We start from the raw sequence: 288,358 nt of genomic DNA, 5'->3' as shown, positions 1-288,358 counted from the left end.
GCATTTACATAGCGCTTTTCCATCTGCATCAGATACTCAAAGCGCTTTACAAATAATGCCTCACATTCACCTCGATGTACACACCGGGAGCAACTAGGGGATTAAAGATCTTGCCCAAAGGCCCACAGTGATTTTCCGGTCAGGCTGGAATTTGAACCGAGGATCTTCTGGTCTCAAGCCCAACAGCTTAACCACAAGACCATCACCTCCCCTGCTATGATGTATACCAGCGTGCTTCATCGTGCTCTTAACTTATACAAAATATACCCATAATTTATTCAGTGTACATCAGCATCTTCGCTAAATTTTTCACACGTTGACATACGCTGGCTAAATCGTCAAGGTGCGACAGGCCCAAAAGCTCTGATGGTCCCAAAGGAGCCATACCTGGAAGAAATAAAAGTTGCTGATCCTTAAGTGGCCACTTGAGGGTGGCTCCAAAAGTGAGCACATTGCCATAGATGTCCATGTTAAAATAGCCAACTTTTGAGGAGGAAAGAAAAAACACATTTACAGCCTGTTACAAAAAACTGTTTTGGTCTTTATACGAGGTCTGTTAGAAAACTATCCGACCTTTTTATTTTTTTAAAAAACCATATGGATTTGAATCATGTGCGCGTGCATCAGCCAACCGACGCCTGTCGGTTGCGTCATTCGCCTGTGGGCAGGCTTTGAGTGAGCACTGGTCCACCCCCCTCGTCGGATTTTCATTGTCAGGGAAATGGCTGAGCGATTGGAGCAGCGCTGAATCAAATTTTGCAGAAACTGTGAGAGACAGCCAGGTGGAAACCATTTGGAAGATTCAGACAGCTTTCGGTGAGGATACTCTTGGCGTCACACAAATTAAGGAGCATTACAACCGGATTAAAGATGGCCCACAGCGGCGGAGGGCGCGCCGCGCTCCAAGCGGCCATCGACAGGCTGAAACAACCAGATCATTTCCAAAGTGAAGGCTGTGTTGATCCAGGACGTCGTCTGACTACCAGAGAAACTGCAGAAGAGGTGTACATCAGCACTTTTGCAGCACATTCCACCGTTACAGGAGATTTTGTAATGAAAGACGTGCGGAGGAATTCGTGCATCGGCACGGAGCCGCAATGGCGCACAACAAAAAGCACGTCCATGTTGGAAGTCTCACAGGACAAGTTGTGACATGCCCAGCTGTTACACAATTTCTCGGATACTCACTCGACTGAAAAGCCACCGAAAGCCGTCTGAATCTTCCGAATGGTTTCCAACACAGACGTGCTTTTTGTTGTGCGCCACTGCGGCTCTGTGCCGACGCGTGAATTCCTCTGCACGTCTTTCATTACAAAATCTCCTGTAACAGTGGAATGTGCCGCAAAAGTGCTGATGTTCACCTCTTCTGCAATTTCTCTGGTAGTCAGACGACGTCCCGGATCAACACAGCCTTCACTTTGGAAATGATCTTTCAAATGACATTTGCTTGCTCAATTAATAAGACACGCCTAATTTTTCAGATTTCTTTATTTTTAAAATGTATTTATTTATTTTATTTATTTTTGTTAACAAACGAATGGAGAAGACAAAACCTGATTGCAGCACGGGCGAAGGGAATGACAACAATACAGTTGTAATTATTAATTTCACAGTCTAAAACGGTCACACCACATAAAGTTAAGCTCAGCGCTGCTCTGGCTCCAGGCTCGAAGTCTGGAGAAAAAGGCGAGCAGCGCTTTCTTTGCGGTCAGTGCTGTGGCCACGGATCGTGCTCGAGACCAACGATCCCGTAAAAGCGGGATTTGTATTAATTATTATGCAGTATAATCAAGAAAGTGTTATTTATGTAACATATGCATTGATTTGTATAATGGCACTGTTTATCAATCAATCAATCAACATTTATTTATAAAGCGCTTTACAGCACCGACTGGTGTCCAAAGTGCTTAACATTAAAAACACAAATTTACAAAAAAAAAACACATATAAAATAAAATTTTAAAACAACACATAAAAAAGAACATAAAAATAACAGAACATGTCACCTCCCCACTAAGTGTTAAAAGCCAGTTTAAATAAATAAGTCTTTAATTTAGATTTAAAAAGTGCTAGGTCAGGAATAGTATGTAACTCAAGAGGTAGCTCATTCCACAGTCTGGGGCCAGCTACCGCGAAAGCATGATCACCCCAGCGTTTATATCTTGACCTTGGAACATCTAAGTAAAGCTGGCCAGACGCCCTTAATGTCCTACTGTAGGTGCGCAAAGTTAAAATTTCAGACAAGTAGGGAGGTGCAAGGCCATAAATAGCTTTAAAAAAAACATTAAAATTTTTAAATCAATTCTAAAACGAAGTGGAAGCCAGTGGAGTGAGTATAGGATGGGCGTAATATGCTCACGTCTAGAAGTGTTTGTCAAAAACGAGCAGCAGCATTCTGCACCAACTGGAGACGCGCAAGAGACGACTGATTAATGCCCGAATAAAGTGCATTACAATAATCAAGTCTGGAGCTGATGAAAGCATGAATGGCCGTCTCAAGATCACGTCTACTGAGAAAGTGCTTTATTTTAGCCAAAAGGCGAAGTTGGAAAAAACTAGCTTTGACAACAGAATTTATCTGTTGATCGAACCTCAAACAGCTGTCAAATATCACTCCCAAATTCTTGACAGCTGGTTTTACATAGTTAGCCAAAGCACCAAAATTTGGTGTTACCACATTTGGTATGCCAGTGCGCTCAAACACCATGATCTCAGTTTTACCATCATTCAGGTAAAGGAAGTTTTGGGACAGCCACTGCTTTACATCACGAATACAATTAAATAATGATGACAAAGCATCACTCCCATTAGTCCTCACAGGCAGATAGATTTGCAGATTATCTGCATAACAATGAAACGACAAGTTGTGCTGGGTTATAATTGACCCCAATGGCAGAATGTACAAAGAAATAGAATCGGCCCAAGGACAGATCCCTGCGGCACTCCACAGCACAGAGAAGCAGTTGATGAGGAAAGGTCCCCAATCATGACAGAAAAGCTCCTTTCAGCCAAATACGATCTAAACCACTTAAGTGCAGTACCATGAATGCCAATAAAATGTTCCAACCGGGAAACAAGTACTGTGTGATCCACAGTATCAAAGGCTGCTGTGAGGTCCAACAGAACCAGCACAGCAGGATTCCCTGCATCCACCGACAGAGTAATATCATTATGAACTTTTAAAAGTGCTGACTCAGTGCTGTGTCGCGATCTAAACCCAGACTGGAATTTGTCAAGGATGAGATTGTCTATCATGTTGATCATTTTCATTTTTATGTGGATTCCAGCGCTGGTTCATTTTGGCATATAATTTACACCACCTCTCGACCTGGTGTATATTTTCAGCGCAGCGTATGCCAACGACCACATTGATAAATGCCAAGTAGCGCGGCCATTTTGGCGTACACCCCATATACGCTCAAATATCGCCATACACAACGTTGATACATGAGGCCCAATGGGAGCACTTTGATGTGCTCCCAATATTATACAGCCATAATCAGAGGTCAAACCATCAATACTTTATTTCATGGACAACCCGCTCTACCAAATGAGCCACAGTCATTTCAATGGACCAAAAAAATCATGGAACACTTCAGGTTAAACTCTGCATCTATTACAGTATTTAATTTCCCACAGGGGTTCTCAAGTCCTTATCTTAATCTTCACAGTATTTAAGAGATTAAATATTACTAATAATTCACACACTATTCTCTTTGGAACTAATCAACTCTGGAGACGATGATCAGTGCAGCGAATTATATACTGATGATCTGTTCATAGTGGGTCATCAGGTAAGTAATTTATACTCACAGCAGATAACTGGTCGGACATGAGCTACAAAGACACATCAGGCCATTCATGTGCAGTCGTATAGTGTACAATGTACCTCAGCATGATTATTGTTTTGAGGCAGGGAGATTTCCAGTATGCACAGATTGACAATAATTTGACATTTGTGCCAGAACTAGGCTATGTCTTCACTGGAAAAGCTGGTTCTTCTGCCCTCACCACAAAATAAACCAGGTAAGAGAAAACCCAATTATCACTAGAAGCACATGTGCAGTGACCCCAAATGGGTCTCTATGGGGCCATTATTGTAGCAAAAGTATTTTAAAAATGTGTATTTCAATCTGTGTGTATGTAACCACATCCACAAATGTGTAAAAAAATATGTATATATATGTGTGTGTGTGGTGTGTGTGTGTGTGTGTGTGTGTGTGTGTGTGTGTGTGTGTGTGTGTGTGTGTGTGTGTGTGTGTATTTCAATTTGTGCGTGTGTAACCAGATCTACAAATGTGTAAAAAAAATCTGTGTATGTGTAAACATATTTGCAAATGTGTATTTCGATTTATGTGCATGTAACCACATTCACAAATGTGTAAAAAAAAATCTGTGTATGTGTAAACATATTTGCAAATGTGTATTTCGATCTATGTGTATGTAACCACATTCACAAATGTGTAAAAAAAAATTGTGTGTGTATTTCAATTTGTGCGTGTGTAACCAGATCTACAAATGTGTAAAAAAAAAAATCTGTGTGTGTGTATTTCAATTTGTGCGTGTGTAACCAGATCTACAAATGTGTAAAAAATCTCTGTGTGTGTAAACATATTTGCAAATTTGTATTTCGATCTATGTGTATGTAACCAGATCTACAAATGTGTAAAAAAAAAAATCTGTGTGTGTATTTCAATTTGTGCGTGTGTAATCAGATCTACAAATGTGTAAAAAAAAAATCTGTGTGTGTGTATTTCAATTTGTGCGTGTGTAACCAGATCTACAAATGTGTAAAAAAAAAATCTGTGTGTGTGTATTTCAATTTGTGCGTGTAACCAGATCTACAAATGTGTAAAAAAAAAAAAATCTGTGTGTGTATTTCAATTTGTGCGTGTGTTAATCAGATCTACAAATGTGTAAAAAAAAAATCTGTGTGTATTTCAATTTGTGCGTGTGTAATCAGATCTACAAATGTGTAAAAAAAAATCTGTGTGTATTCAATTTGTGCGTGTAACCAGATCTACAAATGTGTAAAAAAAAAATCTGTGTGTGTATTTCAATTTGTGCGTGTAACCAGATCTACAAATGTGTAAAAAATCTCTGTGTGTGTAAACATATTTGCAAATTTGTATTTCGATCTATGTGTATGTAACCAGATCTACAAATGTGTAAAAAAAAAAATCTGTGTGTGTATTTCAATTTGTGCGTGTAACCAGATCTACAAATGTGTAAAAAATCTGTGTGTGTAAACATATTTGCAAATTTGTATTTCGATCTATATGTATGTAACCAGATCTACAAATGAGTAAAAAAAAAAAATCTGTGTGCATATTTCAATTTGTGCGTGTGTAATCAGATCTACAAATGTGTAAAAAAAAAAAACTGTGTGTGTGTATTTCAATTTGTGCGTGTAACAGATCTACAAATGTGTAAAAAAATCTCTGTGTATATTCAAATTTGTGATGTGTAATGTAACAGATCTACAAATGTGTAAAAAAAAAATCTGTGTGTATTCAATTTGTGCGTGTGTAACAGATCTACAAATGTGTAAAAAAAAATCTGTGTGTGTGTATTTCAATTTGTGCGTGTGTAACCAGATCTACAAATGTGTAAAAAAATCTGTGTGTGTATTTTGCAATTTGTGTCGTGTGTAATCAGATCTACAATGTGTAAAAAAAAAAATCTGTGTGTATTCAATTTGTGCGTGTGTAATCAGATCTACAAATGTGTAAAAAAAAAAAATCTGTGTGTATTTCAATTTGTGCGTGTAACCAGATCTACAAATGTGTAAAAAAAAAATCTGTGTGTGTGTATTTCAATTTGTGCGTGTAACAGATCTACAAATGTGTAAAAAAAAAATCTGTGTGTGTGTATTTCAATTTGTGCGTGTGTAATCAGATCTACAAATGTGTAAAAAAAAATCTGTGTGTATTTCAATTTGTGCGTGTGTAATCAGATCTACAAATGTGTAAAAAAAAAATCTGTGTGTATTTCAATTTGTGCGTGTAATCCAGATCTACAAATGTGTAAAAAAAAATCTGTGTGTGTATTTCAATTTGTGCGTGTAACAGATCTACAAATGTGTAAAAAAAAACTGTGTGTGTGTATTTCAATTTGTGCGTGTGTAATCAGATCTACAAATGTGTAAAAAAAAAATCTGTGTGTATTTCAATTTGTGCGTGTGTAATCAGATCTACAAATGTGTAAAAAAAAAATCTGTGTGTATTTCAATTTGTGCGTGTGTAATCAGATCTACAAATGTGTAAAAAAAAATCTGTGTGTATTTCAATTTGTGCGTGTGTAATCAGATCTACAAATGTGTAAAAAAAAAAATCTGTGTGTATTTCAATTTGTGCGTGTAACCAGATCTACAAATGTGTAAAAAATCTCTGTGTGTGTAAACATATTTGCAAATTTGTATTTCGATCTATGTGTATGTAACCAGATCTACAAATGTGTAAAAAAAAAAAATCTGTGTGTATTTCAATTTGTGCGTGTGTAATCAGATCTACAAATGTGTAAAAAATCTCTGTGTGTGTAAACATATTTGTAAATGTGTATTTCAATCTATGTGTATGTAACCACATCCACAAATGTGTTAAAAAAAAATCTGTGTGCATACTTCGATTCATGTGTATGTACCAGAGCCACAAATGTGTAAAAAAAAAAAGTCAGTGTGTGTGTGTGTGTGTGTGTGTGTATTGGATGTGTTCTTACACATGACTTTTGCTACAGTCCTGCCACGTTAGATCTGTAAATGTGTGCAGCAATTTGTGTGTATGGAGACTTGTCTGTGCAGCCGTGGCTATTCAGCTTCACACCACCAGGGGGCGCAAGCACCGATGATATCTTTCATCCCTCTATATATTACTTTTTCATCTATACATTGAAAGCCAAGCTGCCTCTCTGTGTGTGTGTGTGTGTGGGTGCGCGTGTGTGTGTGTGTGTGTGTGTGTGTGTGTGTGTGTGTGTGTGTGTGTGTGTGTGTGTGTGTGTGTGTGTGTGTGTGTGTAACTTCCATCATGGAGAAACTGGGGAGAGCTGACATTTGGTTTGATATGCTTATGTATTTAGCTCAAGGATGAATGCCACGAAATCGGAACGTTGATAGGACTAATATTTTTGGAGAAATTACTAATAATAACTCACAACAGTGAACAATGGACATTGATAGCATCATTAATCAGTCCCTGTTAACCAGACAAGCTCCAAACAAAGAAATATCTCAGCCTTGCCAGTTGTAAAATATGACATCAACTAAATGTGCCAAATAATAAACACAATTATTCACAAAGGTTTCTCATTTTAATTTCCAGCACTTTCATTTAAAATCATTATTGAAACTTTGCGTAATTTATGCACCCTTGTAAAAATGTCAGCTACCTATTTTATAAAATACTACCCAATCTGGAGACTGCGGATCCCCACGGCCAGCGCGCTACTTTAAAATAACCATGCTAGTTTATTTTAAATGAAAACAGTACTTGTCCTTTACTTATCTTTTTTCCAGGTAATTGCGTTCTCCATTTGTGTTTAAAGTCAACTTGGCAGGTTTTACAGAATGCAGATTGCATTATGCCATCACTAGTCTCCATTTTGTTTCCCTTCACATTTTTGGTTCTTCAGATATGTACAAAGCTCCATTTCACAAAAATGATGGTTCTTAAATGTAGCCTACATTAGCGCCCAAGAGACTGTGGATTGGGGAGCAACCACTGATTCCTTTTCTTTTTCTTCAGTCCTCCAGCTATGCTGCAAAATGCTGAAGGTGGAGTAAGTATGTCCTTTTTGGACTACTGTATCAACATGGCGGTGCAACATGTCTGCTTCCATGAGGGGGGCCACTCCCATTTAGATTTTAAGGGCTCATTCTGAGCTTGTGAAAATGTATCACTTCATTTTTTGGGAAAGTATACAGTACTGAACAGAGGATAATGAATGCTATATTCCATTGTTGCTAATAGTAAATGCCTAAATCCTGCACACTGTAGCTTTAACAGTAGTTATTTGATCTTTGCCGCTACAGAACAATATTGAGATTCAGCACCCACTGAGACAGATCAGTCTTTATTCTGAACTTCCCACTCAAAGGACACCATCTACAATTAGAAGAAGAACTTGAAAACTATTTAGCATGTTTAAACAATACAACCATACTCAACTTTTTTGCACTGCAAAGGTCATTTGGTGAAATCTGTTGAAATAAATTTGTTGTTAAATGATGGTAATCACAGTAATGGTGGTGTTCTTGATGAATGCGTGGTGTTGCTGCTGGAGCTGACATTAACATCTCTCTTGATTTATGAATGTGCAATTTGGCAATGCTGCAAAGACAAGCGATACAATTCATTAAGGGACAAAGTGTACATGTAATGTGTTTGTAAAGAGTTAAAAAAATTCATAAAGTAAAAGTAAGAAACTAACCGTTCATTGCAGTGTGTTTCTGAATAAAATATTCCCGTCAGTAATATGTGCCATGACATTCAATTAGCTTAGTGTTAGCTTGATCACTTGGGTCGGCTGTATTATTGACCTAGCCATGCTACCACATTGGCATTTGGGAAAACAGAATTCTGGCAGTTCAGTTTATTTATATCGCACAAAATCACAACACAAGTTGTTCTAAGGTGCTTCACAAGAATAAGGTCTCACCTTACCAACCCCACCCCCCGAGCAAGCACATACTTAGGCAACAGTGGTAAAGGAAAAACTCCCTCAGGCATTTTTTTGATTGTAGGACGAAACCTCAAGCAGACCAGATTCAGAGGGGTGACAACCTGCTATGTCTGTTCTAACAGTTACAAGTTTTATACAAAGGTTGTACAAAGCTGAAGAAACAGGAAACAGAAAAAAACAGAATAACATCAAAAACAAAGTCCATGACTGAGATGAGCACACAAGCAATTGCATCATAGGCAGGGGGTCATCGAGGGCCAGTGTCCATCCATCACGTCATCAGTGGGCCTGTCCTCCTGGTAGAATATATTCCAAAAGCAGACTGCAGTGTGCTGCATCAGCTTCAGCCCTGGCATGTTATGGTCAATCCAGCGCCCTGTGTTGTGCAGCTCTCATCCTTCTGTGATATCATCAGTACCTCAGAGTCTGAGGTGGGACGAAGTCACCATCAAGTCACTCAGTCATGAATCAGCAAGTTCCAAGTTAAGTCTCAAGTCAGCTTGCAAACAATTGGTGGTCATTATGACTTGAGTGACTTGATGGTGACTTCGTCCCACCTCTGCCTCAGACAGAGAGAAAAGAGCAGAATCAATCAGCCACAGACCCGGCGCCACGAGGGGGCGTTTGGGGGCGACGCCCCCTCATGTCATCAACCCCGCCCCTCAGATGTGAGAGTTATCAAAAATAAAAAAAGTGATGGGCTAGTGGTTAAGGTGTTGGGCTTGAGTCCAGAAGATCATGGGTTCAAATCCCCGCCTGACTGGAAAATCATTCAGGGCCCTTGGGCAAGGCCTTTAATCCCCTATTGCTCCCGGTGTGTAGTGAGCGCCTTGTATGGCAGCACCCTGACATCGGGGTGAATGTGAAGCATAATTGTAAAGCGCTTTGAGCCTCTGATGCAGATGGAAAAGCGCTATATAAATGCAGTCCATTTACCATTTAAGTGCCCTCCACTGACTTCAGCCAATGACGATTTACATGTCAATTTAGCGGCAAATTTGATTCAAATAATATTATATACACTGCGCTCAAACATTCTGCAAGTGTATGAATAACAATACACTCAACAAATTCTCAAAAAACATTTCTGTTCCCCTTTAAAGTAATTCATTCATAACCCCACTTTTCTACAGTATGGACAGGAGACCACATAAAACAGTTGTTGTCAGTGTACTACGACTAACTGGATATTACTATGTAGGACATATTATGTAAACCAAGTCTACTTATTACAATCATGGTTCTCTGCACTACTTTGTACAGTGCATCCCCATATGGAAAAGATATACATAAATTTTATGAAGTTTGTATCTGTTCTATCTGGAACTTGTAAGTAATGCATGTGACAGTCAAACCAGATATAAGATCCTTAGTAAATTTGTACAATATGTGACTTATATAAATTGGGAACTTAAAAGAATAATATAACAGTAATTCCACATACAGAATCCTTAGTAGACGTGTGTAATATCAAACTGAGACTTATAAGCACAATGCATGTCAAATATAAAGTTTATTACTGGAACTGATGTAATTTCTTGTAAGTTTTTTCTATTTCTTTTCCATATGGGTCATTACATTAACTTCACACATTTTTTAATGTATCATCAGTGTGCAAGAAATAAATATTCTAAAGTAAACTGCACTCCTTTGGGGACAAAAAGTGACTTACTAGAGCAGCTGAGCCACATGGTGGCGCCCTATTCAAGAATATGATCACACATAAACATCTACTGGGACAGTACAGTATGTATATTACAGAGTGAACCTCACATTTTTAGACTTACTGTGGATTTTGGTGTCTTCTTCTTTTCTGAAGTTTGATTACAGCTTGAAAACGCTTTTCTCAAAGAGTATTTTGTAGCCGTAAATGGACTGTAACCAGTTTAAATACAGTAGAACATTACACAACACAGATTTTCATCATTAACCTGGCACATTGTAATATTTCTTTTATTTTTAACAGGTGGACTGGGTATCCTTTTTATACTGTTTCTCTATATGTTATATGTTGTTATACTGTTTTTAATACTGTTATACCTAATACTTTTATACATTTATCTACTCAAGAGCTCTGCACAAGAATTCCAATGTACCCAAACATTGCGTGCGAATACAAATGGCAAATAAAGTTTCTATCTATCTCTATGTAGAAAATAACAACAGCATGAATCTTTCAGGATTCTCTTCCAGCACACTTTAAAGATAAAATGTGGAAAATGTCATAAACATTTAAAGCACTGGATGATATCCCTGTAAACTTAGTAGTGTTTCAGTTTATCCTTAATGGCTGTTGAGGTGTGAAGAGAAGCTGAAAGAAAATAGGAGTAGGTTTTGCTTTTCTTTTCCGTCAACGATGTGGATGCTGGTTGGTAACAAAAACGAAACATGTCACTAAGTTCTAGCAAGCCAATATTAAAATCAAAGAAACATTATTTATTGATTGCTGCAGACCTTTCAGACTTTCATAGCCTTCACAAGAGTTACACAAAATTATGTTTTTGCTGCAACTCTTAAAAATAAGATTATCAACATGACTAATGACTAAGTTATTTCATTAAAGACGTTAAAAACACATCAAATTGAGTAAAATTAACGTGTTGCATTTTGACCCACTGTGTGTGTCAAATGCCTGCCTTAGAACGGCTCCACATTTCCTGTGAACACTGCAGATCAACTGCTTGCCCTGCCTCCTCCTCCTCGTCCTCCTCCTAGTAAAACTCCTCAGCGCAGACAGTTGGTCCTGAGACATTCACACAACTTTAAATCCAAACCCTATGACCTCACTTTCAGGATTTGACTTGGCTTCTTCACCTTCAGCGGCTGTTTTTCAGTCAGCGCTGTCACCATGAGCAGCTTCTGCAGCAGGCTGACTCATTAGAGGTAAGTTCAATTACTCAACTGATTCTGATACTTTTATCCAGCAAAGAGGTAATATTTACCTTATTAGAATTATGTTGGTAAAGAGCTGTGACATAGAAACAATGTTTAGTTTCTAAGGTATAGTGTCCAAAGTGCAGACTTCCCTTATTTTGGGAATCTAACACTATTTTGTCAGCTTTGTTCGTGTAATTAGGGCTTATGCTCCACTGAACTTATACAAAAGGATTATCAAATGTCTTGGCGGGACCAGTTTTGCACAAATCCCTGCTTTCTTTTCCCTTATTTGTTCTTAAATTTACTTGCCTGAAATCTCTGTTAATGAGTAAACGTTGGGAATTTGGACACAGCAGTGAACTCTTTGTTTACCCTTAGGAAGGAGATCAGTTCTCTGCAGGGCTGTTGTATTGCACTGGGACCTGTCCAGCTGTGCTCTGGACTGACGGGACAGGAAAACAAAGAGGACACAGACATATTGAGACTATGGATACTGGCAATGATGTGGATCTATCCAACAATAACATTACCCCATTGTGGAGACGCCGCACAGGCAACCGAAACAGTCCACGAGACTCAGACAAACCCAAACCACGACCTCTGAGTTACCACCTAAATGGTGTTTTGACAACAGACTTCCCTGTGGAGGAAAACACCTGTTCCTTTTCCTTGAGCCAACCTGTCGAGAAGCTGGCGGTCACACCACCCGACAGGAATAGAGTGGTATTGAAGCATGTTCTACATAAACCCTCCAAGAAGTCTAGGATTGTCCGGAGCATTACCATTGGGCAATTCTCCAGTGGACGCCGGTCAATGTCCACATTTAAATCACAGGATGGTAAAACGGCATCACTAGATGATGGACTGTGCAATGGGGATTATGTGTTGGAGAAAACCACAAATGGAGTAACAGTATGGCCTGAAACGTGCCTTCAAGACCACCAGAGACATAGAACTGATCCAGTGAATCTGAACTCAGAAGAGAGCATACTGCATTTGTAATGGAATCATCATCACCTAAAGCTACTTCTCACAACCAACCCTGTCTTGTCCCATCTCCACAAATCGTGAATAACAGTTGCTACATCCACCATGATCTGTCCTCCCCTACAACTGACCACAGCCCCTTTCCTCCTGCCCGCAATACTCCTACCCCCTCCTGCAGCTCCACTGTAAGTATATCCTCTCTCTCTTCTCTCAGTTCCTCAGACCCCCCAACCCCGTGCTCTCCATCCCCAGGAGAAAGCACATCTCCACGGACCATCTTTGTCCTCATCTCACTCCACACAAGAAACCCGGCATGCCTCTTCCCCTTGTTCCTCCTCTTCCACATCAACCTCTCCATCTATTTCTCCCCCTCCTGCCATCATTCTCAGCACCCACAGCCCAGCTGCCCTGAAGATGGGCACCCAGCAACTTATTCCTAAAGGACTTGCATCTGATATACGTCTGAGCAAGGCACCCACCTCTGGGCTACAAGGCCAAAGTTTGACAGGGCTATTGAGTTTGGATACCTCCAAGAGATCACTGAAAACCCGCAGCCTGGTGGAAACAGGTGATACTTTTCCACGGGAGGTTCTGGGGGACATGATGAAGGGACATATGAGGAAAGTGAGAACCAAGAACCTCTATCTAGAGGCTTAAGGAGTAAATCTTACAGGAGAGCTGTAGTGACGAGTACGGAGGGAGAAGCCCCATCTGTAGGCCACAAGGCTCATCAGATAACCTGGGCTGCTGTCAAAGGACTACACAGAGACAAAACTGTTGTTTCAGATGAGTCTGACAGTCTTGGTACTATAACACCCACCAGCCCTCAGACAGCCAAACCCGCCAGTCCCAGCACAGCCAAGCCCGCCATCCCTAGGACAGCCAAGCTTGCCAGCCACAGGACAACCAAGTCCCCCAGTCCCATGAGAGCCAAACCTGCGAGTCCCGGGACAGATACGCCCGACAGCCCCTTGACTGCAAAACCCACCAGCCCCGGGACAGTAATTCCTGCCAGCCCTGGGACTGGAAAGTCATCAAGTAGTGGGACAACAACACCTACTACCTCTGGAACAGCCATGCCTGTCAGTCCTGGGAAAACCAAAGTGAGTAAACATGCTCTTTACCATAAACATTTTGGATTATTATACACATTTGACTCTATAAAACAGATTTTAGAGGAACTAATCATTTGAAATCAATTGTAACATTTGTTTATAGTGTAATTCCACTAAGAATGCTTGTTTCGAAACTTGACAATCAATATGAAAAGTAAAGACAACGCTTTCAGCATGAACATGGGTTTTGCTTAGTATTTTGCAGTTTCTTTATAGGCACATAGGAAATTTCACATCTTGTTGAGGTGTTATTCACCTGACTGGATGATATATGACATTATATGTACATGAGATTTACTTTGATTTTTCAATACTGGGGTGAAGTTTATGTTATAAAATTATAATACGGACAGAACATTGTGGAACAAACAGTATCAGACATTAGGACAGCCTTAGAAGGAAACTGTGGATGGTGGCTAGATATGACGTAATACTAAACCATGTACAAACATAGACACTCGGGCTCTGTAACAGGATCAGGATCACTGAAAGAATTCTGGAAACAGGGCATGAAAAGGTGATAGATGCAGACTTGCTTATCATATCTTATACGCTTGTGTAGACCTTCAAAACTTGTAGACGACATCACTCTACACGTGCCTTGTTTCTCTTTCAGAGTCCCGATAAAAAGAAAGTTTTGACCACTCAGAACACATTTGACAGTGAAGGTGAGAAAGATTTTCAGTTTTCACAACACATTTTCCTTTATCTTACCTTTTAATCATATGTTTTGTCTCATGATTAAACTCTACAAATTTGCTTTTTGCCCTAAAAATACCACATAGAGGATGTTTTGTGAAAAACCATTATTTTGTGTTTTCCAGAAGAAGAGCTGTACCAGTATTACCAGGAAAGGCCTTACACAATGACTCTGATGAGGATGCTGATTCCAAGGAAATTAAACCTGTTAAAGGCATTGTTGTGCAGTACAAACCAATCCGCACCTCTTGGAGCCAACTCACTGTGGTTAGACATGACACACACTGAATTACGGGTGCTTCTGTTCTCCTCCCTGTGTCTTTTTCACTCCCTCTCTATACCAGTAGGCAAATGAAATTCTGCACTCAGTGGCAGCTGGAGGTTGGAATGCTAAAGTTCTTAAGAATGCTGTCATATCCACTTTGGCTGCGACCCATACCCATCCTCCCCCTCTTTCTGAGCTTCATTGGGCCTCACTGTGTTTCTCAGGGAGTAGAGAAGCAGATCATCCAAAACGGTGGGAGACAGAGAGTATAACACAAGGACAGGAAGTTGGGAAGCACTACTGGACATATTGCCAGAGTGTTGACAAAATTCTGCAGATTTGTCACGCTGCAAATATGCTTAAATTGTTGACTCTGGAAAGTAGTCTGGTGGCTTTGCATTACATAATGTAGCTCAGGATGGGACTGATGGCTGTGGGAATACAGAGGAAGCAAGTGGTCTAATATAATTTTCTACTTAACTCTTGTTGTTCTATTGATTGGTGTAGATGTATTTTTGGCTGCATCTGAAACCGTTGGATGAAGATGTGGACTCTGTTAAATGATGAAATTGCTTATAAAAGTGTATGTTAAGGTGAAGACTGCAAATTGAGAAAGTTACAGTACACTAAATTGAGCAGGACAATTTCACTTACTCCTCCATCGCATCTGCATCTGTTACTAGTGGAGCAATCCTGATAGTTCACACTCTTTACTTGAGCATGTGAGACTGTCATGCGAGGCTCTCCGTCTGCTTTCACTTTCGCTGTGCGTAATGGTGCAGGGCGCATTGGAGGAGTTAGGGGCTATTCAAATGGGCCAATTAGTAAGATATCACTCCTGAAAACGATCTTTGGTTTATCACGTGAGGTAAATCTGCCCTATGATTGGATTTTGGAAAATCACGTGACGATGAACCAAATCCGGTTGGACACACATTGCACACATCATCACACAGCGTCTATGAGGAGTACAACGATGGCCGACGGTGGATTGAAAGTCCACAGAGTTAACTTTTCAGCAAAAAGAAAGTTTCTATCTCATATCATTAAAAGGTTATTGATAATTTAGTAAAGCTTGGTCCCAGCCATCGTATGTGACGGCGTCGGCCCCAGAGGGTTAAGAATAATTCACAATGCAGGGTATCAGGATCATACCAACTCATTGTTCATTAAATCGAAGATATTAAAACTTTATCATATGATTTCATTCAAGACTGTTCAATTGATGTATAAAGCAGAAAATAAGCAATTACCATTTATAATTCAAGAATATTTTACGCAAAGAGAAGGAATGTATAATTTACGGGGTTCGTATCATTTGAAAATTGCTGGTGCTAGGACGACCAGGAAATGCTTCTGTGTCTCCATTTGTGGTCCTAAAAAATGGAATAATCTACCTGAGAAACTCAAGCAATGTCCAGATATCAAACGTTCAAACATTTATACAAAGATATGGTATTCTATATGATATGTATTAGATGAAAGTGGTTGAGTTGTGTTGTATGAAGGTGTTCTACTTGAACCTTTCCTACTGAAATATGTGGGTGGTAACTAGCATGCATTGGGAGCTGTTTGGGAAATGTTTGTTTTCTTTTAATTGTACACTCAACAAAAATATAAACGCAACACTTTTGGTTTTGCTCCCATTTCGTATGAGATGAACTCAAAGATCTAAAACTTTTTCCACATACACAATATCACCATTTCCCTCAAATATTGTTCACAAACCAGTCTAAATCTGTGATAGTGAGCACTTCTCCTTTGCTGAGATAATCCATCCCACTTCACAGGTGTGCCATATCAAGATGCTGATTAGACACCATGATTAGTGCACAGGGTGCCTTAGACTGTCCACAATAAAAGGCCACTCTGAAAGGTGCAGTTTTATCACACAGCACAATGCCACAGATGTTGCAAGATTTGAGGGAGCGTGCAATTGGCATGCTGAAAGCAGGAATGTCAACCAGAGCTGTTGCTCGTGTATTGAATGTTCATTTCTCTATCATAAGCCGTCTCCAAAGGCGTTTCAGAGAATTTGGCAGTACATCCAACCAGCCTCACAACCGCAGACCACGTGTAACCACACCAGCCCAGGACCTCCACATCCAGCATGTTCACCTCCAAGATCGTCTGAGACCAGCCACTCGGACAGCTGCTGAAACAATCGGTTTGCATAACCAAAGAATTTCTGCACAAACTGTCAGAAACCGTCTCAGGGAAGCTCATCTGCATGCTCGTCGTCCTCATCGGGTCTCGACCTGACTCCAGTTCATAGTCGTAACCGACTTGAGTGGGCAAATGCTCACATTCGCTGGCGTTTGGCATGTTGGAGAGGTGTTCTCTTCACGGATGAATCCCGGTTCACACTGTTCAGATGGCAGACAGCGTGTGTGGCGTCGTGTGGGTGAGCGGTTTTCTGATGTCATTGTTGTGGATCGAGTGGCCCATGGTGACGGTGGGATTATGGTATGGGCAGGTGTCTGTTATGGACAAAGAACACAGGTGCATTTTATTGATGACATTTTGAATGCACAGAGATACCGTGACGAGATCCTGAGGCCCATTGTTGTGCCATACATCCAAGAACATCACCTCATGTTGCAGCAGGATAATGCACGGCCCCATGTTGCAAGGATCTGTACACAATTCTTGGAAGCTGAAAATGTCCCAGTTCTTGCATGGCTGGCATACTCACCGGACATGTCACCCACTGAGCATGTTTGGGATGCTCTGGACCGGCGTTTGACAACCTGATCAACTCTATGCGAAGGAGATGTGTTGCACTGCATGAGGCAAATGGTGGTCACACCAGATACTGACTAGTATCCCCCCCAATAAAACAAAACTGCACCTTTCAGAGTGGCCTTTTATTGTGGACAGTCTAAGGCACACCTGTGCACTAATCATGGTGTCTAATCAGCATCCTGATATGGCACACCTGTGAGGTGGGATGGATTATCTCAGCAAAGGAGAAGTGCTCACTATCACAGATTTAGACTGGTTTGTGAACAATATTTGAGGGAAATGGTGATATTGTGTATGTGAAAAAAGTTTTAGATCTTTGAGTTCATCTCATACAAAATGGGAGCAAAACCAAAAGTGTTGCGTTTATATTTTTGTTGAGTGTAATTATGAGCTGCTGTTGTTCAGATTTTGTTTAGAAATTAACAATTATGGACAGGCACATACGCCTGGTTTGACTTCATTGAGGGGTGTAGGCATTGATAAGCTTTGCTTCTGCCTATGCCTTTAGGCACCATGTACATTGTTTATTTTTTTCTTACTGTCTTTTTTCTTTGACTACTTTATTTCTGAGTTTTTTTGTTGTTGTTGTATATGAGTGAAATTTTGTTGCGTGGGTGTCTAATAAATTTATTTCAATTCAGTTCAAAGAACCAGAACAGATTGTGAATGAAAAGAGCTTTATTTACAAAAAAAATAAAGAGATGCTGGAGGAAGACTGCTGAGCCGAGACCGGGCCCACATGTTGTGGTGGAAGTTCAAGAGCCATAGAGCACAGATGGACAGACTTGGGAGTCTGAGAATGAGCTGGAGTCCTGGAGTATATGGAGATGGAACCAGGCCAGGTGGGATGCAGAGAGACGAGGAACTAGGAGGACGGAGGAGAACAGAGGTGAGTGACTGCACTCGTAATGTTGGAAGCCTTAACCAACAAACACTTCACTGAAGGCTTATACAGGAATGTTCTCAGGTTCAGGAATAAAGTTCACTGTCTAGGAAATAAGGTTATCTGTTCAAGAATTCTTCACAGTTCATGAATTATCTTCAGAGGTCAGATGCTGCCCGTCTTGTGTGTGACACAGTTCCAGTTAAGCAGTACTTGACTTTAGAAACAACTTGGAAAATTCTTAGCTGTTGTGCATCAGAGCTCATACAGTTCTTGGAATTAGTTGTTGGTACTAGTTCTTGGAAACAGTTCTTATTCATGCACATTCATATTCAGGAACAGCATGGAGAACGGGATCTCATGAAATGCAGGAACTTAACTGAAGCATTACAGAGCTATGCGCTCTGCAGCTGAGGGCCGTGGTGCAGATAGTCATGGAGCCAGGAGGCTATGCGAAATGGAAGCCACGCAGGAGGATGTCTGGAATCATCAGAGAAAACAATGGGCTCTAATACAGAAATTTGAGTCAGCCAGGTTACCTTGGAATAACCTGCGGAAAGCCCCGACGTCAGAGTGCATGGAAGCGGCAGGAATGACGACGTGTAGAATCTGACATGGTCAAGGTCACGGGTTCATCATGGAAGGCTCGCGGAGGAGCTGAATCCGGCCGGTCAGGGTCACGGAGTCACGGAAGACTCTCATGGGTCAGGATCAAAAAGACTCTGACAAAGTCTGAGCTCAGAGCCCGGGTTTAAGTAGCCGGCTCATAATCAGGAGCTCACGAACATCAGGTGAGAGGATGATGAGCTGTGATGAGCTGTAGGTGTTCCGCAGCCTGCAGTGCACCACGTGGAGGGAAAACAGACAACTACACACAAGGTTAAAAAAAAGGGCATCACAATTTGTGTACTAAGCTTATAAGCCAAGTCCATGCCAATATTTGTATATATTTGAGCCTGTATGAACCTGTGTGGATTAGAGGAGATCCAAAATACTGTAAATTCAAATTTTTGCACCCAATCCTTGTCTTTTTAGAGTTTTTAATGATGTATGCTGTACAGTCATTACACCCTGGCAAAACAATAACACAAAGACATCATTAAAAGCCCAAAATTATGATGACATCCATGCCCGTGATGAGTGTATGTAATCTTCCAACCACAACTGTATGTACTTATCATCATTATTTATTCTTCACGTCTGAGGACTGACAGGAACAGGTTCACACAAATCAGAATGACTGCATTAAAGACTTTTACTGTTTGGTCCTTAAAATCTAAGATATATTAAACAATCTGTAAATGAGCCTACTGTCATATTTAGATACTTTTAATGATCTGTGGAGTGTTGTAATTTAGCCTCTACCAGTATACATTTAGAATTAATAGCACAATTGGGCAGCATGGTAGCTTAGTGGGTAGCACTGTTGCCTCACAGCAAGAAGGTCATGGGATTGATTCCTCCTGTGGCCCTTTCTGTGTGTATTTTGCATGTGTTTATCTGGGTTCCCTCCGGCTTCCTCCCACATTCAAAACACATGCAGGTTAGGTGGATTGAAAACTTTAAATTATCCGTAGGTGTGCGTGCAGGTGTAAATGTGTTTATTTGTCGACATGCGGCCCTGTGACAGACTGGCACCCTGTCCAGGGTGTACCCCGCCTCATGCCCTATGATGGCTGGGATAGGCTCCAGCCCCCTGCGACCATTAATTGAAGTAAGTGATTGAACATGAGTGAGTGAGTGAGCACTCACAGTTTCTTAAAATTGACCAAGAGCTCACTGTGTTAACTATAGTTTGGAGGATTGTAACCTAATGTTCCTTTTGTCTAAAATCATTGAATGGGCCATATTTCCTATACTGTAAGACCTATAAATAGCAAACTTGCTGTGTGAGTACTTTCTGTGAGAGCTGCGTATTATATCAGGCTGCTGTGACCTTGATCTTTGACCCATGTCATAGAAATTATTTGTCCTGCCTGTCATATTCTCGATAGTGTAAGTTCTACTGGTACTGTTCCTTCACAATGCAGTGTTCCTATTCGCCCAATAACTCCAGAAGCAATTCTATCTGATAAACCTTTAAAACCTGGTATTACATTCTTCATCTGGGGCAGCATGGTGACCAAATGTCCAATGCACTTCCCTCCAAAACAGAAGGTTCGCAGAAAAAAAAAACAACAAAACCCTTGCTTATTTGTTTATTATCCATGCCATGTAAAGTTGTGTCACAGAGGGCATCTGGCATAATACTTGTGCCAAATCGACATGCAGCTCAATATCAGATCTGCTGTGGTGACCTCGAGTGAAAAGGACTTTTAATGCAGCCTTACTAGCAGTTATCTGCGAAGGACAGCAGGTGGGACAGTTCTGTCATCTTTTTACAGTAGTATAATGTTGTATGTTTCTGGAGGCACACTGTCAATTAACAGTAGATTAATAGAGAGGTTGTATGACCTATTTCTCAACTCATTTGACATTACGCGACCTCTGTACCTGGACCCCAACACACGCTTAGTTAGGGTCCTATCTCACTGGGTGCCACCCTTCTGTCAGTTCAATTGCAAGGGTGTTGCCAGCATTGCGCGTGGATTTTGAATTTTTCAAAGTTGGCGAGGTGACAAGGCTCCTCACAGTATGCTCCCAGCGCCATCACTGCTGTCATGCAACTCTCTGAATGTACTCACTGTGACTTCTAATATGAGAAATTCATATGAGAACTGTGGGGGCAGCTGGACCACACTCACAAGCTGTGGGGGATCATGCCACCCATGTGTGTGTATGGGATCAGAGATGATTGGAGAGAAACAGCTACTTCTGGAAGTGGCTGAACTGCTGTCAGCCTGGCCATTGCAGTGGACATCAGGACTTCTGGACTTATGCATTTAAAGTTTTTTTTCTTTCTTTCTTTTTTGTTTGTTTTTTATTGAGGCAGCACAGTGCTGCTTTTAATATTTTTTTATCTGGAGTGCCCCAACCCCCCCCCCCCCCCCCCCCCCCGGAGGATGTGCGATGAGAGTTTTTTAATGTTCTCATTGAGGAACACACAATCAGAGGAACTATGATGAGATGCTTTCATTAAATGACACACACTTCTCATTCCCAGCTCCAACAGTGCACATATGTGTCTTTAAACAAGGGAAAACATTCTGCTAAATGCCATGCTGTGGAAATGTGATGCCATATGTCCACAGAAAAACAAAATATTAGAGGATGGAGGAGGACGTATCTGTGCCAAATCAATGTGCAGATCCACCTCGGATCTGCTGTGGTGACCCTAAGTGAAATAAAAAAAAAACAAGAGAACAGCAAATGGTGCTTAAAGTTATTGACAAATAAATCAGGGCAAATCAAATCAAAGCACACACACCTGTGATGGGCTGCTGGACATCACTGCAACACGGAGAAAAGGCTGTTATGTACATTAACGATTGCTGTGCGCGGATGTCGGAGCAGAGGACAAATGAATCATATAAGCATGGATTATATACTGGACTTGGAAGATAGGGCAGTTGATCCAGCAGGTCTGCAAATTGGTGAGTGCACTGTAAGCTTTATTATTATAATTTTGTATTATTTATTTTATTTTGCCATTATTGGGAACAGTGGGTCAACCACATGTCAACGTGTCTTGGTTGGACTGTCTTGGTTGACATGTCTCTGCAACATTGCGTGGCAGTCGGGGACAGTGCCTCTGGATTGACAGACTGGGGTGGTGGTCCCTATGTTTAAGAAGGGGGACCGGAGGGTGTGTTCCAACTACAGGGGGATCACACTCCTCAGCCTCCCAGGTAAGGTCTATTCCAGAGTACTGCAGAAGAGAATTCGACCAATAGTCGAACCTCGGATTCAGGAGGAGCAGTGTAGTTTTCGTCCTGGTCGCGGCATACTGGACCAGCTCTACACCCTCTCACAATAACAGAAAACAAAACCCGATACTAAAGGATAACAGATAATATCACAAATTGAAAGAACAAAATAAATAAGTGATAACTAACTGATAAACAATGAAAACACAGGCTGGCTGAACACAACAAGAATGGAACTGAACCATGGCTAAAGAATGAAAATTAACAAAGAAACAAAGTGGCAAAGCAAAACAGAACAGAGAATTAACACGTGTCAAAAATAAAACAACTAATAAATCAAAGCCGGGGCAGATGGTGAGTAAAAGAAAGAGGGAAAAATGGAATCAAAACCCCGGATCTGGGCTGAAGCCTAACACTATTCTTTGTCAGCGATAGATTTCAATGGCGTAAATTTGCCAAAGATAGAATGTGGAGACATTTTTAACTTCCTTGTTCTGGAAACACATTTCCACACTGGCGAGCAAATTGATTACAAAGCTTTGGAAGCTCACAAATTTCACAAATCGATGGTGGTTGACGTCAAAACCAAAAGTATTGGTGACAACAGACTCTTAGTGTTTGCAAGGGTAAGTTAATGCATTGACATATTCATTTGTGTATCAAAAATTACAACTCACTAAACGTGTTCATTGGAAGTTAGCGCAAAGCAGCTAACAATCATCTCCACTTGTGAAGGAAGTCATTTTTCTCCATATGAAATGTAGTATGAGTTTAGGGGGATTTTTTATTTTTTTTTATCAATTTAGTTTTGATTTAATGACAATGGAAAAGGCTCCTCTCAAGATGATTTACACATTTTACTTCACAGCACTTCAGATTCAATATAAGATTTATTTTATTTTATTTATTTATTTTTTTATGATATAGCTGTAGAATTTGTAAACAATAAACTTAACAGTTATGAAATGAACACCACACACATGCTTGTTTGTTTGTTTCTTTCTTTCTTTCTGGGAGGTTAGCACGAGAGATATTAGCTAGCCATTTCCCTTTTTCTTGCTCAATTCTTCAGTCTGATCACCCTGATTCTTAATTACTGATGGCACTCTGTTGAAAGATAACTGGGTGTTTTTTTTTTATTATTATTGGCTTGTTTGTTCACCTAAATACGGCACAAAGTGACATTTTTGCACCCCTGGTCTATCTTAACTGTCTACCTATCTGCTTTGTATTAACAGCGTGGGAGTGCATCATGGGGACGTGCAGCTCTGCTATGAATAGTGACGTCGTGAAATATTTCTATACTGTAGAATAACAGTACCCTAATGACAACTTTAGCTGTCAGTAGGGTACAGTAATTTAAAATGGAAGTTAGTATAGTGTAGCTACATTGTACCGTTGGACAGCGTAGCTACATAGCATGTAGATACCTCCTTCTACAGGTGAATCCAATGATGAGAAAGGGTATTACGGTGGCCATTTGCAAATGTTTCCCCTCTTTGCATCTCTTCTAATGGGCGGCAACATGGGAGCCTCTAAACAACTCTTAAATGACCTGAAAACAAAGATTGTTCAACATCATAGTTTAAGGGAAGGATACAAAACTCTATCTCAGAGATTTCAACTGTCATTTTCCACTGTGGGGAACATAGTGAGGGAATGAAAGAAGGCAGGCACAGTACTAGTTAAGGCCCGAAGTGGCAGGCCAAGAAAAATCTCAGATAAGCTGAAGTGAAGGATGTGAGAACAGTCATAGTCAACCCACAGACCTGCTCCAAAGACCTACAACATGATCTTGCTGCAGATAGTGTCTCTGTGCATCATTCAAGTATACAGCACACCTTGCACAAAGACATGCTGTATGATGCTGCAATGCAGAGGAAGCCTTTTCTGCATACACGCCACAAACAGAGTTGCTTGTGGTATGCTAAAGTACATTTGGACAACCCAACTTCATTTTGGAATGAGGTGCTGTGGACTGATGAAACTGAAACTGAGTTATTTGGACATAACAAGGGGTGGCATGCATGGCTGAAAAAGAACACAGCATTCCAAGAAAAACACTTGCTACCTACAGTAAAATTAGGAGGTGGTTCCATCATGCTGTGGGGCTGTGTGGCCAATGCAGGTACTGGGAATCTTGTTAAAGTTGAGGGTCACATGGATTCCAGTCAATATCAGCAGATTCTTGAGAAAAATGTTCATGAATCAGTGACAAAGTTGAAGTTGCGCCGGGGCTGGATGTTTCAACAAGACAATGACCCTAAACACTGCTCAAAATCTACTAAGGCATTCATGCAGAGGAACAAGTACAATGTTCTGGAATGGCCATCTCAGTCCCCAGACCTGAATATTATTGAAAATCTGTGGTGTGATTCATTTGCTTTTTGTTTTCACAAGATTTGAGTTTCTGGCTAGTTTGCATGCGATATACATTTTGTGGAAAAGCCTCAATTCCATCATTACTTGATAAACTTGAATAACAAATAATAAAAAAAACAAAACAAAATCAGGTGGCCCACAAGGCACTGTGGAGCCTGTCTTACCCTAAAAATAAGTCATTTGAGCACTGAGGTGACTTGCCAATCTGCAAGACCTCATCCGCAGAAGTCAGACACACAGACTCACGACACACACTCCTTGTGACCATCAGAGGTACTTCAACAGCTTAAACAAATGTTGCAGAGATTTCAAAATGTTTTTCGAAAACCTGCACCCTCTTTTTAAAATAAATTATCTGGTACTTGTTGGTGAACTTTTGTTTTTTCAAAGACCAAAATCATTGTTTTTCTAGTTGCCATGCCTGTGTGACAAGTCAGTTGCGATAATGACACCAAAACTCTCAGCCAATCAATGCCAACTGATCAGATTTAGCCCAAGCAGGCATTCTCACTGCTTCACAAAAAAAAAAATAAATAAATAAATAAATAAATGCTTGGATTCTAGAGCTTTTTAGTGGTGAGAACTAAAAAAGAGGGTCTGATTAAGACCAATTAAACCTACAGTTAAGTTTTAACGTTAGTGAACAGCGACCTCTTGTGCCAAGGTAAAAAGCTTCACGTCATAAAAAATAGAAGCCAGGTAATTTCATGTCTCTCTCTCTCTCTGTCTCACACACACAAACACACACATGATTTATCTTGACTGCTTCATTTTGCATCTGGCTCATATTTTGCTTGTAATCTTCACCGCTAACCATCCAAGACTTTGAACCGTGGACATGTGCATTAACCGTTGTGATGCCACTGATAGCAGACATACGGTTTACAAGTAAGTAAATACTGCGTGTACGTAATGAAACCTCTCTTCCTTGTGGTTAACAGCACAGTGGAGCGCAGCCAGTGCACCTGAAGCAAGAAGGAAACATGCAATGTCAATTACTTTTCTTTTTTACTGGGAATCATTTAGGAAATGCACTTGTGGGCTGTACATGTCACCTATGTGCCTGTTGGAAGTGGAGGACTTCTGTCATACCTTCTGCATGGATGTGATAATACCAAATGCTGCTATTCGGGGCACTGTCTCAGGGTTGGGTAGGATTACTTTGAAATGTAATACAAAAGTAATCAGTTTACAAGTAATCCAAATGTCTGTACATACATACATGCAATCCACATGTATTCTTTCAAAGTAATCCTACCCAACCTTGTTGTCAATGATGTCTAACTGGTCAGCGAGGACTGGCACCAAGTGACACCAGTCCACAACCAAGCAAGAAATAACAGTTAAAAAAGAAGAAGAAGAAATACACCAAGTAAGGTCTGTGAAAATGCCTGAGGAAGCAGAGCTGGAAGAAGACCGAAATAGCCTTTGGTGCAGTATGACTAAGACTTTAATTGCAGAGGGACAGAGATGTTGTTCCCTGTTTTGTGTGTGTGTGTGTGTGTGTGTGTGTGTGTGTGTGTGTGTGTGTGGTGTGTGTGTGGTGTGTGTGTGTGTGTGTGTGTGTGTGTGTGTGTGCATGTCTTCAATAGAAGGATATTGCTTGCCATGCAGTTTTGAGGAATTTGTCCGATGACGACTGTACTTCTCAACCGATTTAGCTGTCAGCTGAAGTGTATTCCAGTAAGTAACACAAATAAAGGAATTTTTATTTATTTCAACCCCACCCACCCACCCCCACCACCACCACCAAGTTGAATTGTTGTTGTCCCAGCACTGAAATGTGGAAAATTATTCAATTTTACCTGAGAACAAGTCGCTATTTCGCAGTTATGAATCTCGGGCCATTTCGCATGATTCATCAATCAACTTTTCAATCAACTTTTTTTTTATATAGCGCCAAATCACAACAAACAGTTGCCCCAAGGCGCTTTACACTGTAAGGCAAGGCCATACAATAATTATGAAAAACCCCAACGGTCAAAACGACCCCCTGTGAGCAAGCACTTGGCTACAGTGGGAAGGAAAAACTCCCTTTTAACAGGAAGAAACCTCCAGCAGAACCAGGCTCAGGGAGGGGCAGTCTTCTGCTGAGACTGGTTGGGGCCTGAGGGAAAGAACCAGGAAAAAGACATGCTGTGGAAGGGGGCAGAGATCGATCACTAATGATTAAATGCGGAGTGATGCATACAGAGCAAAAGAGAAAGAAACAGTGCATCATGGGAACCCCCCACAGTCTACGTCTAAAGCAGCATAACCAAGGGATAGTCCAGGGTCACCTGATCCAGCCCTAACTATAAGCCTTAGCGAAAAGGAACGTTTTAAGCCTAATCTTAAAAGTAGAGAGGGTATCTGTCTCCCTGATCTGAATTGGGAGCTGGTTCCACAGGAGAGGAGCCTGAAAGCTGAAGGCTCTGCCTCCCATTCTACTCTTACAACCCTAGGAACTACAAGTAAGCCTGCAGTCTGAGAGCGAAGCGCTCTAATGGGGTAATATGGTACTACGAGGTCCCTAAGATAAGATGGGACCTGATTATTCAAAACCTTATAAGTAAGAAGAAGAATTTTAAATTCTATTCTAGTATTAACAGGAAGCCAATGAAGAGAGGCCAACACGGGTGAGATATGCTCTCTCCTGCCAGTCCCCGTCAGTACTCTAGCTGCAGCATTTTGAACTAACTGAAGGCTTTTTAGGAACTTTTAGGACAACCTGATAATAATGAAATACAATAGTCCAGCCTAGAGGAAATAAATGCATGAATTAGTTTTTCAGCATCACTCTGAGACAAGACCTTTCTGATTTTAGAGATATTGCGTAATGCAAAAAGGCAGTCCTACATATTTGTTTAATATGCGCTGTGAATGACATATCCTGATCAAAAATGACTCCAAGATTTCTCACAGTATACTAGAGGTCAGGGAAATGCCATCCAGAGTAAAGATCTGGTTAGAGACCATGCTTCTAAGATTTGTGGGGCCAAGTACAATAACTTCAGTTTTATCTGAGTTTAAAAGCAGGAAATTAGAGGTCATCCATGTCTTTATGTCTGTAAGGACAATCCTGCAGTTTAGCTAATTGGTGTGTGTCAAGAGGTTGGTTTCAGCAGAGTTCCGGTTCAGGGCACAATGTAAACTCACATCATGAAGTTTATTGTTTATTAATTATTTGGATCCCCATTAGCTGCGGCAAAGCTGCAGCTACTCTTCCTGAGGTCCACACAGGTTTTCAAACACAATAAATCAAAAATACATTCAAAAAATGTATATAAAAAAATGAAAATAAAAACTGAGAGAATAAAAATCAAATCAAATCAAATTAATGATTGTCTATATATGTTTAAAGGTTTGACTCAGATTGCTCATCATACCAACAATTGCCGTTTCAGAAGTTTCTTAAAGAAACATTCATTTGCAGTAAGTTTAATGTGATCCGGCAACAAATTCCATTTTTCATACCCCTAAATATGACAGTGTTCTTGATGCCATTGGTTCTAGCTACAGGTAGCATAAAGTTTCCCACCACAGCATGTCTGGTTCTGTAACTATGATTTTCTGAAATAAAAGAAAAATTCCTAAACAAAATATAAGGTATCTTAGTGTCAATAATCTTTCTGGCAAAAATGATCATTGAATATAAAAGTCTGTCTTTGACTAATAGCCAGTTTAAATTTTTATGCATTGTGATGATATTTGTCCTATAACTGCACTTAAGTGCTATACGAGCAGCCCTATTCTGAATAATCTAATTTATTCATCATTTCTCCAGTAGCATTTGACCAAACTACTGGGCAATAGTCCAGATATAATAATAGTAATGTGTTAATAGCATAATTCGTTGTAGTACAACTTAGAAACCTTGCATATCTTCTCATAATTGATATACCCCTGCCCATTTTTACAAAAATATTATTTATATGTTTTTTCCATGATAATTTTGAATCTACCACTACACCCAGCAGCTTGGTCTCATGCACTTGATTTATTATCATATTATTTATTTTAATATTTAATATGGGGTTTTTCATAACAACACAACTGGAGCCAATAACCATACAGTTAGTCTTTTCAATATTTAACACTAACTTGTTAGATGTTACCCAGTCAACAGTCAACTACATTGTGCAATTCCATATTTAAAACAGTTTCAAGATCATTGCATGAGTGTGCTGATTTATAAATGGTTGAGGTCATCTGTATACATTTCTATACTAGCTTTATGTAAAATATATGGCAAATAATTTGTGAAAATTGTAAAATAATAATGGACCGAGGGCAACTCCTTGTGGCACTCCACATACTACCCTCCTGGTGTTAGAGAAGCTGCCATTAAAAAACACTGTGTTCTGTTAAACAGGTAACTATAGAAGCAAGTCAGAGCTGATAGCTCAAAACAATAACAAGCAAGTTTTTTCAAGAACACATCATGGTCAATGACATTAAAAGCAAGCAGAGAAATTGAGAAATACAGTGCCAACTATTTTCTTCTTTTCAACCTCTCTGAACCAATCATCAGACATATGAGTCAACGCCATGGCAGGGAGTGACTCTTTCTATACGCATGTTGAAATCCGTGATTAAGTTATTAGAAGAAAAATAATTATTAATTTGCTCATATACAATAGATTCCATAATTTTTCCTAACAGGTAAAATACTTATGGGTCAACTATTTAAAGCCGAGAACATAAGTTTCTTATTTTTCAGTAGTGGGATCATTTTAGCTTGTTTCCATGCTTGTGGACATGTATTACAAGTAACGCTGAGGTTTATTATATGGGCTAAAACAGGAACAATACAATCAGATGCTAGTTTGAGAAGTCTACTGTCAAGACCGTTCACATCCAGGGGCTTGTCTTTACAGGATTTCAGCAATCCCCTTACCTTATTTGTACTTACCGTATTTTCCGGACTATAAGTCGCACCGGAGTATAAGTCGCACCAGCCACTTTATCCATTATAAAGAAAAACAAACCATAAATAAGTCGCACCAGAGTATAAGTCGCACCAGCCACTTTATCCATTATAAAGAAAAATAAACCATAAATAAGGTCCACTGGACTATAAGTCCCATGGACATACAGGTATGTTAACATGAAAAGTTCAGATGATAATATTGTGACGGCTACCGTTTTCGGATGCATATTTCACCAGTCGCAACTTGTAATCTGCAGAGTATGATTTTCTTTTTGGTGGCATTTTTTCGGGGCCTTCTCCATTGTCTTGTTATGTTATCAGTAACGTTAAAATTTTTATTTTTCTATGGTAGTCAGAAGTCGCAGGAACAGTCACACAAGCCTCGAGTGCCCTCTCGTGAGCTTGCATTTACCTACGGATATGTTGTATTTTGCGGACCACATTGCGAGCCGAACCATGCAGCACCTACCTGCGCAGCTCATGACCTCCCAGCGGTGTCGATCCAGCTCCTTCCAAGTGGAGACGCTAATCCTCCGCCGTCGCTCAGTGCTCCCATGCAGCTCTCAGCGTCAACTCTGCTCACACTGATATCCAAGGGTTGAAGCTGTTTTGTTAGCCGTCCCGGAATAAACACCATGTTCGTCTGCTTCAAACGCTTTTCACAATCATCGACGCCAGCTCCTTCCAAGTGCACACACTAATCCTCCGCCGTCGCTCACCAATGCTCCCACGCAGCTCTCAGCGTCAACTTAAACACTCTGCTCACATTGATATCCAGGGTTGAAGCTGTTCTGTTGGCCAAGCCGGAATAACAGCAAGCACCGAGTTCGTCAGCTTCACACGCTGTGGGTGAGGTGAGGAATACGCATCCAAAGTTCTGTTCTCTGATTGGTTATCGCGACCAGCGTGAACTATAGGATGGCCGTCATACTACAGTGCCCATGATGCATTGCATTTCCTTTTCCGGTGGCCATTTTAAAACATAGATCGACTCTGTCACGTAAAATTGTTTTGTTACAGTAAATTAATTGAGATCCTACCGGTATATTTTTCATTTATAAGTCGCACCGGAGTATAGGTCGCATGTAAAAAAGTGCGACTTATAGTCCGGAAAATACGGTACTTCTCAAATTTAAACCTGATGTTTTTACAATCCATAATTTTATTTTTATCACTAGATAGGATTCAACATTACTTAGATTAGGCATATTTTCTCTTAATTTGTCTAATTTGCTTATAAATAATCATTAATATAATTAGCAATATCTACCGGCTTTATTATGAATTTATTATCTACCTCAAGAAATGACAGATTGATTCTGTTTTTCCTACCAGTCAACTGATTTAAAACATTCCATATCTTTCTACTGTCAGTTCCTGCTTTCTGAACTCGATCAAAAAAAAATAAATAAATAAATTCTTTCTATTCAATTTAGTGACAGAGTTCCCCATTTTACGATAACAATCCCAGTCAAATTTATTTCCTGTTGTAATTGCCGTCTTTTTCATCTGATCTCTCATTTTAACAGAGTGTTTAATTTAGTCATCCAACCAGGGTGTGACGATGTTCCTGACAGTAAACTTCTTCAAAGGAGCATGAATTTCAACTAAGGCAGGAATAGGCTATTAAATCTTGAAAGTGCAATTTTGGGATTCTGAATAGATAACACCTCACACCAGCAAATAGCTTTCAAATCACACAGTAAAATCACCAGTGTAAAACTAATCCTGACAGTGTTAAACACTGCCAGTGTATATATGGTCCTACTAGAGGGACCATATTTTCACTGTCAGTGTTATTTTAACACTGGTTATTTTACTCTGCATCAACAATTTTCTCATTATTAAACATTTTATATGACCTCTTGAATATAACTGTGGGTCCAGGTCTATCTACATCATGGCTAATACAATTATGATCAAATTATGATCACTACAGCCAGTGGGAACAGAAATTGCATTACTAGACCGCTCAGGAGAATTGGTAAAAATGTGGTCAGTACATGTTGACATTCTGCCACCATCATTCTTAACATGTACTCTTGTAGGTTCATTAATAACCTGAGTAAGTCCACATGTAGTAGTGACAGTAAACAACTTATTTTTAAATGGCAGTTTTTAGCAAACCAGTCAATGTTAAAATCGCCCATAAAGTACATATCATGACCCAAAGCAGCATAGGTGTCCAACATCTCACATATTGTATCTAAATATTCACAATTAGCATTTGGTGGTCGGTAAAAACAACCCAGCAAAATTGGCTTATGGTGAGGTAAATAAACTTGCAGCCATAACACTTCAATATTAAATTTCATCATATTTCTGATTCCTGTTGGTAAGTGATCTTGAATATAAAAAGCAACTCCGAAACCATATCTATTTCTATCATTTCTGTAAATATTGTAGCCATCAATACATAGCTCAGTGTCATCAAAAGAAGAGTCCAGATGAGTTTCTGAAATAGCAAGTATGTGTAGTTTGTATTCATGCAACAGATTAGTGTCCTCACTGATTTTATTCCTCAAACTGTTAATGTTAATATGTGCAATTCTGAGCCCCCTCTTCGGTAAGTATGGACAACAAGACAATATCGGGGCACAGCAGAAGTCCATCATAGGGGTTACACCTCCTCTAGATAACCCTCTCAATTTGGGAGAACGTGTCATTATCATAATCGCCGTGAACTCGCTGAATCAACTCCATCCACATCCTCGCTAGCCATTGCTTACATGCGTTGTGAGACGCTGGAACTCTGCTGGTGCCGCGGTGCATCCTGGGAAGCACAGGGGGCCACCAGGGAGATTATGGGAAACGTTAAAGTGTGAATATGATTTAAGACAAAACACATTTATTGGACGATCTCAGACACAGGTCTCACAATCATGGCAGTCATGGACATCATTGGATGCTCAAAAGCTCCTCTATTAGATCGCTTCTATTGTCGATCCAGGAAGTGTTCAACATTTGACATTTCCTGTTTCACTGTCAACTTGCCACTGAATTCCCGCGAGATCCTATGAAATCCTGTTTATTGTCAAACCAAGAAGTGTTCAACATTTGACATTTCCTGTTTCACCATGGACTCAAAATTTGGCATTTCCTTTTTCACTGTCAACTTGCCACTGAATTCCCGTGAGATCCTATGAAATCTTGTTTATTGTCAATCCAGGAAGTGTTGATCCAGGACGTGTTCAACATCTGACATTTCCTGTTTCACCATGGATTCAAAATTTGGCATTTCCTGTTTCACTGTCAACTTGTCAATGAATTCCCGCAAGATCCTATGAAATTGCATTTATTGTCAATCCAGGAAGTGTCGATCCAGGAAGTGTTCAACATCTGACACTTTCACTTTGGACTCAAAATTTGGAACTTCCTGTTTGTGACACAGTACCATGAGCGAGTTTCGCGTCACTGCACGTCATTTCACCTGTGCTCCATTACTTATGCAACCCATCATCTTGTCTTTTATTTTAATTTATTAATTTATATCAAGTTGTAGAGATTTGCTTTCAGTTTAAGGAAGTTTAAAGAGTTCAAGGAAGATAATTTTAGAATTTTTTGTTGTTGTAGTTTATGTTGTATTTTTTGTATTTGAAATGGCATAAATAAATTAAAATAGGCTATGTGAAATACCAAGTGTCCCAATACTTTTGGAAAGCAATGTATGTGAAAAGTCATACTAATCTGCGGGACTTACAGTTACTTCAAAGAAGTAAACACACATTTGTTAAACAAGCACATCTTTCGCCTCTGGGTTTGAGTTGCTTCCTACAAATCCACATATGGGTTTGCAGTTGTGCACGTCTTGATACCATATCTTCTGCAGCAATGTTGTACATGATGATGTCATCATCCTTGGGCAAAAAAGTTAATGAGGACCCACTGGGGAAGTCAATTATGGGTCAGTGCAATACCATCAGCCAGTCAACAGAAGGCAAATTCCGCATAATCATTCTGATGAGCCTGCGGTACATGCCCCTTGTCTTGGGAAACATATACACAGACCTACTGCATTATTCTTAGATAGAGAGGTTCATGAGGGGCCACAGAGCTGTTATCACCATGGAGAAAATTATTTCACGCCATTATTTCATGCAAATGTATACTTTATGCACACTTAGTGAGATACTTACATAGACAAAATTTGCATTTTTCCAGGTTTAAATGCATTTCCCCTTTGCTTCTCACTTTTATCAACCCTTACAATTTATAATACTGGTAATTACAGTTGTCAGATCTTGTCTGCAATTGTTCTTTCTGAGAGGCTGGAAGAGGAGATATGTGGGTGGCAGTACAGGAGGGACAAGGACTCACAGCCAAACAACAGACCGAGCAGTGAAACAGACTGTGAGTCAGAGACAAACAAGAGAGGCAGAGGTTTGCTGAGAGGACGGCAGTGTGGGAGTTACTGTTTTAATTGTGTGCATATATATATATATATATATATATATATATATATATGCCAGAGGAGAGTAAAGCCCAAAGCGTAGCCTTGAGTCATGTGAATTGGACTCAAGTCAGCTTCTGATCAGACGGCTTTTAACTCAAGATGATCATACTGTAAAATTGGCTTGAGTTTGAAGGTCAGTAAGTTTTGACATCAAGATCAAATTTTTATATTCTTGGCAAGCTCAAAGAATAAACTAGAAGCACTCGGAGAGTGCAAACCTCTGCCAAGGCCATAGGGTCACTGACGTCATATGGAATACCCTTTGGCAAAGAGACTTATTCCACGTTGTCCAAGAGGTCCGAGGGCATTTTTTTTTTTTGGACAGTTCACTCGCCTGGCATGTTTTATTATTGCTGTTAACAGCTCACCCTGCATCCCACAATCAAGTTTTATGTCTCTTTTTTCAGGACAACCTGTACTTTCAAAATATGTATGCTATAGTTGTGTTTTATAAGTGTAATAAAGGTTTACAATCAGAAATAAGAAAGGAAAAATAAAGCAGAAAATTATTTTCCACACACATTTATTCAAAACACACAGCAAACTATAATAAACTAGTAACACATCACTCCTAAAAACAATCTTTGGTGTGTCTCGTGAGGTGAATCTGCCCTACGATTGGATTTTGGAAAACAATGTGGCGGTGAACCAATTCCGATTGGACACTCACATTGCTCACCTCATCACACAGCTTCTATGAGGAGTACAAAGATGGTGGACGATGGCTCCAAAGTCCGCAGAGTTAACTTTTCAGCAAAAAAAAAGTACGTTTCTATCGCATATCATTAAAAAGTTATTTATAATATAGTAAAGCGTGGTCTCAGCCATCGTATACGACGGCGTCAGCCCCAGAGGGTTAAACCCTTAGATCTTCAGCAAATGTATTTATAAAGAGAAACTGCATGAACTACACAAGTTTTTTTTTAATTTTCTAATAAGTTTATTCAGTGAGGAGAAACAAATGCTAAATTATTGGTGTGTCGTAACTTAATTTTTGTTCAGCCTTTGTCGTCTTCATGAAGTTAGATGCAAAAATGTTGAAATTGGCCCTTTCCTGCAATGATAAAGAATCCTTTAAAAAATTACTGGATCCATGTTCCAGATCATTACCAAAAGTTTATGATTTCTAAGTTTGACCAAGATGCACCCCTGGCAAAAAATTCATTGAAATCCGTTAAGGATTTTTTTGAGTAATACTGCTAACAATCCAATCAACCAACCAACAAACAAACGGACGCGACTGAAGACATAACCTCCTTGGCAGAGGTAATTAGCTTCTGCTGATAATGAATCAACCATCTGGAATCACAGTGGAGAGGAGATATGCATGATACACAGCTAAAACACAGCTGATGTATTTAGAGGCAAAGGGTAGGATATGAACAGGCCGTAATGGGCTTGTCGCACCTTGATGATTTAGCCAGCGTATGCCAACGTATCAAAAATGCTGCTGATATCCTATATTATATGGCAGCTGACATGTTCAGTCAGTTCTGTGGTCATCCAGAACAAGTCAAATATGTCTACATGTGTCAATATGCATTGAGATAAATTCAATCTAAGCTCAGAGCTAAGCGACACATAGGTTAGATACAGCATAGGTTAGAAATAAGTTTTGGGTATGCTTGACATTATCTCGAAGCATTTCAGCTTATGAGTAACTTACAAGTAACGTGTGGCAACAATCGCATAACTCACCTCCAACTTATGGCCCGTGTATGCCTGACGTATGAGCCATATGTTGGCATATGTTATAAATATTGTGCATGCAGAAAATTTTCAATGATCTCGCTGTGGACTGCATTTACATAGCGCTTTTCCATCTGCATCAGATACTCAAAGCGCTTTACAAATAATGCCTCACATTCACCTCGATGTACACACCGGGAGCAACTAGGGGATTAAAGATCTTGCCCAAAGGCCCACAGTGATTTTCCGGTCAGGCTGGGATTTGAACCGAGGATCTTCTGGTCTCAAGCCCAACAGCTTAACCACAAGACCATCACCTCCCCTGCTATGATGTATACCAGCGTGCTTCATCGTGCTCTTAACTTATACAAAATATACCCATAATTTATTCAGTGTACATCAGCATCTTCGCTAAATTTTTCACACGTTGACATACGCTGGCTAAATCGTCAAGGTGCGACAGGCCCAAAAGCTCTGATGGTCCCAAAGGAGCCATACCTGGAAGAAATAAAAGTTGCTGATCCTTAAGTGGCCACTTGAGGGTGGCTCCAAAAGTGAGCACATTGCCATAGATGTCCATGTTAAAATAGCCAACTTTTGAGGAGGAAAGAAAAAACACATTTACAGCCTGTTACAAAAAACTGTTTTGGTCTTTATACGAGGTCTGTTAGAAAACTATCCGACCTTTTTATTTTTTTAAAAAAACCATATGGATTTGAATCATGTGCGCGTGCATCAGCCAACCGACGCCTGTCGGTTGCGTCATTCGCCTGTGGGCAGGCTTTGAGTGAGCACTGGTCCACCCCCCTCGTCGGATTTTCATTGTCAGGGAAATGGCTGAGCGATTGGAGCAGCGCTGAATCAAATTTTTGCAGAAACTGTGAGAGACAGCCAGGTGGAAACCATTTGGAAGATTCAGACAGCTTTCGGTGAGGATACTCTTGGCGTCACACAAATTAAGGAGCATTACAACCGGATTAAAGATGGCCCACAGCGGCGGAGGGCGCGCCGCGCTCCAAGCGGCCATCGACAGGCTGAAACAACCAGATCATTTCCAAAGTGAAGGCTGTGTTGATCCAGGACGTCGTCTGACTACCAGAGAAACTGCAGAAGAGGTGTACATCAGCACTTTTGCGGCACATTCCACCGTTACAGGAGATTTTGTAATGAAAGACGTGCGGAGGAATTCGTGCATCGGCACGGAGCCGCAATGGCGCACAACAAAAAGCACGTCCATGTTGGAAGTCTCACAGGACAAGTTGTGACATGCCCAGCTGTTACACAATTTCTCGGATACTCACTCGACTGAAAAGCCACCGAAAGCCGTCTGAATCTTCCGAATGGTTTCCAACACAGACGTGCTTTTTGTTGTGCGCCACTGCGGCTCTGTGCCGACGCGCGAATTCCTCTGCACGTCTTTCATTACAAAATCTCCTGTAACAGTGGAATGTGCCGCAAAAGTGCTGATGTTCACCTCTTCTGCAATTTCTCTGGTAGTCAGACGACGTCCCGGATCAACACAGCCTTCACTTTGGAAATGATCTTTCAAATGACATTTGCTTGCTCAATTAATAAGACACGCCTAATTTTTCAGATTTCTTTATTTTTAAAATGTATTTATTTATTTTATTTATTTTATGTTAACAAACGAATGGAGAAGACAAAACCTGATTGCAGCACGGGCGAAGGGAATGACAACAATACAGTTGTAATTATTAATTTCACAGTCTAAAACGGTCACACCACATAAAGTTAAGCTCAGCGCTGCTCTGGCTCCAGGCTCGAAGTCTGGAGAAAAAGGCGAGCAGCGCTTTCTTTGCGGTCAGTGCTGTGGCCACGGATCGTGCTCGAGACCAACGATCCCGTAAAAGCGGGATTTGTATTAATTATTATGCAGTATAATCAAGAAAGTGTTATTTATGTAACATATGCATTGATTTGTATAATGGCACTGTTTATCAATCAATCAATCAACATTTATTTATAAAGCGCTTTACAGCACCGACTGGTGTCCAAAGTGCTTAACATTAAAAACACAAATTTACAAAAATAAAACACATATAAAATAAAATTTTAAAACAACACATAAAAAAGAACATAAAAATAACAGAACATGTCACCTCCCCACTAAGTGTTAAAAGCCAGTTTAAATAAATAAGTCTTTAATTTAGATTTAAAAAGTGCTAGGTCAGGAATAGTATGTAACTCAAGAGGTAGCTCATTCCACAGTCTGGGGCCAGCTACCGCGAAAGCATGATCACCCCAGCGTTTATATCTTGACCTTGGAACATCTAAGTAAAGCTGGCCAGACGCCCTTAATGTCCTACTGTAGGTGCGCAAAGTTAAAATTTCAGACAAGTAGGGAGGTGCAAGGCCATAAATAGCTTTAAAAACAAACATTAAAATTTTTAAATCAATTCTAAAACGAAGTGGAAGCCAGTGGAGTGAGTATAGGATGGGCGTAATATGCTCACGTCTAGAAGTGTTTGTCAAAAGACGAGCAGCAGCATTCTGCACCAACTGGAGACGCGCAAGAGACGACTGATTAATGCCCGAATAAAGTGCATTACAATAATCAAGTCTGGAGCTGATGAAAGCATGAATGGCCGTCTCAAGATCACGTCTACTGAGAAAGTGCTTTATTTTAGCCAAAAGGCGAAGTTGGAAAAAACTAGCTTTGACAACAGAATTTATCTGTTGATCGAACCTCAAACAGCTGTCAAATATCACTCCCAAATTCTTGACAGCTGGTTTTACATAGTTAGCCAAAGCACCAAAATTTGGTGTTACCACATTTGGTATGCCAGTGCGCTCAAACACCATGATCTCAGTTTTACCATCATTCAGGTAAAGGAAGTTTTGGGACAGCCACTGCTTTACATCACGAATACAATTAAATAATGATGACAAAGCATCACTCCCATTAGTCCTCACAGGCAGATAGATTTGCAGATTATCTGCATAACAATGAAACGACAAGTTGTGCTGGGTTATAATTGACCCCAATGGCAGAATGTACAAAGAAAATAGAATCGGCCCAAGGACAGATCCCTGCGGCACTCCACAGCACAGAGAAGCAGTTGATGAGGAAAGGTCCCCAATCATGACAGAAAAGCTCCTTTCAGCCAAATACGATCTAAACCACTTAAGTGCAGTACCATGAATGCCAATAAAATGTTCCAACCGGGAAACAAGTACTGTGTGATCCACAGTATCAAAGGCTGCTGTGAGGTCCAACAGAACCAGCACAGCAGGATTCCCTGCATCCACCGACAGAGTAATATCATTATGAACTTTTAAAAGTGCTGACTCAGTGCTGTGTCGCGATCTAAACCCAGACTGGAATTTGTCAAGGATGAGATTGTCTATCATGTTGATCATTTTCATTTTTATGTGGATTCCAGCGCTGGTTCATTTTGGCATATAATTTACACCACCTCTCGACCTGGTGTATATTTTCAGCGCAGCGTATGCCAACGACCACATTGATAAATGCCAAGTAGCGCGGCCATTTTGGCGTACACCCCATATACGCTCAAATATCGCCATACACAACGTTGATACATGAGGCCCAATGGGAGCACTTTGATGTGCTCCCAATATTATACAGCCATAATCAGAGGTCAAACCATCAATACTTTATTTCATGGACAACCCGCTCTACCAAATGAGCCACAGTCATTTCAATATGGACCAAAAAAATCATGGAACACTTCAGGTTAAACTCTGCATCTATTACAGTATTTAATTTCCCACAGGGGTTCTCAAGTCCTTATCTTAATCTTCACAGTATTTAAGAGATTAAATATATTACTAATAATTCACACACTATTCTCTTTGGAACTAATCAACTCTGGAGACGATGATCAGTGCAGCGAATTATATACTGATGATCTGTTCATAGTGGGTCATCAGGTAAGTAATTTATACTCACAGCAGATAACTGGTCGGACATGAGCTACAAAGACACATCAGGCCATTCATGTGCAGTCGTATAGTGTACAATGTACCTCAGCATGATTATTGTTTTGAGGCAGGGAGATTTCCAGTATGCACAGATTGACAATAATTTGACATTTGTGCCAGAACTAGGCTATGTCTTCACTGGAAAAGCTGGTTCTTCTGCCCTCACCACAAAATAAACCAGGTAAGAGAAAACCCAATTATCACTAGAAGCACATGTGCAGTGACCCCAAATGGGTCTCTATGGGGCCATTATTGTAGCAAAAGTATTTTAAAAATGTGTATTTCAATCTGTGTGTATGTAACCACATCCACAAATGTGTAAAAAAAAATATATATATATATATGTGTGTGTGTGTGTGTGTGTGTGTGTGTGTGTGTGTGTGTGTGTGTGTGTGTGTGTGTGTGTGTGTGTGTGTGTGTGTGTGTATTTCAATTTGTGCGTGTGTAACCAGATCTACAAATGTGTAAAAAAAATCTGTGTATGTGTAAACATATTTGCAAATGTGTATTTCGATTTATGTGCATGTAACCACATTCACAAATGTGTAAAAAAAAATCTGTGTATGTGTAAACATATTTGCAAATGTGTATTTCGATCTATGTGTATGTAACCACATTCACAAATGTGTAAAAAAAAATTGTGTGTGTATTTCAATTTGTGCGTGTGTAACCAGATCTACAAATGTGTAAAAAAAAAAATCTGTGTGTGTGTATTTCAATTTGTGCGTGTGTAACCAGATCTACAAATGTGTAAAAAATCTCTGTGTGTGTAAACATATTTGCAAATTTGTATTTCGATCTATGTGTATGTAACCAGATCTACAAATGTGTAAAAAAAAAATCTGTGTGTGTATTTCAATTTGTGCGTGTGTAATCAGATCTACAAATGTGTAAAAAAAAAAATCTGTGTGTGTGTATTTCAATTTGTGCGTGTGTAACCAGATCTACAAATGTGTAAAAAAAAAATCTGTGTGTGTGTATTTCAATTTGTGCGTGTAACCAGATCTACAAATGTGTAAAAAAAAAAAAATCTGTGTGTGTATTTCAATTTGTGCGTGTGTAATCAGATCTACAAATGTGTAAAAAAAAAAATCTGTGTGTATTTCAATTTGTGCGTGTGTAATCAGATCTACAAATGTGTAAAAAAAAAATCTGTGTGTATTTCAATTTGTGCGTGTAACCAGATCTACAAATGTGTAAAAAAAAAATCTGTGTGTGTATTTCAATTTGTGCGTGTAACCAGATCTACAAATGTGTAAAAAATCTCTGTGTGTGTAAACATATTTGCAAATTTGTATTTCGATCTATGTGTATGTAACCAGATCTACAAATGTGTAAAAAAAAAAAATCTGTGTGTGTATTTCAATTTGTGCGTGTAACCAGATCTACAAATGTGTAAAAAATCTCTGTGTGTGTAAACATATTTGCAAATTTGTATTTCGATCTATATGTATGTAACCAGATCTACAAATGTGTAAAAAAAAAAAATCTGTGTGCGTATTTCAATTTGTGCGTGTGTAATCAGATCTACAAATGTGTAAAAAAAAAAATCTGTGTGTGTGTATTTCAATTTGTGCGTGTAACCAGATCTACAAATGTGTAAAAAATCTCTGTGTGTGTAAACATATTTGCAAATTTGTATTTCGATCTATGTGTATGTAACCAGATCTACAAATGTGTAAAAAAAAAAAATCTGTGTGTGTATATCAATTTGTGCGTGTGTAATCAGATCTACAAATGTGTAAAAAAAAAAATCTGTGTGTGTGTATTTCAATTTGTGCGTGTGTAACCAGATCTACAAATGTGTAAAAAAAAATCTGTGTGTGTGTATTTCAATTTGTGCGTGTGTAATCAGATCTACAAATGTGTAAAAAAAAAATCTGTGTGTATTTCAATTTGTGCGTGTGTAATCAGATCTACAAATGTGTAAAAAAAAAAATCTGTGTGTATTTCAATTTGTGCGTGTAACCAGATCTACAAATGTGTAAAAAAAAAATCTGTGTGTGTGTATTTCAATTTGTGCGTGTAACCAGATCTACAAATGTGTAAAAAAAAAATCTGTGTGTGTGTATTTCAATTTGTGCGTGTGTAATCAGATCTACAAATGTGTAAAAAAAAAATCTGTGTGTATTTCAATTTGTGCGTGTGTAATCAGATCTACAAATGTGTAAAAAAAAAATCTGTGTGTATTTCAATTTGTGCGTGTGTAATCAGATCTACAAATGTGTAAAAAAAAATCTGTGTGTGTATTTCAATTTGTGCGTGTGTAATCAGATCTACAAATGTGTAAAAAAAAAATCTGTGTGTGTGTATTTCAATTTGTGCGTGTGTAATCAGATCTACAAATGTGTAAAAAAAAAATCTGTGTGTATTTCAATTTGTGCGTGTGTAATCAGATCTACAAATGTGTAAAAAAAAAATCTGTGTGTATTTCAATTTGTGCGTGTGTAATCAGATCTACAAATGTGTAAAAAAAAATCTGTGTGTATTTCAATTTGTGCGTGTGTAATCAGATCTACAAATGTGTAAAAAAAAAAATCTGTGTGTATTTCAATTTGTGCGTGTAACCAGATCTACAAATGTGTAAAAAATCTCTGTGTGTGTAAACATATTTGCAAATTTGTATTTCGATCTATGTGTATGTAACCAGATCTACAAATGTGTAAAAAAAAAAAAATCTGTGTGTGTATTTCAATTTGTGCATGTGTAATCAGATCTTCAAATGTGTAAAAAATCTCTGTGTGTGTAAACATATTTGTAAATGTGTATTTCAATCTATGTGTATGTAACCACATCCACAAATGTGTTAAAAAAAAATCTGTGTGCATACTTCGATTCATGTGTATGTACCAGAGCCACAAATGTGTAAAAAAAAAAAAGTCAGTGTGTGTGTGTGTGTGTGTGTGTGTGTATTGGATGTGTTCTTACACATGACTTTTGCTACAGTCCTGCCACGTTAGATCTGTAAATGTGTGCAGCAATTTGTGTGTATGGAGACTTGTCTGTGCAGCCGTGGCTATTCAGCTTCACACCACCAGGGGGCGCAAGCACCGATGATATCTTTCATCCCTCTATATATTACTTTTTCATCTATACATTGAAAGCCAAGCGGCCTCTCTGTGTGTGTGTGTGTGTGTGTGTGTGTGTGTGTGTGTGTGTGTGTGTGTGTGTGTGTGTGTGTGTGTGTGTGTGTGTGTGTGTGTGTGTGTGTGTGTGTGTGTGTGTGTGTGTAACTTCCATCATGGAGAAACTGGGGAGAGCTGACATTTGGCATTTGATATGCTTATGTATTTTAGCTCAAGGATGAATGCCACGAAATCGGAACGTTGATAGGACTAATATTTTTGGAGAAATTACTAATAATAACTCACAACAGTGAACAATGGACATTGATAGCATCATTAATCAGTCCCTGTTAACCAGACAAGCTCCAAACAAAAGAAATATCTCAGCCTTGCCAGTTGTAAAATATGACATCAACTAAATGTGCCAAATAATAAACACAATTATTCACAAAGGTTTCTCATTTTAATTTCCAGCACTTTCATTTAAAATCATTATTGAAACTTTGCGTAATTTATGCACCCTTGTAAAAATGTCAGCTACCTATTTTATAAAATACTACCCAATCTGGAGACTGCGGATCCCCACGGCCAGCGCGCTACTTTAAAATAACCATGCTAGTTTATTTTAAATGAAAACAGTACTTGTCCTTTACTTATCTTTTTTCCAGGTAATTGCGTTCTCCATTTGTGTTTAAAGTCAACTTGGCAGGTTTTACAGAATGCAGATTGCATTATGCCATCACTAGTCTCCATTTTGTTTCCCTTCACATTTTTGGTTCTTCAGATATGTACAAAGCTCCATTTCACAAAAATGATGGTTCTTAAATGTAGCCTACATTAGCGCCCAAGAGACTGTGGATTGGGGAGCAACCACTGATTCCTTTTCTTTTTCTTCAGTCCTCCAGCTATGCTGCAAAATGCTGAAGGTGGAGTAAGTATGTCCTTTTTGGACTACTGTATCAACATGGCGGTGCAACATGTCTGCTTCCATGAGGGGGGCCACTCCCATTTAGATTTTAAGGGCTCATTCTGAGCTTGTGAAAATGTATCACTTCATTGTTTTGGGAAAGTATACAGTACTGAACAGAGGATAATGAATGCTATATTCCATTGTTGCTAATAGTAAATGCCTAAATCCTGCACACTGTAGCTTTAACAGTAGTTATTTGATCTTTGCCGCTACAGAACAATATTGAGATTCAGGCACCCACTGAGACAGATCAGTCTTTATTCTGAACTTCCCACTCAAAGGACACCATCTACAATTAGAAGAAGAACTTGAAAACTATTTAGCATGTTTAAACAATACAACCATACTCAACTTTTTTGCACTGCAAAGGTCATTTGGTGAAATCTGTTGAAATAAATTTGTTGTTAAATGATGGTAATCACAGTAATGGTGGTGTTCTTGATGAATGCGTGGTGTTGCTGCTGGAGCTGACATTAACATCTCTCTTGATTTATGAATGTGCAATTTGGCAATGCTGCAAAGACAAGCGATACAATTCATTAAGGGACAAAGTGTACATGTAATGTGTTTGTAAAGAGTTAAAAAAATTCATAAAGTAAAAGTAAGAAACTAACCGTTCATTGCAGTGTGTTTCTGAATAAAATATTCCCCGTCAGTAATATGTGCCATGACATTCAATTAGCTTAGTGTTAGCTTGATCACTTGGGTCGGCTGTATTATTGACCTAGCCATGCTACCACATTGGCATTTGGGAAAACAGAATTCTGGCAGTTCAGTTTATTTATATCGCACAAAATCACAACACAAGTTGTTCTAAGGTGCTTCACAAGAATAAGGTCTCACCTTACCAACCCCACCCCCCGAGCAAGCACATACTTAGGCAACAGTGGTAAAGGAAAAACTCCCTCAGGCATTTTTTTGATTGTAGGACGAAACCTCAAGCAGACCAGATTCAGAGGGGTGACAACCTGCTATGTCTGTTCTAACAGTTACAAGTTTTATACAAAGGTTGTACAAAGCTGAAGAAACAGGAAACAGAAAAAAACAGAATAACATCAAAAACAAAGTCCATGACTGAGATGAGCACACAAGCAATTGCATCATAGGCAGGGGGTCATCGAGGGCCAGTGTCCATCCATCACGTCATCAGTGGGCCTGTCCTCCTGGTAGAATATATTCCAAAGCAGACTGCAGTGTGCTGCATCAGCTTCAGCCCTGGCATGTTATGGTCAATCCAGCGCCCTGTGTTGTGCAGCTCTCATCCTTCTGTGATATCATCAGTACCTCAGAGTCTGAGGTGGGACGAAGTCACCATCAAGTCACTCAAGTCATGAATCAGCAAGTTCCAAGTTAAGTCTCAAGTCAGCTTGCAAACAATTGGTGGTCATTATGACTTGAGTGACTTGATGGTGACTTCGTCCCACCTCTGCCTCAGACAGAGAGAAAAAGAGCAGAATCAATCAGCCACAGACCCGGCGCCACGAGGGGGCGTTTGGGGGCGACGCCCCCTCATGTCATCAACCCCGCCCCCTCAGATGTGAGAGTTATCAAAAAATAAAAATAAAGTGATGGGCTAGTGGTTAAGGTGTTGGGCTTGAGTCCAGAAGATCATGGGTTCAAATCCCCGCCTGACTGGAAAATCATTCAGGGCCCTTGGGCAAGGCCTTTAATCCCCTATTGCTCCCGGTGTGTAGTGAGCGCCTTGTATGGCAGCACCCTGACATCGGGGTGAATGTGAAGCATAATTGTAAAGCGCTTTGAGCCTCTGATGCAGATGGAAAAGCGCTATATAAATGCAGTCCATTTACCATTTAAGTGCCCTCCACTGACTTCAGCCAATGACGATTTACATGTCAATTTAGCGGCAAATTTGATTCAAATAATATTATATACACTGCGCTCAAACATTCTGCAAGTGTATGAATAACAATACACTCAAACAAATTCTCAAAAAACATTTCTGTTCCCCTTTAAAGTAATTCATTCATAACCCCACTTTTCTACAGTATGGACAGGAGACCACATAAAACAGTTGTTGTCAGTGTACTACGACTAACTGGATATTACTATGTAGGACATATTATGTAAACCAAGTCTACTTATTACAATCATGGTTCTCTGCACTACTTTGTACAGTGCATCCCCATATGGAAAAGATATACATAAATTTTATGAAGTTTGTATCTGTTCTATCTGGAACTTGTAAGTAATGCATGTGACAGTCAAACCAGATATAAGATCCTTAGTAAATTTGTACAATATGTGACTTATATAAATTGGGAACTTAAAAGAATAATATATAACAGTAATTCCACATACAGAATCCTTAGTAGACGTGTGTAATATCAAACTGAGACTTATAAGCACAATGCATGTCAAATATAAAGTTTATTACTGGAACTGATGTAATTTCTTGTAAGTTTTTTCTATTTCTTTTCCATATGGGTCATTACATTAACTTCACACATTTTTTAATGTATCATCAGTGTGCAAGAAATAAATATTATCTAAAGTAAACTGCACTCCTTTGGGGACAAAAAGTGACTTACTAGAGCAGCTGAGCCACATGGTGGCGCCCTATTCAAGAATATGATCACACATAAACATCTACTGGGACAGTACAGTATGTATATTACAGAGTGAACCTCACATTTTTAGACTTACTGTGGATTTTGGTGTCTTCTTCTTTTCTGAAGTTTGATTACAGCTTGAAAACGCTTTTCTCAAAGAGTATTTTGTAGCCGTAAATGGACTGTAACCAGTTTAAATACAGTAGAACATTACACAACACAGATTTTCATCATTAACCTGGCACATTGTAATATATTTCTTTTATTTTTAACAGGTGGACTGGGTATCCTTTTTATACTGTTTCTCTATATGTTATATGTTGTTATACTGTTTTTAATACTGTTATACCTAATACTTTTATACATTTATCTACTCAAGAGCTCTGCACAAGAATTCCAATGTACCCAAACATTGCGTGCGAATACAAATGGCAAATAAAGTTTCTATCTATCTCTATGTAGAAAATAACAACAGCATGAATCTTTCAGGATTCTCTTCCAGCACACTTTAAAGATAAAATGTGGAAAATGTCATAAACATTTAAAGCACTGGATGATATCCCTGTAAACTTAGTAGTGTTTCAGTTTATCCTTAATGGCTGTTGAGGTGTGAAGAGAAGCTGAAAGAAAATAGGAGTAGGTTTTGCTTTTCTTTTCCGTCAACGATGTGGATGCTGGTTGGTAACAAAAACGAAACATGTCACTAAGTTCTAGCAAGCCAATATTAAAATCAAAGAAACATTATTTATTGATTGCTGCAGACCTTTCAGACTTTCATAGCCTTCACAAGAGTTACACAAAATTATGTTTTTGCTGCAACTCTTAAAAATAAGATTATCAACATGACTAATGACTAAGTTATTTCATTAAAGACGTTAAAAACACATCAAATTGAGTAAAATTAACGTGTTGCATTTTGACCCACTGTGTGTGTCAAATGCCTGCCTTAGAACGGCTCCACATTTCCTGTGAACACTGCAGATCAACTGCTTGCCCTGCCTCCTCCTCCTCGTCCTCCTCCTAGTAGAAACTCCTCAGCGCAGACAGTTGGTCCTGAGACATTCACACAACTTTAAATCCAAACCCTATGACCTCACTTTCAGGATTTGACTTGGCTTCTTCACCTTCAGCGGCTGTTTTTCAGTCAGCGCTGTCACCATGAGCAGCTTCTGCAGCAGGCTGACTCATTAGAGGTAAGTTCAATTACTCAACTGATTCTGATACTTTTATCCAGCAAAGAGGTAATATTTACCTTATTAGAATTATGTTGGTAAAGAGCTGTGACATAGAAACAATGTTTAGTTTCTAAGGTATAGTGTCCAAAGTGCAGACTTCCCTTATTTTGGGAATCTAACACTATTTTGTCAGCTTTGTTCGTGTAATTAGGGCTTATGCTCCACTGAACTTATACAAAAGGATTATCAAATGTCTTGGCGGGACCAGTTTTGCACAAATCCCTGCTTTCTTTTCCCTTATTTGTTCTTAAATTTACTTGCCTGAAATCTCTGTTAATGAGTAAACGTTGGGAATTTGGACACAGCAGTGAACTCTTTGTTTACCCTTAGGAAGGAGATCAGTTCTCTGCAGGGCTGTTGTATTGCACTGGGACCTGTCCAGCTGTGCTCTGGACTGACGGGACAGGAAAACAAAGAGGACACAGACATATTGAGACTATGGATACTGGCAATGATGTGGATCTATCCAACAATAACATTACCCCATTGTGGAGACGCCGCACAGGCAACCGAAACAGTCCACGAGACTCAGACAAACCCAAACCACGACCTCTGAGTTACCACCTAAATGGTGTTTTGACAACAGACTTCCCTGTGGAGGAAAACACCTGTTCCTTTTCCTTGAGCCAACCTGTCGAGAAGCTGGCGGTCACACCACCCGACAGGAATAGAGTGGTATTGAAGCATGTTCTACATAAACCCTCCAAGAAGTCTAGGATTGTCCGGAGCATTACCATTGGGCAATTCTCCAGTGGACGCCGGTCAATGTCCACATTTAAATCACAGGATGGTAAAACGGCATCACTAGATGATGGACTGTGCAATGGGGATTATGTGTTGGAGAAAACCACAAATGGAGTAACAGTATGGCCTGAAACGTGCCTTCAAGACCACCAGAGACATAGAACTGATCCAGTGAATCTGAACTCAGAGAGAGAGCATACTGCATTTGTAATGGAATCATCATCACCTAAAGCTACTTCTCACAACCAACCCTGTCTTGTCCCATCTCCACAAATCGTGAATAACAGTTGCTACATCCACCATGATCTGTCCTCCCCTACAACTGACCACAGCCCCTTTCCTCCTGCCCGCAATACTCCTACCCCCTCCTGCAGCTCCACTGTAAGTATATCCTCTCTCTCTTCTCTCAGTTCCTCAGACCCCCCAACCCCGTGCTCTCCATCCCCAGGAGAAACAGCACATCTCCACGGACCATCTTTGTCCTCATCTCACTCCACACAAGAAACCCGGCATGCCTCTTCCCCTTGTTCCTCCTCTTCCACATCAACCTCTCCATCTATTTCTCCCCCTCCTGCCATCATTCTCAGCACCCACAGCCCAGCTGCCCTGAAGATGGGCACCCAGCAACTTATTCCTAAAGGACTTGCATCTGATATACGTCTGAGCAAGGCACCCACCTCTGGGCTACAAGGCCAAAGTTTGACAGGGCTATTGAGTTTGGATACCTCCAAGAGATCACTGAAAACCCGCAGCCTGGTGGAAACAGGTGAATACTTTTCCACGGGAGGTTCTGGGGGACATGATGAAGGGACATATGAGGAAAGTGAGAACCAAGAACCTCTATCTAGAGGCTTAAGGAGTAAATCTTACAGGAGAGCTGTAGTGACGAGTACGGAGGGAGAAGCCCCATCTGTAGGCCACAAGGCTCATCAGATAACCTGGGCTGCTGTCAAAGGACTACACAGAGACAAAACTGTTGTTTCAGATGAGTCTGACAGTCTTGGTACTATAACACCCACCAGCCCTCAGACAGCCAAACCCGCCAGTCCCAGCACAGCCAAGCCCGCCATCCCTAGGACAGCCAAGCTTGCCAGCCACAGGACAACCAAGTCCCCCAGTCCCATGAGAGCCAAACCTGCGAGTCCCGGGACAGATACGCCCGACAGCCCCTTGACTGCAAAACCCACCAGCCCCGGGACAGTAATTCCTGCCAGCCCTGGGACTGGAAAGTCATCAAGTAGTGGGACAACAACACCTACTACCTCTGGAACAGCCATGCCTGTCAGTCCTGGGAAAACCAAAGTGAGTAAACATGCTCTTTACCATAAACATTTTGGATTATTATACACATTTGACTCTATAAAACAGATTTTAGAGGAACTAATCATTTGAAATCAATTGTAACATTTGTTTATAGTGTAATTCCACTAAGAATGCTTGTTTCGAAACTTGACAATCAATATGAAAAGTAAAGACAACGCTTTCAGCATGAACATGGGTTTTGCTTAGTATTTTGCAGTTTCTTTATAGGCACATAGGAAATTTCACATCTTGTTGAGGTGTTATTCACCTGACTGGATGATATATGACATTATATGTACATGAGATTTACTTTGATTTTTCAATACTGGGGTGAAGTTTATGTTATAAAATTATAATACGGACAGAACATTGTGGAACAAACAGTATCAGACATTAGGACAGCCTTAGAAGGAAACTGTGGATGGTGGCTAGATATGACGTAATACTAAACCATGTACAAACATAGACACTCGGGCTCTGTAACAGGATCAGGATCACTGAAAGAATTCTGGAAACAGGGCATGAAAAGGTGATAGATGCAGACTTGCTTATCATATCTTATACGCTTGTGTAGACCTTCAAAACTTGTAGACGACATCACTCTACACGTGCCTTGTTTCTCTTTCAGAGTCCCGATAAAAAGAAAGTTTTGACCACTCAGAACACATTTGACAGTGAAGGTGAGAAAGATTTTCAGTTTTCACAACACATTTTCCTTTATCTTACCTTTTAATCATATGTTTTGTCTCATGATTAAACTCTACAAATTTGCTTTTTGCCCTAAAAATACCACATAGAGGATGTTTTGTGAAAAACCATTATTTTGTGTTTTCCAGAAGAAGAGCTGTACCAGTATTACCAGGAGAAGGCCTTACACAATGACTCTGATGAGGATGCTGATTCCAAGGAAATTAAACCTGTTAAAGGCATTGTTGTGCAGTACAAACCAATCCGCACCTCTTGGAGCCAACTCACTGTGGTTAGACATGACACACACTGAATTACGGGTGCTTCTGTTCTCCTCCCTGTGTCTTTTTCACTCCCTCTCTATACCAGTAGGCAAATGAAATTCTGCACTCAGTGGCAGCTGGAGGTTGGAATGCTAAAGTTCTTAAGAATGCTGTCATATCCACTTTGGCTGCGACCCATACCCATCCTCCCCCTCTTTCTGAGCTTCATTGGGCCTCACTGTGTTTCTCAGGGAGTAGAGAAGCAGATCATCCAAAACGGTGGGAGACAGAGAGTATAACACAAGGACAGGAAGTTGGGAAGCACTACTGGACATATTGCCAGAGTGTTGACAAAATTCTGCAGATTTGTCACGCTGCAAATATGCTTAAATTGTTGACTCTGGAAAGTAGTCTGGTGGCTTTGCATTACATAATGTAGCTCAGGATGGGACTGATGGCTGTGGGAATACAGAGGAAGCAAGTGGTCTAATATAATTTTCTACTTAACTCTTGTTGTTCTATTGATTGGTGTGTAGATGTATTTTTGGCTGCATCTGAAACCGTTGGATGAAGATGTGGACTCTGTTAAATGATGAAATTGCTTATAAAAGTGTATGTTAAGGTGAAGACTGCAAATTGAGAAAGTTACAGTACACTAAATTGAGCAGGACAATTTCACTTACTCCTCCATCGCATCTGCATCTGTTTGTGAGGTGTCATTTGGGCAGTCTGTACATAGTTCACTATGGGATTATGTCTTCGTTCCTGAGATCAGAGGAAATGCTGCCAGGATGGTTTCCTTGTCCTGGTTTAATTAGAAACTCGATTGTTTCTAATCAGATATGTCATGATTTCTGTCCTCCCAGCCTCCTTTGTATTTTGTTCCCCTATGCACACACACACGTTTGCATATTTGGGTTTGCAAGCTATACGAGTATTACCAGATTTTTTGTTTTCCAGCAATTACAACCTGTAGCTGCATGAGGTAATGTCGTGTCGCTCTGCCTCTGTTTCCTATCCATTGAAGGCGCTTTTACAGAATTCTATGAGCCAAGCAAAAGTGCAAGCACACATTGTTCAAAGCCTCAGACTGGGCAGCTCTTAAAGCATTTCAATCCATTTTATTTTAATTTGCTACCATCTGCAGAGATCTGAACTGGACATAGAATTCACACTGAAATCAACTTTAGTGAGTGTTGACCTGTTAATTTGTGCCAACGCTTAAACACAATCTAAATATGTCTTGACTTTTGAAGAAATGGGAGCAATCAGACTTCCTATATAAGACACAGGTGCCTATATTAGCTAGCTGTAATACATTCATAATATATTTCGTAATATTTAGTCACATTTTACCAGAATATAAACTGTTGCAAATCTCATTAATATAATTTCCAGTCAGTTGTAAGACAAAGCTGGATAGTAAATAAATTCCCTTACTTTTAACATTCCCACCTGTACCCGCAACATATGTGTTACAGTCCTGGCCACTCCCGCAATGGGTGTGTCCAGTCACGCTCGCACCCGTGAAACGCTGAGCGCACAATAATAGAGATGCATTGATTTTATGTACTCTCCTGTCCCGCAGGACAAAAACACAATATTTAGGCTATTAATAAAGAAATTCATGGGATTGTTTGTTTTGTTGAATCCCTGGCCTGAATGTCTTTTGACGCACTGATCAGGAATAGCGTTACTATTTGGTTGTTTTTAGTTTAAAGACAGTTTCATGTGACTCGCTGCACTGTGACACAGAGTAAGAGACAGACTGTGCTGCGCTGTGTCTCTCTCTGTTCGCTCCTATACTGTCCTCTGCTCCTGTTAAATTATTTAAGATTAAAGTCATGTGTGGACATGCATACTTTACACTATTCTCCTTTGTTGACTGAGTCTTCTTGTCGCTTCTGTTCTCGCAGTGTTTATTTTTAGTTGTCCGCTCCCACCCGCAGCGAGGTTCTGACCACTCACTCCCACAAGATTTGCGTTGGGTCCTGTGAGACCCAGCGGGATCCAATGCCAGTGTATCCCTCTAGTCTTACAGTCTCAACCATAAAGAACAGCTTGCAATGATTTGTAGCAGATTAATGACTTTCTACTCTTGTGGTGTTTGAGTAATGTCAGGCGTGTATCTGGTTAGAAATTTAGCTTCAGAATTTACTTTGAAGTTGTGACATTAGATATTTGACTATGTGGACTACATGAACACTAATGATACAACAGCACAACCTACAAGTAGCTGCTTCATTACGTCACCAGGTTTCCAGCCAGTAGCCCTTTTTATGCTTAGGGTTGTATCACATTGTACACATAAATCAATGTGGAGGTACCTGGATGTACATCACCCTGCCGTGGAAATTTCAGACCTCATCCAAGCAGTAATATTCTTAACATTGCTTACAATTTTTTAAAAATATTTCACATCATTTACGTTGTGTACTGACAGCCTGCTGAATACATCGCTAAAGCTTATAGTTAGGGCTGGATCAGGTGACCCTGAACCATCCCTTAGTTATGCTGCTATAGATTTAGACTGCTGGGGGGTTCCCATGATGCACTGAGTGTTTCTTTCTCTTTTTGCTCTGTATGCACCACTCTGCATTTAATCATTAGTGATTGATCTCTGCTCCCCTCCACAGCATGTCTTTTTCCTGGTTCTCTCCCTCAGCCCCAACCAGTCCCAGCAGAAGACTGCCCCTCCCTGAGCCTGGTTCTGCTGGAGGTTTCTTCCTGTTAAAAGGGAGTTTTTCCTTCCCACTGTCGCAAAGTGCTTGCTCACAGGGGGTCGTTTTGACCTTTGGGGTTTTTCAGTAATTATTGTATGGCCTTGCCTTATAATATAAAGCGCCTTGGGGTGACTGTTTGTTGTGATTTGGCGCTATATAAAAAAAAATTGATTGATTGATTGATTGATATGTCGTTCTCATTGTCAATTCGGTTCAGTTTATTTATATAGCGCCAAATCACAACATAAGTCACCCCAAGGAGCTTCAGGGGGGTTGTTCGCTTCCCACGGCAGAACATCAATCTTATGAGCCTTATTAGTGAAATCAAGTAATTTTGCCTCTTTGTAGTTATTTGTTGTGATAGTTCTTTCGTTCAAATACCAGCAAACATCGTTCAGTGTTTGCTTCTTTACCATAAATTTCTGCATATATCGTGACAAATGTCCTCATCAACAACTCCAATTTTTGTTCTATCAGTTAATGCTAAAATTGTCCAGATGCCTTGTTGTATCTCCAGGTTGACGTATGTGCACAATGCGCTATAACCCTACCCGTGATGAGTGCTATTCACAAGCACACGCAAATTCTGCTGGGAGCAGGAGAGATAGAATCGACCTGTATGACATTATTTTAAATTATGCTAAATCTGTTTGTACGTATCTATGTTGTACGGTTGAATGTGGTTGGGGTTTCGTGTTGAACAGTTAAACATGCAGAAATTCTTCTATAAGCAACATAAACTTGGAACTGCTTTCTTTTTTTTTACTTCTGTGACTTAGTTAATATACTAAGTCCATAACTGAGATCCTTTTTTTTCTGAGTGGCAGGGCAATATTTTCCACAGTGTGCAAGCACAAGTGACATTGCTTGATTATGCCTCATAGTTTCATTTTTGCACACAGTGCCCACACCATCTAAACCATGATAAAAATTGTGCTTATGTGGGTGTCTTGGTTTAAAAATAAGGTGTGGTCAGGTGCGTTGGTATCATCTGTCACCAGAAAGTGTGCAACAGGAAAAAAACCTGGCCTGAAATCCAGCACCTCCCAACAAAAAGGCCCCTTGTCCAGGACCACCTGTGTCCCATTCTCCACGCACATCTGGATTGTGCCAAATCAACATATGGCTCCACACTGGATTTGCTGTAGTAATATTCAACAAAATGAGAGAAACCAAAGGAGATTAGATTCTAGTATAATGTGACCCCTTTAAAAGAAACACAGTTCTGCTTCTGGACTCCCCAGGAATGTCTGAATGAGTTCACACTGGATTACATTCCTGATATATCTCAAACCCTAACACAGTGGACAATGACTTTTCAGTGTTAAGCAGCCTATCAGATGTGAAGGTGACCCCAGTGTGAATGGTGCTGAACTTTATCAGTGCTGGTATTTGGTCGGCGACCTGTAACCACAGTTACATAATGACAGTCGGGTATCAGTTTCTGTTTGTTTGTCAGTGCTGTGTCATGTGTGTGTGTGCATGTGAGTGTGTCCTATTTTTTAAGTGTAAGGTGTCAGGTTGAGAGTGAGTGCATGAGCAGTAGCATAGGGAATTTTTCTAGGTGTTAGAGTCTGCAAACAGATGACATGAATCACTGATTTGGGCCACTTCAGGTGCTGTTGTTATTATGCAAAATAAATATTCTTAATCTTAGTGTTGGTGTCTGAAGGGTATTCAGTTTGTGCAAGGCCACACTGGTGGGAATAGCGTGCTTTGCTGATGTAGGGAATTGGAGGCTTGGTTGAAAGTCAAAGGGGCTACATGTAAAAGTCACAGAAGTGAAACCACGAGATGTTTAGTCTGCTGCAGGTCTATTTATTCTCAGTGTTTGTCAAGGGCTGCACCACAGACAGAGGGATGGAAGGCTTTTCTAGAAGCAGTATCACTTCCATGTGCCTGTACACCGTAACACACAGGATAAACAGCAGGTGGAAGATAGGACATAGGCCACAGAGTGAAAAGTAGAATAAAAGAAGGGGAACTCCAAGAGGACAACACCTGCACCATACATGTGTGACACCAAGTCATGCAAATTCATTCTTTACTAGTAGAGGTACCCTTACTGGCCTAAGTGAAGAGTAGTTACTCAGTTAAGTGTCTTGTTTCATGTTCTGTGTTGTATTGACTTAGAATCATTTATGCAATGATTCCACAATCTCACAGTAGGTAGTGGTATGCAGTTATAATCCTGTAAACTCACCAGTAAACACAAAGAAGTTTTATTTTTAATATAGGTTTTCAGATCGTTTCATACTGTGGCTAATGACCACAGTATGAAAAGTGAGCACCTTCAAGGACTGATTCATGAAAATTCAGTAAGGTATGTCTTCTATAATATATTCCAATTCTAAAGTAGAACTCTACTAGTGTATACTAAGGTATGTCTAAATATCTAAAAAAAAAAAAAAGAAGAAGAAGAAGAGTAGAATAGAATAGAGTAGACCCACTTAGGTGCCTGGTCTTGAGAACCAGGGATGGTAGGTTCAAAAGCTTTTTTATCCCATGGGAACTCTCCCTACCCACCCAAGCTCAAGAAATTGGACATCATGTATATAAGTGATATTTACACAATAAGGGTAATAAACAACATATACAACAACGTATACAAGAAATAATACTACATAACGTTATAGGAGTTAGCTTCTAAAACCTAAATATTCATACAGGAGAAGATTGTATTATACGTATTAGAGGTGGGCGGATTGATCCTAATATCGATACCAACGCTGGCATTGATATTGAACAATCGTCGTGTAAAAAGATCGATACTCAAGCTTTTTTCTCTCCCGCACACACTGACTGCTGCACACGCAGATTCATCGAAGTCTCCTCTCTGTCTGTAAGAGCAGCGCTGTGTCACACAATACAGAGCAGCGCACCCTCCCTCCTCTGGTCTTTTGTTGTTGCACCGTCACATGGCTCAGCAGCGCCAGCCAACAGCCATGCGGGTAGGCTCAACCTGGCCCGCCCACTCAGCGCTCTCCTCGAGTCAGCCCTCTACCTCAGGAGATTTTGTTTTAAGTTGTGTTGAGTGATATTGTTTTTAACAAAATGTTGATTGCGATAATAAAGTATTTTGTTGTCATGTACAATTTTGGCAAAATTCTATCCTAGGTCTTTTGGATCCTTTGGATCTATGAAGCTTAAATATACTCAACAAAAATATAAACGCAACACTTTTGGTTTTGCTCCCATTTTGTATGAGATGAACTCAAAGATCTAAAACTTTTTCCACATACACAATATCACCATTTCCCTCAAATATTGTTCACAAACCAGTGTAAATCTGTGATAGTTAGCACTTCTCCTTTGCTGAGATAATCCATCCCACCTCACAGGTGTGCCATACCAAGATGCTGATTAGACACCATGATTAGTGCACAGGTGTGCCTTAGACTGCCCACAATAAAAGGCCACTCTGAAAGGTGCAGTTTTGTTTTATTGGGGGGGGATACCAGTCAGTATCTGGTGTGACCACCATTTGCCTCATGCAGTGCAACATATCTCCTTCGCATCATCCGTGAAGAGAACACCTCTCCAATGTGCCAAATGCCAGCGAATGTGAGCATTTGCCCACTCAAGTCGGTTACGACGACGAACTGGAGTCAGGTCGAGACCCCGATGAGGACGACGAGCATGCAGATGAGCTTCCCTGAGACGATTTCTGACAGTTTGTGCAGAAATTCTTTGGTTATGCAAACCGATTGTTTCAGCAGCTGTCCGAGTGGCTGGTCTCAGACGATCTTGGAGGTGAACATGCTGGATGTGGAGGTCCTGGGCTGGTGTGGTTACACGTGGTCTGCGGTTGTGAGGCTGGTTGGATGTACTGCCAAATTCTCTGAAACGCCTTTGGAGACGGCTTATGGTAGAGAAATGAACATTCAATACATGAGCAACAGCTCTGGTTGACATTCCTGCTGTCAGCATGCCAATTGCACGCTCCCTCAAATCTTGCGACATCTGTGGCATTGTGCTATGTGATAAAACTGCACCTTTCAGAGTGGCCTTTTATTGTGGGCAGTCTAAGGCACACCTGTGCACTAATCATGGTGTCTAATCAGCATCTTGGTATGGCACACCTGTGAGGTGGGATGGATTATCTCAGCAAAGGAGAAGTGCTCACTATCACAGATTTAGACTGGTTTGTGAACAATATTTGAGGGAAATGGTGATATTGTGTATGTGGAAAAAGTTTTAGATCTTTGAGTTCATCTCATACAAAATGGGAGCAAAACCAAAAGTGTTGCGTTTATATTTTTGTTGAGTGTATGAAAAAGTATCGATATCGGTATCGATATTGGTATCAATATCGGCGATACTGGGCCTGTATTTACTTGGTATCGGATCAATACCAAAATTCCCAGTATTGCCCACTTCTAATACGTATACCTAGTCTGTAGACTAATAGTAAAATAAAATTATAGCTAGTAGGCTAAGCTATAAATATGGTTAATTTATTATAGAGACAGAAGCTATGGTGTAATATGTTTTAGGTATCTATCTAAAGTTCAACCTACTAGCTTACTATAGGAAGACAAAATACATATTCTATATGCTATCTAATGGAAACCCCAAAATAGGATACTATATGTGATTGATAGATTTAAACAATCATGTGCCTTTTAAACAACATCATCTTTCTGAAGTGGCTAGCATAATGCTAATGGCTAACATTAGCAAGAGCGAGTGAGTGAGTGTGATGTAGGCCAGTGAGAGTCGTACATGTAGTAGTAAATAGGCCCCACTCCCCCGACAGCCAAAGGATATTCTGGCCACTCAGGCCAGAGCCCGGGTTTTAACCGACTGGTCAGAGCGTCCACCTCCCATGCCGGAGATTGTGAGTTTGTGTCCCGAGGGGAGTGAGTGGGAGGAGTCAATCACAACACAGTGCACACGAGAGAAAGAGAGTACTAGTCGCTGCATGAGTAATGTAGCGACTAGTGAGTGAGATAAAGACTTACTCATACAAAAACCCAAATCATGTTGCAGTTCTTTCATGGAGTGAGTTAGAAGCAGCAAGCCACTTTGCTGAAAGAGCAGCCTTCACTGTAGACATCAGACACATACACATATTTCTCTACTTCTGGGGACAAAAACACAGCATTTTCTCTAGGTTTTTGGGCAAATTACATGCAAACAAAGTGAAAATGCAAAGAAAAAAGTGATGATGTGGTGGGAAAGTGGACATGTGTTGTGGTTTGTTTATGACCTGGAGCGCCACAATGTCAAGGCAGTTTTGCAGGCGAGACAATGCAGCTACTCTGGTTAGCTGTGTATGCTAACACCTACCGACACGCCGTCTCCCATTTGCCTCGTCTTCCCTTCTTCACTGGGAACAACAAAAAAACAAAACACTTTTTTCACGACTGCTTTGGTGATTGCAGCCAGTATACCATTTTCCCATGTGAAGTGTATATGAGGTCTGTCAATAAAGTAACGGTCCTTTTTATTTTTTTCAAAAACTATATGGATTTCATTCATATGTTTTTACGTCAGACATGCTTGAACCCTCGTGCGCATGCGTGAGTTTTTCCACGCCTGTCGGTGACGTCATTCGCCTGTGAGCACTCCTTGTGGGAGGAGTCGTCCAGCCCCTCGTCGGAATTCCTTTGTCTGAGAAGTTGCTGAGAGACTGGCGCTTTGTTTGATCAAAATTTTTTCTAAACCTGTGAGACACATCGAAGTGGACACGGTTCGAAAAATTAAGCTGGTTTTCAGTGAAAATTTTAACGGCTGATGAGAGATTTTGAGGTGATACTGTCGCTTTAAGGACTTCCCACGGTGCGAGACGTCGCTCAGCGCTCTCAGCCGCCGTCGTCAGCCTGTTTCAAGCTGAAAACCTCAACATTTCAGGCTCTATTGATCCAGGACGTCGTGAGAGAACAGAGAAGTTTCAGAAGAAGTCGGTTTCAGCATTTTATCCGGATATTCCACTGTTAAAGGAGATTTTTTAATGAAAGACGTGCGGACGGGTCCGCTCATCGGGACGCAGCCGGCGCAGTGCGGCGGCACAGGAAAAACACCTCCGTGTTGATAACCATTTGTAAAATCCAGGCGACTTTTGATGGCTTTCAGTGGAGTGAGTATATGAGAAATTGTTTAACAGCTGGACATGTTCCAACTTGTCCTTAAGGCTTCCAACAGAGGTGTTTTTCCTGTGGCGGAGCGTCGCAGCGGCTGCGAGCCGACGCTGCAATCCGTCCGCACGTCTTTCATTAAAAAAATCAAACAAAGCGCCAGGCTCTCAGCAACTTCTCAGACAAAAGAATTCCGACGAGGGGCTGGACGACTCCTCCCACAAGGAGTGCTCACAGGCGAATGACGTCACCGACAGGCATGGAAAAACTCACGCATGCGCACGAGGGTTCAAGCATGTCTGACGTAAAAACATATAAATGAAATCCATATAGTTTTTGAAAAAAATAAAAAGGACCTATACTTTATTGACAGACCTCGTATATTACACCACGGGAGCGGCTGTCCCCATAAGTGATCAATTCCTGCCATATCACCCAGGGTTCAAACGAGACTGCGCTGCCCTATTGAACCACTGTGTCCTTTACTACCACATAACCCTTCCGCCATGTTTAAATCCATATTGGCTCCAAAGCGATTGAGTTTAAAAAAGTTATGACCTTGAGTTTGACTTTTCAAGGTCACACAAGGTCAAAGGTTATGTGACCAGTAGAATTGTGAAATTTAGTTTCAGATTAATGATTAATAGTAACCACAGCTCTATCTTTATCAACCCCTCAGAATATCCATTCTTCATACATTGGGCCCAAATGTGGACTTTAGTCTGTGGCCTTTTCTTTCAATCAGTTCTTCTCAATTTCAAAACATTTTGTCCTTGTCTGACCCACAGGTATTCCATCACGTTGGGTACAAATAGGATCAAAACTCTTCAAGTTATTTTGTTCATGTACAGACAGACAAAAACAAACGACTGAAAACAACATCCCTACATGTACCATCTCTGTTTGCACATGGAATAATTGAGGCCAATTAGGTCCCATTCTTTATAATTAAATACAAGATGGAGGCATAATTTTATTCCAGAGAACCATGCACCACTTTTCCTTCATTGTGACAAAGCCTCAGGCTGTCTGCTTGATTCACACTCCACACCCAGTCGTTCCCACACTGCTTTGTCTCAAACATACTCAGATATCGTTGAGCCAAATCACACTTACATACTAACACACCTATTCACTTTCCCTGCAAACTGTCTGTTTTCAGCTAAACCACACGTTCAAAACTGGAACAAGTGCGTCCCGTCCACAGAACTATACATACTTTTGTAAACTTGCCTTGTGCTTTTTTAATTTTTTATTTCTTTATTTTTTGCTGAATTTCAGTCCTATTCTACAGTGACTTGGCTCGAGTCCTGGTATGTAAAGTGGTACTTTGCAAATGTACGAAAACAGCAAAGTTACACACACGTAGTTGCCATGTAAATGTAACGGGGCCCTAACCTGAAAACACCCCCGAGGGCCTCTTTCACATCAAAACACTGAAGAGCAAACAAGATTCTGTGTTTCAAGTATTTTCATGACCGTTTATTTCAAACTTCTTGTTTCTCACACTTTATATTTTAAATTTAGGTCAAGAAAAGTGGCCTGAGTGACAGACTGAGCCAGGAGGAACGCAAAAGACAAGAGGTAAGAATCCTTTTGAACTTGTATGTTGTTTACACTGAGCTTTATGAGAGCTATCTAATTTCAGGAGACACGTACACCTAGTGAAGAAAAAACAGTCACTGAGGGAGTGCAGCAGTTTGCTTGGTCGTCCACTGCAATAAAGCAATAAAAAGACTGACTGGGTTGGAGCACCATGTGTTGTATCTTTAAAGCGATAGGAGTTGAGGAGGGAAGTTATTTCAGAATCACCTGAGTCCTAAAATGCATGGGCACAGCCAGACTTATTAAAGGAATCACCCCATTTCAGCACACCTCTCAGACACAGATGTAGTCTATAGGCCTAGCAGGTTTTCAGGACCACTTAGGGGGACTGAACCAACCTCAGTGTACTATGGGCTACACAAAAATGTTTAGCTGTCCCAGGGTGGTAGTTATAACCAGGTAGGGGTCAGTGAAGAATTACACAGAGGTCAAAATGTAAAAACTACTCCAATCATATTAAGAAATATACCACATTATTTGTCTAATCATAACAATTCCAAAAATGTATAGTTTGGACTATCTATGACTGAATTCTATGGAGTTATGGGATAAAAAACAGCAAACATGGTGACAAAGATCAGTTTCAGTTTGTACAGGGGCCAAAAGTTGCTCCAATTTTGGCAAAAAGTGATGAAAATTATTGGTTGAGTTAACAGGGTTCTAAAAAGACATAGTTTTCATCATTTGTCATGTTTAGTTATCACGTTACAGGGTAACATATGTCACATGTCATAGAATCCAGTGGATTCTATGATTTACTTTGCAGATCGAGCACTCAACACAGTCAAAACTATTCCACTTATTAATCCTATTAGCTCAACCAATAATTTGCATCACGTTTTCCTGAAATTGGAGCAACTTTAACTTTTGACCCCTGTACAAACTGAAACTGAACTTTGTCACAATTTTTGCTGTTTTTATTCCATAACTCCATAACATTCAGTCACAGATAGTCCAAACTGTACCTTTTTGGAATTGTTATGATCAGACAAATAATGTGGTATATTTTTCAACATGATTGGAGCATGTTTAAATTTTAACCCTGTGTAATTCTTCATTGACCCCTACCTGGCTGTAGCTACCACCCTGAGATGGATATCATACATTGTTGTGTAGGCCATGGTACACTGAGGCTGGATTGTAAGTGTCGTTTAGTCCCCTTAAGTGGTACTGATTAGGTCAAAATTGGTGACTGGTTCATAGACAAATATTGAAGGGATCATATTTTGCTAAATCCACTTCACTGGAGTGCACATGTTTGGGGTTTCAAATAAAACACCCCAAACATTCTGCCATTCTACCACTGTGCATGGAGAATGCTATTAAAGGTGAAGCTTGCTCCTGAAATGGCTCAGTTTATACTCCTGTGACCTATGTAACAGATGTACAGGGTGGGCCAATAAAATGTTACCACTTTTTGATCGTATACAAGTTTTTGAAATGAGAACTTATTCGAAAATTTTATTTACAGACTTCTACAGTCTTTACAGACTTTTCTTCTCATCATGATTGTTTTCCTCCTGGTAGCAGAAACAGTACAGGTGCAGGGGGTTGAACAGTCCCTCCTCACCTTTTTGAATACATTTTTCATATAATAATATTAATAACCACAGACTGCTCCTTCCCAAGCGCAGAACCAGCAGACTGAAAAACTCCTTTGTCCCTCAGGCCATCAGACTGTACAACTCCTCAATCAGGGGGAGGAGGAGTAACATGAAGACAGAGGATGGGAAGGAGAGTAACAGTAGTAGCCAGTAAACCAGTATTGATCAGTCAACCAGTATTGATCAGTATGCCTGGTATTTATATTTGCAAACTGTTTTTCTTTTTTACTTTCACTTTTGATGCTCTGTGTGCTTCTTACCCTGCATGCTGAAATACAATGCTGCTGGAACCTCAGTTTCCTTGAGGGAGTCTTCCCAAGGGATGAATAAAATTCCATCTAATCTAATCTAATCTAATAATTATGAAAGTGGGCGGCTGGTCACTAGCGGGCACAAGAGTGTTACCCCCTCAAAATATTTGAGAAAGGGAAATATACTACAATGTAATTAATAAATAAGTATGGTTTGCTCAGACTCACAGCATGCAAGTTCTTTTCATTAAATGTGTTCCAACACTTCATGTCAGTGTTTGGAGTTCATGTCGATTAGTGAGACTAAAGTCAACGTCATTGGTTGTGTCACTGGTCATATGACAGTCAATGGAAGGTCATAGAGTGGGCCGACTGTGCTGGAAAATATTAATCTCTCATTAACCTCTGGATCTGTTCCTAAATGTTTCAAATTTGCAGTGATTAAACCATTGCTTAAGGAACCTAATCTAGGCCATAGTATATTGAAAACCTATAGGCCAATATCAAATCTATCATATTGCCCTAAAATTCTGGAAAAAGTGGTTTCACGGCAGCTCGTGGACTATCTTACTGAAAATAATCTTGTTGAGCCACTGCAGTCTGCTTTTAGAAAACATCATTCCACAGAGACGGCTCTGACTAAAGTGGTGAATGATCTTCTGCTTGGTGCTGTTAGATCTCAGTGCTGTGTTTGATACCGTGGATCATCACATTCTACTTGATAGATGGGAGAATCATTTTGGGATTACTGGGAGTGCCCTTGCATGGTTGACATCATACGTGACCAGTCGTTCTCACTGTGTTTTGTACAATAACACTAGTGACATGAAATTTGAGGTTCCATGGGGTCTGTCTTAGGCCCCCTGCTTTTCTCCATTTACATAGCACCCCTTGGGCACATACTGCGGCATTTTGGGATTACTTTTTATTGCTATGCAGATTGTACTCAGTTATACATGCCGATAACTGCTGGTAATCTCATTCACATAAAATCCTTAGAAGATTTCCTTGCATCAGTGAGAAGCTGGATGTCTAGAAACGTCCTACTTGTAAACTCTGATAAGACTGAAATGATAGTTCTTGGTCCAGTGAGACATCGGCAACAATTTGACCAGTTAACACTTGGCCTAGGCTTGTGTGTCATACATCACACTGACAAAGTGAGGAACCTTGGGGTAATTTTTGATCCTGTGTTTTCCTTTGACCTCCACATTAGAAATATTACCAGGACTGCTTTCTTCCACCTGCGAAATATAGCGAAGAGTTGTCCCATCCTGTCTATGGCTGATGCTGAGACCCTGATTCATGAGTTTATCTCTTCTAGATTGGACTACTGCAATGTTCTATTTTCTGGTTTACCGCAGTCTAGCATTAGGGCTCTCCAATTGGTTCAAAATGGTGCCGCCAGACTTTTGACAGGAAGCAGAAAGTTTGATCAGATTACACTCATTTTGGCATCTCTTCACTGGCTTCCTGTCCCAGTGAGATCAGATTTTAAGGTTCTGTTACTAACCTATTAAATTGTTCACAGCCTGGCACCTCCCTACCTAGCTGATCAAATTAAACCCTACGTAACGGCCCAAGCTCTGCGTTTTCAGAGTGCAGGACTACTTTGTGTCCTGAGAGTGAATAAAAAGTCTGCGGGTCACAGAGGTTTCTATTATTGTGGCCCTGTTTTGTGGAATGATCTCCCTGCTTCAATAAAACAGTCAGATTACATAGGCACACTTATTTTCCCTTGCATGTGGCTAGCATACTGGCATAATACAAGTAGTTGTAGCTTTTAACGTTTCTAGCCAAAAAATACACCTTTAAAATAACCCATTTTCATTTTAACTGAAAAGGACAGTAGTACTGTCATCAGACATTTAAAACAAATGATTTCAGACCTGAAATTTACACATAGAGGAACTCCTACATGCACAATTACAGACATGTGTGACTTGGATAATGTTTAACATGAAATCCCAACTACATCTAAAAGTACAAGTCAGATAAAAGATAATGTTGTACAGTATGACCTCTTTACATACAGTGTCTATCATAAAATCAGCTATGTTCAGGACAGTTTTCCTGATGAAGCAAACTAATGAGTCAGACACCAAGCAGAGTCACTGGACGATCAAACCAAAATGAAATGACTGCATGTTATCAACAAAAGAAGAACCGTGCCGTCATAAGTCACTGGACGCTTTGTTTCGTGTTGAAGAATTTTCAGCACTCGTCCCAGTTGCTTCTTTAACTGGTTGTGTTCCTTCACCAGGCCATCTTTGAGGTGATCTCTTCAGAGCACTCGTACCTCCACAGTCTGGAGATCCTGATCCGCATGTTCAAGAACTCCGTGGAGCTCAGCGAGGCCATGACCAAGACTGAACACCACCATCTTTTCTCCAACATCACAGATGTGTGCGAGGCCAGCAAAAAGTACGTGCATGCTCGTGTGCATGGGTTTCTTTTGTTATCTTTGTGTGCATTGTGTGTTTAATGAACTTTTATGGTGTTAGCAAACATGTAAGTAAGTGTGAGAGCTAATAAAGAATAAAGAAGGAGTTTTTATTTATTTTGGCTTTTTCAGGCTGCCTGGTATTTCTGGTGTGGAGCCTGATTGTGGTTTTGACTGATGAGCCGGATAATGTCTCATTTAGCTGAACTTAACAGCTCTGAGTAATTCCCTGAGAGGTGTGTCTGCACACACTTGTTACTATGTTACAGATCTTCAGGCTGACGGAGTTGTTTTTGGTGTGAGGTGGGACCAAATATTATAGCTCAGCTGTGACTGGATTATCAATAATGTGTTTCTTGGGGCATGAGATTGCTCAAAGGCACAGTGGATACTTCAGACTTTGCTGTTGTGAACATCGTCTGTGTTTATCTGTCCATCATTTAGCACACATGTGGGGAGCTTGATGTGAAGGATCCTACATGTATACAGAGTGACTCCCCCAAAATAACAGAACCCATAAAAATTGTAAAACAAAAGTAACCTTAGTCTATGCATGATCATTCCCCCAAGTTTCACTTATCTTGGTCACTTTGCATAAAAGTCATGTTTTTTCAAAATTATGCTCCAAATGGTAAATATATTCAAAATATATTTTCCATGTTTGACCAAGACATGTTGGGGAAGATGATTATTCCAGTCGTTTTCAAATTTCAAGCAATTTGCTGGACCTTTGTAGGATTAATGACCATGTTTATGGGTTCTGTTTTTTTGGGTCACCCTGTACTTATGGATGGATCGTTGTTGAAAGTTTATAAAAGATGAAATGAATGAATGATTTCTGTCTCAAATCTGTCCGTCCATCCATTTTTTTTCGATACCTGCTTACTCCAATCAAGGCTCACAGGAGGGCTGGAGTCTATCCCAGCAGTCATGGGGTGTGAGGCAGAGTACACCCTGGACCACATATAGACAGACAAACAAATACACATCTGCACGCACACCTAGGATCAATTTCAAGTTTTTAATTCACCTAATGTGGAAGGACAAGCCCACGTAAACATGGGGAGAAGATACAAACTCCACACAGAAAGGCCCCAGATGGTAATCAAACCCACGACCTTCTTGCTGTGAGGCAGCAGTGCTAACCACTAAGCCACTGTGCTGTCTTGAATCAAGTTCTTTATTTCTTTCAGTGACTGTCGTGAAAAATTTTGTCCTGGTGTGAAGTCTCTTTGATTTGCCATATTTTCTAGAGTATAAGTTACACCAGAGTAAAGTTACACGTTTTTTTCAGTTGATTAGTTAGAGATTTTTGTGCATTGTTGTCATACACTTTTTATTATTGCCATTTATTATTTTATTACTGGAGTATAATGATTTATGTGAAATAGTTACAATAACTATTATTATGAATAACAAATTTTTCAGTATATAAGTCACACCTGAATATATACTGTATGGCCTCTCAAACTAGTAAAAAAAACAAAAAAAAACATGCAAGTTATACTCCAAAAAATGTGACACTCTCTCTGCACAGTTTCCTGCAGTGTTTGTCCATCAGTTCAAAACCTGAGATGTTTTATAAAGAAGAACGGTCCAAAATACCTTCAACCAGAATCCAGACTCTTATTGGAAGCTATAGGAAGCGCTTAGAGGCTGTTATTTCTGCAAAAGGAGGATCTTCAAAATACTGATGTATTTTTTTCTCTTGGGGTGCCCAAATTTATGCACCTGCCTAATTTTATTTAATGAATTATTGCACACTTTCTGGAAATCCTACAAACTTCATTTCACTTCTCAAATATCACTATGTTTGTCTGCTATATGATATATTTAACTGAAATTTCTGATCCAAACAGCCAATGATTTATAAAGCAAAATCATGGAAATCATCAGGGGTGCCCAAAGTTTCTTTGTAGGCTCTGTTGTCCAGATGGTTTCCATAGTAGAGAAGCTTGAATCTTCTACTGGATTGGGTTGCTTGACATGAGGACATGTCGCTTCAAATCACAGAAGCGTCCTCAGGGGACAAAGCGTGTCTGAGACCGCAGAGACACTGTTTACAATGTGGTATTCAGGTCAAAGCAGTTTCAGTCTTTTGTTCATGGTAATGAGTCATTCACATCATCAGGAGAGAGTCGTCAAGGGAGCCATCAGGGGAGGCTTCCGTAGTGCTAACTAGAGCACAATAGGTGCTAATTAGAGCTATTGTTTAGTCACTAGCCTATAGCAGTCAGCCTCTCGGTAGGTGGGGTCTGGTTAGGTTAAAAAACTCCAGCTTTTGTTGGCTTCTGGTTTATTCTTCTCTACAAGAGTCAAGACAGAAGTCAGACTACCAGAGCAAGAATTTTAGCTGAGGAAGCTTCTGTGATTTGAAGCGAAACGTCCTCACGTCAAGCAACCCAGTCCAGTCGAAGATTCAAGCTTCTCTACTAGGGGTGCCCAAACTTTTACATACAACTGCGTATGCTGCTTTAGAGGGATTCCTATAAGTCCACATTGTCCTGAAGCCAGGTCAGATTTCCAGCTTCTGACTCATTTATCTTTATCAGCAGGGTCCAAGCTATCTTTATTTTTGAATTACTCTTATTTAAAGTCCATTTCTGGTGACTGACTCATGCCTGATGACTACACTGAGGTGGGTGACTTTTCCCTCCAGAAAGAAGTGCTGCCTGAGCTTCAGCATGTCTGAGCTGTTAAGGCTTGAATGCACCCAGTGGACATAGTCCAGGGGACAGGACAAAATGTATTTTATTATCATGTTGCCTCAATATGATATTAACAGTTCATACTAAATGTCATGAGCACCCCCCCCCCCCCCCCCCCCCCCCACACACACACACACACACACACACTTTGCAGGGTGCAGGGTGTGTGTTGGTGGTGTGTGGGCAATAAAGGTGCTCGTGCAGATGACCACAGAGATGGCCCAACTGTTCCAGCTCTGCATCCTGTGTCTGTGCAGCAGCTTCCTGTTTGCACACAGAATACACAGCCTCTCTTGAAGTTCATACAGCGTGCTGTTAAACCAGCCATCTGGTCATGCCCAGGGAAAGGAAATGCCTTTGTGTTGTGTTTAATGGCAGAATCTATTTCAGGAGACAGAGGACTTTGTGATCTTTAGAGTAGGTTTTGAAGGAAGGTGTTGATGAGTCTTCTTCTCTTCCTGTCCATCCTTGCATCCTACATTTTACCTGTGTGGATGACCGATCTGATTATTCTGTTTAAATGCTGAGCATCTCTGACATACTAACCCTTAGTGTTTCACCACCACCCACATCTGCAGATTCTTTACAGAGCTGGAGGCAAAGCACCAAGAGAACATAGTGATTGATGACATCAGTGACATCGTTTACAAGCATTCTCAGTCCAATTTTGACCCATATGTCATGTACTGCTCCAATGAGGTGTACCAGCAGAGGACCCTGCAGAGGCTACTGTGAGTAATGAAACAAGCACACATAACAGAGATGCTCATCATACTGAACAGACATTGCTGGGGGTTTTCAGTTATGGGCAGCTGTCATTATGCACAGTTTCTCCAATCACAGCCACCAAAACCTACAAATCCTTCAGAGTTGTCAGGTGTGTTGGTGGCTTCCCTCACTCATCTCCTTCTTGCATGGTCACTCAGTTTTGAAGAACTGCTTAGTCCAGACAGCTTTACTGTACCCCAATACCACATATCGGTATCGGCGTTACAGTAGTGTTCAGAATAATAGTAGTGCTATGTGACTAAAAAGATTAATCCAGGTTTTGAGTATATTTGTTATTGTTACATGGGAAACAAGGTACCAGTAGATTCAGTAGATTCTCACAAATCCAAAAAGACCAAGCATTCATGATATGCACACTCTTAAGGCTATGAAATTGGGCTATTAGTAAAAAAAAAAAAAATAGAAAAGGGGGTGTTCACAATAATAGTAGTGTGGCATTCAGTCAGGTGTGAATCAGGTGTCCCCTATTTAAGGATGAAGCCAGCACCTGTTGAACATGCTTTTCTCTTTGAAAGCCTGAGGAAAATGGGACATTCAAGACATTGTTCCGAAGAACAGCGTAGTTTGATTAAAAAGTTGACTGGAGAGGAGAAAAAAAAAATTATAGGCTGTTCATCTACAACGATCTCCAGTGCTTTAAAATGGACAATAAAAAAAAAAAAAAAAAAACAGAGACAGAGACATGTGGAAGAAAATGGAAAACAACCATCAAAATGGATAGAAGAATAACCAGAATGGCAAAGGCTCACCCATTGATCAGCTCCAGGATGATCAAAGACAGTCTGGAGTTACCTGTAAGTGCTGTGACAGTTAGAAGATGCCTGTGTGAAGCTAATTTATTTGCAAGAATCCCTCGCAAAGTCCCTCTGTTAAATAAAAGACGTGCAGAAGAGGTTACAATTTGCCAAAGAACACATCAACTGGCCTAAAGAGAAATGGAGGAATATTTTGTGGACTGATGAGAGTAAAATTATTCTTTTTGGGTCCAAGGGCCGCAGACAGTTTGTGAGATGACTCCCAAACTCCCAAGTGAAGCATGGTGAGTTTGTAGCGTCAACAGCAGATGCTACTATTATTGTGAACACCCCCTTTTCTACTTTTTTTTTTTACTAATAGCCCAATTTCATAGCCTTAAGTGTGTGCATATCATGAATGCTTGATCTTGTTGGATTTGTGAGAATCTACTGAATCTACTGTTACCTTGTTTCCCATGTAACAATAAGAAATGTACTCAAAACCTGGATTAATCTTTTTAGTCACATAGCACTACTATTATTCTGAACACTACTGTATTTTTGCAGACATGAAAACTTTTATTTTACCAAATAAACAATAAAAAACAAAAACACTTTGGCTATTACATCAGAATCAGAATAAAATGTAATGCCAAGTAAGTTCTCACATACAAGGAATTTGATCTGGGGTCACTGGTGCATAACCAAGAATTAAAATAAAATAAAATGAAATACTTCTGTAAAAAGTAAAGGAGTCAGACAAATAAGCAAACAGGCAAACCTATGTTCACTGTCAAATAAATATAACATAGTGGAATGGGGCTGTGCAAAGGCATGCAGATGTACAGTAACTTTCAGTGCAGGGATCATCAATCTGTACTTTGTGGGAGTTAGGGTGGAGGCAGGGTAAATGGGGGTGTCTGGAATTATTTATAAGTCTAGCTGCAGACAGAAATAAGCTGTTTTTGTGTCTTGACGTTTTGGTCCTGATGGAGCTCAGCTGTCTGCCAGAGGGGAGGGTGACAAAAGGTTTGTGTCCTGGGTGAGAGGGATCAGCCATTATCTTCCTTGCTGTCCTCAGTGTCCCTGGAGGTGTACAGGTCCTGTAGGGATGGCAGATTGCAGTCCATCATCTTCTCTGCTGCGTGGATGATGCGCTGCAGTCTGCTCCTGTCCTTAGGAGTGGCAGCAGTGTACCAGATGGTGATAAAGGAGGAGATGATGGACTCAGTGATGGCATTTATGCAGTTTGTCCATCAGAGGATAACAGTGTCAGTTAAACTGTCAGCACTGTCTACAATGCTTTTAAGTATGGCTGGGACCCCATCAGCCCTTGGTCACATTAGCTACTAGAACTAGAGGCAAAGCAGTCCAGCTACCATTAATTTTCAATCAGAGTGGGCATTTTACAGCAAGAGACAAGTGATCACTATGCTGCCAGCTAGGCGTGACCAAAACAGATGTGAAGTCTATTTTATGAAAATACTGAGCAATGCAACATGGTGACTGCCAACCTGAGTTTAGTCAGTGTGACATACACTACCAGTCATAAGTTTCCCATTCAATCGAATAGGAAAGTGTGTCCAAATGTTTGCATAGAACTATACTTTGGTTGTGCTTTATATTTTGTTATTTAAAATAAAGTTCATATTTAAACTGTAAAACATCAAGCCTCTATTATATTTCTTTTTCATAAGTGTTTGATAATGAAGTATTAGGAATTACTGACATTTATATACCAGTGATTCCTAATGTTTATATTTATATGTACAGTATATATTGGCAGATATATTGGTATCATATCGGCCCCCAAAGAAATTGATAAATGTTTGCATATATATACGTATATATATATATATAGAGAGAGAGAGAGAGAGAGAGAGAGAGAGAGAGAGAGAGAGAGAGCTATTTGTATACACACACAAAAGGACTGAGTCTCCAAACACTGACCATGTGGTGAGAAATTCCAGTGCCACCCTCTGGCCACTCACTTGGAGCCGCCTATGGCACATACTCTGACTTCTCACTCTTTCATCTTCCTTTCCATTGTCAGTTCCTCCTTTTTCCAAACACATATCCTCACTTTATCACTCCCTGCAGATCCAGGAGTCCACTTTTTAAGGACGTGTTGACCAGAATCGAGGCCCACCCAGACTGCAGGAACCTCCCCATGAGCTCCTTCCTCATTCTGCCCATGCAGAGGATCACTCGCTTGCCACTGCTAATGGACGTGAGTGAAACCACGACAGAGCACAAGCGTTGGAATGAGAGGACATTGACTGTTACGCAACAGCTTGTTTATTCCTGCTGCCTTAATGAATCCTGCAGACGCTGTGTTCTGTTTCCTCTGAGAAGCCTTTCAGCTCAGCTCAAAGATGTTTTGGTGAACTTACCTCATTATTGTATTATCCAAACTGATTTTAACTGACTTCTCCTCCTCTTTCTATCTTTTAAAGTTGTTTTTTTTTCCTCTTTCAGTTTTATGCTTCCTTTGGCACCACAGCTTTCTGTTCTCATTGCCCCTCCCTCCCTTCCTCCATCTCTTTTGACTTTTATCATCCTCTCCCCCATCTTCTGCTCATGTCTCCCCAGAGACTCTGGGGTTTTTGCTTGTACACTCTGAGGCTTTTGGATCCTGAGAAAGTTTGGTTTAAATTCATTTCTTCCCATAGCATCATTAGGCATCAATATTTCATCAGACTTTTGATATTTTTTAAAGCTGGCTGAGGCCCTGCCTGCACGGATACGCTGATGTTGTGGGTGTTTGTGAATGTTCCAGTGGGGTGTTTTAAGGTATAAACCATTAACTTGTGTGAATTTCTTTCTTGTAGACAATTTGTCAAAAGACACCTAAAGACTCTGCAAAATATGAAGACTGTACAAAAGCATTACAAGCCGTAAGCAAGGTCAGTGGACTCAAACCACCAGTCTTCCAGGTTCTTTGTATTCTGATGTGTAGGAGGGATTCGGCAATAAACAGCCAGCTTATCTGGCTTGGAGCTTTTATGTAAATATATATATATATTTTTTTTTCACATCCATACCCATTAGCATGTTGTGTTGGATCCTGTGTGTCCATTTGTGTGTAAAGAAAGTAACTCGGAGGGTTTTAATCTGATTTGGACAAAACTTCATGGAATGACTGAGGGTCAATCGAGGAAAACGTGATTGACGTTTTGAAAATAAATGTGTTAAATATCAAAAATCACAGACTAAGGTCAAAATTTTGAATTAATGCTTCCATACAGGGGATATTTTGAAATGCTTTTACAATGAATTGATTAAAGATAGACTTAAGTAAGTAAGTAAAGTTGATTTATATAGCACCTTTCAAGACAAAGTGCTTCACATAAGAACAAAGAAATTAAAAACCGCAGAAACATAAAACAGCTAAAACTAGGTAAAAGCCAGCCTATACAAATGTGTCTTGAGCTTCACTTTAAACATTTCGATTGAGTCCACAACGTAGGCCCAAACGCAATGCAATCCACATTTTAGGAGCCACCACCTCAAAAGCACAGTCTCCCCTGGTCTTCTGTCTTGTCCTAGGCACAACCAACAGGCACAGATCTGAAGACGTCAGAGGTGGAAAGAATCTGCATTACATGTGACCTCTTTGATGACCCCATAAGAAGCCTTGCAGCCTCATTCTGGACCATTTGTAAGTGGTCCAGAAAGGACTTGCTAAAAAACAGCAAGTTACAATAATCCAGACGTGATGAGACAAACACATGCATGATCATCTCCATCTTGGCCCTAGGTGCAATCCTGCTCAAATGGGCAATATTACGCAGATGAAAAAAAAAAAAAGATTCTGCCAGGCGGGTAACATATGGATCAAAATTGAGAAGCTGATCGAAAGTAACACCTAAATTCCTGACTGTTAACAGAAGGGGACAGAGAACCAAGGTTCCCAACCACAGTGGGAACGAACTCGTCAGGGGCACAAACAAGGACCTCAGTTTTTGCTGTGTTAAGGGACAAGTAGTTAGCTGCCATCCAGCCACCAATAACCTTAACACAGCTCCAAAGAGCAGAAACTCTAGAAACAGTTTCAGGAGTGAATGAAATATATAGCTGGATGTCATCTGCATAACAATGGTAAGAACCCTCTTTAAAAGAGCTCAGGACATGACCAAGTGGGAGCAATTATAGAGCAAATAATATAGGTCCCATAACAGAGCTTTGAGGCACACCACAGGATAACACGGCAGAGGTGGACATAAATTAATCATTAGCAACAGTGAAGATTGTTATGGTTGCTAATAAACACTAATTTGAAGTCATATCACCTTTGTCCTTGAAAAGCCAAATTCAAGGTCATAACTGCTTAACTCAAACAGTTTGGCGCTTAAAGGTTGTGTGTTTTTGAAGGATCATGTTGATTAGGTCAAGTCTGGGACCATACGTCACTACAAACAATGGAACTGTCTTAGGCCCTGGATGGCAATCTCCATCCATCATGTCATGCATGACAGCTAACTAAAAAGACAAACTTTGAAAATATCTTCTGACTGTGCAGCCGTTATTACTGAAATGAGAGTTGCTGGGGATTATTTGATGGCCCCATATTCTTCTGAACAGTGTTTAAAACCAAGATCAGTCATTATTTTATTCGGATTTTCTCATCAAATAAAATTCAAATTTTCATGACTTCAAACGGAAATCTAATGAAGAAATTGCCCATTCAGGAAAAATGAGAATCATCATTCATATTTGTCTTTTTAGTGGCAGTTCCTCCTCATGCCACCAGGAATAGGAAAAAGAATAAGACATAAATCAACAGACATTTTCTCAGTGCAAATTAAAAAAAAAGAGTGTATTGTGTGGCTTGAAAAAAAATGACTGAAGGTCTTTATGGAGTGTGCTGTGTACAAGAATATTTCTTCATAGAAAATATCTTACCAGGTCCACATATTGATTTTGGAATATAATGCTTCTTTTCTGTAAGTTTATGTTTGATTGATATCTATGGACTGCATAAACTGTAGTATTAATGAATTCTAACCTATAAAGCCAGGAATTGAATTGCAGATTTTGGTGGGTCCGTGGATTTTGGTGGCCCTGCTTACTTTACTGCTTCTTTTTTGTTCATTTTGATTTTCACACTGTCAAAATGGCCAAAAACATGGAACCAGGTGAACTTGTGAAAGTTTACTCACTAGTGCTTAAGTGTGTGTCTGGCTGTGTGCAGGTTGTGAGGAAGTGTAATGAAGGTGCTCGCACTATGGAGAGAACAGAGATGATGTACACCATCAACTCTCAGCTGGAGTTCAAGATCAAGGTACGGGTGAGAATTAAACAACATGAAAGCCGAGAGCACTTACAAACTTTCTCATGCTGACATTTTTAATTGTGAACTCAAAATATTCTTAAAAAAACTTAAAGCAGCACTTTTTATTGCTCTTGGGCGCCCCCTACATATCAATCAATCAATTTTTTTATATAGCGCCAAATCACAACAAACAGTTGCCCCAAGGCGCTTTATATTGTAAGGCAAGGCCATACAATAATTATGTAAAACCCCAACGGTCAAAACGACCCCCTGTGAGCAAGCACTTGGCTATAGTGGGAAGGAAAAACTCCCTTTTAACAGGAAGAAACCTCCAGCAGAACCAGGCTCAGGGAGGGGCAGTCTTCTGCTGGGACTGGTTGGGGCTGAGGGAGAGAACCAGGAAAAAGACATGCTGTGGAGGGGAGCAGAGATCGATCACTAATGATTAAATGCAGAGTGGTGCATACAGAGCAAAAAGAGAAAGAAACAGTGCATCATGGGAACCCCCCAGCAGTCTACGTCTATAGCAGCATAACTAAGGGATGGTTCAGGGTCACCTGATCCAGCCCTAACTATAAGCTTTAGCAAAAAGGAAAGTTTTAAGCCTAATCTTAAAAGTAGAGAGGGTGTCTGTCTCCCTGATCTGAATTGGGAGCTGGTTCCACAGGAGAGGAGCCTGAAAACTGAAGGCTCTGCCTCCCATTCTACTCTTACAAACCCTAGAAACTACAAGTAAGCCTGCAGTCTGAGAGCGAAGCGCTCTATTGGGGTGATATGGTACTACGAGGTCCCTAAGATAAGATGGGACCTGATTATTCAAAACCTTATAAGTAAGAAGAAGAATTTTAAATTCTATTCTAGAATTAACAGGAAGCCAATGAAGAGAGGCCAATATGGGTGAGATATGCTCTCTCCTTCTAGTCCCCGTCAGTACTCTAGCTGCAGCATTTTGAATTAACTGAAGGCTTTTTAGGGAACTTTTAGGACAACCTGATAATGATGAATTACAATAGTCCAGCCTAGAGGAAATAAATGCATGAATTAGTTTTTCAGCATCACTCTGAGACAAGACCTTTCTGATTTTAGAGATATTGCGTAAATGCAAAAAAACAGTCCTACATATTTGTTTAATATACGCTTTGAATGACATATCCTGATCAAAAATGACTCTAAGATTTCTCACAGTATTACTAGAGGTCAGGGTAATGCCATCCAGAGTAAGGATCTGGTTAGACACCATGTTTCTAAGATTTGTGGGGCCAAGTACAATAACTTCAGTTTTATCTGAGTTTAAAAGCAGGAAATTAGAGGTCATCCATGTCTTTATGTCTGTAAGACAATTCTGTAGTTTAGCTAATTGGTGTGTGTCCTCTGGCTTCATGGATAGATAAAGCTGGGTATCATCTGCGTAACAATGAAAATTTAAGCAATACCGTCTAATAATACTGCCTAAGGGAAGCATGTATAAAGTGAATAAAATTGGTCCTAGCACAGAACCTTGTGGAACTCCATAATTAACTTTAGTCTGTGAAGAAGATTCCCCATTTACATGAACAAATTGTAATCTATTAGACAAATATGATTCAAACCACCGCAGTGCAGTGCCTTTAATACCTATGGCATGCTCTAATCTCTGTAATAAAATTTTATGGTCAACAGTATCAAAAGCAGCACTGAGGTCTAACAGAACAAGCACAGAGATGAGTCCACTGTCCGAGGCCATAAGAAGATCATTTGTAACCTTCACTAATGCTGTTTCTGTACTATGATGAATTCTAAAACCTGACTGAAACTCTTCAAATAGACCATTCCTCTGCAGATGATCAGTTAGCTGTTTTACAACTACCCTTTCAAGAATTTTTGAGAGAAAAGGAAGGTTGGAGATTGGCCTATAATTAGCTAAGATAGCTGGGTCAAGTGATGGCTTTTTAAGTAATGGTTTAATTACTGCCACCTTAAAAGCCTGTGGTACATAGCCAACTAACAAAGATAGATTGATCATATTTAAGATCGAAGCATTAAATAATGGTAGGGCTTCCTTGAGCAGCCTGGTAGGAATGGGGTCTAATAAACATGTTGATGGTTTGGATGAAGTAACTAATGAAAATAACTCAGACAGAACAATCGGAGAGAAAGAGTCTAACCAAATACCGGCATCACTGAAAGCAGCCAAAGATAACGATATGTCTTTGGGATGGTTATGAGTAATTTTTTCTCTAATAGTTAAAATTTTGTTAGCAAAGAAAGTCATGAAGTCATTACTAGTTAAAGTTAATGGAATACTCAGCTCAATAGAGCTCTGACTCTTTGTCAGCCTGGCTACAGTGCTGAAAAGAAACCTGGGGTTGTTCTTATTTTCTTCAATTAGTGATGAGTAGAAAGATGTCCTAGCTTTACGGAGGGCTTTTTTATAGAGCAACAGACTCTTTTTCCAGGCTAAGTGAAGATCTTCTAAATTAGTGAGACGCCATTTCCTCTCCAACTTACGGGTTATCTGCTTTAAGCTACGAGTTTGTGAGTTATACCACGGAGTCAGGCACTTCTGATTTAAAGCTCTCTTTTTTAGAGGAGCTACAGCATCCAAAGTTGTCTTCAATGAAGATGTAAAACTATTGACGAGATACTCTATCTCACTTACAGAGTTTAGGTAGCTACTCTGCACTGTGTTGGTATACGGCATTAGAGAACATAAAGAAGGAATCATATCCTTAAACCTATGTGAAGCGCAATTCTCGTTTTAAACAGTGTCGTAAAATCAGGTCACTGTGTGAGCTTCCCTAGCGGTACACGTGCAAAATGGTTTTGAAGCCATTATTTTAAGGTAAAAATATGATCTAGTGTTGCTTTTACAAAAATGGCAGACACCACAGGTCATTTGATTACCATCTCTATAATACAGCAGCTGGTTCAGGTTAAACCCACATCTGTGATTGATCTGACAGCATTAATACCCACCCTCACTGACCCACCTCCTGTCATGGGGCACATGTGATTCAACTGTAGCTTAAATGGTTCATTCCACTGCGTCTTGATCAGGGAACCTGATTGGCCATAGATTAAAATTAACTAGATCAGTAGTACTCATAACTCCCGAACACACATCACCTAGAAGGACTACAAAACAAACGTCAGCATCCTTAAAGATGCCAAACTGTCTAGCATTGAATCTCTTGTCATCAAAAGCCAACATCGCTGGACAGGCTACATAGTCCGGATGAATGAGAACCGGCTGCCGAAACAAGTCTCCTACACCGAACTGGAACTGGGCCACCGAACCAGGGGAGGACAGAAGAAGCAATACATAGATCTGCTCAAAGTAAAACTGAAGAATTGCAACATCAACTGGAACACCTGGGAAACTGCAGCCAAAGATCGGCCAAAATGGAGATCCACCATTCACCTTGGCACTCAGGCCTTCGAGGAGTCTAGCATCTCCTACACAAAAGAGAAAAGACAAAGAAGAGCGACGTCAAGACTCCAACAGGCAAAAACCCCCACCAACTACCACCTGTCCAACCTGCGGGAGGCAGTGCGCTGCGTGACTGGGACTCCTAAGTCACCTAAGAGTCCATGCCAACAACTAGGAGACCATCATCCTCGGCAACGAGGGATAGCTAAGACAACAACGACTCATAAGAGTATAGTGACACCATACCCACATTTTAAAATATCAGACATGTAGAGAAACATATAGAGGCTTTTAAGTTGCCAAATATCTGAACTAATTTACAAGAAATGAGGTATTGTACTACACACAGTATGAACACTGGGCTGTATATTTTACCTTGACATCTCGTCCCGTCTGTTGACTGAGCCTAAACAAATCCAATGGCCAAATATACCAGCCAACACTGATCACATTCAGATTAGGAAGTCTTACTAGCTATCTTGCTAGTAGGAGTGGTGGCCAAGTGGTTAGTGCACTTGGTTTCAGTGCGGAAGGTTCCCGGTTTTAACCCTACCCCTGCCACATTTCTCCATGTAACGTGGAGTTGCAACAGGAAGGGCATTCTGTGTAAAACTTGTGCCAAATCAACATGTAGATCCACCTTGGATTTGCTGTGGTGGCCCCAAGTGCAAACAAAGGAGCAGCTGAAGGGTCTTATTATCTTGATAGCAGTTGTACATACAGTCTTATTATCTTGATAGCAGTTGTACATACAGTCATAGTTGCATAAAGATCAAGGCAATCTAATCAATTCAAATGATTTAAGCAGTGCTGCATTGGTGGTTTAGTGGTTTGCAGTATTCTCACAGAGAGAACACCCCAGGTTTGTTTCTGTGTGGAATTTGTAAGGTTTACTCTGGAAGCTCTGACTTCCTCCCATTCCCGAAAAACACGTGGATTCGGTGAACTGGTGACTTTAAATTGTCATTTAGTGAGAATGTGAATGTGTTTGTCTGTCTATGCTGGCCCGGCGACAGACTGGTGGTCTGTCCAGGCTGTACTCAACCTTTCACACAGTGATAACTAGGACAGGCTCCAGCTCCCTGTGACCTGACCCTGAATGAGTAGTGAGCAATTTTTCAGTGCTAGGGTGAAAGAATTTGTAGTAAATGTGTAAAAATGCATTTAAAAGAGAATTTCATGCATCTGTGGCATACACATTCACAAATACACAACACACAACAGATACAACTAATAACAGCAGTTGTTCAAAAGTCAAAACAGTTACGCTTCTGAATGGGCACAAATGCAAATGTGCAACATTTCAGAAAACCACCAGGCAATATGCTTTTTAAAAAATATTAGACAGCAGGGGCGTGCTGGGAACATTTTTCAGCCCTGGAGTTTCATATCCAACCGGCCCACAAACCGCCAGCGCACAGGGATAATAAGAGTTCTGCTCTGGCATTTAAATCCAGCTGACTGTGCTGACTGTGAAAATTGGGTGGCTTATAATAGAAAGTAAAAGTTAGTTAATTAAAAGAAGAAGGGTATTGTTAACTCACCAGTGCACCACCTAAGGCTGGGCTTACACTATGTGATTTTTGGCCCTTTTTCAGCTGATTTTTCACTCGTGCGAGAATTTTTTGGATCACGCCGAGTTTCAGCTTAATCGTGCGTCCTGCATCGTGCAGTCTACATGGAGTAACGAGCTGCGTTTAACATTTCACAACCGCCTCCCGATGGGGAATCGTATGGTCGGATGAAAATCAAACCTGTTTGATATTTTGGTTGGCCGTCGTGGCTCGTGAGGGTTCTGCGCTGTTGAAGCAGCGCTACAAGCGTTTACGCGCTGATTATGTCGCGCACTGTGCATGAGCAAACACCGGAGAGAGCAAACAGTGATCTCATGTAAAGTCTTGTGTTTTTTTTTTTGCATTCCCTCGCAATAACCTATTATCATATTAAAGTTCATGCCTATCAGCGCGCACAGTGAGTGGAATCAGGCGGGGGAGACTGAACATATATGTGCGCGCACGCACATACACACACACACAGCAGACAACAATAGGATTTATGACAGATGAGCACAGCTGTATGACTCCGTATGAAATATAGTTTATTTATACAACAGTGTAAGTAGCAACACCTGTTATGAATGTTTAAGTTTTCTTTTTTTACCATCCTCTCGTGAATCATGTTGCTGTCTGCATATACGTTCAGTCTCCCCACCTGATTTCACTCACTGTGCGGATTGATAGGCATGAAATAAATTTTTCTTAAAAAGAAAAAAAACGCTTCTGTTACGTTTTGCTTTTGGAAACACCAGTCCGCCGTGTGGTTTTTGAACGTACAATGTGAACAGTCAGATCACATCAGAGCATCAGGCTGTACAGTGTGAGAACATGAATCGTGCGCTCTGAACTTTTAACCCCTGCAGTTTTGTCGCACAATTTGAGCTGGAGCCAAGTACAACGATTGAAAATATCGTACAGTGTCTGCCCAGCTTAAGTCAGTGAAGTCTGTAAGTAGCTGGAAAGAGGTGGTACTGTACTACAAATGTTGATACGGCTGACATCCTGGCATCAACAGACATGTAGCCTGTTATTCCCAGCCTTATTTACCATTTCCCTCTTCGCTCTGTCTTCTTGAAAAAATATCTGTGAGCTTTGCACACTTGGCAGCATCTTCCTCCAAAGCTTTTCTTTTGTTAATCTAGCTTTTTCACCTCCACCTGGCTTTTTTCTGTCCATCTTTTCACTCACGGGTAGCGCAAGTCCCATCTGGGCACACAGGGCTTGATTGGACTAAACTAACTGTAATGAATGCATAGGGGTGTTAAATGTGTAATAGTATGTCCCTGCCTTAGGCTTTGGAAAAGATAACAGTGTTGCAAAAGAAGTAGTCTTAAGTTATTTTCTTTTGAATTGAATTTTTGAATTTTCATGATTGTAAAACATTTATAACACTTAATGTCTTCTCTTTAAGATACAGCAGCCCAAGTGTCTTGCTGTGTAGCCTAACAGTTAGTGGTGGTCATATATGTATGTATATATATTAACACGCCCTCACAACGGCCCCAGGTTGGACCAGCCCACGGGAAAACTCCTGACTCTCCCGATTACCCAGCACACGGTAGTTAGACAGCCAACAACATATAACAGTGAGGACAGGGGATGGCTCCCTGTCAGCGATTCTCCTTTGCATTTTGTGAGTATTAAGCAGTCATCCACCAGATTTTTAGCTGTTTCTGGGAGATGAAGTTGTCTCCCAAGTTAGCAGCCTTTTTAAATCACGCAAGCATATCAAAGCCAATGGAATAATGTAATGCAATACATCGATACAGCTTGCATTTTGCGAGTGGCATGAACTCACTCAGTTGATCCTGCACAGTGCTATGGTTGCTACAGAATCCTGGGGTGTTATGCTACTTAATCAGTCAGAGAATATTATAAATAGAAGTTGAAAATGTAGCATTTCAAATGGCAAATATCACTTGATATATATCATTGATATATATCAAATATCATTCAATTGAATATAGATTGAAGAGGATTTGCAAATCATTGTATTCTGTTTTATTTACATTTTACACAATGTCCCAACTTCATTGGAATTGGGGTTGTACATACAAAGGAATTGTTAGTTTTATGAGCAAACATTTTTCCAGTACATTTTTTTTCTAGTAATTGTTTTGTGTTTTCCTTTTCCTCTCTCCTTTTGTGTCCCTCTAGCCTTTCCCTCTCGTCTCCTCATCTAGGTGGATGGTGAAGCGAGGAGAGCTGACGGCCTTCGTGGAAGACACCGGGATCTTCCTCAAGCGGATGTCAAGGCAACAAGTCTATTTCTTCCTCTTCAATGATGTCCTGATCGTCACCAGGAAGAAGAGGTTGGCTTCTGTCACAATCGCTGTCTCGTGCTGTATGGTCATTATATATTCATCATCATCATCATAACAGGCTGGTTGAGTTTAGCGCGGCTGCCATGTGCTGTCACCTGTTCTGACTTGTAGGTGGAAGTCTATTCATGAGCTTTTGGTTTTCATTGTGTGTGAACCACTTGTGGCCGTGACTCTAAGTACAGGGCATGTGATACCGTTGTTGTGTTTGTCCTCCTGTTTGGACTTGTTGGACTTGCCTCCTGCAGGGCTGAAAGTGAAACAGCTGATTTCTGTGAAGCAGCCGTGATCACATGCTTGGTGTTGAAGTGACGGTTTCACAGGGCGGAGGAAGTCAGTACAAAGATCAGACCTCCCTGTCACTTACACTGCTGATGGTTTCAACAGGTGCTATTAGGTCACCTCAATCTGCTACAACTCGGCATTTGGCACCTGTTTTTCTGCATGTTGTTGAGGGTGTAACTTGTCCGAGTGCAGTGAATGACATGAATGTCTGTTTTCCAAGTCATTTCCCTTTTCCTCTAGTTTGGGTGAAATCATAAAGGAAGCTGTAAACTCTAACTTTTATGAAATGATGCGCCTTTTGTTTGTCTTTCTAACATCACAATTAGAAACAAATTTATTGATAAGTAAGTTCTCACTGACAAGGAATTTGATCTGGTGTCATTGGTGCATAAACAACAATAAAAGACAATACTTCTGTCAGAAGTAAAAGAGTCAAATAGACAAATGGGCAAAACTAAGTTGTCGTGATTCAGCAGCACGAAATATACATTAATCTATTGGTTCGTCATATTGTCACGAAAAGTTCAAAATTTTCGTCATGGGAGCACAAATTCATTCTAATTCATTCCTTGATGGCTACACATAATTAAAAGTGCTGGGGGTGGTTATGGTTAAGGTTAGGGTTGGGGGTAGGAGTAGGGTTAGTAATAATGAGTTAAAAAAAAAACCCAGTCACAAAAATTTGAATCATATCGTGACGGGAGGACGAAAAAAAAAAACCATAAGACTGGGCTGCAAATATAGTGGAATGGTGGAATGGGGCTGTGCAGGCCTGCAGATGAACAGTACAGGGATGGTCAGCCTGTGGGAGTGGAGGGGGCAGGGCAAATGGGGGTCTCTGGCATTATTTATAAGTCTAGCTGTGGACGGAAAGCAGCTGTTTTTGTGTCTTGAGGTTTTAGTCCTGAAGGACCTCGGACATACATGTGACTGTGATAAGTTCCTTACCCATTTTATTCATTCTGTGTCTGGAACTGATTGTTCTGCTGCTTGAAATCTCTCAATTCCTAAGAATCATAAAAAAAATAAAAAAAATTCCATGTGATATTTTTCTGGGAATCTGATCCAAGATGGAACACTGCAGCCATGTGTGTTTGGAAGAGGGACTGAGGAAGGGAGTGCTCCAGACTCGATGTGTTTGTGTGTGTCTGCATGCTTTTGAATGAGAGAAGCTGTTATAATATTGGTTTGTGCGGCGGGATCACTGCGGATCCGCTGTGGCACGCTACTCTACTGCACTCCATCTGCAGTAATAAAAGCATAAACACAGTACACGGACAGCTGACCAGCCAGCCACAGGTGGGTCACCGAACTCTGTCTTAAAATGGTAATTTATCATTCCTGTGTGCGTGTGTGTGTGTAAAATTGATTTTGTTGCCAGACTGTGTTGTTGCCAAATGCAATAACTTTGTGGATTTGAATCCTTCCAGCTTCATTTTGTTTGAGCATAGTCTTCTAGAATCAAACTGGTCGTACACTACACCGTGATGTGATATGTGTCTAGATCACGCAGAAACACAGGCTGTATCACAGCCTGCTATATAGGATTGTGTGTTTATGAGATGGGATCATATTGAAAAAATTCAAACATGCTCTAACATATGCCTTGTTTGCCATATTATATTGTGATGTGTATTTCATGGTGTTACATAAATGTTTTTGAAACTATACTAGGTCACTTCAGACTGGAATGACTTTGTGTCAAAGGAATGGTTGATGGAAGACTCAGATGAGGAGTATTACTTGTATTGTGAGGGAACGTCATGGTTTGCCAGCATTCCACCTGCTCTTATCATATTTCAAGAGATTACTTTCAAGAAGTGGGAAAGGACTGGTTGACTGCCTGGGAGGTTGCCACCCAAGACACAAGGCAGATCTGTAGTCTGGTGGATGCAACCACACAGGTACCTGACATGCTAGGTATGGATGGAACGACAATTGTACAGAAATATTTAGGCCATAAATGTTTCCACACAGCTGTACTTCCAAATTAGGGCATCCAGAAAACTAGGGCATGCTTTTATTTTTATTGGATCAGGTCTGGTGGCATCTGCAGGTACCACCCCTTGAATTGAAGCTGTATCCACCACAGTTCAGAAACACACAGGGTCCTGATTGGCAGCCACTCAAGCAGACCACAGGCCCATTCACACCTACTGAAAGTAGTCATTTGTCTTCCACAGCCATATAGTGGGAGGGATCCCCTTAGCCTTTGCCAGTTGCTGGGGTCCTCAGCAATGACTCACCTACACTTTGAAGTGCACCTCAAGGCTGGAGTGCCATAACTGATGGTTCCCCAAATTGCAAGTGGTACCTGTATTGTAGTACCAATTGTGTAACACTGAGTCAAAAACTGAATCCAAACAATAAATCCGAGTTTATTTTAAATCATAGCGAAGTTTATGTTAGAATGCCAAGTAAAAAAAGCTATAGTATACAGTGAGGAAAATAAGTATTTGAACACTCTGCTGTTTTGCAAGTTCTCCCATTTAGAAATCATGGAGGGGTCTGAAATTTTCATCTTAGGTGCATGTCCACTGTGAGAGACATAAAAAAAAAAAAATAATAAAATCCGGAAATCACAATGTAAAAATTTTTTAATAATTTATCTGTATGTTACTGCTGCAAATGAGTATTTGAACACCTACCAACCAGCAAGAATTCTAGCTCTCACAGACCTGTTAATTTTTCTTTAAGAAGCCCTCTTATTCTGCACTCTTTACCTGTATTAATTGCACCTGTTTGAACTTGTTACCTGTATAAAAGACACCTGTTCACACAATCAATCACACTCCAACCTGTCCACCATAGTCAAGACCAAAGAGCTGTCTAAGGACACCAGGGACAAAACTGTAGACCTGCACAAGGCTGGGATGGATGACAGGACAACAGGCAAGCAGCTTGGTAGAAGACAACTGTTATGATTATTTATTATAAAGTGGAAGAAACACAAGATGACTGTCAATCTTCCTCGGTCTGGGATTGCATGCAAGATCTCACTTTGTGGGGTAAGGATGATTCTGAGAAAGCTCAGAACTACACAGGAGGACCTGGTCAATGACCTGAAGAGAGCTGTGACCACAGTCACAATGATTACATTAGTAACACATGATGCCGTCATGGTTTAAAATCCTGCAGGGCAGTAAGGTCCCCCTGCTCAAGCCAGCACATTTCCATGCCCATTTGAAGTTCACCAGTGACCATCTGGATGATCCAGAGGAGGCATGGAAGAAGGTCATGTGGTCAGATGAGACCAGAATAGAGCTTTTTGGAATCAACTCCACTTACCATGTTTAGAGGATGAGAACAACCCCAAGAAAACCATCCCAACTGTGAAGCATGGGGGTGGAAACATCATACTCTGGGAGTGCTCTTCTGCAAAGGGGACAGGACGACTGCACCGTATTGAAGGGAGGATGGATGGGGTCATGTATTGTGAGATTTTGGCAAACAACCTCCTTCCCTTAGCAAGAGCATTGAAGATGGGTCATGGCTGGGTCTTCCAGCATGGCAATGACCCCAAACACACAGCCAGGGCAACTAAGGAGGGGCTCCTTAAGAAGCATTTCAAGGTCCTGGAGTGGCCTGGCCAGTCTCCAGACTTGAACACAATAGAAAATCTTTGGAGGGAGCTGAAACTCCAAACCTGGCTAATCTAGAGAAGATCTGTATGGAGGAGTGGACCAAAATCCCTGCTGCATTGTGTGCAAACCTGGTGAAAAACTACAAGAAACATTTGACCTCTGTAATTGCAAACAAAGGCTACTGTACCAAATATTAACATTGATTTTCACAGGAGTTCAAATACTTATTTTCCTCACTGTATTTAAATATAATGCAAAATACCCTCTGCCTTTTGAGCATAAAAATAGGAAACAGAATGTGACCTTTTGATCTCTTAAAATAGGTCAAGGATAGACATCTTTGAACTTGTCCAAGGTCTATGTCCCAAGAATGCTTCCTGTAAATTTGAAGACCCTGGCAGTAATAGGACTGGACTTATGCTGAGCACAGACAGACAGGCGGATGCAAAGTCTTTGCAATACCTGATGGCCATATTTTGGCCTCAGGTAAAAACTAAAACACCAGGATTATTCATTCATGTTCTTGACCCACTTACTCTGATCAAGGGTCATGGGGGCTGGAGCCTGTGGGGTACATCCTGAACAGGATGCCAGTCTGTGACAGAGCCAAGTACACACAGACAGACACACACCGTCATACTCACGTGTACGATCAATTTAAAGTCTCCAGTTCACTTAACCTGCATGTCTTTGGAAATGGGAGGGAGCTGGACCACCTGGAGGGAACCCAAATGAACATGGTATCTCCACAAATAAATCCCATGACCTTCTTGCTGTTAGGTGACAGTGCTTAACACCAAGCCACTGTGCTGCCCCACTAGGATTATGTCATTCTAAATTGATGTACTTTGTATTGTTATTCTTCTTCTTATTATTATTATTGCTAAATAAAAATAATAAAAAGATACATGGATATGTTATTTAACTCTTTTGAGCTAAAACAAAAAAAAAAGTTATCATGTTAGATCTTAATTCAAAATGGAACCTGAAATCAGAGAAGTTTTATTTTGTTCATGTCATGCAGTGGGGAAAGCACTGCACTCTGGCTCAAAGGAACACTTACATAAGAGTCACAGCAGCTGGCTCATCGCTGCACATTAACAGTGGTATTGTCACGATTTATTTTTCCATCTCGCCCTTTTGTTTCAGAATCATTGCTCCTGTCTGTGCTATGGTGATTCTTTTGTGGTATTTATGACCTTGTGGGCTTTTGTCTGTCATCGTCTTGGTGTATTCAGGGAGGTGTACAGTTAGGCTGTGATCACATCCACACATCACGAATGAAGAAGATAGAAAATGACCAGCGTGTGTGTGTGTGTGCACCTGCATTTTAGTAATTTACTTTACCTGTACCCTCATCAAATGCTTGTTTGGGAGCCTACGCTACACTGAAAAAGAACCAACTTAAAAAACATTACAGTTGGTAAAACCTGAATGAATTAAATTGTATGAACTTAAGTTAGCAAGTCAGATCAACTCCAGTTTACAAACTTAAGTTCAAACAACTTAATTCATTCATGTTTTACCAATTGTGATGCTTTTTTTAAGTTGGTTCAACTCTTCTCTTTTTTTCAGTTTACTGTGTTTTGTGCTGCCTTTAATAGACTGCTGTGCCGTTATTACAGCTGCATTAATAAGTTAATACATTAATACAGTCAAACTGGTTACTCTCATCAATTTTTTGTTTTGTTTTTTGTAATTAATGCCTCTCACAAATTTGGTTAAAGAAATCTGGTTTTGGTTTTTTTATTGCTTTTCCTCCTTTTCTCTGTTCAACTATGCCATGGTTTAAACTCTTACTTTGCAGTGTGTGTGTGTGTGTGTGTGTGTGTGTGTGTGTGTGTGTGTGTGTGTGTGTGTGTGTGTGTGTGTGTGTGTGTGTGTGTGTGTGTGTGTGTGTGTGTGTGTGTGTGTGTGTGTGTGTGTGTTGATGTCTGTCTGCGTGATCTTATCTCGACATCTCTCTGAGGATTTGTTGTGACTTGGACTTTGTGTTACAGAACTGGTTGTTGAGGTGTTGACAGTACCTGGCACAGTGATGTGTGATAGATAACGGCGGTATGTTCTAACGTTTTCCTTCCAGCCAGGTTGTGCATTTTTGTGGTAGCTGGTGTAAAGGTCTTTTTTTCTGCCATAGTATTTGTTTCCTTGTCACACATCTGTCAAGTTATCTCAACTATTTCCTACCAACATTCCTATAGTTTTCCAGAACACAAATAGAAGTATGTTTCCTCCAAAAACATTCAAAATTAACCCAAGATCCCAAGATTAACCATACAGCCCATCTACCAGAGTAATGTAAATGGTATTCTAGGCATTTGACCTGTAGGCTTGAGTGAGACCATATGCTCACTCAAAGTCATTTGACTCTACACGCCCCTCTGTGCTCCAATCAGCAGTCATACTGTGTGTTTTTGCAACTTTAGGAGAAAATCTTTGGGTGCTGTACTTGATGAAGTTTTGCTTTTAGTTCATTTCAGTTCACTTTCTTTGAACAGCACCATATCAATACATAAGCTGCCCCAAGGCACTTTATAAGAGTAAAGTCTGGCCTGATTATGTTTATTGTCTGTGGAAACTCAGATGCCAGAAGTATATGTGTCATTTGTGACCTCTCTGCACTCAAGTGAAAGATTTAAAAAACAAACAAACAAAACAACTCAATCTCCAAACTAAATAATGACTTAAATCTTACATATAATATTAACTTTATTTAGGGTTTCTTCCTGAGAATATATATTCACGAGAGTTTTAGGCACAATAAGAGGTCTGTTAGAAAAGTATCTGACCTTTTTTTTTTTTTTTGCAAAAACCTGATGGATTTGAATCACGTGTGCTCGCATGAGCCAACCTTGAACCTTCGTGCACATGCGTGAATTTTTTCACACCTGTCGATTGCGTCATTTGCTGGCAAGCAGCATTTGTGTGAGGTGGTGTGTAGTGCTCTCAGTGGTTTTTCATTGCAAGGAAAATGACGGAAAGACTGGAGCAGCGCTACTGCATCAAATTTTGCCAGAAACTGGGCGACAGCCAGGTGGAAACCATTCAGAAGATTCAGACAGCTTTCGGTAACGATCCTATGGGCATCACACAGATTAAGGAGCGGTACAACCGGTTTAAAGACGGCCGCACAATGGTGGAGAGTGAGCCACGTTCCGGTCGGCCATCAACATGCTGAAATGACCACATCATTTCCAAAGTGAACGCTGTGGTGATGCGGGACCGTCGTGTGACTATCTGAGAAATTGCGGAAGAGGTTGACATCAGCACTTTTTCGGCACATTCCACTGTGACAGAAGATTTGGTCATGAAAAGAGTGGCGGCGAAATTCGTGCCGAAGCTGCTAACGGCGGAGCAAAAGCACCTTCGTGTTGAAGTCTCACAGGACATGCTGGACTCCAAAAAATGATGCCCACCTCTTCCACAATTTCTTGGATAGTCACACGACTGAAAAGCCACCGAAAGCCGTCTGAATCTTCCGAATGGTTTCCACCTGGCTGTCGCCCAGTTTCTGGCAAAATTTGATTCAGTAGCGCTGCTCCAGTCTTTCCGCCCTTTTCCTTGCAATGAAAATCCGTTGAGAGCACTACACACGACCTTACACAAAGGCTGCTTACCAGCAACTGACGCAATCGACAGGCGTGAAAAAATTCACGCATGCGCACGAAGATTCAAGGTTGGCTCATGCAAGCACACGTGATTCAAATCCATCATGTTTTTGCAAAAAAAAGGTTGGATACTTTTCTAACAGATCTCGCATACAAGGAGTTTAATGCTGTTGTCCGTGTGCAGCGTTTAAAGTGCAGCCTGATCAGGGCATCTCACTGCATTTCTCCTGTCATGAAACTTTACCCATAATGCACTGCAACATGTGTGCCCAAACACTAAAACCTTCAAAATTAGTGCATTACTTTAAAACTAAAACATATAGCTGATACAGTAGTGTTCAGAATAATAGTAGTGCTATGTGACTAAAAAGATTAATCCAGGTTTTGAGTATATTTCTTATTGTTACATGGGAAACAAAGTATCAGTAGATTTAGTAGATTCTCACAAATCCAACAAGACCAAGCATTCATGATATGCACACTCTTAAGGCTATGAAAGTGGGCTATTAGTAAAAAAATTAGAAAAGGGGGTGTTCACAATAATAGTAGCATCTGCTATTGACGCTACAAACTCAAAACTATTATGGTCAAACTGCTTTTTTAGCAATCCTGTGAATCACTAAACTCAGTATAAGTAAACTCAGTAAAAGTATTTAGTTGTATAACCACAGTTTTTCATGATTTCTTCACATCTGCGAGGCATTAATTTTGTTGGTTTGGAACCAAGATTTTGCTCATTTACTAGTGTGCTTGGGGTCATTGTCTTGTTGAATCACACATTTCAAGGGCATGTCCTCTTCAGCATAAGGCAACATGACCTCTTCAAGTATTTTGACATATCCAAACTGATCCATGATACCTGATATGCGATATATAGGGCCAACACCATAGTAGGAGAAACATGCCCATATCATGATGCTTGCACCACCATGCTTCACTGTCTTCACTGTGAACTGTGGCTTGAATTCAGAGTTTGGGGGTTGTCTCACAAACTGTCTGCGGCCCTTGGACCCAAAAAGAACACTTTTACTCTCATCAGTCCACAAAATATTCCTCCATTTCTCTTTAGGCCAGTTGATGTGTTCTTTGGCAAATTGTAACCTCTTCTGCACATGTCTTTTATTTAACAGAGGGACTTTGTGGGGGATTCTTGCAAATAAATTAGCTTCACACAGGCATCTTCTGACTGTCACAGCACTTACAGGTAACTCCAGACTGTCTTTGATCATCCTGGAGCTGATCAATGGGTGAGCCTTTGCCATTCTGGTTATTCTTCTATCCATTTTGATGGTTGTTTTCCATTTTCTTCCACGCGTCTCTGTTTTTTTTTTTTTGTCCATTTTAATGCATTGGAGATCATTGTAGATGAACAGCCTATAATTTTTTGCACCTGCGTATTTTTCCCCTCTCCAATCAACTTTTTAATCAAACTACTCTGTTCTTCTGAACAATGTCTTGAATGTCCCATTTCCCTCAGGCTTTCAAAGAGAAAAGCATGTTCAACAGGTGCTGGCTTCATCCTTAAATAGGGGACACCTGATTCACACCTGTTTGTTTCACAAAATTGATGAACTCACTGACTGAATGCCACACTACTATTATTGTGAACACCCCCTTTTCTACTTTTTTTTACTAATAGCCTAATTTCATAGCCTTAAGAGTGTGCATATCATGAATGCTTGGTCTTGTTGGATTTGTGAGAATCTACTGAATCTACTGGTACCTTGTTTCCCATGTAACAATAAGAAATATACTCAAAACCTGGGTTAATCTTTTTAGTCACATAGCACTATTATTATTCTGAACACTACTGTATTTTCACTTTATAAAACGCCAGACGTTAATTTAAATAACTTCTCTGGAATTGGTTTGATGGTAGCACGGTGGGTGAGTGGTTAGCACTGTTGCTTCACAGCAAGAAGGTCATGGGTTCAATTCCCACCTGTGGCAGTTCTGTGTGGAGTTTGCATGTCCTCCCCCTGTTTGCGTGGGTTTCCTCCGGGTGCTCAGGTTTCCTCCCACATCCAAAGACATGCAGGTTAGGTGGATTGGAATCTTTAAATTGTCTGTAGGTGTGTGAGTGGGTGTGAATGTGTTTGTTTGTCTGTTTGTGGCCCTGTGACAGACTGGCGTCCTGTCCTGGGTGTACCCCGCCTTGCGCTCTATGACTCCTGGGATAGGCTCCAGCTCCCCGTGACCCTTAATTGGACTAAGCGGTTGAAGATGAGTGAGTGAGTGAATTGGTTTGGTTAAAATTTTAACCATAAGTTAAAACTGTATGCCTGTTGAAGACTTGCATAATATGCCGGCAAGTCTGTATCGTGTAAAGAGAAATTGTCTGTATTCCTTCTCCACTAGGTCTAGGTCACTAGGTCTCTTTGGCTGAGAGAAAGTTAGTATGACACAGATGCACTGGCTTGTTGTTGTGTCAGTAGCTGCTAGTGTAATGAAATCAATACTGAAAGTTATCAGTTTAGCTTTTATCTGTAACTTATGCTAAATTTTTAGGGGTTTATTGGTTTAGCTTTAAAAAGATTTTTTTTTTTTCAGTTAGCGGATTAACTGTTAGCGAAGCTAACTTTTTGGTTAGCTGTGCCCATCACTGGTTTAACCTTACCAACTCAGAGAGTAAGCATACAGGCGACAGTGGTAAGGAAAAACTCCCTCTGATGATTTGAGGAAGAAACCTCAAGCAGACCAGACTCAAAGGGGTGACCCTCTTCTTGGGTCATGCTACCAACACAATTGACAATACAAATATACATTACACTAAGAATGGTCTAGGATTGCATGCTATCCCATTGAAATGAATTGTTCCACAATAAAAAGTAATCTTACTGAATCGTATCATAGCACATGTATGTAGATGCCTATCATGTTTTATAACAGAGAGCAGGGTGCACCTGCATGTCACTAAACTCTTAATAGCCCTCAAACTGAAGCTCTTGCGGCGCAGGGGGGTGAACATTTGTGCCATCCCTTTCATAATTCCTCCAATCGCAGAGTTGCTGATTATTATTTCCAGAATCTGTATATGTACCCTCATCAATGGCCATGAGTGCACTTAATCATTTCTGATTTACTCCAATTTCTCTAATCAAAACCTCAATTGTGTTTGAAAAACACAACTGAGGTTTGAAAAACTGAATTACCCAAATTTGCATATCAAGGATTAAAGGATCCAAAATCACCCAGTTTTCTTGGCTCTTTTAAGTGAAGTACAAAAGTGGGCCCCACTTGTGTGTAAAAACAAAAACAATCAACTTTGTCGCCAAAACACCCCCTAGACACTGAAGTAATGTAGACTAAATAAATTAATTAATTTGAAAAAAGTATTATTGAAGTCTCTCAGAGTGAGATACAAACTGCTTTGGTACCAGTTGCTTAACATCAATGGAGCTGCTGCTCACCACACGTCCTCTCCCTTTGGATAAGGGATGTCTCTCTATATGTGTCCTACAGACTGTGTGGGTGTGTCTTACAGGCTCCAGACAGACTCAGTGGGCATTTCACTGTCTGTGCTGGAGTCCAGATACAAAATTCTGTTCATATTTGGATACACCATTCATCACAAAAGTATAAATTTATTAAACGACTGTGAGACCTTGAGGTTGATCTGAATGAAGTCCAACCCATGCTTACAGAAACTGATTTTTGCATAATGTAACATTTAAATTCATATTAAATGATAGAAAGTGCATCAGATGCAAAAAAAAAAAAAACACGCTAATGCAGTGGTGTAAAGCAGTCTGCCCTGATTTGCCATCACCAAAGATAAGTGGTGTTGTGGATGATATTGGTCCATCCTTTCGAGTGCATAATGCATGTAATGCACTTGCTGGCTACAAGAAGCTTTTTTTCTGTCCAAGAGATTCTTGTGTTGGCTGCTGCTGCTGTCTCAGGTATTTAAAAAAGAAAAAAAAACTCATATGGACGTAAGCACTTACTTTTTGGAGTGCTTAGAAAAACACACTCAAAGGCTTGGTTCAATGCCACCACAATTCACAACCACCTCCAGATGTGTAAAACTGTATTTTTTTGGCTTTGGGGTTGTGGTGAGGGAAATGTGCACATCACAAATATATACTGAGAAATCAATGTGCTTTCATATAAAAGTCAGATTATTTATTTATTTTACCCTGACTTTTGTATCTGTTATTGACATGGCTGTTCACTCCATCAACTATAATAAAGTTCTGTATAGATTCCTTAACATAGTAGTAGTAGTAGTCGGGTAGCTTTTGCAAAACTATGATAACATCAAGAATGTTAGTGTTATCACCAATCAGTATAACTAGGACGCTGCTTAGTGAATTTTTCTGAACAAAAACAGACTTTTTGAAATATGTCTTAGTTGCAAACAAATGTCAAAGCAACAAATAGCCAATAACTTGCTCATGTATCAAGTTTTTGCATCCAGGTGCACCAGTGTTGCACTATGCATTTTGTAATATAATTTAATTAAGAAATAAAAACTGCTACATAGCTGCTATTGTTATTTGCCGTTTCTTGTTGTTAGCCGTTTTCAGAGGTTTTAATGAGATTCAAAATACTAAATTTCAGTGTGTTAACCTTGTATAAAGACAACAAAATGAAAAGAAGGAAATAAGAAAACCAAACAGCTTTTATAGAGGCACCCACAGCGTTTCTCATATATAGTTTGGGAAACACGTAATATCCCAAATAAATAACAAAAAGCTCTTAAATATGTTTTATTTTCAGTGCATGTACTGTATATGACTCAAATGTGTGTCTTCATTTTACCTCTAAGACTACATTAAATATTTTAAGTACGAGGGCTGTCAATAAAGTAATGGTCTTTTTTATTTTTTTCAAAAACTGTATGGATTTCATTCATATGTTTTTACGTCAGACATGCTTGAACCCTTGTGCGCATGCGTGAGTTTTTCCACGCCTGTCGGTTACGTCATTCGCCTGTGAGCACGCCTTGGGAAGGAGTGGTCCCGCCCCCTCGGCGGATTTTCATTGTCTGGAAATGGTGGAATGAAAAGGACTTTTTTTCCATCAGAATTTTTCAGAAGCTGTTAGAGACTGGCACCTGGAAACCATTCGAAAAATTTATCTGGCTTTCGGTGAAAATTTTACGGGCTTCACAGAGAATAAGGACTGTTACTACAGCTTTAAGGACCCCTTTAAGGATGCTCGGCGCGCCGCACTCCGAGCTGCGACAACGCGGCACAAGCCACCGGACCATTTCTAAAGGGATGGCTCTGTGGATACGAGACTATCGTGTGCTCTTTCTCTGATTATCACAAGAGCTGGACATCAGCTATTTTCTGGCAGATTTCACTTTTAACAAGAGATTTTGTCATGGAAAGCCGCGCGGAGGCTTCGCGCGTAAAGACCGATTCGCTTTGAAAGCGAGACAACGGAACACCTCCGTTTCAGCGTGTCAGAGGACAAGTTTGGACATGTCCAGCTCTCCACAATTTCTCTGATACTTACTGGACTGGTAAGCATTGAAAGCTGAGATAGGCATGTCCAAACTTGTCCCATGACACGCCGAAACGGAGGTGTTCCTTTGTCTCGCTTCCAAAACGAATCGGTTTTTATGCGTGAAGCCTCCGCCCGTCTTTCCATGACAATATCTCTTGTTAAAAGTGAAATCTGCCGGAAAATGGCTGATGTCCAGCTCTTGTGATAACCAGAGAAAGAGCACACGACGGTCTCGTATCCACAGAGCCATCTGCTTAGAAATGGTCCGGTGGCTTGTGCCGCGTCATCGCAGCTCGGAGCGCGGCTCGCCGAGTGTCCTTAAAGGGGTCCTTAAAGCTGTAGTAACAGTCCTTATTCTCTGCGAAGCCCGAAAAATTTTCACCGAAAGCCAGATAAATTTTTCGAATGGTTTCCAGGTGCCACTCTCTAACAGTTTCTGAAAAAATTCTGATGGAAAAAAGTCCTTTTCATTCCGCCATTTCCAGACAATGAAAATCCGACGAGGGGGCGGGACCACTCCTTCCCAAGGCGTGCTCACAGGCGAATGACGTCACCGACAGGCATGGAAAACTCACGCATGCGCATGAGGGTTCAAGCATGTCTGACGTAAAAACATATGAATGAAATCCATATAGTTTTTGAAAAAAATAAAAAGGACCGTTACTTTATTGACAGACCTCGTAGTTTCTGACAATTTGTAAGAAAATTGGATTGTGTTAATAAGGCTTTTACAATGGTATCAAATGTTATACTTTTCTAAAGTGTATAAGCTGCTGCACTATATTTTATCTTTCACATTAAATGACCCATTTCTGGGTGATGTCTCATCACTTTCACTGTCAAATATGGGGAGGATTAAATGTCTTCAAGGTTTGCCTTGAACGCCCAAAACACCTAAAGTCACACTTATCTTGAGACAGGACAGTCGAATGGAGGAAAATATGGATTGTGCTTTGTAAGGAATAGTGTGTACCAGCATAAAGCATTTTAAATGACTATATAACACCCAACTAAATGTGGCCTGTCATCACTCACAACATAAAGGTCCTAAGCATACATATCTTCTATAGTTTTCTTTAAAACAATAGACTTTTTTTTGGTGGGGTTGGGGGCGTCTTTATCCTGATAAGGAGTTGGGCTACCAGTATAAAGACATGTGATTGATTCTTGGTTATCTTGTCTGGCTACATCCTTGACAAGACACTTCATATACATTGTCTCAGTCCATTCAGACGTACAATAATTGTAAATTGGTGCCAGCCTTGATGGGGGAATGAAACTGGGTCAGATTGGCCTCTTGTCCAAGAGTGGTAGACTCTTGCCTGTTTCACAATATGCAATCTAGCGATAGGCATCATTGCCAATGGGCCTCAGGGCCTGTATAAAACTTACTTCTTTTTCCTAGGAGTCCATAAGACTGTATAGTAGTTTCACTAAAAAAGAAATACTCCATTTCTTCAGATTTTTAAAGGTGTGCTAAATTCTACACACCTGCTTTCATAACTTTGGGTTACATGTTAGGCACCCTCATGTCTATACACATTCCCAGCATAGCCCAGGTTAAAGCTATGGTTGTGAATTTATAACTGCCTTTTGTTAGATTTCTGACTGATTAATATTCTGTTTATTTAGCATAGCCAATGTGGTCATGCTGGTGTTGTTAATTAATTGTTGCTAATTGTAAATCATTGTGGAAGCCTGAGCAAAAGTGGCACTTTGATTAATTACCCACCCGGGTATGACTGATTGGTTTTTCATTGTAGTTGGCCTCTTGTGCTGTGGCACTCACATACATCTTTCCAGTGGTCATGTCTGTGGCCTGAGACACAGCAAACTCCTCAGTATTCAGTACTTAGTGCAAATATTAACACTAATTGTGAGTTGATGTAGTTTTCTCCCATTCTGTTAAAACTTCACATAGTTTTTAAATATGACTTTTCAATAGTGTTAAATTTATGATGCTCTTTATCTTGCTTTGACATTTGAAAGTTTATTTTCTTCTGTATGAGTGTACTTTAACACTGGTTATCTTTAAAAGTCTAATTGTTTGGTCAATGTTCAGAATATCACAGACAAACGTCTCAGGGTGGGTTTGAACCAACAACCTTCTGACTTTGATAAAGACAAATTAGTCTCATAGAAAGTTGAATGAGCACTTATCTGATCTACTCTGACAAATAACTCCAATACTGTACAAGATTTAACATTTAGGTTTTAATTAACACTTTGCAAGGTAAAACAATTCTGACTTTTTTTTTTTACATTGAGATTTTAACATTCTACTTTTTGCTAGAGGGCACAGCTGTCAGCAGTGTTCAAAGGAGGAGGCATTTCTTCTCAGAGAGTAGTCTGAATATCATCCAGGCAAGTCATAATGCACAGCTTGATGGCAATTCTTTATTGTATATAAGGGGCTGAGAAAGCAGGATGCAAAGGCACTGTAAGTAGACAAGAAGCATTTGTTCCTAGAATGTGTATGTACCCCCAGCCTGATCACAGAGGAACTGAAGTACTGCTTTCCTGCAGACTTGCACCTCATTCCACCTCAGTCACTGTAAGTGATAGTACTGTACTGACAGATAACTCTGCTTCAGCACCATTAGGTAGGTAGGTGACTTTGAACAGTGTATGAAGCTGCTTGTCCTACCTGAATGCTGGACATCTCTGGTTCCAGAGTTTTAGTGACTGATCTGCTAGAGGGAGAGTGCCCCCCCCTTCAAGAGGAAAATTTTGAATTTTTCACACTTTAAAGGAGCTATTTTGGTGAATTTTAACAGATGAAAAGATGATTATGTGGATAAAAATGCCCTCATTTATACCTTTAAATCTTGGCCATGAATTCATATTAAATTGTAACAAAATTTATTGTGACCACATTCCAAATCAATGTTTGTCAATAATGAAACCACATAGCCAGGATAGTCAGTCCAATGTACATGTAAATCCTTGTAAAATTCATTCAAGACCACACTACAAATGGTTTTTTTTTTTCAATTAAAAAAACAGGTATGTTGATTTCACTCAGTCCAATGTAAAATCCAAGTTAACACTATCTACAGTACCGAAATGAAGAACAAAAAGTCATGTACAGATAATTCTAGCTAGTTTGTGTGGTATTTTACTCTTTTTCAGTAATTTATGTCGAATCCTGGTGAAACATGGGCCCCACCCATGTCCCTTGTTGATGTGTTCAACCCTTTTTTTATATATCTTCTTAGTTCATTTATATTTATCTTACCCTCTTAGTTCATTTTTTAAAAATAAGTAATAATAAATAAATACTCAAATTAAAAATAAATAAAGAATTGGCTTTTGGAAGAATTATTTTGGATCTGCTCAGTAAAACACAACAGATTAGGACAAACTAGCTTGTGAGAAGGAAATGACATGAAAAGCATTAATGGTGGTTATTGGTTTGCCTTTTACAAAATAAAGGAAGCTTTTCCATTAGATGTTTGTCCTAATTGTGTTTTACTGAGCAAATACCAAGTTTTTTTTTTTCAAAAGCCAATTTTATTATTATTTTATTTATTTGCGTATGTATTTGCAATATTTTCCTTGAATTTTCCTCCTAAAAGCCCATTGCTTGTCTATCAGGTTTAGCAGGAATCAGAACCCAGATGAAGGATGCACACAGGTTTCTGGCAGGTAAAACTATTTATTTATGATGCAAACACACAGATCAAAACAGGAGTAACACAAGCATAAAATGATGACAACCAAACATAGCGTGAAAAACCAACAGTGAACCGACAAAGAGAGAGTGGAATCCAGGAGGTGATTTACTGGAGTACTATTTGAAAAACACTAGAAAGTGATAATTGTGCAGACAAACGTAAAATAAAATGTACTAACATGGAGTGGTTGTTCTCACTCATCTTCAACTGCTTACTGCAACTAGAGCACTGTGCTGATAGAGCACAAATCTCTGCCAACACCAGTTTCCAATTCCACAAAATTTTACCTTGGAGAAAAAAAAAAAAAAATTCAAGGTCATCGTCCTGGCAGAAGTGAGTTTTCATAAGCTAAATTAGATGTGAACAAATGTCAGGAGTATGTATTTAGTTCATGCACTTTAATACTTGTAGAACTTTTTTGTGGTGTTGTCAGGTTTTTTTTTTTTTTTTACTTTTTTGGTTTCTGAATACTTTTTCAGAAAGTTTTCACAGAACATTGGTTATCTCTGCTATGCACAATTTGTCATTGCTTTTTGCCACTTGGTTTCTGACTGATAACTGGAATATAGGCAAACAGGCAAAAAATTGGAACTTTCATTTTTTCATTTTAGTGGTGGAGGTAAATCCATAAGAAAAATGAGAGTGATTGAGGCACTTTGGATTGAGATATAATGTAAAATGTACACTAAACATGCTTTTCAATATTAACTCCAACTCAGTGGTGGGCACAGCTAACCAAAAAGTTAGCTTCAATAACCATTAATCCAATAATTAAGTTATCTTTTATGACGCTAAACCGGTAAACTTCTAAAAAATGTATCTTTATTACAGATTCCCGATAACCGATAACTTTTAGTATTTAGTATTGATCCAGAACATGCAAACACCACAAAGAAAGGCTGCAGGTGGGAATCGATCCCATGACCTTCTTGCTGTGAGGCAACAGTGCTAACCACTAAGTCACCATGCTGATTGCTCTTAAACTGAGAAGTAATAAAAATAATAATACAGGTTTTTGCTATTTCACATAGTACTATATGAGTATATTCAAAGACGTTTTGGGAATTGCTTTAAATTTTACAAAATCTTATTTTGTCACTCAGCAATCTCTCACTTTTTATTCATGGATAATGTGTATATCTTTTTAAGAGCTTTTCATGTCAGTTATTCAATATTTTGTTAATTATTTAGGCAGAGCTTCCTTATAGCATGTGTTGATTTTCCCAAACCGTTTGACCCTGTTGACTGGGTGGCTCTGCTCTGGGACATCCTGAAGAGTTGCAGGATCCCTAACAAGTTGTTAGAAATAAAATCAAATAAAATTAAATCAATTTTATTTATATAGTGCCAAATCACAACAAACAGTTGCCCCAAGGCCCTCTATATTGCAAGGCAAGGCTATACAATAATTACGGAAAAACCCCAACGGTCAAAACGACCCCCTGTGAGCAAGCACTTGGCGACAGTGGGAAGGAAAAACTCCCTTTTAACAGGAAGAAACCTCCAGCAGAACCAGGCTCAGGGAGGGGCAGTCTTCTGCTGGGACTGGATGGGGCTGAGGGAGAGAACCAGGAAAAAGACATGCTGTGGAGGGGAGCAGAGATCAATCACTAATGATTAAATGCAGAGTGGTGCATACAGAGCAAAAAGAGAAAGAAACACTCAGTGCATCATGGGAACCCCCCAGCAGTCTAAGTCTATAGCAGCATAACTAAGGGATGGTTCAGGGTCACCTGATCCAGCCCTAACTATAAGCTTTAGCAAAAAGGAAAGTTTTAAGCCTAATCTTAAAAGTAGAGAGGGTGTCTGTCTCCCTGATCCGAATTGGGTGCTGGTTCCACAGGAGAGGAGCCTGAAAGCTGAAGGCTCTGCCTCCCATTCTACTCTTACAAACCCTAGGAACTACAAGTAAGCCTGCAGTCTGAGAGCAAAGCGCTCTATTGGGGTGATATGGTACTATGAGGTCCCTAAGATAAGATGGGACCTGATTATTCAAAACCTTATAAGTAAGAAGAAGAATTTTAAATTCTATTCTAGAATTAACAGGAAGCCAATGAAGAGAGGCCAATATGGGTGAGATATGCTCTCTCCTTCTAATCCCTGTCAGTACTCTAGCTGCAGCATTTTGAATTAACTGAAGGCTTTTCAGGGAACTTTTAGGACAACCTGATAATAATGAATTACAATAGTCCAGCCTAGAGGAAATAAATGCATGAATTAGTTTTTCAGCATCACTCTGAGACAAGACCTTTCTAATTTTAGAGATATTGCGCAAATGCAAAAAAACAGTCCTACATATTTGTTTAATATGCGCATTGAATGACATATCCTGATCAAAAATAACTCCAAGATTTCTCACAGTATTACTAGAGGTCAGGGTAATGCCATCCAGAGTAAGGATCTGGTTAGACACCATGTTTCTAAGATTTGTGGGGCCAAGTACAATAACTTCAGTTTTATCTGAATTTAAAAGCAGGAAATTAGAGGTCATCCATGTCTTTATGTCTGTAAGACAATCCTGCAGTTTAGCTAATTGGTGTGTGTCCTCTGGCTTCATGGATAGATAAAGCTGGGTATCATCTGCGTAACAATGAAAATTTAAGCAATGCTGTCTAATAATACTGCCTAAGGGAAACATGTATAAAGTGAATAAAATTGGTCCTAGCACAGAACCTTGTGGAACTCCATAATTAACCTTAGTCTGTGAAGAAGATTCCCCATTTACATGAACAAATTGTAATCTATTAGATAAATATGATTCAAACCACCACAGCGCAGTGCCTTTAATACCTATGGCATGCTCTAATCTCTGTAATAAAATTTTATGGTCAACAGTATCAAAAGCAGCACTGAGGTCTAACAGAACAAGCACAGAGATGAGTCCACTGTCTGAGGCCATAAGAAGATCATTTGTAACCTTCACTAATGCTGTTTCTGTACTATGATGAATTCTAAAACCTGACTGAAACGCTTCAAATAGACCATTCCTCTGCAGATGATCAGTTAGCTGTTTTACAACTACCCTTTCAAGAATTTTTGAGAGAAAAGGAAGGTTGGAGATTGGCCTATAATTAGCTAAGATAGCTGGGTCAAGTGATGGCTTTTTAAGTAATGGTTTAATTACTGCCATCTTAAAAGCCTGTGGTACATAGCCAACTAATAAAGATAGATTGATTATACTTAAGATCGAAGCATTAATTAATGGTAGGGCTTCCTTGAGCAGCCTGGTAGGAATGGGGTCTAATATACATGTTGATGGTTTGGAGGAAGTAACTAAGAAAATAACTCAGACAGAACAATTTGAGAGAAAGAGTCTAACTAAATATCGGCATCGCTGAAAGCAGCCAAAGAGAACGATATGTCTTTGGAATGGTTATGAGTAATTTGTTCTCTAATAGTTAAAATTTTATTAGCAAAGAAAGTCATGAAGTCATTACTAGTTAAAGTTAAAGGAATACTCGGCTCAGTAGAGTTCTGACTCTTTGTCAGCCTGGCTACAGTGCTGAAAAGAAACCTGGGGTTGTTCTTATTTTCTTCAATTAGTGATGAGTAGTAAGACGTCCTAGCTTTACGGAGGGCTTTTTTATAGAGCAACAGACTATTTTTCCAGGCTAAGTGAAGATCTTCTAAATTAGTGAGACGCCATTTCCTCTCCAACTTACGGGTTATCTGCTTTAAGCTGCGAGTTTGTGAGTTATACCAAGGAGTCAGGCACTTCTGATTTAAGGCTCTCTTTTTCAGAGGAGCTACAGCATCTAAAGTTGTCTTCAATGAGGATGTAAAACTATTGATGAGATACTCTATCTCACTCACAGAGTTTAGGTAGCTACTCTGCACTGTGTTGGTATATGGCATTAGAGAACATAACGAAGGAATCATATCCTTAAACCTAGTTACAGCGCTTTCTGAAAGACTTCTAGTGTAATGAAACTTATTCCCCACTGCTGGGTAGTTCATCAGAGTAAATGTAAATGTTATTAAGAAATGATCAGACAGAAGGGAGTTTTCAGGGAATACTGTTAAGTCTTCAATTTCCATACCATAAGTCAGAACAAGATCTAAGATATGATTAAAGTGGTGGGTGGACTCATTTACATTTTGAGCAAAGCCAATTGAGTCTAATAATAGATTAAATGCAGTGTTGAGGCTGTCATTCTCAGCATCTGTGTGGATGTTAAAATCGCCCACTATAATTATCTTATCTGAGCTAAGCACTAAGTCAGACAAAAGGTCTGAAAATTCACAGAGAAACTCACAGTAACGACCAGGTGGACGATAGATAATAACAAATAAAACTGGCTTTTGGGACTTCCAATTTGGATGGACAAGACTAAGAGTCAAGCTTTCAAATGAATTAAAGCTCTGTCTGGGTTTTGGATTAAATAATAAGCTGGAATGGAAGATTGCTGCTAATCCTCCGCCTCGGCCTGTGCTATGAGTGTTCTGGCAGTTAGTGTGACTCGGGGGTGTTGACTCATTTAAACTAACATATTCATCCTGCTGTAACCAGGTTTCTGTAAGGCAGAATAAATCAATATGTTGATCAATTATTATATAATTTACTAAAAGGGACTTAGAAGAGAGAGACCTAATGTTTAATAGACCACATTTAACTGTTTTAGTCTGTGGTGCAGTTGATGGTGCTATATTATTGTTTCTTTTTGAATTTTTATGCTTAAATAGATTTTTACTGGTTGTTGGTGGTCTGGGAGCAGGCACCGTCTCTACAGGGATGGGGTAATGAGGGGATGGCAGGGGGAGAGAAGCTGCAGAGAGGTGTGTAAGACTACAACTCTGCTTCCTGGTCCCAACCCTGGATAGTCACGGTTTGGAGGATTTAAGAAAATTGGCCAGATTTCTAGAAATGAGAGCTGCTCCATCCAAAGTGGGATGGATGCCATCTCTCTTAACAAGACCAGGTTTTCCCCAGAAGCTTTGCCAATTATTTATGAAGCCCACCTCATTTTTTGGACACCACTCAGACAACCAGCAATTCAAGGAGAACATGCAGCTAAACATGTCACTCCCGGTCCGATTGGGGAGGGGCCCAGAGAAAACTACAGAGTCCGACATTGTTTTTGCAAAGTTACACACCGATTCAATGTTAATTTTAGTGACCTCCGATTGGCGTAACCGGGTGTCATTACTGCCGACGTGAATTACGATCTTACCAAATTTACGCTTAGCCTTAGCCAGCAGTTTCAAATTTCCTTCAGTGTCGCCTGCTCTGGCCCCCGGAAGACAATTGACTATGGTTGCTGGTGTCCCTAACTTCACATTTCTCAAAACAGAGTCGCCAATAACCAGAGTTTGTTCCTCGGCGGGTGTGTCGCCGAGTGTGGAAAAACGGTTAGAAATGTGAACGGGTTGGCGGTGTACACGGGGCTTCTGTTTAGGGCTACGCTTCCTCCTCACAGTCACCCAGTCGGCCTGCTTTCCCGGCTGCTTGGGATCTGCTGGAAGGGAACTAACGGTGGCTAAGCTACCTTGGTCCGCACCGACTACAGGGGCCTGGCTAGCTGTACAATTTTCCACGGTGCGGAGCCAAGTCTCCAATTCGCCCAGCCTGGCCTCCAAAGCTACGAATAAGCTACACTTATTACAAGTATCATTACTGCTAAAGGAGGCCGAGGAATAACTAAACATTTCACACCCAGAGCAGAAAAGTGCGGGAGAGACAGGAGAAGCTGCCATGCTAAACCGGCTAAGAGCTAGTAGCTGTGCTAAGCTAGTGGATTCCTAAAAACACACAAAGTGAATAATGTGTAAATAATTTAGAGGTGATTCAGCAGAGGGAGTGCTTTAGTTAAGGCACGTGAAGATTACACTGTGAAACAAATCGTTATCTAGTTATCTAGATCAATCTAACTGCGCAGATTAAACAGCTAACAGATACAGCAAAACACCGCTGTGCTCCGGAACAGGAAGTGATACAATACCGCAGTGAGAGCCAACCACCAGTAGAGGCCCACACAGCTGGCTTATACACAGGTGTACTGTGAACGCTGTGCAAAGTGGAGGCAGAGTCTCTGACTTTTTTTCAGTGAATTGTGTTGTTTGAAATGGATGTGGTCTGGCTGTAGGGACTGGATGTTGGGTAAGGACCATGATGTCGCAGAGGACACTGGGATCTTTGCAGAATCAGTGGATGCCATAATTGAAGCACTTGAGAAGATGAGTGAGGAGTTGGAGTGTCTGGGTTTGCTGTTGTCCTGGGTGAGACTAAGATCCAGACTTTCAGTGACTTCCTGGACTTGGCTGTCAGATGTCTATCTATAAGTGTCTAGTCTTGGAGAGATTCACTTCTTTTGACAGTGACATTCAGGATTTTGATCCTTGGCCTTTGAGTTTGAGAGAAAAGAGCATGGAAAGAGCTTTGGGGAGGTGATGGTCTAGTGGTTAAAGCGTTGGGCTTGAGACCAGAGGATCCTCAGTTCAAATCCCAGCCTGACCAGTAAATCACTAAGGCCCCTTGGGCAAGGTCCTGAATCCCCTAGTAGCTCCCCATGTGCAGTGAGTACCTTGACCAACCTGACATCGGGGTGAATGTGTGGCATTGATTTGTAAAGTGCTTTGAGCTTCTGATGCAGATGGAAAAGCGCTATCTAAATGCAGTCCATTTAACATTTATAGCTTATAGAACCCTGACGTTGCTGGACAGAGGCATTTGGTGATGGTGATGCTGATATATTTGCAGAAGTCTTTAGGGTCCTGGTGGTTTCTGTCGTACTATGTGGTTGTGACACATACATGCAAACAAGTGACCTTAGGCATTGACTGGAGGTCTTTGGTACTCGCTCTCATCTGAGGATCCTTTGGTACCATTGGAATGACTTTGTGTCAAATGAACATGGTGCGTTTCTCTGTGCCTCAGTCCTGAGGATTAATAGTTACTTAAATAGTTACTGTATCATGTGTATGTGTATATCATGCTCAGTAATGTGAAAATATTTACTTGACTGCATGTAGACATTTGCTGCCTTTGTTTTACCCCTCTAATATTTTTAACATTTGTGTCAACAAATATGATTTGAATGTTTGACTCATGTGCATTAAATGGGTAAAGCTAGTTACATCCACCAAGGACGTCATAAAATCATCTGCATTTATTTATTTGTCTGTCTGTCTGTTTTAGCAGGGTTACGTCAAAACTACTGCACGGATTTTGACAAAAGTTTTACCACAGACACATATTAGGTCATGGAAGAATCCATCAAGTTTTGGCGGTGCTCTCGATCCGGATCCGGATTCTGGACCAAGTTTCACTTTATATAGGCTTTGAAGGATTACTGTTACCAGGATTACGTCAAAGCTTCTTCACTGATTTGCACCACGAATTTGCACCACGAATATGCAGTGGCTTGCAAAAGTATTCAGCCCCTTGGTATTTCTCACATTTTAATTTGTTTATGGATACATGAATATTTCCAAGTCACCGAATAGGTCTTGAATGTGTCTTGAATGTTCATGTATCCATCTCCTGACTTGTCTGAAGAAAACTGGCAATTAAACTGATTATTTACAGGTATTATACCAAAGGGGCTGATTAGCAGCCGATCTGCTCTGTGTCAGCCTGATCCCGTCAGATCTCAGAAGCTAAGCAGAGCAGGATCTGGTTAGTACTTTGATGGGAGACCTCTTTGGAACACCAGCGGCTGTGTGTGTTTCTCCGGGTAAAACTGGAGTTGTGTCAGGAAGGGCATCCGGTGTAAAACTTGTGCAAATTACCGATGCGGATCTGGCTGTATCCGCTGTGGTGACCCCGAACGAAACCAGGAGCAGCCGGATGAACAACACAAAATACCAAAGGGCTGATTACTTATGCAACCCATAATCTTAGCTTTTATAATTTTAATTAATTTATGTCAGGTTGTAGAGATTTACTTTCAGATAGAGTTCAAGGAAGATAATTTTAGAAAATTTTATATTGAGAAGCCTGGTTTACTTTTTGTATTTGAAATGTCATAAACAAATTAAAATGTGTGAAATACCAAGGGGCTGAATACTTTTGCAAACCACTGTATATTAGACCATGGAAGACCATTAAATTTTGGAGGTGATCCGGATCTGAATCCAAATTCTGGATCAAGATTTCTCTTTATACATGGTTTGAAGGATTACGTCAAAACTACTTAATGGATTCTCACGAAATATGCACCACAGATAGATATTAGGGCATGGAAGACTCCACTGAATGTTGGAGGTGATCTAGATCCGGATTGGCGGACATCAGAAATTTCTGATTCCTCTTGTTATTACTGAATTTAGGGCCACAGTTGTTTTAATAGCAGCAATGCACCTCTAATATATAAAGAATATTCTGTGACACTTGTTTGGATTGTGTGATTGTGTGAAGGTCACTAAACTGTGCATAGTTGTACCATGTCGAACACATTTAGTGTAATCACATTATCTGTTTGTGTTTTCCTGTTAGTGAGGACAGCTACTCTGTCATAGACTACACGCTGAGAGATGAGATCTGGGTTGGTCCCTGCCAGCCTGAGGACATCAACCTGTTTCCTGTCAGAGGCACCACCAGCATGCTTAGCTCACGGCAGCCTGGTGCCAGCCACATCTTTCGTCTGCAATTCTGTAGCAAACACTCCGGTGAAAAGGTGCCAATGATCCTGGGGGCGGAGTTACTGTGAGTGCATTATTCTGTAACTTTTGTTTGACATTTTTTCCACATTTAGAGAGTAAAGCTGTGCTCAGGGAGCAAGTAAAAAGTCCAACAATCCTGTTATTTTCTTTTGAGGTTTCTTTTTATTTCTTTTACATCTTCTCTAGATCCTGATGACTGAACTTTTTTTCTGGTTGCTCATCTGTGATCCTGATTATTACACAGGCTAATCCAAAAATAAAAAATAAAAAAAAAACTGGAACCCATAAGAATAGTAATAAAATCATACAAAGATTATTATTCCAATCATCTTCCCCAACATGTCTTGGTCATCCAAGGAAAAAAACATTTTGCTTGGAGGCCTATTTTGCTCGCAAATCATACCATTTGGAGCATAATTTGGAAAGAACATGACCTTTATGCAAAGCAACCAAGATAACTGAAACTTTGGGGAAGGATCATACACAGACTGAAGTTTTGTAAATCCTTTGTATGAGTTATTACAATTTTTTCTTCTTTTTTTTTGGGGGGGGGGGGGGGGGGTCACCCTGTAAATGTTCTTGAATACTTATCTTTGATCACTAATCTTTGATTCTGATTGTCAAGTGCTGGTCATGAGCACTTATCTTCTATACTGGCCTTTGATCTCTGATGCTCTGGGAACAAGATCAAAGTTATATAGATCAAAGAAAGCAATTCAAGATGAAAGGCAAGATCCACCACAGGATCCACACAAAAATTTAATCAGTTCTTTCTTGGCCTGAAGCTTATCTCTTGACCAAATTTCATTGGAATCTGTTCATAACCTTAACATGCTCTCATCGGTTGAGGTCATACCAGGTGATATGAATCCTGTGTTTGTCAACTGGTGTAGTTATACCTGTACCATTGCTCAGTCTATCAGCCTTTTCATACATTACAGTTTTGTTTTGTTACATTTCAGCTTGTCTGACACTGATGTTCTTTGCAGTGTAACAGTGTGTATTATTCACTTTTCTTATTCCTGAGCCTGTATTCCTAGGAAATGGTTAATATTCACCTCTTTTCATCAAATCACATCCAGTATTCCTTTATGCACTCTAATCTGTCTTTAGCGATCTGTCCTTTGCTCTTCTTTCAGACTCTGTTTGGAATGGCACAGTTCACAGGGATATTTTATTACATCTGTTCTCCTGGGATGGTCTAAGTGAGCCTTGCTGTTTTGGTGGTCGTTTATGTAACAAAGTGTGCTTTACAGTCTTTGTCTGTTTTAGATAAATAGCCAGAGTTTCTGCCAGTGCAGGAATAATGTAGTTAAGTTCAGGTATTCTTGCTGGTTTTAGGTGAAATTTGCAACATGTGCAGTACAAATTATTTTCATAGTCAAGTCAAGTCTGGAAGCATATGCTGGTGCCGCACTTTGCCACATCCACAACACCACAGAACTGCCTTGAGTCCTGGATTGCACCCCCCCCCCCCTTTCCAGGCACACAACCAGTCCATGCACACATCTCTAAAATGATCATCCATCTGCCACAGCCAGGGGAAATGTGGGCATCCCTTGGCCTTCTCCATACATAATCTAAATACACAGGTAGCTGGTTTTAATTTGAAATTCATGCATTTGGTCTTATACGACCAGATCCCTCAAGGTGTGTGTGTGTGTGTGTGTGTGTGTGTGTGTGTGTGTGTGTGTGTGTGTGTGTGTGTGTGTGTGTGTGTGTGTGTGTGTGTGTGTGTGTGTGTGTGTGTGTGTGTAACAATAGAAGGGTCTCCCTGCCAGGAGAGAAACATTGCTGACATTAACTCAAGATGCAGTTCACATTGGGTGTGAAAAAGCTTGGCGTCTCCAGATTCCCCGGAGAATCGCTCTGGTTGTGACAGCTGATTGCAGAATACAGGCATAGCTGCAGAGGCCGGTAGGGCTGCACTCAGACCCGGAAGTGGTTGACTGGTTGAGGCAGGTGCCAAGTCAGTGGAGGCCTGACGTGAAACTGTACCAAGAAGTTGCTCGGTCTGAGAACTCATGGAAGTCATGAAGGCATCTTGCCGCTTAGCAAGGTCACTGATACCGGAGCTCAATGCAGTAAGATGGTCCTCTTGTTGTGATAGCTGGTCGCTATGGTGGCATACCGCCAGCCGGAACACACTTGAGTCCGCTGTGTCCATGGTTGGCCAGATCGTTCTATCAGACTGGACAGACTGAAACGTCTGAACACAATTGCAGGACCCAACACTGTAGCTCTGGTTAGTAAAAACGTTAACTGAAGGATTCAGTGGGGCCCGGTACACAGCAAGGCAGTCAATAATAAGCAAACAGATCCAAAACATCAGGCGTAAGGCGTGGTTGGTACAAACAAACAGGTGGTCAAAACACAATGTGGCAGCAGGACAGAAACATAGAACACAGAGCTGGAAGTGATGGAACAAGGTGCAACGATCTGGCGGGGAACTAGTGCAACCAGTGGAGCTCCCCCCGAGCCAAACTCTCGTTCAGTTAGTAATCCTTTACTATTAAAGTATTATTAAATATATAAAGAAAAAATTTAATAAATGTAAACTTTAAATTGACCATAGGTGTGTTTGGGTGTGAATGTGCTTGTCTATATATGGCCCTGCGACAGCCTGGTGTCCTGTCGAGGGTGTACCCACCTCACGACCTTGGACTGCTGGGATAGGTTCCAGCACCCCCGTGATCCTTAATTGGAGAAAGTGGGTATAGAAATGGATGGATGGATCTGTTTGTTTAGTTGTAATTCCTGTTTAATTCTCCATACAAATAAACCCAAAGGTGGTCTATTTAGATTATACAGTAGTGTTCAGAATAATAGTAGTGCTATGTGACTAAAAAGATTAATTCAGGTTTTGCATATATTTCTTATTGTTACATGGGAAACAAGGTACCAGTAGATTCAGTAGATTCTCACAAATCCAACAAGACCAAGCATTCATGATATGCACACTCTTAAGGCTATGAAATTGGGCTATTAGTAAAAAAAAAAGTAGAAAAGGGGGTGTTCACAAAAATAGTAGTGTGGCATTCAGTCAGTGAGTTTGTCAATTTTGTGGAAAAAAACAGGTGTGAATCAGGTGTCCCCTATTTAAGGATGAAGCCAGCACCTGTTGAACATGCTTTTCTCTTTGAAAGCCTGAGGAAAATGGAACGTTCAAGACATTGTTCAGAAGAATAGCGTAGTTTGCTTAAAAAGTTGATTTGGAGAGGGGAAAACTTCTGGAGTCTGGAGTTACCTGTAAGTGCTGTGACAGTCAGAAGACGCCTGTGTGAAGCTAATTTATTTGCAAGAATCCCTCGCAAAGTCCCTCTGTTAAATAAAAGACGTGCAGAAGAGGTTACAATTTGCCAAAGAACACATCAACTGGCCTAAAGAGAAATGGAGGAATATTTTGTGGACTGATGAGAGTAAAGTTGTTCTTTTTGGGTCCAAGGGCTGCAGACAGTTTGTGAGACAACCCCCAAACTCTGAATTCAAGCCACAGTTCAGTGAAGACAGTGAAGCATGGTGGTGCAAGCATCATGATATGGGCGTGTTTCTCCTACTATGTGTTGGGCCTATATATCGCATACCAGGTATCATGGATCAGTTTGGATATGTCAGAATATTTGAAGAGGTCATGTTGCCTTATGCTGAAGAGGACATGCCCTTGAAATGGGTGTTTCAACAAGACAGTGACCCCAAGCACACTAGTAAACAAGTAAAATCTTGGTTCCAAACCAACAAAATTAATGCCTCGCAGATGTGAAGAAATCATGAAAAACTGTGGTTATACAACTAAATACTAGTTTAGTGATTCACAGGATTGCTAAAAAAAAGCAGTTTGAACATAATAGTTTTGAGTTTGTAGCGTCAACAACAGATGCTACTATTATTGTGAACACCCCCTTTTCTACTTTTTTTTTACTAATAGCCCATTTTCATAGCCTTAAGAGTGTACATATCATGAATGCTTGGTCTTGTTGGATTTGTGAGAATCTACTGAATCTACTGGTACCTTGTTTCCCATGTAACAATAAGAAATATACTCAAAACATGGATTAATCTTTTTAGTCACATAGCACTACTATTATTCTGAACACTACTGTATAACCTTGCAAACAAATATCACAGTTGTAAATTAATAGAAATTTAAATTTTTCACTAATTATTAGCTGTGGTTTAAGGCTTTGGTAAGGAAGGTCTGTGTGAGCTGAGCCTGTTGGCCTTCGTTCCTGTGCCGTCACGACACCCCCATCCCTTTTTTTCATGCTTCTGACTTCCAAAAAAGTGTGTCTGAACTTCTCTCTGCTTTTTTCAACCCTTTACTAGCAACCAGGAACTCTTCAACTTAAACAGTGCTATATTAATCTCAAATATATTTGATACGCTGTAATAAAGAGAGAAACAGTTTGCATGAGCCTCGATGTGGACGATTAATGGTCACTCCTCCAGTTATGACTTGGCCACACCTGTTTTAGGAACACCATTCATAAGTCATAGTGCTGCTGTGCTTTTATGAGTGATGAGTAACAGACAAGTCCCGTTTTATATAACGGGAAGGAATTAGCGGTTCTTGTAAATCACATACATGCACTAGATTGCAGAACAGTTTTCGTCTGATTCAGGTTTTACTCCTACTTTTCCATTGTCAGTATGAGAACTGACTTTATTGATCTGTATCAATCAATACTTGAAAAGTCAAGCAAACATGCGAGATATAAATCAATATTTCATATCATCATGATAAACCCTCGGTGGCGTGGAAAATTATCTCTTACATTCCTGGACTGGATGATGGAATTTTACATCCAGTGTTGATCCGGAGACGCCTGTGCATGAGTTTGTATAAAATGGGAACGTCGTTGCACACCAACAAACACACGATCCTTGACAGATCTGTAGCCTGGTCCAATGACTGGGAAAGCCCAGATGATTGGGGTCTGAAGACCTGCTGCAGCTTTTATCCACCTTTACAGTTGTTACAAGTCATCACCTGATCCGCCGTTGAGGACCTTTTATTTCACCAGATCCCCATTAACTGTCTTGTGTTCTGTATTCCTGATGGGCCTTCATGGCTACTGTAGTGGCAAAGGGGCACACAAGGTCCCCACCGCATTTCACACCAACATGACATCCCCTATGTGATCCATTACCCAGATGTCATGATGTGGTAAAGGGGTTGGAGTTTGACACCCTATATTTCACATATCACTGTAAAACAAAAACTACACAACTCAGACCTAATTCATTGAATTCATTAGGCTCTAAAATGAACTTTGAGCTTTGTATTTTCCGCTTCTGATTCCTCATCTTGTAATTAGTAACAGTATTATGACTTATCTCATTTTTAAAGCACCAGCAGCCAGTGCTCAGCTTTCCCATGAGTTTAGTTATATCTCCACTGGTGCTGGTGTAACATGTTCCTAGTATGACTACAGTAACTCTAACACAACATGTTTGCAGACGGCAGAGTTGCCAAACCTGCTTGACGCCTACACACTTGTACAGTACAGTATGACAGCAAAAAACAGACGACACCTTTGTTTTTTTTCCTTGTCACTGCTATTATGGGAAACACAGCGAATGCAAGTCATATCTTTGCCCGATGGAGTCATTCAGTTTGGCATAAGTGGTACTGTACATCCCTTTACTAATGAGTACCAATCTGTATGAAACAACCTTAATTAAATATAAAGCCAGGCAGGTGTTTGAAAAAGTGTCTGTTGTGACTTTCTGCTTGGGGTTGTAGAAACAGAGACTGGACAGCCGTATAGGGGATATGTCAACTCTGATTGTTCTTGTAATTCTGCCAAGTTCATGTTTCTAACCCCATATCACTGTCTGTTTTTCAACAGGATATCTTAAAAAAAAAAAAAAAAAAAGACGAGCAGATCTCTTTGAAATTTTATGGTGAGGTCAACCTCTGGACAAGGAAGTGTTAAAGTGTGTACATCCAGAATAATTTATAATTAACATCCTTATAATGTCTCCCATTAATTTCAATACATGTAGTTTGTCTAAACTACAGGACAAACAAACAGAGGACTGTGAGATTTGTAGAGCTGTGAATTCGCCGAGTGTCTTCTAGTTGGAAATTAAAATTAGATGGTTGAATATCATGCTGATTTTATGTTGGTATTTCCATAGTGTGCCTTCTGACACAGGAGCTGTAGCTAATAGTGACTGGTCAGGCTTTTCTTACTGACGTGATGTGACTGTGCTACCTGCTGATCCTTCAGACACTGAGTGGATCTCCCCTACTGATCCCTCCTCCTTTGATAGCTTGGTTCTGTGACCCTCAGCTAAGGCGTACGTAGAGATGTGACTTCAGTGATTCACTTGAAACTCACTGTCGTGAATGAGCTGAGTAAAGGAAACCTTGGCAACCGTCCATTGTTGCAGTGGTTGCTAGGCATTGTTTGAGCAGTTGCCTGGCAGCCGCTTATTGCTAAGTGCACTAGTTCCCACGGTGAGCCTGCCTTCGTACTGTTACTTCACTTGCTCAGACCCTTCCTCACAGTCCCGTGTCTCATCTTTTAGACTGCCGCCAGTGTCTGTTCTTTGTTTTGGATGAGCCGAGAATAACTCCCGCTTCCTACATCCATTCATCTCAAATTGGTGATCTAGCTCAACAAGACACATGGAAGTGGTGCTACATCAGCCAGCCGAGTTAGGTCGTCTGTCACAGGGGCAAAGGAAACACAGCACACAAGTGAAGAGCACTGAGGCTTTCTCACAAAATTCTCTACGGGTAGAACATGCATTTTAAAAAGGAATAAAGAAATTGGCACACAGTAAATACTTTGTATTGTATGCTAATGACATTCTAATGTACAGTAGTGTTCAGGGTTGGACTGGGGAAATTTTTCAGGCCGGGCATTTTTAAACAAGACCAGGCCACCACCAGATATCGAAGGGGAAAAAAAAATTAAGCCTGCTGTGACAGTGTGTTTTTTTTTTTTTTGGTCCCTTAACCGATCAATGTGCACCAGGAGACACATACATTTTAACACTGTAAGAAGCATTATAAAAAAGTTCTCCTGAAATACAGTTATCATAGGCTTTTAAGGATTTGATTCCTTCTTATGTTCTCTAATACCATATACCAACACAGTGCAGAGTAGCTACCTAAACTCTGTGAGTGAGATAGATTATCTCGTCAATAGTTTTATATCCTCATTGAAGACAACTTTGGATGCTGTAGCTCCTCTGAAAAAGAGAGCCTTAAATCAGAAGTGCCTGACTCCGTGGTATAACTCACAAACTCGCAGCTTAAAGCAGATAACCCGTAAGTTGGAGAGGAAATGGCATCTCACTAATTTAGAAGATCTTCACTTAGCCTGGAAAAAGAGTCTGTTGCTCTATAAAAAAGCCTCCGGAAGCTAGGACATCTTACTACTCATCACTAATTGAAGAAAATAAGAACAACCCCAGGTTTCTTTTCAGCACTGTAGCCAGGCTGACAAAGAGTCAGAGCTCTATTGAGCCGAGTAGTCCTTTGACTTTAACTAGTAATGACTTCATGACTTTTTTGCTAATAAAAATTTTAACTATTAGAGAAAAAATTACTCATAAACCATTCCAAAGAATATCGTTCCCTTTGGCTGCTTTCGCGATGCCGGTATTTGGTTAGACTCTTTCTCTCCGATTGTTCTGTCTGAGTTATTTTCATTAGTTACTTCTCCAAACCATCAACATGTCTATTAGACCCCATTCCTACCAGGCTGCTCAAGGAAGCCCTACATTAATTAAGCTTCGATCTTAATATGATCAATCTATCTTATTAGTTGGCTATGTACACAGGCTTTTAAGGTGGCAGTAATTAAACCATTACTTAAAAAGCCATCACTTGGACCCAGCTATTTTAGCTAATTATAGGCCAATCTCCAACCTTCCTTTTCTCTCATGGGGCTGGAATCAGGACCCCTGAACCATCCCTTAGTTATGCTGCTATAGACTTAGACTGCTGGGGGGTCCCATGATGCACTGAGTGTTTCTTTCTCTTTTTGCTCTGTATGCACCACTCTGCATTTAATCATTAGTGATTGATCTCTGCTCCCTCCACAGCATGTCTTTTCCTGGTTCTCTCCCTCAGCCCCAACCAGTCCCGCAGAAGGACTGCCCCTCCTTGAGCCTGGTTCTGCTGGAGGTTTCTTCCTGTAAAAGGGAGTTTTTCCTTCCACTGTTGCCAAGTGCTTGCTCACAGGGGGGTTTGTTGACCGTTGGGGTTTTTCCGTACTTATTGTATGGCCTGCCTTACAATATAAAGCGCCTTGGGGCAACTGTTTGTTGTGATTTGGCGCTATATAAATAAAATTGATTTGATTTGACTTATCAAAAGTACGATCTATTGACAGTAGGTCACATTACTTTTTAGACATAATAAGCCGTCATTTCATTCAGCCTTGTTACTTAAATTTAGAAATAGAATTATATAAAAACATTTGTTTATAGAAATACTGTAGGCTATACTATAAATAATATATCATTACTTGTGTGATACAATTCATCATATAAAGCAAGAAATGACTGATGGACTGGACCAATGACTGGATACAAAGGTTGAACTTTGAAACTGCAATACACAAAAAGGCCACAAGATGGAGACAGTTGTCTATCTCAATACAAGCTACAAGTAACATCAAGGATTTCTTTTATTACCAATTTGTGTTGCTGATCAACTTAGAGAATGACTCAATTTAAAGTAAAATGTTAGGTATGTGAAATTATGCCAGGACTTGGGAAAATACATTTTAGACAGGGACGGCGTTATACGTTAGACTGTGCAAAACAGCATACTTCGTATGACCGACACACGACCGTCACGCAAATAGAATAAAGAATAAAGAAACAACCTGGCGGCGGCAGCATGATAGCTAGCCATGCACACCATTTGCACAGGTTACATTGCTAGGCTAGGTTATGTGACTGGCAGAGTTAGCACGAACGAAAATAATATCCAACCTTAATTCACATCTGAGTGACCCAGTTAGACAGCACTTTACTTCGGACCAGAAGATCAGAATGTCTCTCTCACACACAGATGTCTGATTATGAACAGTTAGGTGCTGTTCATCAATTAATAGCTGAAGTTAACCTTCACTTACCATCATGGCCGTAGTGGTCCTGCCTCACTTTATAGTCACCCTTTCTTGACTTCAATGAAAATATATACTTGTTTATAAAAGTAAAATAAAGGCCTCTTTCTTGACCTCATATTTAACTGTTGACAGCACCTGTAACAGTAAACTTGTAATTCTAACCTACATTGTTAATAAATATAACTATTAAATTCTTTCTAACATTTAAATTTTCTCTAAACATTTTACTTGTCAAAATTACTTTTTTTTTATATTTATTTCATTCATTTAAAAGAAAAACAGAAAAGCAAAAAACAAAAGCACCACAATACCAGAATGAAAAGGAGCAGAAAGAAGAACAAGTCTTATGATTTCTGCCCCTTTTAACAATACAATCTTTCAATATACAGCATCATAGTCAACATTATTTAACAGATTGCATTTCTTAACTTGTCACATACCACTGACCCATTTCATAATTATGACCATTAATTAATAGATTACATCACTGATAGGTTACATTTAAACTTAAGACACTCCAAACATTATTAAGTTTACTTTTTTTTTTTTTTACTTTCTTGCAGCCCACTGACTTACTTCATAGTTTCATACTTACTTAATACATCTAATTTAATATGTTTTTTAAATAATTTAAGCGACCTTAATTCTTTAATTTCTTTATAAGATGTCCATAATTTGACACCATTTACTGCAATACTCCTTTCCTTTACTTTGGTTCTAAATCTTGGTTTTTTAAAGACTTCTATCCTTTCAATTTATAAATACTTACTCTTTTTTCAAACATATTTTGAATGTTTGTTGGTAAAGTATTTTTATTAACTTGGTACATCGTTTGTACATTATTTTCACATTGACCTAATCCATGAAATTTAAGTACCCGATACTTACTAAACAATGGATTAGATGGATCTCTAAAACCACTGTTACTAATCACTTTAAAGCTCTTTTCTGCAAAATAAATAAAGGTTGTATATAGGTTGTATATGTTGATCCCCAGATTCTACACAGTAAGTTAAATATGGGACAATCAATGAATTGTACAATGTTAATAACCCATAACTATTTAATGAAATATTTTACTTTATGCAAAACAGCAATGGCTTTCGCTATTTTTCCTTTTATGTAATTTATGTGTGACTTCCATGTAAGATCTTCATCAATCATGACTCCTAAAAATTTCATTTCTTTTACCCTTTGTATATCCATTTCCATCTATTTGTAATGACACATTATTTTTTTCGCTCTATCATAAACAATATGAAATTTGTCTTATTAATATTTAGTGACAATCTGTTTATATCAAACCAATGTTTAACGTTTTCCAACTCTGTATTTATCACTTGTGCTACTTCCTGTATATCTGATCCAGAGTAAAACAGCGTTGTATCATCAGCAAATAAAATGCTGCCAAGCACATTGGATACATTCCCAAAATCATTGATATACAAAATAAACAGTTTGGGTCCAAGTACCGATCCTTGTTGTACTCCATAAATGTTACACAATTCTGATTTGGTATTATTTATCTGAACAAACCTGTTTTCATTTTCTAAGTAGCTTTTACCACTGATGGCAACACCTCTATTCCATATTGTTGTAACTTGTGGAGCAATCTTGAGTGGTCTATAACATCAAAAGCCTTTTTCAGGTCAATAAAAATACTTACAAAATAATCCTTATTATCTATTGTTGTTGATATTTTCTCTATTAGTTCAATAATTGCCATAGCTTCGAATGTTTTGTTCTGACTCCATACTGAGCATGATTTTAAATAATGATGTTTCTCAATAAATTTATCCAATCTTGTTACAAAAACTTTTTCCATAATTTTAGAAAACTGTGGAAGCAAGATTACGGCCTGAATTAGAAAAATTATGTTTGTCTCCATTTTTATATAATGGGACTACCTTAGCAATTTTCATTTCATTGGAAAAACCCCAGTTGACAGAGAACGATTACAAATATACGTAATGGTTCAATAACAATTTCTATTATACTTTTACAGTCACCATGTCTAAATCTTCATGGTCATCTGATCTTTTGCTTACACAGTTTTTTACAATATTTCTTATTTCATCTTTTTCCACATTGTCCAGGAAAATACTATTGACCGTATTTACCAATGTACATAATTTATCTTCTATTATGGTTATTTCCACCAGACTTGACCCTACATTTGAAAAATAATCATTAAACCCATTTGCAACTTCTTTTATATCATATATCTCTTTATTTCCTTAACAAAGTAATTTGGAATAGTTTCTTTTGTTCCATCACTATCAATCACACTTTTTATAATTCCCCATGTTACCCTCATATTATCTTTACTCTTATTTAGTGTTTTCACTGTAATCATCTTTTTTTTGTTTCCTAATTATGTTATAGTTTATTTTATATTTTTTGTATTTATGTTCTGATTCCTTTGTTTGCAATTTTAAAAGCAAGTGTATAAACAGTTTTTCTTTGCACAAGCATTTTTTATTCCCTTGTCAGCCATGTTTATTACTCTTTTCTTACTAATTTCAATTAATTTACAAATTTTTATTGTATGATTTCATCAATATTTCATAAATGAGTTATATGCTACATAACATCACTGACATAAACGTCTTCCCAGTTTTGATTTTTAAGGTCATATTTAATGCCTCTAAGGCTTTACTGACTTATCTCTTTTAAAAGTTTACATCAGTTTTTTTGTTGTACCTATTTTTAGATTAAATATTGAAAAAATTGGTAAATGGTCGTAATACTCTGTCATGAAGATCCCATTCTTGATAATTTCATCTGTTCTGTTTGTAAAATATATTATCAATTACCGTGCATTTGCGATGTAATTCTGGTTGGTTTTGTTATCAAGGGGAATAACCCCAAACTATACATTGAATTCACAAAATCACTTAATCTTTGGCAGCTGGAGCTTTCTATGTTAATATTAAAGTCCCCACACATAAAAAGCGTTTTGTTTTTAATTTGATGGAATAATTCAATTATTTTATCTGTAAATTTCACAACACAAGAATCTGGTGCTCTGTATACACAACTGATTAAAATATTCTTAGATGTTTCATGTACAAGTTCCACTGTTACAATTTCTATAATCATTCATAATTGTCATTTCTTCAACAATTGTACACATCAGATCTGTTTTTGTATACAGAGCAATACCACCGCCTTTTTTATATCTTCTGTTTACAAAATACAGCTCATATCCCTCCATTTGAACTTCATCCATGAGATCATCTTTAAGCCAAGATTCAGTGATTGCAACAATACTAAATCTATTTTTAAACTGATTTAATAATCTTTTATTGTGACATTTTACAATACAAGCTCGACTGTTTATATGTATGAGTGACAGGGTATCTTCTGCAATTTTTTCACTATTCAGCTGTTCTACTGTATAATACTCACAACCAATCGTTTTTAAGTCAAATATACTTTCATCAATATTAGTGTCTATGTCATATATTTTTATCCTCTGTTTCCATGTTTGATCTGATTTTTTGTTGGTCCAATTACCAACAGATGTTATATTTGATTGTCTATTCAGGTCTGGTATTTCGTAAGGTCCTCCATGTTTTTGATTTGTATACCGTTTGTTCCTTCTTTCACTCTAATCCACACCCTACAATTCCAGACCCATGTAGCAACAATATGTTTCTGTTTTCTTAGGTAGTCTTGCTTCCCTAGCAATATCTGCATTTTTTTTGTTAGATGCTCATTTATATAGACACTCGTTCCTTTCAAATTCTTTGCCTGTCTTAATAACTCATTTTTATATTTTCTGCTTGTAAATCGTATAACAATGTTAGATAGTTTATTTTTTTCTATCTTTAGTTGGAATAGTATAACAGTCTGATATTGTGTCTTGATGGATGACAACACCTTTTGATATAAAAAGTTTGTAAGTTGTTCCAATGATTGTCTTTCTTCAGGTGGTACATCCTCCCCACTGGCTACACCAGAATCCACCACCCTTGCATATGTCCGATGCCTTGTTTCTAGTCCAGATATTATAACGTCATCTTTTCTAGTAAATTGTTCAAGTTCATCTACACGTTGCTCAAGTTTCTTAATGATCTTGTCCTTCTCTTTAACCAGATTTTGGAGTTCTTTAATTTCCACCATCAGTTTGTCTAGATTAGACATGTCTTTTGATATATGGTTTAATGAGGTCTTTATCTCCTCTATATCTTCCTCGAGTTTATCCGTTTTCCTGGGTGGTGCCATGCCGACTGTCGTGGCTCAGTATGGCCACTATTGATTACAAAAACAATTCTCACCAGTAGCCTTCACCACCACAGGTCCGGTAGCCGCACCCCATGGACGATGCCAGTCACTCTCTGCACACCATCATCAGCAGCCAGAGGAGCCTCTTCAGTCACAGACTGCTCTTTCACAAGTGCAGGACCAACAGACTGAAAAACTCCTTTGTCCCTCAGGCCATCAGACTGTACAACTCCTCACTCAGGGGGAGGAGGAGTAACAGGAAGACAAAGGATGGTAATGAGAGGAACAGTAGTAGTCAGTAAATCAGTATGTCTGGTCTTATATTGTGTATTTGTATTTATATTTGCAAACTGTCTTCTATTTTACTTTCACTTTTGATACTCTTACTCCGTGTGCTGCCATACAATGCTGCTGGAACCTCAGTTTCCCCTGAGGGAGTCTTCCCAAAGGATTAATCAATTCTATCTAATCTAATCTTTGAGATAGCCTACTGAAAACAAGATAAACAGGACGAATGGCAACTAAACATAACTTCCTCCTCAGAGCATTGGTAGACTGTTGCTGCTCACTGGATGAGTTGATGAATGCTGCCGGAGGTGATTAATGTTTTCTCTGTCAATGAGCACATAGTTAACAGGTAAATATACTGACAAAGACACATCCATGCTGTGCACTAACACATAATTAAAGCCTCTGATGTGATGATCCACACATTCTGACAAATAGTGGGTGTCTTTTGTTGTTTTTTTCTTGGGGGGTCAGAATCTGATTAGCTCAAGTATTTCTGATTCTTTTCACTGTCTTTGAGATGACTTTACGGTCGGTGCATACAACCCCTGGCAAAAATTATGGAATCACCGGCCTCGGAGGATGTTCATTCAGTTGTTTAATTTTGTAGAAAAAAAGCAGATCACAGACATGACACAAAACTAAAGTCATTTCAAATGGCAACTTCCTGGCTTTAAGAAACACTATAAGAAATCAGGAAAAATAATTGTGGCAGTCAGTAACAGTTACTTTTTTAGACCAAGCAGAGGGAAAAAAAATATGGAATCACTCAATTCTGAGGAAAAAATGATGGAATCATGAAAAACAAAAGAACGCTCCAACACATCACTAGTATTTTGTTGCACCACCTCTGGCTTTTATAACAGCTTGCAGTCTCTGAGGCATGGACTTAATGAGTGACAAACAGTACTCTTCATCAATCTGGCTCCAACTTTCTCTGATTGCTGTTGCCAGATCAGCTTTGCAGGTTGGAGCCTTGTCTTGGACCATTTTCTTCAACTTCCAAAGATTTTCAATTGGATTAGGATCCGTCTATTTGCCGACCATGACATTGACCCTATGTGTCTTTTTGCAAGGAATGTTTTCACAGTTTTTGCTCTATGGCAAGATGCATTATCATCTTGAAAAATGATTTCATCATCCCCAAACATCCTTTCAATTGATGGGATAAGAAAAGTGTCCAAAATATCAACGTAAACTTGTGCATTTATTGATGATGTAATGACAGCCATCTCCCCAGTGCCGTTACATGACATGCAGCCCCATATCATCAATGACTGTGGAAATTTACATGTTCTCTTAAGGCAGTCATCTTTATAAATCTCATTGGAACGGCACCAAACAAAAGTTCCAGTATTATCACCTTGCCCAATGCAGATTCGAGATTCATCACTGAATATGACTTTCATCCAGTCATCCATAGTCCACGATTGCTTTTCCTTAGCCCATTGTAACCTTGTTTTTTTCTGTTTAGGTGTTAATGATGGCTTTCGTTTAGCTTTTCTGTATGTAAATCCCATTTCCTTTAGGCGGTTTCTTACAGTTCGGTCACAGACGTTGACTCCAGTTTCCTCCCATTCGTTCCTCATTTGTTTTGTTGTGCATTTTTGATTTTTGAGACATATTGCTTTAAGTTTTCTGTCTTGATGCTTTGATGTCTTCCTTGGTCTACCAGTATGTTTGCCTTTAACAACCTTCCCATGTTATTTGTATTTGGTCCAGAGTTTAGACACAGCTGACTGTGAACAACCAACATCTTTTGCAACATTGCTTGATGATTTACCCTCTTTTAAGAGTTTGATAATCCTCTCCTTTGTTTCAATTGAAATCGCTCGTGTTGGAGCCATGATTCATGTCAGTCCACTTGGTGCAACAGCTCTCCAAGGTGTGATCACTCCTTTTTAGATGCAGACTAACGAGCAGATCTGATTTGATGCAGGTGTTAGTTTTGGAGCTGGAATTTTACAGGGTGATTCCATAATTTATTCCTCAGAACTGAGTGAGTCCATATTTTTTTCCCTCTGCTTGGTCTAAAAAAGTAACCGTTACTGACTGCCACAATTTTTTTTCTTGATTTCTTATACTGTTTCTTAAAGCCAGAAAGTTGCCATTTGAAATGACTTTAGTTTTGTGTCATGTCTGTGATCTGCTTTTTTTCTACAAAATTAAACAACTGAATGAACATCCTCTGAGGCAGGTGATTCCATAATTTTTGCCAGGGGTTGTACATCAGCATGTAAGGTCTTGGATATCCACAGTCTACTGAGCACTGCAGTGACATCATAAGTCAGGAATTCAGCCATCTGAATTGGAGATAAGAGAATGCCACCTATGTGTCAGGTGTGTGCTCACCATCCTGTTTTGAATGTGTTGTGCTTTCTGTCTATCGTTTTGTTTACTGCACGTCGCTGTGCCTTCTTCCTGACCCTGATGCTGCATCCTGTCCAGTGGGTCAATAATCCTCTATTAGTGGAACAGAGCAGCTACAGACTGCTGCAAAACAATTCTGTCAGCCAGTAATGCAGCTATAATCCAGAGCAGCAGTTATTACGTAACAGTCTGTTGTACACTTTAAATGTTTTTCCTTTTCTCACTGTGTCTGCTTTCATTTATATGTATGCGAGAAAAAGGAGCCAATGGGAATCTGCCACTTTCTTGGAATTCCCCTATCCGATCTCCTCAGGGCAGTGAGATGTCACAGTTTTTTTGTAGCAGGAACTATACGGAATAGAGACTTGCGGTTCAGTCAAAACAAGGGAGGGATTTTGGTTAAGGGCAAACATTGACAGGCAGGAACAGAGGGAGCTGAGTTGGAAAAAACTGCGGTCTGTTCGTGATTTCTGGGCTGGCAGACGAAGAAAGGACAGAAAGAGAATTTCATCACTATCTGATGGTGTGAGAACTTTTACAGCAAGGCCCATCGTCTTCTCAGAGGTGAAATTAGAACCTTTGACAAATGGATTTATGAAGCACTCCGAACAGTTGATGCTTTAAGAGCTTTAGTGCTATGAGCAGACTGATCCTGCAGACATCTCCACTGTAAAAAAAAAAAACAGCAAATGTGAAAAGTCTATTATTTTTACATTTTTGTAATTTTGTAAAAAATAATAAAAATACAGAAAAATACATAAATAACTTTACAGTAAATACTGTAAATTTTACAGTATGAAGCCATTGCAGTTTGCAAAAAAACAAAACAAAAAAATTTAAAAGTGATATACAGTAGTGTTCAGAATAATAATAGTGCTATGTGACTAAAAAGATTAATCCAGGTTTTGAGTATATTTCTTATTGTTACATGGGAAACAAGGTACCAGTAGATTCACTAGATTGTCACAAATCCAACAAGACCAAGCATTCATGATATGCACACTCTTAAGGCTATGAAATTGGGCTATTAGTAAAAAAAAGTTGAAAAGGGGGTGTTCACAATAATAGTAGTGTGGCATTCAGTCAGTGAGTTCGTCAATTTTGTGGAACAAACAGGTGTGAATCAGGTGTCCCCCAGTTAAGGATGAAGCCAGCACCTGTTGAACATGCTTTTCTCTTTGAAAGCCTGACGAAAATGGGACGTTCAAGACATTGTTCAGAAGAACAGCGTAGTTTGATTAAAAAGTTGATTGAGAGGGGAAACCTTATATGCAGGTGCAAAAAATTTTAGGCTGTTCATCTACAACGATCTCCAATGCTTTAAAATGGAAAAAAAAAAAAAAAAAAACAGACACGTGGAAGAAAACGGAAAACAACCATCAAAATGTATAGAGGAATAACCAGAATGGCAAAGGCTCACCCATTGATCGGCTCCAGGATGATCAAAGACAGTCTGGAGTTACCTGTAAGTGCTGTGACAGTTAGAAGACTCCTGTGTGAAGCTAATTTATTTGCAAAAATCACCCGCAAAGTCCCTCTGTTAAATAAAAGAAATGTGCAGAAGAGGTTACAATTTGCCAAAGAACACATCAACTGGCCTAAAGAGAAATGGAGGAATATTTTGTGGACTGATGACAGTAAAATTGTGCTTTTTGGGTCCAAGGGCCACAGACAGTTTGTGAGACGACCCCCAAACTCTGAATTCAAGCCACAGTTCACAGTGAAGACAGTGAAGCATGGTGGTGCAAGCATCATTATATGGGCATGCTTCTCCTACTATGTTTTTGGGCCTATATATCGCATACCAGGTATCATGGATCAGTTTAGATATGTCAAAAGAGGTCATGTTGCCTTATGCTGATGAGGACATGCCCTTGAAATGGGTGATTCAACAAGACAATGACCCCAAGCACACTACTAAATGAGCAAAATCTTGGTTCCAAACCAACAAAATTAATGCCTCACAGATGTGAAGAAATCATGAAAATCTGTGGTTATACAACTAAATACTAGTTTAGTGATTCACAGGATTGCTAAAAAAGCAGTTTGAACATAATAGTTTTGAGTTTGTAGCGTCAACAGCAGATGCTACTATTATTGTGAACACCCCCTTTTCTACTTTTTTTTACTAATACCCAATTTCATAGCCTTAAGAGTGTGCATATCATGAATGCTTGGTCTTGTTGGATTTGTGAGAATCTACTGGTACCTTGTTTCCCATGTAACAATAAAAAATATACTCAAAACCTGGATTAATCTTTGTAGTCACATAGCACTACTATTATTCTGAACACAGTTCATTCTATTCTCAGAGTAGTTCCTATGGTGTGACAGCACTGTGGTGCAAACAGTAAGCAGATATTAGTGTGTTACTCAAACCAGATAGTGTGTGGATCCCATGCTAAACTCCTTGTGGTGGTCCTCAGGAAAATGGGAGCAGCACAACTAAATCTCCTTTAATGGGGAAATAATGAGTTAAAAACAGCATGCCAATGTTAATAAAAAAAAAAAAATGCTGTTAGATTTACTGGTTTAAATTTTTTATTTTTATATAAATTACAACAATTTTTGTACCATAAAATTTACGTTTTGTTTTTTTTTAATAAAGGTACAGTGCATCCAGAATGTATTCATAGTACTTCACCTTATTCAAAAGTGGATGAAGAACTTCTACACACAAGGCCCCATAATGATAATGTGAAAAAGCTTTTTTTTTTTTTTTTTAAGATTTTTGCAAATTTATTTAAAAAAAAAAATCATGTGTACATAAGTATTCACAGCCTTTGCCATGAAGCCCAAAATTGAGCTCAGGTTCATCTTGTTTCCACTGATCATCCTTGACATGTTTCTACAGCTTAACTGAAGTCCCCCTGAAGTAAATTCAGTTGACTGGACATGATTTGGAAAGACACACAGCTGTATACATATGAGGTCCCACAGTTGACAGTACATGTCAGAGTGCACACCAAGCATGAAATCAAAGGAATTGTCTGTAGACCTCAGAGACAGGATTGTCTCAAAGCACAAATCTGGGGAAGGGTACAGAAACATTTCTGCTGCTTTGAAGGTCCCAGTGAGCACAGTGGCCTCCATCATCTGTAAATGGAAGACGTTCTGACCCACCAGGACTCTTCCTCGAGCTGGCCACCCATCTAAACTGAGCAATCGTGGGAGAAGGGCCTTTGTCAGAGAGGTGACCAAGAACCAGATGGTCACTCTGTCAGAGCTCCAGCATTCCTCTGTGGAGAGAGGAGAACCTTCAAGCTCCTTCAACCTTCCGCTCACCCTTTTCAGTTATTATTGTAACTTATTTTGTACAACTTCACACACAGACATGCCCAGTTACAGCCAGTGCTGACCAGTAACAGGAATTTCCCCAGTGCCTAATTTTTTTTATCACCTGGGGATCAGGTCTCAGGGTCTATATAGACTTTTCTATCTATAAAGTAAGAAGCGTCTGTGTGTGGGTATGTGGCTCGCATATCTCTCTATTTGTCAGATCAACCTCAGTTTTCAGATATGGCTTGTGCATAGCACTATGATGTGCGTCCTTTATTGAGAAAATTTTGGGAATTATGTTTCAAAACCTTTATTTTCAAACCTTTATTTTGATAAACATTGTAACATTCATACTCGTACTCTCACGCGCACCACTGGCTTAGCTTATGGCAAGCTAAAAGTGGACGCTCTCATTTTGGCCGAACAACTATAGTTTTGGTATATTCTGTTAGTACAGTGAGTTTTCATGGGTAACAAAAACACAAGGAGTATTTTTGGCACAAGAACTTGTGTATCTTGTGTGTTTTTACAGCTAAATGATCGTAAGTCAGTATACTCACACTCATACAGCAGCATCTTCTCATGTCGGCAAATTCAACGCTGGGTCAGGCGAAAGTAGTCCGGCAAGCTATCCCACAGTGCCAAAATAGTATATCGCTTCAATGAGAGCAGCACACTGAGCAGGTGTGCATTCGTACTTCCATGAATGCGTGGCTCGATGATGTTACTGGTAGCAAAATTAAAAAACATCAGATAGTTCATGTTGCTTGAACCGTTTCACAATAACATGTTTAATCCCAGCAAATGCTTTTACTGTGAAAGGCACACTGTCATTGTTCCTTGCGACTGAGTTTAACTTGACAACACTGAGGAGATGTTAGCTAAAATCAATTTATTGCTAACACCAACAAATTTCCCGCTATTTGTACAACGTTTCAGTAAGTACATAAGCTGAATAAAATCTTATATTTTCCCACAATTTGTACAGCGTTTCAGCAAGTATATAAGCTGAATAGAATCTTAAGCCCCGGTCACATGGCACTAATGAAGGACACCAAAGCCCAAATGATACAAGAAGTCTGGACTTACGTTGACTTTCGGAGACATCGTTTAACCTTCGTCCAGCTTCGATCCTGTAGATGGCGCTTTATCAGAAGTTTCAAACTGCTGAAAAATGTGAACGAATCCTGACAACAACCTCAGTTTGTCCATATTCCGTTTCGCTTTCTGTCTTGACGGTTCCTCGTCATTTGCATAGTTCACGTACCGTCAGCATTCCATGTGATTGTTGGCCAACTTTGTCCAACCTCCCAAGTCCGATGTCTTGCATGAACATTGACGATATGTGACCAGATCAATAATGAAAGATCTGACGAGCTGAACGTGACTCGTCCATGTGTGGGACAAAAAGCAACGTTTTCATACAGAAACAAGTGGCAAGAACATTTGATCAACTACTCTTTACGCACGTTGTAGCCATCTCTGGCTGCGACGTGCGTGTGCACACACGTTGTCAAGGCAATGCAGCTGCAGGTGGCTGTGGACAGCACAAATTCGCTGCAGGTTGCCGTTCACTTTGTTTTTCTTTTGTTAGTTTCAGTTTCATTTCGGTCTGTTATGCGCTCTGCACTTGCAGGCTTTTCGATGATGGGAGAAATCCAGGCTCATTCGTCCACCTTTTCTCGACAATTTGGGACTTTTTTCCTTCGTTCAGCTAACACTGTGTGCCGTGTGACCGGACCCCTATTTGCTGTGAGTTCAACTTTAAATAAACTGTGTTCAGGAGGTGGTGATTTTCAAATATTCTAAATGTTCTATTTAATCATGTCTGAGTCTTTTCCAATAACCTGTTTAATAGAAATCCTTTTATTTTCATATAATTGATAATAAAACAGATTTTTAAAAACAATATGAAATACGATATTCAAATAATAATATAACATAAGTACACCTCTTTCTACATTCCACCTTCAAACACAGCCTCATACGACCATCCATGAGAAATCTACTTAAACTCCCAATTTTCTGCTGAAAATCAAACACCCTATGGACACTGCACTAGTTTTTTGAGACAGGGTCAACTAATTTGATAGGTGTCAGTCAATACCATAAAATTATTTTCCAGCGCCAAAGTTCACTGCTGTAGTCATAATATTGCACTGTGGATACTTGTGTTATTCAAAGCCAAGGTTGTGCCAGTTTATGATTATTTTATAGCCTCCAATCATGTTGTGAAGGATGACATGAACTGGTGTTGGACAGGATCAGCCCACCGGCACAATGAGAACACAAGGTTGAGCTCTGACTCATCTGCCGAACAATTATGGCTGTGTGCACAATAGTGCCGGACCCTGCTGACTCACAGAGGGTCTCAATAAGCTCCCTGTGCTCCAGTTCCTCAACCCCCTTCACCTCTTTGCCTAAACCCTACTGTCCATCCTCAGTCATCACTGAGAGCAGGTGAATAGACATTTGTGAAATCTGATCTGCGTGTCTCCTCCCACATTTCACTTCCCACGGAACACACACACACACACACACACACAAATAAAACACAACCAGACGGCCTCCTTCTGAGGACCTGTTTTTGTGCTCGCACTGACTCATAACACAAACCTGTTCTCTCAGTGATACAGAACCTGCACAACCACTTGGATATACATCAGACTATTGTGTGCACGCAAAACATTTCCACTGTCCCACAAAAACAGCAAAGATGCACCGTGTGAGACGGGCGTAGAGTGTGTCATGACCTTTCTCAGTCACGTGCCAATAATGCATAACTAATTGATTTGTTTGTTTATTTTTGTTAGGAATGAGCGCGCTCGGTGGATCAGTGCTCTGGGACAGAATGTCAACAACAAGAAGAGTCCAGACAGAACAAGTGAGTCTCACTCACAAAACCCTCCTCTGTCCTGTACTCAGCCTGTAGCACCGCCTTGTGGTCATTACGTGAAGTTGCTGCAGTGTAAATGCATCTAAGAATTTGATCTCAATTGTTACACAGTCTCCAACAGGAAAACCTTCAAAGTCAGTTTAGCTGCTTTTGATGTTAAAAGAATACATTCTTAAAGGTGCAGTCCCCTTTCTGTTAAATTTTACTTTCATTTACTTAACTTATTATAAAATACTTTGATTTCTGTGATATGTGGCAAAATTCTGCAAATTTTAATTCTGGTAAAATGTAATTCTTGGGGGATTCCATGACAAATGTAGTGAGTTTGTATTATGAGATTTCAGCAGGTGGCATGTCTCAGTGCACAATGTTCAAAGTCTGTGCTGTACTCGTATTTGATGGAAACTGGGAATTCAAAATTTCAAGTTTGAGGTGCGGCTTCATCCAGAGATGGGTGCGATGTCTGTTTCTGTAACCCTCCTGTCCTGTGTACTGGCAAAATTTCCTGTATATTTGTTTTGTAAATTGTGTCATTAGCATGGCCCTAGTAGAGGGTCACCCCTTTGAGTCTGGTCTGCTTGAGCTTTCTTCCTCAAATCATCAGAGGGGGTTTTTCCTTACCACTGTCACCTGTGTGCTTGCTCTAGGGGTTGGTAAGGTTAGACCTTACTTGTGTGAAGCACCTTGAGGCAGTTTTGTTGTGATTTGGCACTATATAAATTAAAATAAGTTAAAAAAAAATAATATATATATATATGTATATATATATACATACATACACTCAACAAAAATATAAACGCAACACTTTTGGTTTTGCTCCCATTTTGTATGAGATGAACTCAAAGATCTAAAACTTTTTCCACATACACAATATCACCATTTCCCTCAAATATTGTTCACAAACCAGTCTAAATCTGTGATAGTGAGCACTTCTCCTTTGCTGAGATAATCCATCCCACCTCACAGGTGTGCCATATCAGGATGCTGATTAGACACCATGATTAGTGCACAGGTGTGCCTTAGACTGCACACAATAAAAGGCCACTGTGAAAGGTGCAGTTTTATCACACAGCACAATGCCTCAGATGTTGCAAGATATGAGGGAGCGTGCAATTGGCATGCTGACAGCAGGAATGTCAACCAGAGCTGTTGCTCGTGCATTGAATGTTCATTTCTCTACCATAAGCTGTCTCCAAAAGCGTTTCAGAGAATTTGGCAGTACATCCAACCAGCCTCACAACCGCAGACCACGTGTAACCACACCAGCCCAGGACCTCCACATCCAGCGTGTTCACCTCCAAGATCGTCTGAGACCAGCCACTCGGACAGCTGCTGAAACAATCGGTTTGCATAACCAAAGAATTTCTGCACAAACTGTCAGAAACCGTCTCAGGGAAGCTCATCTGCATGCTCGTCATCCTCATCGGGGTCTCGACCTGACTCCAGTTCGTCGTCGTAACCGACTTGAGTGGGCAAATACTCACATTCGCTGGCGTTGGGCACGTTGGAGAGGTGTTCTCTTCACGGATGAATCCCGGTTCACAATGTTCAGGGCAGATGGCAGACAGCGTGTGTGGTGTCGCGTGGGTGAGCGTTTTTCTGATGTCAATGTTGTGGATCGAGTGGCCCATGGTGGCGGTGGGTTATGGTATGGGCAGGCGTCTGTTATGGATGAAGAACACAGGTGCATTTTATTGATGGCATTTTGAATGCACAGAGATACCGTGACGAGATCCTGAGGCCCATTGTTGTGCCAACATCCAAGAGCATCACCTCATGTTGCAGCAGGATAATGGTATCCCCCCCAATAATACAAAACTGCACCTTTCAGAGTGGCCTTTTATTGTGGGCAGTCTAAGGCACACCTGTGCACTAATCATGGTGTCTAATCAGCATCTTGGTATGGCACACCTGTAAGGTGGGATGGATTATCTCAGCAAAGGAGAAGTGCTCACTATCACAGATTTAGACTGGTTTGTGAACAATATTTGAGGGAAATGGTGATATTGTGTATGTGGAAAAAGTTTTAGATCTTTGAGTTCATCTCATGCAAAATGGGAGCAAAACCAAAAGTGTTGCGTTTATATTTTTGTTGAGTGTGTGTATATATATATATATATATATATATACGTAGTATAATGAAACGATTATCAAACAGTCTCCGAGGTGACTTATTCTCGGAAACTACGCAAAAATGTGGTAACGTTAGTATGGACAACTGACATAGCAGACGTGTCAGTTGCTATCAGACACCCTGAAAAATGTTTGTGAAATTTGTCCAAATTTTTTCCTTAGTTCTTCCCAACAGGATGTTTGGTGGTCTGTGTTTATTCATGTCCGTGTTGAAGGATTTCTTCCAAACTACTTCATGGATTCTAATCAAATTTGCACCACAGATAGATATTATGGCATGGAAGACTACACTGAATTTTGGAGGTGATCTGGATCCGGATTGGCGGATGTCAGAAATCTTTGATTTCGCTTGTTATTTTTTTAAGTTCAAACACAGTTGAAGATCTAGGACATTTCTTCAGCTCTGTGATGCTAACATTAGCGCATATAGCATAGCAGTGCTATTCAACTCTCAAACAGCATAAACTCCAATCATAGTGTTCCAGCATCAGAAAACCTCCCAATTTCATTTATGGCATCACCAGAGAATATGTTTCATTGCATCTTGTCAACATATTTTAACGCATGTGGGTCAAAATTCTAACTTACTTCCAGACAAGGTGTATTTTGGTCATATGCATTGTGCAACATTATGGATTCTTTCTTCAAATATAACAGATGAAAAATATAGCGGTGCTTTTTGATGTCTTACACAGTAAAAAAATCTAAAGGGACTATACCTTGAAATTATTCTTTTTTTAACTACAGAAAATCTAATAGAATTTATAGGTTTAATATTTAAAAATTTAAAATCATCCATAACATAAAACCCTTCAAGTGGAGGACAAAGCTGTTGTTGACTTTAGCTTTGCTGAATTTGGTGGCTGTTTGTCTGTAAAGGCAGAATGATACTCTATGTAGTGTCAGGTAATGTTCACCGTTTATTCATTCACGTCTGAAGACGTCACATAGCCTACGACGGTGTTTTAGGGCCACGTTGATTTTCTTTTTTTTAGACTTCGAGAATAAAGTCATAATATTATGAGAATAAAGTCGTAATATTACAAGAATAAAGTGGTAATTTTAAGACTTCGAGAATAAAGTCGTAATATTACGAGAAAAAAGTTATAATATTACGAGAATAAATTTGTAATTTTACGAGAATAAAGTCATAATATTACAACTTTTTTCCCGTAAAATTACAACTTTATTCTTGTAATATTACGACTTTATTCTCGAAGTCCAAAAATAAAAAACAGAAATTCAATGTGGCCCTAAAACTCCATCATACATAGCCACTGACGGGCTGTGTGGATGTATTTGTATGTTTTGGATTTTGTTTGTTGTGTCCTTGTTTTGCTGATTGCATATTACACATACTTATAATTGAGCTGTTTTAACTAATGCTCAATCCCAGCAGGTTCACTAACCAAAGGGTCAGCGGTTTGATCCCAAAGTATGCGTGATGTGTTCAAGTGTCCTTGAGTAAGAAAATGAATACCTAAAACTGCTCAGAGCTAAAAAGGGACATGAATGAGTCAAAGTTTTCATTCAGACACACTGAAATAAATGCACTGCTTTACTGTAGCACCATCTGATAGAGACTCTCAATGAGCTTTACAATGATGCCTCACACACACACACACACACACACACCAATGCCAACATACTGCCACACAAGGTACTTACTGCACCCTTGGTGCAACTTGGGGATTAAGGACCTTATCCAAGAACTTTAGTGATTTTCTAGCTCAAGAAGTAATTTGTGTGTGTGTGTGTGTGTGTTGTAGATGCAGTGCAGGTGGAGGTGATCAGGACGTACACGGCCAAGCAGCCAGATGAGTTGTCCTTACAGGTGGCCGATGTGGTGCTGCTCACACAGACTGTAGAAGACGGTATGTTCACACTTCACTCCTTTATATTTTGGGGGGGGGGGGGGGGGGGGGGGGGGGTGTACCCCGGTGTACCCCAGACCCTGAGCATCACTGTGACTTTATGTGGGCCTGTTGTTACGCTTTCTCAGAGGTGAACCTCAGTATCTCTGCATGTTTTTAGTCAGTGTGTGGAGAAATTAATCTGCTACAAGATTAGTCACAACTGGTCTCAAGAGAATGCAGGTGACAGTGTGACCAAGTCTTAATATTTTCAAGGTTTGCCTTCTTTAAAATTTTATTGGAATCAAGTTTCAAATTTTAGGATTCAATTTTTGGACTTGTTTTCAAAATGCAGTCACTTATAGTTTGTTGTGCTTCTTCCCTCCTTTCACAGAATAACTCCAAGCCATCAAATATCGCCACCTAGTGTCACTCACACACAACAATAACATTTATTATTGAAGATATTGTTAATGCAAAGTTGCACAAATAACGAGGTGCTTGCTATAGATTTAATAATTACTGGAGGGATGATACAGCACAGTAATTATGACTACCATCATTTTTACTCTTATTGTGTTTTTTTGGGTTATGGTGATCATATTACAACCCCAATTCCAATGAAGTTGGGATGTGTAAAATGTAAATAAAAACAGAATATAATGATTTGCAAATCCTCTTCAACCTATATTCAACTGAATACACCACAAAGACAAGATATTTAATGTTCAAACTGATAAACCTTAGTGTTTTTGTGCAAATATTTGCTCATTTTGAAATGGATGCCTGCAACACGTTTCAAAAAAGCTGGAACAGTGGTATGTTTACCACTGTGTTACATCACCTTTACTCCTAACAACACTCAATAAGCATTTGGGAACTGAGGACACTAATTGTTGAAGCTTTGTAGGTGGAATTCTTTCCCATTCTTGCTTGATGTACAACTTCAGTTGTTCCAACAGTCCGGGGTCTCCGTTGTCATATTTTGTGCTTCATAATGCGCCACACATTTTCAATGGGCGACAGGTGTGGACTGCAGGCAGGCCAGTCTAGTACCCACACTCTTTTACTACAAAGCCACACGGTCTTTTTCCTCTTTTGTCCGGAGGACACGACGTCCATGATTTACAAAAATAATTTGAAATGTGGACTCATCAGACCACAGCACACTTTTCCACTTTGCGTCTGTCCATTTCAAATGAGCTCGGGCCCAGAGAAGGCGGCAGTATTTCTGGATGTTGTTGATGTATGGCTTTCGATTTGCATGGTTTCAACTTGCACTTGTAGATGTAGCGACGAACTGTGTTAACTGACAATGGTTTTCTGAAGTGTTCCTGAGCAATGTTGGTTTTCAGCCTTGCCGCTTACGTGTAGAAAGTTCTCCAGATTCTCTGAATCTTCTGATTATACTATGGACTGTAGATGATGGAATACCTAAATTCCTTGCAATTGAACACCGAGAAACATTGTTCTTAAACTGTTGGACTATTTTTTTCATGCAGTTGTTCAAAGTGGTGATCCTCGCCCCCTCTTTGCTTGTGAATGGCTGAGACTTTTGGGGATGCTCCTTTTATTCTCAGTCATGACACTCACAATTAGTGTCCTCAATTCCCAAACGCTTATTGAGTGTTGTTAGAAGGAAAGGTGATGTAACAGTGATAAACATACCACTGTCCCAGCTTTTTTGAAACATGTTGCAGGCATCCATTTCAAAATGAGCAAATATTTGCACAAAAACAAAGTTTATTAGTTTGAACATTAAATATCTTGTCTTCGTGGTGTATTCAATTGAATATAGGTTGAAGAGGATTTGCAAATCATTGTATTCTGTTTTGGCAGCATGGTGACTTAGTGGTTAGCACTGTTGCCTCACAGCGAGAAGGTCATGGGTTCAGTTCCCACCTGTGGCCTTTCTGTGTGGAGTTTGCATGTTATCCCTGTGTTTGCGTGGGTTTCCTCCGGGTGCTCCGGTTTCCTCCCACATCCAAAGACATGCAGGTTAGGTGGATTGGAATCATCATAGTGTACCCTTTTAGTGCCCACCTTCAAACGAGACTGCACTGCCCAGTTAAAGTTGCAGAGAGGTTCATCTCCCCAGCCATCTTCTTTTGGGGATCCAGATACTTCAGTGCTTCAGAATCTATCACAAGACCTTCTTCCAGTAGGCCATGTCTGGAAAACCTCTAAAGGGATGCTTAGGAGGGAAAAAAAAAAAAGACAGCAATGTGATTCATCTATAATATTCAATACCTAGGGCGCAATTTAGAACTAGAAATTGGGTGGGATAAAATGCGAGGCCCCCAGGGCTGAAGCCCATAGGCTGAAGCCCATAGGTTTCTAGATAAGCTCAGATGCATTCTGAGCATCCAGGACAGTAATTTTAATGTTTTGAGAAGACCATAAAGTGGACACCATTTGACTTATGCAATTTGAAACTGTGGATATAAGTACTTTATTCTGAGAATAGCCAGCACTGATTTTATTAACATCCTGGTGTAAATAAGGTATCACCACATGTGTAGAACTCAAAAAGAATGATAGGTGGAGTTTTCATTAAGAAAAACAACTGCAATGTGGTAAAATGTATTCATAAATATGAAAGAACAGGCTCTTAATAATTATTAACTATCGCAAACTGTATTTTTTTTTCTCAAGATTTGTTTTTGCATAAGTTTGAAAAAACAACAGATCATAAGTTTAGGATAAATTACTTATGAATTTAATTTTCGAAGTGGCACTAATGACATCACTCATACTGAACATAATTTCGCTTGCATAGACTGATTTTGGAGATCAAGCAATAATTGCAGAAGGGCTTTCTGAGGTCCCAGATAGCTTTTCTGATTTCCTTTTCTAGCTTTCAGAATGGTCCATTGATACTTATGTGTAGACACTAGTCCCTAGAGGCAACTATTTTTGGTTTAAAATCTGAGCAAATGCAGTCCCAGAAAATTCTGAATGTGACAAACAAGAAACAGGTGTTGTAAACAAGTCAATGAAACAAAGATACTATTCTGACATGGTTTTGCACATAAGACTGGCATAGCATGTTTCAAGTACACACATATATGTCAGAAGGTGGGGGGGACATACCATATTCTGTCCCCCCTTGTTGAAAAGGTGGGGGGGGAACATGTCCCCCTTATCCCCCACCAAATTGCGCCCATGTTCAATACAGCAAAAGTTACCCCGAACGCCGTAGACGTTTGGAAAACTAAAGGGGGGGGGGGGGGCGGTGTCTGGGGGAAATTTTGAGAATACAAGTGTCCTGTGGTGCATTCTGCTGCATTCTTTGGACTAAATTTGGACCCGAAACAGCTGTTAAATTTCTCTTGTGATCTCATGCAGGATGGCACAACATGTGGCTTTTGAATGCGTGTTGTGCCATCCTGTAGGAGCATGTACAGAATATAACAATAGTTTGCAAATATAGCTAAATCTTGATGAAAGTTTTAGTTTGTGTTTGATTGGGCTCAAAGACTAGGCAATTAAAAATCATAACTCTCAACTAACGTTATAAATAACTTCATAGCTGCTCTCAGACTAGGCAAAGAGATATCATAATACTGATGAGATTCTGCTTAATCAATTGACATGCCATCACAGATTACATTACCATGTATACGCATTATCATAGTAAATGCATATTCAGTCACAATATTTCTCTACTCAGAACATTGACATGGCATCCAATCAGTCATTTTATAGCTAGAGTGTCAGCTTTTAACCCCCAACACCACCCGCACAAAAATCTTTGAATTCTAGAAGCTCTGAAATGCAGTCTGGGACTATTCCAGACAATAAACTGCAGTGAGTGCAGCATCCATTCTGGTGAGAGAAGAAAAGCTTTCCTTATTCAAATTCACTCCAGTAGTATTCTGCTCTTACTAGGATATAGCAGTTTTCTAGCTTGGCAGATAGTTCTGGAGGAAATCACTGAAGAAATGAACAAATTGAAAATATGGTTTGACAAATTATCATTAAACTTAAATAAAACAGGGATGAAGTGGAGGTGTAAGAGTCACTAGGTGTTCACAGAAAACATTTATTTCTATATTTATTTATGTTCTTCTATGACAACAAATGCCGTGCCATTATTATGCAGAAATGCACACAAACTTGCTGAGATGCGAACAGCTTAATGCTAACTTTAACATTGAAAATGCCTTAGACATGCGAACGCGTTAGTATCGGTCCCGTTTTTGAAGTTATAAAATACATCTAGCATCTGTTTCAGAGGACCATAACAGGTCGGCAAAATATTAGTTCGTCAATTTGAAGAAATAAAATAGAATGTTCCGCCATTTCTTTCAGAGGGCAAGAATTTACAAAAAGATGGAAAACCGTCCAAAGAAGGCGAATAAGCATCCTTGGAGAAGGTCTGTGAGATGCCTGAACTACCTCAGCTGAGGAGCAAGCATAAAATGTGAAAGCTCAGTTAATCCCCTTTAGTTCCTCATCTTATTCTTTGGATCCCCACCCAAAGTTCATCACTATATGTGAGCTGTAACATAAAACTACATCAACCTCCACAGCAATGCCCAGATATGACATCACCACAATCTATCAATATCATGACCCGTTTTACCCTCAGTCACAAACAAAACCTCCAAGAGAAGTGATGTACACAAAGTACGTTTTCTGAAGAGATTCTACTCAATGTCACAATATCCATCTTTTATTGTCCATCCTACGGACAACATGGTAGTACAAGTGGCTCGTGCACTTGCCTCCCAAACATAAAGTCTCTAGTTCCAGGCCAATCGAGCAATTCTCCATGTATATCTGGAGTTGCATCATCCAGTGTAAAACTTGGAACAAATTGACATGTCAGCTGACAAGCTGACTGGCCAATTGCAGTCCATTTTAATGGGACTCTGCTCTTTACCACCTGGTTGTCTTTGGAGCCATTGCTTACTGAACTCTGTATATATATGGTTGCTTAGCTGCAACATTTGTCTTTGCACGTCTGGCAATTTTTTGGTGCGATTTTGTTTTTGTTAGTGTGGCCAAAACAGATGGTCACCCCACCGAGTTTGGTGTGTTTGAGGTTTCTTGCAGTGAAAAAAATAAAATCTCACCTGAGGGAATTGTTGTTTGCACCTGCTGCTAATGTGCTTGCTGGGGGAGTGAGTAAGGTTAGATTTTACTTATGTCTAGTGCCTTGGGGTGACTTATCCTCCTGACTACCAGGACACACACACACACACATATATATATATATATAAGGATATATCATGACTTGGTGCTGCATAAATGAATTCAGTTGAATTTGCAGTCAGATTTGATGCTGCTTCTGTCTTTTTGTCTGTCTCTGTAATTCAGCTTCTAACAGTAATTACAATCACACAGCTTTCAACCTGGTTTCTCCTCTTAGGGTGGTACGAGGGGGAACGACTGCGTGATGGAGAGAGGGGATGGTTCCTCGCGGAGTGCGCTGAACCAATCACTTGCCAGGCCACCATCGAACGCAACATGCAGAGGATGGACCGCCTGCAAAGGCTGGAGACCAACGTATGAGCACAAGTGGCTCCACTCGAGCTGCAGAAAGCTCTCTCAGCTCCATGCAACACTCCAGTGACCTCACCTTTATACATCAGTGACTCCAGATAAATGACTTCCCTGATGCGTCCCCGGGGACCAGACTGAGTGGCTGCAGTGATCACATTTTCCAGCAGGCTGTATAGATCTAGATGTAATTTGGACATCTGTCCAGAAATATCAGGCACAGTGCAAGTTTCCAGGGACAGCTGTAAAGACAAAATTGTAAGCGATGGGCCACTTGAATTATTGATGGGTGCTCGTGTGGGAGGGATGGCTGACAGTGCGATCTGTCACATTCATTAATGCGCCGGTTGTTACAGAACTTCACACCCTCAGCCACAGTCACTGCTTTCAACACCCTCTTACATAACAAGCAGTGGTGTGAAATTTGTGTATCTGGATGCTTTTGTAACATATTTCTGTACAAAAGTGATGTGCAACGGGTTCATGGGACTCCAATAAGCACTACAGAATGTAAGCAGACCAAATAGTGTGAAGTGTCAGCAGCCTGTTTTTCTGATTTGTTAATGAGCTGAGTTTGGGATATTTTCCAAGAACAATATAATCATAAAGGCGATAATTTTGAAGTGATAATGAGCCAAAACGGCAGCACAGTGAAGGAAACAATGCACTATTTACACCATAAAAAGAATTTTTCCTTGTCTAAAGGCACTTTCTCTAAGTAGAATAATAAAAGGATTGATCAGATTATGCTTCAGATCACTGGATTATAGCTCACCAATGGGTTAAGAAGAATATAACATAACTATCGTCTCAAGTTAATGCCACCTTCATGAATCAGACCTGATATTCCAGTCTGCAGTGCAGTTACTCTCTGCATCCAGTCAGTGATTTAGACAGCCTGAAATGCCACATGCTTTGATGCCAACCGTTCCCAATAGAATTTATAACTGATGTAAGAGGCAAGCTGAAATTAATTTGTTTGTTGATGGTAAAAGCGGAAGACGCATGCAGGCCCAACCAAGCCTACTTTTAATGTGATTGTCCAAGTGAGTCATCTTTGGCGCGTCGCCATGGTCAGCTAAAGGAAATGAATGGCTGTGTCTGAGAGTGGCGATAATGCCATCAATCAAACCCGACACCCTGGCACCGGTCCAGATGACAACCGGAAAAGTCGAGCTGCACAGAGAGAGATATGACTGTAGCGGACATGGCACCCTGCATGGCAGACAATTTTATCCAAACTCTGGGGACACAGCGAAGCTTTGCATCTGCACTCAGGGAAGACCGGTTCTAAGACACAACCGACCACAGATCTTTATTTCCCTCATTTCCACTACTTGCAACGACTGTAAATAACATGTACATATGTAAACAGCTTCAACTGTAATGTTTGTTATTCTAAATACAGATTTATATTGCAGCAATGTGCTGACTGTGGTTTTAATCAGCTGCTGTGCTCCTTCAATAAAAGCTTTGGGCCAGTTGTGTATCCCAAATGATTAATTTGACATTTTTCCCTGAGTGGGCACTTCTAGACAAGACCGAAAGTCCATACTCTTTTATCCAGTAACATTTCCAAAACACTAAATTAATTAGCCAAGCATTCTGACAATATTTCATGCAGATTAACTGGATATTTGCATAAATCCTCTGGCCAGCAGCAGTTGTTTTTTTGGAGATGTTTGTTGAAATTGGATTTCTAATTATTAAAAAAAAAAAACAACAACAACAAAAACACCAGTATGCAGCTGTGTGCCAGTGGAAGCAGTGTGTTCATTCCAACCAAAAATTACTGGGTGATTACAAGCGATTGGTTTCCTGGAGTCCAGTCTTGTAACATAGTTAGCTCCATATAGTTGGATATTGATTAAGTCACTTTTAGTTGTCTATATCATCAAACTGTTGAAAACACACAATGACAAATGGACACTTAACGTTTCTTTGAGTGTGACGTGAACAAAGCTAAAACAAAGACAAATCAAGCTTGAAGCATCCCATGTGTCTTGTAACAACCTTTACTGTTGGTTTCATATGTCTTAATTTGCTTAATTTATCTGGTAAATTAAAAATAATGAAGTTGCACACACACAGCAGCTGTACATCACTCATAAGTAAGATCTGTGAGGCGAAGCAGAAACCAAGGCTTAGATCCATCAATATTTGGACAGTTCTGTAATTGTGCCTTTGTACTCGACCACAATGGAGTTGGAGTCCTTGGTGTCGATCAGTGGCTCACAACCATTTTTTTCTTTGGAGCCCCGCCTCCAACTTGTACCAAAGGAAACATGAGTCTATGTTCTCTAGGCTAGTGTATGACTGCATAGTCTTTCCAGATCATTTCCAAATGCTTTTTCATGCGACTTGCATTCCAGTGCAATGAATAGTCTGGGAAAGTATTACTGTTTATATGTCAATACAAATCATCACTTTAGTCAGCTTTCTTTGTATAGGTGAGAGAGAGAGAGAATGGACACAACATTTCCAAATCACTGAATATCTTTTGGATTTCACGGCATAACACAAACAGTATGGTTCACCTGGGATGGGGTGAGTTATGGGAAATCATCTGCCTCACTTGACTGTCATCAGCACAATCACTGACTAGTGGCACCAATACAGTCTGTTTTCATTAAGACTGTAATCTTCTGTTACATTCTGCAGTCACTGTGAACACTGGACTTTATGTGGTTTGATACAGTAATTCTGTCATTCCATGTTCAACAAATCTTGTGTTGTGGTTCTTGTGTTTTGTTCATATGTTTTGGGCAATGTAAATGGTCACCCAAGAGTCTGCTCTGTTTGAGGCTTTTGATCGAGCTTTTCTTTACTACTTTTGTCACTGTGCTTGCTCATGGGGTTGGTAAGATGGAGAACTTACTTGTGTATAGCGCCTTGAGATGACTTGCAAGTTGGTGCTGATTAAATAAATGTAATTATGTGACATACAGTAGTGCTCAGAATAATAGTGCTATGTGACTAAAAGGATTAATCCAGGTTTTGAGTATATTTCTTATTGTTACATGGGAAACAAGGTACCAGTAGATTCAGTAGATTCTCACAAATCCAACAAGACCAAGCATTCATGATATGCACACTCTTAAGGCTATGAAATTGGGCTATTAGTAAAAAAAAAAAAAAAAAAAAAGTAGAAAAGGGGGTGTTCACAATAATTGTAGTGTGGCATTCAGTCAGTGAGTTCATCAGTTTTGTGGAACAAACAGGTGTGAATCAGGTGTCCCCTATTTAAGGATGAAGCCAGCACCTGTTGAACATGCTTTTCTCTTTGAAAGCCTGAGGAAAATGGGACGTTCAAGACATTGTTCAGAAGAATAGCGTAGTTTGATTAAAAAGTTAATTTAGAGAGGGGAAAACTTATACGCAGGTGCAAAAAATTATAGGCTGTTCATCTACAATGATCTCCAATGCTAAATGGAAAACCACCATCAAAATGGATAGAAGAATAACCAGAATGGCAAAGGCTCACCCATTGATCAGCTCCAGGATGATCAAAGACAGTCTGGAGTTACCTTTAAGTGCTGTGACACTTAGAAGACGCCTGTGTGAAGCTAATTGATTTGCAAGAATCCCCCGCAAAGTCCTTCTGTTAACCCCTACTACCTGCCTCATTTTGGCTTGTCAGTATCTCACAAATAAAAAGTGAAATTTCCCATTGATGAGATATACAGGCTTAGAAGGGGTTAAATAAAAGACGTGCAGAAGAGGTTACAATTTGCCAAAGAACACATCAACTGGCCTAAAGAGAAATGGAGGAATATTTTGTGGACTGATGAGAGTAAAATTGTTCTTTTTGGGTCCAAGGGCTGCAGACAGTTTGTGAGACGACACACAAACTCTGAATTCAACCCTCAGTTCACAGTGAAGACAGTGAAGCATGGTGGTGCAAGCATCATGATATGGGCATGTTTCTCCTACTATGGTGTTAGGCCTATATATCACATACCAGGTATCATGTATCAGTTTGGATATGTCAAACTACTTGAAGAGGTCATGTTGCCTTATGCTGAAGAGGACATGCCCTTGAAATGGGTATTTCAACAAGACAATGACCCCAAGCACACTAGTAAGCGAGCAAAATCTTGGTTCCAAACCAACAAAATGAATGCCTCACAAATGTGAAGAAATCATGAAAAACTGTGGTTATACAACTAAATACTAGTTTAGTGATTCACAGGATTGCTAAAAAAGCAGTTTGAACATAATAGTTTTGAGTTTGTAGCGTCAACAGCAGATGCTAGTATTATTGTGAACACCCCCTTTTCTACTTCTTTTTACTAATAGCCCAATTTCATAGCCTTAAGAGTGTTCATATCATGAATGCTTGGTCTTGTTGGATTTGTGAGAATCTACTGAATCTACTGGTACCTTGTTTCCCATGTAACAATAAGAAATATACTCAAAACCTGGATTACTTTTTTTAGTCACATAGCACTACTATTATTCTGAACACTACCGTACCTGTATGGTAAAATTTATGGAGTAGGCAACTTTCAAAAACTGAACCACTGTGCAAGGAGACTTATGAGGAAAACCAAAAAGACACTCAACAACTCTGAAGGAGTTATACACGTCTGTATGTGTGATTGGCCAAAGTGGGGATAGTGCATATTTTGTTTGTTTTACACTTCAGACAGATTTATCATACAGTACAATACTGTGTATTCCAAACTAGTGATGTAAATGAAGTCCAAGACATATTTAGTAACTTGGAAATGTTCATGCATCCACCCACCCGCTGACTTGTGTAAGGAAATGTGGTTGTAAAATTGACAAACTTATTTTGTCCAATTACTTGCAGCCTCTGAAAATGAAGGCATGATGTATAAAAATGGCTGTAATCCCTAATGATAATGTTTGGTAAACACTCTGAATTGAAGCCAATTATCCCTGACATAGGCAATTATCCTCAAATGTAGATCACAACACTGAGATATTGGGGAATATTCTGAGTGCACTTTGCGATTTCACCAGTGAGAAATACCAGCGCAAAACTGGTCACAAAAGAGTTGGGTTTTGTGTGTTCATTAATCAAGAATGCTTTGTAGTCTGAACATGTTATTAGCCAATCAGAATGACATCTTTCCTTTGGACTACCATGCACTAAAGACATGTAGTGTCAAGGAATCTGATGCATGTTAAAGGATTTCCAGTTCATTACCGGATTAACTTCAATTTATCTGAGCTCCCTGAGGTGAAGACTTGCAGATCCAAAGTGTTTAGTTTTTAGTTGTTTGTTTGTTTTTTCTTATTTGCTATGTGTTGACTCATAACTCAATTAATGGTCATTTTCAATTCATGTTTGTCATGTCTTTTATGCATATGAGGTTACTGGTCTCTGAGAGACCTTGAAAAATCATTTTTTTTCCATCCTTATGCAATTTTTTTTTCTTTGCTTACAGTAGCCATAATGCAGCATTATCAATAAATCACTGCAGTTAACCGGTGATATGTGCAGGCAGAGTGCACGTGCTTTATGAAGACACTTATCGAAGTGCTGTCTGATATGCACAATAGATATAAGCAACTATCCTCAAATGTAGATGGTTGAAATGTTGCTATTTTCATGCTATATAACACTATACTAACTAAAGCTTGAAAATCTTGAGTGCTTGAGTGACAGGAGGATTCATTAGGACTTTTGATATGTTGTTTAGGGTGGGTTGCTGTGTAAAATTTTGTTTGTATAAATACATTTTTAGAGGCAGCTCAAAAGCATTGAAATTTTACTATTTTCATGCTTCATAACCCGATACTAACTAAAGCTGGAAAATCACCTGTGGAGGCCATCTGGAATTTTTTTTAAGTGAGCACCAGGAGGATTCTTCAGGACTTTTAATGTTGTTTAGGATGGGCTGGGGCACCATTAAGCTTTAGTTTGTATATCGTTATATAGCAGAAAACAGCAAAATTTGAATGCTTTTGAGCTACCTCTAAAAAATTATACAAACAAAATTTTACAAAGCATGATTTTTCATCAATTGGAATCTATTCTGCGGGGTCAGAGTATTAAATTTCAAAACTGTGCAAAATAAGGACCACCCCAATGTGCAACATGCAAGCTCAAGTGTGTGTGCTTTTTTTTTTTGCTTTTTTTAAGAGACTGCCTGCATACGGTGTGAAAATGGCAACTGTGTTGGGTGGAAGCTATCAATAACACGTGCAGTGGGCTTTGTGCCAGATGCACCATTTGGCCCAGGGGTGGTCACCTAAAATCTGCTCTTTTTCATTCAGGCTGAATCAACTTCAGCAACCATGATAGATCTGTCAACAGTGGAAACAGGGCCTAAAAATGATTTTGGTTCTGTTGGTCTTTATTGTGCCATGAAGTTACAAACAAAAGCAATGTTTATACAAACTAGGATGTACGAACTAACCAAATAACAAAACAGCTGCTGAGCGAGAACATTGGTCTGTGCAAGAAAAAAAAAAGGAACGTATCATTTAACATGGCTAAACTTTTTTGAAGGTGCTCTTCAACAGCAACATTTTCATAAATAACCCAGTTAACATCCACACTGTCCAAAGTTGTTCCATAGCACAAGGACAACACAGTACAGCTGTCCAGAGGTAAACTTAAAGGTGGCCACCTCTAATTCTCATCATTGTTGTCAAAGAAAATGTGCTGTCCTCTCAGTGCATTAGCACAGGTTGCATTACGGTCTTCAGCGACATTACCACCTGCAGGCGTCTCCTGGGTGGTGATGAGGTCTATGATGGCTGTAATAACAGCACAGTCCTTGGACTGACGGTTTTGCCAGTCCACAGGAGCAGGGTTCCGTATCTTCTCCTCCAGCAGAGAATCCAGTTCTCTCTTTAGACCCTGTGGAAAAAATAGCATGAATGAATTGTCTCTAATATGATTCTCACCGCAGCTTGGCAATGTTGCTGTGAATGCATCCTCTTACCTTGACGAGGTGAGCGGTGCGAGCCGGAGACCTGAAGACGATCCACTGATCAACCGCAATAGTCTCCTGGTCTGCGTCTTTCTGGATGGTGATGTCGCCCCCAAAAAACAGCAGTGAGAATGGAGACACCTCGGTGCAGTCGTACAGGAAGATCTGAGGACATGCAGAAAGGTGTCGCTCAAACACCACAGCAGCAGTGTGACAACAAATGTGCGCGCTCACGCGCAGTGTCATGGTACAGGATGGTTATGATACAGAATGCCTCGCAGCCATTCTGTGGTGTGGGCTCAAGGTGTCCCATTAGTGCATCTTGAAATGTGTTTCAGTGCCTCAAGTGTTCACACAAATGTCATCCTGCCCGTCTGTGAATCTCACTAATGTGGTACACGTGACTGGTTTATGTTTTTCTTTTCCTGCCTCACTGGCAGCAGGCCGTATACATTAGCTTCAAGGATAACGCCCAAAGTTAAGGCAACTTCATAACGAAGTGAGAGACAAAATGCAAACAATAAATTGGATGCTGTGCACAAGAGTTAGGCACCTTAGAATTTTGACACAAATGTTTAATGTATTTATTTTCCCAGGGAAAGGTCCAGGCATGTACCCTATAAAAAGCAGTGAGTAAATGGACATAGATGGCCTTTTCCTCCACATTTTTAACACAGTAACTCAAAAGTAATGTCTTGTGAGTTACCAAATTAAAGGGATATATATAATAAGGATACACCAGTAAAAATTTGCTGAACTTTCATGCCCCAGAACAAACTAAAAAGCAACTTTGTCTTGATTATGTAACATCTCACAGATGTGACTGCCACCTGCCAGATGGTTAACTAAAGATCATTAGGAGCAGGTGCGACAGTCAGTGAAAAGCACAGACCACTTACAGAAAGAAATGTATTAAATCAGAGAAGTAAAACATTACTTGCTGATTGTTTCAAAGTGGTTACATACAGGTATACAAGTATTTGGACAGTGATATAATTTTCAGAGGTTTGCCTCTGTAGTACACCATCACAGTACAGTTTAATTGACAAAGCAACCATGTGCTTGGTTCAGTTTAAAAGACACACACACAATTTTTTTTTTTTTTTTTTTTTTAAATCAGACTTGTCATGTGTCTTGGTGGCTTTCCTCAGTAGTTTCCTCCTTGCATGGTCACCTAGTTTTTAAGAACGGCCTTGCCAGACAAATTTACCATACTCTTTGTATTTTGTAATGATTGATGTAAATGAAGTCAAAGACATTCAGTAGTTGAATATGTTCATGTATCAGAGTTGTCATGGGTGTCTTGTGACTTCCCTCACTGGCCTCCTTGCATGGTCACTGCTTACTCCAGACAGGTTTAGCTCAGCAAGTGTTATCCCCTGACTTGTCTAAAGAACACTGGCTATAAAAGTGATGAATCTGTTTTTACAAAAATCCTTATATTTAGTTTGTCCAAATATGTATGGTTTGTGAACATGGAAGGGCTGTACATAAAAATGGCTGTCACTCCTAAATGGTTATTTGTTGAACCCTTGAAAGTGGAATGTCTACACTGCAAGCACATCTTGAATGTGTCATTTCAACTTCATAGTGGTTGTGCACTGAGCAGTGGTGGAAAACTCCAGTTTCAGAAAGTAAAAGCCCTCCCATGTGTTGTTTCTACCTGTGCACCTAATACAGGTGATCTCAATTATTAGCTCATCCATCTACCTGCCTGAAAAGTTGAACTAATTACAATCAGCTGGTTTATCAGGAAGATGGAACAAATCTGTGGTTGGACTGTTTTTCTTGTTGCTTAATGCTCACAAATGATACTGTATTTGTTGTCTATCTGCCACCTGATTCTGTTTTTTCTCTCTGTTTGAGGTGCAGCTCCATTCAGAGAAGGGGGTGGTGTCGTCTTCTGCAGGCCTCCATCCTGTGCACCAGCATGGACTCCCAAAATTTCCTGTATATTTGTATTATCAATTGTGTTGGTAGCATGACCTAAACAGTGACTCACCCCTTTGAGTCTGGTCTGCTTGAGGTTTCTTCCTCAATACCATCAGAGGGAGTTTTTCCTTGCCACTGTCACCTGTGTGCTTAACTAGGAGTTGGTTAAGGTTAGAGTTTACTTGTGTGACTGGCGCTATATAAATGAAATAAATTTTTAGTGAATTGAACTGAACTTTTACTTTCTGAAGCTGGAGTTTTCCCACCTCTGGTACTGAGACAAAATTACCAAAAAGGTACTATACTGTCCAAATACTTATGAACCTGGCTGTATGACAACACACCCCCATATAAAACCACAGCCAAATTTTTTCCCCCCACAGTTGCACATCTTGCTTAGTGTTGTTAGAAGCCATAAAGACAGCATAATCTTCACTCTGTGAAGTCCAACAGGATTGGTTTTAGATTTAAATGCTGACAAATGTGTGAAAAATTTGTGGCAGAGAAAGTGGTTAAGAGGCAAAAAAAAAAAAAAAAATGCGAGCGAGAGAGAAAGCAGTGAAAAGTGTGTGTGTGTCTGATGCAGATGTGTGTGTGCGTGTGTGACGTAGGGGAGCAGCAGGATGAAGTGCGTCAGAGGAGGACAATACTATCATCATCCTTTACAGTCTTTCCCTTTTAATGTGATGCTGCCCTGATCTGCTGTCTTCTCACTGTCTGTACACTGACTGAAGCAGCTTCACATAAAGAAGCCACTTCTTTAAAAAAAAAAAAACTGCATAAATAAGCTCACCAAACTATGACAAAAACAAACAAAAACACTTTTCATCATATCTGTTGGCTTAATATCTGAATTTGCAGTCTTTGCTTTCAAGAAAAGTCATATTTTAAACTAAAGAACAGCAATACGAGTATTAGAGAGCAGAAGCAGAGAGAACAATGAATCAATGCAGGGGGATGAAATTAAAAAAAACAAACAAAAAAAACAGAAGATTGGGAGAGAGGGTGGCTCTCATGAAGCTGAACTGACCATTTTGCACATCCCCATTGTGCCTGGAAGCTTTGAAGCACTCCAGCCTTTGAGACAGAGTTGAAAGGCAGCGATTTTTTTTTATCAAATATTCATTCGGCGCAACGCTCTCAAAAGCCGGAGTGGCACCTTTACCGACCTTTAACCACTGCTCCCCCTTCCCACTCACAAGCATCTTTCAAAAAGGCATCATCCAACATCAAGAAGACACAGAGCACCATGTATCTATGCGTACAAAAAAAAAAATAATATAATAACGTGTGTGCACTCCTGTAGTACTCACACAGCTTGTTCTCATTTTCAGGTGGTAGATGAGCCATGTGTAGTTGAACACAGTCTCTTCGGCATTGACTGATTTTGGGTGGATACACACTCTCCCATCGGCATGAGTGTACACCTTAACGCTGTGAAAGAGAAGGCTGTTGGTGTTTTATTTGGTTGAGACATTGTAGTGTACAGACATGAACATAGGCCTGCTACCGGCACTCAGCTTAGCTGTGGTTTAACCTTTAACAAAAGCTTAAACTCATGCTTTCATGTGACCTTTAAAACCTCATTGATGTCCTCAGAAGAACAGCAGTTCTTTCATCCCTTGGTCAATACGGATCACTCTAATGCTACTCACAGCTGGCTCATATCAAGAATATATATTATATATTTTTTAACTTTCACTTTTGATACTCTGTGTGCTTCTTACCCTGTGTGCTGCTATACAATGTTGCTGGAACCTCAATTTCCCTGAGGGAGTCTTCCCAAGGGATCAATTAAGTTCTATCTAATCTAATATAATCTAGTTTTAATACTGCAGTTACAGTTGGATTTTAGTCCATCTATATGTCAACATTAATCACGTCGGCTATACTACAAAAGTGCTTTTAGCCTCATAATATATACACATTAGAATATGTCAGGAAATTTAACACAACAAATTAGCCAATATACATGAACACTTAGCTGGGGGCGAGCAAAACTGCTTGCAGAGAGCAAGGTGCTCAGACCAGACAGAAATCTCACTTAAATATTAGGCACAAGAATGGTTCATCACTTCTACTAAATCCTGCAAAATTATGATGTAAATATGTGAACAGATGATTTATTGGCAGTGCATCATAGCTGCTGAAACTGTGTGCACACAAGTGTACAAGCTGTCAGTGAGACAACGGAAATACAACAGCAACAGCCCTCCTCCGTCTGTGTTTGTCTTTTGCACACAGGTCACAGCCGCAGCTGATGACAGCTGCCTCAGGGCACTTTTATGATGATTACATTGAACCTCACCTGAAAAAGTGTTTCTGTTTTTGACAATTTTTCTAACCTGTTCTCGGCACAGCTTTGGGCGATTCTCCACATGACTTTTACAGAACTTTAACCTGAGAGGTTTAACGAGTTACTGCTGTGTGAATACATTTTTGTCTTTTAATCTAGACATCAACAAGAGTGGTTCAGCCTTTCTTTATACTGTGTGTCTGTCTCAGAGTGGGCAGACTCACCTTGGTTTCTTCTTATTTAGAGCTGGTCTTATCATTGCCACCTTCGGATACAGACCAGCTACAATCACAGCCTTGATCAATTTCTCATTTTCTGAAGAAACGTGAAAATTACAGAAAACATAAAACTTGACACTCATACATTTCCAAAAATCATACATTGTACAGTTGTGTATCAGTTATTTGTCCAGTGACAGGTTTCCTAATTTTGCTTCTGTATACCACAACAATAGATTTGAAATTAAGCAAGCAAAATGTACTTGTAGTGCAGGCATTTAACTCTACGGGGGTTTTTTCCCCAAAAATATTGCAAAAACCATTTAGGTATTACAGCCATTTTATACACAGCCTGCTATTTTCACAGGGAAAATGTAATATGACAACTGACTGACAAGCATGGATAACTGTGTGTTCCCTCATTACATAACACCCCGATAGATACTTGCCATTTGATTGGCATACTGAGTCACATGGCATTGATTTGTCACATTGTATAAAAACTACTTCACTATATGATTTATATAATTTTAAATTTAAATTTGCTCCATTGAATGACCACTACCTTTTTCATTCACATGCATCCATGACACAAGGTAGCCATCAGGAGGTGTCATATCATACAAATAATGGATGCTTATGATTAAAGTGGTAAGAATATTTACACAAGTTGAAAGATGGGGAGTCAGCAGAAAGTCTAGCAAAGGCCAAAAAAATAATTCTTAAGCATTCTTAAAAAGAAGGCATGCACTGGTGATAAGCAGCACCTAAAGCCCTGGAAGACCACCCCAATGTCGCCCAAACTCAACAATACTCTGGAAGAAGTCAGCGTATTATTGTTCAAGTTGACAATCAACAGTCTTCAACCATGTGAATGCAGAAGGTTTGTGGCAAGATGCAAACCAGACAGCACAAAGGTACCTGTGTATAGGCTGGCTAAAAAAAAAAGAGGTAGAAATAGAATATATATATAAGTAACTGCAACTGAATCCTGGTCATTCTTTTTTTGTGCCTTGCCCAGCACTGAGAGCAGTGTAATAACCCTGTAGTTATTGCAATCCAGGCAATCGCCCTATTCCTTTCCATAGTGGAAGAAGTCTTTTTTTTTCTTTTTTCTTTTTTTTATACAGTCCATAGGAATGATACCTGATTCCTACACTGAAGCAAAAATTGTTTGCAATGTCATGAGAATAGCATCTCCACCCACCTGGAGGAGCTCAACTCCAACACTGCAAATCCTGAGAGCTTTAACTGCCCTCAGCAGTTTCACTGCTGGTGTGATCTTCATAACATTTGGCGGTTCGCAGCTGACTGAAGATTCAGTCACAAGAACCCCGGGACTGGAGATGTCTAACATGCTCAGGAGGAGAATCAATCTTGTATAACTGAGCAAAGTTGCCGACCCAACATGACAGTAAAGAAGAGGCAACTGTCAAGACTGCCGTCATTCGCAATAACTGCAGTGACGTGATGTGAGAAATGTTTTATTTCTTAAAAGTAACAATATTTTTTATTAAACCCGTGTTACAGAAATGGTGTCACTGTCCAAATACCAATGTATTTGACTGTCACTGCAACACATCTGCATATAAAGACACCCATCTGTATTCTGAATCAAATCAGCTGACAAACAACTGTTCAAATCCACCCATTTACCTGAGTTGACATTAGAGTTTGAGTCTTTGGGGTCCTTGCTACTGACAAAGCCTGCATGCATTAGATGCTCAGCAAACTGGCCCTTCATATTGTGCAGCATCTGGAAAGAAACAACAAATTCTTGAAAGACCTGAGGTTTCTCTTTAACCTTATCTCTTCAGTATAGAGCAGTAGTGTCCAAACTATTCCAGAAAGGGCCAAGAGGGTGCAGGTTTTCTTTGCAGCCATTGACTCCAGCAGGTGATTTCACTGATGAGCTCATCCCACCTGTTCAAAGGGATGTTAATCAGTGAAATCACCTGCTGAAGTCAGTGGCTGCAAGGAAAACCTGCACCCTCTTGGCCCTTTCTGGAATAGTTTGGACACCACTGGTATAGAGCTCGTCTTAATCAGCTCAGCTCACCTGAAGTGTATTGGCAGAGAGGAAATTGTCCCAGCAGTATTCCCGCTCATACCTCGGACCACGCTGTTTAGCATCCTCCCAGCCCTGAACAATGAATGGACAATCAATTAAGGCAGCAGGATGAATACACACACACACACACACACACACACACACATATATATATACGAATATATATACATACACATATATACACATATACATACATACATACATACATATATACACATACATACATATATACACATACATATATACACATACATATACACATACACATATACCCACATACATATATATACACACATATACATACACATACATATACACATACATACACACATATATATATACACATACATACATACACACATATATACATACACACATATACACATACATACATACACACATATACACATACATACATACACACATATACATATACACACATACACACATATACATATACACACATATACATATACACATATACACACATATATACATATACACATATACACACATATATACATATACACATATACATATATATATACATATATATATATATATATATATATATATGGGGGGTGGTATTAACCTGGAATGCATTGACAACCGTGAGGTGGTCACTTTTAGAGTTTCTCGACAGTGTCTTTCTCCTCATGTCTGCCACCTTCTCTTTACCCTAAGTGAGCGACAGATGCACAGAAGTACAAGAAATTCAAAGCTTATTGTGTAACAAATATTTTAATCACCTGGATGAGTGCATTTGTGTGAATATGGAGAAGATTTCATGACTGTGAGCCCTACGCCCTACCAAGGGGATGAAGAAAGGGTCTTTGAAGCTGAGGGAAGCAGCGATGGTGAGTACAGGGTCAATGCACCCCAGCAAAGCTCCGAACAGGATGAGCTTTCCAATGTGAGGCTCCACGGGCAGACGGGCAAGGTGGAAACCCAGCGCAGTCAGATTCTCTGCATGGTCGAGGGCATTCTAAGACAAAACAATTTCTTGAAACAACATACCTTGATGTGCCATGCTGAGCTCAAAGTATGATGTTTTTGGTATCATCAACAGAAGAGCTTCAGAATCAGCTTCAATCTATGCCAGCGTGTTTGCAATAAGATTAAGAATTAGTGAATGGTTGATTCTAAACAGATTACTAAATAGCAGTGCACTCCACCTCTTAAGGCGCTTTCATATTAGGTATAATTGCTTCGTATCGTGCCCGAGTAAGGTTGTCCAGCTTTCACAATGTAATGTTCCGTACCAGAGCACATCATTAGCATCGTAATGTCAAAAATTGGTGTGAACCCATACATAGGAAAAATAACTCACAGAATTTTTGGTGATTGTATGGTTTGGTTCACCCAAACTTCCAACAAGCATTTAATTTCTTCAACATTTTTTTGCTGCCATGTTTGAAGGTGACTGTAGCATAGTAAAAATGTCACATCTGAAATCTCAGTCCAGTTCTGTGTGATGATACGGTTTGGTTTCACACCAGGTGAAATAAACTGTGCCCAGGAACACATGAATCATACTAGATACCATATTTTCTAGTAGATCCAGCTATGGTTCAATGATCCATTTTCAAATATGGTATACAGACAATGTTTGCACTACTGGGATTTGGCCTCAACTGTACTCAGATCTGGGTGCAGACTGCTCATGTGAAAGCCCACTTTAAAGGCATGACAGATTATAATCTGACTTTTTTATTTTATGTTATTAAAAAACAAACCCATGGCTAATTACATTGTGCTAGAGACAGTACGCCATAGACTGTCAAGACAGGGCCTTTTACTTTAAATGACATTACAGCTGAAAGAATTGATCTATTAGCTGATTTACTGAGCTTCAGCTCCTCAGTATGCAAAAGTTTCATTTTACAATTTACCGTATTTTCTGGACTATAAGTCATAGGTTTTTTTGGACAAGTTTGGGAGGTCATTCGACTTAATAATAACAATAATAATAATTAGAATGACCATTTATGCAGGTCTTTCCCAGGAATCAAAGCACTAAACAAAATAAACTCCAATAATAAAATAATAAATGACAATACTACTACTACTACTACTATTAATAATAATAATAATAAGTACATTACAACAATGCACAAAAATCTCAAATGAAAGAACTGGCAATACAGAAAAAAAGGTGCAACTTATACTCTGGTGCAACATGTACGAGTTCTTGCTTTTCAAGAGACATTTTTTAACAGGTGCAACTTCTACACCACAAAATAAGGTAACCAAAGGTAGACTTGCTTTGGCTGATGTCACTGAACATGCTCATTAAAGGTTTTAAAATGTTTTCCTTGTCTCACTCACCAGATCTTTGAGGTTCTTGATGGCCAGATTCACAGCCCTTTCAGTGGGAGGATCAAGGGTTTTTTGTAGGAATTCAGCTATAGGGCCGAGCTTCAGGATCTAGACACACACACATCAAATCACATCACACACTAATTATCAAAAAATATTATATTTATGACTATAAATGCAATCTATTCAATATGGTAGACATATCTGACAACCACAAAGCACAGGTACAGTCAAGTAGAAAAGCAGTTGGACACTGACAATTTTTGTAACTTTGCCTCTATAAATCATCAATCAATCAACATTTATTTCTATCGCACTTTACAGCAGCCAGATGGTGTCCAAAGTGATTTACACTGAAATCAAAGCTCAAGAATTCACCAAAATAAAACAGAGTTAAAGAGGCACATAAAAACAAATTTTCAATTTATTTTCATTTATATAGCGCCAAATCACAACAGAGTTGCCCCAAGGTGCTTCACACAGGTAAGGTCTAACCTTACCAACCCCCAGAGCAACAGTGGTAAGGAAAAACTCCCTCTGAGGAAGAAACCTCAAGCAGGCCAGACTCAAAGGGGTGACCCTCTGCTTGGGCCATGCTACAAACATAAATTACAGAACAATTCACAGACAAATGTACAAGAAATGCTGTTGGTGCACAGGACAGGAGGGTCGCCAACACAAATACAACTCCCATCTCTGGATGGAGCTGCACCTTAAACAGAGAGAAAAAACAGAATCAGGCATCAGAAAGACAAGAAATACTGTATAATTTGCCAGTATTAATCAACAAGAAAAACAGAAGAAATACTAAGGTGATCGCCGGTCACTAGCCCTAAGCTTCATTAAAAGACGCAGAATTTAGGTAAAGTTGAGGCCGCGGCCCGCTCCATTTACTGCTAAAATGAATTAAAAGAGTAAAAAGCGTAAAACAAAACTGTACCAGTATGCTAGCCATATGAAAGGGAAAAGAAGTGCGTCTTAAGTCTGGACTTGAAAGTCTCCACAGAATCTGACTGTTTTATTGATGCAGGGAGATCATTCCACAGAACAGGGGCACGATAAGAGAAACCTCTGTGACCCGCAGACTTCTTATTCACCTTAGGGACACAAAGTAGTCCTGCACCCTGAGAATGTAAAGCCCGGGCCGGTACGTAAGGTTTAATTAGGTCAGCTAGGTAGGGAGGTGCCAGTCCATGAATAATTTTATAGGTTAGTAGCAGAACCTTAAAATCTGATCTCACTGGGACAGGAAGCCAGTGAAGAGACGCCAAGATGGGTGTAATGTGATCGAACTTTCTACTTCGTGTCAAAAGTCTGGCTGCAGCATTCTGAACCAATTGGAGAGCCCTAATGCTAGACTGTGGTAAACCAGAAAATAGAACATTGCAGTAGTCCAATCTAGAAGAGATAAACGCATGGATCAGGGTCTCAGCATCAGCCATAGACAGGATAGGATGAATCTTCGCTATATTTCGCAGGTGGAAGAAAGCAGTCCTAGCATTATTTCTAATGTGGAGGCCAAAGGACAACAAAGGATCAAAAATTATCCCAAGGTTCCTCACTTTGTCAGTGTGATGTATGACACACTGACAGAATATGATGATCCACTGTATCAAATGCAGCACTGAGATCTAACAGCAACAGAACCGTTGTGGTGTCCGAATCAATTGTAAGCAGAAGATCATTCACCACTTTAGTGAGAGCCGTTTCTGTGGAATGATATTTTCTAAAAGCAGACTGCAGTGGCTCAAAGAGATTATTCTCAGTAAGATAGTCCATGAGCTGCCGTGGCACCACTTTTTCCAGAATTTTAGAGCAAAATGATAGATTTGATATCGACCGATAGTTTTTCAATACACTAGGGTCAAAATTAGGTTTCTTACGTAATGGTTTAATCACTGCAGATTTGAAACATTTAGAAACAGATCTAGAAGTTAAAGAAAGATTAATAATTTCTAGCAGAGTCGGCCCAAGAGTGGGCCACAGGTCCTTCAACAGTTTTGTTGGTATAGGATCAAATAAACAGGTTGTGCTTTTTGTTGACACTACGAGTTTCGTCAGCATGCCTAGTGAGATATTATCAAATTCTGTAAATCTAGGTAATACCTCGGTAGTGGCGCCCACCTCAATAGCAGGGTGTAGTGGCTGGGTTAAGGCATGCTGGGATATGTTTAACCTAATGTCTTCTATTTTCTTCTCAAAGTAATCCAGGAAATCTTGTGCTGTAAAAGGAGAGCAAACTACAGGTGGTTGTCCATGAATAAGTGTTGCCACCGTGTCGAACAAGAACTTTGAGTTGTGCTTGTTTTTGTTGATCAAATCAGAGTAATAGGTCTGCTTTGTAGCCAGTAATGCATGCTTATAGTCTAAGATAGCATCATGCCACGCAAGGTGGAATACTTCTAATTTTGAATGACAACATTTCCGTTCTAGACCTCTTGCTTTATGTTTGAGGTCACGCAGGTAATCATTGAACCAAGATGACTGTGATTTGGGGGAGCGCGGTTTTAACACAGGTGGTGCAATCATGTCAAGTGTAGTTTTGAGCACTGAGTTTAAATATCCACAAGTCTGTCTACTGATTGGATATTTGTCAAATGTGAAGCTAAGACATCAGGCAGTCTAGCTTCTAGTTCAGTCTTAGTTGAGGAGTTGATGCATCACCGTAATGATATATAAGGTTGTTGTTCCACTAAACACGGCAGGGAAACTGTAAACTTCATAAGTGAGTGATCAGAGACCACTGATGTAAGAGGCATGATGTCAATATTCGTGACAGCAATACCACGTGCGAGAACCAGATCCAGGGTATTTCCACTAATGTGCGTCAACAAAACATGTCACAGCAACACTAGGAATAAATAAATAAGTCTTGAGCTTTGATTTAAAAAGCGCTGGGTCAGAACTAGTATGTAAATCAGGAGGTAGCCTAACTTGTTCCACAGTCTAGGGCCAGTTCCTTTTACACATGATATTAATATTTTAATGATTCCTAATAGCCAAAAGCACAATCACCTCAGAGTTTGTATTTTGACCTCAGAACATCTAAAATAAAGGTGACGTGCTGGAAATTATAAATCTCTCATTACCTTCTGGATCTGTTCCTAAATGTTTCAAGTCTGCAGTGATTAAACCATTACTTAAGAAATCCAATCTCGACCCTAGTGTATTGAAATTTTGTTCTAAAATCCTGGAAAAAGTGGTTTCGCCACAGCTCGTGGACTACCTCACTGAGAACAATCTTTCTGAGCCACTGCAGTCTGCTTTTAGAAAATATCACTCCACAGAGACAGCACTTACTAAAGTAGTGAATGATCTTTTGCGAGCAATGGACTCAGATACCACTACTGCTGTTGGATCTTAGTGCTGCGTTTGATACTGTGGATCATCATATTTTAGTCAATATACTGAAGAATCACTTTGGGATTACTGGAACTGCTCTTGCATGGTTGACGTCATACCTGCCCAGTCGTTCTTACGGTGTATTGTGTAATGGCACCTCCTCTGATCGTAGGGACATGAAGTTTGGGGTTCTGCAGGGATCCGTTTTAGGCCCCCTGCTTTTTTCCCTTTATGTAGCACCCCTTGGGAATATACTGCGGTGCTTTGGGATTCCCTTTCATTGCTATGCTGATGACACTCAATAGTACATGCCAATAACTTCTGGCAATCTCATTCACATAAAATCTTTGGAAGATTGCCTTGCATCAGTAAGAAGTTGGATGTCTAGTAACTTCCTACTTTTAAATTCTGATAAGACTGAAATTATGGTTCTTGGTCCTGCGAGGTATCAGCATCAATTTGATCAGCTAGCACTTAGCTTAGGTTCATGTGTTATACATCATACAGATAAAGTGAGGAACCTTGGAGTAATTTCTGATCCTACGTTGTCCTTTGATCTCCACATTAGAGACATTATGAGAACTGCTTTCTTCCATTTGCGAAATATAGGGAAGATTCGTCCCATCCTGTCTATGGCTGATGCTGAGACTTTGATTCATGCATTTGTCTCTTCTAGATTGAACTTTTGTAATGCTCTATTTTCTGGCTTACCACAGTCCAGGATTAGGGTTCTTCAACTGGTTCAAAACGCTGCTGCCGGACTTTTGACACAAAGCAGAATGTTTGACCACATTACGCCCATTTTGGTGTCCCTGCACTGGCTTCCAGTTGCTGCAAGATCGGATTTAAAGTACTGTTATTAGTTTATAAAATTGTTCATGGACTTGCACCTCTCTATCTGGCTGACCTGGTAAGCCCCTGTTTACCAGCTCGGGCCCTGCGTTCTCAGGGTGCAGGACGTCTGTGTGTTCACAGGGTGAATAAAAAGTCTGCCGGTCACAGAGCTTTCTCCTACCGTGCCCCAGCTCTGTGGAACGATCTCCCGGCACACATTCGGCAGTCGGATACTGTGGAGACTTTTAAGTCACATTTAAAGACTCATTTGTTTTCCTTGTTTTATCACTAGTTTTATGATGTGTTTTTATTCTTGTATTCTTTTATGGTCGTCTTTTTATTGCGTTTTAAATTTTTAATTCAGTTTTTTTTTTGTTTTGTTTTATGTTGTGTGAAGCGCCTTGAGACAATTTCATCGTGAATTGGCGCTATATGAATTAATAAATTTGAATTTTGAATTCTGACCAGATGTAATGTAATGTCCTACTGTAAGTGCGGAGAGTTAAAATTTCAGGCGTAATATGCTCACGTCTGCAAATGCTTGATAAAAGATGAGCAGCAGCATGTTGCACAAGTTGGAGGCATGCAAGGGAAGACTGGTTAACACCAGGATAAAGTACATTGCAGTAATCAAGTCTAAAGCTGATGAGAACATGAGTGGCCATCTCAAGATCACATCTACTAAGAAAGGGTTTTAGCCAGAAGACATAGCTGGAAAAATCTTCCTTTGACAAGAGAGTTTATCAAACCTCAAACAGCTGTCAAATATCACTCCAAAATTCTTAACAGCTGGTTTTAAATAATTAGTCAGAACACCAAAGCTCGGCAGTACAGCATTCGGCATGCCAGAATGTCCAAACATAATGATCTCTGTTGCACCATCATTCAGGTAAAGGGAATTTTGAGACAGCCAATGCTTTACATCATGAATACAATTAAATAATGAAGTCCATGCATCATAGGCAGTTAGATTTGCAGATCATCTGCATAACAACGAAAGGACAGGTTGTGCTCAGCTATAACTGACCTCAACAGCAACATGTACAATGAAAATAGAACAGGGACAACAACAGACCCCTGTGGCACTCCAAAACAAAGAGGGCACTTGATGAGGAGAGGTCACCAATCATAATGGAAAACCTCCTCTCAACCATGGAAAACCTCCTCACAACCAAATATGATTTAAACCACTTAAGTACAGCACCATGAATGTCAACAAGATGTTCTAACTGAGAAACAAGAACTGTGTGGTCCACTGTGTCAAAGGTTGCTGTGACATCCAACAGAACCAGCACAGTAGTGTTGAAATAAACCAACCAGAATGTGCTTGAAGTGGGGCTTTTTTGGTTTAATTCAAAGTTTTTTTTCTAAAGTATTGCATTTAACGCTAAGAATAACATCCCTCAATGTTCATAGGCCATATATAATTGAGGACTTTTTCTTAATGCACCAATTTTTCCACCTGTTCTATTTCTTCTTTTTCTGCTTGTCGAGCTTTCTGGCCATTGGCAAGTATTACTGCCACTAACTGGACAGGACTATACAAGTACTAACTTACTACAGAAAGATAGAGGGTGGAGGGGTGGGGAAATAAAAGAAAGTACGGCTGTGGTTGGACACCTATGGAACAGATGCCCCTGCCACCAATTGATAAAGATATCAATCCCAGCAAAGTGAAGAAAAAGAGCTGTTAACAGGCTTGTAATAATCCTTATATTTAGTTTGTCCAATTACGTACATCCTCTGAAAATGCAGGAGCTGTGTATAAAAATGGCCACAATTCCTGAATTGTGCAAGCAACATTTTTGTTAAACCCCTTAAACAAAAAGCCCCCTTGCCCCAAGGCTCAAGTGAAAAAAACAAAATAAAACAAAACATAAAATGATGTGTAAAAACTGTACCCTCAGATTCATAATCCAGGCTCACATTTTTGTAAATGGTTGTCCTTCACAGATATCCACAGTACTTTTCAACTATGACTGAATCTGCCTATTAAGTTCAATTTATTTAGATTTATAGAAAACATTTAATGCTTTTTATTCATGTTATGCAGCAATGATCAACCATTGCAAAATTTTGGATCACTGAGGTGAAGTTTACAGGTATCTGTGTGCACAGACTGGCTACTTTGTGGATACAGTATTATGAACTGTGCATAGCTTTGCAATCTGTGTGCACTGTTTTTAAAAGTGTGGGTACAGACTAAGAATCTGAGGGAACAGTTTATGCACCATTATTTTATTTTATTTTTTCACCTGAGCCTAGGGGGAGCTCTGTAATAACTCTACGCATCAAGCAAATCTTGGTTGTTTCATTTCAACTGCACTGTAGCTGAAAATGTACAGAAGTAAAAATGACAAAACTTGTCCAACTACTTATATAAATGACTGTATATTGCATAAGATGCATTTTCAGATGATTGTCCCACAACTCAGTGCTGAAACATGGCTCAGCCAAGTTATCTTATCAACTGTCCTTATTGTGATTTAACCACATTAACATGGCTCCAATCAGTATTAATATATGCAGACAATCAAACCGAAACACAAACGGAATGTTAATGACCATATCCTATAAATGTGTATAAAACCTGGGAGTTTTATAAACAGTAAACACCTACTTATGGCAGACTGAAGAAGGAAGCCGCCACATTCTCATGTCTGGCTCTAAGAGCAGTACTGGAGTGTTTGTGCATTTGAGTCTGCTCAGGTTTGGCATACTGTCAGTGTTGATCGCACTTTAAACGCAGAATGATGCATTAGTCTCCCTCTCAGCCACAAGCCTCGCGATCCACATTATATACACACACTCTCACATACATCCAAATGAATTTGTGAAGAGACCTTTTCAAAAGTAAATCCAATAAAACCACCAGCCACAATAATCTTTAAAACACCACATCTGAGTGAAGTGTGGTTTAATACTCCATTAGTATGGGTTGAAATGTCTGAGTGCAGCATGTGCATTTAAAAAAGTGTTTTATAAAGCGGGGGGGGACTATCGAAAGAAGAAAGAGTGTTCAGAGAAAGAAAAAAAAAAAGCAGGGCAATTATGCTGTTGGCTAAAATAGGGAGCCAGAACAATGGGACAGCTGGGCCAGGATGATCATCCCTCATGCTCATCAGGCAGGACAAGTGCACACAGAGACCAAAAACAGAAGCACTGACTCGTTCCCTTCAATTCATTCAAAACTCACAAACACCAACTCTGTCCTCATTTCACCTGATAGGTCTACACCCACTTATCTGTCCGGCTTGTTTTCCCCACATACACAACCTTGATCTGCAAGCAGAGCTCCTCGAGTGGCGTTCTCATGATCTCTGGTAATTGATAGGCATCCAGCAGGCTGGCTCTTAGACCATTGTACAGATGATAACACTTCCCCGGACACACTCTATTCACACAAGGAGAGAGTGGGGGTGGGGGTGGGGTGGAGAATATGTGTTACTTCAGTTCTGTGACAAGGGCTTAATATAAAATCAATGGAATGAAACTTCACACAGTAAGCAGCTCTTGTTAACTGGGCCACAATCTACTTTGATGTCAACTTTAGCTAACAGAACACGTCTTGAGTCACAGGCTGGGAAACAACCCGGGGGCGACTACACTTTGCCTTTCTCAGTGTTCACAGATGGGAAGGGTGGAAGAAGTCGGCTGATGGGGTGGAGACTGGGAGAATGATGACAAAGGAAGTGGAAAACAATCCTCCCAAAGCAGAACGACTGCACATGCTCATTAAGAATAATAACAATAATAATTTTTTTAAAAATGCACCGTTCCTGTGTGGAAGCAAACATCTACCTGCCGGCACGTCCTTTCCTCTGTTTGGCATTGGCCAGGCTCACCCACTCTGCTTTCATTGTGCTGATGTTGTTGACGGTGTCAAAGTTAGTCTCTTTAATCTTCCCTCCATCAATCACATAAACGACATCGTCTATGGTGATGCTGCGAGCAAGAAACAGGGGCAAACAGAGACCAAATGAGTGAGGAAAAACACTTCAAAGTAAATTATCTAAACTACTCACGCAATCACATAGAAGCAAAAATAGCAATTCACCCTTTGGTAGTTTGAGTCTATATTTAGCGCGTGGAGAGTGCCGACAGTCGGGTCTTCTTAATTTACTCAGTTTGTATGCATGTGAGTGTGTGTGAACAGCTTTATGAATCCGTTATCAAATACTCTGTCACTGACTCAGTGTGCTCCATCCAAGCCAATATGACAGCTTTTGCAAAATATGTCTGCTAATTAGTCCCAAAAGTGCCACCACTTTTTTTTCCTTTTTCACTAAACTTTAAAAAATATGGATGCCAAGAAGCAGAAGCCAACACACACCATTTCAAAGGGATGATGCATCAAGGCTGGACAAAGGAAAAACAAAAAATCATTCCACTCACATACCTGGTCTCAGCTATATTTGTAGCTATCACAATCTTTCTAACTCCTGCAGGAGGCCTTTTGAATACCTGTGGAGTGAGAGAGAATGATGAGATTGGACTGTTGTGGTATTGGTACATGAATAAAGCAGGACATTTGAGTGAGACAGACAGGCAAACAGAAATACAGAGAGTCAGAGATAAAGAGAGAGAAAGACACTGAAGCACTCAAAGATAGACACAGACAGAAAGACAGAGAGTGACAGAGAGACAGGCATAGACAGAGTGTATGTGAGGGAGTGAGAGAGACAGAGAGTGAGGAAGTCAGGGAAAAAAGAGACAAAGAAATGCTGACCTGGGTCTGATTAACAGTTGGCATGAGGGAGTGCAAAGGGATGATAATGAAGCGGTCTGAAAGAAAATAGAATACGTAAAAAAAAGCTCGGCAAAAGGCTGCTTAATTTTCCATAGCATGACACACAGCTGCTACAGCTGCACGGTTATGGCTAAAGAAATAGCTTCTCGTCAGTTCTAATATTGCAACAATTTATTTCCAACTTACTCATCTTTGAAGGTAAAAAAATAAATAAATAAATAACAAGCACATATTAATCAATATGGGTTCACTCAAAACATAGGTCACAAAAACAGATGTGCACTTTTGAAAAGCACACGCTCATTAACTCAGCTACATGGGGTGTGCAGCCAGTACATTCTGAGTGCCGATCCCAAACACGGATAAAGGAGTAGGGTTGTGTCAGGACGGGCACCTGGTGTAAAACAAGCCAACCCAACCATGCAGGCTAAAAATCGAATTTCCATACTGGATCAGTCAAGGCCTGTTTGAAAAAAGACTGGTGCCATTGCCCAACGGGTGCCTGCAGAAACTGGGCTACTGCTGGGTGAAGAAGAAGAAGAGGAGGAGAACGTGTCCAGAGACAGTGGGAGAAGAGGAAAGCTAGAAGGGTGGAAGTGAGAGTTGGGACTTTGAATGTTGGCAGTATGACTAGTAAAGGGAGAGAGCTGGCTGATATGATGGAGAGGAGAAAGGTAGACATACTGTGTGTGCAAGAGACCAAGTGGAAGGGAAGTAAGAGCAGGAGCATAGGCGGTGGGTTCAAGTTGTTGTGTCATGGTGTGGCCAGGAAGAGAAATGGTGTTGGGGCCATTTTAAAGGAAGAGTATGTGAACAGTGTGTTGGAGGTTAAGTGAGTGTCTGACGGAGTGATGAGTGTGAAGTTGGAAATTGAAGGGGTGATGATGAATATCATCAGTGCACATGCCCCACAGGCAGGTTGCAAGATCAAGGAGAAAGAAGATTTTTGGAGAGTTAGATGAGGTAGTGGAGATTGTGCCCAAGCATGAAAGAGCGGTGATTAGAGCAGACGTCAATGGCCATGATGGCAAAGGGAACAGAGGTGACAAATAGTCCATGGGCCAAGTAGGTTTTCGGTACCACTTAAGGTGACTAAACAACACTTAGAATCCAGCCTCAGTGTATCATGGCGTACACAAAAATGTATGATAGCAATCTCAGGGTGGTAGCTGTAGCCAGGTAGGGGTCAGTGAAGAATTACACAGAGGTCAAACTTTAAAAATGCTCCAATCATGTTGAAAACTATATCACATTACTTGTCTGGTCATAACGATTCCAAAAAGGTATAGTTTGGACTATCTGAGATGGAATGTTTTGGAGTTATGGGGTAAAAAGAGCAAAAATTGTGACAAAGGTCAGTTTCAGTTTGTACAGGGGTCAAAAGTTAAAGTTGCTCCAATTTCAGTACAGAATTATGCAAATTATTGGTTGAAATAAAAGGATTAATAAATGGAATACTTTTGACTGTGTTGAATGTTTGGTTTCCAAGGTAAAGGTCAAACAAGGTCAACATCTATTGGATTCTATGACATGTGACATATGTTACCCTGTAACATGATAACTAAGCATGATAAATGGTGCAAACTATTCCTTATTAGAACCCTATTAACCCAAACAATAATTTGCATCATTTTCTTTTACTGAATTTTGGCAACTTTAACTTTTGACCCCTGTACAAACTGAAATTGACCTTTGTCACCATTTATGCTGTTTTCCCCCATAACCTCAGAACATTCCATCATAGCTAGTACAAACTATACTTTTTTGGAATTGTTATGTTTGGAACATGACTGGAGCATTTTAAAATTTTGACCTCTATGTAATTCTTCACTGACCCCAACCTGGCTACAGCTACCACTCTGGGATGGCTATCATACATTTTTGTGTAGGTCATGGTACACTGAGGCTGGATTCTAAGTGTCATTTCGTCACCTTCAGTGGTACCGATTAGGCCAAAACTGATGACTGGCTCATGGACTAAAAGGGAAGCTAGGCTGAGAAAACAGGTGAAGGTCTGTGAGCAGCAACATGGTTTCATGCTGAGAAAGACCACTACAGATGCAATGTTTGCTCTGAGAATACTGTTGGAGAAGTACAGAGAAGGCCAGAAGGAGTTACATTCTGTGTTTGTGGACTTAGAGAACGCTTATGACAGAGTGCCAAGAGAAGAGTTGTGGTACTGTATGAGGAAGTCTGGAGTGGCAGAGAAGTATGGGAGGTTAGTGCAGGACATGTACAAGGATAGTGTGACAGCAGTGAGATGCTGAGTAGTAATGACAGACTCATTCAAGGAGGAGGTTGGATTATACTAAGGATCAGCTCGGTGTAATGGTGATGGACAGGTTGACAGATGAGATCAGGCAGGAGTCTCCATGGACTATGATGTTTGCAGATGACATTGTGATCTGTAGTGAGTAAAGAGCAGATTGAGTCTAGTCTGGACAGGTGTCGATATGCTCTGGAGAGCAAAGGAATGAAATTCGGTAGGAGAAAAACTGAGTCCATGTGTGTGAATGAGAGGCAGCCCAGTGGAATAATGCTGTTAAAAGGAGTAGAAAAGGTGAAAGCAGATGAGTTTAAATACTTGGGGTCAACTGTCCAAAGTAATGGAGCGTGTGGGAGAAAGGTGAAGAAAAGAGTCCAGGCAGGGTGGAGTGGATGGAGAAAGGTGGCAGGAGTGATTTGTGACCGAAGAGTATCAGCAAGAGTGAAGGGGAAGTCTACAAGACAGCAGTGAGACCAGCTACAGTGCCTTGCAAAAGTATTCATCCCCTTGGTATTTCATGCATTTTAATTTATTTATGGCATTTCAAATACAAAAAGTAAATCAGGCTTCGCAATATAAAAATTTCTAAAATGATCTTAGACTCAAACTGAAAGTAAATCTCTACAACTTAATATAAATTAATTAAAAATATAAAAGCCAAGATGATGGGTTGCACAAGTAATCAGCCCCTTTGGTATAATACCTGTAAATAATCAGTTTAATTGCCAGTTTTCTTCAGACAAGTCATACAAGGGGATGGATACAAAAACCTTTCCAAGTCACTGAATATGTCTTGAGCTTTATTTACATCAGTTATGAAGAAATACAAACAGTATGGCAACTCTATGGTAAATCTGTGTGGAGTAGACAGTTCTCAAAAACTGAGTGACTGTGCAAGAAGAAGAGTGAGGAAAGCCACCAAGACACCCAGACAACCCATCCATCCATTTTCTTCCGCTTTATCCGGAGTCGGGTCGCGGGGGCAGCAGCTCAAGCAAAGCCGCCCAGACCTCCCAATCCACACACACCTCCCCCAGCTCCTCCAGGGGAACCCCGAGGCATTCCAAGCCAGCCGAGAGACGTAGTCCCTCCAGCATGTCCTGGGTCTACCCCGGGGCCTCCTCCCAATGGGACGTGCCTGGAACACCTCTCCAGCGAGGCGTCCAGGGGGCATCTGGAAAAGATGCTCGAGCCACCTCAGCTGGCTCCTTTCGACGTGGAGGAGCAGCGGCTCAACTCCGAGCAGCTCCCGAGTGACCGAGCTCCTCACCCTATCGCTAAAGGAGCGCCCAGCCACCCTGCAGAGGAATCTCATCTCGGCCGCCTGTATTCGCAATCTCGTTGTTTCAGTCATGAGCCAAATCTCATGACCATAGGCGAGGGTCGGAACGTAGATTGATCGGCAAATCAAGAGCTTTGCCCCCCCCCCCCCCCCACTCAGCTCTCTCTTCACCACGACGGTCCGATACAGCGACAGCATCACTGCAGTCGCTGCACCGATCCATCTGTCGATCTCACGCTCCATCCGTCCCTCGCTCACGAACAACACCCCGAGATACTTAAACTCCTCCACTTGAGGCAAGGACACTCCACCAACCTGAAGGGGGCAAGGCACCTTTTTCCAGTAGAGAACCATGGCCTCGGATTTGGAGGTGCTGATTTTCATCCTGGACGCTTCATGCTCGGCTGCAAACCGCCCCAGTGCATGCTGAAAGTCCTGATTTGACGAAGCCAACAGAACCACATGGTCCGCAAACAGCAGAGATGAGATTCTGTGGTTCCCAAATCGGACCCCCTCTACACTCTGGCTACGCCTAGAAATTCTGTTCATAAAGGTAATGAACAGAACCGGTGACAAAGGGCAGCCCTGGCGGAGGCCAACGTGCACTGGAAACAGGTTTGACTTACTACCAGCAATGCGAACCAAGCTCCTGCTGCGGCCGTACAGGGACCGGCTAGCCCTTAGCAAAGCTTCCTCCCCTCCCAGCGGATCCAACTCACCACCAGGTGGTGATTGGTCGACAGCTCAGCCCCTCTCTTCACCCAAGTGTCTGAGACACTTTTACCCAGACAACCAAGAAGAAGTTAAAGGCTCCTGTGGCTGTGATTGGAGAAATTGTGCATAATGCATGTTTTGCATTTTGTATCCCCAGTTTTACAGCTTCATGATGAAGTGGTTTTCTTTCACCATAACATTAAATATAGGCTTGCATCTCAGATGTACCTTCTGGCAAATTGTAGCTGAACTTTTAGGTCTTCTTTTTAATAAAAGGACATGCAGGCGGTTGCTGTGATGGAGGAAAATACAGAGGACATGGTGCGAGGGAAATGAATGATCTGCTGTGGCGACCCTAACAGGAGAAGCCAAAAGAAGATGAAAGGCACATGCACATCGCACTCTGGAAAGACAATCTACTAAAAAGTATGACCATGTGCTCTCAATACTTGGTCAGGGCTCCTTTTTCATGAATTACTACATCAATGTGGCATGGGATAGAGGCAATCAGCCTGTGGCACTGCTGAGGTGTTATGAAAGCCCACATTGCTGTGATATCAGCCTTCAGCTCATCTGCATTGCTGGGTCTGGTGTCTCTCATATTTCTCTTGACAATACCCCATAGACTGTCTTTGGCAGAGGTTTTTCAATTTTCAATTTATACAGCACCAAATCACAACAAAAGTGCCACAAGGCACTTCACACAAGTAAGGTCTAACCTTACTAACCCCTAGAGCAAGCACACAGGTGACAGTGGTAAGGGAAAACTCCCTCTGATGATTTGAGGAAGAAACCTCAAGCAGACCAGACTTAAAGGGGTGACCCTCTGCTTGGGCCATGCTACCGACACAATTGACAATACAAATATACAGGAAATTTGGGGAAATTTTGGGAGTCCATGCTGGTGCATAAGACGGGAGGCCTGCAGAAGAAAAACACCCACTCCCATCTCTGGATGGAGTCATACCTTAAACCATAGGTGTCAAACTGATTCCAGAAAGGGCCAAGAGGGTGCAGGTTTTCTTTGTAACCACCAACTCCACCAGGTAATTTCACTGATAAACTCTTCCCATCTGCTCAAAATGATGTTCATCAGTGAAATCACCTGCTGGAGTTGGTGGTTACAAAGATAACCTGCACCCTCTTGGCCCTTTCTGGAATCAGTTTGACACCTATGCCTTAAACAGAGAGAAAAACAGAATCAGGCAGCAGAAAGACAACAAATACAGTATAATTTATCAGCATTTAGTGACAAGAAAAACAGAAAAAATACTAAGGTGATTGCTGGCCACTAGCCCTAAGCTAGGTCTTCAACACATTCCAGAAAGTACCAATAACTGCAAAAAAAACCACTGTATCACTGTGTGTGATTGGCCAGCAACCTCACCTAACCTGAACCCTATAGACCAGAGGTCTTTAACTCATTCCAGAAACTCCCGAAGGGTGCAGCTTTTCTTTTGTGTTTGCGTGGGTCCCCTCTGGGTGCTCCAGCTTCCTTCCACATCTAAAGACATGCAGGTTAGGTAGACTGGAAACTTAAAATTGTCCGTAGGTGTGTGTGTGGGTGTGAATGTGTTTGTTTGTCTATATGTGGCGCTGTGACAAACTGGCATCCTGTCCAAGGTGTACCCCAGCTGCTGGGATAGGCTCCATTGAAGGGTTCTGGAAAGTGTGGAGGAGTTGGTGTGTGGAATAATCTACCTCAATCAGTTTGACTTTGTGACTCAGGAGACTTAAAAAAACAAAACAAAAAACAAAAAAAACAAAAACAAGTCAAACAGTTTTTATGAAGTACAAAATCAGTCATGAATGCATATCTTAATCAAACTTAACTGTTGCATTTGGTATTTTTATTTTAGTTTGTCTTGCTGTGATTTTCATTATACCATTTTAGATTGTAATTACGCTTGCATTTTTACGCATTTCTGTTTTTTTTCTTATGTATTTATTTTTGTATCATATTTGTGAATAAGAAAACCACATTGGAAATAAATGTTTTATTTGTATGTGTATTTTACATGTATTTTTTTTTTTACCAAAGTAAAAACAAAACCACCTTTCTAATATTTTATTTCACACTGTTTGAAGTGTTCATATGAAATTAAAAGTTAGAAACTGTACCAACTCTAACCAGTGATTTACGATGCAAGCTCACAAAATGACCTGCAAGACCTTTTGTGTTCGTCTGGATACAGTCAGAGAGACAACATTTCATGTTAAATTTCTTTTAGAAAAATGATTCCAAATATTTATTTATTATTTATTGACGTATTTATAGTGTTGAAATTATCTCTCGTCTCTCTGAGCTGCACTGCTTCCAGATCAGCTTATATGGATGAAAGATCCATTTTATGCAGTCTGCTGTGTCTGGGTGAAAATCTCTGAAGCCTTCAGAATTTAGTAATCAAGCAGTAGAAATAAAGTTTGGAGTGAGTGAAAAATTTGTCAGAGTGGTGAAAAGCAGAAGAAACGTACTGCTATAAAAAAAGAAAGAAGGCGAATTGTGGGCTGAAAGACCAATACACATACAGTATAGTCTGGCAAATACAGTAATCTGAAGCAGCACCACCACCACACAATATGACACTATGCACTCAATTGTGTATATCAAATCATCATCAGGTCCCACAAACAAAACTGTGTGTACCCCACTCAGTACAGCATCAAAGACTCAAGTCATTTGAAAATAAAGTAACTGCAAAGTATTTAAACACACACATGCACAATGAAAGACAGTACTAAAAGCAGGTGCTTGCAATTTGTATTAAAATATGTACAACCGATTGCCACCTGCCCATTTGCTTTAGTTTTTTGTTTATTTTTCATTTTATTAAGACCATACAACAGCAGCAAATTTTTGCAGTAAGTCAAATTTAGCCAAAAGCCAAGGTTATGTTTGTAAATGTGTCAATTTATCCAGCCAACAATTCTCAGACAAACACGTTTCATCCATGGTCACATAAATCTAAACCCGGCAGCAAATTTTCACATGAGAACATCTGACCAGAGAACGTGTGAAATTACTGCGTGTTCAATACTTTTAACACATGGACTTTCAGCCTTATAAACCAAAGTCACTGAATTACACACTTAAATTAAACCACAACAAAAACAAACAAAAACAAGAAAAAAAACATACAATAAATAAATAATTAAAATTTAAAACAACCAATATCATTTGTATTGGAGTTGTATGTTGTCTGGATATTAAGTGCATGATAGCTTCTCTGTAAACTCATTATAGGAGGTGTAGATGAACACTGACCTACATTTCATTCATGTCTGTTCAATAGTAGCTGTCCACTTTTTTGTAGTAATGTGACATCATTTGGAAACAAAGCATCACAATGCTGAACAAGAAACATGCCATGATTACTTATGATACTTTCAGTGCATGTGATCTCTGCAAGTACAGTAACAGTTGCATTAATGGATTGAGGTGAACCAGCGAATTTTGTGGGTTATAATCTAAATCTGTTATATGTAAAAAAAACAGACAAAATCTGTTATATGAATAAAATGTACAGTATCCGTTATATGCATGAAACGGACAAAATCCATTAGTTGTATGCTGTGGATTAGTTACAATCAGGAGGCGCTGAACAATCTACGTGGAATCCCCGGCATCAATTAGACTTACACATTTCCTTGATTAAACACCTGACCTTGAATCGGGTGGGACCTGCCTCATTTAATGACTGGATCAAAACTTTATATGGAAAAAATAAATGCCTGCCTTAAATAAGCGCCGGGTATTATATGTATGAAAAAGATTACATTTGGTCAAGTCACTATTTGTTCTAAGCCAGAGTGGTACCTTAAAATCTAAAAGCCTGATTTATGTGACTGCAGCTCTGTAATTCCGTGGCCATGCAATGATGTGTGACCCTTTTAAAGTTCCCCGTTGCATCTCTATGCAATTTACAGCAGGAACATTAGCCTTTTCTGGATTAATTTGTCCCTCATCGAGCTCCATGTCTTTATACAATCATCAACCTCCAAACCAACGATATAGTACGTACAATTTTCCTCCAGGAATTTCAGATCATCTGAGCGTCTTTTTCTGACTTTGTGTTGTGAAGTTGGTCATATTTGCAGACTTTTCTGCAAATTGTATTTGATCCATGATTGAAATGTAATCAGCGTGTGAACTGCAATAACTTGTAAAATGTGACAGGAGAGGAAGATGGAAGAAGACAGGAGAGAGCAGCATTTTGTTAATACTCACCGGCCTTGTATTACGCCCTGCCTCATTTAGGCACAGAGTCTGAGCATGGTTTGAAAAAAAAACAATCAAGGAAATGCAGTACCCACTTTCCTCAAATCAGAGAGTGTCAGTGCTGAACTTCATTTCGTACCTCCGTTACTGGGCACGTCCAGACTGCTCTGTTCTGTACATGCGAGGGGTTTTAAATGGAAATACATTGCGATCGATTAACACAGGGTGTGGAGTCCGATGTGAGCGAAAATCTGTTATGCAAAATCTGTTATATTCAGTGTTTATTACATTGAAAACCATAAAAAAGCATTGGGACTAAAATTTATACGATGACAGTTTAGGTGAGTTTTACTGTATTTCCTTTGATTTCCAGCACCAATTAGCAACTGCCATGGTTTGTTAGGTTTTACACACCAAGACTGTACATAATGTACCACCTCCCAAACAATACACAAAAAAACCACCATAAACAGACAATTTGATGAGTTGTGCTTCCTGACTTCTGTTGAAGCTGCAAGGCACAGGCGATGTTACTCCAGGAAGTCTTCTGTTAGCTTCCACTTGAAAACAGACACTGGACCTCTGATACTGACAAGAAAAAGTGTAACTTAGCGTGGAAATACGCCTCGTCTACGTGCATTGTGGATGACTGCTCAAATGAGAGAGATGACGAGCAGAGTGATAGCATTACACTGAATGTGGGAGAGCAACAAAATGGATTTCAGTCAGAGCGTGCACGTTTTTGCTGAGTGCTTTGTGAAAGGATGCACGCTTTCTTCTATCATGGGAAGAAATATGACCTAAAAATGCATGTTAAAGCCAGAAGCACCATCCGCTATTTTTCCCAGGAAAAGAGGAAACTGCATCCTGAGGATTCCCACTGGAATAATGTCTCAGAGCTGCCCTCCTAGAGTCCCTTTATTCAGAGAGCAGCGACAAGTCCAGCCAAAAAAAACAAAACAAACCAAAACAAACAAACAAACAAACAAAAAAAAAAAACGGTCATGTGACTCGTGGTGCCATCTTGGGGCCAAAATAGGGTTCACTGTTAACCTGTCTGCAAGTAAATCCAGCTATTTTATTTATTTATTCACTGAAAATGCTGGGTTGCTGTGCATTTGGATGCACAAATAGGCACAACAAGGGCTTAAAGATGTACAAATTCCCTTCAGATCCAAACAGAAGAAAAATATGGAAAAGTAAAGTCAGCTGTGTGGGAGGGAAGACACTTCATCATCAATGTTTTGAAAGATAAATTTATTTAGTCCCATGTCAGTAAAACCCACCTAAACCATGTAATAAACAATGTATATCTGACAACAGAGACGAGGTCAATGGACTGACAGTGTGGTGTTCAGCTAACAACCTGCCGCTGAACACCACAAAAACAAAAGAAATAATCCTGGACTTCAGGAAGGACAGGGCTGACCCAGCCCCGCTCTACATCCAAGGGGACTGTGTGGAGCTCTCTGACAGCCTCTCCTGGACTGTCAACACCACAGTGGTGGTGAAGAAAGCCCAGCAGCGTCTCCACTTCCTGAGGGTGCTCAGGAGGAACAATCTGGAGGAGAAGCTGCTGGTGTTGTTCTGCAGAGCCACCATCGAGAGCATCCTGACGTAGTGCATCACAGTGCGGTACGGGGGGTGCTCAGCAGCAGACAGGAGAGCGCTGCAGAGTGTGATCAAAACGGCCCAGGGGATCACTGGTTGCTCTCTGCCCAGCCTGGAAGACATTGCCAGCTCTCACTACCTCAGCAGAGCTGCCAGCATCATCAAAGACACATCCCACCCCAGCAACCACCTGTTTGACCTACTACCCTCTGGCCGACGGTATAGGTCAATCAAAACTAGGACAAACAGACTCAGGGACAGCTTTCTCCCCAGAGGGATCACTGCACTGAACAATAACAAATCACTCTAATCCACACTTTTCAAGTTTCTTGTGCAATATCTGTAAACGTGCAATTTTCCCGTGCAATATGATTCCACAGTTGTAAATAATTCTTGTTTTACATTTTACTTGGTCCACATTTAACTTTATTTTATCTTATGGTTATTTAGTTATACATATACTCTGAATAATTTAATATAATTTAATAATTTGGATGTGACCTGGGTGACGCCACTGGTTGTCTTTATATACCAGACGCACCCAGCGCTCGCTTCTTTTCTACATTCTCGTATTCTTAGAGGTTGAGAACGCATTTAGCTGCGATTGCTGCTCTCGCTTGTAGCCTCGCAACCCACCTTCGGTTGGAGCTACGTGCACTGCACACATCCTCCAGAGGCTGCGAGACACGGCTTCACCGTTTTTTGCATTCTTTGACTGACGCCTGTCGTGAGTACACCTTCCTAAACACCGGGTGCGCACCTTTGCCACTGCCCTGCTGGGTATTTTCCTCTGTGCACATTAGCTGTGTTGTTTCGATGAAAGCTGGCTATTTGTTTAGTTGTGTCACTAACCCCGTTAACTATGTGGTAGTGTGTGTATCAGAACCAGTATAGTGTACTGTGTTGGGCTTGCCATGAGTGTTTTCCACTCCTTGAAGTACTTCGTCTGCACTGCCGCCATTTGCTAAGTTTAACAGCTCCGCTAGCAGCTAGTGTTGTCGCTGTTGTTCTAAGTGACTTAGCACTTGGGCTGTGAGTTTTTCGGCTGTGTGCATCGTGTTATTACTGTGGCTGTGAGTGTTTCACACTCCGGGCCTTGTATTAGCTTTTACACTGTGAGTGTTTCACGCTCCATGCCTCGTGCCGAGTCTGCGGCTGGAGTGCTTCACGCTCCGTGCCCGTGTCGAGTCTGCTGCTGTGAATGTTTCACGCTCCGTGCCTCGTGTCAAATCGACGGCTGTGAGCGCTTCACGCTCCGTGCCTCATGTCAAGTCGACGGCTGTGAGTGCTTCACGCTCCGTGCCTCGTGTTACTATTTACACTGCGTGTGATTCACGCTTTGTCTTTCCATTTGTAACCGTCAGGGCTTGCGTTAGCCATCTGCACGCAGTCCACAATGTTGACAGGGCCTTTGTTGCATGGCTGTAGTACCTGTTTGGCTCCCTTGAGCCCAGATGATGAACATATGTTTTGCCCCTCATGTCTTGGGATCGGACACCTGAAGGAAGCCCTGACTGGCGATGCCTGCCTTAATTGTGCCAACATGCCACTGGCAGAGAGATCTGCTAGACTTGCGGCACTGGAAAGTGGAATATCTAGTGCGACTTTGGCCTCCAGCCCCAGGAAGGAACCAAAGCTCCGTAAACGCCCACGTGCAGGAGCCCCTTCTGCTAAGAAGGTTACTCATGACCATGCTTTGGCTGAAAAGGACGAAACGTTGACTTCTGAGTTTGCTCAGATTAAGTCCTTGCTTCTGAATCTACAGCCTAGGGATGCAGTGACAGTTCCTGTTGTCCCTAATGAGGCTTTTCAGACCAATGTAGTTACTCAGCAAGAGGAAGATGTCGTGTCTATTGCTGCGACTGATTCCTTGTACATGACAAGTGATATAAACTGTGTGGAGGATGAGGATGAAAGGGGTCTTTCTCCAAGCCATTCATTAGTGGGCTCTCACACCTCTGAGGCAGAGTCCCTGCTGCAAACCGGAACAGGACTATCCTTTGTCAAGCAAGCTGTTCAGTTGGCTTTATCCAGGCTTGGGGTCGACAATCCCCCTGCGGAAACCACCGCTTCAAGTGCCTTTTTCAAAGTCACTCAGAAGCTTGAGTTCAACGTTCCAGTTTCACAACCATATATCGAGGAGCTCCACCGATGTTGGGCAGACCCCAAATCACTGACCCATCTATCGCAGGACTGCAGAGCCCTTAGCTCTATGTGTGATTCGGCACAGTATGGTCTGAACCGTATGCCCGCCGTTGACAGCATTATTGCAAACCTGGTTGTGGCTCCAGCTGATGCTGCTCGGCCGGATGCCCGCTGCCCACGTCTTCAGTGTAGGGTCAAAGACTTAGTGATGCCTCACTCCAAACATTTGCTTATATGTCCAGAGAGCTTGGCAGACTGATGTCAACCCTTACCATCACTAGACGTCAGGTGTGGCTTGCGCAGTCCCCCCTGTCCGAATCCTGTAGAGGCACACTCCGTTCGCTGCCGGTTCTTACAGGTCAAGTATTTGGACCTGCGACCCAACAAACTTTGGAGCGTGCTGTTGAAGCTAGCAAATCTCGGCAAAAGTTTGTTGACCTACACCGGTCTTCCAGACCTCAGCCAGTCAGATGTGCTACAGCTTTTCACTCTACATCCAGGCTTCCGCTGACTCCCAGAGCTGCATGTGCTTTTGCAGTTGAGGGCCAGCTCTCCCAGCGGTCTGTCTTTCGGGAGCCTACGGGCAAACCCCCAAGAACTGAACGGTTTCACAGAGCTTCCAGTAATCGCGCCCAGAGGTCCTCAGGGATGCGAGGCAGAGGTGGTCGGGTCTGACTGCCAATGTTTGGCCCCCAGCCATTTTTCACGAAATCAACTCAGCCACTGGGAGGCTCAAGTTCAAGACCCATGGGTCATTTCAACCTTGTTCGAAGGTTACAGAATTCAGTTCAGATGTCGTCCTCCAAAGTTCAATGGGGTGAGGATGACTGTTGTTTCCGACTCGGTGCAGTCTGCCACCCTACAACGGGAGATTTTGGAACTCCTGGAGCAGGGGACCATAAAGCCAGTTCACAGTTCAGACCAGCTCAGGGGGTTCTATTCAATTTACTTCCTTGTTCCAAAGAAGGATGGCAGCTTTCGTCCTATCCTCGATCTCAGACGTCTGAATCATTATATCAAAGTGCTGTATTTTCACATGCTCCGCACAGCAGACGTCCTTCAAACTATCACACTGACTGATTCACAAGTGTCGACTTAAAAGACGCCTATTTCCATGTGCCACTGGCACCTCATCACAGGCAGTTTCTCCGCTTTGCTTTCGAAGGTCAAGCATACCAGTTCAGGGTGCTTCATTTTGGCCTCTCTCTCGCCCCTCGTACATTTACCAGATGTATGGCTGCAGCACTAGCCCCACTGCAAGCTCTTGGATTAAGAATCCTACCCTACTTAGACGATTGGCTTGTCTGCGCTCCGACTCAGGAGCAGGCGCACAACAACACAGCTCTTCTACTGAACCATGTCTCTCATTTAGGACTCACAAACTTTGCAAAGAGTTCTCTTGTTCCCAGTCAACAAACGACCTTCATGGGCATTGCCATCAACTCCCTGACTATGACTGCATCGCCATCCCCGCAGAGAGTGGACGATGTAATTTGTCTCGTCTCACACATTCAACGGGCTGTGACGCTGCCTTCTGGTTTGCTGCTCCAGTTGATGGGCAAATTGACTGCAATGTCGCTAGTGGTACCTTTGGGACTTCTGTTCTTACGTCCTCTACAGGTTTGGATGAACAACTTAGGCCTCAACTCAAAGTTGCATCAGCACAGGCTTGTATGACTCTCCAACCAGTGCCTTCTGCACCTCAGACCCTGGGGGAACGTGGACTTCATCTGCAAGGGTGTCCCTCTAGGCTCCATCCCTTCTCGCCGAGAGGTGGTTGTTATAGATGGATCACTCAAAGGTTGGGGGGCCGTGTGGAATCACAGGATGGTGAGGGGTGTCTGAAGTCCTCAGGAGAGAGTCCAACACATAAACGTGCTGGAGCTTCGCGCTGTGCGACTGGCTCTCAAGCATTTCCTCCCGGCCCTGAGAGGAAGACATGTTCTTGTCCGGTCGGACAACACGTCAACAGTCTATCCCATAAACCATCAGGGGGGCACAAGGTCCGATCACTCATTGGCAGAAACTCGGAAGCTTCTCTTATAGGCGTTGCCTCGCCTTCAAAGTGTCAGAGCAGTTCATCTGCCCGGCGTACAGAACAGCGCAGCAGATTTACTCTTCAGACAGAAACCACCACCAGGAGAGTGGAGACTGAACCCGATTGTGGTCCAAATGATCTGGCAGAAATATGGTGTAGCGGAAGTGGACCTTTTCGCTTCAAGCACCTTGACACATTGCCCATGGTGGTACTCCCTCTTGGAACCAGACAGCTCGCTGGGGCAGGATGCATTGGCTCACCCGTGGCCGGATTGCCTCCTTTATGCTTTCCCTCCTCTCCCGCTGCTGATGTTGACACTGCACAGGATAGATCAGAGCAGCCACAGGGTGCTGCTGGTTGCTCCATTCTGGCCGGGGAGGATTTGGTTTCCCATGATTTACAAACTCCTCGAGGGGGAACCTTGGGCTCTTCCGTAGAGGAAGGATTTGTTGTCACAGCTACAGGGGACGATTTGGCACCCTCACCCAGAACGCCTTCAACTGTATGTGTGGCTGTTGAGGGGCTGGACTCCTTGTTAAGTTCTTGTGACCAGGCTGTTGTTCAGACTATCCTTAATTCACGTGCTGCTTCTACCAGGGCTTTGTATGACAACAGATGGAAGCTGTTTGCGCGGTGGTGTGAGAAACAAAAGTTAGACCCGGAGCGTTGCCCTGTGCCTATTCTCCTCAAATATTTACAAGAACTGCTGGAGAAAGGACTTTGTCGCTACCTTGAAGGTTTATGTTGCTGCAATCTCTGCCCGGCACATCTACGATGATGGCCGGTCAGTGGGTTCACACCTCTTAGTGTGTCGTTTTTTGAAAGGTGCTCTACGTTTGCGGCCTCCAAGGCTTGCACGCATACCTTCATGGGACCTTCCTCTAGTCCTGGAGGGTTTAAGCTTATCCCCTTTCGAACCAGTTGAAAGTGCTGATCTTAAATGGGTGTCAGTGAAGACTGCCTTTCTACTTGCACTTTCTTTGGCTAAGCGGGTGGGAGAGCTCCATGCCCTATCAGTCGCTGGGGACTGTTTGCGATGGAATTCTGACGGATCTGGGGTTACGCTGTGGCCTAATCCATCCTTTTTACCCAAGAGAATTTCAACTTTTCATGTTAACCAGCCAGTTTCCTTGGCTGTGTATGTCCCGCATTCTGATCCAGGATTATCTGTTTCAGGTTCCCTGTATCCTGTCTGAATGTTGAAGCAGTACATTAGTGCGACTGCCAGGATCCGGAAAATGGATGCCCTGTTTGTGTGTTACGGTGATCACAAAAGAGGCTGTGCTGTCTCAAAGTAGCAACTCTCGCATTGGGTCGTGGATGCCATTTTACAAGTATACAGGTCCAGAGGTCTTCAGCCTCCTAAGGTTAAGTGCCATTCCACCAGAGGGGTGTCCACCTCCTGGGCTGCACTGAGAGGTGTCACTTTGAGTGATATTTGTGCTGCTGCTACGTGGGCTTCGTCCTATACCTTCACCTGCTATTACAGACTGAATGTGGCTGCTCCTCCTGCGGTGACTTTGGCGGTGTTGTCTGCCTCCACTCCCCACTGCTGATGTGAGGTGAGTGTGACTCTTCATGACCTTGTTGGTATTAAGTCATCCATGTGCTAAAGCACCGCCCTCTGGCGGTCAGGGGGAATGAAATAGAACGAGAGTTACGAATGTAACTACGGTTATATGAATTCCGGATAACCGCCAGAGTTGCTTGTCACTGAAAGTCTTGCAAGTTCATTCCGAAAAGAAGTGAGCGCTGGGTTCGTCTGGCATATAAAGACAACCAGTGATGTCATCCAGGTCACCTCCAATGGCGTGACTTTGCTGGTATATTCTCGACCTCTGTGCTGCGCACATGTAGTTATCCAGGTGCTAAAGCACCGCCCTCTGGCGGTCATCCGGAATTCATAGAACCATAGTTACATTCGTAATTCTCGTTTGTGCAGATGAGCTTTACTTTAAGAACTAAGGTGGAAAAATTACCACTGAAAAAAATAAAACTACTGTGTGCCACCAGACCAGTCTGGTGCTAGATTTATGTTGGCAAAATCCTGGGATTTTAAATGCAAACTTAATATTTAATTTAATAAATATAAATGACATTTAATATTATTAGGCTGGTGTAAGTCACAGTAAATCACGTTTCTGTCACCTGCAGCATCTGTGTCTGTTATGTTCGCTCTCTTTGTCATCTGCTTCAGATTAATTTGGCGCAAACATGTCATCTGGTCACAAAATATAACTGCCACATTATCTTTGTGTTTGAACTATCTGTCACATAGAAGCTTTCAGACACTGTCAAAATACCATTTCTTCTTCTGAGTTGCTTGTGGGGATTGAGAATTTTCAGTGCAGTGAGCCTGCTGATGCACCTGTTTGACATTACATTAAGATTACAGTGTTTCAGCTGCTTTTGGGCTCTCAAGACCATACAATGCTGCTGCAGGGGTACTATTTCGGCAAAGTCATGTGCATTAGGATCACAATTCAATTGTTTAGTTGTTTTTTTCTTTTAAGAGAACAAAACACATACGGTCACTAAATGTAAAACGTATATACTGTATATATATATATATATATATATATATATATATATATATATATATACGAGGTCTCTTAGATAATAAACCGACCCTTTTATTTTTTTTTTAACTATATGGATTTGAATGACATGCGATTACACCAATCATGCTTGAACCCTCGTGCGCATGCGTGAGTTTTTTCACGCGTGTCGGTGACGTCATTTCCCTGTGGGCAGGCCTTGAGTGAGATGTGGTCCCGCCCTCTCGGCTGAATTCCTTTGTTTCACACGCTGCTCGAGACGGCGCGCGTTGCTTTATCAAAATTTTTTCTGGACCTGTGAGGAATATCCGAGTGGACAATATTCGAGAAATTAAGCTGGTTTCTGTGAAAAGTTTAACGGCTGATGAGAGATTATGGGGTGTTTCTGTCGGTGTAAGGACTTCCCACGGAGCGGGACGTCCTGCAGCGCTTCCAGGCGCTGTCGTCGGCCTGTTTCGAGCTGAAAACATCCTAATTTAAGGCTTAATTCACCCAGGACATCGTGAGAGAACAGAGAAGATTCAGAAGAGGCCAGCATGAGGAATTTATGCGGACATTCCACTGTTTAAGGACATTTTTTTTAATGAAAGACGTACGCGCAAATTCGCCGAGTCGTTTCCGTGACGACTCGGCAAATCTGTGTGCGCCGCGACAGGAAAAACACCTCCGTGTTGAAAACCATTTGTAGAATTCAGGCGGCTTTTAATGGCTTTCAACAAGTGAGTAACTGAGAAATTGTTTAACAGCTTGGGCATGTTCCAACTTGCCCGTTAAGATTTCCAACGGAGGTGTTTTTCCTGCCGCGACCCCCCGCGGTCGGGTCCAGCCCGACATGCGACTCTGCCCGCACGTTCTTTCATTACAAAATGACCGTTAACAATGGAATGTCCGAATAAACTCCTCATGCCGACTTCTTCTGAAAGTTCTCTGTTCTCTGACGACTTACTGCGTCAACAGAGCCTGAAATGTGGAAGTTTTCAACTTGAAACGGCGAGACGCTGCCGCCTCGAAGCGCAGATCGCCGTCAGGCGCCGTGGACCGTCCTTAAAGCGACACTACCAGACCAAAATCTCTCATCAGCCGTTAAAAGTTTTACCGAAAACCAGCTGAATTTATTGAATGGTGTCCACTCAGTTGTGCCTTACAGTTTTGAAAAATTTTTTATCAAACAAAGCAACAGTCTCTGAGCCATTCCTAAACAATGAAAAAAATCGACGAGCGGGTGGACGACTCCTCACTCAAAGACTGCCCACAGGCGAATGACGTAACCGACAGGCGTGAAAAAACTCTCGCATGCCCACGAGGGTTCAAGCATGTCTGATGTAATCACACGTGATTCAAATCCATATGGTTTTTGAAAAAAATAATAAGGTCAGATACTTTTCTAATAGACCTCGTATATATATATATATATATATACACTCAACAAAAATATAAATGCAACACTTTTGGTTTTGCTCCCATTTTGTATGAGATGAACTCAAAGATCTAAAATGTTTTCCACATACACAATATCACCATTTCCCTCAAATATTGTTCACAAACCAGTCTAAATCTGTGATAGTGAGCACTTCTCCTTTGTTGAGATAATCCATCCCACCTCACAGGTGTGCCATATCAAGATGCTGTTTAGACACCATGATTAGTGCACAGGTGTGCCTTAGACTGTCCACAATAAAAAGCCACTCTGAAAGGTGCAGTTTTGTTTTATTGGGGGGGATACCAGTCAGTATCTGGTGTGACCACCATTTGCCTCATGCAGTGCAACACATCTCCTTTGCATAGAGTTGATCAGGTTGTCAATTGTGGCCTGTGGAATGTTGGTCGACTCCTCTTCAATGGCTGTGCGAAGTTGCTGGATATTGGCAGGAACTGGTACACGCTGTCGTATACGCCGGTCCAGAGCATCCCAAACATGCTCAATGGGTGACATGTCCGGTGAGTATGCCGGCCATGCAAGAACTGGGACATTTTCAGCTTCCAAGAATTGTGTACAGATCCTTGCAACATGGGGCCGTGCATTATCCTGCTGCAACATGAGGTGATGTTCTTGGATGTTGGCACAACAATGGGCCTCAGGATCTCGTCACGGTATCTTTGTGCATTCAAAATGGCATCAATAAAATGCACCTGTGTTCTTCGTCCATAACAGATGCCTGCCCATACCATAACCCCACCGCCACCATGGGCCACTCAATCCACAACATTGACATCAGAAAACCGCTCACCCACATGACGCCACACAAGCTGTCTGCCATCTGCCCTGGACAGTGTGAACTGGGATTCATCCGTGTAGAGAACACCTCTCCAACGTGCCAAACGCCAGCGAATGTGAGCATTTGCCCACTCAAGTCAGTTACGATGACGAACTGGAGTCAGGTTGAGACCCCGATGAGGACGACGAGCATGCAGATGAGCTTCCCTGAGACGGTTTCTGACAGTTTGTGCAGAAATTCTTTGGTTATGCAAACCGATTGTTTCAGCAGCTGTCCGAGTGGCTGGTCTCAGACGATCTTGGAGGTGAACATGCTGGATGTGGAGGTCCTGGGCTGGTGTGGTTACACGTGGTCTGCGGTTGTGAGGCTGGTTGGATGTACTGCCAAATTCTCTGAAACGCCTTTGGAGATGGCTTATGGTAGAGAAATGAACATTTAATACACGAGCAACAGCTCTGGTTGACATTCCTGCTGTCAGCATGCCAATTGCACGCTCCCTCAAATCTTGCGACATCTGTGGCATTGTGCTGTGTGATAAAACTGCACCTTTCAGAGTGGCCTTTTATTGTGGGCAGTCTAAGGCACAATTGTGCACTAATCATGGTGTCTAATCAGCATCTTGGTATGGCACACCTGTGAGGTGGGATGGATTATCTCAGCAAAGGAGAAGTGCTCACTATCACAGATTTAGACTGGTTTGTGAACAATATTTGAGGGAAATGGTGATATTGTGTATGTGGAAAAAGTTTTAGATCTTTGAGTTCATCTCATACAAAATGGGAGCAAAACCAAAAGTGTTGCATTTATATTTTTGTTGAGTGTATATATATATATATATATATATATATATATATATATATATATATATATATATATATATATATATATATACACACACACACACACACACAAGCTGTCAGTTTTGCAGGATTTCACACCTATAAAGAATGGAGAGGTCTGTAATTTTTATCGTAGGTACACTTCAACTGTGAGAGACAGAATCAAAAAAATAAAAAATAAAAAATCCAGAAAATCACATTGTATGATTTTTAAATATTTAATTTGCATTTTATTGCATAACATAAGTATTTGACCCCCTACCAACCAGCAAGAATTCTGGCTCTCACAGACCTGTTAATTTTTCTTTAAGAAGCCCTCTTATTCTGCACGCTTTAACTGTATTAATTGCACCTGTTTGAACTTGTTACCTGTATAAAAGACACTTGTTCACACAATCAATCGCACTCCAACCTGTCCACCACAGCCAAGACCAAAGAGCTGTCAAAGGACACCAGGGACAAAACTGTAGACTTGCACAAGGCTGAGATGGACTACAGGACAACAGGCAAGCAGCTTGGTAGAAGACAACAACTGTTATGATTATTTATTAGAAAGTGGAAGAAACACAAGATGACTGTCAATCTCCCTTGGTCTGGGATTCCATGCAAGATCTCACTTTGTGGGGTAAGGATGATTCTGAGAAAGCTCAGAACTACACAGGAGGACCTGGTCAATGACCTGAAGAGGGCTGGGACCACAGTCACAAAGATTACATTAGTAACATATGATGCTGTCATGGTTTAAAATCCTGCAGGGCAGCAAGGTCCCCTTGCTCAAGCCAGCACATGTCCAGGCCCGTTTGACGTTCACCAGTGACCATCTGGATTATCCAGAGGAGGCATGGGAGAAGGTTATGTGGTCAGATGAGACCAGAATAGAGTTTTTTGGAATCAACTCCACTTACCATGTTTAGAGGATGAGAACAACCCCAAGAAAACCATCCCAACCCTTAAGCATGGGGGTGGAAACATCATTCTCTGGGGGTGCTCTTCTGCAAAGGGGACAGGACGACTGCACCGTATTGAAGGGAGGATGGATGGGGTCATGTATTGCGAGATGTTGGCAAAGAATCTCCTTCCCTCAGTAAGAGCATTGAAAATGGGTCATGGCTGGGTCTTCCAGCATGACAATGACCCCAAACACACAGCCAGGGCAACCAAGGAGGGGCTCGTAAGAAGCATTTCAAGGTCCTGAAGTGGCCTGGCCAGTCTCCAGACCTGAACTCAATAGAAAATCTTTGGAGGGAGCTGAAACTCTAAACCTGAAAGATTTGGAGAAGATCTGTATGGAGGAGTGGACCAAAATCCCTGTTGCAGTGTGTGAAAACTTGGTCAAGAACTACAGGAAACGTCTGACCTCTGTAATGGCAGACAAATGTTTCTGTACCAATTGTTAAGCTCTGTTTTTTAAGGGGGTCAAATACTTATTCCATGCAATAAAATGCAAATTAATTATTTAAAAATCATACAATGTGATTTACTGGATTTTTTTTTCAAGATTCTGTCTCTCACAGTTACCTACGATAAAAATTACAGACCTCTCCATTCCTTGTAGGTGGGAAAACCTGCAAAACTGAAAGGGGGTCTTATTTTCCCCACTGTATAAGAGGTGGACTCCCCAAACTAAGTGGAAATACTTGGTTAAAAGACAAACACATTTGAAGTCCTTCATGCAGACTTTGTTTTGGAATCACATTTATAACAAAATTACACACAAAAGGTAGGTAACAGTAAATGTAAATATCAATGAATCATAACTGAGGTAGTGGTGTATTTCACTGTTTTTACATTGCAATTTTACAAACATAAAATGAATGTATTCAGACAGGAAGGCAAACTGGGTTGTAAGGACAGTCGGGTGCTTAACAGTTTAGAACATAAAGTAGCTGAAGAAAGGGATTAAATAAAAAGAGATGGCCAACACATACACAGGGCTGGAAATTTGAATCTGCCTGGTCATACCCACAGCCTCAGCCTAAGCATGTTGTTGTTTTGCTGAGTGTGTTGTGGCTGTGCTGTGCTAAGTGTGCTGTAGAAAGGGATTAAATAAACAGAGATGGCCACCACATATACAGGGCTGGAAATTTGAATCTGCCTGGTCATACCCACAGCCGGCTATTTTGGGGGTAATTTTCAGTTCAACTTTTAAAAACATGGTACCAGTTTGTTCCCCATGCCATGATTCAGAACATATATAGTTTTTAGGGCTACATATTATAGTTTGGGAGTTTATCGCACATGGTACAACACTGTATGGTCTTACATAGATGGCTATTTTGGGGGTAATTTTCAGTTCAACTTAAAAAAAAAATGGTACAAGTTTGTTCTCCATGTCATGATTCAGAATATATATATAGTTTTTAGGGCTACATATTATAGTTTGGGAGTTTATCCCAGACAGACAGACAGAATTAGCCCTTTATACACACACACACACACACACACACACACACACACACACACACACACACACACACACACACACACACACACACACACACACACACACACACACACACACACACACACACACACACACACACACACCAGTTGCACGTTAAGATGAAAGTTTTGCACACAAATATAGCGCTGATGGATAAATCAATGTTTCAATTTGTGTACCTGATCGAAACATCTGCTGAGCCATAAGCAGGTCATTCAGACTGCTGATGTTGTCCCAGCCGGGCAGAAACACCAAGATCGCGCCATCCTGTCAAAGACAAGACACATAACAGCAAACACACAATGCAAACCAGCAGCTCTTCAGTTGAAAAAACAATGGGAAAGAGCCATTAGCTAAGGGAATCTCAACAACAGAGCAAGTGCCCAACTTGGCCTTGGTGAGGATGACCTGCCCTCAGTTCTCACTTTCAGCCACTCAAAAGGGCCTGATAATCCTTGATAACATTATCATCATGACGAGCTCTGTCAGGAGAGACCCTGCCACCTCACCGTCCCACCAAGCCAACAACATTGTCAGCTCCCCAGCAATAAGGACACAGTAACAATATTCTACCCCAACATTACAAACTACAGCTTTAATGATCACCAAAAACCATGTAGGTTACAACTGCAGCAGAAGATAATACATAGGCAAAGACACAAACATAGCATGACCTGGTATAGAGAAACTTGGTCTCATGCGGAACATCAAAGGAGTATGAGAGAGAAGCCACATCTCTAATGTGCAACATTATTTGCAATGACATTTATATAATAGTACTGGCCTGTCAGCCTGCCAGATCAACAAGAACGGCTGCTAGGCCAAACATATTTTATCATAATGCCAACAAAATGATGTAAAATAGCTCCAAATACCAATGCAGCGTGTGCATGAGCACTGCGGCGCTAATAGCCTGCTGTCCAGCATCGATTAAATTGCAACTGACATGGTTTGTTCTGCTTTACATAACAAGACTGTACTATACTGTACAGTTTGGCAATTTCATAAGAGTTTAAATTTCCAGCATGAATTCCACATTACAACCTCCTAAGACAAAAAAGCTCAGCTTGAAATCACAGACGCTGGACTTCTGAGATTAGTAAGTAACAACGTCTTTCAGGGTGAAAATATGCCTCGTGGGTGCAATGTGGCGGAGTGCTCAAATAAGAGAGATGAAAGATGATGTGCAGAATTTGAACATTAAACTGTACATGGGAAACCAATAAAAGGGATTTATATGAGGAGCATGGACGTTTAATGAGGATCACTTCATGGAATAAAAAAAGTGTGTGTGTGCTGTTGAGAAAAAAAAAAGATTGAGGTCAGATGGATAGACAAGACACACACCTCCTACAGTGGTGGAGTTGCTGTGACCATTCAGGAAAGATGGAAAAATGTGGAAATAATTCATTCAGACTTGCATACTGATAGAGATCAGACTGGCTGGTCCCTAACTATGCTTTTTTCCACGGCATTTCTCTGCAATCTATGACATTGAACGTGTACTGGGGTGTCGTCCATGCGGTGAGCCAGCCAGAGTGTGTCTGCGGGGCTGGTGGAGGCTCACTCTTCTGCACCAGCTTGGAGCAGTGCACTGCACCACAGTCCGCTCATCTCAGCCACCTGTGGCGTTTAATGTGAATTTCTTTTATTCACCTAAGATTGCTTGTACCAGAAATCCACGCTTAAAACATAAAATAAAAATTCTGTGTGCCTGTGAACCAGTCTGTCATTACAATTATGTTGGTAAAATCATGGGGAAACACAATTAATATTTAATTTAATAAATAGAAATGACAATTTAGTATTATTACATAGACACTGACGGGGATGCAGGTGACATGCATGTAAATTCCCCTCTACTTTCAGCAGTTATTTATCCTCTGCTTCAGAGTCATAATTTGGCTCAAACCTCTCTGATCTGAAAGTATTCAAAAGCACTTCTCTTTTTCCATGTTACAGCTGTATTCCAAAACAGATGAAATTAATTTTCCCCAAAATTTTACAATTTCCCACAATGACAATGTGATATATACATTTTTTAAACTTTTGCAAAAAAAACCTAAGAAATCACATGTATGTAAGTATTCACAGCTTGTGCAATGAAACTCAAAATCCATCCTGTTTCCACATATCATCTTCATCTTGAGATGTTTCAACAGCTTAACTGGAGTCCACCTGGGGAAAATTCAGTTGATTGGGCATGATTCAGAAAGACACGCAACTGTCTACATACAGTTGTGCTCAAAAGAAAAATTAAAAATGGCCAACCAAAAAAAGCTAATATTCTGTCAGGGTATGTAAATGTTTGACCACAACTGTATAAGGTCCCCCAGCTAATACTGCATGTCAGAGCACAAACAAAGCATGAAGTCAAAGGAATTGTCTGTAGACCCCCAGGACTGGATTGTCTTGAGGCACAAATCTGGGGAAGGGTACAGAAATATTTCTGTTGCTTTGAAGGTCCCAATGAGTGTAGAGGCCTCCATCATCTGTAAATGGAAGAAGTTCAGATCCGCCAGACTTCCTAGAGCTGGCTGGCCGTCTGAACTGAGCGATCAGGGAGAAGGGGCTTAGTCAGGGAGAAGGGGCTTAGTCAGGGAGGTGACCAAGAACCTGATGGTCACGCTGACAGAGCTCCAGCATTCCTCTGTGGAGAGAGGAGAACCTTCTAGAAGGACACCCATTTCTGCAGCAATCCACCAATCAGGCCTGTATGGTAGAGTGGCCAGATGGAAGCAACTCCTTAATAAAAGCAAAACTGCACATTTCAGAGTGGCCTTTTATTGTAGCCAGCCTAAGGCACACCTGTGCAATAATCATGCTGTCAAATCAGCATCTTGATATTTCACACCTGTGAGGTGGGCTGGATTATCTCAGCAAAGGAGAAGTGCTCACTAACACAGATTTAGACAGATTTGTGAACAATATTTGAGGGAAAATGGTTTTTTGTGTATATGGAAAATGTCTTAGATATTTGAGTTCAGCTCATGAAAAATGGGAGCAAAAAAAGTGTTGCCTTTATATTTTTGTTGAGTTTACCAAGAATTACAGCTGATCCTGGAGGAACACTCAGCCAAGGCAAGGTCAAACACAGTGTACAATTTCCACAGGAGTTGCACACACACAACACTGGGTTATCCAGAGGATACTATTCTCAAAATAAAGCATGTAGCCTTTATATTAGGTTGACTGCAAAAGTTCAAAACTCCAGCAAAGTTTCTGATAATCAAAACAACAACTTTCTTGGGCTCACGTAAGATGGCTAAAAATAACCAATAAGATGAAAAAAGAAAACTTGTGGCGGCTGGGAGTTGGTGGACCTCATTTCCTGAGCAGAAAAAGCAAAGATGACAAAAAAGAGGAAGGGTAGCTTCTGTGTCCACCGACTCTGCTTTTAATTAAAGCTAATTATTATGACTAGCTCTTAATATCTCAAGCCAAACTGTGACTGAATAGACTGAATGTGTGCAACAGAAAGACAGAGTGGTAGTTGTACAGAGTTGCAATCTTCCAGAAACACATTCACACACCAGTAGGTAGAAGAGGGTTTGATTAATTCCAAATACAAATCCACTATCACAGACTGCAGTGAGCCATGTGGTGCTGGCTCACTCTTCATGCTTACACCCAGTCAGCCACACACACCTCCTCACATACATTTAAGACCCGCAGGCGCTCATTAATGCCTGCATGTCAAACCCCCTTGGTGTCTAATCACAGACCCCTGCAACATAATTAAGAAATCACAACAACAGAAAGGCTGGCAAACAGCCTGCATACTTGGTTCAGAATGCAGTCGCACCACATCAGCTGGTTCTCTTGCAGCCATTTTTCAAAGCCACGGCGAATCAGCTGGTCGGCTGGCTCAGGGTTGCTATGACTGATAAGAGACATGGCTTCAAATGGGAAAGGATAATTACGTGGTGTGTCCATAAAGTAACGGTCCTTTTTATTTTTTTTTTTAAACTATATGGATTTCATTCATATGTTTTTACGTCAGACATGCTTGAACCCTCGTGCGCATGCGTGAGTTTTTCCACGCCTGTCGGTGACGTCATTCGCCTGTGAGCACGCCTTGTGGAAGGAGTGGTCCCGCCCCCTCGTCAGATTTTCATTGTCTGGAAATGGCGGAATGAAAAGGACTTTTTTCCATCTGAATTTTTTCAGAAGCTGTTTGAGACTGGCACCTGGAAACCATTCAAAAAAGTTATCTGGCTTTTGGTGAAAATTTTACGGGCTTCACAGAGAATAAGGACTTTAACTACAGCTTTAAGGACCCCTTTAAGGACGGTCGGTGCGCCGCGCTCCGAGCTGCGACGTCGCGGCACAAACCACTGGATCATTTCTAAGCTGATGGCTCTGTGGATACGAGACCGTCGTGTGCTCTTTCTCTGGTTATCACAAGAGCTGGACATCAGTCATTTTCCGGCAGATTTCACTTTTAACAAGAGATTTTGTCATGGAAAGCCGCGCGGAGGCTTCGCGCGTCACGACCGATTCGCTGATGAAGCGAGACAAAGGAACACCTCCGTTTCGGCGTGTTAGAGGACAAGTTTGGACATGTCTATCTCTCCACAAGTTCTCTTATACTCACTCGACTGGTAAGCACTGAAAGCCAAGATAGGCATGTCCAAACTTGTCGCAGCTCGGAGCTTGTCGCACCTCGTCCACAAGTTCTGAAAGGCGACATGACTGTCATCCATGACCACAATCCGTATTCTGTCAATCACTTTGTGATTTTGGCTTATGAATGGCCTACCACAGAGGTCTTTAACTCCAGTCCTCAAGAGCCGGTGTCCTACACCTTTTAGATGTGTCCCTGGTCCAACACACCTGAATCAAATTGCTGAATTACCTCCTCAGTATGCAGTCAAGTTCTCCAGAGTGCTGCTAATTACCTCCTTAAATGACTCAGGTGTGTTGAAGCAGTGACATATCTAAAAGTTGCAGGACACCGGGCCTCAAGGACTGGAGTTGATGACCCCTGGCCTCCCGGAATGTGCTTTGCTCTCGACTGATGTCCGCCCATTTTTGAAGCAGTTATACCACTCTTATTTGCAATATGCTCATGCAGTCAAAAGCTTACTGAATCTTGTGAATGGTTTCCTCCTCGGTATCACTAAGCTTTTGGAAACATTTGATGTAATACCATTACTAAAGTCTTTCCTTCATTTTATAGCAAATGACAATCCGATGAGTGCTCAGTACACATGTTCACTCGAATGACTGGTCACTACTGATGACCTCTGCAGGTGACAAAAAAAAAATTCATGCATGTGCAAGAAGGTTCCCTGCACCTCCCCACCAACAGACAAGTGGGACACTTGATTTGTTTCGATTGTGATAAAATGAAGTCAGATACCTTTTTTATTTTACCTTTATTTAACCAGGTCAGTCCCACTGAGATGGAGACCAAGACCTGGACATTTCGAAAGTTTCCAATTCACCTAACCTGCATGTCTTTTGAACACACACACGCACGCACGCACGCATGCACGCACGCACGCGCGCGCACACAGAGTAGAATTTGAATCTATTAGCTGCATTATCCACAAACGAGTGACTTTTGGGTTCAATCCCCAAGTGCAAAAATGTCTGCTCAACACAACAACTACCCCCCAAAACTGCTCAATCTTGGGGAAAAATGTCCTATTGGTTCATACACAATTGTGGTCATCTATGCCACGTTGGAGATCTGCACTTATTAAACTACCTCCAGTAACTTTGTGGTTAATGTAAATAAAAACATTTAAAAAATGATAATGCAAACATACACATCTGAAGAAGAAATCTTCAGGAATCAGCAACTCATGTTCCCAGGTCATTTTCAGCTTTTGATTGATATTCTGATTTTAGAAATAACCCCAGACACTATGTGATAATGACAAGGCTGCAGGAAAAGTAAAACGCTCGCGCGTGTGTGTGTGTGTGTGTGTGGGGGGGGGGGGGGGTCCTTGTGACCTAGTTCATATTCAGCTCCATGTTACAGAGGAAGAAACAGCTCTGAAATGAGACTGGCATACCAAAACAACTGAGTATAAACATAACGCCATGCTAAAATACCCTCGGCCGTATGAGCATTGTCTTCTTTACAATTTGCCGTTGTTTAAGTGATATCCCAGTGCAAAGTGTGTGTGTGTCTATATATATATATATATATATATATATATATACATACACACATACATACATACATACACTCAACAAAAATATAAACGCAACACTTTTGGTTTTGCTCCCATTTTGTATGAGATGAACTCAAAGATCTAAAACTTTTTCCACATACACATTTCCCTCAAATATTGTTCACAAACCAGTCTAAATCTGTGATAGTGAGCACTTCTCCTTTGCTGAGATAATCCATCCCACCTCACAGGTGTGCCATATCAAGATGCTGATTAGACACCATGATTAGTGCACAGGTGTGCCTTAGACTGCCCACAATAAAAGGCCACTCTGAAAGGTGCAGTTTTGTTTTATTGGGGGGGATACCAGTCAGTATTTGATGTGACCACCATTTGCCTCATGCAGTGCAACACATCTCCTTTGCATAGAGTTGATCAGGTTGTCAATTGTGGCCTGTGGAATGTTGGTCCACTCCTCTTCAATGGCTGTACGAAGTTGCTGGATATTGGCAGGAACTGGTACACGCTGCCGTATAAGCCCGTAAGCATCCCAAACATGCTCAATGGGTGACATGTCCGGTGAGTATGCTGGCCATGCAAGAACTGGGACATTTTCAGCTTCCAAGAATTGTGTACAGATCCTTGCAACATGGGGCCGTGCATTATCCTGCTGCAACATGAGGTGACGTTCTTGGATGTATGACACAACAATGGGCCTCAGGATCTCGTCACGGTATCTGTGCATTCAAAATGCCATCAATAAAATGCACCTGTGTTCTTCGTCCATAACAGACGCCTGCCCATACCATAACCCCACCGCCACCATGGGCCACTTGATCCACAACATTGACATCAGAAAACCGCTCACCCACACGACGCCACATGCTGTCTGCCATCTGCCCTGGACAGTGTGAACCGGGATTCATCCGTGAAGAGAACACCTCTCCAACGTGCCAAACGCCAGCGAATGTGAGCATTTGCCCACTGAAGTCGGTTACGACGACGAACTGGAGTCAGGTCGAGACCCCGATGAGGACGACGAGCATGCAGATGAGCTTCCCTGAGAAGGTTTCTGACAGTTTGTGCAGAAATTCTTTGGTTATGCAAACCGATTGTTTCAGCAGTTGTCCGAGTGGCTGGTCTCAGACGATCTTGGAGGTGAACATGCTGGATGTGGAGGTCCTGGGCTGGTGTGGTTACACGTGGTCTGCGGCTGTGAGGCTGGTTAGATGTACTGCCAAATTCTCTGAAACGCCTTTGGAGACGGCTTATGGTAGAGAAATGAACATTCAATACACGAGCAACAGCTCTGGTTGACATTCCTGCTGTCAGCATGCCAACTGCACGCTCCCTCAAATCTTGCGACATCTGTGGCATTGTGCTGTGTAATAAAACTGCACCTTTCAGAGTGGCCTTTTATTGTGGGCAGTCTAAGGCACATCTGTGCACTAATCATGGTGTCTAATCAGCATCTTGATATGGCACACCTGTGAGGTGGGATGGATTATCTCAGCAAAGGAGAAGTGCTCACTATCACAGATTTAGACTGGTTTGTGAACAATATTTGAGAGAAATGGTGATATTGTGTATGTGGAAAAAGTTTTAGATCTTTGAGTTCATCTCATACAAAATGGGAGCAAAACCAAAAGTGTTGCGTTTATATTTTTGTTGAGTGTATATATAATTATACATTCATTGTTATTTACATTAATTATTAAGATCATATTGTCTTAAGCCTCGGTCCCACCAAATAATAAAGCCATGAATAATGAGCCAAGTATGCATTGGCCAGAAATTTCTGTGATTATTTGAATAATGATCCACGTATAAATCTATCACGTATCCACTATGAAGAACTCTGTATGTGCCTCTAAATATCTCGGGTGTGTCAGGTAACAGCCTCTAATCAAACGACTGACCTGTCATTTGAGCCCTGTCCAGCCTCGAATGGCTCGTGTTGCCGCGTATGATCCATGCCAAGCCACATATGATCCATGTAGCGCCATGTAACGTTGACGTTGGTGCACGTTATGCATGAGTTTGGTCCAACCCTCCACCCCTCCTACACTTGTCCCTTTAAAGTGTGGTTTTTCAATTCACAGCATCCATTCAAGATGTTGTCACATTTTTTTAAACGCAGTGGAAAAAAAGACACTCCTGTCACAGTCCTGCCGGAGGGCACATCCCTGCATCAGGCTGCCATTCGACTGTGTTCCAGACTCATTAAATGCAGCAGTTCTGCGTATGCACCCAGCTCTCTGTGACCAAAAAACAAAAAAAACAAAAAGGGGGGGGGACACGACAATGAGGTGGCCGCTTTAATTACATGTCACCTGGACAGTTGCCTCTGCGTTTCTTCTCACTGGCTTTAACTGTTCCGCAACTTACAGTCATTGCGTGAGCGCACACAGCGGAGTTCATCTCATACATTATAACAAGATGTTAAATCTATTATAAAAATACTTTTACACCTGCTTATAAAGAAGGAATGAACATGCAACTGCTTTACCAAGCTATTACAAAATAAACATTACAAATAATTACCTTTTAGGCTGTTCCAAATACCTTCTCCAGCTCAAGGAGCACATGAGAGAGAGGAAAAAAGAGGGTCCAGATGAAACAGTCCTCTGTAATTCCAGGTGTTTTCAACAGCCAAACTCTGACAGAAAATGATTAATCCGCTACAAAATAATTATTTTATATACAGAGGTCAGTGCACAAAGCAGGTGGGATTGTCACAACGAAGTGCGTGGGAGGGTGGAGCCAAAATAACCTGTCCTGTCCTCGTAGCCGCCAGGTGCTCGGATAATGGGCTTTTAACAGCGTCATCCTCACCACAAACATGTCTCTAAAATGTCCAAACTTGTCCTCTGACATGCCAAAACGGAGGTGTTCCTTTGTCTCGCTTCCAAAGCGAATCGGTCTTTACGCGCAAAGCCTCCGCGCGGCTTTCCATGACAAAATCTCTTGTTAAAAGTGAAATCTGCCGGAAAATGGCTGATGTCCAGCTCTTGTGATAACCAGAGAAAGAGCACACGACGGTCTCGTATCCACAGAGCCATCCGTTTAGAAATGGTTCGGTGGCTTGTGCCGCGTCGTCGCAGCTCGGAGCGCGGCGCGCCGAGTGTCCTTAAAGGGGTCCTTAAAGCTGTAGTAACAGACCTTATTCTCTGTGAAGCCTGTAAAATTTTCACCGAAAGCCAGATAAATTTTTCAAATGGTTTCCAGGTGCCAGTCTCTAACAGCTTCTGAAAAAATTCTGATGGAAAAAAAGTCCTTTTCATTCCGCCATTTCCAGACAATGAAAATCCGACGAGGGGGCAGGACCACTCCTTCCCAAGGCGTGCTCACAGGCGAATGACGTCACCGACAGGCGTGGAAAAACTCACGCATGCGCACGAGGGTTCAAGCATGTCTGACGTAAAAACATATGAATGAAATCCATATAGTTTTTGAAAAAAATAAAAAGGACCGTTACTTTATTGACAGACCTCGTAGTGAAATAAAACAAAGAACCAACGAAGCAGCAGATCAAAGCACTGCTTCACTGATTCAAGGTTCAAAGCAAAGCCGTGCTGCAGAAACGGTTGATTGACATTGGTTACAGACCCTGAATCGGGTCTGTAACCAATGTAGAGAAATGATCATTTTCATGACAAACACCCCCAAAAACAACAGCCACTCTGAAGGACCGATAAGGGAATCGTTAAGCAAAAAGGCTATTGATTTTGATGGATCAAATTATTTCTTAACGATAGCCAAAAAGAACCGGTTCCCGACACCCATCCCTAACCCTGACATCTGCAAAATGTCTTGTAAATCACTCCACAGTTGTAATCAGGTTATGAAAACAGCATTTTCAGTTTTAGAAGTGCTTATTTCTCATTAGTTTTCACAAAATATAAAAGGGGTTATATGCAGTACTAGACCAGCCAATGACGCCATAGTGCCACTCTACTCCGATTGGCTGTCACCCCAGCCCCTCAAAAAAAAGCAACAGAATGAAGCAGAATCTGACACTTTAACCTCTTAAAATAAGTCAAGGTTAGTCATCTTTGAAACTGTCCAAGGTCTGTGTCCCAAGAATGTTCCGTGTTAATTTGAACACTGTGGCAGTAATAGGACTGGACTTGTGCTGAGCACAGACAGATGGACGAATGGTGCAAAGCTTTCGCAATACCTGATGGCCATATTTGATGGCTTCGGGTAAAAAGTAACTGACGTACATTTGAAGAGAATCTGTTCAGTTAGTTGTACATATTTGCTGCCATGACTTGTGCCATTTCTTCTGCATCTGTGCAAGTTCTCATTCATAATGTCTGAACAAAAGCATGCTCAACTAAACCTCTGAGCACATAATCAATCATCACTAAAACACAGTTCAGTGATGCATACTCCTCAAACCAGAAAAGCCCACTTTCATCAAGGAGGACAAATGTACTAAAAAACAACAACAAAACAACCTGAAAGCATCACAGTTCTGCCACTTTCAACAAATTAAGAAATTAAATCTATATTTGAATGTACAAATAACAAATTAAATAAGAAATAGAAACTTACTCCTTCATTGAGCACAATATGGCGAATAAGTGCAATTATCAGCTCCAGGTCAATCTTCTCATCATTGTCTAACATTTCCAGCACCTCAATGGTGTTGGTAGAGTATCTGTAAAACACAGAAAATAATTCAATCCAACCTTTCAGCCAAGACTTGACAATTAAATGGTAGGATTGGGCACTAAGGCTGGGTTCGACTGTGGCATCAGTTCCTCTACCATCAGTAGCTACTGGATAGAATCGGAATGCAGATTTTGGTGTCTCATTTCTGTGACACTGCTAGAGCGCAAAGGTTAGCAATGAAAACAGAATGCAAACTGAACAGACAAAATAAGTGAACCCCATGTGAATTACACATATCATGTAGGGTTTTTTTTTCTAAACTTGGTAACAGTTGCTGTGCCCTCTTACTTTCACTGTGCACCCTCTTTTACCAAAATGCAGATTTAATGACAAATGCCATGTGTTAAATGTGAAAATGCATGTTGCTGTTGCTACTGGTTGCAAAGCAAAATAGTATCTCAGAGAACACATTTTCCTGTATGCGCTTCACAAAAAAATAATTTTAATGTAAATACAGGACCAGTGTCACAACAACATCCATTACTCAGAAAGTCACAGCACCATTATTTCCTGACTGTTTCCAATTTGGCAGCAAAACTTTTTTTTTTGCTTGCTAAAAAGAGTGAAAAACTGAGGTGACTACAGAAACCTTCAACAGGATTATCACAAACACGATTACTTGTTTCAATAAGAAGTTAACCGCTATGTTTTTGGAATGTTTTAGCTTGCATGTGAACAGTTATCAAGGGCAGATCATTTGGAGGAACTGGGGTTCTATTTTATTCCTCCTGACCACCAAAGGGCGGTGCTTTAGCACCTGGATCACTACATGTGCGCAGCACAGAGGTCGAGAACATACACCAACAAAGTCACACCATTGGATGTGATCTGGATGATGTCACTGGTTGTCTTTATATACCAGATGCACCCAGCACTCGCTTCTTTTCTACATTCTTGCATTCTTAGAGGTTGAGAACGCATTTAGCTGCGATTGCCGATCTCCCTTGTAGCCTCGCAACCCAGCTACGTGCACTGCACACGTCCTCCAGAGGATGCGAGACACGGCTTCACCATTTTTTGCATTCTTTGACTGACGCCTGTCGTAAGTACACCTTCCTAAACGCCGGGTGTGTGCCTTTGCTGCTGCCCTGCTGGGTATTTTCCTCTGTGCACATTAGCTGTGTTGTTTCGATGAAAGCTGACTATTTGTTTAGTTGTGTCACTAACCCCGTTAACTATGTGGTAGTGTGTGTATCAGAACGAGTATAGTGTACTGTGTTGGGCTTGCCATGAGTGTTTTCCACTCCTTGAAGTACTTCGTCTGCACTGCCGCCATTTGCTAAGTTTAACAGCTCCGCTAGCAGCTAGTGTTGTCGCCGTTGCTCTAAGTGACTTAGCACTTGGGCTGTGAGTTTTTCGGCTGTGTGCATCGTGTTATAACTGTGGCTGTGCGTGTTTCACACTCCGGGCCTTGTATTAGCTTTTACACTGAGTGTTTCACACTCTGTGCCTCGTGCCAAGTCTACGGCTGGAGTGCTTCACACGCCGTGCCTCGTGTCGCGTCTGCGGCTGGAGTGCTTCACTCTCCGTGCCTTGTGTTGAGTCTGCGGCTGGAGTGCTTCACTCTCCGTGCCTCGTGTCAAGTCGATGGCTGTAAGTGCTTCACGCTCTATGTCTCGTGTTACTATTTACACTGCGTGTGATTCACGCTTTGTCTTTCCATATGTAACCGTCAAGGCTTGAGTTAGCCATCTGCACGCAGTCCACAATGTTGACAGGGCCTTTGTTGCATGGCTGTATTACCTGTTTGGCTCCCTTGAGCCCAGATGATGGACATATGTTTTGCCCCTCGTGTCTTGGGATTGGACACCTGAGGGAAGCCCTGACTGGCAATGCCTGCCTTAATTGTGCCAGCATGCCACTGGCAGAGAGATCTGCTAGACTTGCGGCACTAGAAATTGGAATATCTAGTGCGACTTTGGCCTCCAGCCCCAGGAAGGAACCAAAGCGCTGTAAGCGCCCACATGCAGGAGCCCCTTCTGCTAAGAAGGTTACTCATGACCATGCTTTGGCTGAAAAGGTCGAAACGTTGACTTCTGAGTTTGCTCAGATTAAGTCCTTGCTTCTGAATCTACAGCCTAGGGATGCAGTGACAGTTCCTGTTGTCCCTAATGAGGCTTTTCAGACCAATGTAGTTACTCAGCAGGAGGAAGATGTTGTGTCTATTGCTGCGACTGATTCCTTGTACATGACAAGTGATATAAACTGTGTAGAGGATGAGGATGAGAGGGGTCTTTCTCCAAGCCATTCATTAGTGGGCTCTCATACCTCTGAGGCAGAGTCCCTGCCGCAAACCGGAACAGGACTATCCTTTGTCAAGCAAGCTGTTAAGTTGGCTTTATCCAGGCTTGGGGTCGACAATCCCCCTGCGGAAACCACCGCTTCAAGTGACAATCCCCCTGCGGAAACCACCGCTTCAAGTGCCTTTTTCAAAGTCACTTAGAAGCCTGAGTTCAACGTTCCAGTTTCACAACCATATATCAAGGAGCTCCACCGATGTTGGCCGGACCCCAAATCATTGACCCATCTATCGCAGGACTGCAGAGCCCTTAGCTCTATGTGTGATTCGGAGCAGTATGGTCTGAACCGTATGCCCGCTGTTGACAGCATTATTGCGAACCTGGTTGTGGCTCCAGCTGATGCTGCGCAGCCGGATGCCCGCTGCCCACGACCTCAGTGTAGGGTCACTGATGACCTCCTCACCAAAAGCTATGACATAGCTGCTCGCATTGGTCGCCTAGGCAACTCACTGTCCCATTTAGCCATTGCCCTCTCAACGTCTTTGAGGGAGGCAGAGGTTGATGATGTTACGCAAAGTCTTAGTGATGCCTCACTCCAAACATTTGCTTATATGTCCAGAGAGCTTGGCAGACTGATGTCAACCCTTACCATCACTAGACGTCAGGTGTGGCTTGCGCAGTCCCCCCTGTCCGAATCCTGTAGAGGCACACTCCATTCGCTGCCGGTTCTTACAGGCCAAGTATTTGGACCTGCAGCCCAACAAACTTTGGAGCGTGCTGTTGAGGCTAGTAAATCTCAGCAACAGTTTGTTGACCTACACCGGTCTTCCAGACCTCAGCCAGTCAGACGTGCTACAGCTTTTCACTCTACACCCAGGCTTCCGCCGACTCCCAGAGCTGCATGTGTTTTCGCAGTTGAGGGCCAGCCCTCCCAGCGGCCTGCCTTTCGGGAGCCTATGGGCAGACCCCTGAGAACTGAACGGTTTCACAGAGCTTCCAGTAATTGCGCCCAGAGATCCTCAGGGATGCGAGGCAGAGGTGCTCGGGTCTGACTGCCAACGTTTGACCCCTAGCCATTTTTCACAAAATCAACTCAGCCACTGAGAGGCTCAAGTTCAAGACCCATGGGTCATTTCAACCTTGTTCGAAGGTTACAGAATTCAGTTCAGATGTCGTCCTCCAAAGTTCAGTGGGGTGAGGATGATTGTTGTTTCCGACTCGGTGCAGTCTGCCGCCCTACAACGGGAGATTTTGGAACTCCTGGAGAAGGGGTCCACAGAGCCAGTTCACAGTTCAGACCAGCTCAGGGGGTTCTATTCAATTTACTTCCTTGTTCCAAAGAAGGATGGCAGCTTTCGTCCTATCCTCGATCTCCGACGTCCGAATCGTTATATCAAAGTGCTGCAGTTTCACATGCTCCGCACAGCAGACGTCCTTCAAACTATCACAGCAGGAGACTGGTTCACAAGTGTCAACTTAAAAGACGCCTATTTCCATGTGCCAGTGGCGCCTCGTCACAGGCAGTTTCTCTGCTTTGCTTTCGAAGGTCAGTGCATACCAGTTTACTTGCACTGTCTTCGGCTAAGCGGGTGGGCAAGCTTCATGCCCTATCAGTCGCTGGGGACTGTTTGCGATGGAATTCTGACGGATCTGGGGTTACGCTGTGGCCTAATCCATCCTTTTTACCCAAGAGAATTTCAACCTTTCCTGTTAACCAGCCAGTTTCCTTGGCTGTGTATGCCTCGCATTCTGATCCAGGATTATCCGTTTCAGGTTCCCTGTGTCCTGTCCGAATGTTGAAGCAGTACATTAGTGTGACTGCCAGGATCTGGAAAACGGATGCCCTGTTTGTGTGTTACAGTGATCACAAAAGAGGCTGTGCTGTCTCAAAGCAGCCCCTCTCGCATTGGGTCGTGGATGCCATTTTACAAGTATACAGGTCCAGAGGTCTTCAGCCTCCTAAGATTACATCCCATTCCACCAGAGGGGTGTCCACCTCCTGGGCTGCACTGAGAGGTGTCCCTTTGAGTGATATTTGTGCTGCTGTTACGTGGGCTTCGTTCTGTACCTTCGCCCGCTATTACAGACAATGTGGCTGCTCCTCCTGCGGTGATTTCGGTGGTGTTGTCTGCCTCCACTCCCCACTGCTGATGCAAGGTGAGTGTGACCCTTTGTGACCTTGTTGGTATTAAGTCATCCAGGTGCTAAAGCACCGCCCTCTGGCGGTCAGGGGGAATGAAATAGAACGAGAGTTATGAATGTAACTACGGTTCTACGAATTCCGGATGACCACCAGAGTTGCTTGTCACTCAGAGTCTTGCGAGTTCATTCCGAAAAGAAGCGAGCGCTGGGTGCGTCTGGTATATAAAGACAACCAGTAACGTCACCCAGGTCACATCCAATGGCGTAACTTTGTTGGTATATATTCTCGACCTCTGTGCTGCGCACATGTAGTTATCCAGGTGCTAAAGCTCTCTGGCGGTCATCCGGAATTCATAGAACCATAGTTACATTCGTAACTCTCGATTTACTCTGGTAAAGACTGAGGTTTTGTTTGATTACAGAATATACAGTATACTACAAATCATTTTTATTTTCTTATCATTTACAACAAAACACTCCTTCAAAACAATATAAAGTCCTATATTGAAAAGTGTAACATATCAAAAGGCCCTGTCACACCTTGAGGATTTAGCCATCTAATAAGTTATGGGTAAGTTTTTTTTTATAAATTAAAAGCAGGGTGTGACAGGGCCTATAGAAAGGTATTAATTAAAACTGTAAAACCTACAAATATATTGCATATCTTTAATCTTTCCATACAAAATAATATTATTCCTGATGTTTGAAAAACAGCTTGAGTACTCCCTTTATTGAAAAGAGGGGATCTACTGTACTAAACAACTACTGACCAATTTCTAAACACTTTATTTTAACCAAGGTTTTTCAAAAACTGCAGCAGATAACAGTGTATTTACAGAGGAATCTTGTAAATGGTGATACAAGCACCAAATTCGGCACAAATACACCTTAGACATTTGCATCACTTTTTACCAAAATTACAGCAACTTTAACTTTCAACCCCGTACAAACTGAAATTGACCTTTGTCACCATTTTTGCTGTTTTTACCCCATAACTCTATAGCATTCAGTCACAGACAGTCAAAACTATACCTTTTTGGAATCTTTATGCTCAGACAAATAATGTGGTGTAGTTTTCAAATGATTGGAGCATCTTTTAGTTTTGTCAAAAGAGTAATGTCTAAGGAGTATTTGTCCTGAATTTGTTGCTTCATTCACCATTTGCAGGATTGTTTCAGTTATCTCCTGCACTATAAGGAGTGTTTGTGTTCTTTGAATATTTTACTGAATGCCAAGGACTACTGTGCTGCACTTTACATAGACCTTCACAAAACATTTGATGCTGTATTATGTCACAGACTACCAGATATGGACTTCTCTAATCACACCATTGGCTGGTTTCCAAACTATCATTCAGGTCATGTCAGGTCAAGTAATGTATCCAGTACAGTGGTGTTTCACCAAGCTACCTAAAGCTCAAAAATAGTGTGCCACAAGGCTTAATTATAGGACTAACCCATTTTACAATCTATGTAAACAACATGGGTCAAAATATCACTTGTGCATCTTTGCATCTCTATGTTGATGATACGAGGTCTGTTAGAAAAGTATCTGACCTTTTTATTTTTTTCAAAAACCATATGGATTTGAATCACGTGTGATTGCATCAGCCAAGCTTGAACCTTCGTGCACATGCGTGAGTTTTTTCACGCCTGTCGGTTGCGTCATTCGCCTGTGAGCAGGCTTTGTGTGAGCAGTGGTCCACCCCTCTTGTCGGATTTTTATTGCGAATAAATGTCTGAATGATTTGGAGCTTTGCTGCATCAATTTTTTCCAGAAACTGTGAGAGACCTCCAGGTGGTAACCATTCGGAAAATTCAAATGGCTTTCAGGGACGATTTTATGGGGATTACACAGATTAAGGAGTGCTCCAGCTGGTTTAAAGACTGTCCACAGCTGCTGAGAGCGCGCCGTGCTCACAGCGCCGATCGACAGGCTCAAACCCCACTGAAACAACCAGATCATTTCCAACGTGAAAGCTTTGTTGATCCGGGACGTCGTCTGACTTACACAAAAATGGCAGGAGACGTGGACATCAGTACTTTTTCGGCACATTCCACTGTTACAGGAGTTTTTTTTCATGGAAAGAAAAGCAGACGGATGCGCCACGGAGCCGTTCATGGCACGGCACAAAACCACCTCCGTGTTGGTCTCACAGGACGGCTTTGAGATGGCTTTCAGACAGCTGTTGGTGGGTTTTCAGTCGTGTGACTAACCGAGAAATTGTGAATGAGCTGGACATGCCAGAACATGTCCCGTGAGGCTTCATCACGGCGTTGCTTTGCGCCATGCAGCTCCGTCCCGACGCGCGGAATTCCTCCGCTCCTCTTTCCATGACAAAAACTCCTGTAACAGTGGAATGTGCCATTAATTTCCAAACTGGACGCTGTGTTTTATCCGGGACGTCCTCTGACTAGCACAGGAATTGCGGAAGACGTGGACATCAGCACTTTTTCGGCACATTGAGACAGACATGCGGAGGAATTCCGTGAGTCGGGACGGAGCCGCATGGCGCAAAGCAACGCCATGATGAAGCCTCACAGGACATGTTCTGGCATGTCCAGGCTCATCCACAATTTCTCGGTTAGTCACACGACTGAAAAGTTCCACCGACAGCCGTCTGAAAGCCATCTCAAAGCCGTCCTGTGAGACCAACACGGAGGTGGTTTTGTGCCGCGCCACGAACGGCTCCGTGGCGCATCCTTCCGCTTTTCTTTCCATGAAAAAAAACTCCTGTAACAGTGGAATGTGCCGAAAAAGTACTTATGTCCACGTCTCCTGCCATTTTTGTGTAAGTCAGACGACTTCCCGGATCAACAAAGTCTTCACGTTGGAAATGATCTGGTTGTTTCAGCGGGGTTTGAGCCTGTCGATCGGCGCTTGGAGCGCGGCGCGCTCTCAGCAGCTGTGGGCGGTCTTTAAACCGGCTGGAGCACTCCTTAATCTGTGTAATCCCCATAAAATCGTCCCTGAAAGCCATTTGAATTTTCCGAATGGTTACCACCTGGAGGTCTCTCACAGTTTCTGGAAAAAATTGATGCAGCAAAGCTCCAAATTGTTCAGACATTTATTCGCAATAAAAATCCGACGAGAGGGGTGGACCACTGCTCACACAAAGCCTGCTCACAGGCAAATGATGCAACCGACAGGCGTGAAAAAACTCACGCATGCGCATGATGGTTGATGCAATCACACGTGATTCAAATCCATATAGTTTTTGAAAAAAATAAAAAGGTTGGATACTTTTCTAACAGACCTCGTAGAATTGTTTACTGTTATGCAAGTACCGTTGCCCAGGCCTTTAAATGTTTACAGTCTGCATTTGACATTATATAGTCAGACTTATTCCATCTTTAACTGGTGCTAAATGCTGACAAAATATAGGATATTCTGTTTTCAAACAAAAAGAAAGTGCCAGCAGTTCTCCCATCTATTACGATGCAACCAGAAAGTATTCACAGCGCTTCACTTTAAAACATTTAGTTATACTACAGCCTTATTCTAAAATGAATAAAATTATTTTTCCCCTCACAATTCTATAGGAAATAATCCATAAAGTTTTTTTTAGATTTTTGCAAATTTATATATATATATATATATATATATATAATAAATAAATAAACTACATTTCTGTCCATTTTTACAAAATCTACCAACATCTACCATTCCACATTTCTCTCCTTGAAATCATATCTACCCATTACTTCCTCATCAATTCTGTTCCCTGCAGCAATATACCCTCCATTCACCGCTCCAATCACCACTTGGTTACACACTCTACCACCTCATCTGAGCCATTCCAGAATATTTTTTTTCTCCACCTAACAACCAATCTGTGGAAATATGCACTGATGACAATCATCACCATTCCTTCCATTTAAAACTTCACAATGACAGACAAAAAGATATGTACATTATAATAACCTCATTCCACTGTGCAGCGAGGCTAACTAACATGGAAACATTTATACCTGAAGTTTATTTTAGTTTGTGCCTGAAAAAGAAGCACAAACTAACTTTTGCTGTCACATAAACAGAATAGTAACAGTTTGTACAACCCCAATTCCAATGAAGTTGGGACATTGTGTGAAAGGTAAATAAAAACAGAATACAATGATTTCCAAATCCTCTTCAATAACAGTTTGTACAACCCCAATTCCAATGAAGTTGGGACATTGTGTGAAAGGTAAATAAAAACAGAATACAATGATTTCCAAATCCTCTTCAACCTATATTCAATTGAATAGACCACAAAGACAAGATATTTAATGTTCAAACTAATAAACTTTTTTGTTTTTGTGCAAATATTTTCTCATTTTGAAATGGATGCCTGCAACACATTTCAAAAAGCTGGGACAGGGGCAACAAAAGACTGGGAAGAGTTTATGACTGCTCAAAGAACACCAGTTTGGAACATTCCAGAGGTGAACAGGTTAATTGGAAACAGGTGAGTTTCATGATTGGGTGTAAAAGGAGCATCCCCAAAAGGCTCAGTCGTTCACAAGCAAAGATGGGGCGAGGATCACCACTTTGTGAACAACTGTGTGAAAAAATAGTTGTTTCTCAATGTTCAACTGCAAGGAGTTTAGGGATTCCATCATCTACAGTCCATAATATAATCAGAAGATTCAGAGAATCTGGAGAACTTTCTACAAGTAAGAGGCAAGGCCGAAAACCAACATTGAGTGCCTGTGACCTTCGAGCCCTCAGGCAGCACTGCATCTAAATTTAACATCATTGTGTAAAGGATCTTACCGCGTGGGTTCAGGAACACCAGTATCAGTTAACACAGTTTGTCACTACATCGACAAGTGCAAGTTAAAACTCTACCATGCAAAGCGAAAGCCATAAATCAACAACATCCAGAAACGCCGCCACCTTCTTGGGGCCCGAGCTCATTTGAAATGGACAGACGCAAAGTGGAAAAGTGTGCTGTGGTCTGATGAGTCCACATTTCAAATTGTTTTTGGAAATCATGGACGTCATGTCCTCTGGACAAAAGAGGAAAAAGACCATGTAGATTGTTACCAGTGCAAAGTTCAAAAGCCAGCATCTGTGATGGTATGGGGGTGTGTTAAGTGCCCATGGTATGGGCAACTTACACATCTGTGATGACACCAATCAATGCTGAAAGGTATATCCAGGTTTTGGAGCAACACATGCTGCCATCCAAGCAACTTCTTTTTCAGGGATGTCCCTGCTTATTTCAGCAAGACAATGCCAAGTTACATTCTGCATGTGTTACAACAGTGTGGCTTCGTAGTAAAAGAGTGCGGGTACTAGACTGGCCTGCCAGCAGTCCAGACCTGTCGCCCATTGAAAATGTGTGGTGCATTATGAAGCTCAAAATACGACAACAGGGACCCCGGACTGTTGAACAACTGAAGTCATACATCAAGCAAGAATGGGAAAGAATTCCACCTACAAAGCTTCAACAATTAGTGTCCTCAGTTTCCAAATGCTTATTGAGTGTTGTTAGAAGGAAAGGTGATGTTGCAGGCATCCATTTCAAAATGAGCAAATATTTGCACAAAAACAAAGTTTATCAGTTTGAACATTAAATATGTCTTTGTGGTGTTTTCAATTGAATATAGGTTGAAGAGGATTTGCAAATCATTCTATTATGTTTTTATTTACATTTTACACAATGTCCCAACTTCACTGGAATTGGGGTTGTATAACTAAGATTGATATGGACCTTTTCTAATTATCAATTCAAAATGAGTACTGTTCTTAAAGTTCTCATGCACACACCTGCGTTGTAGTGTGTGTGCATAAGAAGGCCAACTCTCCTTGTATTCATCCTCTTTCTCCTTCTTCTCAACACTGCAGTGGCGCCCCTGCCAAAAGCCTCTTTTAGATGAGGAGCGACGGTCCTGGTTCTGAGGACGATACCTGGGAGACAAAGACAAGTTAGGATTAAATCCAGAAAAAAAAAAAAATCATGAATACATACTTTCTTAGAGTGTGAGTTGATATGATCAAGTGGCATTGCTGTACCTTGTCATTTCCACAACATCCTCAAGCAGGAACTCCTCAACTGGAAAAGTTAAGCCAGGGATGTGGATCATCGGACATTTGTCTACAGGGGATTTAAAAAAAAAAGAGGGGAGAATATAAAAGATGAGGAGAAAGAACAATCCAAACCCATTACAAGGCCATAAATGAATCAGTCCTTTGTATAATACAGGTAAAATCAAAAGAACTGTGTAAAATATGAAGCCTGTCCAATGGGGAAGAAAAAAATTATACCCCCCCCCAGTAATTTTGGGTACTGCTAACATCATAATGAAAAAGGCACATTGTAAACAGTGTGGTAAAACTTTGAAAAAGATTTTGAAGGAGATGTGTCAAATGGAAAAAGAGGGTTTTTTGAAAACCCCAATACCCTTTAAAGTGGATATGACACCTAAAAAAATTAGGTAAAACTGATATAAATATCAAAATATATATACAGTATAGTAAGCTGAAAGTGGTTTTAATTATTATCACTGAGAAATAAAGTTTGTACAGTTTCTCAAAAGTGTGTTTCATGGAAAGCGCGCTGGTAGCGTTCCATCAGCGGCCATGTGATGCCGTGACGTCACAGCGTGTAGAGTCCCGTCTTTGTCTGTCAGATTACCAACAGGAACAGATGGACCTCAGCATGGACAGTGACGAGATCAAGAACTTTTCTGACTCCTCTTCAAGTGTGGATTATTTCTGACTCGGATCCTGAGGATGTTGCAGCAGTGATTAGACCCTACAGATTGGAGCCATATCTTTCGGACAGACATTCAAACCAGGAGCATTCTGGCGACGAAAATAATGCAGACGGTGTTTATGGTGGAGCCGAAGCAGAGGCAAGAGATGTGCCAATTCCAATGGATTTTGAAAGGCTGCAGAATATGGAATGGTAAGGGAGGCTTTGATTTTTGTTGCTGCTGTTTATAACACTCTAATTACAGTGGACCCTCGTTTATCGTGGGAGTTACATTCTAAAAATAACCGTCCATAAGCGAAATCTGCAAAGTAGTCAGCGCTATTTTTTGCAATTATTATAGATGTTTTAAGGCTGTAAAACCCCTCACTACACTTTATACGCCAGATTTGGCGCAGCTCTGCACAGCAGACAGGAGGGCGGTGTGAGTGGCCTGGAGGCATCGGAGGCAGTGACAGCAATCGCGATGATGCCGACCGGTGCCGCGACCGGCCCGCCTGATAAGGACGCAGAACACAATGCGCTGTTAAAAAAAAAAAGCATGCAAAATTGCACTAAAAAAATCCGCGAAACTGTGAAGCCGCGAAAGGTGAACCACGTTATAGCGAGGGACCACTGTATAGCATTTTCGATTCGAGCGTCTGTTTACTGCCTTTGTTATTGTTCCGGAGCCGTGACAGTGTAGCTATTACTTGCGGACCACCGTCATTACCTTCGGGTTTTTTGCCTGGCATTGCATTCATCCATGTTACGTTATTTTCACGAAAGAATAGGAAATAAACGGCGAAAGTTTCGAAAAAGATCGCCGAAAACAACAGTGAACATGCTGCCGATGTGTTTACATGCCGCCGCCGTGTTTACTACGTAAGTTCCTTGACCATTTCAAGATTATTGTGAACATATTATTTGGGGTTGACATTTTATGTGTTCCTGTGAGCAGTGCGAGAACATGGAGACGGTAGAGGAACATGTCTGCTGTTGGGAGCAAATGCGTGTGTGCGAGCCGAGCAAGCGGCAGCCTGACATTTTGTACATCACACAACACCGCGGCTTTTGATCAATCTGAAAAGGCTAAAACCTTTCGCCCTTGTGTTTGTGCAATATGCTGCGACACACTAGTTAGGCATATCGACAAACAAGTCCCTGCAAGCTGTGTTTAATCAAAGTTTCTGCCGCTAAAAAAAGTGTAAACAACGGCCGCCAGGCGCGCAAGCCAATACAGTCTACATGTAGTGACGTATTTTACGCTTGGTGCTCAGCGGGAAGCTGGTCACAGTGCGTGCACATTTTTCAGTGGCAGGACGTTCAAATGTTATATATAATGGGAGAATCGCGTCCATTTTCCCAAAACCGAATTATATAACCTTTGTTACATGTAATAAGACTATGTTGTCTTTAAGTGTCATATCCACTTTAAGGTTCTATTAGGATTGCAATAAAAACTGTATATCCACTGGCCAAAATTGTTGTCAGGTTGTACACAAAATTTCATGTAGATACATCCTGCAGTCACAAAATAAGACTTTGTAAACCTCAGAATTACAAACGTGTATACACAGAAATTACCTCGCACTATAGATACAATTTTAATTAATATGCACGTCATTTGGGTTTAATTAACAAAATTTACATAGTAGTTAGGTGAGAAGCATACCAAAATACTTAGAGAATTTCTCTGCATTGAGTGTGGCGCTCATCAGGATGACCTTGAGGTCATCTCGGCGGTACAGAAGGTCCTTCACAATGGTGAGCAAAACATCTGATTGTAGGTTCCTCTCATGGATCTCATCCAGAACTAGGTGGCTGATACTGGATAACAACCTGACAAAGATTAAAAAAGGGGTTGCATGTGTGTGCATGTTTATAGGTACAATGAATTCATGTTTCTATATAGACTTTGGTTATTTTGTTCTGCTGTATCTGTGTTTGTTGCTCCAGTCATGAAGGATACAGGATGTTTACATTTGGGTTGTCTGCCAATTAGTAGAGAGAGAGGAAAAAAAAAAAAAAAAAAACAACTTGAAAAATAATTGAATACATTTCAACTGAATGTTACATCATGGGTGAAGGAATGAATACTGGTAGTTTTCAGCATATCTCTTGAGTTGCAGCTACACCGTTTAGTCGCTAACGATGCATCTGGAAAGTATTCACAGCGGTTCACATTTTCCACATATTTTTATGTTAGGGCCCTGTCACACCTTGACAATTTAGCCAGCGTATGCCGACGTATGAAAAATACTCTGAATACATCGAATAAGTTATGCAGCTGTAACACCATGATGATTTAGCCAGCGTATGCTGACAGCCCCCTTTTCACCAAGTGGTTCAGGTCAGTACAGCATTGTATGGTACGGTACAAGTAGGAACAGTTAAGCCTGGCTTGGTTTGCGTTTCTACCGCCGTCAGAACCCTTTTGTGTGGCAAGAGGAACACATTGATTTTAACAAGCACATCATCAAGCACATGTACGTTATTATACAGCCTCTCCCCTCCACACAGAGGTCATAGAGAGTAACATTTTTTAAAATTTAATTTAATTTTATTTTTGTCTTGGTTGATCATGGGATATATTTTCATTGTGTGCAAAATGCAAAAGAATCGAATGATGCCTGTGATAAATGCTGACGTGAATGAAAGAGGCGCTGTGACTCTTGCAACTTTTAAAATACGTTAATATTCATGTTGTGGCGCTGATTCAGGCTGAAAAACACACCAAGAACAGACAAAGCACAGAGGGACTTCTTTAAAACGCTTTCTTCAGCCACGACAAGGAATTAAAGTATTTTCAGACATCATTTTCCAAAATCAGGACATTTTATTTGGAAACATTGTCATCAGGCTGTGATAACGAATCCAAATGAAAAGAACAGGTAAGATTAAGACTTTGTTTAATTAGTGTGTGAATGGTTTTAATATTTGTAACAGTCTGAACTGCTTGCATGAGGACTGCAGCTTTCAGTTGTTATCCAATCAATGGACAGCATCAATGGACGCAGTTCGGCTTATGAGTAACTTACAAGAAAGGTGTGTCAGCAATCACATAACTTCCCTACAACTTATGGTCCATGTATGCAGGATGTATGAGACATACATTTGCATGCATTAAAAATGTTGTGCATGCCCAAAGTTTTTCAATGTACTCACCGTATTACAACGTATATCAGCGTGCTTCAACGTGCTCTTACCTTATACAAAACTCACCCATAACTTATTAGACGTACACCTGCGTACGCCAGTGTTTTTAATACGATCAGCATATTTAATTAATTTAACCTTTATTTAACCAGGTTAGTTCCATTGAGATTGAGACCTTTTTTGCAAGGAAAACCTGGGCAATTATAGAGTTTCCAATTCACCTAACCTGTATGTCTTTAAATGTGGAAGGAAACCGGCGCACGCGGAGGAAACCCACAAAAACACAGGGAGAACATGCAAACTCCACACAGAAATGCCACAGGTGGGAATCAAACCCATGACCTTCTTGCTTTGATGCAACAGTGCTAACCTCAAAGTCACAAAGCTGGCTAAATCATCAATGTGTGACAAGGGTGTTACGGTCTTATTCCAAATTGGAGTAAATTTGTTTTTTTTTCCCCCTCAAAATTCTAACACAAAACACCAAGTAATGACAACATGAAAAAAGTTTTTGGAAATTTGTGCTAATTTATTTAAAATAAAAAACTAAGAAATTACATGTAAATAAGTATTCAGACCCTGCTGAATTTGAGTATAAACACCACGAACACTTCTGGAAGCATAAAAAGCAACGAAAGACTAACAATGAGTCAGCACCTCTGCTTGAACATGCAGCCCCCTTCTGGAAGCTACACGGCTACAGCACTGAATCGCCCTGAGAGCAGCCACAAAGCCAGCTCTCTACCAATCACAATGCTCCGGTCAGGCGGAGGTCTTGAAAAATAAAGGCATCCTGACTTATGGTTTTGTGTGAATACTGATAGAATAACTCCATTAATGTCAATTCTGCCATTTGTACAAAGTTAATGGCATAAACGTTTTATGATGTGCGCACGTTTTATGATGTTGTAAAATGTGCACTCAATATTGTGTTGACACATAAATGTTGCCTTTACACTGTGCGAGTTTTGGCCCTTTTTCAGATGATTTTTCATTCGTGTGAGAAATTTTTGGACCGAGTTTCAGGTTAATTGCGTGTCCTGCATCGTGTAGTGTACATGGAGTAACAAGCTGCGTTTAACATCTCACGACCACCTCCTGATCGCCGATCGTATGGTCGAATGAAAATCAAACCTGTTTGATATTATTCTGGTCGGCCGTCGTGAGGTTATCCTGCTGCTGAGGGGCTACAAGTGTCCAACCGCTCGCACTGTGCCTGTGCAAACATCGCAGAGCTGTCTTGTAATGTTTTTTTGTTATTGTTGTTATGTTTTTAAACTTAATTTGTAAAAAAAAAGCCATTTGCAAAGCCAAAAAGTTGATTTGACAACCATCTGGTATAACTGGGGTCCAAATAAATAGAACACTGCCATCTACTGGTGCTCAGATGCTTAGTACTTAGGGCGGAAGATGGGTGGAATTTAACAAACGCAATGATGTCTATAAACTCAGAGAATATATCCACGAGAGTTTTAGGCACTAGAGTTTAATGCTGCTGTCCGTGGAGCCTGAACAGAGTGTCTGAAATGCATTTGTCCTGTCGTGAACGTACTGAGATTACCCATAATGCACTGCTGGGCACAGCATGTGCTCACAAAACCTTAAAAATTAGCATATTACTTTAAAACTAAAACATATATCTGATGTTTTCACTTCATAAAACTTCAGGCATGACAGCAATTTTAAATAACTTGTCCAAAATTAGTTTGGTTAAAATTTGAACCATAAGTTAAAAATGTATGCCTCTGGATGACTTGGGTGATATTGTCAGCGTATCAGTATGGTGTTAAAGAAAATTATGTTTTTTTTTTTTTTTGGTGACCAGCTCTTCTTTGCCTGCAGAGGGTAGAGTTGTTTCTCCTGAAACTATCTCACTTATGTTTGCAGAGGGTAGAAATATACATCTCTTATGAAACTTTCAACAGGTAAGTCTCAACTGATTTTAAATTTTAAAAATGTTTGCTGATGTTCAGCTCTGTTTACTACGTTATCGGTCTAAAAGTTATCGGACGACAATTCACTGGAAGATAATTAATCCAATAATGGTTTTTAAAGATATCTAAAAAGATCATCTGATAATGAAAACATTATCTTCGGTAATTATCTGTTATCGGATTATCGGAAGTGTGCCCACCACTGCTGTAGAGATGGTTATCTTTCTGGAAAGTTCTCCTCTTTCCACAGAGGAATGCTGGAGCTCTGTCAGCGTGACCATCAGGTTCTTGGTCACCTCTTTGACTAAGGCCCTTCTCCCCCGATTGCTCAGTTTAGATGGACGGCCAGCTCTAGGAAGTCTAGCAGATCTGAAATTCTTCCATTTATGGATGATGTAGGCCACTGTGCTCATTGGGACCTTCAAAGCAGCAGAAATGTTTCTGTACCCTTCCCCAGATTTGTGTCTCAATGACAATCTGTCTCAGATGTCTACAGACAATTCCTGTTCTGATATGCACTGTCAACTGTGGGACCTTCATCTGGTCCCAAGAATCCAGCATATCACCTGCTTCCAAATAAAAGGCTCTTTAAACAGCAACTCTTTTATTATTTTTTAAAAAGCTGTTTCATTTTATATTTTAACAATAAATGAATGGATCATTAAAAATGTCCATGAAATCAAAGTTAAGTCAAAAGGTACTGCACAGATTGAAGTTATCCCCTTATTGTGCACAATTTTAAAACATTCACAATCACTTGTCAAATTCATATTTTAGAAATTACTCTGTCCTGATCACAATATTACAGGCAATCACATATTTTTACACAATTACAAGTTGAAATGACTCAATTAAAAAATATTTCATCATGAGGTTTATGTCACAGAAATCCTACTTTACAATCGCACTGCAGTCATTGTTAAATTATCTCCTGTTGCATTTATTATAAACATTTGTATTTATTTACAGTGTCTGTTTTTCTGGTTGAAATGAGATATGAATAATCTACCAGACTTATAAAAAAAAGGATAAGTTTCTAAGCTATTTTATTTGTCTAAAAATAAATGTCCAAGGTGCCTTATGTTAAACAAGAAATTAATTTGAAATAACAGGTGGTTTTAATTTACAGATGAAGAAAGGTTTCTAAAGAACTTTTTATTTATTTGCTTTTTTAATTATGTGTTCTTAACTTTTTTTTTTTTTTTTTACAGTAATCAGAAATTCTGAGGTAAAAAAAAAAACATTTGCAAGGATTTTTCTTCAGAAAACTGCTCTATAAATAAGCAGTCCTGTGACACGTTTCTGTTTTGTATTCATGGTTTTAGAGTATCCCAGAATGCTTTGCACGCTGAGGAGGGAGGTTTGATAATGGCTCAGCTTAATGCTAACTTTAACATTGAAAATGCTGTAGACATGCCAACGCGTTAGCACTGGTCCCATTTTTAAGTTATAAAATACAACCCCTGGCAAACATTATGGAATCACCGGCCTCGGAGGATATTCATTCAGTTGTTTAATTTTGTAGAAAAAAGCAGATCACAGACATGACACAAAACTAAAGTCATTTCAAATGGCAACTTTCTGGCTTTAAGAAACACTATAAGAAATCAGGAAAAAAAAATTGTGTCAGTCAGTAACGGTTACTTTTTTAGACCAAGCAGAGGGGAAAAAAATATGGAATCACTCAATTCTGAGGAAAAAATTATGGAATCATGAAAAACAAAAGAACGCTCCAACACATCACTAGTATTTTGTTGCACCACCTCTGGCTTTTATAACAGCTTGCAGTCTCTGAGGCATGGACTTAGTGAGTGACAAACAATACTCTTCATCAATCTGGCTCCAACTTTCTCTGATTGCTGTTGCCAGATCAGCTTTGCAGGTTGGAGCCTTGTCATGGACCATGACATTGACCCTATGTGTCTTTTGCAAGGAATGTTTTCACAGTTTTTGCTCTATGGCAAGATGCATTATCATCTTGAAAAATGATTTCATCATCCCCAAACATCCTTTCAATTGTTGGGATAAGAAAAGTGTCCAAAATATCAACGTAAACTTGTGCATTTATTGATGATGTAATGACAGCCATCTCCCCAGTGCCTTTACCTGACATGCAGCCCCATATCATCAATGACTGTGGAAATGTACATCTTCTCTTCAGGCAGTCATCTTTATAAATCTCATTGGAACGGATTCAAACAAAAGTTCCAGCATCAACACCTTGCCCAATGCAGATTCGAGATTCATCACTGAATATGACTTTCATCCAGTCATCCACAGTCCACGATTGCTTTTCCTTAGAAAAACTGTAACCTTGTTTTTTTCTGTTTAGGTATTAATGATGGCTTTCATTTAGCTTTTCTGTATGTAAATCCCATTTCCTTTAGGCGGTTTCTTACAGTTCGGTCACAGACGTTGACTCCAGTTTCCTCCCATTCGTTCCTCATTTGTTTTGTTGTGCATTTTCGATTTTTGAGACATATTGCTTTAAGTTTTTTGTCTTGACGCTTTGATGTCTTCCTTGGTCTACCAGTATGTTTGCCTTTAACAACCTTCCCATGTTGTTTGTATTTGGTCCAGAGTTTAGACACAGCTGACTGTGAACAACCAACATCTTTTGCAACATTGCGTGATGATTTATCCTCTTTTAAGAGTTTGATAATCCTCTCCTTTGTTTCAATTGACATCTCTCGTGTTGGAGCCATGATTCATGTCAGTCCACTTGGTGCAACATCTCTCCAAGGTGTGATCACTCCTTTTTAGATGCAGACTAACGAGCAGATCTGATTTGATGCAGGTGTTAGTTTTGGGGATGAAAATTTCCAGGGTGATTCCATAATTTATTCCTCAGAATTGAGTGAGTCCATATTTTTTTCCCTCTGCTTGGTCTAAAAAAGTAACCGTTACTGCCACAATTATTTTTCCTGATTTCTTATAGTGTTTCTTAAAGCCAGAAAGTTGCCATTTGAAATGACTTTAGTTTTGTGTCATATGTGTGATCTGCTTTTTTTCTACAAAATTAAACAACTGAATGAACATCCTCCGAGGCCGGTGATTCCATAATTATTGCCAGGGGTTGTACATCTCTCAACTCTCAGACCATAACAGGTTGGTTTAACATAAAAAAGGTAAATATTACTCACAGACATATGCTCTTTATGGTTTTAGTGGGGAAAAATTAAGATAAAGCGAAACAAAACAAAGAGCCAATGAAGCAGTGCTTCGATCTTCGTTCTGCCGCTTCATCGAACCACTGTTTCATTGGTTCAAGGCCACTCTGAAAGACCGATAAGGGAATCATTAAGCAAAAAGGCTATTGATGTCGACGGATCGAATAATTTCTTAAGGATACCCGAAAAGAACGGGTTCATGACACACAACCCTAAACGCAACACGCTTTTTTTTTTTCTTTCTTTTAAAAGAAACTCACATTAAAAGACTCACGATTACCTTAGTTAAACACCTAAATACATATTTTGGTTTGAACTCACCTCCATAACGATGCAATGCTGCAAACAAGTTGCTTGTTGCTTGTCCATTCCACGACCTGCAAAACGCTTGTTTACACTCACAACGAAATCTCGGCCTCCCCAGTGAGAACGTGATTACACGAAAGACTTGACACTGTAAAGGCATCAATAGATCAGTGGTTTCAGCACTGATCTGTTTTGTGGAGATCAGTGGTTTCTCCCACTAGTCTTCCATGTTTTGGCCTGACGTGTCGTTCCTGTTGGACAGCCCGAAGCTACGGCACAATTCAGAGCGGCGAAAGTTGGACTGGATTGAACTTTGACCACGTCAGCCTGTCGACAAGCGGCAATGCGCACTCCGTTCAGAAGCATCAGTTTAGCTCGGCTTTTGACACAACGCTTCTAAAAAGCAACATGTTTCATTGAAAAATAATGCTTTTTAGACCAATTTGTGTCGACTCTGACACTTCCAAAGCGTCTGCTGTGAAAAGGCCTTAAGGTCCTTCTCTCACGGACACTCAGTTTAGACGGGCAGCCAGCTCTATGAAGAGTCCTGATTGATTCAAGCTTCTTCCATTTACAGATGATGGAGGCCACTGTGCTCATTGGGACCTTCAAAGCAGTACAACTGTTTCTGTACCCTTCCCCAGATTTGTGCCTGGAGACAATCCAGTCTTGGAGGTCTACAGACAATTCCTTTAACTTCATGCTTGGTTTGTGCTCTGACATGCACTGTCAACTTTATATGTAGACATGTGTGTGCTTTTAGAAATCATGTCCAATCAAATGAATTTACCCCAGGTGGACTCCAATTAAGCTGCAGAAACATCTCAAGGATGATCAGTGGAAACAGGACGCACCTGAGATCAATTTTGAGCTTCATGGCAAAGGCTGTGAATACTTATGTACACGTGATTTCTTAGTTTTTAAATTTTGAATACATTTGCGAAAATCTAAACATTTTCACACTGTCATTATAGGGTATTGTGTGTAGAATGAAGGCATGGAAGAGAACGAGAGTTACGTATGTAACTACAGTTCTATGAATTCTGGATAATCGCCAGAGTTGGTTGTCACTCGGAGTCTAGTCTATAGATTGCAAAAGAACAGAATGCTGGGTGACATTCTTATATATTGTTGCTGACGTCACCCAGGTCACATTCACTAATGTGACTTTGTTGGTATAAAACCTCGACCTCTGCGCATGCGCACATGGGATAATCTAGGTGCTTAGCACCAGCCTCTGGCAGTCATCTGGAATTCATAGAACTATAGTTAAATACATAACTCTCATTTTATGTGCAACAACCTTTTCTTACAACAGACTGACAAACTGCTGTCTGTGTGGTCCATTTACACACAACCAGAACAAAAACACATTTAATTCTGTAATTCAATGTTCAATTGATATACTCTGAATGTTCAGAATCTCATTAGGAAGACTACTTTACAATCATATTCTGTTCATCTGCTCATTTCAGCAAATTTATTTGTAATGTGGATCAAGCAAAAGGTTGTGAAGAATAAAACTTGAGGCATCACTCAACACGAAAGGCCCCATCTTCATGATCTACAGCACAAATCTATAGCTGCAGATCAAGAACATAGTGTAAATACATTTGGTGTGTCCAGTTTCACTTTGCTATTTACAGAGCATGTAATTTGACTCCAAAGTAAAGCACAGGGTGCAAAGTGTTCATCACTCAGGTAACCACGGGCGCATGTTCAGTGTAACATTAATTAAAAAGTTCCTCTTAATTTATTGCCAATAGATGTCATATTAAAGCACCAGTATGTCCGACCAAAGCCTTCAGTTTAACGGTGACTCCTCCCTCCCTCAGTGCTCATCACGGAGCAGGAATGCCGGTTCTGCATTAATGGAGGCCTTTAGCCACTTAAGGGTTCTCCATCTGGGAAAAGCCAGACCGTTGTTGATTTGAATTCTCAGTCAGAGGTGCTTTTAACCTCTGAACATGGTTTCTTTGGGGAAGGAATTTGTAGAAAGTCATTACTCTCCAACATCTTGTATGCATGGTGATATGTGGGAGGTCACTACTACAATTTGGGAAACATCGTTTCACAGGCAATCGTTTCACAGGGCAGGACTCATATGTAGGTGGAATGGCTATGTGGGGATGCAAATAATTATTTTTGAAATCAATTAATCAATTATTGTCTGTAATAATTATTTAGTTACTGGGTTGGGGGAAAAAATGTCAATAAACAGTGAGAAATGTCAATGTTTTCCACAGCTGAAGATGCCTTCAGATATCTTGTTTTGTCTACATTCCAGGGAAATTTAGTTTACTGCGAGACATGAGTACAGAAATCTGTAAAATAAGCCAGAAAGTATTAAATTTAAGAAGGTGGAATCAAAGGATTTGGATATTATTTTATAAATGATACAAAACGATGAAGCGATTATCAAATACTTGTTGATTAATTTACCTACTCTGTGCATTATATCTTGACATTGAAAATGGTTGTTGGTTCGATAATTAATGTTTAAAATGTTGCTTAGTAGGAGTGTGAATCTTTCAGTATGTTTTGATTCAATTTGATTCAGATTCAGGGGCCATGATTCAATTCAAAAATGCAAAGTGTGTCTATGATGTAGTTTTACTTTTGAAAAAGGCAGTGTAAATAAAAGCAAATCTATGAATAAAGGTATTCATTTTCCACAACACTGTAAGGGGGGGCAAGCTTTTTGAAATGAAACAGGCAATAGATTGAGTATTTTTTTACACATTAAAAGTTGGCTGGAATTTTGTTAAAGTGATGCACTGTGCGCTGGTTGGCTCCTGGGGTTGCTGCTGTCAATGTTCAGCTTCTTTCAACTTGGGGTGATGACGTGATAAATGCGCCCAGGTTGTGTTTCCAAAATATCATTTGGCACAGCTTGCATACTGAATTGGCCATATGAAGTTCCTTCTTACAGGGATATTATAGAATCCAAAATGGGCTAAAAAGCTTTCTTTTTATGTTGACAGAGTGTTAACTAATTAATTAATTGAATTTGTTGCTGCTCTATGTTAATAACTTACTAATGCAGAACAAACTGCTGTATGGAAGCTGAGAAGGATGCGCAACAGCAACTCCACATTTATGGCAGTGAGGAGAAACTGACTCTAAATGCAGATCGTATTTAAAAAGTGATTTTAAAAAGATCAGAATCAGCTGTTATTTGTTAAGGATAAGAATTGCGATTCTGACGTAGGCCACAATCTAATTTTTTTTTTCCCCTCAATACCCCTATTGCTTCAAGAACCTTGGAATCAAATCACATCTGTCATTTCCTTTAAGCCTTATGGGCCCAGAAACATAAAAAACATAGATGTGGACTCGCCAGCGAGCCACTGGGCCCACATGTCCATCAGCAATTGGTGTACTGCTATTCAGACAGTGGCCAGTGGAGTATTGCACACTACAAACAGATGAAAAACTGTGCTTGATATGCAGTTCTTTTGTTTTTGCCATTTCTGACAACAGTTAGCTCATGTCACACAAAGTCCATTGCAATATAATACCAAAAAAAAAGGCCAAAAAAAAAAAAAACCTCACCAATGATGGCAGATTGGACAGACACTAGACAGACTCATGAGAGATTTTCCAGCAAGTCAACAAATCTAAGCCAATGCATTAAAGCATTACAGCCGAGAGCACCACCAAAGCTCCCTGAGGTGAACCTGTAAGGTAAACTTTTGCATTTTTTCAACAATGTTTACTTTTATTTCATTTGCACAGTTTCACTGTGAATACAAGCAGAGTTTATGTGCATCATGAGTCCTATAGGGATAGCTGAATAATGCTCTCTATAAACTGCTGAAAAACTGTGCTAAATAGTGGGGTTTCTGTATTTGGTTTAAGGTACAATCATTTTCTGCCTCTTCACAACAGGACTGCACAAGCACTGTGCCTGACCACATTTCATTTTTAGACCAGCATGCCCATGGGTGCACCCAATGGTCATAAGGTCCTATGTCCATTTAGCATTTTCATATGGGCACCAGCATCTTCTTTTAATTGCTCTAAATTCCTGGTGTGTGAGCCCCCCCCCCCTTTTTTTTGGGGGGGGGGGGGGGGGGGCAAAATATCACAGGAGGTGCCCAAGGTTTTGTTTGCTCTGAGGTTATCAAACTGAAAAGCTTAACTATGAAATAATATCTTAATGAACCCGCTAACTTGTCAATCAAATCTAATTACAAAGAAAATCTTCTTTGTAAAGAAAATAAGTCCACCATAATACTCTAGAGACAAGAAAAAAAAAAAACTCATGATGGCAGATTGGACAGATACTATGTTCCTGCTGAGGGTGAGTGCTTTGCAATCACTGTACATTAAATGGCAGTTGTTAGCTGTTTATTGTGTCATCGAGAAAAAAAAAAAAAAACTACAACCCCTGGCAAAAATTATGGAATCACCGGCCTCGGAGGATGTTCATTCAGTTGTTTAATTTTGTAGAAAAAAAAGCAGATCACAGACATGACACAAAACTAAAGTCATTTCAAATGGCAACTTTCTGGCTTTAAGAAACACTATAAGAAATCAAGAAAAAAAAATTGTGTCCGAGGGCATTTTTTGGACAGTTCAGTTGCCTGGCATAAATGTTTTATTATTGCTGTTAACAGCTCTCCCTGCATCCCACAATCAAGTTTTATGTCTCTTTTATTTCAGGACAACCTGTACTTTCAAAATATATATGCTATTGTTGTGTTTTATAAGTGTAATAAAGGTTTGCAATCAGAAATAAGAAAGGAAAAAGTAAAGCTGAAAATAATTTTCCACACACATTTATTCAAAACACACAGCAAACTATAATAAACTAGTAACACATCACCCCTAAAAACAATCTTTGATGTGTCATGTGAGATGAATCTGCCCTACGATTGGATTGTGGAAAACCATGTGACGGTGAACCAATTCCGACTGAACACTCCCATTGCTCACGTCATCACACAGCTTCTATGAGGAGTACAAACATGGTGGATGGTGGCTCGAAAGTTCGCGGAGTTAACCTTTCAGCAAAAAAGTATGTTTCTCTCTCATATCATTAAGAAGTTATTTATAATTTAGTAAAGCTTGGTCTCAGTGTCGGCCCCAGAGGGTTAAACCCTTCGATCTTCAGCAAATGCATTTATAAAGAGAAACTGCATGAACTACACAAGTTTTTTTCTAATAAGTTTATTCAATGAGGAGAAACAAATGCTAAATTATTGTTGTGTCGTAACTTAATTTTTGTTCATCCTTTGTGACCAGTCTTCATGAAGTTAGATGCAAAATGTTGAAATTGGCCCTATCCTGCAATGATAAAGAATCCTTAAAAAAATTACTGGATCCGGATCCTGTTCCAGATCATTACCAAAATTTAATGACTAAGTTAGACCAAGATACACCCCTGGTAAAAATTTAATTGAAATCCATTGAGGATTTTTTTTTGAGTAACCCTGCTAACAAACCAACCAACCAACAAACAAACAGATGCGACCGACAACATAACCTCTTTGGCGGAGGTAAAAAACTATGAGGAGTGCTGGCATGAGGTGGTGGGTTAAAAAACACACACACACACACACACTATATGGGCACGGGCCCGAAGTGCCCAAGTGTGACAAGTATATTGGTGGAAAACTACCAATTACACTGCGTCTCCCTTTGCAATGTTTTGCTTTCAGCCTAAAAGTTGCACTAATCAAACAAGTGTAATCAAAGCAGCTCATTCATGTTGTGTACTACTTTGTCAATATAGTGTTATCCTGAAATAACTCACTAGAGTCATTCTAAAGGAGGAAAAACTTGACGCGAAAGAACACAAAAAAAATAAAAAAAAATTGGCAGCTTTGGTGGTTTAGCTGTTGTGAAGACAGCTCTGAATGCAAAATGAAAATGTAGCCCAAAGTCAACAGAAACATGAGTGCCAATGTCCTCACTTCTGTTCTTGTGAGGCTCATAGTAATGTCTTTTCACAAACACAGTCGACTGAAAATCAACAAGGACAAGTTAAAGAGAGGAAAAAACATCAGGAGATATACTGGCGGATAATGTGCTGAGGATAAGGAAGCAAGAATTTGAGGAGGGGGAAGACTCACGGATCTGAGCGAAGCCACTGAAGAATAATGCCCGTTGTACAGTACAGTACAGAGCCTTGTCTCCGTGGTAACCGACTGGGGGGAGAAGAAAAAAAAAAAGGTATAGACAGGGATTTATCAATTGCAGAGTGACACACAGTAAATTCAAACTCCTGCAGAGGGAAACAACAATAATCAATTGTGTGTTTTCTCAATTATCCTTCATCAGCTCTGTGTATGTGAACACTGCCTGTCCTATATTGTTTGACTTCTACTACAACACTGTTTTCTATTGTTAGGATTTAAAAAATACTGTCATTTAGATGCATTATTTGATTATTTAGTCACACACAAAAAATCCAATAACCCAACATGTAATGAGGCTGCAATGTGCACTACTGTATTTGTTGACTATAGGACACTGATTTTAAAAATAGTGAAATATTTTATAAGTGATCAATTATCACCACACCTAAGTTCATGATATGTATTTTTATACAGACTACTAATTCTTCTTCTGTTGACAGTTTTCCCAATGTGATTCAATCACGAAGCCTATCCAAGCTGTCACTGGGCGAGAGGCGAAGTACATCATGGACAGGACACCAGTCTATCACAGGGCCATATATAGACGGACAAACACAAAATCTACAGTTAATTTAGAGTCACCAATTCTCCTAACTTGCAGGACCAGGTAGGAAGTAAACCCAGGACCTTCTTGCTGTGAGGCAACAGTGCTAACTATTAAACCGCCATGCTGCCCAGATTGCAAATCTTAATAAAATAATCCACCAGGTAACTCAGGAGGGGTGGAACTTTCTCTATAACAGGATCTAAAGTTCTCCAGTTTGATTCCAATGGGTGATTTCAAACGTATTTTAAGGGTACTTGAAAAATCCCTGAATCAGAATCAGAAGAAGTTTATTGCCATTGCCAGTGAACAGGATTCACAGACTAGGAATTTGCTTCGGTACAATGGTGCAACATTAAGAAGAGATAAAATACTAAGCTAAAATATAACATATGTGTCAAAGTAAGATAAAATATAAGATAAAAAAAGAAATATGAAATATGAAAGGTTGTGTGCAACAGAAAACCAGAGAAACAGAAAAAACAATGCAGTGGGAGGAGTGCAATTAAAAACCAAAGTACACTGTCTAAAGTGACCCATGATAAAATGATAAAGTGACAGAGTTAAGCTTAAGGTGACTGAGTTATGAGGAGTTCATGAGTCTAACGGCAGAGGGGAACAAACTGTTCTTACGGCGGGAGGTTCTGGTCCGGATGGACCGTAGCCTCCTGCCCAAGGGGAGTGGTTTGAACAGACCGTGTGCAGGGTGAGAAGGGTCAGCTGTGATCCGACCTGCTCGGCCCAGAGAAACTGGGAAATTGGAAACTTGTTCCTGTTTTTAGTATTTTAATCTGCTTCTGTTTGGCACTTTGATTTTACTGTTTTATACTGATACTTTAAATTATAACTGTCTGTCTGTAAGTAATTGCTGTTTGTTATATCGTATGTCTAACTGAAACAGGTCTCTCTTGAGAATGACACTTTGTATCTCAATGAGACTACCCGTATGAATAATGGCTAAATAAAAGGGTGCGATTGATTTTTTTTGTTGTTTATTTGTTTTATGTCTGAAGGACAGGTACTCCAATCCTAAAAAGCAACAAATTGTGACAAACATTTTGTACCAACACCCTTGGGTGAAACAAGAGTTTGATACAATTTAGGGGTGGTTGAGATCTTGCATTATAATGATAATAATAATAATAATTACTATTATTATTATTATTCAACTCTTCTTTATATAGGGCAGTGTGGTGGCCAAGTGGTCATAGCTCAAGACCACCTCTGACCACTCTCCATCTAACCTGGAGTTGCATCAGGAAAGGCATCTGGTGTAAAATTGGTTCCAAATTAACATGCAGACCCATATAGAACCTTTGTTCTCTTCATTATTCTTGCCTTAAGATGTTAAAAATTTAACAAGAAAAAGTCAAAATTTTAACCTCTGTCCTCCTTGGATGTGTGATGGTAATAATGGTTAGTCACTGTTACCCCAGCAAAGGAACATGCTTTTCTATGTGCTGTTCTAGTTTATGGTACAATATGCAGTGGGGGATTATTATTTTCAAATTGGTTTTGCAAAAACACAAAGAGCAAAGTAAAATTATTCTTTCAAGCAAAACGGAGACACAGATGATGATTTTCATCTCATAAAAATGTATTTTACAGTCAAACTGAATTTCACATGAGGAACGTTTGAACTGAACATTTAAAAAACTAGAAGCACTCGGAGAGTGCAAACCTCCGCCAAGGCCATGGGGTCACTTACGCCATAACATCTACATGCCGTGGAATCACTGAACCTAAAAAAGTCTAACACTGATGTTTGCTCAGTAGTAAAAAAAAGTTTCATCTGCTGTGACTGGATAGCATGTATCCTTAAGGCTTGGCATCACAGTTTATTGCAACTCGCACCTTTCCCAGAAGCTACTGTCATCTGAGCACTGATATTGATATTGCATGTGCTTATAGACAAAACTCAATTTATTATTCAACTAAACTGCAAATATATAATTTTTTTTAACATTTATGAAACACTTCTCTAAATAAATAACAGTAAATTCTGAAATAGAACTATTTTTTGTGTTGCATGTGCTACACAAGGCCATAGGGTCACTGACCCTAAAGAGATTTCCTCCTTGGCACAGTGATCTATTCCACAATTCAGTGTTACAACCAAAACTATGATACATACACTTTTCTTCCTTTATATTTGACATCCTTGACCATGAAAACATACCACTAGAACTTGGAATCACTTTTATGTCTTTATTAGTTCAAAAGTTATTGTATAAAAACTATTTTTCGGTAATGGCGGTTTTCTTGTGGCTCTGGCTCCATAACATTTGAAGCTACATCAAATCTGATGACACCTTACTGAGTCAGTACAGATTCAGCTACAATCTGGTGTTCACTTTTAGTTCTGAGACAATCTTATATTATTCATAGTTTTTCACAATTTTAAAACTGCAACAACTGCATATCAAGAAAAAAAAATTGTTATGGAAAAGACTTGGTCATATAGCCTGAATACATTATGTGGTGTGAGTGAAATGTGTCTTTTTACTTCCTTTTACCACCATTTAATCAATGTACAGCTGGAGCAATTACTTGATTAATAAAATGAAAAAATAATTAGCAGTGACTTTCACTTTTTAATAAGGATCAGACACGTTACATTAGGCTGTGACAGTGAACATTTCAGATGTTTACAAATTATAGCTATTATATAGGTTTATCATATACAGGCACACAGAGGGACGCCTATAAAATAGGCTCTGAGGCCATTTAGTGCTTATCTCTGGATTCTGTAGCATGAAGGGGGCAGGGTGCCAGTCCCACACAGGTTATTTCCCTAGACAAGGCAAGTACAGCCGGGTTGATTGAGACATTGCAGAGTAAGTGTCTTGTCCGGAGAGGGCGTCCGGCGAGGGCGGACGCATCTCTATCTCTGCTCCAACCTTCAAAGTCCCTATTTCACCAGACTGTGAATTCTTCAAACTATATTGGATTAACCATGGAATTGATCAGCTGGTCTCTGAACGCTTATTGACACCATTTTTTTCTACAAGAAGATCAGGGCCAGGAGACCCTGCATGCCCAGATGGAACCTACCCTGCGGGCTATGTTCTCGATGCTTGGAAGACGTGGCGAGTTGCATGCTTTGCGCCATTCTCTGTGGAGGACGTTGAGGATTTATTTATATTTGGTTTCATAGTAGGAGGGTGGGTACTTATTGGCTTATGTGCTGCCCTGACCTACCGGAAAATTGGCAAGACGGCTGCCACCAGAACCACGACCCCTCACCTGTACATCATGATTAATGAGTTGGGCAAGGCGATGCATTCTCAGACTGCGTTAACCCTTGAACTAGGAAGCAAATTGTATGGCATCTCAGAGCAAATGCGCACCTTGCAGAGGAAGATCTCAGAGACTGGGGAATATTCATAATTTGGGATCTGGTTTGTTCATGTGAGACTGTAAAAGTGTTTTTCACTGCTCAACCACAAACACAGCAGGTTTATGTTAAGGATAAAATGCCCCGTTGTTTTCCTCCAGAAGAATGTCTACGCCCTTGGTGTACATTCGGCTGCCCCTTGTCTTCTCCAACTCCCAGCAAACAATGGATATTGTGCTGTAATGCACCATGGAAGCTCAGGTTTTTAAATGCTGTTATTCTGGTTCTTGTTTGTTTAACAGTGTTGTTAGTGTTATTGATTTCTTGTTTTTTGTTGTTTAGTTAAGCGTCATGTTGCCGGTACCATGAGTGAAAAGTATGTTGCAGTTGATGTCTTCCGCCACCGTCTCTGTTTGTGCATGTGTGTAAAACACAAGCACCTGCTTGCGGCAGAATTCAGAAAAGACAAAAAGCTCTCCGTGTGTACGTATGTATATAACTTTGATCACGGGCAAACTGGGGAGAGCTGGCATTGGTATGTTTATGTACTTTGGGTCAAGGATGAATGCTGCGAAAACTGAATGTTAGGACTAGGATGAATATTTTTGGAGAAACTACAGATATAAGCTAAAATTGCTAATTACATTCTGGAATAACATGCCATTCCAGCAGGGGGCAGTAAATCATCTTTATATTATATTAAAAGCGTGCCTGCATGTGTGATTTTATTTAGTAAGTTCAATGTAAATACGTAATTGTAAATATGTTAATAAAAATACATGGATGACAATAATAATAATAAAATGGTATTAATAATAACTGTGTATATGGTAACAATAACCTAATCAATTGATAAATACATTAAAACAGTAAACTATCATTAAAAATTATGTAAATAACAGGCTGTAAAAGGGTTGAAGTCTTCTTCTAAAAAAGGTTGAGGTCTAAGTTTATAAATACATTCTGGACTCCCACACCATTCCAACTCATTATAGAAACTTCACACACTTTATTACCTCCCTTGAGAAATGTCAGCTACCTATTTTATAAACACTACCCAACCTAGAGCCCATGGATCCCCACGAGCAACACGCTAGTTAATTATACAATAATGGTGACAAATATAAATGAAACAGGTTTTTCTCAATTTAAACAGTAACTAACATAAAATTCTGTTTCCCTATTTTTTTCTAGCCTCTATTCCATTTCCTGGAGTTTCAGTTTGTCTTAGTTTTACTTTGTTGACACCAACAAAGAGTTCGGGTGCTTGTTGCACAATGCAGCTTAGCCTCAGCGGTGGCAGAGTTGGCCCCTCTTTGTCCCCATTTCAGTCACCAAACAAGCTCCAAAGTCTAAGCTTGGTTCAGGTGTTTTCATTAACACATATTTTTGTGAACAGGGCAATTTGTTTTTCCTCTGTGGCAGTGGAGTTCAGTGGAACTAACCAAGCTACACCCAGCTGCTCATGGTGCCAATATAAGATATTAAATAAAATGAAAATTTCATACTACAGCCCAAACGTCTTAGATGGTCTGTTACTTCAACTAATCACAAAGCATGTCGTATTAGCTCAAATATTTGTTGTAAAATACACAGAGAGGACAGAAAAGGTCTACTACTAGCCATCTCTGCAGGTTGTGCAGAGTTTAGGAAACAGGGACAGAATACATTTCTGAGTTGGTCAAACTTTTTTTTTTGCTTTTCGATAGGCATTACACCCTTTTGGTGTACTTTTGAGTGAAAAAAAAAAAAAAAAAAAATCATACCAGCGCACTTTGCCAAAATGCGTACCTGGTACATAAAATTCATACAGGTTTGCAGGAGTGTCACTGACAAAGGTAGACCATTAAATACAGTCAATGGTTCCCCAATTAGCCACAAATTATAACAAGTAGACATTAAAATGTACAATAATTCCATCAATTTGTTGCATCTTCTAGAAGCTATGCTTATTTGACTCACTAAAAATCTAATATTGTGAAGAAAAACAGAAGTAAATCCAGCTTCTAACTTTTATCCCTAAAAACATTACATGGAAATAAAGTACACATTTAAACAGACAAACATAATTCAGCCATAGTATCTAAAGTTATTTCTGCAGCAGTACCAACCACCAAATGATCATACACAATTTCCATTAATGACCCTTGTGGCACTCACTGACAATGCAGCTTTTCGTTGGTCTCTGTAACATGTCGTGAGAACCACTGAGCTGGAAATGGTTTGTTAACAACCCTGACAAAAAATACAGCCGTTTGGGTGTCAGTGCATCTGCAGTATTTTGATTCTGGTATTCTCTCACACAGTCTTCTGTTCAGTAACTTATTTTGAATAGTGATTTGACAGTGTGTTAACTGTCTTACAATTACTATTATTATTACTATTAGATCTTACTGGTGGACAGCTGACAGCACGGTGACAATAAAAAGTGATGGCAAAGCAAGGCCTCCTGAAGCATTTGGTGTTTTTTTCTGAGCCCACTAGGTGACAATGAATACTCAAAAAATAATGCAGAGAACGAAGCACTTCAGTTTTCTTGGAACTAGAGCCCGACAGATACATCGGTAGGCCAGTGATGTTAGCCAATATGAGCCTTTCACAGACATATCGGTACTAGCATTACTTGGCTGATTTGAAAACTTTTAATGAATAACCAAAGCCCGTTTCACAGCGGGCCTGCGTAGACTTGCATTGTGCTGCATATTTGGTACACAGGAATGGTTGCGTACGTTGCACGTAGGGAGAGAGTGAGGAAAAAACCTTGCGTGCAGGGGGGGGAGAAGCGTGGCTCCATGACGCACTGCCTGGACATAAAGATGGATTTGTTACATTGGAAAAAGTCAGAACACATTATTTCCAGGAGTTAATGGACTTTAACATGCAACAATCATGAGAGAAGAAGGTGAAAGCACCACAGAACTGCAGCCAGCGTTCTCGCGCGAGCGACCCATCCGTGAGGAGTGGATGTGGACATGTCATCTCGCTGGCGATCGGTCCATGAGTAGGCGTTAATAGACTTTAACGTGCCACAATCGTGAGAGAACTTGTGGAGGTAAAAGCAAACCCAGCCACGACACCCTACTACAACCCCTGGCAAAAATTATGGAATCACCGGCCTCAGAGGATGTTCATTCAGTTGTTTAATTTTGTAGAAAAAAAGCAGATCACAGACATGACACAAAACTAAAGTCATTTCAAATGGCAACTTTCTGGCTTTAAGAAACACTATAAGAAATCAAGAAAAAAAGATTGTGACAGTCAGTAACAGTTACTTTTTTAGACCAAGCAGAGGAAAAAAATATGGAATCACTCAATTCTGAGGAATAAATTATGGAATCACGCTGTAAATTTCCATCCCCCAAACTAAAACCTGCATCAAATCAGATCTGCTCGTTGACATTGACCCTATGCCATGACATTGATCCTATGTGTCTTTTTGCAAGGAACGTTTTCACAGTTTTTGCTCTATGGCAAGATGCATTATCATCTTGAAAAATGATTTCATCATCCCCAAACATCCTTTCAACTGTCCAAAATATCAACGTAAACTTGTGCATTTATTGATGATGTAATGACAGCCATCTCCCCAGTGCCTTTACCTGACATGCAGCCCCATATCATCAATGACTGTGGAAATTTACATGTTCTCTTCAGGCAATCATCTTTATAAATCTCATTGGAACGGCACCAAACAAAAGTTCCAGCATCATCACCTTGCCCAATGCAGATTTGAGATTCATCACTGAATATCACTTTCATCCAGTCATCCACAGTCCACGATTTCTTTTCCTTAGCCCATTGTAACCTTGTTTATTCTGTTTAGGTGTTAATGATGGCTTTCGTTTAGCTTTTCTGTATGTAAATCCCATTTCCTTTAGGCGGTTTCTTACAGTTCAGTCATAGACATTGACTCCAGTTTCCTCCCATTCGTTCCTCATTTGTTTTGTTGTACATTTTTGGGTTTTTGAGACATATTGCTTTAAGTTTTCTGTCTTGACGCTTTGATGTCTTCCTTGGTCTACCAGTATGTTTGCCTTTAACAACCTTCCCATGTTTTTTGTATTTGGTCCTGAGTTTAGACACAGCTGACTGTGAACAACCAACATCTTTTGCAACATTGCATGATGATTTACTCTCAAGAGTTTGATAATCCTCTCCTTTGTTTCAACTGACATCTCTCGTGTTGGAGCCATGATTCATGTCAGTCCACTTGGTGCAGCAGCTCTCCAAGGTGTGATCACTCCTTTTTAGATGTAGACTAATGAGCAGATCTGATATGATGCAGGTGTTAGTTTTGGAAATGAAAATTTACAGGGTGATTCCATAATTTTTTCCTCAGAATTGAGTGATTCCATATTTTTTCCTCTGCTTGGTCTAAAAAAGTAACCGTTACTGACTGCCACAATCTTTTTTTCTTGATTTCTTATAGTGTTACTTAAAGCCAGAAAGTTGCCATTTGAAATGACTTTAGTTTTGTGTCATATGTGTGATCTGCTTTTTTTCTACAAAATTAAACAACTGAATGAACATCCTCTGAGGCCGGTGATTCCATAATTTTTGCCAGGGGTTGTATTACCTAGATTTAAAGAATTTGATAGTATCTCACTAGATGTGCTGACAAAACGTGTAATGTCTACAAAAAGCAAAACCTGCTTATTTGATCCTACACCAACAAAAATGTTTAAGCACCTGTGGCCAACTCTTGGGCAGAGTGTGCTGGAAATTATTAATCTCTCATTAACCTCTGGATCTGTTCCTAAATGTTTCAAATCTGCAGTGATTAAACCATAGGCTGTTATGAAAGCTATCATTTTGCTCTAAAATTCTGAAAAAAGGTGGTTTCACGGCAGCTCATGGACCACCTCACTGAGAATAATCTTTTTGAGCCACTGCAGTCTGCTTTTAGACAATATCATTCCACAGAGACAGCTCTCACTAAAGTGGTGAATCATCTGCTTACAATGGATTTGGACACCACTACAGTACTGGTGCTATTAGATTTTAGTGCTGCGTTTGATACCGTGGATCATCATATTCTACTCGATAGGCTGCAGAATCATTTTGGGATTACTGGGAGTGTCCTTGCATATACCTGACAAGTTGTTCTCACTGTGTTTTGTACAATAACACTACGTCTAACCTTAGTGACATGAAATTTTGGGTTCTACAGGGGTCCCTGCTTTTCTCCCTTTATATAGCACTCCTTGGGCACATATTGCGGGGTTTTGGGATTACCTTTCATTGCTATGCTGATGATACTCAGTTATACATGCCAATAACTGCTGGTAATCTCATCCACATAAAATCCTAAAAAGATTATCTTGCATCAGTGAAAAGCTGGATGTCTAGCAATTTCGTACTTTTAAACTCTGCCAAGACTGAAATGATGGTTCTTGGTCCAGTGAGACATCAGCATCAATTTGACCAGTTGACGCTTAGCCTAGTCTAGTGTGTCATACATCACACTGACAAAGAGAGGAACCTTGGGGTAATTTTTGTCCCACGTTGTCCTTTGACCTTGACATTAGAGATATTACAAGGACTGCTTTCTTCCACCTGCAAAATACAGTGAAGATTCGTCCCATCCTGTCTATGGCTGATGCTGAGACCCTGATTTATCCATTTGTTTCTTGCAGATTGGGCTACTGCAATGTTCTATTTTCTGGTTTACCGAAGTCCAGCATTCGGGATCTCCAATTTGTTCAAAATGCTGCTGCCAGACTTTTGACAGGAAGCAGAAGGTTCGACCACATTACACCCATTTTGGCATCTGTTCACTGGCTTCCTCTCCCAGTGAGATTAGATTTTAAGGTTCTATTACTAACCTATAAAATAATTCACGGACTAGCACCTCCTTACTTAGCTGACCTACTTAAACCCTATGTACTAGCCTGGGCTCTGCATTTTCAGGGTGCAGGACTACTTTGTGTCCCTAGTGTGAATAAAAAGTCTGTGGGTCACAGAGCTTTCTCTTATCATGCACCTGCTGATAAGACGCTGATCTCCCTGTGTAAATAAAACAGTCAGATTCTATTAAAGACTTTCAAGTCCAGACTTATTGGCATTGTATGGTACTATGCTTTCTACCCTTTAAAATTAATTTTATTAGTAAACAGAGCTGTTAGATTGCCACGGCCTCAACTTTATCTAAAGTCTGGGTCTTTTAGTGAAGCTTGGGGCTAGTGACTGGCAATCACCTTAGCATTTCTTCTGTTTTTCTTGTGGCTTAATTGCTGACAAATGATCCTGTATTTCTTGTCTTTCTGCCGCCGATTCTGTTTTTTCTCTCTGTTTCAAGTGCGGCTCCATCCAGAGATGGGAGTAGGTGTCTTCTTCTGCAGGCCTCCTGTCCTGCGCACCAGCAAAATTTCCCAAAATTTATATTGTATTATAATAATATTCGTATTGTCAATTGTGTCAGTAGCATGGCCCAAGCAGAGGGCCACCCCTTTGAGTCTGGTCTGCTTGAGGTTTCTTCCTCAAATCATCAGAGGGAGTTTTTGCTTACCACTGTCACCTGTGTGCTTACTCTAGGGGTGGGTAAGGTTAGACCTTACTAGTGTGAAGTGCCTTAAGGCAACTTTGTTGTGATTTGGTGCTATATAACTTTAATTAATTAATTAATTAGCTGCAGCCGGAAGTCGCGCGTGTTATCCGTCCATGAGGAGTGGACGGTGGACATGTCCTCTCACTGGCAGTCTGTCCATGAGGAGTTAGTGGATGTGAAAGCTTGACAACCCGCTTCTTCTTCTTCTGTGATTTTGAAGCTTCACTACCAGAAAAGTCCAGCAGGATGAATAAAATCTCACAATGCAGGTATGTACTGTTAAAAAGACCTAAAAGGATTTTTTGTTCTGGCATAGGATCATGTACAATTGCAGAGGCTTGGTGTACAGTAGCGCTGTGTTGTGTAGATTTACATACAGTAGCGGAATACTGTGTAGACTTGCATGGAACACTGCATCTGTGCTCTACGATGACAGTCCACAAAAAAATTAAACATGTTAAATTTTTTGCATCTATTTCGCCACACCCTTGGCTCCCCTCAGCATATTGCCACGTAGGGCTACATAACTCAGTGTAGGGCTGCATAAGCTCCGCATAGTCTGTACGCGGCATTGCGGTACTGTAAGTTGGCCCAGTGTGAAAGGGGCTCAGTCCAGAAACTGGAAATCAGAAGCACTCCTACATAGGTCCTGAGGCCAGGTAGTACTTTTGTCCAGATTCTGTAGCAGTTTGGTGTAGAGACTGTTAGGTCATCCATCAGAGAATAGATGGATGACCTCATAGTTCCCACATCCACTGTACTAGGAAATAGGTGGAGATTCCAATAACTAGACAGTCTGATCAAGTGGAAAAGGATGAGCTTTCAGTTTGCAGAGTCCAGGTCACGTGTTTTGAAGAGAGAGAATCTTAGACAAGCTCCACTTTTCATTGAATCGCACCAAGATTCCATCTACCAGTGAGAAGCCAGTCAAACGTTAAGGGAAACCTTTTGACCATAACCATTCAGACATCCATCAAGCAGTTGGAGATCTGGTTCAGTAGAGTGAATCAATCTGGATTCTCTGAAAAATTTATCTGCTGGGTATACCAACACAACATCTTCCCTTGGACCAACTGGCCATTGCTGCTTTCTGATGTGCCCATTCCATCAGTGGACACAATGGAGAGGAGAATAAATGGATACCTGCCTGTGCAGGTGGCTTGGCTTACTATGCCCCCTGAGCAATGCAGCTCTGTATCGGGAAAAATAGCATTTTGCAACTTCCTTTTAACAGTTTTACGGAAATGTTCAAGGACTTCTGAACTAGAGACCAACTACAGTACAGACACTCTAAGGACCCCAGAATCTCAGAAACAGGCATTTACATCTGTACTGGTCGGATGTTTCACTGGTACTGGTGTCACTAGGGAGCTGGAGGTGGCACAAGCAAGTCTGAGGCACAAGGGTGTGTTGGAGGTAGTGGCAACAGGAAGATCAGGCTTGGACAGCTTTCCATCGTCTCAATACAACAGGGTCTAGGTTAAGGACAGGCAATGGCTTGTCGATAAAGAAGTGAATGCAGCAATGGATGAGGAAAACTGACAAAGGGCCATTACAAAAAAAAAAAAAAAAAAAAAAAAAAAAAAAAAAAGAGTATAAAACTTTGCACCATGTTTAAGCAGCTCTTCACAGAGCTTTTGCTCTCCTATGCAGTAGTATGCTGAGGGCTATGGAAGGCAGACGCAAAAATTAAACGTTTAATTTTTTTCGGCGTAAAGCACAGGACACAGAAAGTACACAGTTTTTAAGCAAGTCTACATAACACTCTGCTACTGTATGTAAATCTACACAACACTGCGCTACTGTACGCCATGTCTCCGCAATTCTACACAACCCTACCCCATGGCGAAAAATCCTTTTAGGTTTTTTATCAGAACATACCTGGATTGATAGATTTTATTCATCCCGCTGGACTTTACTGACAATGAAGCTTCAAAACCACAGAAGAAGAAGAGGTGGGCCAAGCTTCCCCGTTCAGAGGACATGTTTACTTTTACTCCTCATGGACAGATCAAAAGCAAGAGGACATGCCCACACCCACTGTCCACTTCTCACAGCGATCCATCGCCGCTGCAGCACACAGCTTTCTTTCACTTCCCAGTTCTCTTAAGATTGCAGCTAGTTCTGCTCATTGACCGATCACCAGCGAGAGGACATGTCCACGTCCAGATTAACACCTCACAGATGGATGGCCAGCGAAAGGACATGTCCATCGTCCACTCCTCATGCACGGAACGCGTAAGTAATTGCCAGCGGCCGCTCCAGGCACTTTCAACCTCTTAAATTCTCTCACGACTGTGGTACATTAATAAAGTCCATTAACTCCTGGAAATAATGTATTCTGACTTTTTCCAAAGTATTAAATCCATCTGCGTGTCCAGGCAGTATCTCTCTCTCTCTCTCTGTGTGTGTGTGTGTGTGTGTGTGCGTGCGCGCGCAACTATGCAGCCGTGACGAGGCAGTAGTGTCTGCATGTCTGGAAACGTGAGTGCCATTTGCTTTTCTTGTACCGTTTTGAGAACAGAGTGCATTTCCACAATACCCCCCCCCCCAAAAAAAAAAAAATTATGCAGGAGTGGACTGTGAAAAGCAAAAAAAAATAGCAGCGACTGCTACATACATGGCAGTAAGCACACAGTGAACGCAATCGTGCGGGATCACACAACAGTCGACACAGGTACTATGCCAAATCTGCGCAATTTTCCAGCGTACTCCATATGCATCACAACGCAACTGTATGCAAGCTAAGGATGAGACCGATCCAATCCAGTATCGGGATTGGCTTCCGATACCGATGTAATTCAAGTATCGGAAAATACCAATATAACCTGTGACGTTTTCCGATACTGGAGAGGAGCCACTGTGAAACATTTTAACTGCTGCTGCATACTCTCTGCTTTGTGTGCTGCTGAGCGTGAGGAGGGGAGGAGGGACGTTTCTTAAGCTGAGCTGTTTGAGAGAGCTCTCTTCTACAGTGTTCTAAGCCACAGGTAGCGGCAAATTTCCGCCCGGCTCTCGGGATCAAATTGTCTGTTCGTCAAGCATGGACTTTCTGAAAAACTAACTGAATTGTATCTGAAAATGTGTGCTGAAACGTTAGCCGCTTCAGTGTCCCGAAGCTGTGAAACGCTATGAAAAGCCAGCTCAGAGCACAGCTGAGGAGGACAGAGAGATTCTGTCCACTGAAATGGAAAAATATCCTTCCATATTAATCCAGAGTTTGTGCATGAGTGTCTCTGGTGATACATTTAGAAATTTATGGTGTATTTAACAGCTGAAAGCCTTTGTGTTTCCAAAAAGTTACAAGTTGGCTCTGCAGGAAAAACAGTGAGAGAGAGCGTGAACAAGAGAGAGAAAGAGATAGAGCGAATGAGAGAGAGGGAGAGATAGAGCGAGCGAGAGAAAGACAGAGGAATAAATTTTTACTCTTAACACTTGCTTTGATAATGTAAACATATGTTTCCCATATCAATAAAGCTACACTGAAATTGAAACTTGAGAAGGAGAGACAGACAGAGCACTGTCTTTTTTCTTTAAGTCTATAAAAATAAGGCAATAAAAGTCCATAAAAAAATAAAAGTACTTAATTCTTTCACCAAAACATCAAATATAGGCTTGCATCTTAGATACACCTTCTGGCAAATTGTAGCTGAACTTTCATGTCTTCTTTTTACGAAAATCCTCATATAAAATCAATAATAATAATAATAATAATAATAATATGAAAGCAAACAGAGCTCTAGTATTGGAATGGCTGGAAGGGGACAACAGCATTAAGCATGAGACTCAGCATTAATGACCCCAACTCAGTTATTTTCAAAAAAATCCAGAAAAATGTAATTACACTCAAGGCTGCAAGCTTTGCTACTGAGGCAAATGTGCCTAATTGTCGTACAATTATTCTTATATTGTATATTATATGTAACAACTGTCCTACTGTAAATGAGCTATACAAAATGCAGACAATGTCTCATTGACTACTTTTCCCTTCATGAGGACTGCCCAGGCATACAAATATGTATATCTTACTTCATTAAAATATCATTTGGTTACCATTTAAAATGCAGGTCCACAAAAACAGGTGTAGTGACAGATTCATTTACCACTGCAGGCGGATCTGGTAGCCACAAGAATTTCCATTCCCAACACTTTCTGCCCTCTCTGCTGCGACACGCTCTGCTACCTGATGGATAACACATATGACATGCATTAATGGGCATAAAAGAATACAAAACGGGAGAAAACTGATATTAAGTTGACCTATACAGGAAACAAAACAGTATATGTCCACACAACCACAACACGTTTGACAGATTTGCGAGGCTCTCTGGGCCGTGCCTAAGCACATTAAAACACCAAAGCCCAGTTTGTTTCACTAATGTGAGTCCTCAGAGTCGTGGAAGGGGCTGCCCCACTGAAGCCTGTCTGGCCTGCAGAGGTGGTCTGGGTCATGGAACAGCTGTGCGCAGTGTGATCACAAACAATGCAGGAGCACAGACATTATGTCATTGACACAACTGTTCAATTTAACAATTACTACTAGTATCATTTTTACTAGTTGGACAATAGAGTCTTCAATCCATTCAAACCAAATCTTGGTCAGCCAGAAAAGTTGTAAAATATATCCTCATCTGCTACCCCCATAATAAACATCTTGCCATGCCTGCAGTAGAAGTGATTGATCAATCCTTTTGGATAATTTACTTGGACAGGATAGGTTTTATATGGGGAGGTAGGGTGAAGTAGTTATTACCAGAAATCCTTAAGACTGTTTCTCTCCATGACAGATAAAGCAAAAGGACTAGCGATGTATTTAAATATTTTGCCAACTGGCAAAATCATGCAATCTGGTGGTCTGATGGACAGATGATGTCACATTTCCATTCTGCATTTAGCAGAAGAACTTTCCGGGTTTCAAGACAATTATATGCGCTGGGGGAAGCTGGATTTGAGCGGGGTTTGCTGTGCTCTGAAAGCATAAGGTTATATTTTCTCACCGTTTGTGCGCTGTCCTCACAGTGAGGACATGAAACAACTCTGTGGTGCCTCCTTGCCAAGAGAATCTGTTGGGTGCACTGATGACCAGATTAAAAAAAAACAAAAAAAAAAAAACACAAAGAGCTGTCTTTTTCTTCAGTAGTTTGATATGGAACAGCCGCTCAACATGTTGCTGCATTGGGAACTGTCCTCTCTCCGCTCATACTGAATTCACAGCCCATGCCGAAGGTTGGGCCAATCAGAAGCTCTGACTGAAGGATCGGACAACTGCAGGACATAACTGCTGAGTATTGTAAAAGTAAATAAGTCGAGGACAAAGCATTAAAATGTACTGCCAGTGAGCAAGCTCTCTATCCGAAGTCCACTGGAAGTTTCGAGCATGCACAAACCGTTTTGATAGACTCGGCAGACATCAGCTGACAAGAAACGCATTTTATACAGTAGTGTTCAGAATAATAGTAGTGCTATGTGACTAAAAAGATTAATCCAGGTTTTGAGTATATGTCTTATTTTTACATGGGAAACAAGGTACCAGTAGATTCAGTAGATTCTCACAAATCCAACAAGACCAAGCATTCATGATATGCACACTCTTAAGGCTATGAAATTGGGCTATTAGTAAAAAAAAAAAAAGTAGAAAAGGGGGTGTTCACAATAATAGTAGTGTGGCATTCAGTCAGTGAGTTCGTCAATTCTGTGGAATAAACAGGTGTGAATCGGGTGTCCCCTATGTAAGGATGAAGCCAGCACCTGTTGAACATGCTTTTCTCTTTGAAAGCCTGAGGAAAATGGGACGTTCAAGACATTGTTCAGAAAAACAGAGTAGTTTGATTAAAAAGTTGAATGGAGAGGGGGAAACTTATATGCAGGTGCAAAAAATTATAGGCTGTTCATCTACAATGATCTCCAATGCTTTAAAATGGGAAAAAAAAAAACAGACACGTGGAAGAAAACGGAAAACAACCATCAAAATGGATAGAACAATAACCGGAATGGCAAAGGCTCACACATTGATCAGCTCCAGGATGATCAAAGACAGTTAGAAGACACCTGTGTGAAGCTAATTTATTTGCAAGAATCCCCCGCAAAGTCCCTCTGTTAAATAAAAGACGTGCAGAAGAGGTTACAATCTGCCAAAGAACACAGCAACTGGCCTAAAGAGAAATGGAGGAATATTTTGTGGACTGATGAGAGTAAAATTGTTCTTTTTGGGTCCAAGGGCTACAGATAGTTTGTGAGACGACCCCCAAACTCTGAATTCAAGCCACAGTTCACAGTGAAGACAGTGAAGCATGGTGGTGCAAGCATCATGATATGGGCATGTTTCTCCTACTATGGTGTTGGGCCTATATATCGCATACCAGGTATCATGGATCAGTTTGGATATGTCAAAAATACTTGAAGAGGTCATGTTGCCTTATGCTGAAGAGGACATGCCCCTGAAATGGGTGTTTCAACAAGACAATGACCCCAAGCACACTAGTAAGAAAGAAAAATCTTGGTTCCAAACCAACAAAATTAATGCCTCGCAGATGTGAAGAAATCATGAAAAACTGTGGTTATACAACTAAATACTAGTTTAGTGATTCACAAGATTGCTAAAAAAGCAGTTTGAACATAATAGTTTTGAGTTTGTAGCGTCAACAGCAGATGCTACTATTATTGCGAACACCCCCTTTTTTACTCTTTTTTTTTTTACTAATAGCCCAATTTCATAGCTTTAAGAGTGTGCATATCATGAATGCTTGGTCTTGTTGGATTTGTGAGAATCTACTGAATCTACTGGTACCTTGTTTCCGATGTAACAATAAGAAATATACTCAAAACCTGGATTAATCTTTTTAGTCACATAGCACTACTATGATTCTGAACACTACTGTATATGGGAAAAGGACTTTTATAGGACCAAAATGAACACAAAATTAGTATGAGCTCCTCATACTCATATAGACTGTGCATTCATGCCAGCATACGTTCTGTAAAATGACCAGAGAAATTGCTTCAGGTTACATGAATCATATGAACACAAGTGTCTGTGGGAAAGGAGTTTTCTGACCATCTCAAGCATGGAGATGCGCAAAGACTAGGGGTGTCACTAAACACAGAAGTCGCGGTTCGGCTCACACCTCAGTTTAGACGTCACGATTCGGTATGAGCGGAGTGTTTGAAAATTCATCTTTGCTGATGTGGAGAAACTGGTTTGGTGCTAGAAATGGGTTTACCAATGAAAATAAATGCAAAATAAAACTCACTCACCATTTCTATTTAAACAATTTCTGTCCTCATGTCCAAAATATTTGTCACTGGATGTGACATTTCATGCCACTTGATCTTATGCATAGGTCCTAAACAATGTTTGAAAAAGTTAAAAACATTAATATTGGATGGACATAGCATTTGCTCCCGTTTTCAAAATGTAACTTTAATCTGTGAGCAACAGAGAACCGCTGTCAGGCACTTCAGCACTGTGACACAAAGTGCAAATGCCAACTTCCCTTTATCATGCAACATTTATGAATTGGATTATGTACGTCCCTCGTCATTTGCGCTGGATGACATTACTGTGCAGTGCTTTAAATGTTTTTGTTTGTTTTTATCTCAAGTGAGGTGTCAAGCCAGACTGCCTTCAATATTTTGTCAAATTGAAATTTGTTTGACTTTTGCACAAATAACAGCACCTCATAAAACCTCACTCTATACAGACTTGCAGTGTCATGATTCAGGGGTCATCTAATCTTTGAAAAGTTGTGCCACTAATTCAGATAATATGTCAACTTCTATCGTTTATTTACGGAGACAGTAATCTAACACGAATGGGGGTCGATACCATCGGGTATTGCGAAGCCTTTGCATTGGTCTGTCCGTCTGTGCTCAGCATAAGTCCAGTCCTATTACTGCCAGGGTCTTCAAATTCACAGGGTACATTCTTGGGACAAGTTCAAAGATGGCTAACCTTGACCTATTTTAAGAGGTCAAAAGGTCACATTCTATTTCCTATTTTTAAGCTTATACGGCCAAGGGTATTTTAGCATTGCGTTATATTTTACCATTTTGAATGTGGCAAATTTTATATCTTGCATCCACTCTTGATTTTGAGTCAGCACGAACGCTGCCTTTTAGCAGTCCAACTGACAGAAACCATCACAGCGAAGGAGAAGTTTAATCCCTGAAAATGTGGTCCAGTACAAAAACATGCAATGCGACACCCTTAGTGAAGACACATTTGTAAAACACATGGTGCGCCCTTAAATACCTGCTTTGTCATGCAAAATACATATAGAATGCTTTGACGTGATGTCATGAACCTAGAAGTGGCCATCTCGGCAGTATGCCGCTATCCATCTATATTATAATAGCCAAATGGCTTCTGTGTGCATGTAAGCATGCATATGTGCGTGTGTATGGCTTAGATCCCAGAGAAATTGCGAAGAGATGACATTTGCCATTTTGTACGCTTATGTATTTTGTATCAAGGATGAACGTAACAAAAACTAATTTGATAGGACTAATATTTTCAGAGAAATTAGCTGGTGCTCCAATGCACCATGGGCGTTCTGGGTTTTGGAGTTTTAAATGTTATTGTGGTTCATGTTAGTTTAACAGTGCTGCTAGTGTTACTGATTTATTGTGTTTTTGTAGTTCAATTGGTTTAGTCAGTTTAGTTACGAGTCATGTTGCCGTTACCATGAGTGGTAGCTAAGTGTAGTGCGTTTGATGTCTTCCATCACTGTCTGAGAGTGCTCAAAAATAAAAGCACCTGCTTGGGGCAGAATGCAGAAAAGACAAAAAGATCTGGCTCGGTTTTCGTTCTTCCGCGCAGTTCGACACAATACATTAATGTAATGCAATGCTAAAATACCCTCAGCCATATGAGCATAAAAATAGGAAATAGAATGTGACCTTTTGACCTCTTAAAATAGGTCAAGGTAACCATCTTTGAACTTGTCCAAGGTGTTCCAAGATTGTTCCCTGTGAATTTGAAGACCCTGGCAGTAATGGGACTGAACTTGTGCTGAGCAGACAGACAGATGGATGGAAGGAAGGCCTTCGCAATACCTGATGGCCATATTTTGTCCATGGGTAAAAAGTGAAGTGGCGTCTGTGTACATGTAGGCCATGGAGCATGCCTGATTATTTTGCAATTTTATTTGACACATCATGCAACTACCTAATTTCAACATATGTGGCAGGGAATGGTCTAAATATTATAAAAAGTCAATGTTCCACAAAAAGAACTTGCACGTTAATTAAAAATTTGAGTGTAATTATCATGTTTTTTATGCATAATATGACATAACATTATGACGTCATAATATGATAGCTGACATTTGCCATTTGGGGAGGTGATGGTCTAGTGGTTAAGCGTTGGGCTTGAGACCAGAGGATCCTCAGTTCAAACCCCAGCCTGACTGGAAAATCACTAAAGCCCCTTGGGCAAGGTCCTTAATCCCCAAGTTGCTCCCAGTGTGTAGTGAGCACCTTGCATAGCAGCACCCTAACATCAGTGTGGAAGTGTGTTTGTGTGAATGTGAGGCATAATTGTAAAGCGCTTTGAGCGTCTGATGCAGACGGAAAAGTGCTATATAAATGTAGTCCATTTTACCATTCCAATTTCTGCCACTAGGTGGCACTATTTTCTCACCTCTCACTGGACTGAAATCCAAGATGGCAACCTCCTTGAACTTCTGCCTTCATGGTTGGATTGGCAATGGTTCTTTGCCTATGATGGGACCAACTATGCCAGGTACTGCCCAGCCTACTGATTCGAAATGATCGCCCCAACCCATCTACAGGTCCATGGACATCTTCAAGCTGGAGAATTTGCAGTTCAGAGACAGACATCACATGGATTTTCTGAAATAGCTTGCAAACAGACAATTGAGCAAAACCTTAACAGAGACTCGAAGACAAGGGGGAGTCAGGTCGATATATTGTCAAAGAGGGGTGCCATCCACCGGTGGATCAGGTCACAGCTTGCTCTCGAAGAAATAAGCAAAAGATGTGAGGAAATGGCTGGAAAAGGAATGCAAACTTGCACACCAAAAGACCTAGACAAAACTCAGATAGTCAGCAATGAACAGGCCAATGACAATTTGATGTCCACCATTTAGTCCGTGGTGAATCATTTCACTGGGGAAATTGTCGGCTTGTTGAACCTCTTGAGTGGGGTTACTGCAGATGCTGACATTGAAAAGGACTTACTTGGTGCACAGAACAGTTGTCTTACACAGACTTCAATGAAACAAGGCTGTCTGGAAAGGAGGAAGAAAAAGACTTTTTTCTCCAATCAAGCAGCTCAAACTGCAGTCAATCACCAATTTAACCAGGAAAGGTCCATCAAAAGAAAAAGGCCAAGTTCTTTCTCTGACAGCCAGCTCAGATCTGTTAGTCTGTATTCTGTTGATCAGATAAGTGAAGAAGCTCGAGCTCAAGGAGACCTTAACATACAGCCTCAATTCATTCCCCCCCCCCCGGCTATTGCAGCTTATGGTGGTGCACCAGTGAAGATGGACAAGGCTGTACTTAAACACACAGAGCCAACTGCAGACAACAGCCTCAGCCAGGCATGTCAAGTGTCTGGATCTTTGATGGAAAGTGTCTAACATGTCTTGCAGCTTGCATGGTAGTTGCATAGTTTAGCCATTAACCAAGTAAACTTATGTTTTTCCAGGCTGAACCAACTTTTCTGGGTTCAGCGAGGAATGGGTTAATGGACAATGAGCTAAATAAGGAAAAAATGAAATGTGATCACTGTCATTGACTTCTGTGAGAAAATTGTGCACACAAACTGTATAAAAACTGTCACATTCTGCCAACAGCAAAACAAAATAGTTGAAAATAGAGGTTTTCAGCAGCCGACACAGAGGGTTAATGTGCAGGTTTACGATGTGGAACAATGTATTTTTGAAAAGAGCACCCCTGAAATACTTAAAAAAAAAAAAACAAACACCATTATATAGTTGCCAGATGTGCCAAATAAAACTCATTTTCTCAGCATTTTTTCAATGCATGCCCCATGGCCTAATGTATGCGTGAGTGTATATATATACGGACAAAATGGGGACAGCTGATATTTGCCGTTTGGTATGCTTGTGTATTCTGGATGAAGGATGAACGCCGCCAAAACGGAACATTGATAGGACTAATATTTTTGGAGAGACTAGGCATATTAGCTAACAATACTAAACAATGGACGTTGATAATTACATTCTGGACTCACACGCCATTCCAGCAGGGGGCGGTAAGTCATCTATCTGTTAAAAGTGAAGTGGCGTCTGTGTATGTGTATGCATAAATGCGTATATGATTTTATTCAGTAAGTTCAATGCGAGTACATAATATAAATGTAAATGCATTAAAAATACATGACAAGAATGTGAAAACACTTATATCCATTGTGGTCCATTTAAAAATCAAATGACAAAACAGAAGTAATAAAAAGAATAAAATAACACTGATAATAACAACAGCATGTATATGATAAGAACTTAATTTATAAATACATTAAGACAGTAAATTAATCGTAAAAATTACGTAATTAATAGGACATAAAAGGGTTGAGTTCTTCCTCTAAAAACTGTTATAAAAACATTCTGGACTCATGTCATTCCAATTCATTATAGAAACTCCGCCGTATTTATTACCACCCTTGAAAAATGTCATGTACCTATTTTATAAACACTACCCAAACTAGAGCCCATGGATCCCCACGGGTAACACGCTAGTTCCATTTATACCTGCATGTACTTTTAGCATTCAAATGCTGTCATGGTGAATTATTGGCTGCCACAATCGGTCAGACAGCAATCCAATCTACATTACTATAGATTGCTGAAAGTGATCAGGAATCAGGGCGAAGTTTGCGGAAAAACTGTGAAATTGTGAAAGGTGATTTTCTACAATATGACCTCTCAAATTATTATCTTATTGACCCAAGACCATGTTATTTTTAGATTTATCCACTGAACATTAAAATTTGGTTGACAAATATCATGAATCTAACATTTTTAAACTAATTTTAACCTGTTGGCGCTCCACACTGTTAATTTATGATCATTATACCGAACATAGGCTTATCGTGGTAAAAGCACAAACTCGCACATTTGAGATTTAACAGTGACAGATATTAAAGCAAGTTAACTTTAGTTTGAGAGGTATTTAACATGCATCTTACCTGCATGTGTGGCAGAGCAGCAGGAAACCTTAACGAGGGACAACAACAAAAATAATCTCTGTGCTGCGGATGTGCTGAAACATTACTTTACCATTTGTTCTCCATGGTCCGTGTTCACTTTTTCTCTGACTCAGCTACAAACAAACTGGTTATAGGCATCTAAGCTTTTGTAGTTTTTTTCCAAATCCTCTGAGAGGTCCAGGTGAAAATATTAAATAATTCACTGTCCATGTACATAACACCAGGCAGGGAACCCTCACTCACCGACCAGGCAGATGACAGGATCACACATGATCTGCACCACCAATTAACTTCATCTTCATCTCACAGCGCAATCCTGCTTCACTGCTGAGTTCATCTCTATATCTCACGGCTGTCTCACAAAGTTTTGCAATGTTTTCACAAATCTTCACCATCAGAGAGTAAAATGCATGCTTTCTCTATCTACTATTTACTCACCAATGCCGCCGACATGGCCAAAACGGGTGGCGCACCAAAAATTCAGACGTCAGTGAAAACACTATTGCGACAAATATGCACATAAAAAATTAAATCCAAAACCAGTGGGAAGGTGCACGTCTGTATGGGAAGTGTTTAGACCACCTGCTTTGGACAAGAAACATTTGCCGCTGCGTACCTCTGAAAAGCACATACAAGCCCCACCCCCCAAAAAATGTAATCGACAGTTAAAGTGTGCAATAATAAGTTACTATAAAGATTATATACACACTCAACAAAAATATAAACGCAACACTTTTGGTTTTGCTCCCATTTTGTATGAGATGAACTCAAAGATCTAAAACTTTTTCCACATATACAATATCACCATTTCCCTCAAATACTGTTCACAAACCAGTCTAAATCTGTGATAGTGAGCGCTTCTCCTTTGCTGAGATAATCCATCCCACCTCACAGGTGTGCCATATCAAGATGCTGATTAGACACCATGATTAGTGCACAGGTGTGCCTTAGACTTCCCACAATAAAAGGCCACTCTGAAAGGTGCAGTTTTGTTTTATTGGGGGGGATACCAGTCAGTATCTGGTGTGACCACCATTTGCCTCATGCAGTGCAACACATCTCCTTCGCATAGAGTTGATCAGGTTGTCAACTGTGGCCTGTGGAATGTCGGTCCACTCCTCTTCAATGGCTGTGCGAAGTTGCTGGATATTGGCAGGAACTGGTACACGCTGTCGTATACGCCGGTCCAGAGCATCCCAAACATGCTCAATGGGTGACATGTCCGGTGAGTATGCTGGCCATGCAAGAACTGGGACATTTTCAGCTTCCAAGAATTGTGTACAGATCCTTGCAACATGGGGCCATGCATTATCCTGCTGCAACATGAGGTGATGTTCTTGGATTGGCACAACAATGGGCATCAGGATCTCGTCACGGTATCTCTGTGCATTCAAAATGCCATCAATAAAATGCACCTGTGTTCTTCGTCCATAACAGACACCTGCCCATACCATAACCCCACCGCCACCATGGGCCACTTGATCCAAAACATTGACATCAGAAAACCGCTCACCCACACGACGCCACACACGCTGTCTGCCATCTGCCCTGAACAGTGTGAACCGGGATTCATCCATGAAGAGAACACCTCTCCAACGTGCCAAACGGCAGTGAATGTGAGCATTTGCCCAGTCAAGTCGGTTACGACGACGAACTGGAGTCAGGTCGAGACCCCGATGAGGACGGCGAGCATGCAGATGAGCTTCCCTGAGACGGTTTCTGACAGTTTGTGCAGAAATTCTTTGGTTATGCAAACCGATTGTTTCAGCAGCTGTCCGAGTGGCTGGTCTCAGACGATCTTGGAGGTGAACATGCTGGATGTGGAGGTCTCTGAAACGCCTTTGGAGACGGCTTATGGTAGAGAAATGAACATTCAATACACGAGCAACAGCTCTGGTTGACATTCCTGCTGTCAGCATGCCAATTGCACGCTCCCTCAAATCTTGCGACATCTGTGGCATTGTGCTGTGTGATAAAACTGCACCTTTCAGAGTGGCCTTTTATTGTGGGCAGTCTAAGGCACACCTGTGCACTAATCATGGTGTCTAATCAGCATCTTGATATGGCACACCTGTGAGGTGGGATGGATTATCTCAGCAAAGGAGAAGTGCTCACTATCACAGATTTAGACTGGTTTGTGAACAATATTTGAGGGAAATGGTGATATTGTGTATGTGGAAAACGTTTTAGATCTTTGAGTTCATCTCATACAAAATGGGAGCAAAACCAAAAGTGTTGCGTTTATATTTTTGTTAAGTATATATATATATATATATATATATATATATATATATATGCCCCTCTCTTTTCATTTCTTTCTTTGAGGAGTTACAGCTGTGCATCTGGCCTGTTTATTGAGTTTACTGAGAAGCCGCACACATTTATATATCAAGATTTCCTATACAGTGTTATCTGGTCATAACAAATATAACATTACTTCACTACCTTACATAACACTAATCTCAACAGAATAGGGGTAAACCCACTAGTCTGTCAGTGATATATTTCTTTATTCTTTCTCAAAACAAAAGTCACATTGTACTGATGTAAGAATGCTTGGCCCCAAATGCGGAGTGCAGTATGTGTAAAAGCCAGCAGGGGACTGGCAAAGGTTGTGCTTGGGGATGGCTCAAGGTAAACTGGGCCTCGTGCAAGTACACTCATTAACACACACACACAAAATCAGCAAAGTACTTACAGAGATGGCACTGATACGACGGGGTTGTGTGCAGACCACCCGGCACATGGAGCCCATCCCTCGGTTGATGTAGTCATCCAGGATGAACTGGGGGACCTGCGTAGTCTTTCCACATCCAGTCTCTCCACTGACCACCAGAACCCGGTTACAGAAGATCAGCTCTAACAGCTCCTGAAGAAGGAAAGAAAGAACCAGATGAGAGGCATCTGAAGGATTAAGAGATAAGGAAGAGGAGCAGATTAACAAAAATTAAACTGCATATGTGTGCAGTTGGCAGTAATGTGGTGGGTTTGGATCTGGACAGAGATGTTCAGTTGTCGTTGCTTTTTCTTGTGTCGTGTTACAGAAAATAGCAAAGGGATCTTGAGCACAATGCTCACAAAAATGTGATGTGTTCATACTGTTATAACAAAGAAAACTGCAAATTTGTTTTAAGGACACTTTAAATCATAAGTAATCATGCTAACAAATAGTAGGAAAAACATGGAAAAAAAAAATTCTACAACGGAAGGAAAAAATCTTGAAAATATAAAAACACAGAAACCAATGAAAACAAGAAACGCATTTACATGTGAAGAACTTACCTCCCTCTTGTTGAAGGAAGGTAATTTTTCCCTGAATGTCTGGGAAAAAAAAAACAAAAAACATTTATACTCAGATATTAAAAGCAAAGGTTTAATGTTCTGTATTTCTGACTTACAATGAAGTTTCTAGACCCAAGACCCAAAAAAAAAAAAAACCTGCATACGTAGTTGCTAGGAAATGTCCAAAAAATAACTTCCTACTCACAAGCTACTAAAACATATTTGTTGTACTCTTTAATTTGCTGTGTGCAAAATGTAAGATTTATGCATAACATAAAGGGACTGTATTTCCTGAGAGCATATTCAACAAAATGCTTTCCCGTGATGCCTCCCATTCACCTGTTTAAACAGAAATATCAGGAGATATGATACAAGGTGCTCAGCTGCAAACCAGGAGCAAATTTATGGATTAAGGACATTTCTCAAAGGCATTTTAATGGTGGTACTTAAACTGAAGCAAGTGCAAATCTTTACCTTCACCACCTACATTAAGCCATGTGATCGGGGGGCTCCATTTACAATCTTGTGGTAACAAGGACACTTCTCTAACCTTCACAGCGGCGCTTAGAGCACCATGAAATTAAAAAAAAAAATAATTAAAGAATTTACAATAACTACACTACACCTACCAGTTGTGTGCAAGTGATTTTTTTTCATCCCTTGTAAAATGTTGTATCATAGACATGAAAAACTGTATACACTTACAATTGCTGAGTACCACTTCTCATTTAATAACCATTCTACAACAAATTGGTCAAATGTCAAGGTAAAAAAAAAACGTAAAAAAAAATAAAAAAATGAATAAAAAACGCTCACCATAAGAGCTCCACTACCAGTGTTACTAGAGATTTGATCAAAACCGCATATTGAGGAAAATATTTGTGATCTACTGCTATGAGGGTCAACATGATGAAGTGACAAGTACGTCATAATATTAAATTATATATTGTAAAAACAAAAAATAAAAATAAATGCCTTTGCTGACTTATGAAGTATTCATAATTCATAATATGACATCATATCTCAGTGTGCAGGGCATACACCAGCCCTCGGATGCCCTTTTCATTTGTAACCCATTTTGTACAATTGCAACAATACAATTACGCACACCACACTATTATCTTAATTTTAGAGTAGCATAATTCATGTGTTGGCATCAGTACGACTACAAAATTTATTTTGCAAATTATTATAAGTTAATGCTAGTGCTTACTCACATTACATATTTTCTCTGAGTTAAAATACAGCCAATATACTTGCAAAAAGATGCTTACAATGTTCAGGCTTGCATTTCAGCAAGGAGCTTTTCATCATTTATGTTTAAATTTACAGCTTTGTATGCAAAGAACAATGATCCCAATTCTTAGCACAAAAGCAGATCAATATTTGCAGATACTTAAACATTTATTATTTTCATCAGTGCTGAAAAAGCTGAAACACTGCTTTAGTACTTATTATAGGTAAATATCAGTTATGATCAATATAAATTGTCATTTTGATATGAGTGTGCAGTCTGTAAAAAATTATTAATATAATCCGAGAAATGGCTTCCTGTGAGCAAAAAAAAAAAAAAAAAAAAGGCACAAAGGAACCACTTCATGAGGTCTGCTAGAATGTTCTCACCAGCATGTCCTGGTACTTTGGATCTGATTTTTTGCTCAACAGGTCTCTTTTCAAGTACTCATCCAGAGCACGGTCTCTTGTGGCCTCCTGAAATAAATACTCCAGATCCTTGTCTTTTCTGTATAGTTTCTCCTTTTCTTCCTCTTGCTGTCCTTCCTCATCCCAGCTGTCTGGAGGTTCATCTTTAGCAACCACCTGAGAGAAGTAACTAAAAGAACAAAAAGAGGTAAGGTCAGTATATTATGGAAATATTGGATCAAAGTAGTACTAGTAGTAGTAGTAGTAGTAGTAGTAGCATTAATAACCATAAGTTGCGCTTTATTGCCAAATCAACACACCAAAGAAGTGATGAAAATAAATAATCAAATACATCAATCAATCACATAGCTAAGACAACAACTATATAAGATTGTGCAGATCCACGTGATTAAAAAGTAAAAAGCACTTTGTGGTGGCACCTTAAAAAAAAAAAAAAAAAAAAATATATATATATATATATATATATATATATATATATATATATATATATATATATATATATTAGGGGTGTCGGAAAAAAATCGATTCACATCCGAATCGCGATTCTTATTTATTACGATTCTGAATCGATTTTTAAAAAGCATTTTTTTAAACATTTTCTTGCTTACTCGCTGCATGTACTGTTTGTCAGGCAACGGCTTCCGTACTACAGCGTCCCCGTGAGGGGAGGGGGAGGGGGTGGTCCGGTGTGCTTCAAACACTCGTGAGCTGCAGAGTTCAGTGGCTGTAGCTTAGCATGGAGGACGAAGAGCTAATTCAGCCAGCTGAAGGCAAATGTTTGGGCACATTTTGGATTTTATTATTTGCTGCGTAAGAAGGAGCTTGACATGACTTATGCAGTGTGCAAAATCTGCAAAATGAAAGTCAAGTACTTCGGAAACACTTCAAATCTGCAAGCCCACATGCTACATCATCACCCGGAGCTAAAAGAGGGGAGCAGAGGTCTCTGCCGACTACTGACCAGTGCTTCGCTAAACTGCCAGCTAACTCCGAACGAGCAAAGCAGATAAGTAAATTTACGTCTAGAATCGCTTGATTAACCTTGTAAAGCTGCATTTTCTTAAACATAAACATTTTTAAGGAATATAACTATTTCTCAGAGCTCTTTGAATCGAAAATCGATTCTGAATCGAATCATCACCCCAAGAATCAGAATCGAATTCAATCGTGAGTTGTTGAACTATTCACATCCCTAATATATATATATATATATATATATATATATATATATATATATGTATGTATCACACACACACACAGACACTATGCCATGGGCAGGGGGAGAGTAAAACAGTTTCTTAGTGGAAGTAAAATATGTTTAATCAAAATTCTACAGAGAAGGCATAAAAAAAACCAAAAAAAAAAACACAAACATAAGGGAGCATTGAATTACCAGCACTGCACCTGGTGTACACGATTTCATCATGTCTGGTTTGAAAGCTATGCAACCGCCTCCTATTGAGGGTTAATTACAAGCAATTTGTTTCTACAACAGCCCTCCAGTCAGTTTGCCATTTCCATGACAAAATACAGTACACCAACCAAACATCTGGACACACTTTCCCATTCAATTAAAGCCTGGGACTTGACATTATCTGAGGCTGGGACCTGACATTCAATGAGGTCTTCAATGAGTCTCTCCTCACAGTAACATATGTCTGCTTGTTACGAGAGATGCAAACATGACCTGGGATCCAAAAAGAATTCCACACTCATGTTCCATCACTGTAATTGTTCTTGTAAAATACAGATAATCATTCTATTAGCAATACTTAACATATCAAATGCCTGGAGAGATGACTGTGAGTCTATAAAAATTGTGTAAATCTGACATTGTTGGATAGACTTTATACACTCCAATGCAAGGGATAGACCTCAGCTGTAAAAACTGAACTTTGCACTGGGTTGTGGATACCACAATGACTGTGCCCAGTCACTACTGGCGCAGACACACAGCAGATCACAAAACAATACTGTATCATGGGTAAGGAGCACCTTCAAAAGATGGGGATCACATTTTCGGAGGAAGCTGGACCAGTTTTAGTGCATATCTGAGGCGGTCACTGAGTTACCGTTGTGATGTGGGAGTTGCTTTCTTCTGTGCCTCATAAATTTCTTCTTCCTCCTCCTCCTCAGATTTGATTTCAATCTTCTGTTTATCCTCATCAGGCAAATCTCCATCAAAGTAACTATAGACAGACATTTAGAGAGTCACGAATAAAAACACTGACACTGAGCTCTGACCTCTAAAGTCTTTCTTAAATTGTGCAGGAGAACTCTCAGTAGGTACTAAATGGCAAAAGGAAAAACTGTTCTCACCAGTGGTCAGTTTGACTGGCAGCTGGAAATCGTTTGTCAGAGGTGGAGGCCCTACCCTCCCTGGAGTTTCTTGCTGGTCCAGGCTGGTCATTCTGGACCGAGTTAAGAAGCTTGGTTATGTGCTGCTCTCTGGCTTCATCCATTTGGACTACTGCCCGCTATACACACACACACACACACACACACACACACACACACACACACACACACACACACACACACAATAAGACAAATTCCACCATAGTTAGTTTATGTGTGACTGGGATTTTGTTTGATGCAGTATTTTAAAGTTTCCCCCTCCCCTGTCTGGATGCTGTATTGCTCTGTATGAGTCACCATACCATTATACCATTAAGCATGCATCCATTTTTTTAATTCCACAAGACTGTTGCTGCTTTTGTTTTTCCTTGAATTTCAATTCTTCACAAAGATAGTCATAAAAATACAGCAGTGACAGTAACTAATAAAAACAGGCAATCCAGAAACAGTGGACAGAAACGTCAGACAGTACTCACTATTTGCATAATGTTTCATTCGTTAAAAAAGCATAATGAGTAAATGTGAGTTGCATGAATGTTTGCATGCATTCATGCGTGTACTGGCCCTGTCACACCTTGGTGATTTATGCTGAGTATGCTGACAGTTCTGGTTACACCGAGTGGCTCGGCTCGGTACTGCAGAGTTTGGTGCGGGTCAGAAGTATTAAGTCTGGCTTGGTTTGCGTTTCTACCACCGGCAGAACCCTTTTGTTTTGCAGATGGAACACTTAAACATTGACGAGCACGTCATCAAGCGCTCGTACGGTGTTGCGTGGTGTCTCCGCTCCACACTGAGGCAAAACAGAGTAATTTAACATTATTTTACCTTTGTGTCTTGGTAGATCACGGGATTAATTTTCATTGCATGCAGACTTCTTAAACTTTTATGGCACCGGTTGCGTTCTGATAGGTCTCTTCCCCCCAATCGACCAGCCGGGGGGACCGATCAGACTGCGACACCAGCATCCTCAGGCTGAGAAATGCACCTGGAGCAGAAAACTACCAAGAGACTTGCTTTAAAATGCTACGTTTCCAGCCATGACAAGGAACTAAATATTTTCAGATGTCATTTTCCAAAATCAGGACATTTTATGTGGATATGTTTTCATCAGGATCTGATGATAGATCCAACTGAAACAAACAGATAAGATTAAGACTTTATATTTACGCCATGTGTGAATGGATTTAATATTTGAAACACTCTTTGCATGAGCACTGCAGCATTCAGCCCATCAATGTCAGTATTAATGGACGAAGCACCACTATGTTCTAAATTTCTGGGGAGGGTCCTGCGTGCGTATTTGTTTTGAAAAATCACAGACACTTCAATGAGCTGCTCTACTGATGTCCACAAACAGTACCATTCTGGTCTCAGGCTCTGTGCAGAAGGTGGATCAGTCCCCTCAGCCTACTCTCTGTGTGCCAAACATAGTGGAGCAGATAACTGAAACAATTATTAAGTTCTTGAAATAAGCACCAAAATATTGGCACACATACCCCTTAGACATTACTCATACTCAAAAACCTGGCTGGCCAGTTGAATTTTCAATAAGCAACCATGTAGGGATCAATTGAAGAATTACACAGGGGTCAAAATTAAAAGATACTTCAATCATATTGAAAACTATACCACATTATTTGTCTGATCACAAAACCTCCAGACAGGTATAGCTTGGATTATCTGTGACTGAATGTTATGGAGTTATGGGGTAAAAAGAAGAATTGTGAGAAAGGTCCATTTCAGTTTGTACAGGGATCAAAGGTTAAAGATACTCTAATTTTGGTTAGAAAAAAAAGTGATAGAGATTATTGGTTAAATTAATAGGGTTTTAAAAAGGGATACTTTGCACTATGTGTCATGCTTAGTTATCATGTTACAGGGTAGCATACAGTGACACAAATAAGTATTTGATCGACTGTCAATTTTGCAAGGTTTCCCACCTACAAAGAATGGAGAGATCTGTAATTCTTATCGTAGGTACACTTCAACTGTGAGACAGAATCTAAAAAAAAAAAAAAAAAAAAAAAATCCAGAAATCACAATGTATGATTTTTTTTTAATAATTTATTTGTATGTTACTGCTGCAAATAAGTATTTGATCCCCTACCAACCAGCAAGAATTCTGGCTCACACAGACCTGTTAATTTTTCTTTAAGAAGCCCTCTTATTCTGCAGTCTTTACCTGTATTAACTGCACCTGTATCAATCAATCAATCAACTTTTTTCTTATATAGCGCCAAATCACAACAAACAGTTGCCCCAAGGCGCTCCATATTGTAAGGCAAGGCCATACAATAATTATGAAAAACCCCAACGGTCAAAACGACCCCCTATGAGCAAGCACTTGGCAACAGTGGGAAGGAAAAACTCCCTTTTAACAGGAAGAAACCTCCAGCAGAACCAGGCTCAGGGAGGGGCAGTCTTCTGCTGAGACTGGTTGGGGCTGAGGGAAAAAACCAGGAAAAAGACATGCCGTGAAGGGGGGCAGAGATCGATCATTAATGATTAAATGCAGAGTGATGCATACGGAGCAAAAAGAGAAAAACAGTGCATCATGGGAACCCCCCCACAATCTACGTCTAAAGCAGCATAACCAAGGGATGGTCCAGGGTCACCCGATCCAGCCCTAACTATAAGCCTTAGCGAAAAGGAAAGTTTTAAGCCTAATCTTAAAAGTAGAGAGGGTATCTGTCTCCCTGATCTGAATTGGGAGCTGGTTCCACAGGAGAGGAGCCTGAAAGCTGAAGGCTCTGCCTCCCATTCTACTCTTACAAACCCTAGGAACTACAAGTAAGCCCGCAGTCTGAGAACGAAGCGCTCTAATGGGGTAATATGGTACTACGAGGTCCCTAAGATAAAATGGGACCTGATTATTCAAAACCTTATAAGTAAGAAGAAGAATTTTAAATTCTATTCTAGAATTAACAGGAAGCCAATGAAGAGAGGCCAACACGGGTGAGATATGCTCTCTCCTGCTAGTCCCCGTCAATACTCTAGCTGCAGCATTCTGAACCAACTGAAGGCTTTTTAGGGAACTTTTAGGACAACCTGATAATAATGAATTACAATAGTCCAGCCTAGAGGAAATAAATGCATGAATTAGTTTTTCAGCATCACTCTGAGACAAGACCTTTCTGATTTTAGAGATATTGCGTAAATGCAAAAAGGCAGTCCTACATATTTGTTTGATATGCGCTTTGAATGACATATCCTGATCAAAAATGACTCCAAGATTTCTCACAGTATTACTAGAGATCAGGGAAATGCCATCCAGAGTAACGATCTGGTTAGACACCATGCTTCTAAGATTTGTGGGGCCAAGTACAATAACTTCAGTTTTATCTGAGTTTAAAAGCAGGAAATTAGAGGTCATCCATGTCTTTATGTCTGTAAGACAATCCTGCAGTTTAGCTAATTGGTGTGTATCCTCTGGCTTCATGGATAGATAAAGCTGGGTATCATCTGCGTAACAATGAAAATTTAAGCAATACCGTCTAATAATACTGCCTAAGGGAAGCATGTATAAAGTGAATAAAATTGGTCCTAGCACAGAACCTTGTGGAACTCCATAATTAACTTTAGTCTGTGAAGAAGATTCCCCATTTACATGAACAAACTGTAATCTATTAGACAAATATGATTCAAACCACCGCAGTGCAGTGCCTTTAATACCTATGACATGCTCTAATCTCTGTAATAAAATTTTATGGTCAACAGTATCAAAAGCAGCACTGAGGTCCAACAGAACAAGCACAGAGATAAGTCCACTGTCCGAAGCCATAAGAAGATCATTTGTAACCTTCACTAATGCTGTTTCTGTACTATGATGAATTCTAAAACCTGACTGAAACTCTTCAAATAGACCATTCCTCTGCAGGTGATCAGTTAACTGTTTTACAACTACCCTCTCAAGAATCTTTGAGAGAAAAGGAAGGTTGGAAATTGGCCTATAATTAGCTAAGATAGCTGGGTCAAGTGATGGCTTTTTAAGTAATGGTTTAATTACTGCCACCTTAAAGGCCTGTGGTACATAACCAACTAACAAAGATAGATTGATCATATTTAAGATTGAAGCATTAAATAATGGTAGGACTTCCTTGAGCAGCCTGGCAGGAATGGGGTCCAATAAACATGCCGATGGTTTGGACGAAGCAACCAATGAAAATAACTCAGACAGAACAACCGGAGAGAAAGAGTCTAACCAAATACCGGCATCACTGAAAGCAGCCAAAGATAACGATACATCTTTGGGATGGTTATGAGTAATTTTTTCTCTAATAGTCAAAATTTTGTTAGCAAAGAAAGTCATGAAGTCATTACTAGTTAAAGTTAATGGAATACTCAGCTCAATAGAGCTCTGACTCTTTGTCAGCCTAGCTACAGTGTTGAAAAGAAACCTGAGGTTATTCTTATTTTCTTCAATTAGTGATGAGTAGAAAGATGTCCTAGCTTTACGGAGGGCTTTTTTATAGAGCAACAAACTCTTTTTCCAGGCTAAGTGAAGATCTTCTAAATTAGTGAGACGCCATTTCCTCTCCAACTTACGGGTTATCTGCTTTAAGCTACGAGTTTGTGAGTTATACCACGGAGTCAGACACTTCTGATTTAAAGCTCTCTTTTTCAGAGGAGCTACAGCATCCAAAGTTGTCTTCAAAGAGGATGTAAAACTATTGACGAGACTGTATGAACTTGTTACCTGTATAAAAGACACCTGTCCACACACTCAATCACACTCTAACTTGTCCACCATGGCCAAAACCAAACAGCTGTCTAAGGACACCAGGAACAAAATTGTAGACCTACATAAGACTGGGATGAGCTACAGGACAACAGGCAAGCAGCTTGGTGAGAAGACAACAACTGTTGATGTAATTACTAGAAAATGGAATAAACACAAGATGACTGTCAGTCTTTCTTGGTTTGGGGCTTCATGCAAGATCTCACCTCGTGGGGTAAGGATGATTCTGAGAAAGCCCAGAACTACACGGGAAGACCTGGCCAATGACCTGAAGAGAGCTGGGACCACAGTTGCCAAGATTACATGAGTAACACACCACACTGTCATGGTTTAAAATCCTGGAGGGCAGCAAGGTCCCCATGCTCAAGCCAGCACATGTCCAGGCCCGTTGGAATGTCACCAGTGACCATCTGGATGAGCCAGAGGAGGCATGGGAGAAGGTCATGTGGTCAGATGAGACCAAAATAGAGCTTTTTAGTATTAATTCCATTCGCTGTGTTTGGAGGATGAGAACAACCCTTAAGAACACCATACCAACTGTTTTCAATGTTCAATTTATTTTCATTTATATAGCGCCAAATCACAAGAGTTGCCTCAAAGCGCTTCACACAGGTAAGGTCTAACCTTACCAACCCCCAGAGCAACAGTGGTAAGGAAAAACTCCCTCTGAGGAAGAAACCTCAAGCAGACCAGACTCAAAGGGGTGACCCTCTGCTTGGGCCATGCTACAAACATAAATTACAGAACAATTCACAGAACAATTCACGGACAAATATACAAGAAATGCTATTAGCACACAAGACAGGAGGATCGCCAACACGAATAGAACTCTCATCTCTGGTTGGAGCTGCACCTTAAACAGAGAGAAAAAACAGAATCAGGCATCAGAAAGACAAAAAAATACTGTATAATTTGCCAGCATTAAACAACAAGAAAAACAGAAATACTAAGGTGATCGTCGGCCACTAGCCCTAAACTTCACTAAAAGACCCAGAACTATGAAGCACGGGGGTGGAAAGTCACTTTTGGGAGTGCTTTTCTGCAAAGGGGACAGGATGACTGAAGGGAGGATGAATGGGGTCATGTATCGTGACATTTTAGCAAACAACCTCCTTCCCTCAGTAAGCACTGAAGATGGGTCGTGGCTGGGTCTTCCAGCATGACAATGACTCAAAACACACAGCCAGGGCAACTAAGGAGTGGCTCCGTAAGAAGCATTTCAAGGTCCTGGAGGGGCTTAGCCAGTCTCCAGACCTGAACTCAATAGAAAATAGAAGATTTTGGTTAAGCGTTGGGCTTGAGACAAGAGGATCCTTGGTTCAAATCCCAGCCTGACCGAAAAATCCCTAAGGGCCCTAGGGCAAGGTCCTTAATCCCCAGTTACTCCCAGTGTGTGGTGAGTACCTATGGCAGCACCCTGGCATCGGGGTGAATGTGAGGCATTATTGTAAAGTGCTTTCAGCATCTGATGTAGATGGAAAAGCACTATATAAATGTATAAATGCAGTCCATTTACCATTTATAAAACCTGAAAGATCTGGAGAAGAAAATCCCTGCTGCAGTGTGCAAACTTGGTCAAGAACTACAGGAAATGTCTGACCGCAGTAATTCCAAACAAATGTTTCTGTACCAAATATTAAGGTCTGTCTTTCTATTGTATCAAATACTTATTTCATGAAACAAAATGCAAATTAAATATTTAAAAATCCTACAATGTGATTTTCTGTTTTATTTTTTTTTATTTTTTTTAGATTCTGTCTCTCACAGTTGGAGTGTACCTACGATAAAAATTACAGACCTCTCCGTTCTTTGTAGGTGGGAAAACTTGCAAAATAGATAGTGGATCAAACACTTATTTGCCCCACTATAGGTCACATGTCATAAAATCTAATGGTCATCAACACTGTTTGACCTTTATTTTGCAGACCAAGCTTTCAACAGTCTTTTTACTGTGTTGAAACCTCGATACCATTCCATTTACTCGTCATCAAAAATTGCAAAAATCATGCAAAAATTAAACAAGCTTAAAACGGACAAAATACTGAACAAATAAAAAATACTTAATGCGCAGCACAGTAAATTCATCACAACACCAATGACAAGAGATATAATCCAATTCATAAATGTTTAATGAAAAAAAACTAAGTTTACATTTACATTTTGTCTTACAGTGCTAAAGTGGCTGACGGGAGCTCTCTGCTGTTCACAGATTAAAGACACTATATAAAGATTTGAAAAATTTTCAAAAACCGAAGTCGTACCAAACCATGATGTCTAAGACAAGGTGTGCAGACTTTCATCTTTAATTTAAGACGTTAACTATTAACCATTCATGAATTATGGACATTTTTATACACTGTCCCTCCGGAAGTAACTGACAAGCAATTTCATGATCACACTCCTTTGTTATTCCACGGTAGTTTATGCACATAAAAGATCTAGAGTTGATTCCAAGTACTGAATTTGCATTTGGTAGTTGTTTATTGGAACTTCCATAATGAAATGAAAAGACATATGGATGCAAGTGAAAAAGATCATAATTAGACTAACAATGGGTACCAGCCTTGGCTGGTAAGTAATGTGCGTTGAACTGCTGGAACACTGATGGCCATCACACATTATTTTCATGCTACGGTATTCGGGGATAGACACTTCTACAGTTTTCAGAAAACCGTAGGGGGTGGGGAGCTGTGTACTAAAACTGTTTTTAATACACAGCAGTTTTTTCTCACTGTTTAAGGTGCGGCTCCATCCACAGATGGGAGTGGGAGTTTTCTTCTGCAGGCTTTTGCACCAGCATGGACTCCCAAAATCTCCTGTATATTTCCTGTATTGTCTATTGTGTCGGTAGCATGGCCCAAGCAGAGGGTCACCCCTTTGAGTCTGGTCTGCTTCAGGTTTCTTCCTCAAATCATCAGAGGGAGTTTTTCCTTACCACTGTCGCCTGTGTGCTTGCTCTAGGGGTTAGTCAGGTTAGACCTTACTTGTGTGAAGTGCTCTGAGGCAACTTTGTTGTGATTTGGTGCGATATAAATGAAAATAAATTGAAATTGAAAACTGCTGTAATATCTTAATTGTCAATGCCATACTTTTGTTAAAAATGTGTTTGTGAGAGTTCACACAGGTGGAAAATGGCACAAGAAGAACCATGTGCAACTAAGAATCAGTCAAAACAACAGTTGCCGCAGTAATCATTAGGTAAAGAACAAGAGACAGTTCCACTAATCACCCCTGCATTGTGCTACCTGCACATTTTGGCTCTGAAAAACAGACAGGCAGGTGTTTCAGGCTTGGCAAAGGGTTTACAAACAGAAATTAGACTTTTGGTGAAAACCCCTCAAAATTTATGGATAGTGTCTAAGCAGAAGAAGAAAAAAAAAGCACTTGAATCTAGGGCTGCAGCTATCGAATATTTTTGGAATCGAATATTCTATAGATTATTTTATCAATTAATCGAGTAATCGGATAAAAAGTACCTTTGTGTTTTTAAACAATATCAGTAGTGGCAGGGCTCTCCCTAAGCAGTGGCACAATGGTGCAGTGCCATCATGCAGATTTTTAAGTTTAGGGTGTTCCCGCTCTCTGTTTTGCTGGATTATTATTTATTTTTTCATATTAAGAGTTTTAGAGCTTTGCCAAATCATAAGCACAGGCAGTCTGTGAAATCTTCAGTCTGCGGACAGTGCATTCTTTTTTTTCCTTCTTATTGCATATTTCATTTGCAATTTTTTTTACTGTGATTTATTCAGTGTTTAGTGTATATTTCTACATGCCGTACAGAGTGTAGCTCAAAACAAAGTCAAATTCTTTGTTTTCTGTGGATACTTGGCAAATAACAAAGCCTTTGAAAAATGGCTGTGGAGTGCAGCGTTTCCACAAAAGCTGCCTGTTGATAAAAACTCTTACCAAATCTGAATTAAAGCTTTTTTTAATCATTAAACATGACTCATTTAAAGTGTGTGTCCTTTCGCTTCATCTGCGGAGGTGGAGAACGGCCAGTGGAGCAAAACATGTTTTTTTTAAATATATACAAACACACTGCTTCACTTTAAATGCGCAATAAGTCCGTTTCAGACGATCCGCAGACCCTTTCTCTTAAAAGGCTTTATTTTACTCAGCGTGTGGCTTTACAAACTTGTAGCATTGCCTGCTACAATGATTCGCGCTATGGTCTTCTTCTGTGTTTTTTGTGGGAGCATTACAGCGCCACATACAGGCCTGGTGTATGTACTATAGCTTTAAATGAAGCCTCGAGGCAAAGAATTTGCCTCGAACATTTTTTGTATTCGAATTATTCAAATTACTCGATGAATCGTTAAAGCCCTACTTGAATCCTGTTTGACACAAAACTGTAATAAAAGAATGAAAATGAAAAGAAGTCTGAGGAATACTGAGTGTACATTCTTTGGTCACATGACACCAAAAATACTTTGTTCTGCTCAGATGGGGTTCAGCATGTTTGGCCTGAGCATACAGTGAAAGCATAATCTCACCAGTGAAGCACATAGGCAGGAATGTGATGACATGGGGTTGCATGAGTGAGAAAGGTGTTGAGGAGATGAACATGAAAGATCACACCCTGAATGTCTGTGAATATACTGCCAACATCACACAAGAGTTTCTAAACAAGAAAACGTGAATGCTTTCACATGACCAACCTGATCAAGTACATCCAAAAGAACAACTTTGGGCTGTTTCAAATAGACAGAGCAACACAACCTATCCAGCAAAAAAAAGAGCACATGGGGACAAAAAAAAAAAAAAAAAAGACACACCGTCTCTCAAGAATGGCAAGCATCTCACCACAAATTTTGCAACACTGGTGATATCCTCCATGCCAAGGAGGAAATACAAAATAAGTACTGAAAATAAAGATTTGAATCTCAATAATGAAAGGTATACTGTCTTTTGTTGTGGCCAACTTCCTACTATGGAGCCTCTATTTTTAAGTGAAAATACCATCCTGTTCAATTTAGAAGTTGTGTCATTACTAGGGATGGGCACTGATAAGATTTTATCCATATCAATGCCATTATCGATTCCGCTTATACAGAAGATCCAATTCCTTATCGATTCCCTTATCAATACAGCTTGTGAATTTTCTGTGTACTAAAAGTAGGCTTTATAGGTGTTCTATTAACAACATTTTATTGAGTCTTAAACTAAATAAATATGAAACTGGTCACTGGATCCTTGATCTCTGGACAGAAATAAATTTGACATGGTGGATACTTGATCTCTGGACATAAATAGAAATAAACAAAATTGTAGTTTTTGTCAAAAGCATTTCCTTTCAGACTTTAATGGCACAAATTTAACTCCATACATCTAAGCTCATCTCAGCTGTCTGCGCTACAAGTCAGCATCAATGTAATTCATAAAGAATGTAGGAGTATCATTTTGGGAGGAAAAAAATGTTTTGGTTGATTGTAGTTTATTGTTTGTATTACAACATTTGGAAAGAGGTGTCATTTGATTTAAAATGGCAATTCACTTTGAAGGTATTAATTCCAATCGGCAGAGAGCGGTGCAGCGTTTGGAGCTGTGCGAATGGAACGTTGGACGATTCTAGTGTCTTGCCCACAAGAAGGCAAGAGTCCCAGTTAGTGACAAAAGTGACATCTTTAAACGGCTTTGAGAGGGGTTAAGAAGCAGATTTGCTGCTTCTGAAAAGCAACAAAGCAGAGAACCAAGGAAGCAGCGGGTTGGAGCACTGCTTCGTTGGTTCAAGCTTCAAGCAGAGCCGCACTGCAGAAGCGGTTGATTACAGATCCACTGCAGGGTCTGCAATCAATGTAGAGAAATTATCATTTTCCTGATAAATACCCTCAAAAACAGCGGCTGCTCTGAAGGACTGATAAGGGAATCGTTAAGCAAAAAGGCTATTGATGTCGGTGGATCGAATTATTTCTTAACAATTCTCGAAAAGAACTGGTTCTCGATACCCAACCCTAGTAATAAGGTGATAATTTTTTTAATCATTTGACATTTACATGATGTTGCAAAAACACACAAACCACCATCATTTTTATACATTATGAGACCTTTGTAATCACAGCCTCAATGATTAAATAATAATTTTTTCTTGAAAAACAATAACTCAGTTTGATCTATCCATTCCTCCTTCATCGTGCTGAAAGCCCCTTGTGTTAAAGCCTAGATAAACACGCAGATGCAGTTTCAGGACAAGCATCATTGCCAGCTGGGTTAATCTAATGTTACTACTGATATAGAGATGGATCCTCTTACATCTATTACATGAGAGAAGATCATTCAAAAACAAGTAGTACTACAGTAACTAAAGGATTATTTCATCAGATCACTTATTAAAACACTGCAGAGTGCTATAGCAACTGTGGGTCAGCTGTCTGTCAAACTGACAGCTAATCACCATATACTGATCTCCCTGGAACTACAACCCCTGGCAAAAATTATGGAATCACCGGCCTCGGAGGATGTTCATTCAGTTGTTTAATTTTGTAGAAAAAAAGCAGACCACAGACATGACACAAAACTAAAGTCATTTCAAATGGCAACTTTCTGGCTTTAAGAAACACTATAAGAAATCAAGAAAAAAAGACTGTGGCAGTCAGTAACGGTTACTTTTTTAGACCAAGCAGAGGAAAAAAATATGGAATCACTCAATTCTGAGGAAAAAATTATGGAATCACCCTGTAAATTTTCATCCCGAAAACTAACACCTGCATCATATCAGATCTGCTCGTTAGTCTGCATCTAAAAAGGAGTGAACACACCTTGGAGAGCTGTTGCACCAAGTGGACTGATATGAATCATGGCTCCAACACGAGAGATGTCAATTGAAACAAAGGAGAGGATTATCAAACACTTAAAAGAGAGTAAATCATCACGCAATGTTGCAAAAGATGTTGGTTGTTCACAGTCAGCTGTGTCTAAACTCTGGACCAAATACAAACAACATGGGAAGGTTGTTAAAGGCAAACATACTGGTAGACCAAGGAAGACATCAAAGCGTCAAGACAGAAAACTTAAAGCAATATGTCTCAAAAATCGAAAAATGTACAACAAAACAAATGAGGAAGGAATGGGAGGAAACTGGAGTCAACGTCTGTGACCGAACTGTAAGAAACCGCCTAAAGGAAATGGGATTTACATACAGAAAAGCTAAAGGAAAGGCATCATTAACACCTAAACAGAAAAAAACAAGGTTACAATGGGCTAAGGAAAAGCAACCGTGGACTGTGGATGACTGGATGAAAGTCATATTCAGTGATGAATCTCAAATCTGCATTGGGCAAGGTGATGATGCTGGAACTTTTGTTTGGTGCCTTTCCAATGAGATTTATAAAGATGACTGCCTGAAGAGAACATGTAAATTTCCACAGTCATTGATGATATGGGGCTGCATGTCAGGTAAAGGCACTGGGGAGATGGCTGTCATTACATCATCAATAAATGCACAAGTTTATGTTGATATTTTGGACAATTGAAAGGATGTTTGGGGATGATGAAATCATTTTTCAAGATGATAATGCATCTTGCCATAGAGCAAAAACTGCAAAAAGACACATAGGGTCAATGTCATGGCATAGGGTCAATGTCAATGAGCAGATATGATTTGATGCAGGTGTTAATTTGGGGGATGAAAATTTACAGGGTGATTCCATAATTTTTTCCTCAGAATTGAGTGATTCAATATTTTTTTCCTCTGCTTGGTCTAAAAAAGTAACCGTTACTGACTGCCACGATCTTTTTTCTTGATTTCTTATAGTGTTTCTTAAAGCCAGAAAGTTGCCATTTGAAATGACTTTAGTTTTGTGTCATGTCTGTGATCTGCTTTTTTTCTACAAAATTAAACAACTGAATGAACATCCTCCGAGGCCGGTGATTCCATAATTTTTGCCAGGGGTTGTATGCTTCTGCCCATCAAAAGTCAGGGGCAGCTGCAGCAAGCTGGAAGAACTGCTATTACAGGACAAATTAGTCTGGGCTTGATAAGTTAAAACACCTACCTTCAAGTAACCTGTTTAAAAAAAAAATAGAGAGAGCTGCAGATCAAACCAAGCACTAACGCCCCCGGCAATTAATTCATCAAATTATAACATATACAAGGTCTGTTAGAAAAGTAGCCGACCTTTTTATTTTTTGCAAAAACCTGATGGATTTGAATCACGTGTGCTTGCATGAGCCAACCTTGAACCTTTGTGCGCATGCGTGAATTTTTTCACGCCTGTCGATTGCATCATTTGCTTGTAAGCAGCCTTTGTGTGAGGATGGGTGTTGTCTCTTGTCAGATTTTCTTTGCAAGGAAAATGGCTGAACAAGTGGAGCAGCGCGACTGCATCAAATTTTGCCAGAAACTGGGTGACAGCCAGGTGGACACCATTCGGATTATTCAGACAGCTTTCGGTGACAATGCTATGAGCATCACACAGATTAAGGAGCGGTACAACCAGTTTAAAGACGTCCACACAACAGTGGAGATCGAGCCGCGCTCCGGTCGGCCATCAACATGCTGAAACGACCAGATAATTTCCAAAGTGAACGCTGTGGTGATGCGGGACCGTCATGTGATTATCCGAGAAATTGCGGAAGAGGTGGACATCAGCACTTTTCGGCACATTCCACTGTGACAGAAGATTTGGCCATGAAAAGCGTTGCAGCGAAATTCATGCCAACAGCTTAGGCACAAAGCTGCTGACAGAGCAAAAGCTCCACCGTGTTGAATTCTCACAGGACATGCTGGACTCCGAAAAATGATGCCCACCTCTTCCACCATTCGGAAGATTCAGACGGCTTTCGGTGGCTTTTCAGTCGTGTGACTATCCGAGAAATTGTAGAAGAGGTGGGAATGTCACAACATGTCCTGTGAGACTTCAACATGGAGGCGTTTTTGCAACGCTTTCCATGGCCATGGCAAAATTTGATGCAGTCGCACTGCTCCAGTCGTTCCGCCATTTTCCTTGCAAAGAAAATCTGACGAGAGACTACACCCATTCTCACACAAAGGCTGCTTACAAGCAAATGACGCAATCGACAGGCGTGAAAATATTCACGCATGCACACGAAGGTTCAAGGTTGGCTCATGCAAGCACACGTGATTCAAATCCATCAGGTTTTTTAAAAAAATAAAAAGGTTGGATACTTTTCTAATAGACCTCGTAGCCGTTATAACATTATACAACCCCTGGCAAAAATTATGGAATCACCGGCCTCGGAGGATGTTCATTCAGTTGTTTAATTTTGTAGAAAAAAAGCAGATCACAGACATGACACAAAACTAAAGTCATTTCAAATGGCAACTTTCTGGCTTTAAGAAACACTATAAGAAATCAAGAAAAAAAAGATTGTGGCAGTCAGTAACGGTTACTTTTTTAGACCAAGCAGAGGGAAAAAATATGGACTCACTCGATTCTGAGGAAAAAATTATGGAATCACCCTGTAAATTTTCATCCCCAAAACTAACACCTGCATCAAATCAGATCTGCTCGTTAGTCTGCATCTAAAAGGAGTGATCACACCTTGGAGAGCTGTTGCACCAAGTGGACTGACATGAATCATGGCTCCAACATGAGAGATGTCAATTGAAACAAAGGAGAGGATTATCAAACTCTTAAAAGAGGATAAATCATCACGCAATGTTGCAAAAGATGTTGGTTGTTCACAGGCAGCTGTGTCTAAACTCTGGACCAAATACAAACAATCAATCAATTTTATTTATATAGCGCCAAATCACAACAAACAGTTGCCCCAAGGCGCTTTATATTGTAAGGGAAGGCCATACAATAATTACGTAAAAACCCCAACGGTCAAAACGACCCTCTGTGAGCAAGCACTTGGCGACAGTGGGAAGGAAAAACTCCCTTTTAACAGGAAGAAACCTCCAGCAGAGGTGGGAAGGTTGTTAAAGGCAAACATACTTGTAGACCAAGGAAGACATCAAAGCATCAAGACAGAAGACTTAAAGCAATATGTCTCAAAAATCGAAAAATGCAGAACAAAACAAATGAGGAACGAATGGGAGGAAACTGGAGGAAACTGGAGGAAACTGGAGTCAACGTCTGTGACCGAACTGTAAGAAACCGCCTAAAGGAAATGGGATTTACATACAGGAAAGCTAAACGAAAGCCATCATTAACACCTAAACAGAAAAAAAACAAGGTTACAATGGGCTAAGGAAAAGCAATCGAGGACTGTGGATGACTGGATGAAAGTCATATTCAGTGATGAATCTCAAATCTGCATTGGGCAAGGTGATAATGCTGGAACTTTTGTTTGGTGCCATTCCAATGAGATTTATAAAGATGACTGCCTGAAGAGAACATGTAAATTTCCACAGTCATTGATGATATGGGGCTGCATGTCAGGTAAAGGCACTGGGGAGATGGCTGTCATTACATCATCAATAAATGCACAAGTTTACGTTGATATTTTGGACACTTTTCTTATCCCATCAATTGAAAGGATGTTTGGGGATGATGAAATCATTTCTCAAGATGATAATGCATCTTGCCATAGAGCAAAAACTGTGAAAACATTCCTTGCAAAAAGACATATAGGGTCAATGTCATGGCCTGCAAATAGTCCGGATCTTAATCCAATTGAAAATCTTTGGTGGAAGTTGAAGAAAATGGTCCATGACAAGCCTCCAACCTGCAAAGCTGATCTGGCAACAGCAATCAGAGAAAGTACAAGGAGTCTGTGCACGGCATCATGGACTACATTGTCGTAATTTTAGACTCCAATTTAAAGTTTGTGTTGAACTGTTAAGCACTACTGGAACACCAAAATGTAAGTCCCTTTTCTGTTGTTTATAAATTAATAAACTATCAAATGACAAGGATCTATTTTAGTCGTTATATAAAACAAATAATGATTTTTTTTTTCTTTCTTTCAATGGAATAGATATTTAATTTGGCGAAAGCTGGAATGTACCACTCAGTGAGGCGAATGAGCTTTCACCTCATGAAACATTTTAACAATGAACTCAAACATTCATTAACTGTATACCATTTGAAAATAACTTACAATTTTTTTTTCAGTGCCAAAATATACTTACAGTCACATATGGTTATTTTATTTGTATTGTGACTTCATATATGCAGTTTCTGTTACATACTAAGCAATGTGTCAATATCATAAGCCTAAAACGCCATGCTGTGATCGATATATAATCCAACTGAAGAAATTACGCTTGAAACTGGTAAAATATATGTACGAACTACACACAACTAAGCTCAAACCTGGACAACCATAAAAAAGAAATAAAAAGAGCAATTTGAATGAAGAATATGCCCTCTCCCGAAACAGAAATTTGTTCCCTTCATCTTTGTCTGTACTGCTGGTTAAGCAGTAAAGAGCATCATCTTCAGAAAGCCAAACAAAGTGCCGAGGGTTTAGCTGGTAGTGAAGCATGATGAAATGTCAAAGCTTGACAGCGACAAATACTGAGACCTGAGCCCATTAAACCGCTCTGCATGACAACTACACAGACTGTGTGATATGGACAGGAACTACTCAAGTATGACACTGATACTGTTCAAGTCTTTTCATACAGAGAACTGTGACATGACTATACCTGGAAAAACACAGGGAGCCACTTGTTTCCAAACCAACGTGTTCCTCAGGGCAAACAACCGGAGTTTATGCTCTTGATGTATTTGCCCGCTCCTAAATTTACTTGTGGAGGCAAAACAAAAACACACACAAACAAAAGAATGTAGTGGGTTGATAAATGACAATGCCTATGCAAGCGTGCCAGTTTCACACTATGAAAACAAAAGAAGCACAAGACTGCAGATGAGATAATCAGTGCTCTGAATGACTGACATGAACGGTGGCCTCGACTCAGGACTCAGTGACAGCTCATCCAACAAGCTCAACTTTGATCAAGAGTCTGAACTTGAGTGCAACTCTCACAATGAACTCCAGTGACCTTCCCCTGCTGTCCCAATGACCTGGGTGACATTAGAGACATCCTGCTGTGAGCTGGAGAAACAACCTGTTAGACACATTTTTATGTACACATTGGACCAGCCTCACCGCTGATTATACTGTTCTGACTACACTAATGGACATAAGCCATTATTCATCAATTCACTTTCTGAATGGGTTTATTGTGATTATGGGTCACAGGGGGCTGGAACCTATCTCATCACTCACTGATCGGGGGGGGGGGGGGGGGGGGGGGATGTTACACCTTGGACAGTCTGCCAATAGGGCAGACAGTATACCATGAATTTGTGTTCATTTTTCAAGTATTGCATGTATTTTAATGATGTTTAGGTATCTTTGAAAACCACAGCAATTATTCAATATATTTGATTATATTTTGCTTTTTGATTCAGCAAAACTATTGTTTCTAATTTAATGGATTTATTTTCGTAGAAGATTTTGGCAGTATGTTGACCAAGTGGTTAGTGTGCTCGTTTCCAGAGCAGAAGGTTCCTGGTTCAAGACTACCCCTGCCCATTCTCAAATGTAATGTAGAGTTGTGTCAATAAGGGCATCCGGTGTAAAACTTGTGCCAAATCAACATGCTGATCCATCTCTGATCTGCTGTGGTGATCCAAAGCAAAAAGAGAAGCTGAAGGGACTTATTTATTTTCGTGGAAGATTTGCAAAGCTTTTTTTTGGTATGTGAAAATGTATCAGTACATCTTTTTGTAGATATTAGTTCTTCAGTGATACACAAACTATTTCATTTATTAATTTTCAAAAAAAAAAATATATATATATATATATATATATATATATATATACACACACACAACCCCTGGCAAAAATTATGGAATCACCGGCCTCGGATGATGTTCATTCAGTTGTTTAATTTTGTAGAAAAAAAGCAGATCACAGACATGACACAAAACTAAAGTCATTTCAAATGGCAACTTTCTGGCTTTAAGAAACACTATAAGAAATAAAAAAAAAAAGATTGTGACAGTCAGTAACGGTTACTTTTTTAGACCAAGCAGAGGAAAAAAATATGGAATCACTCAATTCTGAGGAATAAATTATGGAATCACCCTGTAAATTTTCATCCCCCAAACTAACACCTGCATCAAATCAGATCTGCTCGTTGACATTGACCCTATGTGTCTTTTTGCAAGGAATGTTTTTGCAGTTTTTGCTCTATGGCAAGATGCATTATCATCTTGAAAAATGATTTCATCATCCCCAAACATCCTTTCAATTGTCCAAAATATCAACGTAAACTTGTGCATTTATTGATGATGTAATGACAGCCCCATGCAGCCCCATATCATCAATGACTGTGGAAATTTACATGTTCTCTTCAGGCAGTCATCTTTATAAATCTCATTGGAATGGCACCAAACAAAAGTTCCAGCATTATCACCTTGCCCAATGCAGATTCGAGATTCATCACTGAATATGACTTTCATCCAGTCATCCACAGTCCACGACTGCTTTTCCTTAGCCCATTGTAACCTTGTTTTTTTCTGTTTAGGTGTAATAATGGCTTTTGTTTAGCTTTTCTGTATGTAAATCCCATTTCCTTTAGGCGGTTTCTTACAGTTCGGTCACAGACGTTGAGTCCAGTTTCCTCCCATTCATTCCTCATTTGTTTTGTTGTGCATTTTTCGATTTTTGAGACATATTGCTTTAAGTTTTCTGTCTTGATGCTTTGATGTCTTCCTTGGTCTACCAGTATTTTTGCCTTTAACAACCTTCCCATGTTGTTTGTATTTGGTCCAGAGTTTAGACACAGCTGACTGTGAACAACCAACATCTTTTGCAACATTGCGTGATGATTTACCCTCTTTTAAGAGTTTGATAATCCTCTCCTTTGTTTCAATTGACATCTCTCGTGTTGGAGCCATGATTCATGTCAGTCCACTTGGTGCAACAGCTCTCCAAGGTGTGATCACTCCTTTTTAGATGCAGACTAACAAGCAGATCTGATATGATGCAGGTGTTAGTTTTGGGGATGAAAATTTACAGGGTGATTCCATAATTTTTTCCTCAGAATTGAGTGATTCCATATTTTTTTCCTCTGCTTGGTCTAAAAAAGTAACCGTTACTGACTGCCACAATCTTTTTTTCTTGATTTCTTATAGTGTTTCTTAAAGCCAGAAAGTTGCCATTTGAAATGACTTTAGCTTTGTGTCATGTCTGTGATCTGCTTTTTTTCTACAAAATTAAACAACTGAATGAACATCCTCCGAGCCGGTGATTCCATAATTTTTGCCAGGGGTTGTATGTGTGTGTGTATATATATATATATATATATATATATATATATATATATATATATATATATGAGGCCATTCCTTGGTGTCGTGGATGCACCAAACCAGGGCATGCTCCCAGACTTATGTTTCCTCTGTAATTTATGCATGTATCTCTTGGGCATGGTGTTATTTTGATCTGAGCCTGCAGATCGTCATCCAGCATACAGATAGCATGCTTTCTTAAGGTTTGGTGGTGGGACTGGCACTTCGCCCACTGAAAAACACGTCTCTGGTGTCCACACTCCATGGGATCAACTCTGTTGTTGCCTTCCATCAGAGAGTGCTACATTTTATGAACAATGTTAAGCCCCAAAACGTGAATCAGCTGCAAATCGTGAACTATCCACAAACTGTTAATTGCAAAATGTGAATACTGAAAAATATCTCCCAAAAACCGTAAACACAGGTCTCACAAAACATGAATGCAGGTCTTGCAAAAAGTGAAAAAACAAACAAAAAAAAAAAACACACACACACACACACACACACACACACACACACACAGTGGCTTGTAAAAGTATTCAGCCTCTTGGTATTTCACATATTTTAATTTGTTTATGGCATTTCAAATACATAAATCAGGCTTCTTAATATAAACATTTCTAAAATTATCTTCCTTAGACTCAAACTGAAAACAAATCTCTACAACGTGATATAAATTAATTAAAAATATAAAAGCCAAGATGATGGGTTGCATAACTAATCAGGCCATTTGGTATAATACATGTAAATCAGTTTAATTGCCAGTTTTCTTCAGACAAGTCAGGAGATGGATAAAAGAACATTTCCAAGTCACTGAATATGTCTTGGACTTTATTTACATCAGTTATGAAGAAATACAAACAATATGACACTCTATGGTAAATCTGTGTGGAGTCAACAGTTCTCCAAAACTGAGTGACTGTGCAAGAAGGAGAAGAGTGAGGAAAGTCACCAAGACACCCAGACAACCCAGAAAACGTTATAGGCTTCTGTGGTTGTGATTGAAGAAATTGTGCACAGTGCAAATTCTGCGTTTTGTATCTCCAGTTATAAAGCTTCATGATAAAGTGGTATAGACGAGTGTCTTCTTTCACTAAAACATCAAATCTAGGCTTGCATCTCAGTACCTTCTGGCAAATTGTAGGTGAACTTTCAGGTCTTCTTTTTAAGAAAATTCTCCTCTGCTCTACTTCATCATGAAGCTGTATAACTGGGGAATAAAACCCACAACTTGCACTGTGCACAATTTCTCCAATCACAGCCACAGAAGCCTATAACTTCTTCTGGGTTGTCTAGGTGTCTTGGTGGCTTTGCTCACTCTTCTCCTTCTTGCACAATCACGCAGTTTTTGAGAATTGTCTACTCCACTCAGATTTACCATCGAGTGCCATACTATTTGGATTTCTTCATGACTGATGTAAATAAAGTCCAAGACACATTCAGTGATGTATCCATCCACTGACTTGTCTGAAGAAAACTGGCAATAAATCTGATGATTTACAGGTATTATACCAAAGGGGCCCATTACTTATGCAACCCATCATCTTGGCTTTTATATTTTTAATTAATTTATATCAAGTTGCAGAGATTTACTTTCAGTTTGAGTTTAAGAAAGATAATTTTAGAAATTTTTATATTGAGAAGCCTGGTTTACTTTTTGTATCTGAAATGTGTGAAATACCAAGGAGCTGAATACATTTGCAAGACACTGTGTGTGTGTGTATATATATATATATATATATATATATATATATATATATATATATATATATATATATATATATATATATATATATATATATATATATATATATATATATATATATATATATATATATATATATATATATATATATACACACACACACACACACACACACACACACAAGTTTAAGTAGTTTACGGATTTCAGTTTACGGCTCAACTGCAGAAAATTTTGATCATAAACCCCATCACTGCAAAAAAAATGTTTTTCTTTGGGGGGGGGGGGGGGGGGGGGGGGGGGCTAGCGTGCCTGGACAGAGAGAGTGGCAACATGAGTCGAAAAAAAAAAAAAATCGGCCACATGCCTCATGGTGCCAACTTGAGTTCAAAATAGCGTTCGCTGTTAAACTGTCTGCATGTAAAGCCAGCTATTTTATTTATTTATTCGCTGAAAATGCTGGGTTGTTGTGCATTTGGAGGCGCAGACACAGCAAGAGTTTCAAGATGTACAGATTCCCTGCGGATCCAAACAAAAGAAAAATTTGGGAAAATAAAGTCAGCCGTGTGGGATGGAAGCGACTTCATCATCAAAGCTTTGAGAGGTAAATTTATTGTTCAATCCCATGTCAGTAAAACTCGCCTAAACCATCATCGTATACACTGGATATTCGCAGCCACCGGACAAAAAAGTCCTAAGTTTTTGTATTGTTTTCTATGTAATAAACACCATATATAATGGATATTGTACAACGGATTTTCCCCTCACATCGGATAAAATGCCCTGTCTGATCGCAGTGTATTTCCATTAAACCTCTCGCATGTCAAATAACAGCCGGCTGTGATATGACACTTTGCTGCTGTCAATCCTTCGTCTGCCATCGTGTTATAATAGTATTTGCAGTGTGCGCTGATTACAAATGGATCAGGAAAGTCTGTAACTTTACAGTACAAAGTCGGTAAAAGAGGAAAATGTACAGCTTACCTTTGATTTGGAAGTAATGACTGTAGAAAGAAAAGCTTGTTGAGGTTCAAATTAGTCCATAATAAAGCATAATCCAGAGACAGAGAACTTTAAACTGTCACACACGTCACTGTGACACAGAGTTACAGCTGCATAAATCAGGCTTTAAATTAATTAAATAAATCATCATAAACTGTAAATGTATGTAAATTTGATAGCTTAACTATTTTTATATTTATTTTGATAGTACCTGTAGTTGGATGTGTTGCTGTATGTGGTTAAATGATTTTTAAAAAATGTTGAGTTGTTCAGCCCAAAATGGCACCATGTTCTGAGTTGACGCAACTCTATCTAGGGACACTAACTACAGCTGGCAAGGTCCTAAGCGGGCTCTTGCTTCTGTTGTCCAGCACCGGTCCCGCTGGGCGTGTGCCATTCAGTAGCCAGTGACAGGTGTAGAGTTTGATTGCGACGGTACACCTGTCAAACGGTAACGTATGTGTCAAACTCAGGGAGGACAGAAACCTCCCCTAGAGACCCCTGGAGAAAAATAACATTGATCTGAACAAGCAGGCGGCTGAGAAACGAAAGCATAGGAACCGTCGACAAAGTGCAAAAATGAAAAGACACCAGCAAAATATTCATTTCCACCTTGTCATGAAACCAGATTTTATCTTTAAAATCCACTTATGTACCCTGATTGTAAAACAACCCACCTCTAAATGCCACAAGCATGGCATCTATGTGAGAGGGGCTTTAAGGATTAGCATTTTTTCCATGTTTACTATGCATGTGGAGCTTAATCGATACGCATCAGTATCTAGATACAAACGTGTGCTATGTGAGTGTATCGATTCATTCAGTGTGCACAGATACAATTGATGGGTGAAATTGTGATGCATCGCTCGCTGCATGCTTGCACCAATTTTTTTCCGAGGCACACTGAATGCACTGTCACTCCTTCGCGTTTTGTTTTGAAGACGGAAGCCAGAAAGCACATTTCGACCGCAATTTGGATTTTTGACCTAAAACATTTAAATCATGCGTTTGGAACTACTTTGACTTTTTTTTTTTTTTTTTTTACAAAGATGGGAAACTTCACAAGACGCAGGTCATTTGTAAAGAATGCCATGTTGCTAAACGGTATCGACACAGCCGCAGATTGTAAACTGAGCTCCGGCAAAACTGGTTAGAAATGTATCTCAAATTACTTCTGCCAAGGCAGTACTCTTTGAGTGACTCACTTTAAGTCACTCATTGAGAGTGATGTCTTACTGTTTACTGTACTGTTTAAGTTCTGACAGTGTGATGAAAATGGTTCCTAATTTGAGGGAACTGATTCCTCTTCCTTAATGTTGAATCTGGTAAAGTTGCTGCTTATAGAGGGTTTTCATGCGACATATCGGTCACGTCATTTTGTGCCACGGGGCCATTGTGGATTACGATGTGGTGGCCGCTGTGATACGCTGCGTGCATTTGACGAACAATTACAGAAGCTTCAACAACGGACAACTTTTGTGCTGTCGTCGGTTGTTCAAACAGAGGTGATAAAAATGAGGCAGGTCGCTAATTTTACAGGCTGCCAGCAGTTATTGTGCACCAAACAGTGGAGTGTTACGAGCAGCAGAAGAGGCAGAGCAGATCTGAAGGAAGCTTTAATATGGCCAGAACCAACCAGACCGCCCGTAAATCCAAAGCCGCCTGGAAGAGCGCTCTGGCTACCAGTGGTGTGAAGAAGCCTCACCATTACAGCCGGCACTGTGGTGCTGAGAGAGATCCGCCGCTACCAGAAATCCACCAAGCTGCTAATCCACAAGCTGCCCTTCCAGTGCCTGGTGAGAGATATCGCTCAGGACTTCAAGACCGACCTCCGCTTTCAGAGCTACGCTGTGATGCTCTGCAGGACGCCAGCGAGACTGACCTGGTCAGCAGCTTGCAGATCAGCAGCTCATGTGGATTTCTGGTAGCGGCAGATCTCTCTCAGCACCACGGTGCCGGGCCGGTAGCCAGAGCGGTCTTCCGGGTGGCTTTGGTAGCAAGTTGCTTCCTCTGAGCTTTTCCTCCGGTGGATTTACGGGCGGTCTGCTTGGTTCTGGTCATATTAATCTTATGCTGTGAAACTGACGTTCACTTTGTTACATCATCATTAAATTCACTATTTGGTATAACATACGGATCCACTGAACCAACTGCTACACATCGATTACAAACAGCTTTATTTCAAGGGTTTAAAGCCTTGTAATAAGCTTTCATTCTCTCTATTTTCTTTCACGCGCCAGCCGTGTAGTAATCCATGGAGAATGGAGCAAATCAGTCACGTGATTCCAAACCCTCTATAAGGAGTAAAGCACAGCATAGTACCATACTGAACTGCAGCTTCTTATTTTCTATTTAAATTTTTGGAATAATTTCTTTGCATCATGTTGAACTGCATCGTATTGAACCAAATCATATTGTATCGCATTGAGAGGAATTGAATCGCCATTAAATACATATCAAATCACACTGAATCGGGAACAGGGGTGAGTTGTATCGCATTGTATCGTCAGGTATTGCTAAATGTATCGTATCGCTGGCAGTGCATCGAGATGCATATGGAATCGTTGTCAGTGATGAGATCCAGATGCCTTGTGTCTACTCGTCCTGTGCGAGCTATTTTCCTCGAAAAGCAACATGCACTGAAGTGGATCGCTTCTTACAAACCTAAACATGACGAATGAATCACCTCAGCATGTAGCATATTTAGCCTCAATCTGATTAAAAGACACTCTGTGATTGAGATGAGTAGGGTTGCCAACCATCCCTTGAAAAACGGAATCGTCCCTTATTTGGAAATAAAAGTGTGCGTTCCGTATTGACCTGAAACAGGACGCAGTTTGTCCCGTATTTCTGTGAGAATCAAAAAGTCTGTAAAATGTCAATGGAATTGACTGGCGCTTTATATGGAAACCTACGGTAAATTTGATCCCAGCCTCTCTCCTGCTTTTCACCAATGAGCTGACAGACACGAGTTGACAATACAGAATCACTCTTATCTCATTGGTCGAGGGACATCTGCTCGCAAGAAGATACCGACATCATGAGCCGACGACGGTCGCTGGACGACAATAACAAAGCAGCATGGCTGATATCGATGCAGACACCGACACTGGCACTGCAGATATGCCTACGGACAGCAATGTCTGTAACGTCGTTACTACTCCTAAAAAAAAAAAAAAAAAAAAAAAAAAAAAAAGAATGCAAAAATACAGGGGCGAATGAGAAAAGGAAAATGGCTGGGTGGAAAAGGTGCGCGACAACAGCTATAAGTATTGTAAGTATTGTTTACTTTTCAGACTTTATTTTTTGCACTTTTTGTTACACTAAATGTGTAAATGTGCACTGTTACATTGTTTTGGATGATGCAAATTTTCAATTGTTTTTTTGTTAATTTATACAATTTTAAGTTAAGCAATAGCACTAGAGAGATTTATTTTTAAATAATTTTTTTTATTTTATGCTTTGAAGCAGGACAGAATGCTCATATTGAAATTGTGAGTGAAAATTTATTTTGCACTAAAAATAAATTGCTAAATAATAATTTGTTTTCCACGTGTTCATATCAGAACAAATGCATGTATGCATCTACTTAAATTCAGGGTTAAGTCAACAGTCAAATGGTTAAAAATCATTTCACACAGACGCTGGGAAGGGTGAAGGCAATGGTTGGTCGGCCCTGGCGGTGAGGTGTCCCTTATTTATTTTTCAGAGTTGGCAACCCTAGAGATGACAGTCCTGCAAATGCGGCCCCTCTTTAAAACCAATCTTCAAGATTTGAAATGGTTCTACGAACTTCACTTATCTCACAACAATAACAAGCATCTTGTCTGTCACTTTCTAAAACACTACCAACACCATACCGATTTGCGGTCAGCCAGCTTCTTCCTCATGGCTCCATACCGCGCGTACCACAGGCCGATCTCACGGCCCTTCAGATGTGGCGGATGCCGAGATCCGCCTCCTCGGTCTTGGTCAAAGTCAGAAGTGTGTTCCCTGGAACTTCCTCTCCCTCGGTCCTGTCGGTCTCTGCTGCTGTCTCTGAAGTCTCGACCTCCTTTTCTGCCTCTACCACCGCCGCCGCCATAGCCGTGACTCATACCGCCGTCAGGACCACCGGGAGCTGCTGAGACCTGCGCAGCTCCACAGACCCGTTAGCTTGGTTCGGTCGATCCGCACCACGGTCTGACGGTCAACGCGCCGCTCGAACTACAAAGCTACTAGCAGCTGATACTCTAAAGACGTCGGTCCGCTAACTCTGATATTCGTTTAGATTAAAAAAAACAAAAAAAAAACAAACACAAATCATCAAAATCAACATCTATGCTTTTCTTATAGTGACCGTTCTACTCGTATACAGAAATATGTCGCACCTTGACGACGTCAAACCCCAGCAGTGACGTCTCTTTCAGTGATTGGTTGATGTGCATCCACCGGAATTATTATTTTTATTTTACTTTATTTTATTTTATTTTTTCCAGGATGGGGGTGACGTTTAATTTAAGGAATACATTTTTAAATACAATTTTAAGATTTCATGTCCCTTCATCATTACTCATATTTATAAAATATTTTCATATGATAAAGTCATGAGATGGCATGAGATGCTACTGAAGATACAATCACATGAACTAAGCTCATATATAATAACATGAAGCTCTTCAGCATCTCACCATGTCATTTAGGTCCTTCAAACTTATTTTTGAGGAAATGCTTCAGGGGAGCATTAGCATGGCTCAAACCTTTCAACTTCTGGGGGAGCTCCATCCCCCAGACCCTCCTAATTACAGCCCTTTTATCCTCCAGCCACTTTAAGCATTTTTTTTTAAATGTACAGTGAGGAAAATAAGTATTTGAACACCCTGCGGTTTTGCAAGTTCTCTCACTTAGAAATCATGGAGGGTCTGAAATTTTCATCTTAGTTGCATGTCCACTGTGAGAGACGTAATCTAAAAAAAATCTGGAAATCACAATGGATGTTTTTTTAATAATTTATTTGTATGTTACTGCTGCAAATACGTATTTGCACCCCTACCAACCAGCAAGAATTCTGGCTCACATAGACCTGTTAATTTTTCTTTAAGAAGCCCTCTTATTCTGCACTCTTTACCTGTATTAACTGCACCTGTTTGAACTTGTTACCTGTATAAAAGACACCTGTTCACACAATCAATCACACTCCAACCTGTCCACCATAGCCAAGACCAAAGAGCTGTCTAAGGACGCCAGGGACAAAACTGTAGACCTGCACAAGCCTGGGATGGATGACAGGACAACAGGCAAGCAGCTTGGTAGAAGACAACAACTGTTATGATTATTTATTAGAAAGTGGAAGAAACACAAGATGACTGTCAATCTCCCTCATTCAGGGATTCCACGTGGGGTAAGGATGTGTCTGAGAAAGCTCAAAACTACACAGGAGGACCTGGTCAATGACCTGACGAGAGCTGGGACCACAGTCACAAAGATTACATTAGTAACACATGATGCTGTCATGGTTTAAAATCCTGCAGGGCAGCAAGGTCCCCCTGCTCAAGCCAGCACATGTGCAGGCCCATTTGAAGTTCACCAGTGACCATCTGGATGATCCAGAGGAGGCATGGGAGAAGGTCATGTGGTCAGATGAGACCAGAATAGAGCTTTTTGGAATCAACTCCACTTACCATGTTTAGAGGATGAGAACAACCCCAAGAAAACCATCCCAACCGTGAAGCATGGGGGTGGAAACATCATACTCTGGGGGTGCTCTTCTGCAAAGGGGACAGGACGACTGCACCGTATTGAAGGGAGGATGGATGGGGTCATGTATTGTGATATTTTGGCAAACAACCTCCTTCCCTCAGTAAGAGCATTGAAGATGGGTCATGGCTGGGTCTTCCAGCATGACAGTGACCCCAAACACACAGCCAGGGCAACTAAGGAGGGGCTCCATAAGAAGCATTTCAAGGTCCTGGAGTGGCCTGGCCAGTCTCCAGACCTGAGCTCAATAGAAAATCTTTGGAGGGAGCTGAAACTCCAAACCTGAAAGATCTAGAGAAGATCTGTATGGAGGAGTGAACCAAAATCCCTGCTGCAGTGTGTGCAAACCTGGTGAAAAACTACAGGAAACATTTGACCTCTGTAATTGCAAACAAAGGCTACTGTACCAAATATTAACACTGATTTTCACAGGTGTTCAAATACTTATTTGCAGCAGTAACATACAAATAAATTATTAAAAAAATCATACATTGTGATTTCCAGATTTTTTTTTTTTAGATTATGTCTCTCACAGTGGACATGCACCTAAGATGAAAATTTCAGACCCCTCCATGATTTCTAAGTGGGGGAACTTGCAAAATCGCAGGGTGTTCAAATACTTATCTTCCTCACTGTAGATGTAAATTAATATTCAAACTTTTCAGCAAGTTGACAATAGGGCTGTACAATATGGCCAAATTGTCATATATCAATATTGTCATATCAATATGATATACGATATGACTATGATTTCACACAAAGTGCAGCAACATTGAAAATTTAACATTCTTAAACAAAACAGTAATAATACCACACTCATTTTACACTCATCATATGGTTAGGATACAGTCACTCACTCATCTTCAACTGCTTACTCCAATTAAGGGTCGCAAGGGGCTGGAGCCTATCACAGCAGACATAGAACACGAGGCGGGGTACACCCTGGACAGAACACCAGTCTGTTGCCGGGCCACATATAGACAAACAAACACATTCACACCCGCACGCACACCTGCGAACATTTTTTTTTTTTTTTACAATCCAGTCCACCTAACCTGCGTGTCTTTGGATGTGGGACGAAGCCGGAGCACCCGGAGAAAAACACGCAAACACAGGGAGAACATGCAAACTCCACACAGAAAAGCCACAGGTGGAAATCGAACGCATGACCTTCTTGCTGTGAGGCAACAGTGCCCTCCAAAAGTATTGGAACACTTGATATTTGACACATTTTAATTTGTTTATGTTATTTCAAATACAAGAAATACAAAAAATAAAAATAATAAAATTTTCTGAAATTATCTTTCTCAAACTAAAACCTAAAGCAAATCTCTAAAATGTGATAAAACCTGTAAAATAATAATCAGTTTTATTTCCAGTTTTCTTCAGACAAGTCAGGGGATGGAAACATGAACATTTCCAAGTCATTAAATATGTCTTGGACTTTATTTACAACAGTTATGAAGAAATACAAAAGTTTCTTTCACCAAAATATCAAATCTAGTCTTTCATCTCAAATGTACTTTCTGGCAAATTGTAGCTGAACGTTCAGGTCTTCTTTTTAAGAAAATCCTCGTCTACACCACTTCATCAGGAAGCTGGATTTTATATTTTTAATTAATTTATATCAAGTTGCAGAGATTTGCTTTCAGTTAGAGTTTAAGAAAAATAACTTGAGATTTATTTATCTAAAGCTGTGTGACTGGTGTGTCACTCAGACAGCAAAAGTAAGAGGTTATTTAAAAATAAATCCTTCAGAGAGCAAAATTAAGAGGTTACACAGGTTTTTTACAGAACAGAGGAGGAGTAAATTACCCATATTTCTTTCGGCCTGCATCTTGACATTATATCTCATATAAGCAAACAGAGCATGAATCAGCTGCTGTCTGCTCATTTCATTCATTAAAATCACAGAAGAAACAGGTATATACAAGGCAATCCAAAATAAAGGAGAAATGCCGCTTTTAACAACCTGGATCTCACTTCTGGCATAAAATATGGTAGTTTACTCACCAATATACAACCCCAATTCCAATGAAGTTGGGACGTTGTGTGAAATGTAAATAAAAACAGAATACAATGATTTGCAAATCCTCTTCAACCTATATTCAATTGAATACACCACAAAAACAAGATGTTTAATGTTCAAACTGATAGACTTTTTTTTGTTTTCATGCAAATAACTGCTCATTTTGAAACGGATGCCTGCAACATGTTTCAAAAAAGTTGGGACAGCGGCAACAACAGACTGGAAAGTTGATGAATGCAAAAAGAACACCTGTTTGGAACATTCCACAGGTGTACAGGTTAACTGGAACAGGTGAGTGTCATGACTGGGTATAAAAGGAGTATCCCCAAAAGGCTCAGCCATTCAAAAGCAAAGATGGGGCAAGGCTCACCACTTTGTGAACAACTGCGTGAAAAAATAGTCCAACAGTTTAAGAACAATGTTTCTCAATGTTCAATTGCAAGGAATTTAGGGATTCCATCATCTACAGTCAGAAGATTCAGAGAATATGGAGAACTTTCTACACGTAAGTGGCAAGAATGAAAACCAACATTGAATGCCCGTGATCTTCGATTCCTCAGGCGGCACTGCATTAAAAACTGACATCATTGTGTAAAGGATCTTACCGCATGGGCTCAGGAACACTTCAGAAAACCATTGTCAGTTAACACAGTTTGTCGCTACATCTACAAGTGCAACGCGAAAGCCATACATCAACAATATCCAGAAACGCCGCCACCTTATTGAGTGTTGTTAGAAAGAAAGGTGATGTAACACAGTGGTACACATACCACTGTCCCAGATTTTTTGAAACGTGTTGCAGGCATCCATTTCAAAATGAGCAAAAAATTTTGCACAAAAAACAAAAAAGTCTATCAGTTTGAACTTTAAATATCTTGTCTTTGTGGTGTATTCAACTGAATATAGGTTGAAGAGGATTTGCAAATCATTGTATTCTGTTTTTATTTACATTTTACACAATGTCCCAACTTCATTGGAGTTGGGGTTATAACTCTGGTGTCCTTTGGAGTCCATGGTTCAGACGAAGTATTCAGGTTCAAATCTGGGTCAAAGATTTTTCTACTTCTAATAAGGTGGATTAGAACTTCTTGTTTTACGAATTGCCAACTACTGGACAGGAGGGACCTAGCAGTCAATATTTGTCACCGATTTCAAATTGCAGCTCTTTTTTTTTTTGCATGTGCCTGATATGTCAATCATCTGTGTCCAATCAGATTTCAGGGGAGTCCAGCACAACCCTGGCCTCCGATCTAGCTCCACCCATGCCAGGAAGTGTTCAACATTCGACATTTCCTATTTCACTTTGGACTCAAAATCTGGCACTTCCTGTTTCAGTGTGAACTTGCCACTGAGTTCCCATGAGATCTCGTCTGTCAATCCAGGAACTGTCGATCCAGGAAGTGTTTTACCAAGCTATTACAATAAAAACATTACAAATACTTACCTTTTAAGCTGTTCCAAATACGTTCTCCACCTCAGTGCACAAGAAAGAGGGGAAAAAAGGGTCCAGATGAATCAGTCCTCTGTGATTCCAGAAGTGATGAAATGTTTTCAACTGCCAAGCTCTGGCAGAAAATGATTAATTCGCTACAAAATACTTATTTTTTATACAGTGTCCGGTGCACAAAGCAGGTGGAATTCTAGTGCGCAAAAATAGACAGTCCGGTCATCGTAGCTGCCAGGTGCTCGGATAATGGGCTTTTAACATCCTCGTCCTTACAAACATGCCTCTAAAATCCTTGTTTGTCCTCATAGTACCTCATACACAAACTGCCTCATGCTGTTGTTGCTTAATTTTGAACTTCTTGAAATTTGAGCCTCGTTAGCTGGATATTCTGCCTCAAAGAGCCTCTCAGAGCCGCTATTCTTCCACGATTGTTGAATACCTCCTCTCATACCAAAAAAAAAAAACAAAAACAAAACACATGCTGCGTGGCTGATTATTCACTGTTCATTATTTGGTGGGACCAGGGCTACAGTCGATATGACTGAGGGCTGACAACAGATATTAATAAATAAGAAAAATGTGTGACCACTTTTCACCTTTAAAAATGCAGAACTTTTTTATTTAGTAAAAAAACCAATATATATATATATATATATTGGTGATCACCTGCGAAGAAATAAGAGTGTGTTATCCATTTCTACAATAATTTTACAGCAGCTGGCAATAATAATGATGACATTTAATATGAGGCTTATCTTCATAATTAACTGGTTTATTTGATGGAGAAAAATAATCACATTTGATTTCATTGGCATGGGAATGCTAGTAACATTTCAGTTTTGATTTTCTTTTGACCCACGGATGAAGACCAAAAATTAGGGAGGAAAAAAAAGGCAAACACTACATTATCCAATTTCTGTCATACCTAAAACTTTTGCAGATTAGTTAATGCTCAGTATGTACACATGTACCCTAATATTCACAACCATCAGGCTACATATTTAGCTAAATGTTGAGACAAATATGCTCCTTAAAAAAGAGCTAATTGTTCCTTCCTGAAAGACAGATTAATAAAGTATCTAATAACAGACATTTAGCATGTAAGGGCATGTTTATTCAAATTTGCAATTCATGGATGTTTTGTTAAAGAGTTATATTGTAGCCTGTGGATTTTGATGTCAATTTCAATTGTAATTTCAGGGGCACTTCTGAAATATTAAAAAAAAATAAAAATAAAATAATTTTAAAAATGTCTGTGTATAACTTTGTTTTTTTTTTTTTGTTGTTGTTGTTGTTGTTTTTTGGGGGGGGTGATGGGGGGGTTTGCCCGCGGAGTAATTCAGTGTAAACCTGCCACTGGTTATCAGGAAGACACGCTGTATCCAAAGAAGCCCAATTTTAAGTACAAGGTTATATGAGTCATTTAGTACGGAGTGTATAAAACCGTCTCTCACCTTACCTAATTAAACCTTTTGTATGAGCCCATGCTCTGCATTTTCATGATGCAGAATTACTGTTTGTACCAAAGGTTAAGAAAAAGTCAGGTTACAAAGCTTTTTCTTATCATACACCTGTTCTGTGGAATTGTCTGCCAGCTGATTCTGTTATTTCATTCAAATCCAGATTACATACTCATCTTTTCTCTCATTTTTATTGAATTACCTTTCACCTCAACCTTAAATTTATGTTACTGCTTGTGCGACTGGGCCCAGCCTCACCACATCTACATTCTGGGAATGTTAGTGAAAACACAGTACTATGATGCTGGTGATCACATTAGCGTCCTGTCTGTTATTTTGCTGTTCTGAAATATTGTTCCTGTGAATTGTTTGTTCCAGTTTATTGATTTCTGCACTGCCCTTTTTTTGAGGTGCCAGAGATGGTCAATTTGTAACTGCAACATCGCTTATGGCTTGGGAGGTGTAACGTGGAAATGGAACATTGGATTTGGAAAGCACTGGGTTACTGGAGTCTGGCCTTGCCTTCCTTGGACTGTGACTGGGGCAAGGAGACACATGAGGTACATGAACTGCTGTGGATTGCTGTGGATCATGGGGGACTTGTTGTCATTGCTGGGGTTTTTATCAGGAACAGAACTGCCAGCTGATGATGTTGATCTGACTAAACTGTTTGACAAATAGTTAATACCTGTGACTGACTCACATAGGTCCTCTCTAACTGCTGTTCTTGTTAATCCTTGGCATGCACTTTGGTTGGCTGATCCTTGCTGATTCAATAGAGTGCTGAAGCATTATTTTCACTTTTCTATAGGTTGGGACATAGCCTTATTTCGTCTGCTGTCTTAATGGGTGCAACTGTGTTGACTTTTTGGCAGTAGATGGCTCTCAACTCAGAATAGAGAGTGTCATTTACTTCTGTTAATGAAATATGGGAGTGAAAATAAAGTGTTGGATTTATATATATATATATATATATATATATATATATATTGAGTCATGACCACTTCGTACACACATTCGAAACTAAACTGATGCCCATTGACGCAACGATCTAATACCCCTCTTGTCCACAGCTGGGAAGATCCTAACCAGAGCCCTATTAAACAGACTGAACAGGTACATTGCTGAGATGATCCTTCAGGAATGTCAATGTGGCACTGGCAGTGGCACACCTGACACAATTTTTTCCATCCAAGACCACTCGGACCTTTTCCTTGTATTCGTGAACCTCACCAAAGCCTTTGACACAGTCTCCAGGGAAGGCTTGTAGAAAATCCTGTCATCGCTGGGTTGCCCAGACATATTCACTGCCATGACATTCCATGACAGCACGGTCAGCCATGTTATTGATGGAAGAATCTGGTGACATCTATTTCCTCTGTCAAATGGCACCATGCAAGGCTGTGTTATGGCACCAGTGCTGTTCACAATAATATTTGCAGCAATACCACACGTTGCCTTCACCAATTGTGACCTGAGCATTCCTATCACATTCCACAATTATGGTGCACCTTCGACAGCTCTCAGCCAGATCCAAAGACAAGACGCTTATACCCTATGTCTTCCTATTCGCCGATGACTGTACACTCCCTAGTTGGCATTCTAGCCATTACAGGTCACTTTGCCACTGCCTGTCAGTGCTTTGGGCTCACCATCAGCCTGAGGAAGACTGATGCTGTAGCTAAGTTCAGGGGTGATTACACATCACCATCAATAGTACTCAAGTGACTACTGTAGACAAGCTTTGCTATCTTGGCAACCCACTGGCTCAGAATTCTGCCATTGATGAAGAGGTATCCTTAAGAAGTTACAAGGCCAGTTGTCCTTTTGTGGGTCTACAACACAGACTCTGGAGCAATCACAACATCAGGCTCCATACCAAAGTCTCTGCCAGTGAGGCCGTGGTGCTCACTAGTCTCTTTTATGGCTGTGAAACATGAACACCATATCTATACCACATACATCTCCTCGATCACTTCCATCTACGGTGTCTGTGCAAGATTGCTAATATCAACTAGCAGGACCAGGTTCCCTACACTGAGGTCCTTGAATGATGTGGCATTTGGTTCAAGGTCAATTTCAATTAAATTTATTTCAAATTATTTCATTTATATAGCACCAAATCACAACAAAGCTGCATCAAGGTGCTTCACACAAGTAAGGCCGAACCTTATTAACCCCTAGAGCAAGCACACAGGTGACAGTGGTAAGGAAAAAACTTCCTCTGATGATTTGAGGAAGAAACCTCAAGCAGACCAGAGCCAAAGGTGTGACCCTCTGCTTGGGCCAAAGGTCATCTACTATTTTAGCTGCAGGATGACACTCACCATCAAGGGGGTTAGCAGAAGGGCTATAAAGATGTCTTCAAGGCTAGGGTGACCATATTTTGATCACAGAAAACCACAACACTCGGCCCGGCAATGAGATACTCAAATGACACTCAAAGTTTGGTCAAAAATGAAAAACAATGAAAACTGTAATATTTTCATCACTTTAAATAAAAAACAACAAAAAACGCGGGACGGCCAGGACAGGACATGAAAACAGGACATGTCCTGGGAAAACAGGACGTTTTGTCACCCTATTCAAGGCAAACTCAAGACCTGTAACATCGATATCTGGGCCTGGGAGACCTCAGCCATGAACTGGCCTGTCTGGCATGCTACGTTGAAGTCTGCAGTCAGCACGGCTGAGTGGAGGCGGCTTCAAACCCCAGACAGAAACATAATCGCATGCAGTCATCTCTCAAGATGCCACATCTGTGCGTGCACCATCTTCAGCAGGCATTGTGCTTCCAGATCCTGTTTGTTCAGTAACATGAAGACACACCCAGAGTGGGGATTCATTGACGACAGCCCAGTACAGGGAGGAGGAAGGCAAAGATTTAATCAGTCAATTGAATCAGGTGATTTATAGTAGCAGAAGACTAAACTGTCAGTTAAGAACATGAAACTAAGGCTGCAGCAGGCACAGGCTTACCATAATCAGAAAATGAAAGTTTTGAATAACATTGCATGGCATCATGAGTCTGAAGTTTTGCTGTGAAATATTATAGTAGGAAAAGAATTTGGCATAAACGACATGAAAGCATGGCTCCATCTTGCCCCTTGCATCAATAATTCAGGCTGCTGCTGGTGGTGTAATGGTGTGGCAACCGTGTGATGCTGTCACATCAACATGGACCAAAATCTCTGAAAACTGAGGAAGAGAGCAGATATGCGACACAAGGGAATTGCATTGAACCAATTGACAAATAAAATAAAATAAACAAATAAAACCAGCTCTGCATATTCTTATTCCCTTGAATTTGTACTTTTACATGTGGCTTGTGTGCCATTAGATGAAAGTTAGGTTCTCATACTGTGCCAGCCATCTGGTATTTTCTGTTTCATCATGACAAATAGTCCACAGTGGGTAAGCATCAAAAGCTTTACCTTTAATGCCTGATTTCTAACTGTTTGTGCCTTTTTTTCCAGAGTGGAGATTAGATTAGATTAGACAGACTTTTATTGATCCTTTGGGAAGACTCCTTCAGGGAAATTGAGGTTTGAGCAGTATGGTATAGCAGCACAGAGGATAAGAAGCACACAGAGCATCAAAAGTGAAAGCAAAAAAAAACAGTTTGCAAATATAAATATAAATACACAATATAAATACCAGATATACTGATCAATACTGGTTTACTGGCTACTAGTGTTCCTCTCATTCCCAATCTCTGCCTTCCTGTTACTCCTCCTCCCTCTGAGTGAGGAGTTGTATAGTCTGATGGCCTGAGGGACAAAGGAGTTTTTCAGTGTGTTGGTCCTGCACTTGGGAAGGAGCAGTCTGTGGCTGAAGAGGCTCCTCTGGTTGCTGATGACGGTGTGC

At 40.4% G+C, this 288,358-nt stretch overlaps 2 protein-coding genes and 1 pseudogene across 4 annotated transcripts; 2 read left to right on the top strand and 1 right to left on the bottom strand.

The window, feature by feature from the left end:
* Positions 1–11,404: 11,404 nt before the first annotated feature.
* LOC117508983 lies at positions 11,405–14,891 on the top strand (annotated as a pseudogene).
* Positions 14,892–47,071: 32,180 nt separating this feature from the next.
* On the top strand, positions 47,072–140,152 carry LOC117508492 (rho guanine nucleotide exchange factor 26-like). 3 transcript variants are annotated; one of them, XM_034168266.1, is made up of 16 exons: positions 47,073–47,253; positions 47,626–49,055; positions 49,086–49,341; positions 49,970–50,021; positions 50,178–50,320; positions 60,622–60,678; positions 64,818–64,978; positions 68,284–68,436; positions 71,329–71,458; positions 72,060–72,134; positions 74,423–74,512; positions 81,626–81,780; positions 106,835–107,044; positions 129,077–129,147; positions 133,062–133,166; positions 138,523–140,152. In XM_034168266.1, the coding sequence occupies exons 2-16, from the start codon at positions 47,734–47,736 to the stop codon at positions 138,663–138,665; spliced, it is 3,123 nt and encodes a 1,040-aa protein (XP_034024157.1). In that variant the 5' UTR covers positions 47,073–47,253; positions 47,626–47,733; the 3' UTR covers positions 138,666–140,152. The 3 variants fall into 3 exon arrangements, with proteins under 3 accessions (XP_034024156.1, XP_034024157.1, XP_034024154.1); XM_034168265.1 differs by having other exon boundaries at positions 47,072–47,253; positions 47,626–49,341; positions 50,181–50,320; XM_034168263.1 differs by having other exon boundaries at positions 47,626–49,341.
* A 4,818-nt stretch (positions 140,153–144,970) lies between these two features.
* Positions 144,971–278,100, bottom strand: dhx36 (DEAH (Asp-Glu-Ala-His) box polypeptide 36). Its single transcript, XM_034168262.1, has 26 exons — positions 277,680–278,100; positions 252,126–252,283; positions 251,879–251,995; positions 249,768–249,975; positions 248,145–248,183; positions 247,561–247,731; positions 236,773–236,852; positions 222,176–222,250; positions 209,202–209,368; positions 206,848–206,929; positions 206,602–206,742; positions 196,346–196,451; positions 185,837–185,924; positions 163,306–163,361; positions 162,976–163,040; positions 162,378–162,521; positions 161,853–161,970; positions 154,410–154,508; positions 152,893–153,066; positions 152,674–152,760; positions 152,070–152,153; positions 151,667–151,766; positions 150,017–150,107; positions 148,810–148,930; positions 145,577–145,729; positions 144,971–145,491 (listed from the first exon to the last, which is right to left on the bottom strand). The coding sequence occupies exons 1-26, from the start codon at positions 277,914–277,916 to the stop codon at positions 145,261–145,263; spliced, it is 3,192 nt and encodes a 1,063-aa protein (XP_034024153.1). The 5' UTR covers positions 277,917–278,100; the 3' UTR covers positions 144,971–145,260.
* Between the last annotated feature and the right edge of the window lie 10,258 nt (positions 278,101–288,358).

The sequence above is a fragment of the Thalassophryne amazonica genome, chromosome 4 (genome assembly GCF_902500255.1).
Source record: "Thalassophryne amazonica chromosome 4, fThaAma1.1, whole genome shotgun sequence".
Lineage (NCBI taxonomy): Eukaryota > Metazoa > Chordata > Actinopteri > Batrachoidiformes > Batrachoididae > Thalassophryne > Thalassophryne amazonica.
Note: the sequence above shows the minus strand (reverse complement) of the source record. Positions and strands in the feature narration are given on the sequence as shown.

Coding starts and splice junctions, on each gene's coding strand:
- LOC117508492 (XM_034168263.1), top strand. CDS start 47,734: ATGGATACTGGCAATGATGTGGATCTATCCAACAATAACATTACCCCA. Junction 60,679..64,817: donor AGGAACGCAAAAGACAAGAG/GTAAGAATCCTT, acceptor TTCCTTCACCAG/GCCATCTTTGAGGTGATCTC. Junction 71,459..72,059: donor GCTTGCCACTGCTAATGGAC/GTGAGTGAAACC, acceptor TCTTTCTTGTAG/ACAATTTGTCAAAAGACACC.
- dhx36 (XM_034168262.1), bottom strand. CDS start 277,916: ATGAGTCACGGCTATGGCGGCGGCGGTGGTAGAGGCAGAAAAGGAGGT. Junction 152,761..152,892: donor ACCCTTTCTTCATCCCCTTG/GTAGGGCGTAGG, acceptor TCGCTCACTTAG/GGTAAAGAGAAGGTGGCAGA. Junction 150,108..151,666: donor AAACTCTAATGTCAACTCAG/GTAAATGGGTGG, acceptor ACGTTTCTTCAG/AAAATGAGAAATTGATCAAG.